The sequence below is a fragment of the Eubalaena glacialis genome, chromosome 6 (genome assembly GCF_028564815.1).
Source record: "Eubalaena glacialis isolate mEubGla1 chromosome 6, mEubGla1.1.hap2.+ XY, whole genome shotgun sequence".
Lineage (NCBI taxonomy): Eukaryota > Metazoa > Chordata > Mammalia > Artiodactyla > Balaenidae > Eubalaena > Eubalaena glacialis.
The window spans coordinates 85,481,210-85,769,567 of record NC_083721.1 but is presented as its reverse complement, the minus strand read 5'-3'; the positions used below and the strand labels follow the sequence as shown (position 1 = coordinate 85,769,567).

At 37.0% G+C, this 288,358-nt stretch overlaps 3 protein-coding genes across 10 annotated transcripts; 2 read left to right on the top strand and 1 right to left on the bottom strand.

Annotated features, from left to right (window-relative positions):
• The first annotated feature begins 97,472 nt into the window (after window positions 1-97,472).
• ATP11B (ATPase phospholipid transporting 11B (putative)) lies at window positions 97,473-222,295 on the top strand. 8 transcript variants are annotated; one of them, XM_061194441.1, is made up of 31 exons: window positions 97,473-97,760; window positions 121,383-121,499; window positions 127,417-127,506; window positions 129,156-129,236; window positions 134,241-134,348; window positions 134,536-134,664; window positions 135,292-135,395; window positions 143,211-143,258; window positions 145,410-145,474; window positions 147,986-148,067; window positions 150,029-150,179; window positions 151,276-151,473; window positions 166,776-167,018; window positions 167,812-167,987; window positions 168,488-168,556; window positions 169,883-169,956; window positions 170,030-170,133; window positions 172,915-173,096; window positions 174,589-174,792; window positions 180,003-180,156; window positions 181,988-182,090; window positions 184,691-184,836; window positions 186,033-186,092; window positions 187,621-187,748; window positions 188,934-189,072; window positions 201,142-201,207; window positions 201,749-201,852; window positions 203,135-203,300; window positions 205,989-206,074; window positions 216,992-217,125; window positions 221,310-221,398. In XM_061194441.1, exons 1-30 carry the CDS (start codon window positions 97,734-97,736, stop codon window positions 217,092-217,094), a joined length of 3,507 nt encoding a protein of 1,168 aa, XP_061050424.1. In that variant the 5' UTR covers window positions 97,473-97,733; the 3' UTR covers window positions 217,095-217,125; window positions 221,310-221,398. The 8 variants fall into 8 exon arrangements, with proteins under 8 accessions (XP_061050424.1, XP_061050425.1, XP_061050426.1 ...); XM_061194442.1 differs by lacking the exon at window positions 221,310-221,398 and adding an exon at window positions 217,985-220,359; XM_061194443.1 differs by lacking the exon at window positions 221,310-221,398 and adding an exon at window positions 209,325-209,450 and having other exon boundaries at window positions 216,992-217,070.
• Window positions 222,296-258,810: 36,515 nt separating this feature from the next.
• DCUN1D1 (defective in cullin neddylation 1 domain containing 1) lies at window positions 258,811-287,662 on the bottom strand. The gene is made up of 7 exons (XM_061193369.1): window positions 287,469-287,662; window positions 275,191-275,407; window positions 273,464-273,632; window positions 271,121-271,251; window positions 261,403-261,485; window positions 261,061-261,157; window positions 258,811-259,714 (listed from the first exon to the last, which is right to left on the bottom strand). The coding sequence occupies exons 1-7, from the start codon at window positions 287,469-287,471 to the stop codon at window positions 259,635-259,637; spliced, it is 780 nt and encodes a 259-aa protein (XP_061049352.1). The 5' UTR covers window positions 287,472-287,662; the 3' UTR covers window positions 258,811-259,634.
• LOC133093493 (adropin-like) lies at window positions 279,454-279,684 on the top strand. The gene has a single exon (XM_061193367.1). The coding sequence runs from the start codon at window positions 279,454-279,456 to the stop codon at window positions 279,682-279,684; it is 231 nt and encodes a 76-aa protein (XP_061049350.1).
• Window positions 287,663-288,358: the final 696 nt, after the last annotated feature.

Genomic DNA, 288,358 nt, shown 5'->3' with positions numbered 1-288,358 from the left:
CAGACATCCAGATTCAGGAAGCATAAAGAGTACTAAATAAGGTGAACCTAAATAGACCCACATGGAGATACATTATAATTAAATCATCAAAAGTTGAGGACAAAGAAAGAATCTTAAAAGCAGCAAGGGAAAAACAACTTGTTATATACAAGGGAATTCTCATAAGACTGAGAGCATATTTTCAGCAGAGACCTTGCCAGCTAGAGGGAGTAGGATGATGTATTTAAAGTGCTGAAATTAAAAAGCTCCCAACCGAGAATACTCTACCTGGCAAAGTTGTCCTTCACCTTAGAATTGAAGGAGAGATACAAACAAAAGCCAAAGGAGTTCATCAACACTAGACCAGTCTTACAAGAAATGTTAAAGGAAATTGATCAAGTTTAAATAAAAGCATACTCAATAACATGAAAACACGTGAATGTATAAAATTCATTGGTAAAGGTAAATATATAGTTAAATTCAGAATTCACTAAGACTGTAACAGTGACAAGTAAGTCACTTATAACTCTAGTATAAACATTAAAAGAAAAAAGCTTTAAAAATAACTATAACTACAATAATTTCTTAATGGATACACAACATAAAAAGATGTAAATTGTGACATCAAAAACAAAATGTGGGAGGCAAGTGAAAATATAGAGTTTTGTATGCATTAGAAGTTAAGTCATTATCAGTTTTAAATTGACCGTTTTAACTATAAGATGTTTTATGTAAGCCTCATGGTAACCACAAAACAAAAAACTATGGCAGAGATACAAAATAAAAAGTAATGAATCAAAACAGACCACTACAGAAATACACCAAAGTACAAAGGAAGAGAGCAAGAGAAGAAAAAAGAAACTATGTACAGCCAGAAAACAATGTATAAAATGGCAATATTAACTCCATAATTAAGTTAAATGTAAATGGACTAGAATATAGCCAATATTTTATAATGACTATAAATGGAGTATAATCTATAAAATTTTTGAATCACTATATTGTATATTTGAAACTAATATAATATTATAAATCAATTATGCCCCAATAAAAATAAATAAATAATTTAAAAAATCTAAGTAGACTAAATTCTCCAATCAAAAGACATAGTCACTTCGTAGGAAAAAAAAAAAAAAAAAAAAAGACATAGAGTGGCTGAACGAATTAAAAAAAAAAATCCAACCATATGCTGCCTACAAAAGATTCACTTCAGCTTTACAGACACACATAGACTGAAAGTGAAGTGATGGAAAAATATATTCCATGTAAATAAAAATAGAAAGAGAGGAGGGATAGCAACACTTACATCTGACAAAATAGACTTTAAGCTAAAATTGTAACAAGAGGCAAATAAGATCACTATACAGTTATAAAGGGGTCAAGTCATCAAGAGGATATAACAATTATAAATATTTATACACCCACATCAAAGCACCTAAATGTATAAAGCAAATATTAACAGATCTGAAAGGAGAAATAGATAACAATACAATAATATAGGGAACTTCAATATCCCACTTTTCTCAATGGATAGATTATCCAGACAGAAAATCAATAAGGAAACACTGGACTTAAACTACACACTAAACTAACAGTCATATACAGAACATTCCATCCAACAGCAGCAGAATACACATTGTTCTCAAGTGTACATGGAACATTTCCAGGATAGATCATGTGTTAGGCCACAAAATAAGTGTTAATATATTTAAGAAGACTGAAATCACATCAAGCATCTTTTCCAACCACAATGGTACAAAACTAGAAATCAATTAAAAGAAAAAAACTGAAAAATTCACGAATATGTGCAGATTAAACAACATGCTCCTGAGCAACCAACAGGACAAAGAAGAGATCAAAAGGAAAATTAAGACAAATGAATATAGAAATAGATAACATACCAAAACTTAAAGCAGTTTTAAGAGGGAAGTTTACAGCAATAAATTCCTATACAAAGAAAAAGTAAAGATCTCAAATAAACAACTTTACACCTCGAAGAACTAGAAAAAGAACAAACTAATCCAAAGCTAGTAGAGGGAAGGAAACAGCAAAGCAGAGTGTAAATAAATGAAAAAGAGACTAAAACGACTAGAGAAAAAAATCCATGAAACTAAGAGCTGGTTCTTTGAAAAGATAAACAAAATTGACAAAGTTTAGCTAGACTAACTAAGAAAAACAGAAAAAATACTCAAATAGATAAAAATCAGAAATGAGACAGAAGGCATTACAACTGATAACACAGAAATAGTAAGGATCATAAGAAACTACTATGAACAATTACATGCCAACAACTAGATAACCTAGAAAATGAATAACTTCCTAAATGCATATAACCTACCAACACTGACTCATAAAGAAATAGAAAATCCAGAGACTTCCCTGGTGGTCCAGTGGCTAAGGCTCTGCACTCCCAATGCAGGGGGCCTGGGTTTGATCCCTAGTCAGGGAACCAGATCCCACATGCCACAGTGAAGATCCCGCATGCTGCAACTAAGACCCAGCACAGCCAAATAAATAATAAATAAATAAATAAATATTTTTATAAAAAAAGAAATAGAAAATCTGAAATGATCAATTACTAGTAAGGAGATTGAATCAGTGTTTAAAACCCTCCCAACACAGGAAAAAACAGATGGCTGCACTGGTGAATTCTCCCAAACATTTAAAGAAGAATTAATACCAACCCTTCCCAACTCTTCCAAGAAAACAGAAGAGAAGGGAACATTTCCCAGTCTCATTTTACAAGGTCAGCATTTGTTTGCTATCAAAAGCCAGAGAAAGACACTACAAGAAAAGAAAATTATAGGCCAATGGCCCTTATGAACATAGATGCAAAAATCCTCAACAAAATATTAGCAAACCAAATTCAATAGTACATTGAAAGGGTCATTAAGTCAAATTCATAGAAACATAGAGTAGAATAATGATTTCCAGGATATGGGGCGTCGGGGAAATAGGGAGAGGCTGATAAAAGTGTACAAGATTTCAGTTTTAAGATGATTAACGTCTGAGGATCTAATGTATAACATGGTGACTATAGTTGATAACACTGTATTGTATAATTGAAATTTGTGAAGAGAGTAGAATTTAAGTGTTCCCACCAAAAAGGAAAAAAAATAAATATGTGAGGTGGGAATCCTTTCGCAATGTATACCTGCATCAGTTCATCATGCTGTACACTTTAAATAAATTATAATTTTTTTTGTCAATTATACCTCAATAGAACTGAGAAAAAAAAAGAAAAAAGAAAACATCACCTCTTCATTATGCAGTTACCTTCTTCCAAGGAGCTGAAATCACTTGATTCCACACATTCAAAGCAAATGGCAAATACACCGGGCCATTTCTACATCCAAAAAGTCCTGGGAGTAATTTGCAGAAAAGTCATCCAGATCATTGCCAAGTTTTGATTGAGCCCATTATGTTGCTAACACTGTTCGAGCCTCTAGGAGTAATAGACAAAAAAAGAAAGAAGGATGAGGAAAAGGAATAGAAAGAGGAGAAGTAGCATGTTCTCATCCTAAAGGAGCTTGTAACCCACTACTAGGGACGCCCTCAGAGCATTAGTTTGAAAATGAGGGAGTGCCAGACTCTCAACTGGTCCCTCTGCCTCCACTTCTCACGTTCTCTGTCAATTTGCCATACGGCAATCTGAACCATCACTTGAAAACCCAAATCAGAGCTTGTACTGTGAAACTGAAAATCTTCTCATAGCTTCCTATTTCACTTGGCAGGAAAAAAAGAAAAAGTACACTCCACCAAAGTACCACAAAGGCTTAGATGTCCTGAGACCTGCCGACTTCTGAGACCCCATCTCCTACCGCACATCTTCACTTTCACTAGCCTCAGACACACTGGTCTTCTTTCTATTCCTCAGTCATCCAAGCTCTTACCTGCCTTCTGTCCTCTGTAGTGGCCAGTCCCTCCCCTGATACAGCTGGCTGCTTGTTTTCAGTAGGATCTTGTGTCCTGTGTTGCCCATTGAAAAAGCCTTCCCTGACCATCCAGCATCAGCCAGCCGCTCACCCCACCTGCCACATACTCTGGCATGCGTTTTCTTCACAGAGCTTTTCACCATCTGAAATTGCCATATTTACTTGTGCCCTTATTTATTGCCTGTTTCCTCCTACTGGAAAGTTAACTGTATGAAAATAAAAACCATGCCTGTGTTGTCGTTCACTATACATACTTGGCTTCAATATTTTTGAATGAAAGGTAGACAGAAAGGAACATGTCAGTGTTGACTATAGAGTTATCCAAGAAGACTCCAGGAACTCAAGGGGCCTTGAAGGACAGATAGTGGTAAACCACTCAGAATCTGATCAGGTTAACTCTCCTTCACTGTCTTTCCCACTAAAGCCTACATCCTTCAGCATCTGAAAAAGTCAAACAAGCAACCCAGAAAGCACATGCTAAATGCTTATTGAATGCTTATTGAATAACTATTTTTAAACAATCCCACATGGTGTGTATCCCTTGAACAGAAGACAAGTGTTGCGTTCACAGAGGTTTTTCTAGTTCAGGCCAGCAGTGTCTCAGGTAGAAACTGCTCTATGTCTAGAGTAACGACAAAATGAAACAGAGCTTCAGGTAACCCAAACTGGTGCTGATGTAAGAAGAAGAAAAAAAATCTACTCCAAGTGAGCTCCTTTCCCATCTCTAAGCCTCAAGCCTAACCTTACAAAAGTACATAAAATATGCAATCTTGTCAGCTTTTGTGACTTAAATACTGTAGTGTTTGCCTTAGAGAAGTTTTTGGCTCCTATATCATGCTTTTATTTCTGGGAATGCTTAGCAAAGAAAAGAAATCTAAGGCTTAATGTCTCTCTCCATTAGATATCCATACTCCCAAAGTTTTAAATCATTACTACTTGGAATAACTGCAACCCGTTTCCATCCCACGGTCCCTAACACTATGTCATTTCAACCACAACCAGGTGGAATAACAAAGGGGATTACATGTTCATTTGGAATGAGATATGTGCAGAAAACCCCTTAAGAAGCAAAGATCCTTTTTCTATTCATGGCTTTAATAATAATGAACAAGAAAACAAAAGGGCAAATGGAAGAGCAGCAAGAAGCATTTATTAGATAGTTGTTTGGGAACTAAGGAGTTGACAGATCTTTCCCTGGTATGACAACAGGTCTTGAGCCTAGCGTTTGTCAGACTAAGACTAAAATTGCAATGCCCTTTTACTTGACGCATTATGTCCTGGAAAAAACTTCAAGGCCAAGGAAAAACTTGGTAAACAAGGAGAATGTGCTGCCTAAAATATATAAAACTGCCTCAAATCTTAGATTGCACAGCTATAGCAAATTAATTTGTGTATGTGATAAAGAGTGTCACAGGGACTTCCCTGGTGGTCCAGTGGCTGAGACTCCTCGCTCCCAATGCAGGGGTCCCGGGTTCGATCCCTGGTCAGGGAACTAGATCCCGCATGCGGGAACTAGATCCTACATGCCGCAACTAAGACCCAGCACAGCCAAATAAATAAACAAAATTTTTTTTTTTTAAAAAAAAGGGTGTCGGGCTTCCCTGGTGGCACAGTGGTTAAGAATCTGCCTGCCAGTGCCAGGGACACATGTTCGAGCCCTGGTCCAGAAAGATCCCACATGCCACGGAGCAACTAAGCCCATGGGCCACAACTACTAAGCCTGAGCTCTAGAGCCCGCAAGCCAAAACTACTGAGCTCACGTGCCACAACTACTGAAGCCTGCACGCCTAGAGCCTGTGCTCCGCAACAAGAGAAGCCACGACAATAAGTCCGCGCACCGCAACGAAGACCCAACACAGCCAAAAATTTTAAATAATTATTTTTAAAAAAGGGTGTCACAAATACTTATGAAATTATTATTTTTTAACTTCTGGAAATCGAAAAGTACTCAAACACACACCCACACAAACACACATATTTATGCTTTGGGGAGGACACATGATTTGCCACATATGTGACAAAAGATTAAATCCTAATTATGTAAAACACAGTTTAAATTAATAAGAAAAAGACAACTGTCACAATAATCGATAACTGAACAATATGAAAAAGAAATTGACAAAAAAAGAAACTCAAATATCCTGCTAATATTTATTCATCTTTTACTTATTCAATCAACAAATATTTATTGAGTACCAAGTATGTACCTGGTATTACACAAGACACCAGGTATACAGTGGTGAGCAAAAAATGGCTCTGTTCTGAAAGAACTCATAGTATATTAAACCCAACTCATAACCAAAGAAATTCAAATTAAAATGGTTTTTTACCTATTAAATGCCTTCAATTTACATTCTATAAATTCGGCAAGATACACTAAGAAGCTTAAATTTTTTCATATGCTTGTCTTGGTAATTCCATACCTGAGCATTCTTCCTAACGGACTAATCAGAAAGATGCAAACAGACTTATGTATAACTATGTCAATTGTGCTATTTATAATAGTGGAATCTGGGAACCACCTTAATGTTCAACAATTAGTAATGTTTCCTAGAAATTTTTAATGTCAATAGAAAATTCTCACGAAAAAAGTGTGGCTGAAAAAATCATGATACAAAACTGCAGATACCGATAGCATGATATTGATGCGCGAATACATGCATATTCTACATGCTCTAAAGTATTCGTCTAATACTAAGGGAAAAAAAGGTTTTAAAGATAACCACCATGAATGCTTTTGACAACGAAGCCATCTTGTAAGTTGTTTGCCCAACAAGCCGTCTAAATACGCTCTTTTCAATGTTCACAATCTGAGTATATTTTGGAGCATACTGGTGTTACCGACCAGGACACTTGGCCCTCCCGAATCAATAGAAATTGACTAGAGGCCAGACAAGAAATCCAGGCAAGGCTTTATTGGGGCCCCTGCTGCAGCAGCGAGGAGTGAGAACAAACAACAGGTTCCCTTGCTTGGTTGCTCCTGGAGGGGCACAAGCTTGTTCTTTATATGGGTTGAGGGTAGGGGTGTGTGCAGGGGTCCTGCTGGAGGGGTGGCTTACATGTTTTGCTCACCCCTCTGGTGGTGGTGTGTGCAGGAGGCATGCTCAGTACCCTGCTTTTGCTCCCAACACCCTGCTTTTGCTCCAGGCTCTTCAAAAGTGGCAATTGGGTTTTTTGGTCTCTTTCTATATTTTGGGTCCAGAATTTGCCCTAATTGGGCATGCATGCAGTTATTTTTAGTCCCATACAGTTTCTTTGTATTTTGTTGCTGGAGGAGCAGTGTGTCCAGGGGCAAGCATTGCAGCAAAGGGGCCCAGGTCCCAGCCTGTCTCACTGGGGCTAAGAAAATCCTAATGTTGGAAGCAATACAAATCAACCCTCTTAATTGTTTGAGCAATAAAATGCTACTTTATTGTTTAAATTGTTTTAACAGGAAAGTTCAAAGTTTAGCTTGACATTCACCTCTGCCTTTATAAGAGAAACACAGCCTATAAAATCATTTATATGCATGGTTTTTAAAATTTATTTATTTATTTATTTTTGGCTGCATTGGGTCTTCGTTGATGCTCATCGGCTTTCTCTAGTTGCAGCAAGCGGGGGCTACTCTTCCTTGCGGTGCGCGGGCTTCTCATTGCAGTGGCTTCTCTTGTTGCGGAGCACAAGCTCTAGGCGCCCCGGCTTCAGTAGTTGTGGTTCCTGGGCTCTAGAGCGCAGGCTCAGTAGTTTTGGCGCACGGGCTTTGTTGCTCCGCCGACATGTGAGATCTTCCGCGACCAGGGCTCGAACCTGTGTCCCCTGCATTGGCAGGCGGATTTTTAACCACTGCGCCACCAAGGAGGAACGTCCCTAAAGTCATTTAAAACCGCAAACCACCGAGTTGGACTTAGGACTGGGATTTTCTCCGTTTTGCCGGGACTCACAAAGGTTTCCAGCGACTGGCCCTTCTGCAGAGGGCTGCCTCCGCCCGGAAGGCCGCAGCTCCACTTCCTGCCTGGGGGAGGTACTTCGGGTCCTCGCCGGCATTTCAGAAACCTGTTCGAGCCGGTTTTGTAGGGCTGAATCTCGTTATTTGGTAAATATTTATTTAGCTCTCTGAGGACTCAGAACTAATCACTGCCACTTCTCTTTAATAATAAATGGTGAACTTCAAACGCGGTAGAACTCAACTGACTAATCAGTGCTCGCCGGGAGGTGCAGAAGTGCAACCCGCCAACGGACATGAAAGACTCAACATTTCCTGTTCCAGCTCGCGGCGGCCCAGAATAAACTTAAACCAAGTGGGAAGATGTTGATGCGGCCGCCGCCCCCCGGGCGCGGGCCGCGGGAGCCCGGGATCCATCTGCCAGCGGCCGGGCGCGCCGTCCCTTCCCCTTTCGCCCCGGGGACCCTCAAAGCCCGCCGCTCTGCCGGCTCCACAATCTGGGCTTCTGCTCCCTTGGGCTTTTAATGCTGCCTTTTAATTTCCCTGTTCAGTTGCAAATCAATTAGCCCTTTCCGTCTGCCCGGGCGGGCGGTGGGGAGCGCTCAGCGCGCCCCTCTCCAGCGGAAACTCGTGGGCTCCCGGGCGCCGCGCTCGCTGCTCGGAAGGGGGTCAGCACGCCCGGCGGCATTGATGCCAGCCTTCCAGGATTTGGTCCTCAAAATCTTTTATTTACTAGGAAAGGTAAGGGTCGCCCCTTTAATGGTTTCATTTTGTAATGCGAAAAACAAGTTATAAGGGCCACCCCATACACTTGTATTTGCATCATCAGAGCCGCGCGGTCCCAGCTTCATCCACTGCTGATTTGGAAATGCTATCGGGCCTTTGGAAATATTGAAAGATTTTTGTCCCAGACACAGGGATAAAGATATTGAGTAAGTGTTGAGACCTGACTCATATCTATCTAAAATTCTGCTTATCCGAATGTAATTTGAATTCTATATTGCCCATTCTGATGAAGGCATGAGCGTTTGAGGTGAAGCTGACTGTAGTTTTCTGATAAACCATAATAAAGCTTTGAATGAGAATTATTTTGCCCCCATATTTTTCCATCTTTTATATAATTATTTCATCTTTGTATAATGGAGACCCAAACAGATCTGAAGTCCAATTTGTTCTCAAATTTAACACATTTCTGTCACATTTTTAAACATGAATTAATTTAGAATAAGTTGCTGGAACCATAGGGATTGATGTTAAAATGGCTTCGCCTCATTCACACAGAGCCCTGCCAATGTACTTTTAATTTTACCCACTTAATAATCCCTAGGTATGGAGAAAAGACGGGAAGCACTTGTTCTCCAACCGCTCATTGAAGCAACACTGCGGGCGTTTTCAGTGATGAGCTTGGAGTGCCCCGCTGTGGAAGGAGATGTGCACTACAATTTCTTTCTTACAGGTGAGTTTGTAGTTGGCTGCTGACTTGGAAACCTTGCAGTTCTTCACCTCTGCCCACCATGAGGTCGGATGTTGCTTTACTGTTAACATCTGTGAATTCAGTCTCACTCCTTTTCTTCCATGAAACATAAATATTTGTTGAAAAGAATGACTGGACGGGGACTTCCCTGGCGGTCCAGTGGTTAAGACTCCCCCGTCCAATGCAGGGGGTGTGGGTTTGATCCCTGGGCAGGGGAGCTAAGAGCCCACATGCCTCCCGGCCAAAAAACCAAAACATAAAACAGAAGCAATATTGTAACAAGTTCAATAAAGACTTTAAAAATGGTGCACATCAAAAAATCTTTTAAAAAAGGAATGAATGGACGAATGAATCCTTTGGTCTCTCTTCCAAAAGCTTTGCATTTATTTTCTTGCAAAACCCGTAGCTGTGTTAGTACCCATTCTGACATTTAGGAGCAGATAGAATGAAATGACAAGGAGCACAAATAGGTGTGATCTCATGTCCCAGCTCTCAACAATTGGCAGTGGCTGCCACAGAAGGAGTCTGAGGCCAACTGTTGGCTCAGAAGAAAGGGTGATGTGATGCGTGAGCATGATGCAAAAAGGAAGTTAATCACTCTGTGACCTAGGAGCTGAAAGCTGTATAACTGATCTATAACACTTCTAGCCATTGGCTAATTGTCACTGAGTTTATTTAGCATATGTCAGTCTTTGTTTTCATCTCAAAAACGAAACAGTATATTTACTGTTTACCCTGCCAAACAATAAACCCCATTTTTATTAATGTGATAATAATTAAAAAGCTTTTCCTACATAATTATTGCTGTAGCCTCTACCCTGGTTTTCCAGATGCTGACCTGTTCAGTCCTTCTTGTGATGTTCTATTCCTCAAACTACTTTGATCTATGTGCCTCTCTGTGCTGGTGTTCCCCCAGTCATGCAACTTATAAGTAGGAACTGGTAGAGGGGGGTATTCATAATCATGGTGGCATAAACTGGGGCTGTCCTGGGCAAATCAGGACATGTAGTCACCCTACTTGTAAACCCTAAAGTTCAAGGGCCAGGGTCACTGTGTACTCCTAGAATGTGGTGAGCAACCGGGTAACCACACACCTGCTAAGCTCACAGCTCCATGAATTCCCCTCAGTAAATCTTCAGAAACTGTATGTGCTGCCTGGTCATCACTCTTATTTGCTTGACAGCAGAAATGTTTAATGACAAATCCCAGACTCTTTGCAAGCTTCCAACTAACTCCTGGAGGAAACTGAGATATCTGCCCAGAAGATTGCCTACTACTGTACCCTCAGAGATTGAGTACAGAGATGGCACTTAATTACCCAGAACCCTGGAACCAGCATGCTTCTACTTTACGCAGTCGATATGTCCCTGAAAAAGTATACATTAGGTGATACATCAGGGAAATCACATTTTAAATTCACTGGAGAAAATGGCTAAATAATGAAACCTTGTAGTGAGCCTCCTATAAAAAATTTTAAACTCCTTTTAAAATGCAAATAATTTACTGTTTTATAAATCTGGATTTTGGTAGAGTTGGTTTTCTTAAAGCAGAAAGTGTGACCTAGAACTTTGGTTTCCCTCAGAGGTAATGAACCTTTATCTGAGTCATATTTTCAAGTTATACTCTAAATGGAGATATTTTCATTAGGATGCTTTTAACTGCAAGTAACCAAAACCCACATCTGTCTTATACAATGAAGATGATGCATTGGTTCATATAAATGAAAATTCCAATTCAAGCTTTAAGCAAGGGTTGATCCAGCGGCTCTAATAGTGTCACCAAACTGTTAGTTTCTTTCCATTTTTCTGCTTTATCTTGACAGGTACTGTCTTCACCTTAAGGACAGTGAAGTGAATTAATGAAATCACCAACATTATCATAGCTATGTGAAGGAGGTAGCTCAATGTTCTCTAAGAAGGAATAAGAGATAAAGTAACAGTTGTTTGAATCAAGATATTTTTTCATGAAATAATCTACAGATTAAACAGTGTTTAAGGAAAACAACTTTGTTGAGAGCCTGTTTAGGTCCATGATGGAGGAAACTGTCCTCCCTTTTTCTTTTTTTTATTGAAATATAGTTGATTTGCAATATTGTGTTAGCTTCAGGTGTACAGTAAAGTAATTGAGTTACATTATTTTCAGATTATTTTCCATTATAATTTATTACGAGATATTGAATATAGTTCCCTGTGCTATACAGTAAATCATTACTGCTTATCTACTTTTTGTATAGTAGTTTGTATCTGTTAATCCCAAACTCCTAATTTATCCCCCCACACACACATTTCCGCTTTGGTAACTGTAAGTTTGTTTTCTATGTCTGTGAGTTTGTTTCTGTTTTATATATAGATTCATTTGTATTATTTTTTGATTCCACATATAAATGATATCATGTAATATTTCTCTTTCTCTGTGTGACTTACTTCACTTAGTATGATAATCTCTAGGTCCATCCATGTTGTTGCAAATGGCATTATTTCATTCTGTTTTATGGCTGAGTAATATCCCATTGTATATATGTACCACATCTTCTTAAACCAGTCATCAGTTGTTGGGCATTTGTGTTGTTTCCATGTCTTGGCTATTGTAAATAATGCTGCTATGAACGTTGGGGGGCATTATCTTTTCAAATTAGAGCTTTTGTCTTTTCTGTATATATGCCCAGGAGTGGGATTGCAGGATCATATGGTAGCTCTAGTTTTAGTTTTTTATGGAAATTCCATACTGTTTTCCATACTGGCTGCACCAATTTACATTTCCAACAACAGTGTAGGAGAGTTCCCTTTTCTCCACACCCTCTCCAGCATTTATTATTTGTAGACTTTTAGATGATAGCCATTTTTGACTGGTGTGAGGTGATACCTCATTGTGATTGTGATTTGCATTTCTCTAATAAGTAGTGATGTCGAGCATGTTTTCATGTCGTCCCTCTGTATGTCTTCTTTGGAGAAATGTCTGTTTAGGTCTTCTGCCCATTTTTGGATTGGATTGTTTGTTTTTTTGATATTGAATTGTATGAGCTGTTTGTATATTTTGGATATTAACCCCTTGTTAGTCACATCACTTACAGACATTTTCTCCCACTCTGTAGATCATCTTTTCGTTTTGTTGATGGTTTCCTTTGAATGTGCAAAAGCTTTTAAGTTTTATTAGGTACCATTTGTTTATTTTTGCTTCTATTTCTTTTGCCTTGGGAGACTAACCTAAGAATATACTGATATCATTTATGTCCGAGAATGTTTTGTCTGTGTTCTCTTCTAGGAATTTTATGGTGTCATTTTGTATATTTTGGTCTTTAATCCATTTTGAGTTTATTTTTGTATATAGTGTGAGAGACTGTTTTAATTTCATTGATTTACATATAGCTGTCCAGCTTTACCAACACCACATGTTGAAGAGACTGTCTTTTCTCCATTGTATATTCTTGCCTCCTTTGTTGAAGATTAATTGACTCTAGGTGTGTGGGTTTATTTCTCGGCTCTGTATTCTGTTTCATTGATCTATATGCCTGTTTTTGTGTTAATACCATGCTGTTTTGATTACTGTAGCTTTTCAGGATTGTCTGAAGTCTGGAAGAGTTATGCCTCCAGCTTTGTTCTTTTTCCTAAGGATTACTTTGGCAATTCTGGGTCTTTTGTGGTTCCATATAAATTTTAGAATTATTTGTACTAGTTCTATGAAAAATGTCATGGGTATTTTGATAGGGATCGCATTAAATCTGTAGATTGCTTTGGGCAGTATGGCCATTTTAAGAGTATTATTTCTTCCAATACAATAGCATGGGGTGTCTTTCCATTTCTGTATCAGTGTTTTGTAGTTTTCAGTGTATAGGTCTTTCACCTCCTTGGTTAAGTTTATTCCTAGGTTGTTTTTTGTTGTTGTTTTTTGATGTTTTTTTAATGGGTTTTTTTTTCTGGCATTTCATTGTTAGTGTAAAGAAATGCAACAGATTTCTGTATATTAATCTTGTATTTTAATACTTTTTTGAATGCATTTATTAGTTCTAATAGTTTTTGTGTGGAGTCTTTAGGGGTCTCTATATAGAGTATCATGTCATCTGCAAATAGTGACAGTTTTACCTCTTCCCTTCCAGTTTGGATACCTTTTATTTATTTTTCTTGTCTAATTGCTGTAGCTAATGTCCTCCCTTTTTCTACTGCACACTATTTAGTGTGGTAGTGAGAGGAGGTGGTGGTGAATACTAACATGTACCCCACCTTCACATATTACACCAGACTGATAGTGCTAGGAGAAACCTTAGAGAACACTTGGTCTTGCTTCTTTAGTGTACTGGGGAACTAACTAAGACCCAGAGATGGGGAGTGAACACAAATTTCATTTAATGAGAGTTGAAGAGACACTTTAAAATGTGAAGGAGGATCAAGCCTCTGCATGCCCACACTTGTTTATTTGTCAACAAATAGCACCTGAAAATCAGAGTCTTACCCAGAGCTTCCACCACTCCAGACCAACTTGCCCCTCCCCACCCTGCCCATGAAGACTCTGTGGTGCAATTTCAGAAAGTAAGCTCGCTTCAATCTGCTACTCACAGCTTCTTCTTGCCTTACAGTGGTGTCTTCTGAATTGAGATACACGTACGTCAAAGGATACATTGTATATTGTAGAAAAATATAACTGGTATATCAAGCTCATGATTTCACCAAGATTATTGTTCAGAATAAGACTATAGTTGATTTATCAGTGGTATTCCACCTTAAACAGCATATTTTTAACTTTAAGTATATGATTCAGAGATACCTGTGAAACTTCTACATAGTCAAATTTACACACTGCTGCATTCACAGAAAAACTTTGCTCTGGATATGTATGAAGATTTAAGAGAAAAATTTTGTAAAATTTTAAAGATTGTCAATCTCATTAATGTCAAGCCATAGATCTCTTTGCTGTTTTATCTATCTTTTTAGAGAGATGGAGCTCACTGGCCTTCACTCAGAAATGTTCTCACTCTTCTATTTGTTTTGTAAGAAATGCCAAGTCTTGTCTGTATGTAATCTTCACTCTGCCAAATTATATGTATGACTTGTGTTGGTGTTAAAAGATAATTGCTCATTTGAACATTCTAAATCTAACCTTCCATGGCAAGTTTACATTCCACATGCAAGATAAAGTGAATAGGAAGATCATAAAACTGGAGCTGTGAGGAGCACTGCTTGATCATGGTGAGTAAAATAGGTTTTGATGTCTGAATTACTTTTTTTAAACTCAGCTGAAGATCTAGTTGTAAATATTTTAAACCTTATTAAAGAGACACTTGAGAAAAAGATATCAGATTTCCTTTTCTGGAAGTAAGAGGAACTAAGTATTCTGAAAAGTCCTCCCACCACAAAAAGAGATAGATCCTGATAAAACATTCTTTATTGCATGTCTGAAAGCGTAAGAAAAAGGGTAATTTTTCAGGATACTCTCTCCAAAAATAAACTTCAAAAATGCAGAATGATGAGCAGTAATAATAAGGGAAAGGTAGAGTGGCCTAAAGGCACAAGCCAATATTAGAGCTGAGATAGCTGAACTAAGTCTTGGGCTAGAAATAAGTACAAAAGTTGAGCTTGAGAGTCCCACATTAAGCTGATATTCTTAAAGGAAGCTAAAATGTTCCTGGTCAGTACTCTCCCTGTTTCCTAGCAAAAGTACAAATAAATGTTTTCTGAAGAAAACCACCCCACTGTATTACCAAAAGATTCCCACAGGTTCAGAGCAAGCAATTATGAGCTCAAAACCAAAATCAGAAAGTACATGTGGAAAGAAGACACCATCATTGCAAGTCATCAGTAACTACAAACAGATTCAAGTCCCCAAGGAATTCATATTTTGGCAATGTCAGATACAGAATATAATATTTCTGTATATAATCTGTTCAAATACTTAAAGATGTTTTCACAGAACAAGTAATTGTTAAGGGACTGTCAAAAATATTCCGCAGATGTGAAAAAATGCAAACAAAAGGAACTTTTGGAAATAAAAAATGTAATTGTTGAAAAAGAAAACTTAATAACGGAGGGCTTCCCTGGTGGCGCAGTAGTTAAGAATCCGCCTGCCAATGCAGGGGACACAGGTACGAGCCCTGGTCCAGGGAGATCCCACATGCCACGAAGCAACTAAGCCCATGCGCCACAACTACTGAGCCTGCGCTCTAGAGCCCACAAGCCACAACTACTGAGCCTACGTGCCACAACTGCTGAAGCCTGCGCACCCTAGAGCCTGTGCTCTGCAACAAGAGAAGCCACCACAATGAGAAGCCACCGCAATGAGAAGCCTGTGCACTGCAATGAAGAGTAGCCCCCACTCACCACAACTAGAGAAAGCCCATGTGCAGCAACGAAGACCCAGTGCAGCCAAAAATAAATAAAATTAATTAATAAAAAAAAAAAACTTAATGGATGATTTAGATTGCAGATTAGATGTGAATGAAGAGAGAATTGGTGAACTGGAAGATATATCTGAAAGAATATCCAGGATCCAGTTTAGAGAAAAAAGGAGATAAAAATTAAGATAGAGATTGAAAGTTGTAGAGGATAAAATGAAAGACTTTAAAATACATCCAGTCAGAATCCTAAAGAAAAAAATAGAGAGAATGGAGGGACTGCAATATTTGAAGAGAAAATGATAAAGAATTTTCCAAAACTGATGAGTTACATAAGCTCCTAAGTAAAGGAAGTCAGTATATAATAAGCAAGATAAATAAAAAGAAACCCACAAAGATACATTGTAATGAACTTGCAGATCACAAAAACCAAAAAGATTTTGAAAGCAACCTGAAAGAAAAGCAATGATGTTTAGATTCCCAACAGTAACAATAGAAAGCAAAAAGACAGGAAGTAATAACTTCCTAATTGAGAAAAATTAACTGCCAACGTTAAATTATGTATTCAGCAAAACTATCTTTTCAGAAATAATCATAAAATGAAGACATTTTCAGCTGAACAAAAACCTAGAGAGTTTGCCATCAACAGATATTCACCATAGGAACTTCTAAAGAATGTGCTTCAGTAAGAAAGAAAATTATTGCTAAAGGAAAGTCTGAAAGGCAAATTAATAGTGAACAAATTGGTAAAGATGTAGATAATTTTAAATGACATCATAGGCATAAAAAAGAGAAAGAAAAGGGCAAGGAGGAAGAAGATTAGAAAGAAAGGAGGAAGGGGAGGAGGTATTCTAATTTATAGTGTTTAAACAATAAAGTTTAGAACTAAAGTTCTAGCCTTCAGTAGCATTTGGAGATTCATCAGTCTCCAAATTTTGGTTTTGATTCACTAATCAGAAGTGAGTAGCTGATGGAAAGTGTTCTAAGATCCTTGCATTGTTCAGAAGTGCATTTAACATATTAACTTACTTTAAACTTACTTAAATTTCATATGTATGGTAAAATTTCGATATTAATTACTAAAAGAATATGATATATTATTTTTAACTGGTTGAGGGGGGAAATGGTTAAGAAAAAATTTTAACTAAAAAACTGAATTAATCTTAAAAAGGCAAAGGAAGGAAAGAAGCAAGTGAAACGGGAAAATTTACATTGATAGAAACAAGTCCAAATATAACAATAATGACAATAAATATGAATGAATTAAATACAGGTTAAAAGAAAAAGTCCATTTTTTTAATCTAGCTAAACCATTTATAATAGTCACATCTAAAATATTAAAATGTAGAAAGTTTAAAAGAACAAAGATTAAAAAAGAAATACCAGAAAAATACCAAAACAATTCAGAGATCAGTACACTAATATTAGATAAAATAAAATATAAGACAGCATTATTGGGAATAGAGAAGATTACTATATAATAATAAAAGTTTTCAATTCACTATATGATTATAACAACTTTAAACTTGGATGCACAGAATAAAATTGCCTCAAAATCATCATAGCATATGTTAGCACACCTCTAGTAATTATTGGTGGTCTAGAAGACAACAAATTAATTTGGATAAAGAATATTTAAAGAACAAATATAACAAAAATTCTGTAATTAACATATTTAAAATTGCATATCTAACAAGTAGAGAATACACATTCTTCTAAGCTCACAAGCAGTATTTCTAAAAATCCACACTCATCTCAGCCATAACACAAGTCTCAACACATCTCAAAGAATCAGTATCATAAAGACCATATTCTCTGGCAACAATACAGTCGAAAAGATATGGGACCATAATACAAAATTGATGGAAGACTTCACATCACACATTCAAGAAGTCTTTTGAATCCTAATCAGAATAACTACAAAGAAAAGCATAACCAGCATATCAGAGCAAAAGATCTAAAAACAAAAGACAAGGAGCAAATTTTAAAACCAGGCAGAGAGAGACCTTCAAGATGGTGGAGGAGTAAGACGTGGAGATCCCCTTCCTCCCCACAAATATATCAGAACTACACCTACATGTGGAACAACTCCTACAGAACACCTACCGAACACTGGCAGAAGACCTCAGACTTCCCAAATGCAAGAAAGTCCCCACGTACCTGAGTAGGGCAAAAGAAAAAAAGAAAAAACAGAGACAAAAGAATAGGGACAGGACCTGCACTTCTGAGAGGGAGCTGTGAAGGAGGAAAAGTTTCCACATGCTAGGAAGCCCCTTCACTGGTGGAGACGGGGGGTAGGCGGGGGGAAAGCTTAGGAGCCACAGAGGAGAGTGCAGCAACAGGGGTGCAGAGGGCAAAGCGGAGAGATTTCCACACAGAAGATCGGTGCTGACCAGCACTCACCAGCCTGAGAGGCTTGTCTGCTCACCCACCAGGGCGGTGGGGGCTGGAAGCTGAGGCTCGGGCTTCGGAGCTCAGATCCCAGGGAGAGGACAGGGGTTGGCTGAGTGAACACAGCCTGAAGGGGGCTAGTGTGCCACTGCTAGCCGGGAGGGAGTCTGGGAAAAACTCTGGACCTGCCGAAGAGGCAAGAGACCATTGTTTCGGGGTGCACAAAGAGAGGGGATTCAGAGCACCACCTAAATCAGCTCCAGAGACAGGCGTGAGCCGCACCTATCAGCATGGACATCAGAAACGGGCATGAAATGCTAACACTGCTGCTGCAGCCACCAAGAAGCCTGTGTGCAAGCACAGGTCGCTATCCACACTTCCCCTCCCGGGAACCTGTGCAGTCTGACACTGCCAGGGTCCTGTTATCCAGGGACAACTTCCCCAGGAGAACACACGGCACGCCTCAGGTTATTGCAATGTCCCGCTGGCCTCTGCCACCGCAGGCTCACCCCGCATTCCATACCCCGCCCTCCCCCCAGCCTGAGAGAGCCAGAGCCCCCTAATCAGCTTCTACTTTAACCCCATCCTGTCTGGGCGGGGGACAGATGCCCTCGGCAACCTACATGCAGAGGTGAGGCCAAACCCAAAGCTGAACCCGAGGAGATTTGCGAACAAAGAAGAAAAAGGGAAATTTCTCCCAGCAGCCTCAGAAGCAGCGGATTAAGTCTCCACAATCAACTTGATGTAACCTGCACCTGTGGAATACCTGAATAGACAACGAATCATCCCAAAATTGAAGTGGTGGACTTTGGGAGCAAATGTAGATTTGGGGTTTGCTTTCTGCATCTAATTTGTTTCTGGTTTTATGTTTATCTTAGTTTAGTATTTAAAGATTATTATCATTGGTAGATTTGTTTATTGATTTGGTTGCTCTCTTCCCTTTTTTTTAAATATATATTTTTTCCTTTTTCTCTTTTTGTGAGTGTGTATGTGTATGCTTCTTTGTGTGATTTTGTCTGTATAGATTTGCTTTTATCATTTGGCCTAGGGTTCTGTCTGTCCGTTTTTGGTTTTTGTTTTTTTTAGTATAGGCTTTAGTGCTTGTTATCATTGGTGGATTTGTTTTTTGGTTTGGTTGCTCTCTTCTTTATTTCTTTTTTCTTTTTTTAAATTACTTTTTCATTTTTAATAATTTTTTTTATTTTAATAACTTTATTTATTTTATTTTATTTTTCTTTCTTTCTTTTTTTCCCCTCCCTTTTCTTCTGAGCCGTGTGGCTGACAGGGTCTTGGTGCTCCAGCCAGGTGTCAGGGCTGAGCCTCTGAGGTGGCAGAGCCGAGTTCAGGACATTGGTCCACCAGAGACCTCCCATCTCCACGTAATATCAAACAGCGAAAGTTCTCCCAGAGATCTCCATCTCAATGCTAAGACCCAGCTCCACTCAATGACCAGAAAGCTACAGTGCTGGACATCCTATGCCAAACAACTAGCAAGGCAGGAACACAACCCCACCCATTAGCAGAGAGGCTGCCTAAAATCATAAGGTCACAGACACCCCAAAACACACCACCAGATGTGGTCCTACCCACCAGAAAGACAAGATCCAGCCTCATCCACCAGAACACAGGCACTAGTCCCCTCCACCAGGAAGCCTACACAACCCACTGAACCAACCTTAGCCACTGGGGGCAGACACCAAAAACAATGGGAACTACGAACCTGCAGCCTGTGAAAAGGAGACCCCCAAACACAGTAAGATAAGCAAAATGAGAAGACAAAAAAACACACAGCAGGTGAAGGAGCAAGGTTAAAACACACCAGACAAAACAAATGAGAAAATAGGCAGTCTACCTGAAAAAGAATTCAGAGTAATGATAGTAAAGATGATCCAAAATCTTGGAAAGAGAAAGGAGAAAATACAAGAAACATTTAACAAGGACCTAGAAGAACTAAAGAGCAAAAAAAAAATGATGAACAGCACAATAAATGAAATTTTAAATTCTCTAGAAGGAATCAAAAGCAGAATAACTGAGGCAGGAGAACAGATAAGTGACCTGGAAGATAAAATAGTGGAAATAACTACCACAAAGCAGAATAAAGAAAAAAGAATGAAAAGAATTGAGGACAGTCTCAGAGACTTCTGAGACAATATTAAATGCACCAACATTTGAATTATAGGGGTCCCAGAAGAAAAAGAGAAAAAAAAGGGACTGGGAAAATATTTGAAGACATTATAGTTGAAAACTTCCTGAATATGGGAAAGGAAAGAGTCAATCAAGTCCAGGAAGCGCAGAGTCCCATACCACATAAATCCAAGGAGAAACACACCAAAAGTTTACACATTAATCAAAGTATCAAAAATTAAATACAAAGAAAAATATGAAAAGCAGCAAGGGAAAAACCTACAACCATGATTACTCTACCCAGCAAGGATCTCATTGAGATGTGACAGAGAAATTAAAACCTTTACAGACAAGCAAAAGCTAAGAGAATTCAGTACCATGAAACCAGCTTTACAACAAATGTTAAAGGAACTTCTCTAGGCAGGAAACACAAGAGAAGGAAAAGACTTAAAATAACAAACCCAAAACAATTAAGAAGATGGTAATAGGAACATACGTATCGATAATTACCTTAAATGTAAATGCTTCCACCAAAAGACAGACTGGCTGAATGGATACAAACACAAGACCCATATATATGCTGTCTATAAGAAACCCACTTCAGACCTAGGGACACATACAGACTGAAAGTTAGGGGATGGAAAAAGATATTCCATGCAAATGGAAATCAAAAGAAAGCTGGAGTAGCAATTCTCATATCAGACAAAATAGACTTTAAAAGACTATTACAAGAGACAAAGAAGGACACTACACATTGATCAAAGGATCAATCCAGGAAAAAGATATAACAATTGTAAATATTTATGCATCCAGCATAGGAGCACCTCAATACAGAAGGCAAATGCTAACACATAAAAGGGGAAATCGACAGTAACATGATAATAGTGGGGGACTTTAACACCCCACTTTCACCAATGGACAGATCAACCAAAATGAAAATAAATAAGGAAACACAAGCTTTAAGTGATACATTAAACAAGATGGACTTAATATTTATAGGACATTCCATCCAAAAACAGCACAATACACTTTCTTCTCAAGTGCTCATGGAACATTCTCCAGGATAGATCACATCTTGGGTCACAAATCAAGCCTTGGTAAATTCAAGAAAATTGAAATCGTATCAAGTATCTTTTCCAACCACAATGCTATGAGACTAGATATCAATTACAGGAAAAAATCTGTAAAAAATACAAACACATGGTGGCTAAACAATACTAACTAACCAAGAGATCACTGAAAAAATCAAAGAGGAAATCAAAAGATACCTAGAGACAAATTACAATGAAAACACGACGATCCAAAACCTATGGGATGCAGCAAAAGCAGTTCTAAGAGGGAAGTTTATAGCAATAAAGCCTACCTCAAGAAACAAGAAAAATCTCAAATAAACAATCTGACCTTATACCTAAAGGAACTAGAGAAAGAAGAACAAACAAAACCCAAAGTTAGCAGAAGGAAAGAAATCATAAAGATCAGTGCAGAAATAAATGAAATAGAAACAAAGAAAACAATAGCAAAGATCAATAAAACTAAAAGCTGGTTCTTTGAGAAGATAGACAAAATTGATAAACCTTTAGCCAGACTCATCAAGAAAGAGGGAGAGGACTCAAATCAATAAAATTACAAATGAAAAAGGAGGAGTTACAACAGACACCGCAGAAATACAGAGCATCCTAAGAGACTACTACAAGCAACTCTTATGCCAATAAAATGGACAACCTGGAAGAAATGGACAAATTCTTTGAAAGGTACAACCTTCCAAGACTGAACCAGGAAGAAATAGAACATATAAACAGACCAATCACAAGTAATGAAATTGAAACTGTGATTAAAAATCTTTCAACTAACAATCTTCCAGATGGCTTCACAGGTGAATTCTATCAAACATTTAGAGAAGAGCTAACACCCATCCTTCTCAAACTCTTCCAAAAAATTGCAGAGGAAGGAACGCTCCCAATCTCACTCTATGAGGCCACCATCACCCTGACCAAAACCAGACAAAGATACTACAAAAAAAGAAAATTACAGACCAATGTATAACTGATGAATATAGATGCAAAAATCCTCAACAAAATACTAGCAAACAGAATCCAACAACACATTAAAAGGATCATCCACCATGATCAAGTGGGATTTATCCCAGGGATGCAAGAATTCTTCAATATGTGCAAATCAATCAATGTGATACACCATATTAACAAACTAAAGAAGAAAAGCCATATGATCATCACAATAGATGCAGAAGAAGCTTTCGACAAAATTCAACACCCATTTATGATAAAAACTCTCCAGAAAGTGGGCATAGAGGGAACCTACCTCAACATAATAAAGGCTGTATACGACAAACCCACAGCAAACATCATTCTCAATGGTGAAAAACTGAAAACATTTCCTCTAAGATCAGGAACAAGACAAGGATGTCCACTCTCACCACTATTATTCAACATATTTTTGGAAGTTTCAGCCACGGCAATCAGAGAAGAAAAAGAAATAAAAGGAATCCAAATCAGAAAAGAAGAAGTAAAACTGTCGCTGTTTGCAGATGACATGATACTATACATAGAGTATCCCGAAGATGCCACCAGGAAACTACTAGAGCTAATCAATGAATTTGGTAAAGTTGCAGGATACAAAATTAATGCAGAGAAATCTCTTGCATTCCTATACACTAACAACGAAAGATCAGAAAGAGAAATTAAGGAAAATCCCACTCACCACTGCAACAAAAAGAATAAAATACTTGGAATAAACCTACCTAAGGAGGTAAAAGACCTGTACTCAGAAAACTATAAGGCACTGATTAAAGAAATCAAAGATGACACAAACAGATGGAGAGATATACCATGTTCTTGGATTGGAAGAATCAATATTGTGAAAATGACTCTACTACCCAAAGCAATCTACAGATTCAATGCAATCCCTATCAAATTACCAGTGGCATTTTTTACAGAACTAGAACAAAAAATCTTAAAATGAATATGGAGACACAAAAGACCCCAAATAGCCAAAGCAGTCTTGAGGGAAAAAAATGGAGCTGGAGGAATCAGACTCCCTGACTTGAGACTATGCTACAAAGCTACAGTAATGAAGACAATATGATACTGGCACACAAACAGAAATATAGATCAATGGAACAGGATAGAAAGCCCAGAGATAAACCCACGCAACTATGGGCAACTAATCTATGACAAAGGAGGCAAGGATATACAATGGAGAAAAGACAGTGTCTTCAGTAAGTGGTGCTGGGAAAACTGGACAGCTACATGTAAAAGAATGAAATTAGAACACTCCCTAACACCATACACAAAAATAAACTCAAAATGGATTAGAGACCTAAACATAAAACAGGACACTATAAAACTCTTAGAGGAAAACATAGGAAGAACACACTTTGACATAAATCACAGCAAGATCTTTTTTGATCCACTTCCTAGAGTAATGGAAATAAAAACAAAAATAAACAAATGGGACCTAATGAAACATTAAAAGCTTTTGCAAAGCAAAGGAAACAACAAACAAGATGAAAAGACAACCCTCAGAATGGGAAAAAATATTTGCAAATGAATCAATGGACAAAGGATTAATCTCCAAAATATATAAACAGCTCATGCAGCTCAATATTAAAAAAACAAACAACCCAATCAAAACTGGGCAGAAGACCTAAATAGACATTTCTCCAAAGGAGGCATACAGATGGCCAAGAAGCACATGAAAAGCTGCTCAACACCACTAATTATTAGAGAAATGCAAATCAAAACTACAATGAGGTATCACCTCACACCAGTCAGAATGGTCATCATCAAAAAATCCACAAACAATAAATGATGGAGAAGGTGCGGAGAAAAGGGAACCCTCTTGCACTGTTGGTGGGAATGTAAATTGATACAGCCACTATGGAGAACAGTATGGAGGTTCCTTAAAAAACTAAAAGAACTACCATACGACCCAGCTATCCCACTACTGGGCGTATACCCTGAGAAAACCATAATTCAAAAAGAGTCATGTACCACAATGTTCATTGCAGCACTATTTACAATAGCCAGGACATGGAAGCAACCTAAGTGTTCATCGACAGATGAATGGATAAAGAAGATGTTGCACATATATACAATGGAGTATTACTCAGCCATAAAAAGAAATGAAATTGAGTTATTTGTAGTGAGGTGGATGGATCTAGAGACTGTCATACAGAGTGAAGTAATTCAGAAAGAGAAAAACAAATACCATATGCTAACACATATATATGGAATTTAAAAAAAAAAAAAAGGAGAACCCTAGGGGCAGGTCAGGAATAAAGACACAGACATAGAGAATGGACTTGACACCGGGAGGGGGAAGTGTAAGCTGGGAAGAAGTGAGAGAGTGGCATGGACATATATACACTACCAAATGTAAAATAGATAGCTAGTGGAAAGCAGCCACATAGCACAGGGAGATCAGCTCGGTGCTTTGTGACCACCTAGAGGGGTGGGGTAACAGAGGGTGGGAGGGAGACACAAGAGGGAGGAGATATGGGATATATGTATATGTATAGCTGATTCACTTTGTTATAAAGCGGAAACTAACACACCATTGTAAAGCAATTATACTCCAATAAAGATGTTAAAAATATGTATAAATATCAAAACATTATGTTGTACACCTAAAATTAAAATAATGTTGAATGTTAATTATACCTTAGTTAAAAGGAAATAATAGAAAAAAAGACAAACAATAAATAGGTTCACAAACACTAAATAAAATAAAAGCAGTCAGAAAGAAAAGACATATTCTCTGCAAAGGAGCAACAGTAAGATGAACAACCATCTTCTTAACAGAAACCATAAAAGTCAGAAGATAATGTGCTAAAAGAGAATAACAATAACTTACAGTTTTATATTCACCAAAAATATGCTTCAGAGATGAAAGCAAAATAAATTTAGACTCAGACATACAAAAATTGGATGAATTCATCCCTAGCCGACCTGCATTAAAGGAAATGCCAATGGCTGTTCTTCAGGCAGAAAGGCAAATAATCCCAGATGGACGCTCAAAGGTGCAAGAAAAAAAAATGAAGAACAACAGAGAGGATAATGTGTGGATAAATATAAATGAATATTTTCTATGTAAACAAGAAGAATATTGCCTTATTGGTGTTAAATTGATACATTGCAGAAATAGCACAGAAGTCAATAGAAAAACAGAGTCAAAGTGTTCTAAAACCTTCGTATCTAAGACAGTGGCTCTCAAAGTGTACCTCTTAGGTCAGCATCATTAACATCTTAGTAAATTGTTAGAAATGCAAATTCTCAGGCCTCACCCCAGTCCTGCTAAATCAGAAACCCAGGGCCTAGCAATCTGTGTTTTAATAAATGCTCAAGGCAATTCTGAATCCATACTCTCAAGTTTGAATGCGTGCATAAGTTTGAGAACTACTAAGTTACATAGAAATTTAATGATTCAAGTAACTGTTACCTCTTGAGTAACCACCTAAGGTTGGTATTTATGCCACTTTTTCACACCATACATTGTTAATTTGTGTCTTCTCTCTGCTTTTCTCAGTCTAACTGGAGGTTTATCAATTTTACTGATCTCCTCAAATAACCAGTTTTGATTTAATTGATTTTTCTCTGTTGTTTTCTGTTTCTATTTCACTGATTTCTGCTATGTTTATTTTTTCCCCCTTGTTCTCCTTACTTTGGGCTTGGTTTTGTCCTCTTTTTCTGGTTTCTTAAGGTATAAGCTGATAAAGGACATCCACAAAAAAACTTACATTTAATATCATCCATAGTGATAAAGGACTGAATGCTTTCCCCCAAGATCAGAAACGAGACAAGGATGTCCACTCTCACTTCTGCTATTCTACATTGTAATGGAAATCCAATGGAATAAAGCAAGAAAAAGAAATAAAAGGCATACATATTGGAAATAAGCCTTCCCTTATTTGCAGAAGACATAATTTTCTATGTAGTAAATTCTAAAGAATATACCAAAAAAAAAGAAATAGAGTGAACTATGGGTTTTGTAAGATTGAAAGATATAAAATCAATCTAAAAAATGTCAATTGTAATTCTATATACTAGTAGAAAACAATTGGAAATTTAAATTTAAATGCAGAATTATTTACAATAGCATCAAAAACTTGAAATGCTTAGGAATAAATCTAGCAAAATAGTGCAAAAGCCATAAACTCTGAAAAGTATAAAACAGCGCTAAGAAAAGTTAAAGAACTAAATAAATGTACTGAGCTCACAGGCCAGAATATTCAGTATTATTATGATATCAATTCTTGCCAGATGGATCTATAGATTCAACACATTCCCAATCAATATCCCAGCAGGCTTTTTTGTAGAGATAGATTAGCTGATTCTAATTTTATATAGAAAAGAAAAGACCTAGAATAACCTATTTCCTCACCAGCCACCAACAGAGTCCCTATATCCAAATTTCATACTATCACATGGTTTAGAACTTTCCCCCAACTAAATCTATTTGTCCTGTTTGTACTCATTGTTTAATCTATTGTACATTGAATGATTATACATTCTTTAAACCATATGCAGTCACAGTATATTAAGAGCAATGGTTAACATAAATACATTTTATTAAAATAACTTTCCCTTCTTGATTAACTTGTTGGGAAGAATCAAGAAATTCGTATATCAATATGTGAATTTACTGTATAATCATTTGTTAAGAAAATAAAAGTGTGAATCGGTATTTTCTCATTCATAAGCAATGGAAGTAATGAGTCTATTCTTTTCCATATTTTTCACAGCAGCTTCTGTTAATAACATCTGCTACTCTTTATATGATGTTCACGTGAAAATATACACCAGTTATTATAAGCTTCATCAGGAAGATAGGTAGAACATGTAGAACAAAAACCTTAAAATATGACTAGCAAGACCTTTTTTTTTCTTTTCCATCATGGTTTTTACAGGATACTGAATATATTTCCCTGAGCTATATAGTAGGACCTTGTTGTTTATGTATTTTATATGTAGTAGTTTGTATCTGCTAAACCCAAACTCCTAATTTATCCCTCTCCCTTCCCCTTTGGCAACCATAAGTTTGTTTTCTATGTCTGTGAGTCTGTTTCTGTTTTGTAAATAAGTTCATTTGTGTCATAGTTTAGATTCCACATATAAGTGATATCATATGGTATTTGTCTTTTTCTGACTTACTTCACTTAGTATGATAATTTCTAGGTCCATCCATGTTGCTGTAAATGGCATTATTTCTTTTTTTTATGGCTAAGTAATATTCCATTGTATATATATACCACATCTCTTTTTTTTTTTTTTGGCTGCATTGGGTCTTCGTTGCTGCATGTGGGCTTTCTCTAGTTGTAACAAGCAGGGGCTACTCTCCGTTACTGTGTGTGGGCTTCTCATTTGTGGTGGCTTCTCTTGTGAAGGACGGGCTCTAGGCACATGGGCTTCAGTAGTTGCAGCATGTGGTCTCAGCAGTTGGAACACATGAGCCTTGTAGTTGTGGCTCACAGGCTCTACAGCATAGGCTCAGTAGTTGTGGCGCATGGGCTTAGTTGCTCTGCGGCATGTGGGATCTTCCTGGACCAGGGATCGAACCCATGTCCCCTGCACTGGCAGGTGGATTCTTAACCACTGCGCCACCAGGGAAGTCCCTACCACATCTTTATCCATTCATCTGTCAGTGGACATTTAGGTTGCTTCCATGTGTTGGCAATTGTAAATAGTGCTGCTATGAACATTGGGGTGCATGTATCTTTTTGAATTAGAGTTTTCTCTGTATATATGCCCAGGAGTGGGATTGCTAGATCATATGGCAACTCTATTTTTAGTTTTTTGAAGAACCTCCATACCGTTTTCCATAGTAGCTGCACCAATTTACATTCCCACCAACAGGGTAGGCGGGTTCCCTTTTCTCTGCACCCTCTCCAGCATTTGTTGTTTGTAGACTTTTTAATGATGGTCATTCTGACCGGTGTGAGGTGATACCTCGTTGTAGTTTTGATTTGCATTTCTCTAATAATTAGCAATGTTGAGCATCTTTTCATATGCCTATTGGCCATGTGTATGGCAAGACCTTATTTTTAAAGCACTACTTATGTCATTTTCTGTGATAACCAAATTGTGTTCTCCCAAAATTCATATGTTGAAACCCTCCCTGTGACTGTATTTGGAGATAGGTTCTTTAAAAAGGTGATTAAGGTTAAATGAGATCATAAGGGTAGGGCTCAAATACAATATGACCAGTGTCCTCATAAGAAGAGGAAGAGACATCAAGGGGTCTGGTGAGAAAAGGCCATGTGAGGACACAGCCAGAAGGCATCTGTCTGCAAGCCAGGGAGAGAGGTCTCAGGAGAAACCAAATCTGCTGATACCTTGATCTTGGACTTCCAGCCTCCAGAACTGTGAGAAAATAAATTCCTGTTGTTTAAGCCACCCAGTCTGTGCTATTTTGTTATGGCAGCTCTAGCAGACTAAGACTTAATCCATCAAGCATTACCCTCTAATTTTTGCTTTACCTATTCCTGTGGATGTTTCTATAAAAATGATTAATCAAAATTCATGCCTCACCCCATACATTCTGCCACCATTTGTTTGACCCAGTCATTTCTTCACCTCCCATGTATGGCATGACTCCAAAGCCTCCCAGAAATTCAGGGTTGGATTCTGCTGCACCTATTTGATTAGCTCATTTTGCAAGTTTCTGGGTCGATGCAGACCATCACAAAGCCTGCTTGGCCAAGGGACAGAAATCAATAAGGAGGGAGACAGCAGGAGCAACAGGGGTTGGGTTCAGAAACCTTGCCACACAGTGCGCTGGCTTTGTTGAGCTTCATGGCACGGGCCCATGTTCGGTAAACTTTTCATCTGCACACAAATTGCATTTCACAGCGTTACTAAAAGGGTGGGTTACTGATGCTGCATGTGGGAGGTATGTGCACAAATCCTGTTATCAGTTAATAGGATTACCTTGCATGCCTCCTGAGCATGCTTTGAAAGTTTACTCCTAAATCTACATATACAGCCACAGGCCAGCCATTTTATTGCACAACAAATAAAATTGCTGCCAAATCATTTTTAAAACCACTATTATTTTCCTCATTATTTCTGTCATCGTTTCTGAGTTGAGCTGCAGCAATAGCCATACCCAGGTGAGCGTTTTCTTCTTCCCTTTTATATCCACACCGTCACACCCACCCACCCAAGCGGGACCAAATTGTTTCTTACTATTTGTTCTGAAGCCCCCAGGATATTATAGGCCTTGGGGAAACTAAGGAGAAAAATCAATAAAAGAGAAAATGAAAAGAAAATGCCAGTTATTTTAGCAACATTGATGAGGTATCTTCTTCAAAACTTATAACCAAAAAGTTCTTTTAAATAGTTGTTTACCGGGAATTCCCTGGCGATCCAGTGGTTAGGACTTGGCGCTTTCACTGCCGTGGCCCGGGTTCAATCCCTGGTCGGGGAAATAAGATCCCACAAGCCTTGTGGCCAAACAAAAGTCGTTTACCATACATGTCGCCCTTGGCTTTGATTTAACCCTTTCACTAAGTCTCAGGTTATGGACAGCACAGGTGTGGGTTCAAAAATTTCAAAAATTTCATGTGCATGACTTCTGCCCTCTTGTGGCTAGGAAGAGGTCATACTGGGATTCAGCTTCACTGAAGCTGAGGAAATTGTTCCGCCTGAAGAGACCAGAGCCACAACCCTGAGGGCTGTGGTGATGGTTGATCAAAGTCCCTGAACCAACAATCAGAATGCCATGATCTGTCAAAGAGTTTTCTCTCAAGTGTGAATTTATTTACATGGAAATTATTCAAGGGATACAAATAAATGTCATTTATATGTACACTTAATGACTGTAAATTGTATGAAGAGAAATACAAAATAACTACAATTCAGTGAGTGATACATCTGTTTCAAGTAACACATGAACACTTGGAATCCACGGTATCCTAAATATCTAGGTTGTATGATTACTTCCTGTGTAAGATGAGTCTGAAGAGAAATTATGAGATGCATAATGTTTTATCCAGTGCCATGGCTACACCATGGCTCCCTTTTTTGTATCCCTTCAAGACCCTTATGTGATCCTTTGACTGGACAGAGCCTCTCCTTCAGCTGCCCTTTGCCTCCCAAGAGAGATCCTTGTCTGTTCCAGATTATTTCCACTCATCCTTCTTTCCCTACCTACCCTGAATCTCATTGCCTCAGGGTTTTACTTTAAGTCTGTGTTGCAGAAGAGAATTCCATTCCATAACCCTTAGAGTTGTCACACTGTTATAATCATCAATGTAGGTGTGGATGCAAATAAACTTTGTAGCTAGCTACCTTCTTGACCCTGGCCAAATCCGAGGAATGCCCTGACCCCATCACTTACCCCTCCCTTAACAACTCTCTTGAATTTTATAGTAAGTATCCCCCTGCTTTACTTTATAGTTTTCCAATTTGGGGCTATTTCAATTAATCCTGCTCTAAATATTCTTGTACACGTATCCTTGTGAACATAAGCACACACTTTTTAGGGTTTATTACTTAGGAGAGGAATTTCTGTGTCAAGGGACATGTAAATCTATAACTTTACTGGATAAAGTCAAACAGTTTTTTGAAATGGTTGAAACAGTTTACCACCTGCCACCCGACCAACAGTACATGAAATTTCCTATTCCACATCTTTGCCATCACTTCTTATGGTTAGAATTTAGATTTTACCCAATGTGATAGGTAGTTGTACATCACTGTGGTTTTAATTTGCGTGATCTTGATTGCCAGTGAGTCTGGATGTCTTTAGATATGTTTATTGGCCATTTAGACATCCTCTTCTGTGAACTGTCAATTCAAGTCTTTTCCATTTTTCTATTGAGCTATCTGGTTATTTGTTTTTCTTTTTCTTATTGAATTGTAGAAGTTCTTTTTATATTTGCATGTGAGCCTTTTTTTTTTTTTTTTTTTTTTTTTTTTTTTTATAGCTTTGCTGGGAGTCAAACCCAAGCTGGCTTTTTTTTTTTTTAATTTTTATTAATTAATTTATTTTGGCTGCATTGGGTCTTCGTTGCTGTGTGCGGGCTTTCTCTAGTTGCAGTGAGGGGGGGCTACTCTTCGTTGCGGTGCGCGGGCTTCTCATTGCGGTGGCTTCTCCTGTTGCGGAGCATGGGCTCTAGACGTGCAGGCTTCAGTAGTTGTGGCACGTGGGCACAGTAGTTGTGGCTCGCGGGCTCTAGAGTGCCGGCTCAGTAGTTATGGCACACGGGCTTAGTTGCTCCGCGGCATGTGGGATCTTCCCTCACCAGGGATCGAACCCGCGCCCCCTGCACTGGCAGGCGGATTCTTAACCACTGGGCCACCAGGGAAGTCCAATGTGAGCCTTTTGTTAGATGTACTGCAAGTGTTTTTTCTCCTCTCTGTGACTTTCCTTTTCCTTCTCTTAATGTGTCTTAATGTGTCGTCTGACACATGTAGCAAAATTTAGCAATTATTATTTCCTATAGTTTATTTTAAAATATCTTTCTCTAGCCCATGAGCATAAGGATATTCTCCTAGATTATCTTCAAAAATCTTTATAGTTTTGTGTTTGACATTGAGATCTACTTTCTACCTAAAATTGACTTGTCATGTTGTTGATTATGGGTCCAATTTCTCTCCTTTTTTTCTTTCTCTTCCTTTCCTCCTCCTTTTTCTTTCTGTTGCTGTTGGGTCATCAGATCCGTAAACGTGGTACATTTAAGTTGCCTTTATTTTCTTTTTTTAAAAAATATTTATTTATTTATTTGGCTGCACGAGGTCTTAGTTGCTGCACTCGAGATCTTTGCTGCAGCATGAGAACTCTTAGTTGCGGCATGTGGGATCTAGTTCCCTAACCAGGGATGCAACCTGGGCCCCCTGCACTGGGAGTGCAGAGTCTTAGCCACTGGACCACCAGAGAAGTCCCTAAGTTGCCTTTATTTTCTTTCATTAAGTTTTACAGTTTTCTTCACAAAAGTCTTACTCATTTTTTTTTAATACCTTGGGACATGACTTTTTAAGCTATTTTGAATGGTTATCTTTTATTTCCTTTTCTAACTATTGGCTGCTGATATATAGACATACAATTAATTTTTATATTGATTTTGTATCCACTGCTCCATTTGGTTATAAACTAATACTGTATTCACAGGTGATTTTGGATTTTGTCATAATGATGTCATCTTTAAACAATGACAGTTTTGTGTCTTCCTTTCCAATCCTTATAATTCTTATTTCTTTTTCTTATCTAATGGCTCTGACTGGGTCTCAGCTAAAATTCTGAGTGAAAATAGTGATAATGGACATCCTTGTATTTTTCCTGATTGTCTGATTTGCAACTGTGGGATTTTAACTTATGGAGGTGACTAAGTGATGACACAAAGTATAATGCCATTGAAATAAGAATTTATTACTTACATTTCCTGAGAGAAGAGGCCACATCACATCATACAGACCACATGAGGAGCAGCAAGTGTGGTCAGGAGGCAGAACAGGAGGGAGGGAAAAGCCTAAACCCAGAGCCCTTATTAGAGTTTCTGTGGGAAAGGCAGGGCAGAGTAAACAGTTTAGGATTAGCTAATTTGAATAACAAATGGTGGGCTTTGGGCTATGGAGTCCTCTCTAGCTACCTGGTTCCTGGTCCTAGGATGACTTAGGCCAGCGGAAATATTGGCTTGGTATGTAAGCGTTAGATAAAGGAGATGATTGGCTTGCACGTGAGAGACATGCTCTCAAGTAAAGTATTTACTAATTTTAGGAATTAGCTAGCCCTGGGAGGCCAGCCTCTGCTCCACCATTAAGATTTTTAAGAGGTCAAAACATCATAAGATACAGAAAACATAAAGCATGATTAATACACTGATCTCAAAGAGAAAGCTTCGAATGTTCCATTAGTTCCCTGTTTTGTTTTGTTTTTTTAGATGTCCTTTATCCTTAAAAAGATATCTTCAATCCCTAGTTTGCCAACAGTACTTTTTCCTAGTTATAAACAGATGTTGAATTTTATCAAATGTTTTTCCTGAATCAACTGAGATCATTATATGACTTTCCTCATAATCTGTCAATATGAATATTTACATTTATTGAACTTTTGATGTTAAGCTATATTTTTACTTCCTAGAAAAAACCCAATTTAGTCATGATGTATTCTTTTTTATATATTATTAGATTTGGTTTGTTAACATTTTGTTAGAATTTTTGCAACTATATTCGTAAATGAAATTTGTATTTTTCCTTGTGTGTGTGCAGTATCTATTATATTAGTACAAGATTATACTAGCCTTCTGAAATTAACCGAAGGAAAAAAGACCATAAAATTGTTGGCATTTCCCCCCTTGTTTTGTAGAACTCTCCAGTTGAGCCAGTCAGACCATAAATTGTCTTTTCAGGATGCTCTTTTTTTTTTTTTTTTAACTTATTTGGCTGTGCCAGTCTTCATGGCGGCACGCGGGATCTTCGTTGTGGCATGTGGGCTGTTAGTTGCAGCCTGTAGGATCTAGTTCCCTGACCAGGGATTGAACCTGGGCCCTCTGCATTGGGAGCTCGGAGTCTTAGCCACTGGACCACCAGGGAAGTCCCAGGATGCTCTTTAATAAGGGGCTTTATTTCCTTAATAGTTATAGAGTATTTAGGTTTTCTGTGTTTTCTTATGTCAGTTTTGGTAAGTTTGCTATTTTTCTAGGAATCTAAATATTTCATCTAAATCTTCAATTTGGGTACCTAAAGTTGTTCATATTATCCTTTTATAATCTTTTTATATATTGATTATTGATTATTTGTTCCTTCTCTCTTTTTTTGGATACGTTCACCAGAAGTTAATCAATTTTATTAGTCTTTTCAAATAACTGCATTTTGGTTTTTGTTAATCTTTTCTATTGAATGTTTGATTTCTATTTCATTAGTTCATGTTATCATCTGTTTTATTTCCTGCCTTCTAATTTATGTGGATTTACTTTTCTGTTTTTTCTACTTTTTTGTGGGGGGCCACACCCCATGGCTTGTGAGATCTTAGCTCTCCAACCAGGGATTGAACCCAGGCTGCCGCAATGAAAGCACCGAGTCCTAACCACTGGACCACCAGGGAAATCCCTCTGATTTCTTGAGATTGATGTATGGCAAAATTGTTTTCAGCCTTTTTTTCCTTCTTAATATATACATTTAAGGCAGTAAATTTTCTGTTAAAAACTGGTCTAACCCTCTCTTTTTTTTTTTTTAACATCTTTATTAGAGTATAATTGCTTTACAATGTTGTGTTAGTTTCTGCTGTATAACAAAATGAATCAGCTATATGTATACATATATCCCCATATCCCCTCCCTCTTGCATCTTCCTCCCACCTTCCCTACCCCACCCTTCTAGGTGGTCACAAAGCACTGAGCTGATCGCCCTGTGCTATGTGGCTGCTTCCCACTAGCTATCTATTTTACATTTGGTGGTGTATATATGTCAATGCTACTCTCTCACTTCATCCCAGCTTACCCTTCCCCCTTCCCATGTCCTCAAGTCCATTCTCTACATCTGTGTCTTTATTCCCGTCCTGCCCCTAGGTTCATCAGAACCATTTTTTTTTTAGATTCCATATATATGTATTAGCATACAGTGTTTGTTTTCCTCTTTCTGACTTACTTCACTCTGTCTGACAGACTATACGTCCATCCACCTCACTACAAATAACTCAATTTCGTTTCCTTTTATGGCTGAGTAATATTCCATTGTATGTATGTGCCACATCTTCTTTATCCATTCATCTGTCGATGGACACTTAGGTTGCTTTCATGACCTGGCTGTTGTAAATAGTGCTGCAATGAACATTATGGTACATGACTCTTTTTGAATTGTGGTTTTCTCAGGGTATGTGCCCAGTAGTGGGATTGCTGGGTCATATGATAGTTCTATTTTTAGTTTTTTAAGGAACCTCCATACTGTTCTCCATAGTGGCTGTATCAATTTACATTCCCACCAACAATGCAAGAGGGTTCCCTTTTCTCCACACCCTCTCCAGCATTTATTGTTTGTGGATTTTTTGATGATGGCCATTCTGACTGGTGTGAGGTGATACCTCACTGTAGTTTTGATTTGCATTTCTCTAATGATTAGTGATGTTGAGCATTCTTTCGTGTGTTTGTTGGCAATCTGTATATCTTCTTTGGAGAAATGTCTATTTAGGTCTTCTGCCCATTTTTGGATTGGGTTGTTTGTTTTTTTGGTATTGAGCTGCATGAGCTCCTTGTAAATTTTGGAGATTAATCCTTTGTTATTTGCTTTGTTTGCAAATATTTTCTCCCATTCTGAGGGTTGTCTTTTCCTCTTATTTATGGTTTCCTTGGCTGTGCAAAAGCTTTTGATTTCCATTAGGTCCCATTTGTTTCTTTTTGTTTTTATTTCCATTTCTCTAGGAGGTGGGTCAAAAAGGATCTTGCTGTGACTTATGTCATAGTGTGTTCTGCCTATGTTTTCCTCTAAGAGTTTTATAGTGTCTGGCCTTACATTTAGGTCTTTAATCAAGTTTGAGTTTATTTTTGTTTATGGTGTTAGAGAGTGTTCTAATTTCATTATTTTACATGTAGCTGTCCAATTTTCCCAGCACCACTTATTGAAGGGGCTGTTTTTTCTCCATTGTATATTCTTGCCTCCTTTATCAAAGATAAGGTGACCATATGTGCGTGGGTTTATCTCTGGGCTTTCTATCCTGTTCCATGATCTATATTTCTGTTTTTATTCCAGTACCATACTGTCTTGATGACTGTAGCTTTGTGGTATAGTCTGCAGTCAGGGAGCCTGATTCCTCCAGCTCCGTTTTTCTTTCTCAAGATTGCTTTGGCTATTTGGGGTCTTTTGTGTTTCCATACAAACTGTGAAATTGTTTGTTCTAGTTCTGTGAAAAATGCCAGTGGTAGTTTGACAGGGATTGCATTGAATCTGTAGATTGCTTTGGGTAGTAGAGTCATTTTCACAGTGTTGATTCTTCCAATCCAAGAACATGGTATATCTCTCCGTCTATTTGTATCATCTTTAATTTCTTTCATCAGTGTCTTATAGTTTTCTGCATACCGGTCTTTAGGCTCCTTAGGTAGGTTTATTCCTAGATATTTTATTCTTTTTGTTGTAATGGTAAATGGGAGTGTTTTCTTAATTTCACTTTCAGATTTTTCATCATTAGTGTATAAGAATGCAAGAGATTTCTGTGCATTAATTTTGTATCTTGCTACTCTACCAAATTCATTGATTAGCTGTAGTAGTTTTCTGGTAGCATCTTTAGCATTCTCTATGTATAGTATCATGTCATCTGCAAACAGTGGCAGTTTTACTTCTTCTTTTCCGATTTGGATTCCTTTTTCTTCTCTGATTGCTGTGGCTAAAACTTCCAAAACTATGTTGAGTAATAGTGGTTAGAGTGGGCAACCTTGTCTTGTTCCTGATCTTAGTGGAAGTTGTTTCAGTTTTTCACCATTGAGAACGATGTTGGCTGTGGGTTTGTCATATATGGCCTTTATTATGTTGAGGTAAGTTCCCTCTATGCCTACTTTCTGGAGGGTTTTTATCCTAAATGGGTGTTGAATTTTGTCAAAAGCTTTCTCTGCATCTATTGAGATTATCATATGGTTTTTATCCTTCAGTTTATTAATATGGTGTATCACATTGATTGATTTGTGTATATTGAACAATCCTTGCATTCCTGGGATAAACCCCACTTGATCATGGTGTATGATCCTTTTAATGTGATGTTGGATTCTGTTTGCTAGTATTCTGTTGAGGATTTTTGCATCTATGTTCATCAGTGATATTGGCCTGTAGTTTTCTTTTTTTGTGACATCTCTGTCTGGTTTTGCTATCAGGGTGATGGTGGCCTTGTAGAATGAGTTTGGGAGTGTTCCTCCCTCTGCTATATTTTGGAAGAGTTTGAGATGGATGGGTGTTAGCTCTTCTCTAAATGTTTTATAGAATTCTCTTGTGAAGCCATCTGGTCCTGGGCTTTTGTTTGTTGGAAGATTTTTAATCACAGTTTCAATTTCAGTGCTTGTGATTGGTCTGTTTATATTTTCTTTTTCTTCCTGGTTCAGTCTTGGAAGGTTGTGCTTTTCTAAGAATTTGTCCGTTTCTTCCAGGTTGTCCATTTTATTGGCATGAGTTGCTTGTAGTAATCTCTCATTATCCTTTGTATTTCTGCAGTGTCAGTTGTTACTTCTCCTTTTTCATTTCTAATTCTATTGATTTGAGTCTTCTCCCTTTTTTTCTTAATGAGTCTGGCTAATGGTTTATTAATTTTGTTTATCTTCTCAAGGATCCAGCATTTAGTTTTATTGATCTTTCCTATCGTTTCCTTCATTTCTTTTTCATTTATTTCTGATCTGATCTTTATGATTTCTTTCCTTCTGCTAACTTTGGGTTTTTTTGTTTTCTTTCTCTAATTGCTTTAGGTGTAAAGTTAGGTTGTTTACTGGAGATTTTTCTTGTTTCTTGAGGTAGGTTTGTATTGCTATAAACATCCCTCTTAGAACTGCTTTTGCTGCATCCCATAGGTTTTAGATCGTCGTGCTTTCATTGTCATTTGTTTCTATGTATTTTTTGATTTCCTCTTTGATTTCTTCAGTAATCTCTTGATTATTTAGTAGTGTATTGTTTAGTCTCCATTTGTTTGTATCTTTTACAGATTTTTTCCTGTAATTGATATCTAGTCTCACAGCGCTGTGGTTGGAAAAGATACTTGATATAATTTCAGTTTTCTTAAATTTACCAAGGCTTGATTTGTGACCCAAGATATGATCTATTCTGGAGAATGTTCCATGAGCACTTGAGAAGAAAGTGTATTCTCTTGTTTTGGGATGGAATGTCTTATAAATATCAATTAAATCCATCTTGTTTAATGTATCATTTACAGCTTGTGTTTCCTTATTTCTTTTCATTTTGGATGATCTGTCCATTGGTGAAAGTGGGGTGTTAAAGTCCCCTACTATAATTGAGTTACTGTCGATTTCCCCTTTTATGGCTGTTAGCATTTGCCGTATGTATTGAGGTGCTCCTATGTTGGGTGCCTAAATATTTACAATTTTTATATCTTCTTCTTGGGTTGATCCCTTGATCATTGTAACCCTCTCAAGAGATTTAATTTGTAGCATTTTCACTATTATACAGATAAAAATATTTTCTAATTTCCATTGTGATTTTTTTCTTAAACTTATGGGTTGTTTAGATGCATATTGATTAAATTCTAAACATATGGGGATTGTTTATTTATCTCTGTTATTGATTTCTAGCATAAATACACTCTGTTAGAGAACATAGTCTATATGATTTCAGTTCTTTATACTTGTTAAGACTTTCTTTACAGCTCAGTATAGTGTATCATATCTTCCCTATGTTGGTGAATTTGTTTTTCCTGTAGTTCTGCCTGAGTTTGCTCTATATGTGTTGCTGTTATCATATTAAAAGCATGCAAATATAGAATTTCCGTATCTTCCTGGTGAGTTTAACCTTTTATCATTATGAAGTAAAGCCCTTTAACTCTAGTAATGCTTCTTTCCTAAATTCTATTTTATCTGATATTAACATATCTGCTCCAATTTTAAAACAAATTGGGCAGGAGGTTAGTATTTTCCTTTCTGTCTTTCTATATCTTTATCATCTTTCTCATTTAGGTATATTGCTTGAAAATAATTTTTTTTTAAAAAAATGTATATATAGGGAATTCCCTGGCAGTCCAGTGGTTAGGACTCTGTGCTTCCACTGCCTAGGGCCCAGGGTTAAATCCCTGGTCAGGGAACTAAGATCCCACAAGCCGCCTGGTGCAGCAAGATTGATAGATAGATCTCCCATTATACATTATACACATACAACTTTTTAACTGGGGCATTTAGTCCATTTTTGGTTAACGTAATACTGTTGTTTGGGGATTATATTTACCATCTTACCATGTGCTTTCTATTTGTCTACCAGCTCTTTCATTTTTCTCTCCTCTCTTGCCCTCTGTGTAGTGATTCTTGTTTGCATGTGCCATTTCCCTATTAGTTTGAAAGATATACACTCTTTTTAGGTGTTTTTTGGTTTTTTGGGGGTTTTTTTAGTGATTACCCTACAATTTACAAAATGGATTAGACATAAAAATATGTGTAGAAATAATTTTAAGCCAACTGTAGGATTTTAATCTTCCAGATGTCATTTTTATTTGCTTCATTCAGGCACCTGGAGGCAGTAGCAATCAGGATCACCTTGTTTGGGATTTGGGGGGCTTTCCATATAACTGGAAAGGTGTAGACTGTACGAGATCTGATTTACTTCCAGTTAATTTTTATTGCTATGTTCCCAGTCCAAGGAGTAAGGGTAAGGTGTTATTTATTGGGGTGAACACCCTTTGCATGCCTGGATTCCAATTCTGACACCCCCTAGCTCAGTGAGAGCTCAGCTCAGCCTCACGGCTGCCTTCATTGAATCAGCAGCAAAAGTGATCAAGTAATATTGAAACTGAGTCCCACTAAAACCAAGTTCCCTTACCAAGTTTATGATTAATCTCTCTATCCAAAACTTTATTCCCTTTCTTGTCCCCTGTGACCTCAATCCTGTGCTAATTGAGCACTAATCAACCAGAGTCAGATGACTACAATTGCTATTGTATATATCATCACCAAGGTACAAACTCAGGTTGTTTCCCCAGGGCAAGACAGGCTAACAGACCCCTGAGCCATGGACCACCAGGCCAGAGAATCATAAACCAGAGACATCCTGACTCCCAAAACTATGATTAAGAAATGTCACAGAAATGGCACAAGACAGTGATTAATTCCAGCCTCTTTGTTCTTCCCCTTAAAAAAAAAAATCCTAACTCAAAGACCAAGTTGGAATGACTCTGAGCCTTGTCTTCCTCTCCCTTGCTTAGCACCCAGCAATAAACACTGTACTTTCTTTCACTACAGGCCAGTGTCAGTAGATCAGCTTTGCTGCTGTTGAGCGAGCCAACCGAAGTTCAGTTCAGTAACAGTGTATTCACATTCTGAGCTCCCATCCTCTGCCAGATCTCAGTCCAGTAATCGTCCATTATGTTGTTTGTTCTTTGACACTGTGATATTGTGATTTATAGTAAGAAATATATATTTGGTCCTCGTGCCCATTTCTGGCACAGAGCTCCTAAAACTCTTGGAATTTCCTAAGTGATGAGAGCAACAAAGGTGTCCTTTGTTAGGTTAATGAGGTGACTTTTGGAAAGAATGTAACCAACCAAGTGATTAGAGGGTCGGAACTTTCAGTCCCACCTTTGACCTCCCGGGAGGGGGCTGGAGGTTGAATCAATTGCCAACTGCCAATGATTAATTCAATCATGCCTATGGAATGAAGCCTCACAAAAACCCCAAAGGACGTGGTTCAGAGAGCTTCTGAGTTGGTGAGCATATGGAGGTACTGTGAAAGTGGCCTTGGAGAGGGCATGGAAGCTCTGTACCCATACCTTGCCCTATGCATCTCTTGCCCTATGCATCTCTTCCATCTGGCTCTTCCTGAGTTATATCCTTTTATAATAAACCAATGATGCTGAAAACTCGGCCTCTGTACACCAGTGCCAAATCAAATCTCAGAGACAGAGTTTTGGGTTAAGTAGAAAAAATATAGCTTTATTGCTTTGCCAGGTAAAGGGGGACACAGCAGGCTCATGCCTTCAAAACTGTGTGTCCCTACCAGGGGGGATTTGGTGAGGAGTTTTATAGCAATGGTTCAAGGGTGGGGTTACTGATAAGGATCAGGGAGTGTGCAGGGCCTGCATTCATTTAATCTGGCCTCAGGTTGTCTCCTGAGGAACTTCTGTGCTTCCTTTAATCTGGCCTCAGGTGGTCTCCTGATGAGCTTCTGTGGTTCTCAAGGTTATCAAACTGTGACCTTCTCTCTGGAATGAAGAATGCTTCATCAAATCGTTAACATCTTCCATTTGTTGGGGGTTTTAGTTCTGCAGAAGAGCTCAAAGATATTGTTCTGTGTATCCCTTGAGGTGGAAACCAGGACCTGCCCCAAGGCTGCACTATTGTAACATGTGGGATCTGACACTGTTGATGGCAAAAGCTCAGCCTCTGTACACTGGTGCCAAACCAAATCTCAGAGACAGAGTTTTGGGTGAAGTAGAAAAGAATAGCTTTATTACTTTGCCAGGCAAAGGGGGGACACAGTGGGCTCCTGCCCTCAAAAACTATGTGTCCCAACCCAGGGGAGTTTGATGAGAAGTTTTATGGCAAGGGTGGAGTTGCTGATAGGATTAGGGTGTGTTCAGGGCCTGCATTCCTTTAATCTCATCTCAGGTAATCTTCTTGATGAGCTCCTCTGGTTCCATTAGTCTGGCCTCAGGTGGTCTTCTCAGGTATGAAGAATGCTGACATCTTCCATTTGCTGGGTTTTAATTCTATAAAGGGCTTAAAGACATTGTTCTGTGTATCCCTTGAGGTGGAACCAGGACCTGCCCCAGGGCTGCACTACTGTTTCTTGGCTGCCCCTCCCTTGTCTTTGCATCCCTTCCTTCCCAGATTAGCAACTGTTCAGATATGCCCCTTGGCACTCAGGTAAGGTCTGGAGGCTGGAGGGGGACAGTAAGGCTTCCATGCCCAGGAGCCCCACAAGGCCCTGCTCGGCTTCACTGTCTCCAGGTAGATAGTGTCAGAACTGAGTTGAGTTGTAGGACACCCACTAGTGAAGAATTGCTTGGTGGTGTGGGAACCACCCTCATGCCCCACCCCCACCCGCATACACACATACAAATCAGAGTTGGTGACCAGCACCTTCGGATGCTTTTTAGGAAAAAATTTAGTATATTCCATTCAGCTTTTTCATTCCAGTGTCTTAGAGATTACCCCTCAATTCCTGCCAGTGACGTTCCTGGAGCTACTTATAACCTGGTTACCCATTTAATCAGTACTTATTGAGAGCCTACTATGTGTCTGGCCCTATCCTAAGCTCTGGAAATTCAGCAGTAAAGCCCTGCTGTCATAGAGTTGACTTTCAAGTTGGAGAAAGGAGGTGATATGTAAACATATCTGAATAGAGTTAAGAAGTGAACTATATAAAACTCTGGTGGAGGGTTTCTTCAGCAGGTGAAACAAGTTCAAAGGCTCTGAGACAGGAGAGAGCAGGGAGGGCAGAATACCTGGTTCCTTCAACCTGGCCTTAGGTGGTCTCTTGATGAGCTTCTTGAGGTTATCAAACTGTGATCTGCTCTGGAATAAAGAATGTTAACATCTCCCATTTGTTGTGGGTGCTGGTTCTGTAAAGAGCTCTAAGGTATTGTTCTGTGTATCCCTTGAGGAGGAAGGCTGCACTATTGTTTCTTGGCTGCTCCTCTCTTTTCTCTGCATCCCCTCCCTTCCCTGATTAGCAACTGTTCAAATCTGCCCTTTGGGACTCAGGGAAGGTCATGGAGGCTGGAGTCTATTCCCTACAAACAGGAAATGGGGGACAGAAAGGCTTCTGTGCCCTGGAGCCCCACAGGGTCCTGCTCAGTTTCAGTAGTTGCTCAAAAGGTGGGAGCTATAACTTCTAGCATCTTAATGTTGGAGACAGTGTTGCCTAATGACTATGGACTCTGCAGCCAAAATGCATAAGTTCAGAGTTCAAATCTCGGCTTGGCTACTTACTTAACTGTGTGACCTTTGAGTAAGTTACTAAATTTCTGTGTGCCCCCATTTCTTGGTCTTTAAAATGGAGAGATAGTGATTGGACCTACCTCATAGGGTTGTTGGGAAGATTAAGTGAGTTAATACATAAAAAGTGCTTAGATCAGGGCCTGGCACAAAAGCACCATATGCATGTTGACTGTCATTGTTGTTAATGACTGATCTTGCCATAATTATAAAGCACTTTCCTCCTTCAATTTAGCCATGACCCCTAGCTCTGTCCTCCCCTGGCAATCATATCATATATGAAGTGCCCTCAGGTGCATCATCCCAAGCCAGTCTTAGGACATCTTTGTGACACAAGCAGGAGAACCTGACACAAACATGTATAAATTCCACAGAAATATTTGTCCAAACAGATGTTTAACTGAATCATGAATCCTAGTATCAAGCAATTCAAGTATCACATCACATAAGAGTAAATTTGGAAAAAAAGGAAAGAAATTAACAGTGTATAGTTGTAAAAATAAGTTCCTTGTCTCTCTAAGTTCCTTATCATCTCTCTAATTCATGGAGAGTCTAGCTACTGAGACTATACAGTGAAACCGGTCTAAATAGGTGCAATTTGTTCAATTTAGCATAAGGTGGCGCCAAAGGATGTTTTAATCTGTGGTTTTATGCACTGGACAAAATGCTCCTATCTAATCAGAAAGTCTAAGAGTACAGCAAGAACTTCCAAGTTAACTTGGGCATCCCAAGGAGCCCCAGCTATCAGCAGCTTCCTTCGACCTTCTATGCCCAGACTTCTGAAATTGTTTCATCTTGGGTAAGACCAGGAAAGTTCCCCTACAAAAGTATGCCTAAAAGTAGCCTTCCAAAATACTGATATCAAACTGGGGCATACATGTTTGACACCTGCCAGGAAACTGTGCTATTTTCCCTTTGTTTCTTTTGTTTCATTCGTGAAAAAAAAAAGTAACAACAACAACAAAAAGTAACACATGCACAGTGTAGGAAAGCCATCAAATTTAAGATACTAAGAAGAAAATAATCATGTATAATACCACAACCCAGAGATAACCATTAACTCCTCCCCCAAATTTCAGCCTCTCAAATTTCCTATTTCTGTCAAGTACCAATATTTTCCAGTGGGCTACATTCACAATATTTGAGGTATTTTATTGTTCCCTAACAAAAACAATAATATCCACCTAGAATTTTATTGTTTTAGAAGTGTTTAACTATTGATCTGTTGCACAACAATGTGAATATACTTAGCACTACTGAACTATACACTTAAAAATAGCTAAGATGGTAAATTTTATGTTATGAGTTTTTTACTACAATTAAATTGTTTTTAATTTTTAAAAAGAAAAAATACAAACAAAAATATTTAGCCATCAACATTTTGATGCATTTACTTCAAGTTAATTTAAGAAGTCCTGTCTATAGTATAGAGAGGCAGTAGGAAATGGACCAATAATCAAGCTCATGCTAAGGAAATAAATTAAAAACCTGTGACTTTGGGACTCACTGAGCATGTGCTCCAAGGGACACAACATGCCTAGTGCTCTGAATAACAAGAGGGCAAGATAGATGGAGAAGGTAAGAGTAGAACTTCAACCTCAATCTCAACTTCTGCAACGACTTGGCCACAGGGTCCAGGCAACCCTGAGCACTTCCTTAGGAAGTCAGATGGTGAGCAAAAAGTGGAAAATCCTAGGTTAGCCTTTGGCACCCACAAGAATTACTGGATGTCTAAGATGTGGGGAAAAAAAGTGAACTAGTTGATTTTTGCCAGCTGGATTTCAGGCTGGGGTGGAGATGGAGTTTTTGTATGATGGGCTTTAACAGCTGGAAGTCATACCAAAGTGAGATTCTGGAATCTGCGAAGCTCCAGAGGTCGACTGCCTGGTTTCAGACCCTGACTCCAGCACTCACTAGGTGTGTGGCCAGCTTTGCAGATTACTTCATCTTTATGTACCCCCACTATCCCCCTTTGTAAAGTGAGAATGGTAATATAATAGTAGTGCTTACCTCACTGAATTGGTAAGTAAATTAAATGAATTAGTATGTGTGAAGCTTTTAGTATGGCACTTGACATACAGAAAGCACCAGATAATGGTAGCTGTTAGATTTTGGAAGCCTTTGAAAATCAGTCTAAGTTTGAGTGGTAAGTAACAAGGAGATATACTTAGGAAGGTAGGACAAAGGCAAAAGCACAATAGAAGTTCAATGTGTTGGGGACTTCCCTGGTGGCTCAGTGGTTAACACCCCGAGCTCCCAATGCAGGGGGCCCAGGAACTAGATCCCACATGCATGCCGCAACTAAGAGTTCACATGCCACAACTAAGGAGCCAGCGAGCCGCAACTAAGGAGCCAGCGAGCTGCAACTAAGACCTGGCGCAACCAAATTAATTAATTTTTTAAAAAGAAGTTCAATGTGTTGACGTAGAGTGGGGGAAGGGGGACAGAAGAAAGACTCTCAGTAACCTGAACTTGAGGTTTCAAGGGTTTGGCTTGTGGTGGTACAGTAGGGAATAGTGTGTGTGAGATATTAATTCGTTATCATGAGAAACGAATGTCAGCAGGTTTAGAATTGGAAAGAGCACCTTAAAGAGCTGGGTGACTTGGGACTGGCTGTGACTCTGAAACCGTGCACCTCAGATTGGGACTTGAACCCACGAGCTGGGACTCGAACCCAGCCAGAACCCAGAATGGGAGTTGAACCCACACGGCCAGGACTCGAACCCAGCCAGAACCCTGATTGGGACTTGAACCCATGCTGCAGGGACTCGAACCCGGCCAAAACCCGCAGTCTTCCAACTGAGATCACTTAGGACTTAATGAAGCTCAGGTTCTTGATGTCTCATCGCAGAAAGAATTCAGTGAGAGACAAAGTGATAGGTAAGAAGTGGATTTATTTAGAGAGAAACACACTCCACAGACAGAGTGTGGGCCATCTCAGAGAGTGAGAAAGGCACCAGGGTATGGGGTTGTCAGTTTTTATAGGGGTGTGTAATTTCATAGGCTAATAAGTGAGAGGAATATTCCAGCTATTTCAGGAAGGAGCGGGGATTTCCAGAAATTGGGCCACTGCCCACTTTTTGATCCTTATGGTTGGTCTTGGAACTGTCATGGTGCCTGTGGGTGTGTCACTTAGCTTCTGATGTGTTACAGTGAGCACATACTGAGGCTCAAGGTCTAGTGGAAGTCAACTTGTCTGCCATCTTGGACCCATTTGGTTCTAATCAGTTTATGTCATGTCCTCGGGCTATGTCATTCTTTCAAAGGTTGTGCCCTGCCCCCTTCCCTCCTGTTTCAACTCCACTAGCTATGGGGACTTAGGTGAGTCACTAAGTCACCCCTCCCAACCTCTGGTTATTCCTCTATTGTCAATTTGGAAAATACCTTCACTGCCTCCCTTACAGATTATTGGGAGAAGAAAATTGTATGGTATGCATGAAGATATTTTTAAAACAATAAATTTCCAGATAGATCTTATTACTGTTTTTGTTAGGAAGGATCAAATGCCTCAAAGTTGAATTTAGCCAACTGGAAAATACTGACAAGCCCCCCAGGGAGGGCTTAAAGATAATTAACTCAAATTCAGGGTTATGGAATAAAAGCATTTAGAAGACTAAAGCTAAAGAACTGGGTTTAAAACATTTGATAGTCATCTATTAAACAGAGCAGGATCCTGTGGGGCCCTCCCGGGTACAAATCCTTTCCATGTCCCCCATTTCTTGTCTGTAGGAAGTAGACTTCATTCAACCTCCTTGACCTTCCATGAGTTCCAAAAGGCAGATTCAAACAGTTGCTAATCAGGGAAGGGAGGGAATGAAAAAACAGGGAAGGAATAGTCAAGAAACAATAGTACAGCCATGGGACAGGGTCCTGGTTCCTCCTCAAGGAATATACATAACAATATCTTTGAGTCTTCTGTAGGAACTAAAGCCCCCACCCAGATGGAGGATGGTAACTTCAGGCAGAGCACAAGATTCCTGGAGCACTGCCTTGTTACCTCACCACCAGCCAACCAGAAGAAAGTCACACACTCTGCAGCCCTCACCCCAAATTTTGCCTAAAATCTTCTCCCTGGAAACCATTGGACAGTTTGGGATTTTTTGAGCATGAGCCACCTGTTCTCCTTGCTTGACCTTTCAGTAAACCTTTCTCTGCTCCAAACTGGGATGTTTCAGTTTGTTTGGCCTCACTGTGCATTGGACACATGAACTTGTGTTCGGTAACATCTACGTGGAATTAAGTGAAGACTTTAAAATGTGCTGTAGAAATGGCATAACCAAAAGGATTCAGTAGAAAACAATGTATAAATGTACCAATGAAAACATTAAAAGAACTAAACTGTTACTGAGTCCAAGCTCTAAACTGCTACCGAGTCCAAGCTCACTCTGCTCACTGCACAACAGGCCAATAAATTGGGAGAAAAGGTAACAAGGCGAAGAACAGCAACTTTATTTGGAAAGCCAGGCATCCGAGAAGATGGCGGACTAGTGTCCTAGAGTACCATCTTATCAGGGTCTGGATGCTAGTTTCTTTTACAGAACAGAAAGGGGGAGGAGATGAGGAAGTAAAGTAAAAAGGCCATAAGTCTTGCAAAATATCTCCTGGTTTTGGCCAGCCTCGGGAATGGGATGTGTTATTTTCTTCTTTTCTGCAGCCATTCACAGGTGGGCAGGGTCAGGGTGTTTCCCTGTGAGCTGAATAAAGGCACTTTAGTTTAACATTCAGGCAGAGGGGCAGGGTTCCCTGAGGCAGGCCATTATGTATGCCTATAGCTATAGACAGAATAAAAGCAATGGAAAGCAAAGGTCAAAGTAAAAGAAACAGATCCAACATGGAGTCAGATTTTGTTCTTCCCTGTTACAAAACTTCCCTTTTAAAATTGAAAGGATCACGGAAAGGATTTTTTTTTTTTTTTTTTGGAAAAGATTTTTTAATTCCATCATTTGTTGCCCTGAAGAGGCATGATTGAAAACAAATTGAAGCACTCAAAGTAAAGGCTGATTTCTAGTTAAACAAATAGACTGATCACATACATTTATCTCCTTTCCAATTCAAATCCTCACCAAAACGTCCGTGAGAAAAAGGTATAAATCTATCATAACAAAGAGAATAGGAGAAGAGATATCAGTAGATGTAACAAAATTTTATGACACAAAAAGTAGATTGTCTTATTGTTACCAAGCCAAACTTGGGTCTGCTTGCCTGAGACAGGAAGGGGGCAGGGCACAACCTTTAAAAGAATGACATAAACTGATTAGAACCAAATAGGTCCAAGATGGCAGAAGAGTCAACTTCCACTAGAACTTGAGCCTCAGTATATGCTCATTGTAACACATCAGCAAGTTAAATGACACGCCCACAGGTGTCATGACAGTTCCAAGGCCAACCATAAAGGTCAAAAAGTGGGCGGTGGACCAATTCCTGGAAATCCCCACCTCTTCCCCAAAATTGCTGGAATATTCCTCCCATTCAGTAGCCTGTGAAATTACCCACTCCTATAAAAACTGACAACCCCGTACCCTGGTGCTTCTCTTGCCTTCTGAGATGGCCCACATTCTGTCTATGGAGTGTGTATCTCCCTGAATAAACCTTCTTTCACTTTAGTATGGCTCGCTCTTGCTTTCCTGTGCAAAGCCAAGAACCCATACTTGGTGGCTGTCCCAAGGACTCACTTGAGACCTGGGACATGACCATCCTTTTGTGCCCTACTTTCTTTCCTGCAACATGCCTGCCACACAGCAAAGCCAATTTACTATACCAGTTGTGGTGAAGGAAAGTACGGCGCTTATTGCAGGGTCCAGCAAAGAGTGTGGGCGGCTCATGCTCAAAAGACCTAAACACCTTGATGGTTTTCAGGGAAGTGGCTTTAAAGACAACATTTGGGTGCAGGGGCTGGAGGATGCATAACTTTTTTCTTCTGATCGGTCAGTGGTGAGGTAACAGGGTGATGTTTCAGGAATCTCAATCATTAACCTTCTGGTTCCATCCAGTATGGGTCTAGTGCTTATGTTCATCAGTAGTCACCATCCTCTGCCTGAGTGAGGGTTTTATTTCCTGAAGAACAATTTCAAAGATATACATCAGATTGTTATGTGTATCCCTTGAGGAGGAACTAGGACTCTGCTTTATCACCGAAGTATTGTCGTTACTTTTGTTGTTTAACTGCTTTTTCTTTGTTTCTGAAGGAATTTTCTTCACTTCCCTAATTAGTAACTGCCTGGGCCTGCTCTTTGGAACTTAGGGAACGCCTAAAAGACTAAAGCCTTTTTCTACAAACAGGAAATGGGGGACACAGAGAGGCTTTTTTACCCTGGAGGGTCCCGGAGGGTCCTGCTCAGTTTCAATCCTCCATTTTCTTTGATACTCCTCAATCCTGAAGGGAACAGGTGCAGGACAAGAAAGGAAATAAAGTTTTGGATAGAGAGGTTGATCAGAAACTCGGCAGGGGAACTCGCTTCTAGGGGATCTCGGTTTCATTAGCAAAGGGGAGAGAGCTATGAAAATTGTCCATAGAAGGAGCTCCCGCGGAGAGCAAACCAATGTGCCCTGCAGAACCACTGGGCAGCGAAGGATTTGGTGGTATCAGGAGCCACAGAAGGTGGGAGATGCTACGGAAGTCTGAAAACAGAATTGATTGAAAGTCCACACATGGAGCATTGGACCCCTCCCCCGCCAATATTGTGGTGATTCAGAGTGTCTGTTGATGGCAGGGAGGAGGGGGAGGAGGGGCTACCTGCCTGGGCAAGAAGCATTTATGTTCGTGTTGTTCCTAAAATACTCAGAAGGACGTCTGCGTTGAGGGAGTGGATCAGGATTGAATGTCAGCATTGCCAATCATGTCTTCCCAAAGGGAAGTGAGAGAGGAGGAAGAGCTCCCTTCTCCAAAGCAGCTTCTTAGAGAGTACCCAGCCCTGTGGGTGCAATCCTCTCTCCACTCAGACCCCAAAATTGAGGATTAAAACTTCTCAGACATTCAGAAGAAGGAGGAGGAGAAAAAAAAAAAGGTCTCACAAGCAGGGGGTTTAAAACACAATATCATAGCATTGTTGGGCATTGGTTTAAATGGACCCTCGAGTGGCAAATAACCCTTGGCCTGATTCACTCTCTTTGTGCTCTGAAGTTTCCACCTAATGCTTACAAACTATCAGCAGCCCAGAGAAAGGAGTCACCCCTGATTTTGGTCTGTGACTCAAACACGAAAACTGAAACTTGGAGACAGAAAAAGAAAGGTAGGAATCCACCACCCCACAACAACCTACAAGACTGAGGTGGCTGTTTTTCGGAAATAGAACAATTTGAGGAAAGGAAATTAGTTCCCATGTTCTCTCCTTACTCTTCATATGTTGGTAAAGATACTAGAAAATAATCAGTGACCTAACTTCTGCCTGTAGCCCTATTATTTGCTTATGTCATCAGGCAACTGCTAACTTCTTTGTTTCTCAACAATAAAATACATAACAATATGCAAAAGTGCACAGTCGTTAACAGGACAGAATCTCTAACATGAGAAGAACTGGGTTCAAATCCCAATGCCCCCGTACTTATTAGCTCGATGAGCTTGGGCCATTCATTACTTAACCTCTCTGAACCTCAGTTTCCCCATCTACAGAACTATGGCTATAAGCCATAGAATCATTGTAAGGATCCAATGAGATTACATGTATAGAAAAGCTTCCAAAAAAAACCAAAACTTCATTACATATAAGGTTCTGTATTTGTTTCCTTTGGCTGCTGTAACAAATTGCCACAAACTTTGAGGCTGCATTCCATTTCATGGCCCCTTCCTCCATCTTCAAAGCCTACAGGGTGACGTTTTGATTCAGTGTCCACTTGCCTTCTTCTTCTATGTCAGATCTCTCTCTGCCTCTTTTTCTTTTTTTTTTTTTTAGATTTTATTGAAGTAGAGTTGATTTACAATGTTGTGTTAATTTCTTCTGTATAGCAAAGTGACTCACTTATTCTTTTTCATATTCTTTCCCATTATGGTTTGTTTACAGGATATTGAATTTAGTTCCCTGTGCTATACAGTAGTACCTTGTTGTTTCCTCTGCCTCTTTCTTAAAAAGACACCTATGAACCTTTAAAAATTGTAACTCACTATATTGTACACCTGTAACTTATATAACATTGTACATCACCTGTACTTCAATTTAAAAAAAATAGAGAGAGAGAGAGAGAGAGAGATTGCATTCAGGGCTCACCTGGATAATCTCCTATCTCAAGATCTTTTATTCACACCTGCAAAGTCTTTCTTACCATATAAAATAACATTTGCACAGTCCAGAGATTAGGCTATCTTTGGCACCATTATTCAGTTTACCACAGGTTTTATCTACAAATTATGCTTCAGAGAAGGAGGAGAGTCCAGTGACTTTTAAACTCATCAAGTCTATTGAAAGTAAATTGCCCCTGACACCCAGGCTCTCCCATAGCCTATTTCACCCTGGGTTACAACCAACAGAATAGGAAGATAACCCTATCCTGGCTACTACAAGCCAAGAGAGGAAGCTTCACCGGCCACCCTGCCATAGCTGTGGTCTTCATGAAGCCTGGGAAAGGCTACTGATCCATCAGAATCTCTGCAAGTGTTGCTCTGTCACCTGTGCCTTGCCTGCCCAGGTGGGCTCTTTGCAAATGCCGAGTGTGCAGGCAGGCAGTAGAACTCCAGCAGAGGCATGGGAGGTGTTTCTTTCCTCTGGCGAACAGACCTGGAGGCCCGCCAAGGCCAGCACCAAAGGTTGGGACTACACACTCTCTTCTCCCTTGGCCAGGGGTTGGGTACCAGGCCCTCTGTGTAGATAAGGAGCTCCTGTTTAGATAGTACCATCTGGCATGGTTCCCTGTCATTAGTATTGGCAGGGTGGTTTTTTTTCTTTAGTTTGGCAAGTCTATGTCATGTAATTCCCAGGCCATGTTGTTCAAGTATTTCACTTGGCCCTACTTTATAGACTTGGCAATTCTCTCAGTATATATGATTTGGTCTACAAGCAAGAGATTCAAGAAGCACGGGAACCAACATTTGTTGAGTGCTTATTATGTGCCAGGCACTCTGCTAGCTTATGTCATTTCATTTTGTTTTTATAACAAACACATCATGCAAGTGAGGAAATTGGGGCTCAACTAGTTTAAAGGTTAATTTACTTTCTCAAAATCGTAAAGTTAATAAGAGACAGAGTTTAGAGTCATACTAGTCAGACAGGGGTGTGTCTGACGCCCAAACCATTGTTTTCCCACTGTACTCCTCCACCTAAGGGAAGGAGAGGAGGGGTACAGTGGGAAAACAATGGGAAACAGAGTACAGTGGGAAGCAGAGGCTGACCATAGCCACGACTCAGTGGTTTGTTTTGGAGTTCCTTAATTACCGGCAGCAGATTATTCCCTAGTTACAATCCTAGCTACCAAATCAGTGGCTAAATGACAAGTAAGTAGCACACAACTGAGAAATTGCTCAGCAAACTAAAATATTATTCTGCTTTGTACACCTAACTGGTTGCCTGTGGGACAGTGATCTCCAATTTTTTTGATTATGCATCCTAGTCAGTAAAAAATTATTGAGCACACACCCTCAGTAAATGTATATTTATCTTTATAAACTATATACAGGAACTATTCATAGAAAAAGCCCACAGGGAATTCCCTGTGGTCCAGTGGTTAGGACTCCAAGCTTTCACTACCGAGAGCCTAGGTTCAATCCCTGGTCGGAGAACTAAGACCCTACAAGCTGCGCAGGTGCGGAAAAACACACACACACACACACACACACAAAAAAGTAAACATTTATAATGCAGTGTTTTACAGTTAGAAGCTCTAATATTTTCTTTCCGTATTTGAATGAGTCAGCTTGCATCATTCCTGTATGAACAGTCCACCTGGAAGACCACTGTCATGTGCAGTTACGGTTACGATACAGACCCACTGCTGTATACCCAGACTCATTTATCAACATCTAAGAAAACCCCAGCAATGATTAGAATGGCCTATAGTGAAAGATTACTGCTTCTGTAGCCAAAAAAAATTCAGGTGACTCTACAGCCTCTTCCACATGGCCAAACAGAATCCCACATCCCTTCATGCCCAGGTGGCACTCTGGTCCCCGGGGAACATTTGCCTAGCTCTTCCCTAAATGTTCTGATTCCCATAGCTAGTGTGTTTAAAAGTGGTCCTGAGTTGAAGAATATACCACAGAAACTCAGACTTTCGCTTAAACTTTGGTTTTAAAGAACTTGCCCTGGATTTGGGGAAGGGTGCCCTGAATTTATAGGAAATCATTCAGTCACAAAGTGCATCCAACTCTCTGCCTCATTAAGTCTAATTTATGTTTTCTTTCAGGAATAACTACCTTTGGGTTTGTCTGTCCTGCAGAATGTCTAAAGCCCACCTCCTTGAGTGAGGTGGCTCTCTATAACGTCTGTAAATTTCCCATTCTCTGTGGCTTGTCTGAGCCAAGGAGAGAGGCTGTCCTGGTAGCATGACCCCACTAACAGGGATTTCTTTCTCCTGGACCACAGATGGGTCAGAATGAACCCAACATACTGGGCAAAGCAGCCGGTGCTGTGTGTGTGGCCTTGAGGGTACGAGAATGGGGGGAGGAAAAGGGTGATTATCCAGAGAGGACTGTTCAAGGAGGTAATCAAACAAAGAAGAGGGTCTGCAGTAAATATCACAAGTCACAGTTCAAATCCAAGCTTAAAGAGCCTGTGAATTCCAGCAAAGCTGTAACTGCCACCTGGGCAAATACCTGAGAGGAGGGCTGTTCCCTTCAGCTAGCTTTTACATGCTCAGTGAGATATGGGGGCAAGAAGACCAACTCCAAGGTGAAATGCCCGGGCTGGCAAACTTTACTGGACCCAGGATCACATGGAGACCTTGTTAAAAATGAGAATCTAATTCAGTAGACTTTGGGGGAAAACAAGGGACAGAGACTATGAATCTGCATTTTAAACAAACACCCTAAAGGATTCTGATGCAAGTGGTCCGTGGACCACATTTTAAGAAGCACTGAAATAAGTTAGAGCAGTGCTCAGGCTACTAGGCTACTACTGGAAACATAGTTTTCTGAGGTTTAAATGATGTATATGTGCATAAATGATTTAAATGATCATATTAGTTAATGTGTGCTATGTATTTTTCCCACTGAAAGAGTTATCTAAAAATCATCCCATGTTGAATTAAGTGCTACCAATAAAAAGTTCAAAACTAGGAGGCAAGGAATATAACGGATGACCAAGCAATAGCAATTATGATTCTCTCCTACTGGTGGGGTGCAGCACCCTTTAGGAGTTACCTTAAAAAAGTATGTCATAGGTCCCCAAATTGATGGGTGTAGAGTTTATATTATTCCTGTAATAATTTCTATTTCACATTATACTTCTCTCTTTTTTAAAATAACTCATGGCTCAGAAGCAATACAAGCTTTTCTCTAACATTAGAGTCAGGCTTAATGTTTTAAGACTTAGAGAGAAAAGACCATAATAGTGTTGCCAGGTGCTATTCAGATCTTGCGACAACCAAGAAAATTACAAAAACTTGAAAACAATGAGAGAAGCATTGGGTTGATAGTAAACACACTGTTACAGAGCAATAGATAATGGTGAAATCAGTCTAAAAATGTGGATTTACTGATTTGTTGAAGGATGTTGGCTTTATTTTTAGTGTAGTGACACCTAATGATGAAGAGACCCATCAGGATGCAGCAGTGGCAGAGGGTTTGGGTTTGATGTTTGGTGGGAGTTAAAGGAGAAGGCTTCGTAGGTTCTGAAGATGAAAAGTAAACCTCTATGATGCCTTTTTGTCGTGTTTCTGCTCATTGTTATGGGGATATCATATGATTTCTGTTGGAATTCAATTTGTTTCTTTGTTGCTTTCTGTTTACTAATATTCTGTGAATTACTTGATTTAACTCCCCACATAACTGTGATATTGACATTCCTTCCAATGCAATAATCTGCTCCTGTATTTTGTGCTAGTGTTTAGTGGAATGTTTGTTTAGCTACATGTGCTGCGACTCCCTATATAGAAATTCATTCAGATTTATGTTGCTGCTTGCTTTGTGCCCATTTTTACTGATATATTTACTCTGTCTGTATGGACTATGCAGAAATTTATTCTAACGTATTTCATGTTGTAACTCACTTATTGGTACCAACATTTAATAAAATACAGTCTCATTATTTGCTTTTACAATATGATGTGTAGGATAGGGGGCTTAATTTACCAGTCAGTTTGTGATGTTTTATTCTCTTCTAGTCACCAATATTCAGTGGTAATCAATATATTTCTTTAGAACTATGTATTTTATATTTTTCTAAGGTTAGTGGAAAATTATCATATATTGTATATTGTATCATATGAACAAAATTATATTTTCCCCCTTCAACAAGCACTTTTTAAAAAATATATATATTTATTTATTTGGCTGCATCGGGTCTGGCACGTGGGATCTGTCGTTGCAGCATGTAGGCTGTTCTCTAGTTGTGGCGTGTGGACTCCAGAGCACGCAGGCTCCGTAGTTGCAGCGTGTGGGCTTTCTAGTTGTGGTGCACGGGCTCTAGAGCACGTGGGCTCAGTAGTTGCGGCATGCGGGCTTAGTTGCCCCGCGACATGTAGGATCCTAGTTCCCCAACCAAGGATTCAACCCACATCCCCTGCATTGGAAGGTGGGTTCCTAACCACTGGACCACCAGGGAAGTCCCCACAACAGGCACTTTTAAATCACTTTTAATACAAGTTTAGAAATAGATCTGTTATTGTTTCCTGTGTTGCAGGCAGTTTTACATGGGTTGTTTTATTTAATTTTTATGGCAATCCTAAGAGGTACTATTATCATCCCTATTTTGTAGATGGAACTAAGACTCAGTGAAAGGACATGACTGCCCAAGTCACACAGCCAGTAATTGGGCTTTGGAGAAAGCACCAAGACTCCTCAGCCCCTGCCCCTATCTGTATGATCCCATCTGCCCTAAGGGGACCCTCCTGGCTTCAGTTGTGTACATTGGCCAAGGAAGGGAACAGATGGAGATGTCCATACCTTGTGCTATCAACAGTGAGTAGAGAGAGTCACAAACAGGAGTCAGTTCATTCAGGTTCCTCTTCCATCTCTAATTCCATTGCTAGTGGCCTAGGGCACCCAGGCAAGTCATCACCTTCTCTGATCTTGAGTTTCTTCAGAGTACAGAATTAGCTTGACTGGATGATTATCGACAGCTTGTCAGTTCTAAGTGCTAGAAATTAACTTCCCTTCCATGTCTGTAGGTGGAAGGGAGTGGTGTTGGAAAGCTAAATTTCTGGTAAACCTGTTCAATCCCATCTTTATAACACTCTGACACCCTATCCTTTATTCTTTATCCTGCACTTACCATACACCAAATATCAGATATTCTCTCATTTAATAATCCCCCAGAGAACTTTAAAAGGTCAATGGTGTTATTCTCATTTTACAAGAAAGGAGATTGAGTCTCAGAAAAGATAACTAACTTATCTAAAGACACAGCCAGTAAGTAGTAGAATTAAAAGTGGAACCCAGGTCTATCTCCCTCCAAAGCCCCTGCAATGAACCACCACATTCTCCTGCTCATCCAGCCATGCTATGCATGGGTTCAGTAAAGAGATGGAGGAGATAGGACCCCATCCCCGTCTCTGTCTGTGGCTATAGTTTTATGAATAAGAATGTGTATGTAATATGACTTGTAATCTCTTCAAGTGCCCCACTTCCTGCCTCTTCCATCCTCTAAGATGCCTAAGATTAACTGCTTATGAGCCATCAAATAGAGTACAGCATAGAGGACTTAGAAGACAAAGTCACTTATGTGATTTTGGCAAGTACAGATACTCTGTAAAATATGTTGGTAAAATAAGACTGAGAATGTTTTCTCTGTCTCGCAGGACTGTTATGAAAATCAAATTCATTCTTTCACTTATTCATTCATTGAACAAATATTTGTTTTTGGTTTTTATTTAGAGGAATGAGAGGCTAGCCTAGTTAGTTGGAGGGAGGTTTAAGCTTGCAGTTTTTCATGTTTGTCTTTTAACTTTTTATTTTATATTGGAGTATAGTTGATTAACAATGTTGTGATAGTTTCAGGCATACAGCAAAGTGATTCAGTTATACACATACATGTATCTCTTCTTTTTCAAATTCTTTTCCCATTTAGGTTGTCATTGAACAAATATTTGTTGTGTGCCTATTCTGCGAAAGGTGTTGTTCTGGATGCTGGTAATAAAATGGTGAACAAAGTAGGCAAAACCTTGTCCTCATGGAGCTTATATCCTAATAGAGGAAAACAAACAAACAATGAAAGTGTAAACAAATAAACAGGATGATTTCAGATTGAGATAAATATTGTAATTGTGGGAGGGAGGCAATTTTAGATGAGGATGGAGATGAGGGTAGGGGTGAGGGAGGACCAAGAAGGAATCTGGAAAAGGTGACATCTTTAGCTACTCCTAAAGCATAAGAAACAGCTAACCATCTAAAGAGCATTCCAGGAAGAGGGAACAAGTGCAAAGTTCCCAAGGTGGCAACAAGCTGAGCACATTTGAGGAAGGAGAGGAAGGGAAGGAAGGCCAGTGTGGCTAGAGCACAGTGAGCAAGGGGCAAGAGGTTGAAACAAGGAAGGAGAGAGGCATGTAAGAAGGTTGCTTTCATTTTTAGTGCAAAGGAGGGTGTTAAAGTGTTTGAAGCTAAGAAGTGACATGATCTGAATAATGTTTAAAAGAGATCTTTATGGCTGGTGTGTGGGGAATGGATTGGGGGTGGAGGGAAGGGCTAGCAGGGATGCAAGAGACTAGGTTGAAGGCTACTACTGGAATCCAGCAGAGACAAAGAGCCTGGGCAAGGCTGGATTGGGGCAGAGAGATGGGACAGATGAGGGAAAGGGGGGAATCAAGGATGACACATGAGACAACATATGTGAAAAGGATTGCTCAGCTGTACCAAGCTAAGGGATTATCATTAGATTATGGCTTCCTGGAGGGATGACAGGATTCCTGCTGAGAAAGAGAGAGAGGAACAAAAAGGTTGATGATCAGGGACCCTAAATACAAAGTTCTCCATGATTTCCCTAGGTCTGTCCCTCCTATATGGAAATTCTGTTCCAAAGGTTTAAAATGAGGGGTCTGTCCAGTTCTCAAGCCATTTATATCTTTTTTTAATTTTATTATTTTGCTAATTATTTTAATGGGAAAAAAAACCACATAACATTAAATTTACCATCTTAACCATTTTTTAAAATTGAAGTATAGCTGAATTACAATGTTGTGTTAGTTTCAAGTGTACAGAAAAGTGATATAGTTTTATATATACATATAATATATACATCTATATTATATATATATTCCTTTTTAGGTTATTTTCCATTATAGTTTATTACAAGATATCGAATATAGTTCCCTGTTTCTTTTATATATAGTAGTGTGTGGCTATTAATCCCAAATTCCTAATTCATCCTTCCCCCTCCCCTTTCCTCTTTAGTAACCATAGTTTGTTTTCTATGACTCTGAGTACCATCTTAACCATTTCTAAGTGTACAGTGCAGCAGTGTTAAGTATATTCACATTGTTGTGCCAACAGATCTCTAGTTTATCATCTTGCAAAACTGACACTAACCATTAAACACTAATTCCCCATCTCCCTCTCCCATTTATACTGTATCTTGAACATAGATCCAAACAACTTTATTCATTCTCCACAAACTTAGGCTTCATCCCTTGGTATTTATCCTTTGTATTTGAAAATGGCAGTGAAATTAATCAATGTCCAAAACATTCAACTTAATTGGATTTTGTTTTCAAAGAATTTGATTCATTAAATCAAAAGCTATACAGTCTAGTTCCATGAGGGAGCATTCTCTTGTACCTGTAACTTGGTGTTTTTCATCAGGGTAATGTCAGCATGTTCGGTGGGGCCATTCTTCCCTGTGCTGCGCTCTCTAGGCAGTCAGTGCAGGATGGTAAGCATCACTGCACCCCACCCCCACTAAACACCAGTCCCATCCTAATCATTGTGACAACCAGAAACACCCCCTCACATTTCCAAACACCCCTTGGGGAGCATTGACCCATCCTAGCAGAGATCCACGAATTGTGCATTTATTAGGGCCCCTTGACTCAAGGGAATCTTGTCTATTATAGTCATATGGCCTAATTCAACTATGTCATCACAAGTCCATGATACTGACATGGTTCTAGCTACTTATTCTGCAAGAAATAATTATGTTTTCCCACACTCTTTTCCCCTACAAGCAACTGCTTGGATTTTTGGCCAAGTCCCTTGGGCCCACACTTCTCTGAAGTAATTGTCATTAAGTAAGAAGGTCTTAATAAAAGAGTCCTGCCCTGCTTCGCTCACCTGCCCGCCCAGTTCTGCCACCACTTGTGCTTTTTATTTCCTTATATAGACCCAAGGAGGGGTGTGCCCAGGAGCACAGAGGGTGCCAGGAAGGGGCTGGGTTAGAGTCGCTTGCATGCCACAGGACTGGTTCAAAAAGGGAAGATCTGAGTGAGGGCCATCATCACCATCACACCATTGGCACACACTACCTTTTCAGGGCAAAAGCCATTGCCTTGAAGAATAGTCCAATTTTGTCAGAGAGAGAGACAGACAGACAGAATGCAGCAACCTTTATCCAACAAGACGCAATGACTCGCTCCTCCCCTGCAGGTTTCTCAGGTTCTTCTGGCACTGGGTTGTTTGATCTGATAGTAAGAACCAAAGATAGACTACCTCGTGGCTCTGCCTCTGATTCAGAGCAAGTTTTTCTTCTTCTTGTGATGAGTTTATTACTCACCAAAGTAAGCCACAGCCACCAAACTAGTTACTTGGCTTGTCTGGGATCCTCTCAGAGAAAGGAGTATATATTCCACAGCACATTTATAAAATTTATGTCACCTCCAATTACATCTGTACTTTTACTTCATATAAGTGATGACAAGTTGTCTGTATCGTGTCATGATGAGGTTGCATTATCTACTTCTTGTCATGACAAGACAGACAATTACCCCATTTTCACTGGAAGCTACAAAGCTAAGGTGTGCAACAGACTGTGTATCCTTTGTTTTGTTTTGTTTTCCTAGCTCACACATCAGTTTACAGTAATATAATCTTCTGTGAAGTCTCCTGGGGAGAAAAGCAATTTGGACGTCCCCACTGTAACTTGATTCACAGACTCTGTTGAATGCAGCAGACACCTCATGTTACTGTCTTATCGATCGTGGACACACATGATAGATGCCTCGTCTTCTCTCCATTCTTCCTCCAAGCATCTCTCTTTACACCCTTTCTCTCAGCCTCCCCACCAGTCTCAGATGGGGGATGTATTGCTTCCTTTCCCATCTGCTCTTTCCACCACTGTCTGTCTTACCTCCTTCCCTGTTCAGTTGAATCCTCTCTCTCTATCTTCTTCACTCCCTACTAATCCACTGGCCCTTTCTTCTGTCTACCCTCTGAAACAAGCCTCCTCTGTCCTAGATATAAAACAAAGCAAACAAAAAGCCTTGGCTAAGCCGCTTCATTAGTAAACTACCCTGCCCCTCTCCTTCCTTTCTCTGACAAACTCCTGGTCTCCACCCACTGCTTCCACTTTTATGTTAACCACTCAGTTTAATCTAGTTCCACCTCTAGAGCCCAGCGAATCTACAATCTCCTGTGATGTTCACCTCATCTCTCCACAGCTGACTATCCATTTTTTGAGAGGTTCTCTTTCTTTGAATTCCAAGAGAGTTTTCTAATCATCCTCCCATCTCTGTTTCTTTTGCTCTTCATCACTCTCTTCTCCACAACCACTCCTCCAGAAATCTCACCCACACTCGCTCAATTCTCGCCTTGCAAGGCACTTTTAAGCAGCTGTGCCTACCCGAGTGGCATGTCCTCATTTCACAGACTTTGCTTCCTGAATTGCAGCAGGTGGAGACTAGATGTCTGGCAGGGGAAAAGGGCGTGATTCATTCCTAGCCTTGTGTTTCTTGACATTCCTGTCCATCAACCCATTTCTCAATCTACTATTACAGACTTCCCTCTCCCCTCAGATCATCACATTGTTCCATCTTGCCAACACATATACTTATTATATCTTGGATCCTGAGTTTTCTCCTGAGGTTTAATTCTACATTTTAACCAAGTGCTAAATATTTCCACTTGATTTCCCTGTCATCACCTCAAACTGAAATCCTAAGAATAAATGTACTTACTCCTGAGGGAGTTGGGGGGAACGTGGTATACTTTCTGATTCAGTGGTACCGTCATTTCACTTAGTCTCCAAATTCCAGTCATTTTTGCTTCCTCTTCCTGTTCTAGTCACCAAGCCCTCTGAATTCTTCCTCTGTACTTTTCTTTCCTTCCTATTTCCACTACCAGCATCTTGATTTCTCTACCTTGTTTGCCACTAGATTAATCTTCATAAAACCCTGCTCACAAACTTCTATTGCCTGTAGTAATCAGAAGTCTTCCAGTTGCAGATAAAAGAACCCAGTTCCTACTGACAAATTAAAAAAGAAATGTATTGGTTCACACCTAACTGAAAAGGCGAAGGGTATCTGCCTTCCAGCATGGTTGCCCAAGTGTCTAGGTATCAAGCGACATCACTGAGAGTCTCTCTCCCTCCATCTCTTGGCTATGGGTTGGCTTCACTCTCAGGCACACTCTTCCTACGGGTGACAAAACAGCCACCACTACCTGCAGACTTATACTGAAGAAATGTAGCATCATTAGCAGAGAGAGAGGACTCTTTCTCAATAGTCCAGTAGAAGTCCTAACACCGACTCTGATATGCAAGACCTGGGTCATGCACCCATCCCTAGAGCCTGGGGTGATGTCAACCCATCCAACCTACATAGAGTAAGAGTGGGAAAAGCGAGGTTCCCTAGAAAGTAAGGGTGCTATTACAAGATGAGGGGATGGGCTTATCTGTAGGCAGAGGCAATAGATGTCCAATACACTGTCCCTTGACTGTACAGTACAATTAAATTCCCTTAGTCTGACATTCTAGATCCTTCTACCTTAATGTAGCCTAAAACTTCCTTTCCTTTTTGCTCACCCCTTATTCAACACAAGCCTTTCAGTTGAGCCAATCTTTTCCCCCCAGCTTTATTGAGATATAATTGACAAATAACACTGCGTAGGTTTAAAATGCATAACATAGTGATTTTATATAAGCACATATTGCAAAATGTTTACCACAATAAGGTTAGTTAACATCTCCATCACCTCACAGAGTTACAAGTTTTTTGAGCTTAATCCTAACTATTCGTTATCCTCTGATCTTTCCATGGTCTTCCTATCTTTACATCTTTGCTAATGCCACTACCCCTCTCAACTCTTCAAATTCTATCCATCCTCCAAACCCAAGATTAGTCCACTCTCTTTCGGGTCCACCTAACCCTCCAAATTGCAATGATCTATGCTTTTATTCACTAGATTAACGTTTATTGACTATGATCTGGGCCAAACAGAGTATCACTCAAAAATTGGAAGCAGGACACAGTATCTGTTGTCAGATTGTGGACATGTAACCAAAAGATCAGTAAAGACAGAAAAAGCTGGTATGGAAATGAATATTTATTTGGAATGGAAAAATAAATTACAATCAATTACAAATTTTGAAAAGTTGATATGTCACAAAATCACAAGATCCAAAAAGCAACAGTATTTTTGTTGATTAACTGCCTGGCACCCCTCTATAATATTTACTTGTTTAGAACATTTTTGGCTGTATAGTCTTTCATCACATCTTCATTTGACAATTATTTTGTAATATTTCCTATAAAGAAAATAAAAAGATAATTCAGTGTTTGAAGCTTTTTGCTCTTACTATTGATATATTGCAGACCTTTTTTTTTTAACGTTTATTTATTTATTTATTTGGCTGCACCGTGTCTTCGTTGCAGCATGCAGGATCTTCCTGGCCGCGTGCGAGATCTTTGTTGCGGCCTGCGGGATCTAGTTCCCTGACCAGGGATCGAAGCTGGGCCCCCTGCATTGGGAGTCTTGACCACTGGACCACCAGCGAAGTCCCTGCAGAACTTATTTTAGCTTCACAACTCATATTTGATAATGTCATGTAAATATTTAGGAGGCTGTCAAATTTGAGAAAAGCTCTATCATCAGATTTTTTTTCTGTTTATGATTTATCAGATTCAGAAAATTTTTTCATAGACTAGCTTCTGGCTCCTAATATTTTAAACCTTGTTTTTCCTCCACGGCACGCTGCCACTGGTACTGGTCTCTGTGGGACATACCCATCTCATGATAAGAATGTGATCACTTTTTTTTTTGTGGGCATGAGTTTGTAAGCTATTTAATATGCTAGAAACTCTATCTTTTGGAGATGTCCCTCTTAAATCCCTCAGTCCTTCTGGTGTGTAATGACCCAGCTGGCCCTGCACTATTGGGTGGAGAATGACATGTGAGTCAGCACAGAGGTTGGTAGGAATGTTCTTTGAAGTCATTCCATTTCCTACACTGGAATGGCTAGCAACAACATTACCCGTGGAAGTGACAGTGAACCATGTAAATATATTTTACTAAAATCTACACTGAACATATTTCCAGCTCTGCTTCTGGCCTTGACATTTTGTGAATAAGAGTGACCTTGTGTGCTTTGGAAGGCAGCTTAACCCTCTCTAAGTCAGGCTGAAGTTATATGTGGAAAAATAGAAAAGAAGGAGTTGGGGAGCTGATACAGTCATCTTCAGGGCAAGAACAGCTCCCAGGACCTCTTGAGATTGGGTGTAGCACACAGAAATAAAATCCCAGATCTCCATCCCGCAGGCTTCTTCTCACGTTCCCTAATCTGACCGAGCACGCTATACTCCAGAGCACTTCCTTCCCCAAAGGGGAGCATCCCAGATCAGCAGCCACAGCTGCCCCACTGCTGAGGCTTCTCTAACCACCTAGACTAGTTCCACAAGTCCTTCCCAGTTCAAAGAAGTGTGAGCCCAAGAGAACTGGCCAAAAATCCCAGCTGATGTGGGGGTCAAAAAGCAATGCTGAGCTAAAATGCAGTACCCTACATGGCCAGTGGTAGAATTCTAATGCCCGTTCCCTAAGTGGTGTTCCCCAAACAGCACATGCCGACCGGTACCCGTTCCCGGGCTGCAGTGGCAGCTGACCCAGCCACCCCACCCCTGATGGCCACGGCCGTCTGCTCTTTCTCCTTCCCTGTAACTGAGCTGTGAAAAATGGCAGGGTTTTTTTCAAGATGAATTTTAATACATGGAAAGCACGCTAGAGCGGTGTTTTTAGTGTTCTCCTGTTAGAGCTGAAACTCCACTTTCACGTGCCATTCCCCCTGTGCAGGATCGTGCTTCTTCCACAGAAGAAACAGACCCCAGAGAACTGTGCAAGGAAGGCCTGGCCCAGAATAAACTGAAGTTTTTCAAAACTGCAGGCCTCCATCTTTGATCTTTTATCATTCTTTTGAGTGACTTTAAGGACCAAAATAAGTGGTTAATACAAAGCTAGGAGAAATAGTAAACTAATAAAAGGAGCCAAAAGTTTTCCTCAGGTTAATTCTATCACGTTGAAATTAAAAAAAAAAAAAAGGATAAATGTAGAATACCGTAATGGAGTTAAAAATTCTCCAGATGCTTGCAGAAGTACAAGAAGATATAAAAACAGTTAATTGAATGTTACTGTGTGTCAACCACTATTATAAGAGCTTTACTTGTGTTTACCATATCTTAGATGAGTTGATGGTAAAGGCTGTGTGAGTACTGGCTGTCATTAATTCATCTAGCAAGGTTGTAAGGATTAGAAATGGTGTAGGTATCCTGCCTGGCACATAGTAGGTGCTCAATAAACATTGGCTAATACTAGTTTCTAAAGAAAGCTTGAAGGATCCTACACCCTTTAATATAGAGTGATTCTTCAATCTTAGATGGAGGGATGTGAATAAAGATAATAATTGCCTCCAGTTAGTTGTAGGACAATAAATCCGAGGAGAGAGTGGATTTATTTTGTGTGGCCCTGTAGGAAGGATAAAAAACAATAAGTGGAAAGCCCTGGTAAAAAGGAAGAAAGGGAGGGAGGGAGAGGGAAAGGGAGAAAGAGAAGAACAGAGGAAGGATTTAGGGACTGTCTTGAGTTCCCACGTCTGTGGGGCTATTCTAGAAAGGGCAGGAACAGACCTCTGACAAGGACAATTATAACCGGAATGCAAACAGCATACAAGCTTGCAGATAAGGGATATTTTTACCACTAATCTAATACCAAACCCCACTTCAAAATTTACCCAGATGACTTGAGATATAAAAGTAAGTGCGTTGGAGACTTTTCATCAGAACTCAAGCTTCACAGGACAAAGTTTTCCACCAAATGGAGTTCTAATTAATGAAGCAAAGGATAAGGTTGATTCCTGTATTAACTAATAGGTAACTTCCACGTCACTATTTTTAAAAGCTTCTTGAAATTAACGAGAGAGTAAACGTTCCCCTATCAGACCAGCATTCCTGAGGCCAGTAACTCAGTGACTTTTTTTTTTTGCTGCTGCTGCCAGAGAACAGTGGATAATATTTATAAAGCTTTAAGGAGTTCATTAGTCAAGTGAATGTGATAATGTAATTCTCAGACAATGCTGGATCTTTTTTGCAAAGTAAAGAATTGCTCCTCCTGTAATAGCGAATTCAACACCTATAAACATTTTAAAAATAAAACATTAGACAAATGTAAGGTACCCTTTTTATTATTTTCACAGTCTCAGTCAACACATTTCTTGACAAAGTGAGCTTCATTATACCTGTTTTTTTTTTCTTTAAAAAAGGGCTTTTAAAAAATTCACTTTAAAGAACCAACTCAGAGCTTAAAAAAACAAAATCTATGTTAACTGGATAAGGTATACTTCTATATAAAATATTTTACAAAAATGTTATAGGGGCTTCCCTGGTGGCACAGTGGTTAAGGATCCGCCTGCCAATGCAGGGCACATGGGTTCGAGCCCTGGTCCGGGAAGATCCCACATGCCACGGAGCAACTAAGCCCGTGCGCCACAACTACTGAGCCTGCGCTCTAGAGCCCGTGAGCCACAACTACTGAAGCCCATGCGCCTAGAGCCCGTGCTCCGCAACAAGAGAAGCCACCGCAGTTAGAAGCTCACTGCAACGAAGAGTAGCCCTCACTCGCCACAACTAGAGAAAGCCCGCGCGCAGCAATGAAGACCCAACACAGCCAAAAATAAAAATAAAATAAATAAATTTATTTTTAAAATGTTATAAAGTTCACTTCAACATAGTCTCAGAGTCACACTTCTAATTTTCACTTGATTTAAAATCAACCAATGGCAAATGCAAACCCCTGTCAGGCATTTTGTAGAACATTATACATTTAACACACTAATATATAACTTAGTGTATAGTATGGTACAATGGTTAAACTGAGTTGATGCTAGAGATTACTGGTCCAAATCTAGGCTCCACCACGCACTAGCTATTAAATTAGTCAAGCTATTCAAACGTCTGTGCCTTACCTATAAAATGGAAATAATGAGTATCCAGCTCATCAGGCGGTTCCAAGTTAATACAAAGAAAGCACAGGCATGTAGTAATTGGTCAATGAATGTTAGGTACCATTGTTATTAGTACAGATATTAAAGGAGGAAGAAAATATATCACATTTCAGAAAAACTGACTGATGCTGAGTTAAAATACAGTATCCTAAGTAACCAGTTGTAAAACTGTTAATACCTATCTATTAAATGATGTTCCCACAAACAATAAATACCTATATTGGCATGAAAAGTTAACATTTTATTTCAGAGACACACATTTCTTGTTTGTTCTTGCATGCAAACATTGAGGCAAGCAGTACCTTTTGCATGTATGTCACTGTGTAGGTATTGTAAGGGGTGCATGTGTATCAGAGAGTCTCAGAGTCCCATGTGATTCCACGGTAACGTTTTTCCACTCTGATGATTGAGATCATACCCAGTAATTGTTCGAGACAATCACATTTGATAACACACAGTGAATTTTCTGAAGTTTCATTATTATAAGAAGCAAATATGTCATAGACATCATATGTAATACTTTTTAACAAAAGAATAAGTAACAGTTATCCATAAATAATTGGTGGGATGGATTACATACCATGATAGTTTACAGTGGTGCCTCATTCTATTGTTAAAATATAAATAGTAGCTAGCATTTACTAAGTACTAAATATGTGTCAGGCATAGTTCTAAGTGATTTACATGTATTTTTTTCATTCTATCCCTGCAACAACCCTGTGAAGTAGATATTATTACCCTCATTTTATGGAGAGTCTGAGAGGTTAAGTAATTTGTTCAACATCACACAGAAGTTGTGAAGGCAGGATTCAAAACCGTAGAGTCCAATTTCTGAGCCTCTGTTATTCACCACCTCATCATGCTGAAAAGAGATAAATTATCGATCAACTCTTCACTTTCAAAAAGGGTTTCCTAAAAGAATTTTATCAACATATCTTAATACTTTAAAAATATGACATAATTTATAAAATTGTGCATCACACGTCTCAGGAGCACATCATTTGCATAAACTGGTTTTTATTAGTGAACTAATAAGTTCACTCTGGGAAAACAGCATATTATTCTCCTTTTAAGATGATTTTCACCTTCAAGTTATCTAGTTAAATGCCTTAAAATCAATCTGTACATGGATCTTTATTTAATATACCTGAAATACAAACTTAAGATACACAAACCTAAAAATATGATTATCTATTTGGAAATACATATATATATATAAAACATAGTTTCCTGTGCTGGAGAATCCTGCAGGGCACAAATAAATTGCAAAAAGACTATGATTAGTACCTTCAAAGAAAAAAGATAAAATGTTAAATCCATGAATCAAAAACAGGATGATAATATTTATATTATCATACATGATGCATATGTAGAACAGGAGGAATGTTTAATGATACTACAGGGAAAATGGTTTGGGAATCTGTGTTCCCCTTAGACAGCTAGTAAAGAATGTCTGTTTCTAAAGTATGAAGTTTGAAATGCCCCCATGCCACAAAGGAACACAGATCAGACCTAAACCTGGGCTACAAGTTCTTCCCAGTTCCAGGAGGCAGGCACTGGAAATTTATATCAGAATCATATATTTATCTTTAGTGTAGTTTATAGTAAAGCGTATAGAGTTTTCATCCCAAAGTAGATTTTTTTTTTTTTTTTTTTTTTTGGCTGCGCTGGGTCTTCATTGCTGGGTGCAGGCTTTCTCTAGTTGCTGCGAGCGGGGGCTACTCTTCATTGCAGCCTGCGAGCTTCTCATTGCGGTGGCTTCTCTTGTTGTGGAGCACTGGCTCTAGGTGTGCGGGCTCAGTAGTTGTGGGACGCGGACTCTAGAGCGCAGGCTCAGTAGTTGTGGTGCACATGCTTAGTTGCCCTGCGGCATGTGGGGTCTTCCCGGACCAGGGCTCGAACCTGTGTCCCCTGCATTGACAGGCGGATTCTTAACCAGTGGGTCACCAGGGAAGTCCCCAAAGTAGATTTTAATCAAACATAAATGCCTTTATTGTCTTCACAAAAATCCCAAGATAAAAACGTCTTCGAGGGACTGGTATAGACCTGTGTCAGGATAATTTTTTTTAATTCTAATTTACCCAGTCTTCCTGTTTTTTCTCTTCTTTCAGTCTCAAGCAAGAAGGAAGGTCCTTTGTAATTTCTTACCTTAGGAATTTTTACAGAACTGAAAGCATGTACATATGAAATCAGAGGCTCTTCTGATCTTTTGAAAAACCTAAGCCCATAAAGGACATAATCATGGGTGTCCAAGAGGGGAAGAGGAGAGAGGAAAGCTTTTTTTTTTTTTTTAATTTATTTATTTATTTTTGGCTGTGTTGGTTCTTCGTTTCTGTGCGAGGGCTCTCTCTAGTTGCGGCAAGTGGGGGCCACTCTTCATCGCGGTGCGCGGGCCTCTCACTTCGCGGCCTCTCTTGTTGCGGAGCACAGGCTCCAGACGCGCAGGCTCAGTAGTTGTGGCTCACGGGCCTAGTTGCTCCGCGGCATGTGGGATCCTCCCAGACCGGGGCTCGAACCCGTGTCCCCTGCATTGGCAGGCAGATTCTCAACCACTGCGCCACCAGGGAAGCCCCGAAAGCATTTTTAAAATCAGAAAAGAGAGAGAGCCGAGATTCTGGGAGACTGGACAGGGGACAGAAGTCAGCGGATTCTGTGGAGCACCAGGGACCAGCTGCATCACTTAACAGCAGAGCCACAGGATGAGGCAGGGCCTCCGAGAGAAAGGCCTATAGTGCTCCTAAGGACAGACCCTGGACACAGGGTCCCCAAGCTCTCCCAGGATTCTCCTTCCCCAGGCATGGTCCAGAAGCAGCTAAGCCCTCAGACCATGCTGATGAGACACAGGCCTGGCAGCAGAAGCCAGGGTGGGCCATTGGTCAGTGACCAGAGTGGTCCGTATCTCCCCAGAATCTCAGCACAGTTTTGTGGCAAGAGCCAGTCAAGACAGTGAGTGCATTCTCTGCCTGTTCTGCAGGATGGGGGCTCAGAGTCAGATTTCAGTTGATTTAGGGAAAATAAAGAAATGTGATATTTCCTGCACAGCTGTTTGTGAACCGAAATTCATTCCCACAACAGATAGGTATCTGGAATGGATGACTACCACCACCTGACTCTCCCAATTTTGGTGTCCAGAGGGGATAAATTCAGATAATCATCCCCTCTTACATAATGATGTCTTAACAAGTTTACATGAGTAAGTGGGGTGGAGAGGTTTTAAATAATTACTTATTGGGAGCAGTTATCCCATTTCTGGCAGGTTATGGAATGTTGTCTAGTGAATTAAGCTTCAAAGTATGGAAAAATAGGTAACAAACAAAAAATTGGTAAATTGGAACAGTTTATTAACTTTGATAGTTACAATCGTACAATCTAGTCAAGAGAAAAAATACCTCTGAAAAAAACTCATGAAGGAAGCAACACAATCACATGCTGGGTTGGGTGCCAAATCAGCTGATACTTCATTTCACTGAACAGGCTGAAAACTAAACAATCATTTCATGTTTGTGGAATATTTTATCACCGTTTACTAGCTTCCAAAATGTATGTCAATATCAAATAAAGGTCAAGGAACCTGGAAAAGAATTGAGGACAGCTGGAATCAGGCATCAAGAAAGTGGTTCTTATTTACAAAACAGAAACAGACTCACTGACTTAGAGAATGAGATTATGGTTACAAGAGGGGAAGGGGGGCTTCCCTGGTGGCGCAGTGGTTGAGAATCTGCCTGCCAATGCAGGGGACACGGGTTCGAGCCCTGGTCTGGGAGGATCCCACATGCCGCGGAGCGGCTGGGCCCGTGAGCCACAATTGCTGAGCCTGCGCGTCTGGAGCCTGTGCTCCGCAACAGGAGAGGCCGCGATGGTGAGAGGCCCGCGCACCGCGATGAAGAGTGGTCCCCGCTTGCCACAACTAGAGAAGGCCCTCGCACAGAAACGAAGACCCAACACAGCCAAAATAAATAAATAAATTAATTAATATTAAAAAAAAATTTAAAAAAAAAAAAGAGGGGAAGGGGTTGGGGGGAGAGGGATAGATTGGTAGTTTGGGATTGACATGTACACACTGCTATATTTATTTATTTATTTATTTATTTATTTATTTATTTATTTATTTATTTATTTATTAAGAATTTTAAGTCATTACAACAGTCGCCTCTTTTTTTTTAAATTTATTTATTTATTTATTTATTTTTGGCTGTGTTGGGTCTTCGTTTCTGTGCGAGGGCTTTCTCTAGTTGCGGCAAGCGGGGGCCACTCTTCATCGCGGTGCGCGGGCCTCTCACTATAGCGGCCTCTCTTGTTGCGGAGCACAGGCTCCAGACGCGCAGGCTCAGTAGTTGTGGCTCACGGGCCTAGTTGCTCCGCGGCATGTGGGATCTTCCCAGACCAGGGCTCGAACCCGTGTCCCCTGCATTAGCAGGCAGATTCTCAACCACTGCGCCACCAGGGAAGCCTCCACTGCTATATTTATTTTTTATTTTTATTTATTTATTTTGGCTGCGTGGGTCTTCGTGGCAGCATGTGGGCTTCTCTAGTTGTGGCCTGCAGGCTCCAGAGTACAGGCACCCGGGCTTATTTGCCCAATGGCATGTGGGATCTTAGTTCCCCGACCAGGGATCGAACCCACGTCCCCTGCATTGGAAGGCAGATTCTTAACCACTGGACCACCAGGGAAGTCCCCCACACTGCTATATTTAAAATAGGTAACCAACAAGGGCCTACTATATAGCACAGGAAACTCTGTTCAATATTCTGTAATAACCTTAATGGGAAAAGAATTTGAAAAAGAACTGATACATACATATGTATAACTGGATCACTTTGCTGTACACCTGAAACTAACACAACATTGTTAATCAACTATACTCCAATATAAAATAAAAATTAAAATATATAATTTTTTTTAAATAAGAGAAATATTGTATATATGGTAGGAAGGCCACATTTTCTTGAGAGATAAGTTTCTAAATCCTAAAATTCCTATGCGCTTCCAGCCTCCAACATGAGAACAAAATGCTCTAGATAGTATTTTCCTGGTAGCTTCAAGGCAGCCTCACCCCCTGTAAACTGGGGTCCAGAATAAGACATATGAAGTACAGTTGCCCTAGTTGATCTTCACACCTATAGCCAGAATCAGAAGTATCCAGGGACCCCACAGACAAGTGAGTTAATGCTTTATGCCACTAAGTTTTTTTTTTTTTAATAACGTTTGCTTTTTATTTTATTTTTATTTATTTATTTATTTATTTGTTATTTTTGGCTGTGTTGGGTCTTTGTTGCTGTGCACGGGCTTTCTCTAGTTGCAGCGAGCGGGGGCTACTCTTCGTTGCAGTGCGTGGGCTTCTCATTGCGGTGGCTTCTCGTTGCAGAGCACAGGCTCTAGGCATGCGGGCTTCAGTAGTTGTGGCACACGGGCTCTAGAGCGCAAGCTCAGTAGTTGTGGCGCAGGGGCTTAATTGCTCTGCGGCATGTGGGATCTTCCCAAAACAGGGCACGAACCCATGTCCCCTGCATTGGAAGGCGGATTCTTAACCACTGCGCCACCAGGGAAGCTCCTATGCCACTAAGTTTATGAGTGATTCGTTATGTAGCATTATTGTAGCAATAGCTGTATTCAGTTAATATAGAAGTTGAAGCTTAAAGTCTGAATGTAGGGTTTTATTATAAGACAACATAGAGAGGTCATCAGATTTGAAGTCACAGAAGCTTTTGGCTGAACAGCAAAATGTAGCAAAAGTTTGAGCAACAGGCAAGAAATGGAGATGTTGTGAGGAAAGTAGATTGGAGTTGAGATGTGCCGTACATACATTAAATTATTTAAACCTCACTGCCAATGGAAAAGAGGTCCTTTCAGTCTACCATAAGGTATACAAGATGAATTCATGGAAAATTTCTCCAACTGTAGTTGGAAAAATCTGTACCAAATCCTTGACAGAATTCTGGACATTTCTTCTCAGTGATTATCCTGAGCACAGAGAGCAATTAGGAAAAACAAACAATACTAACAAAATCACCATTGCCATTTCTATCCATACATTTATGTGACATGCAGACAGGGAAAAGAAGGAACCTGGCTGAAGGTAGCTTCAGCTCAACCCAGGTTTCCAGTTCTGAAGAGATAATGCAGTAGCATCTCACCCATAAGACAACAAGGCAGTTCATCTTATATATGGAATGATTTAAAATGCAATGTTTTTGATTCATTATAATTAGGATAAAAATTTTACATGAATTACTAAGAAAATATGTAAAATTTTATTGGAAATTAATGCTTGCTGTATAACAGTGATTTTCAAATTTTTTCTCTTTCACGTTCTGATAAATTTTTAAAAAACACAAAAAGTGTGCATCTCTCTAACTTAAAATTGATATTAAAAATGTTTCTTTTAAGTCTAAAAAAAAAAGTGGTTCTTTATTGATTTCATTGAAACTCAAGGTTAGTGCTTCCATGTCTCTCTTTTTGTTTTGTTCTGTTTTCGTTTTCTTTTTTTTCCCCCACTTTTGTCTTCTTCTCCAGCAGTAAAAGCCAGTAGACCCATGTGGTTTGGAAGTAGTGTAAAGTGTTCAGGCAAAAAGACTTGAGTTTGAGTTTGTACTTGCTCTTGGGCTGGGACGTTAACTCCTTCATCTTCATTTCTTCACAGGTAAAGGGAAATAGTGCCAACCTCACAGAGTGAGGAGGAGGGAAATGGCAGCAAAGAAACCAGCACCTGACACAGAGCAGGCACGTAATCAGTGATGTTCATTATTCTTTCCCCTTTAGAAAAAGGATAGTGAGAGAAGGAGTCTCTGTCTTGCAGCAGTGCTTCTCAAGCTTTAACATGCATTTGAAGCGCCTGGAGATGTTGTTAAAATGCATACTAACCAGGCTGGGTCTCAGATGTCGCTGGTCCTCAAACCACACTTTGAGTAGTAAAGTTCTAGAGGTCAAAAGAACATGGAAATGGTCAAAGGAGAAAGATTAATGTAGGGAAATATACCAACATTTATAGGATGCATACTGCGTGCCTAGAAATGTATACATAAATACATCTTTTTTTAATCCTCAAAATAATTGTGAGAAGTAGGTTTTATTACCATTTCACAGAGCAGGAAATTGAGGATCAGGTGCACTAGCTCCGAGATCTTTGTCCTTCCACAGTTCACATTCACCCTGTACCTTGAGAGAGGACACAGGGTCTGACAGATCAGTAGAAGGAGATAAGGACAAATGAGTCTAAGTGGGAGAGAAGGACCAAGTAGGTGTGGGCATCAGTGACCTGTAGAGGGAAGAATGAAGGGTCTCAGGGGATATGGGGGTGCATTTAACTGAGAGATAAGAGTGCAGGGACAGTAAGCCCTTCGCCCTCCCTCTTTCTCCCACACTCCTTCAAAAGCCAGAATAGCTACTGTTAAAGGTCCAGCCCTTCACCTTTTCTGTCAAATCGTCATTGGCAAAGCACTAGTGCAGCTGTCACCTTCCATGCAGTGAAGGCGTGGATCTCTGCCAACTTCACCTCTCCAAGTTATTTCTATGGTTACCAAGATAAGAAAGGAAATGCACAGAGAAGGTCAAAAGGAGGACAATCAGGTACTGCACTTCTGAAGGGACTTTTTCAACCACTGAGTTTAGCAGAGAGTTTATATCTAATCTAAGTTTAATATTGCCTTAGCAAACAAGAGCTGGACCCAAAGGTATGAGTCCATGATTACAATGAGGTCTAACAGGTGACAGTCATATGACAAGAAAAACATGCTGCCATAAATGTCTTACTGTAAGGCAGCAAATATTTCAATGCTTAGGCTCCATAAACTGGACTTCATTTAAGGCAGACGCCAAAAAATATAACTATTTTTAATAATAAACTCTAACCTTCATTTTGTTTCAAGATGACACACTTAACTGTTTTTAAGGCATCCTTCAGGAGGATACCAGTTTGGACTCGAATCAGTAATTTCTTCAGAAGTTTTCATGAAACCTACAATGGTTCAATGCTAATAATTCATTGAATGTGTTTTATTACTACCAACTCCCTTCCTTGAGGGAAGGGAAGAATTGCATTGTATGAGTCCCCTTCCTTGTCTTCATGCATAAGATCTAGTTAATATGATCTCCCAGGGTAATCTTGATCAAGAAGTCAAAATACTACCAGGAAAGTGGTCAAGAGAAAAGCAGAACCAGCTTTAAGACAAGGGAAACCAACATGTATTTAGTACTGTTTACATACGTTAACTTTATTTAATCTTCACAGACCTGTGGACTAGGTTCTGATATGCCCATTTTACAGATGCTAGGACTGAGATTCAGATGAATTAATTAACTTGCTCTTGGTCATACTGTTGGCAAGTGGCACAGTCAGGATTTCTTTTTTTTAAGCCAGTGCTCTTACAGAGGATAAGAGGATTGTGGTAGAAAGTGGTAATTGCCTCCCTATATCAATTCCCCTCTTCTTCCTTAGCAGAATCCCAGTTTTTATCTGAGCACAGTGGCACCTGGAATAAAAGACTATATTCCCCAACCTTTCTTACAGCCAGTTGTGGCCATGTGCCTAAATTCTAGACAATGAGATATATGTAAAGATGTTACATGGTACTTTGGGAAGTTTTTTTTTATTTTTTATTGTAGTATAGTTGATTTACAATGTTGTGGGGTTTTGGGGTTTTTTTTTTAAGATTTAATTTTATTTATTTTTGGCTGCGTTGGGTCTTCGTTGCTGCACGCGGGCTTTCTCTAGTTGTGGCGAGCGGGGGCTACTCTTCGTTGCGGTGCACGGGCTTCTCACTACGGTGGCTTCTCTTGTTGCGGAGCACGGGCTCTAGGCGCACGGGCTTCAGTAGTTGTGGCTCGCGGGCTCTAGAGCACAGGCTCAGTAGTTGTGACACAAGGGCTTAGTTGCTCCGCGGCATGTGGGATCTTCCCGGACCAGAGATTGAACCTGTGTCCCCTGCATTGGCAGGTGGACTCTCAACCACTGCGCCACCAGGGAAGTCCCTACAATGTTGTGTTAGTTTCTGCTGTACAGCAAAGTGATTGTTGTATGTATATATTCTTTTTAAATATTATTTTCCATTATGGTTTATCACAGGATATTGAATATAGGTCCCTGTGCTATACAGTAGGACCTTGTTGTTTATCCATTCTTTTTTTTTTTTTTAAATAGCTCGTATTTTGTGGGGTGATAGGGATTTAATGCATTTACTATTTGAAGTGCTTCACATAAATGAGGGTAATTATTATTTTTTTATAAATGTATTTATTTTTATTTATTTATTTTTGGCTGCACTGGGTCTTCGTTGCAGTGCGTGGACTTCTCATTGCAGTGGCTTCTCTTGCTGTGGAGCACAGGCTCTAGGCACGCGGGCTTCAGTAGTTGTGGCTCGTGGGCTCTAGAGCGCAGGCTCAGTAGTTGTGGTGCACGGGCTTAGTTGCTCCGCGGCATGTGGGATCTTCCCGGACCAGGGCTTGAACCCATGTCCCCTGCATTGGCAGGCGGATTCTTAACCACTGTGCCACCAGGGAAGCCCTATCCATTCTGTACATAATGTTTGCATTTGCTAACCCCAAACTCCCACTCCAACCCTCCCCCACTCCCCCTCCCCCTTGATGACCACAAGTTTGTTCTCTATATCTGTGAGTCTGTTCCTGTTTTGTAGATAAGTTCATTTGTGTCATATTTTAGATTCCACATGTAAGTGATATCATATGGTATTTCTCTTTCTCTTTCTGACTTACTTCACTTAGTATGATAATCTCTAGTTCCATCCATGTTGCTGCAAATGAAATTATTTCATTCTTTTTTATGGCTGAGTAGTATTCCATTGTATGTACATACCACATCTTTATCCATTCATCTGTCAATGGGTATTTAGGTTTTTTCCATGTCTTGGCTATTGTGAATAGTGCTGCTATGAACATAGCAGTGTGGGAAGTATTAATAACTATCTCTCCTGTGTGTGGTCAGCCTGCCTCATTGGCCCCCCCTTCTGAGTCCCTGGTTCTAAGTTCTCAGGCCACTCCCAATAGGACCAGACTTCAAATGTGAACTCCATCATAACTGAAATTAAAATTTTACCCTTCCCAAGTCCCAGCTCAATTCTTACCTCCTCCTCCTCTGGGGAATGATGCTCGTCTGTTCCTCTGAGCTCCCCATGATGAAAAGTGAATCCCAGATGCCACATGAGCACCAAGAGCCACTATTCCGTTCTAGCTTCACTGAAACTGACCAGGGTTCACAGCTGGTCCTTTGTGCCTGGTTGTGCCTCCCTCCTGAACCTCTGTGAGATTGGAGCTCAGCTCTGAACCCCAGCAAGCTGGCCCATGGTATGCCTCACCACATCATAAACACACCTCTTGCTCTACAATTTTAGGCCCCAGAACATCCAGAGCTAGTGCTACCTGCTCTGCCCCTTCAAATCAGATCCCTTTGGCCACTGACACCTGCATGAAGCAAACTGAACTTTATCACATGCCACTCCACCACCCTCAACAAGATATTAGCAAGCTGTTATGCCTTCCAGTGAGCAAAAAGCCACTGTACATCCCAGTCAGTAAATCCCTGGACAGCGAGCCACAAGTCTGCCTCTGCTCAAAATGTTTCCTCCTTTCTTAGTGTAATCGTTCAAAATGCCATTTTGTAAAGGAAGGAGGGAGTGCAAGGGGCAGAACCCTTTGATAATAATGAAAGATACCTAACCTCTCTTGATGTAAAATATATATAAAATTAGGTCACTTTTAAATCACAGAAGTATGCCTAAAATCTGACCATTATTTTCTACTCACTAGTCAATAGATGCGAAAATCTATTCTAATGTCAAGATTCTATTTAGATCAAGAAAGTTACTAGGAGACACAAGTTGGCAAAGGGTCTAATTTGAGAGCATTGTCTAAGTCACAGCGTGCAATGTGATTAAATTTGGTTTTGATTGAGCAAATAGGCATAAAGGGACTGCTTATAAGGTAACATTAGTCTCGTTAATGTCAAGGAAGATCAAGCTCTTAAAAATGAGTTCCCAGGGATGGCTCATAAGGAAAAATAATCTAAGGAAGGGAGAAAAGTAGGAGAGCTTATTGTTAATTATTTTAAACAATTTCAAAATCCTTAATTGCATTTGAGTGTGGAAAACCCACAGGGAAATGAATCATTCTTTCTCCATCTGTAGGTCTGGAGTCAGAGGCTGACACTGTTGATCTGGAGTTTATAAGAGAAAAAGGGAAGTGACTGCATTTTGGACATGCGTAATTTCACTCAGCATAATGTTGCTCTGAAACCCATCTTCCAGGACTCTGTAAAAGACAGAAAGAAAAATGGAATTGCCTAGGAAAACATGAGTTCCTCCCAGGTATTAAGATAGCTTCCTTATTAACTATAGAACTAAGTACGGAAGGTCAATCAACAAGAAAAAAAAAATAGGATCAGGATTCCTTTTGTGTTGATATAATGTGGAGCTTGCCTTAAGTGAAGGTCTGAAAGGAAAATCAGTCTGTGATGACCTACCACAATACATTTTTTAACTATTAAAACTATTATTCTGCACTCCCATTTACCATTGCAACAAAAAGAATAAAATACCTAGGAATAAACCTAAGGAGACAAAAGATCTGTATGCAGAAAACTATAAGACACTGATGAAAGAAATTAAAGATGATACAAACAGATGGAGAGATATACAATGTTCTTGGATTGGAAGAATCAATGTTGTGAAAATGACTGTACTACCCAAAGCAATCTACAGATTCAATGCAATCCCTATCAAACTACCAATGGCATTTTTCACAGAACTAGAACCAAAAATTTCACAATTTGTATGGAAATACAAAAGACCCCGAATAGCCAAAGCAATCTTGAGAAAGAAAAACGGAGCTGGAGGAATCAGACTCCCTGACTTCAGATTATACTACAAAGCTACAGTAATCAAGACAGTATGGTACTGGCACAAAAACAGAAATATAGATCAATGGAACAGGATAGAAAGCCTGGAGATAAACCCATGCAAATATGGTCACCTTATCTTTCATAAAGGAGGCAAGAGTATACAATGGAGAAAAGACAGCCTCTTCAATAAGTGGTGCTGGGAAAACTGGACAGCTACATGTAAAAGAATGAAATTAGAACACTCCCTAACACCATACACAAAAATAAACTCAAAATGGGTTAGAGACCTAAATGTAAGACCGGACACTATAAAACTCTTAGAGGAAAACATAGGAAGAACACTCTTTGACATAAATCACAGCAAGATCCTTTTTGACCCACCTCCTAGAGAAATGGAAATAAAACAAAAATAAACAAATTGGACCTAATGAAGCTTAAAAGCTTTTGCACAGCAAAGGAAACCATAAACAAGACGAAAAGACAACCCTCAGAATGGGAGAAAATATTTGCAAATGAAGCAACTGACAAAGGATTAACCTCCAAAATTTACAAGAGCTCATGCAACTCAATATCAAAAAAACAAACAACCGAATCAAAAAATGGGCAGAAGACCTAATTAGACATTTCTCCAAAGAAGATATACAGATTGCCAACAAACACATGAAAGAATGCGCAACATCACTAATCATTAGAGAAATGCAAATCAAAACTACAGTGAGGTATCACACCACTCAAAATGGCCATCATCAAAAAATCTACAAACAATAAATGCTGGAGAGGGTGTGGAGAAAAGGGAACCCTCTTGCACTGTTGGTGGGAATGTAAATTGATACAGCCACTATGGAGAACAGTATGGAAGTTCATTAAAAAACTACAAGTAGAACTACCATACGACCCAGCAATCCCACTACTGGGCATATACCCTGTGAAAACCATAATTCAAAAAGAGTCATGTACCACAATGTTCATTGCAGCACTATTTACAATAGCCAGGACATGGAAGCAACCTAAGTGTCCATCGACAGATGAATGGATGAAGAAGATGTGGCACATATATACAATGGAATATTAGTCAGCCATAAAAAGAAAGGAAATTGAGTTATTTGTAGTGAGGTGGATGGACCTAGAGTCTGTCATACAGAGTGAAGTAAGTCAGAAAGAGGAAAACAAACACTGTATGCTAACACATATATATGGAATCTAAAAAAAAAATGGTTCTGATGAACCTAGGGGCAGGACAGGAATAAAGACACAGATATAGAGAATGGACTTGAGGACATGGGGAGGGGGAAGGGTAAGCTGGGACGAAGTGAGAGAGTAACACTGACATATATACACTACCAAATGTAAAATAGATGGCTAGTGGGAAGCAGCTGCATAGCACATGGATATCAGCTCGGTGCTTTGCGACCACTTAGAGGGGTGGGATAAGGAGGGTGGGAGGGAGACACGAGGGCAGAGATATGGGGATATACGTATGCATATAGCTATTTCACTTTGTTATACAGCAGAAACTAACACCACATTGTAAAGCAATTATACTCCAATAAAGATGTAAAAAAAAAAAAAAACTATTATTCTGGATGTCTTCCTGACTCTCCTGGAGATTAGACACTACTTCTTTGTACCCATTGCAGTTGGGACATGCCTCCAATACAGCAGGTATCATGATATTGTAATGGCTTTAGCTTATCTGGCTGAAACTAAGATTGTCAGCTACTTAGAGTCAGGGACTATTTTTTCTGTGGTTTTTCAGTGCCTAGCATGGGGCCTGCCAATATGTATTGAATTCATTAATAATTTTATTCCATAAAGTAGTAGTATAATACCAATATAAGGTCAACATTTCTATCAGTAGAATGATTTAGAAATAGATTTAGTGATGACAACTAAAACTTGTTTCCTTTGGTCTTTTCTCTAAGATGGGATCAAATATAGCAGGTAGGATCATCTGTTTATGACTTTTAGAAGCACATTTTTTCAGGAATATGATTCATGGGAAAGAAAGGCCACTTTCATATAAAATTACTGTGTCAGTGTGCAAAATTTAGTGGTAATTTAAACACTGCTTCTTTGAAATACATTTGCATTAGTGAGGCTTCTCCAGAGAAACAGAACTAAATATATACATAGAGAGAAAGAAAGAGATTTATTATAAGGAATTGGCTCATGTGATTACGGATACTGGCAAGTCCAAATCTACAGTGTGGGCCTACAGGCAGAGACCCAGGAGAGCTGACTGTGCAGATAAAATCCAAAGGCAGTCTGCTGGAGAACTACCTCTGATCTGGAGGAAGGTCAGTCTTTTTGCTCCATTCAGGCCTTCAACTGGTTGGATGAGGCCCACTCACATTATGGAGGGCAATCCAATTACCAATTAAAATGTTAACCTCATCCAAAAACACCTTTTCAAAAACACCCAGAACAATATTTGACCAGATATCTGGTCATCCTATGACCCAATCAAGTTAATATATAAAATTAACCATCATAACATTCATGTGGCAGATGGCAGTGTCTATATAAGCCTGTTCACTGTATATCTCTCTGCACAATGAAGGTTTGGAGTAAATCTCAATTGAGTAGACTACAGCTAGTTTTGTGTGACTGTGCTTGGTGTGGGCTTTTGCTTCACAGGAACCTGGGTTCCAGGCCCTTCTACTACCCATATGATACTGAGCAAGTTATATAAAGTTTGCACATTTCAGTTTTTTTATTGTATTTTAGGAATAATAATAATATCTACTTCATGGAGTCATTGTGAGGGTTAAAATTAAATGCATGTAAAGCACTTAGCTAGTACTGGGCACACAGTAAGAAGTCAATAAATGTTAATGATTGTTATAATCATTTCCACATGATTTTCTCCCCATTTAGCTGGTCAATTTCTCAAGACAGAGAATTTATTTTTAACCTGTCTCAATCACGCTCTATTCATAATCCATCATGTGCCTCTGATAATTACTTATGGGTTTAATTGGTCTCAGATTCTATGACTTTCCTTTTACGATGAGAATGCCAGGGGCAAGAATACATTTTAATAGCAGAATTTGGGGACTTCTCTGGTGGTCCAGTGGTTAAGAATCCATCTTGCAATGCAGGGGACGCCGGTTCGATCCCTGGTCAGGGGAACTAAGATCCCACATGCCACGGTGCAACTAAGCCCCCGTGCCACAACTAGAGAGCCTGCATGCCACAACTACAGAGCCCATGCGCTCTAGAGCCCATGCGCTCTGGAGCCCATGCGCCACAACTAGAGAGAAGCCTGCACACCACAATGAAAGATCCCGCGTGCTGCAACTAAGACCCAACGCAGCCTAAAAAAAAACCTTAATAGCAGAATTTCTGTTTGTGTTTTTTTAAAGAACAAATGTGGCAAATAGTTCCTATGGTATTGAAGTAGTGGGAGAAGCTAGACAAAATACGTGAAGCAGAAATAAGCTCTAAATAGGCTCTGGTGAAAAAAGATAAGTTCCTTCAAAGGAATAAATAAATTTGTAAATGGAAAGGTCTGGAGCACATGTGCAACATTCTGCGGGCTTCAGTTGCATAACAAAATTGATGTGAATTCTATTTGAAGAAACTCCAGATTGTTCTGAAGCAAATTCAAGATATCATTCATTCTATATATATTTCAATATTGCATCATTTTTTTAAGGACTTCCATTTTTAAAAAGCTACAATACTGTCATTCTCTCCAAAGTCAGGAAAAATTCCTTACTACTACTAATACCCAGTGTTCACATTTTCCTTACTGTAATTGTAAAAACTTTTTCTTAAAACAGTTTGTTCAAATCTAGATACCAACAAGGTCCATATGTTGTTATTGATTGATATATATTTTGAGGGCTTTTTTCTTTAATCTATAAGTTTCCCCTGGATCTCTCTCTTTTTAAAAAACTTGCAATTTTATTGTTGAAGAAAAAGGTCGTAGTCCTGCAGAAGTCCTCACTGTCTAGATTTTGCTGATTGAATATCCATAGACTCATTAAACATATTCTTCCAGCAGTGTATCTGAGACTTGATCATATTTAGTTTTTTTGTTTTTTGGTGGAGGACAAAACCACCTCATAGATGTTTATACACTTCCATCAAAGGGTACATGTCTGGTTGTCTTCTTGGGATGCAAGTAGCCTTTGTTGAGCAATACCTATATAGTGATACTCTATGATTTCTTCCTAATTTATTGGCTATAATAGTATAAAAGAGAAACTTCCCTCATAACTATTAGGTTATTCTGAGGTACAGGTCATAATAGTATCCTTGACTATTGCAATTGTGCTTTAAGATTTTAGTAATTAAATTTTATGTTTGACATTATATTGCAGAATCAATCATTTCTCACCACTGTCAGCTGCTGGCTTGTGTCAGTAGTCTCTGTACTACACATTTATATCATAAAATAGATGCTCATTTTTCAGTTATGATTGATGAAGGAATGTCATACCTAGTTTGCAAAAATGATCAACCAAAATTTTAATTTATACCCCAATGTTGATTTTTTACTCTGTACCAATGTCTTATTATTATGGATAAAGAGGTAATGAATGTATTCATGTACATACCTTTTTATTTCTTTTGAATTATTTGTGATAAATTCCTCATGGAACAAAGGACTCGATTATATTTACATCTATTGTTCTTTGTTGCCATATTCCTTTCCAAAAGGATAGTATTAATTTACAGTGCCATCAAGAATGAGTACATAATTTCACTTCAACACTGACAATTGTTATAATAAAAAGATATACTTCTTTGCTATTTCAGTAAATGTAAAATGTTATTTTAAAGTTGCTTTCACTTGCATTCTTTGGATTACTATCAAGGATGAACATTTTTTTGCCCATGAATTTGTATACTAACTATGTTCCTTGGGTAGAAGAGAGATTTTTCTTGAACTATTAAAAGGCATGTCTGGACAACATAACTACATAATGGGAGCACAGAATTTCAGAATCTGGTGAAGTCTCAGTTTTCATAAATTGGCTTACTAGGAGTGGATATAAATATTTCTGGTTTTAATTTCCTTTTCTGTGATGGGAGCAGAGGGTACTGTCTCGGGAAGGAAGATTCCCAGAGGGTTTGAATATATGATAACATTTCCTCCCATTTTTTTTCTGTTGGAAAACCCAGTGGATTTAACAACCAGTCCTGTGGCTATCCAGTTACAAGTCAATGTACTGACTGCTCCCCTGGGAAGGTGACTTTCCAAGCCAAACAGTGGCTCTGGCCTAATCCACAGAAGCAAGCAAGAAGAGGCGGCGGCTCAGGAGAAAGCATTTACAGAGTAGCTACCTAGACCTGGCTGTAGGCTAGACCAGGTGTACTAGTCAGGGTTCTCAGTGTCAAGCGACCAAATTGACTTGAGCTGATTTAAAACTGACAAGGATTTTTGCTTATCCATTTTGAACAGTGTGCTGGCCTTGGCAATTTTCTTAACCCATAGAGACACAGACACAGTGAGAGAATGCCCAGTTGACAATGATTTTATATCTCCCATGGATTTTACTTCTGGGAAATTTTTTAAAATGTTTTTAACTGATTTTACTTCTACTTAATCTCCAAACAGTAGAATACACAATGACTTCTAGGAAATGTAATCAATTGTTTTCCTTAGTATACAATAGAGTTTTCTTTCTTTAATCGGCACCTTAGTGTCCAATTAAATAGTAAGCCTGCTAATTAAAAAAGTAATAATAACATGGAATTAGCTTTCAAAAACTAGTGAACTTATCAAAAGATTAGGCATTAGGAAACCCTAATTTTAAACCTAGCTTGTTAATGATGCACTCTCCATGCTATTTCTTCCATTTCTGAAACTAACGTAAAACTGGAAATGAAGTCAAAATAATTAATAGCTAAAAGTTTAGTAATCACTCACAAGTAGTAGTACATGCCATAAGGAGATACTCTTGAAGAATGAGAAATAAGATTGCCCTCTGGGTTTTAAAACAAAGATCAACACTGAGATGCACCTTAAAGAAACAAAATAGCCTGCTACCTAATTAATAGAGTACAGGTAAGAATGGTAGTGAGACTTGGTCTGCCCCAAAAATATAGGAAAATGAGATTCACAGTGTAAACATTGACAGAGTCCAGTCAATTTGTGTCTTGAGGAAAGAAAACCCAGCCAGCTTCTACTTAGTATCTGGTCTGCCTGGTAGGTATTTTCTTAGAGCAGAAATGCATGCATTGGGCTATCTTAACATAATGCCATTAAATATGTCTCTCATAAATACCTCCTCTTCTCAGCCTATCTCCTCAAGTTATCTTCTGATTGTTTGGTTTCTTATGGGGTTTCCATTCAGAGAATGAGAGGAAGAAAAATTAAACAATGGACTCCCCAATCCCTGAAGGTTTTACTTCTCATTGTAAATTAATAAAGTACCTTTCTGATCTCATATATCAGTCTTTTGGGAGGTTTGCTAAATTGAACATCCCCAGTCTGATCAACTTCAAAATACTGATGAAATGTTTTCTAATCCGGAACATTTGGAGAAGACTCTACGGAACAGTTAAATTCTCCAAGCCTTCCCCAGGTAATCTCCTCTGCATTTATAAGTGTCAAACAAACCTCTTCTATTCTAAATTGTCTACACCCTTACTAGTGAGCACAGCGCACTCCAGGTCAGTTACAGAATGTAAACAGAATGGTGGTGCACAGGGATGACATCCAGAAGTTAACTTTCTTTTCTGTCTTCAGGTGAAACAGGCCTCACTTGCCCCACCTCCCTTGATCTGTGTGGGAGCAAATACAGCTCCTAGCACATAGTAGGCCCTCAGTTAATATATGTTGAAATGATGGCTGCTCTTGTGCATGTTTGATGGTCTCTCACAAAGGATAAGGAGGCAAGTCGCCATTCCGGGAGTATTTTCGTGACTATGTATGGCTGGACGATTTAGTCTAAGAGTGTGGCCCTAAAGACAGCAGAACTTCCCACAATTTGGGTGACTTCTTTTTTTTTTTTTAATAGATACTTCTCAGGTTCCCAGGGGAAAAAAACAATGCAAAGAAATGAGGATCATACAATCACCACCAGCTCTGGGCCTCTCTGGGGTACTTGCTAGTGATTCAGTCCTCCCCTTCCAAGTCCCTTCTGCCTTCCATCGGGGTCCCAGGGGATTCCCACCCCGCTCGCTCCAGTCCTCAGCAACCACAGTAGCTCCTAATTTGGCTGCTCCTCACCAATTCTGATCTCCCTGCGTAGAATGGTGAGGAATAGCTCCAGCTCCAGGTGTGTTCCTACAACTCTCTGAGCTCAGATCCTGCCTGCAGCCACCTTGAACCTGTGAAAAGGTGACCATGGGGCAGGCTGCATCCCTTCCTAAATGCTAATGTAAGTCCCAGGATTAACTATCACCAGAGAGCTGTGTGGCCACACACAGCCTTAGGGCCACAGGTGTTGCTCAGAGCCCAGGAGAGAGAACAGGCAGGTATCTCATCCCTGCTGCTGCTTTGGGATGAGGTTGCTTAGTGCTGCTGCAGGCTGACAACTCCACTGGTCCCACGGGGTTCAGATAGAGCCAGAAGTCCCACTGCAAACTTGAATGGACCAGGAAGAGATAGGCACAGGCTGCTGTCCCAAAAAAAGAGCCAGACTAGGACCTCAGCTAAGAAAATTTCCTGGCCCTGACCCGGATGCCACACATATATATCTTCCAAAGGTCTTCCGAATGCTACATATGGATAAAATGTACTGCTTCTCTCACCACATCCAGGGGATTTCTGCTTTTCCCCTAATCAAATTTTCCTGGTTTGGCACAGGGGTGAGGGATATCCAATCCTGGGAGGCCTACTGCATTTTGTTAAATAAAAGTGAACTTTGTAGTTGGCAGATTTGTTGACTCACATGTGGGTGCTAAGCAACAGCCTTTAAAAGATACATAGCACTGTAATAATAGCATTTGCATTTCCTTTACTATTAAGGATGGTGTTGGGTAATGACCTAGACATTTAGGTATGCTAAATTGGAGGCTAGCTTTTTATCAGAAATGGAGAGAAAGCCATAATAGATGAGACACATAAGTAGAGAAGCAAAATATAATGCCAAGAGTTTTCAACATTTGGTATTTGGATTTTGGGCATTAAAATTATATAAAAGTAAACATAGTTTAGAAGTATATAAAATGTTACTTTTGTAACTTAAAATTCTTGGTTGGGCTGAATACCAAAGTGTGTGAACTAAATTGGATGCAGTGGATTAAAAAATCAATCAGGGCCAAGCAAATAGTGTATAATCACTGCTTTTCTAGCTACTAAATGATTACTGTACTCATGTTGTAAGATTGTGGGAAATAACATGAAAACTAGTGAACGATTTTAAGAAAAACAAAGAATAACTCCAAAAAAAATTTTTTATAACCTGGGAATATACCTAGTTTGTCAAATAGTGCAAAAGAAAATTAAATTTATAAATATAATTGTATCTGACAAATTCCTGACTGTAAATCCAGAGAAGGCACAATATAAAGGAAATGATAAAATAATCAAATCAATTCTAGCATCCTTGAAGCAACCTGAATATTGATTAACCATTATTGATAATTTAAAATCCAATGGTATATTTTTTCATATCTGGGAGTTTATATTAAAGATAAATCATATTTTTGGCTAAATTAGCAAGGAGGTAATGATCTTTCCTTAATGAAATACATCAGCTCACATCTTGAGTCTTCTGAACGCTTTCTTAGACTACACAATTTAACATTTCCTCAGACTGTGGTTATACAAAATGAAATAGCTATCTTAAAATCATCTGCTTATCTTTCCTAAAGTAGACATTCAAAACAGGATAATTTAATGGATTTGAGGTTTGTGGGTTTTGAGCCTCAACTGTGTCTTGGCACTCAACATTAAATCAGTTAATTACCAAACTGCCATCTCATTTTACAATGACCTTAAAGTCTCCAGTGAACAGTTAGTGCTCTAGTGGTTTGGAATGTAGGTGAGATGAAGTGAAATTCTATTGAACTTCCCTACATGTAAAATCAACATTATTTTCCTCTTAGCTTTATTTCAGGTACAATAGTAAAAGTCAGCAGATTATTTTTTTTACTCCATAAGGTAGCAATCCTCACCATTGCTATGAGGGAAGTGTGTCCAAGGGCGTCAACCACGTAAGGAAGCCCAGGGCCAGAACTGAGGGTCTTACTTTCAGTTTTGATTCAATTTTTCCCCCACATTTTGATGGTAAGCTCAAAGCTAATTTGCATTACTGATTAATCAATATTATACCATGAGTTCTGTTATAGCCTTAAAGGGACTTTTCCACTCAAGTAATCCTGAGAGAACAAAGGTTGCTATCACATAAAATTCTTTTAAAACAGAAAACCGTTTAAAACAGTACTCACAGTAATCAGATTGTACACCATTATTAAATACATAGTGTGATACATAATTTTCTGGCTTCTGTTGATTCACTGGCTTTCAAAGACCTCACTCTATCTGAATGATGAAATAAAGGTAATTGCTTGCAGAGAAGGAAGCTGAAACTAATTGGGGATACAGAGAAGAAAGATAGGTGAGAGCAAAATGTTGAAGATCTTCTCTTATCCACAGAGATGATATTGTTGGAGAAAGAAATATATACAAAGAAGTAACAGACTTTGAGCCCCTCCGCACTGTATATTCACAAAAGATGTCTTTTACTCCACAATTATTTTCTCTGAGCACCATATTGAGGAGATGTCCCCATTTATTAATAATTAAATTTGTTATAAGAAAACTTCTCTATTAGTTACAAGAATGTATAGTGTTAAATAGTGTGATTATTGCATCACAGTTAAACTGCATCTTTCTATAAGTAGCCACATTTAATCTCATTAAGCATATTTAGAAATTCGAGACAGGTGAATAATGAGGAATTAAAGAGCAGGCTGTATTTGCTCACTCCTGGTAATTATTATTAATTATCGATCATATTAAATAAATATAAATAGTAAAATTAATAAAGCATCAAAGTTATATTAAAACTGGTGATCAATAGCAGCAAATGCCCCACTTTGAAGAACACAAGTACTTTCTGTCATTCTCCCAGGTTGGATTCAGTGATGCATCTTCTTGGACTCCGACCCAAGGAGCAGGGAGAGGCTCAGAACTGGGATTCTGGGAAAGGGCAGACAGGGCAAGAGGAAGAAGGGAAATCCAGGAAAAAGAGACTCCCAGGTTCCAACTGGAGACAAATTCCACCTCGATGTTCTACAAAGGGCCCCTATGAGAACTATTAAGACTCTGAGACATTCATGTGTCTGTGATCCAGCCTCAAATAAGAAGAGGTTCTTTCTGGTACTGGACCAGCATACCCACCCTGATGCTGAGGCGCATGAGAGCGTGTTTAGGGGTCAGTAATGGAGTATTCATTTTAGGGAAGATAATGGGGACAATATCGAAACTACAAATGAAGTACTGTGTCAGAGTTTAAATAGCAACTTGATAAAACGCAACAGATGGAGCTAAAACCGACGGATGCAACCTAAAAACTGGCATCTCTCCCAATATACTATTTAATTAATTAACACAGGAGAAAAGGTGCATTTTCTTGTCTGGCATATCAAAACAACTCAATAAAGTAAAAACAAGATGCCATTCAGAATTCTAATGCAACCTTGTGGAGCACTCACATTCTTTAAAGCTGCCATTAATTACTGAGTTGGACTAAGGCCTATTCATAAGAATTCACGTGCAGTATTATATTATTCAAGGTTAAATTAGATTTACATCTTTCTGTAAAGATCCATTAATAAAAACAACATATAATAATACAGAGGAAAACATACACATATGTGCGTGTTTGAAAAGTTGTTTACCTTTCCTATTGTGGTTGTGAGGGGATTGTTTCCTCTTTTTTTCCACAGGACAGTGGAAAGCCACAGAGTGATGCATCTAACAGTAATCTCCCCTTTATTTACAATGATAATACTGATCTGCCATTATATGACTGAACTGAATTTCTGGTCATGCTGGTGAATTCACTGAGTTACCTGTTCTCTCCTGTCCTATTTTGGGGCTGGAAATACAAGCTATGGTCATGGGATAAAGTTTTCTTCTGTGTAAAGCTAACAACCACCTCTGAAGGTTGAGCCTATGACTTTACACTCATCAATAACTGGATAAAAATCTAATGAGCTAAGTAATAAAACATGTACCCATCACCTCCCCATCTCCTCCCCTCTTGGCACACAGATACACACATACATGCATAAATACACATACACACTGACAAACCTTATCAGCCCTGCCTTGTGTAGATGAGGTGCAGTCTCCTTTTCTGCAGACAGGATGTTTCTTCATGCAAGGTCACTGAGTATGTATATGATGATTGGCAAGAAGCATTGCTCCATCTAAGTTACCACGTCCCAGTTGAAACTTTGAGGATCTGGTCACTGAACAAGCACGTCTGAAGTTGGAGGTGACCGAACTAAGAAATTTTTAAATTTTATCTTCTTATAGACCTTCTTTACTCTATGTACCAGTAATTTCTGAATACTTTCACATATAATACTTTTACTATATTTAAGATGACAGACATAAAATTGTGTTACTTTAATAACTTCATTCTAAGACGGTGCCCAGGCCTTAAACTATGAACTCCTTGAGTGCAAGGTGTGTGGGAATGTTAGCCCAGGCGCCTAACACAATGACTAGCATTTGCTTAATGTTCAAAAAACATTTGTTAAATAACTGAATGGTGGCAGAAGAGGTGAGGGTGGAGGGAAAGAGGTAGAATGTAGCATCTGGGCCAGAATAGGAAAGTCCTTAGTAAGATTTTATGAATGGGTCTTATAAAACTATCAACGATATATTGACTGTAATGACAGATTTATGATGTATTTGACTAGGAATTATCTAGAGGAAATGAATTTACCAGAATAGTAACATTAAATAGTCTATAAAGTCTTTGAGGAAATCAATACTGTAGAAGACAATACCTCTTATTTCATTTGTCTTTCTCACCTAGTAAGTCATCATCTTCTTTTATCCCTTTTTGACTCATAAAAGTCCAATTTACCACTCTAGAAGATTCTCTGATTTCTTCATTAGTCACTTAAAAGTTGTTTACATTTTACAAAATAGCTGGTCAAACAAATATTTGAGCTCTTGAACTTCACAAACTGAGACCCTGACCTACAGAAGAATACAGTGTCATAGGGAAGACAGACATTAAAGAGATTTCTGCAAGCAATTACATGACTACCAGTGTGCAAGGTACTTGGAGAGGTATGGGACACTGGGAATGCTTAATGGGGAGAGTGCAAAATTACCTGGACGGCTGACTCAGCACTTGTTTGGGGCACCAGCAGAGGCTCAAGAAAAAAAAAAAGAGAGAGAGAGAGAATAGGGCAGCATGTATGAGAGAGAGACAGAGGGGGATAATTTGAATCAGAAGAAAATCTAAAAAGAAGTTATTCAGGATATGTATACATTTTGCTGTATGTTATTTCAAAAAAAATGGTAAATGTTTCACACTTTTTTGTGTGTGTTTGAATTCATATTTATTTGGGGGCTGGCAGCCACTGAGATCTTTTAAGTGCGTAGGATTTATAAATGTCTTAACACAGCTCTATAAGGGGACCTGACCTTCTCTGAAGGGTAACTTTTAAGCTGAGACTTAAATGATGAAGAAGAATTGTAACAGGGAAGAGCCAAATCTTGACTACATGTTGGATCTGTTTCTTTTACTTTAACCTTTGCTTTCCGCTGCTTTTATTCACTAAAAGGATACTGTCTATACATAATGGCCTGCCTTGGGAACCCTGCCCCTCTGCCTGAATGTTAAACCAAAGTGCCTTTGTTCAGGCAAACATCCGGACCCTCTCCACCTGTGGATGGCTGCATGAAAGAAGAAAGGAACACATCCCCTCCCCAGGCTGGCCATTCCAGGTGATATTTGCAAAACTTACGGCCTTCTTACTTTACTTCCTCATCTCCTCCCATTCTCTGTGCTATAAAAGAAACTGGCATCCAAACTCCGATAAGATGGTTATTTTGAGATTTTAGTCTGCCATCTTCTCGGTCTGCGGGCTTTCTGAATAAAGTCGTATTCCTTGCCTCAGCACCTCGTCTCTGATTCATTGGCAGCTTGGACTCGGTAACAGAATTAGTCAAGACGGTAGAGGATATCAGAAGAGATTTCCAAACAGAGGTACATGCTGCATGTGAAATGACCCACAAGCGGCTGAGACCACAGCCTTATTCATCTCTTTCGTCTCCTCTGTAGGGAGTCACTTCCAAAGGCTGACTCATCCAGATCTTGTCATATATGCACAACAAATGGCTGTCTTGCTGTGAGAGCCATGTCAGGATATTAACCACAGGCAAGTGGGCAATCACAGTAACATAGACACAGAGTTCATTCTGGTACAGCTTTATTTATGTAACAGAAAAATTTCTGGGGCTTCCCTGGTGGTGCAGTGGTTAAGAATCCGCCTGCCAATGCAGGAGACACGGGTTTGAGCCCTGGTCCGGGAAGATCCCACATGCCACGGAGCAACTAAGCCTGTGCGCCACAACTACTGAGCCTGCGTTCTAGAGCCCGCGAGCCACAGCTACTGAGCCTGCCTGCCACAACTACTGAAGCCCATGCACCTAGAGCCCGTGCTCCGCAACAAGAGAAGCCACCGCAATGAGAAGCCCACACACCGCAACGAAGAGTAGCCCCCGCTCGCTGCCAACTAGAGAAAGCCCGCGTGCAGCAACGAAGACCCAATGCAGCCCCAAAATTTCTGAACACATACTGTGTGCCAGGCCCTAGGTTACCCAATGATTTCCTACTCTGGGTTCTTGTAGGGCCACTGCCAGATGTCAGATATCTTCATTTGAGATCTTTCTCTCACCTGACTCCTGGAGAAGTGTGGCTTCTCCTCCTGGCTGCATTCTGTTTCTGCCCCAGCATCCTATCTCCCCTGATCCCAAACCAACCCAGCCACTGTCTTCAGTCCATCCCAGAGAACTTCTTCTCAGCCTCCCTGAGCACTAAGCAGCAACAGGCTTTATACCTGTTATCCAGGATTATCCAGGATTCTGCCCCACTGCACCCTCACCTGCTCTCTGATATCCCCTTGCTGTTATTACTGTGAATCTCCCAGACCCTTCCTTAGTGGAAAGCTATTACCAAAAACCCCTCAAACAAGCAGCCACTTTCTTCCTGTTTCCCATACAGAAATCTCTTTGAATTAGTATTTCTCAATATTCAACTTCCAACCCATTCTACTTCTTGCAACCTTAACAAACAGTTCTCTCTTTGACTCAGCATGTTTTCTTGCTCACATTTTTTTTCCTCCTTTCACATACTGCCTAACCTGGCTTCAGCCTTTACTCGTTGTTTTGTTTCCTTCCAGTTAATCTCCTACTCATACAAATTAACATCTATACTCATTGTAAAGTAGTGAAAAACATATGTAATTGTGGTAGTGGTAAAGAAATCACATAATCTTCCGATTAGATTATTTGGAGCTCATCGTTATCTTAAAACTAATCTTTATGACTTATAAAATGAATGATTGTCTTATGTTTTCCTTTATTCCTTCTATTCAGAAAAGATTGAAGATGGCTTAACAAAATACACAAAGTATAATAAGATATAAAGGAGGTGGAGTAACCTGCCAAAGGGAAACTAAAAGTAGACAAAATGAGAAGTCAGGGTAAGAGTAATTCACAAAGTGTACACTGTAGAGTCTGGGCATTTGCCATAAATAAGCCTCTGAATTTTTAAAGTACCAACACAAGGACAGAAGGAAGCACATTCAATTACATAATGCTCAGAAGCTTATAAAACAAACTAGTTGCTCAAGAGAAGCAGAGTCATTTGTGGTAATGAATTTCTGCAGGCTCTCGTCAAGAGAACACAGTGTGATGGGTGAGCGGTGTTCCCAGTTGCACCTCCACAGCAAAAGCAGTCGCGGGGTTCCTGAGGCTGCTTCTCCTACCGTCTCTAGACTTATGCTGTTCATATGATCCTAAACTGCAGTTCAGTAAAAGTAACCGCAGCAGGAGCCAAAACAAGACTATCTAAAGACAGATTCCTGATCATTTTTCTTTAATCTAAAAATAAAATTGACATCACCAGAAGAGAGTACATAGCCCTCAGGAAATCCTCCATTAACATTTCTTCTCCCAATTGAGAATTTCTGATAAATCTGCAAATCAGAAAGGCATGTTGGCAAGTTAGGGCATATTCACTTCCATTAGGACTCAGCAGAATTGGGGATGGAGTTAACGTGGTTTCATAAAAGTTAAGGAAACAGATGGGAGCTAAGGAAATATTTGTGGGCTAAGTCAAGACTTTCCTCAGAAAAGAATTTTGGATCTATTCTAATACAGATAAAAGGGCAAATGCCAAGATTTTGCCATTGAACACAACTGTGATGGTTTAGCCTAGAAAAATCTATGAAGTAGCTGTTAACAAACGCCTCCCTATGCAGTCTTTCCCATTTTTTTTGTTGTGGTAAAATACACATATAAAATTTATCATCTTAACCATTTTTAAGTGTACAGTTCAGAACATATGTATGCTTTACATACTTTGACTTTTTCAAGAAAGAGATCATTTTTATGGATCCTAACTCTCACAGTGGCTTTGAGTTTCGGTTCTGTATAAGCATAAATAGCCAGAAATTAAAACTGTGTTCATATAACTTAGTGCACAACTGACATCTGTTTGAGAAATTTTCAAGAAAAGTTGCAAATATGTAATATGAGATTGTTCCTGATCAATTTCTTTACGAGGTGATAAAATATATAATCCTGGTCAGCACTGGAAAAAGCTTGCCTGAAGTCTGTTTTTTCTTTGCCTAAAGTCTGGTCTGGAAATTCTGGAATGATAGTTAACCAGAAGGAAACTGCTTTTTAAGCATAATAATTTACAATATACTAGATTTATGATTTTGAGAAAGTAGAAAGCTGCCCTTTTAAAAATGAGAGCAGATTCTAGGACCCACCTGATGGCTCCATCAATGTAGAAATAATTAAGGCAACAGATTGGCAAGGCTTACTGTCCTCCAACCAGACTGAACCTTGAAGAGTGCTGAGAGGCACACAACAGAGAGTGTCCTGAGTCTAAAGGATGGTGACCAGTGGTCTTACTGCATAGCTTAGGGTCTACTGAAATCATTCAGTATACTTTGCTTTATATCACTTTGATATTCCAGAACTAAATATATTTTCCCTAACTACTCAGTTATTGGAATTAATTTATTAATTCATTTAACAAACATCTGTTGAGTACCTTTTAGACACTATGGGTTCCAAAACGAATGAGCCAGGAATCGTGACCTTAACAAGCTCACAGTCTGTGCTTCCTATTGATGGTCCAAGATGTTCTGATCAAGAAAAATATCCGTCTTTGTCTTTGTTATACCTAAGAATCTCTATTACAGCAAACCAGGAGATTTTTTACCCCCTGGGAACAAACACATCTCACAGGTATATTTAGCACAGAATTATATTAACAAGTTTACTCAAGAGAAAGAACCATACTTACCATTAAATCAGTGGCTGTTGTGTGATGCTGTTATTCTCTTGGAAGGTCTGTCACTTCACTTGAAATGGCTTAAGTTTCAGGTTTCCTTGTCTGTCGCCAGAGCACAGCTTCCTACAATGTGCTTTACTTCTGGCTCTTTGCCAGTCCAGCACTTTTGAACTGGATGGTTCACTCTAGCAATAATTTCCTATCTGACCTTTCTTCTCTCTTCACCCTATGGACTAACACTGATTTCAACCTGTCATTTCATTGTTCAGAAAATTCCAGTGATTGCCCAATTTCCGGTAAACTCCCGTGACTAACCAGAAACTCTCCTAATACTGCGCCTCCCCTTATTCACCCAACCCCACCTCTTATTACTCCAAATTAGTTGTACCTCAAACATCTTTAGCTTTCCGCACTTCTTCCTGCTGGAAAGCCTTTCCCTCCCACCTTCATCCTCCCATTTCAAGTTCAGCTCAAATTCAGCTCCTTTCTTCTGAACGCTCCTCAACTGCTATTGCCCACATCAGTTTTCTGAAATTAATGACTATTATTGGTAGAGTTTAGAACTTAATCTCATACTACCCTGGACTGTTATTTAACTGATTCCTCTCTGCAACTTTTCTTTCCAACAAGATTGTAAACTCTCCCCAGAGAGAAGGGCTCACCTTAAAAGTTGCACTTGTGTCTCCTCCTAATTTTAGGCAGTTGTTATGCATACTTTTGGTGTTCAGTACATTGAAGAAATACCTGTGGAATGAATGAACTACCATTGACTGCAAATATATTTTCTTTCTTTCCTTTACAGCTGGTGCTTGCCTTAAGTCCTGTATATTCTGATTTCAATGTTTTCAAACCTTTCCAACCACAACCAATAGGAAGACATTCTTTTTATATTGTGATCTGATGTGTGTGTGCGCGCGCGCGCGCGTGTGCGCACACACACACACCTGAAACAAGTTTCACAAAACAATACATATTATTTACACTAAGCAATATATTCCGATGTTTTATATTCTATTTTTTAAAGATACTGATCATGACAGCTCATGACACACTAAATTGATTTAAGCACCACTAAAGAGTTATAAGCTACAGTATAAAAATACTCTATTTTATGCTTCTTAGGTTAATATGAGGTGTAGACTATTGCTCCTGAAAAATGCTTAGACCAAAACACTGCCATGAGTACTCATTCTGTTACTGACAGTTTGAGCTACAATTATTATCTTTACACAGCTATCTTGAGATAACGTCTTACCATATTCCACCATGGCGTTTAGAATCAACTCCTCCCACTTCCACCTTTTGAAAATTGGGACACAGTTAAATAACAGCACACAAAATGTCCTCTAGATTCCTATTTCTTATCTTGTCTTGACAAACTTTAGTGGCATATAAATAAAAATTTGCTGGCCTAATTTTAATCAGACCACTTGCGGATGAATAAAAATAGGTATGTTCATATTTTTCTTTACAATAGCTTAAGAGCATGAGCTTTTGTTGCCTGACCATCCAGAATCTGAATCCCAGCTCTGCCAATTTACTTAACCTGCGCCTCCATGTCTGCATCCACACAATGGGAATAATATTGTATCAACTTCAGTCGTATCAACTTCAAAGGATTGATGGGGTTAAATTAGACCATGCAAATAAAGAGTTTATTACAGGGCCTGGGACACACAAGTGCTCCATGAATGATAGTAATGTTTTATCACTATGACAGATAAGTAAATGTATCTCAAACTTCCTTTTAGGGTCATAAAGCAAGGTTCAGTTAGAAGAACAAAAGTGAGATTACTTTTTCACTTTAAATATCTAGCTAATTTTTATAGTTGGATTTATATATAATGTAAAATTCCACTTCTGGTTTTACAGATCATAAATACTCCTAAGGAAAGGCTCTATTTGTGGTGCTGGATAATCATTATATAATAAGGAATGTCTATTGAAACTAAAAGACTGTGTGTTTATATATGCAAAAAACTTGCCTAGTTTTGCTAATCTCATTTAGATTTCTGCTTTCGCTTAATAAAAAAAATTCTTTAACTCTTGTGTGTCGAATGGTGAAGTGTGCTTTAATTCAGCAAAATACTGCCCACAATACACATACATAACACTCAAGATGTATACGGGCTTCCTTTTGAATAAAGCGAGACCCGGCACTTCATTTCAGCCTTTCAAGTCAAAGTTTTAATCCAGTTGCTTTTATATTCCTTCTTACCTCTATTTTTCCACACCCTTCTCTTACCTAGGTCTTGTTACTGATGAGGTGGTTTTGATTGCAGGAGTTCGGCAGTTAACAGTAAACAACTACCTTCCCACAGAAAGTATTTTTCCCGCTAACCTGTTCAATTTAGCACTGCGAGACAGCGTATTTTGTCTATTCTCCCGGAAACGCTAGTCCGCACCGGACCAGGCCCAGGGGAGTTGCATCCCCTTTCAAAATTACTGAAGTGATCAAGATTTCCCTAGCCCCAGCTCAGTCGTTGGCTAGAGAGCTGCGTTAAGTGTTGAGACAAAGGCTTTGGCAATTTCACTGAACCGAAACTGGAGACCTCCGGGGATTAACTTTCAGTCACTACACTCCTGATCTTGCGTATGCGTGTCGGGCGGCTGGGGGAACCAAAGAAGACAGAAGAGAACCAGAAGCAGACCCGCATCAGGAGGTAGGAATAGAGGAGTCGGCCAGGAGCTGCAGGCTCGGTAGACAGACACACCCACGCGACTAAATCCTACCCTAGAAATGAGGGGAGGGGGCAGAGCCCAGACGCCGCGTTCGGAAGCCCGGCCCCCCTCCACGCTCGCCGCCTTCCCTACCCACGCGGCTGAACCTGAGCCCTCGGTCCGCGCAGCCAATTTCGTCACGTCCGGGGGCGGGCCGGGGCGCCGGGGGCTGGCCCGGGTGGGGCCGGGGGTGGGGTTGTGGCGGTACTGCGGGTGACAACGGTCAATAATGAAGGTGGCTGCGGCGCGGCAGCGGACTCAGCTGCGCCGGGCGGGGGCGGCGCCGGGACCGCGCCTGTAGGACCTCGGGGCCGGCGCGGCGAGATGGGGCCCCGGCGCGGGGAGTGAGGCGGGAGCGACGGCGAGCGGAACTTCAGCCGGAGGGGCTCTCCTGCTTCCCCCTCTGGCTCTTCGGCCTCCACCTGCAGCCCCTCGGCCCCCGCGTCCCGCGGGACCGGGACGGCGACGGCGGGGGCATGTGGCGCTGGGTCCGGCAGCAGCTGGTAGGTGCCTCCGCCCCTCACCTCCCGGACGCTCGCTCCCGCGCGGTCTCTCGGGCCCAGGTGGCGAGGAAGGGCCGGCGGCGCGGAGCCGCGAGGCCGGGGCGCGGGCTCCGAGCTAGGCCGCAGCGGAGGCGGGCGCGGGCCCGGGAGCCGGCAGAGCCCCGCGCAGCTCCGGCACGCGTCTCGCTGCCGAGCCCGGGCCGCCGAGGTCGGCGGCGGGAGGCGTCCGCTTCCTGCCCGCGCTTCTCGGTTACTCCCTCCTCCTCGGCGCACCTGGGCGGCTGCGATCAGAAGCGAGTCCGGAGCGGGGTCGGCGTCCCTCCTGAGGAACTCGGGCGAGGGCACGGAAAGAGAGTAGGTCTTGGGGAGAGAAAAGAGGCTTGTGTTTCCTGCCTCTAACAATTTGGGACTCTTTTGAGCGAAGGGGAGGGTGAGGACTTGTCTCCAACTCCCTCTCCTCGCTGTTTTCGCGGTTGCGTTATCAAGGAGGAGGGTCACTTACCTAGTCTAACCGCTCTCAACGAAAGAAATTTTACCCAAGGCCTGGGTGAGGGAAAGAAAGAATATTCCAACACCCCGTCTAGTTTCGAAGGTAAGTACGATAGTTACGGAGGACTTTTCCTTCTTACCTTGTCCTCACCCTAACCCTAAGTGAAACTTTTCGAACGCGAACCTCCCTTTTTTCCGTTCTCCCGAGGCAGTTTGAACGAGACTGGTTTGGAACCAATGGTTAACTTTTCAGTTTTACTGGAACACCTGGAGAAAAAAAAGGATCTTAGAAAAGGGTGATTTAAGGCATATAACAAGCGCCAGCTTTCTCAGAATTAATTCACAGAGAAAACTTTCTTGCCTGCTGGCAACTGCAAGCCGCAAAATACACCACTAAGGCAACGTGACAGTTAGGACTGAAATTGCTCCTGGCTGAAGAAGCCTAACCTTACCTCCATGATGAGGTCTGTTACTGTTTGCGGCTTAATTTCTAAATCGCATTAGTAATTAAATGTTGTTACAACTCGGTGTTTTCATTTACTAATTCAAAAGGCAGCGAAGCAGAAACGGTTTTTGTGGGACTGTAAAGGTTTTGTGGGACCAAAATATTGATACCTCTTTTTCCCTGCTCTGGAAGAACATTTTTTTTGTTATGACTAAGAAGTATGCTGTTTCAGAGCCAGCCTTCTGTTAATTCATTTGGCAGTGGGCATCATTCTCAAAAAAAAAAAAATCTTGTAAATGAAACTAGAACTGCCTGCCACTGCCTCAGACAAATGTTCGCTCTCTATTTTTAGGTAATTGGGCATTCATATATCCCAGATATATGCCTTATTAGGAAACCAAGCTAATGATGTCATTATAATACCAAATTGTTGTAATACTTTGGCTTCGTTGCAGTAAGCGGCAGCTCGGTAACTTTACTCTAGAAGTTGATTATTTCAGGTCTGATCTCATGCCTTTGATTTGCCCATCTTCACGTATAGAAGCCTTGTTTACCTGATGGTGTTTTTGTGTGCTAGTGGTTCTCTTAAAGTTTTTTCTAGTAGATTTAAGACACCACTTCTCAGTGTTAGGTATTTTTGTTAACCTGAATAAAATCCTGATTGTATAACCATTCTCATCTTCAAGACAGGCAATCTGGTAATGTTTTTTTTAAATGGCTTCAGCTGAACACAACTAAAAGGAAGGGCAGGAAGTTGTGTGGTTAATTTACAAGACAACTGCCTTACGGGGTGGTTAACAAGTTGAACAAGTTCGCTGTGCACAAAAAATGCTCTGACATTAGTCGCTCACTTCACTGGTTTTACTTTTAAGTTATCAGTATGTAAGTACGGAAGTATGTAATCAGGCCTGTGCCCATGTAAGACTTTGTTTCTCTGATTAAGTCTGTACAGTCACTTAAATTATACATTAAGGATAGTGGATTCACAGAGTAATGAAAGTGTATTTTACTATCCCAGCCATAAACAGCCATTCTGGTTACTACACCAGGAATTATTCAATTCAAAGTCTAGTTTAAATTATACTTCCATTTGCTCAATGAATTGAATCTTTTAGCAATAGGTTCACTTAAGAAAATTCAGATAACTAGGACAGATTTGGAGAAATTAATAAGATCACAAAGACAGGTTTTTTTGAGTTATAAAAACACTTTATTCATTATATGCATCCCGATTTTCAACAATTTAAATTGTCTTGCCAAAAAAAAAGTTTATTATCATTTTGTACTGAAACAACTCATATGTTCTATTAATTCTTCTCTAATTAAAAAAAGTTTGACTCCTTATCTCCACAGACTGTTTTCACTTCTTGACGCAATGAGAAAAATTAGGAGGTTGTCAGAAAGTTGATGTTTTCCTTTGGGGAAGCAGACTGAAAAGATTGGACTATCCTTTTCTTTTTCTTTCTCTTTTGTTCTTTCTTTCTTTTTGGGCTCATAATGCTAAAGTTATTTTACACTAAGAAAATTTTCTTATGATGTCTTTCTGGTACAGTTGGTATTATTCTAGCATCACATGTGTGTTAACTCATTAGAGATGACAGCACCATGATTATAGTAGTGGAAATGCCATTAGCTACTCACTGTATTCTCATATTTAGATTTTTGTGGTAGCCATTAACCACCTTGGCTATTAAAATTCTAATTAATTAAAAATCCATGTGGCTATTAGCTACTATATTGGACAGTTCAGAGTAGGACATATTCATTAGCACAGAAAATTATTGTACAGCGCTACTTTAGACAAATGAAAGTCTTTGTCAGTTCATATTTTAGTTGACATGTAATATTTCTTTACAGGGCAATGTAGTGCTGTGTTTTTAAAGCACTTACTGTGTGCAGACATAATAAGCTAAATACTGGGGACACAAATGTAGGTCACTGAGGGCCTTATTCATCTCTGTATGCTCATTGTCTCACACAGTACTTGACATAAGAGTAGACACTGGGTACATGTTTGCTGAATAAATGAATAGGTGAGAAAATAAAGAATGAATCCATAGCATTGCTTCTGTGTTTAGAGATCAAGTGACAAAATTCAAAGATTGACCAGTCCATAAGAAAGCTAGAAAATTACTATTATTTTTAAAAACACAACTTAATGTTGTCATACTAGGATACAGTTTATTAAATTGTTCCATAAATGTAGTCCCTTCAGGTTTGTATCCGCAGTGATGGAAGGAGGCTAGTAAGATTGTCTTCTGATTCACTAAGAAAAATGGGAAGCTCTTAACCTAAACTCTCAACCCATTCACATTCACCAAACTTGTTTATATCTTAATCTAACCTTTCCACTTGTCACGGAGGAAGGTGCGACGGTCCTCTCTTCCAAACTAACCAGTCCTCGTGCTCTTTCATCCTGCTCTCCGCACTCCGTATCAATTATCTATAGTATGTTTACTCTTTTTCTTTAAGCTGTGAACATGTTCAAGCCTCCTTCTACTAATTTACTTTGCCCTGTACCTGTGTCAAATTCTTTTCAGTTTTCTAAAAAATAGGTCTATTCTGCGTAATTATGCTGTTCAAGACTCTTGAAATGTGGCTAGTTCAAATTGAAATATGCTTAAGTATAAAATATACCTAGGATTTAAAAAATGGTATAAAAAAAGAATGTAAAAATCTCAATTTTTTATTGTTACATGTTGAAATAATATTCTGGATTTATTCAGTAAAGTAAAATATTGCAATTTTGCTTGTTTCTTGTTACCTTTTTAAAAATGGTTACTAGAAATTTTTAAATTACATATGTGGCTTGCATTTGTGGCTCATGTTATATTTCTGTTAGTGCTGCTGTATAACATTAAAAGTGAGCTTGTGTTTCTTTATGGCACGTTATGTAAGTCTAGGTAGCTCACACACTAGACTGTAAATATCTTAGAATGGGCCATATTTTGTTCATCTTTATAGCCCTTGCACTCAAGACAGCAGCTGGCCCATATTGTAGGTACTCACCCACCAAATGTTGATTGACTAAGTGAATGAGTATCAGATTTATTTCAGCATCAATTTGGAAGTACCTGTGTTCTTTGCCTTTCTCTCGAGGAATGAATAAGGAGTAGTAGGTCAGGGAAGCACAGGCCTACAATGGTATTATTTTGGTGTGACTAAGTAAATTTTAACCTCAAAAATGTTTAAGATCCGAGATCTTAGAGTATTTGCTTATTTTATCTCTATGTTCAGACTTATATTCTCAGATACCCAATTTTTCATTTGGTTAGAGAGGTCAAGCATTAGTGGAATCCCAATTATCCTAACAGCACTGGAGTAGGGACCTTGTCCAGATACCCCAAAGAACCTTGTGATTGCCACTATCATCATTAAATATCCCTTCTATCCCTGCAGTCTGTTTTCAACATAGCAACCAGAGTGATCTTATTAAAATACAGGTTAGGTCATGTAATTCCTGTGTTTAAAACCTTCTGAGGACTTGCCTTCTTGCTCAGAGTAAAAGCCAAAGTCTCTGCTAGATCTGTATCCACCCCCCTCCCCAAACCACTTCTCATCTCCCATCATTCTTTTTATTTTTTTTTTAATTTTATATATTTATTTATTTATTTTTGGCTGCGTTGGGTCTTCGTTGCTGCACGTGGGCTTCTCATTGCGGCAGCTTCTCGTTACGGAGCACGGGATCTAGGCATGAGGGCTTCAGTAGTTGTGGCGTGCGGGCTCAGTAGTTGTGGCTCGCAGGCTCTAGAGCGCAGGTTCAGTAGTTGTGGTGCACACAGACTTAGTTGGCTCCTTGGCATGTGGGATGGATCTTCCCTGGACCAGCGATCGAACTCGTGTTCCCTGCATTGGCAGGCAGATTCTTAACCACTGCGCCACCAGGGAAGTCCTCCCATCTTTCTTCACTCACTTTGCTTTATCCACACACATCTTGCTATTCATCAGAAGTGCCAGGCATACTTCAGTCTTAGGATTTTTGCCTTGGCCGTTACCTCTGCCTGCAATGTTCTTCCGCTAGGTATCTGCTGGCTCCTTCACTCCCTTCAAATCTTTATTCAGATGTTACCTTATCAGTGAGGCCTTTTCTGGCCATTCAGTATAAAACTGTAAATCCCCACCCCCATACTTCCCTATCCCCCTTCACTGCTTTTTTTATTTCTCTTAGCACTTATCACTATTTAACATACTCTGTACTCTACTTATTTGTCTCATTTATATCATGAAAGCAAGGATTTTTGTCTATTTTGTTTTAGTTCTCCATGTAATAAAAGCTGTTTCTCAACTCTGCATCTACTTTTAGGTAACACTATTTCTTTCTCATTTATTTATTCATTCACTCAAACATTTTCTGAACATATACCTGTGATAGCATATTGCTAGGCTCTGGAACTACCAAAGTGAAGCAACCCCAGCCCTAGCCATTCTTCGAGGACTAATGGATATTTGAATTGCTGTCAGTTTTTTTCCTATTTAAAAAAATGTTGCGGTGATCATTTTTGTTTATGTGTGGTTTTTTTAAATTGGAATACCTAGAAGTGGAATTGCTGGGTCATGGGGTGTGCACGTTATGCCTGTTACTAGATATTGCCAGATTATTTTCTAAAACATGAGAGTTCCCCTTTTCCTACATCTTGGTCAACACTTTGTACTGTCAGACTTGAAAAACTTACCAATCTGATGAGTGTGAGAGGTATATCATTTTGCCCTAATTTGCATTTTGCTGATTGCTAGTGAGATTCAGGTGTCCTGTGTTTCACTCATATGAATAGATTACCCACTTTTCTTTTCTTTTTATTTTATTGGAATATGGTTGCTTTACAACGTTGTGTTCGCCTCCACTGATTACCCATTTTTCTGTTGGGTGGTGTGTCTTTTCCTTATTAGTTTCTTCTGTAGTCTGGATGCCAATTCTTTGTTGTATATGTTGTAAATATCTTCTTTTAGCCTGCCCCTTGTATTTAACTTTGTTGATGGTGTCTTTTTTGATGTTTTAAATTTATTTGTAGGTAAATTTATTAGGTGAATGATTTCTACTTTTTATTACTTGTTTAGGAATTCCTTTTCTACACCAGGGTCATAAAGCTGTTTTTCTAGTGTTTTCTTCAAGTTGTCTAAAAGTTTAGTTTTACAACATTTAGGTCTTTAATATACCTGGAATTTATTTTTGTGTATGGACTAAAGTAGGGAATTTGTTTTCTCCCACATAAGAAGTTATTTGTCCCAATGCCGTTCATTGAATGAGCCATCTTTTCCCCACTAACCAGTGTTGTTTGCCTTCTCTGTCATATACCATCATTCTCTTTGTTTTGTGTTCTGTTTCTAGGTTCTCTATTCTGTTTCATTCATGTATTGATCTGTTGGTGCACCAGTAATGCACTATCTTAATTATAGTGTTTTATGAGAAGTCTTGATATCTGGCCAGGCAGAACCCCCAATCCTTGTTTTTCCCCCAGAATTGCTTGGGATCTTTACTCTTCCATATGCTATTTTTTATAATCAGTTTGTCTAATTCTGTGGAAATCTTTCTAGGATTTTGATTTGCTTTGCATTGAATTCGTTAAGTTTCTATTCATATTTTTTCCCTTTGATCATGTAGAAGCTATGGATTGTATTTTTATCCTTTTTTTTCTAGCTGTGCCTATATATTGAGCATCTCTATCCACCTACAAATAATATAGGGATTTAGAAGATGTTGACCTCAGTATTCCCTCTCACCTTCCACATTACTGTTACATAATAGTTTAGCTCTATTTTTTTCTTTTACCAGCTTTCTTGAGATATAACTCACATACCGTACGATTTACTCATTAAAGTGCACGGTCCAGTTTTTCGGCATATGCGTAGAGTTGTGCAGCCACCACCACACTATGACGTTTGGACATTTTCATACGCCCTGAAGGAGACTCCCTACCCACTAACTCTCATTCTCCATTCCCCCAAGCCACTAGCCCCCAGCCATAATCAATCACTAATCTACTTTCTGTGTCTGTAGATTTGCCTCTTCTAGACATTTCAGGTAAATGGCATCATACACTGTGGTATTTTGTCACAGTCGTCTTTTCACCTAGCATAATGTTTTCAAGGTTCATCTGTGTTGTTGCACATATCAGTACTTCATTTCTTCTTCTTTTTTTTTTTTTTTTAAATATGGCACCTTGGCATATTAAATTTTTTTTTTTTTTTTTTTTTATGGCTGTGTTGGGTCTTCGTTTTCTGTGCGAGGGCTTTCTCTAGTTGCGGCAAGTGGGGGCCACTCTTCATCGCGGTGTGCAGGCCTCTCACTATCGCGGCCTCTCGTTGCGGAGCACAGGCGCCAGACGCGCAGGCTCAGTAATTGTGGCTCACGGGCCCAGTTGCTCCGCGGCATGTGGGATCTTCCCAGACCAGGGCTTGAACCCGTGTCCCCTGCATTGGCAGGCAGATTCTCAACCACTGCGCCACCAGGGAAGCCCTTCATGTCTTCTTAATGTCAAATAATATTCCATTGTATAGATGTACCACATTTTGTGTATTCATTCATCAATTAATGGACATTTAGTTTGTTTCCGCCTTTTGACTATCAGAAATAATGATTCTTTGACCATTCATGTGCAGTTTGTGGATGTATATTTTCATTTCTCTTGGGTAAATGCCTAAGGAGTGGAAATTACTGGGTCATATGGTACCTCTCTTTTTTGAGGAATTGCCAAACTGTTTTCCAAAGTAACTGCACCGTGTTACATTTCCACCAGCAATGTGTGAGGGTTCCAGTGTCTTCATATCCGTACCAACACTTGCTTTTGCCTCTCTGATTCTAGTCATGGTCGTGAGTATAAATGATAACTCATGGTTGTGATTTATATTTCCCTAATGACTGATGATTTCGAACATCTTTTCATGTCCCTGTTAACCAGTTTTTTTGTTTGTTTGTATTTTATGGGTTTGTTTGTTTTTTGGTGAAATGCTTACTCAGATCTTTTTGCCTGTATTTAAGTTGTCTTTTTTTTTGAGTTGTAAGAGTTCTTTATGTGTTCTGGATACAAGACCCTTATCAGATATGTGATTTGCAAATATTTTCTTCCATAATGTGTGTTGTAGTTCTACTTCTTTTTAAACTCAAAACGTTCTCTTAACTTTTTAACTGTTACTCATTTTGATTGATTACAGTGATTTTTTTGCTCACCATTATTTCTTGAATACCATCTCTTCCCTCTGTATTTACTTTTATTGTTGCTGAAATATACATCCTTTAGTTATTTTAAGCAAGGCTTCATGTGTGGTAAACTTTCTTAGTTTTTATGTCTTAAAATGTCTTTATTTCATAATTATTATTGAATACTAATTTAAATAGATTCAGAATTCTAGATTAACAGTTACTTTCACTCAACATATTGAAGATACTACTTATTCTGTTGCTTTCGGACATTTATTGCTGGTGTAAAATATGCTTTTAATCTAATTGTCATTACTTTGCTGATACTCTCTTAAACGTTGTTTGTTTTTAAGATTGTCTCTTTGTCCTCGATATTTTGCAGTTTTTACTCTGCTGTATTCATCATGTTGTTTCATATGATTTTTGTTTTTCCTGCTCTACACTTGTGTGTATTTTCAATCTGAAAGCTGTCATTTCTACAGTTCAGAAAAGTTTACAATGTTTTTTTCCCTTTAAATATTGCTTCTCAGGCTTTAATTTTCTCATTCTCAAACTCTTGCTTGATATTAATCTGTGCTCTGGCTCTTAACTTCTTGTTCATATTTCTCATCTATTTTCTCTGTGCTGCTTTCAACGTGAATTCCTTAGTTCTAGCTTCTAGTCATCAGTTCTCTCCATATCCAATCTAGAGTTCATCCTTGTCTTCTGAATTTTTAATTTAAATGACTTTTTTTTCCAGAATTTATTATTGGACCTCTTGCGTTTCTGTCTGTTCTTGATGCATATTGGCCGATTTGTCTTGTAATATTTTGTTCTTTTTAAAAAAAATATATTATTCTGTTACCTCTTTGGAGGTTTTATACATGTTTAAAAGTACACAGCTTTTTTCAACCTCCTTTCAGTTGAACCTGACTCTAGGACCCTGGTACAAAAGGGGATTGAACTTCAGACTGCCTATTTCCAGACCCAGAGTCCCAAAGGCTCAGCCCCTGATTACAGAAATGATTATCTTACTTTAAGCCTAGCTAAGTTGTCTTGATTAAAGAAAAAAAATTTTTTTATCTGTCTTTGCTTTTGTGAAGTAAAGGGGGGAGTTCAAAGTATGTATTTTTCCAAGGTCAGTAACTAATTAGTGCCAGAGGCAGGACTTAACCCAGAGAGTTTTTCCAGAGAGTTTAGCAGTGTGGAAGAGAATTAGCAGTAGCAGTAGTTTTCCCTATATATCTCTTTGCTAATCCTGCCATTTTAAATCTACCCAAGAGTGAGGCAAGAAGAATGAGTTAGGGAAAGAAATTTAGGCAGCAGTGGTACTCTGGAGATGGGGGTGACAGGTTTGTAGAGGAAGAGGAGAGAAGTGATCAAGAGTTCCTGTAGTTAGTCAGCTATGGCCATTTTCAAGTTGACATAATATTTTAGGTACCAGAAGAAGCTAGACCTTGCTTGTACCTTAATATATATCTCCTCTTGAATATGTTATCTAATATCAAATGCAATACATTTAAATTGATTTTGAACAGCATGGCAAATTTTTTGAAAGATTTTCAGTTTTAAATTTCTTTTTTCATCTTAAACTTTAGGAACCACAAACTATTTTGAAGTTGGAGAAGTTTGTGATGTTGAAATAGAAATTGGAAATGCTGAAGAGTTAAGATAGTTGTCTTTTTTTTTAATTTTTTTTTTAATTTAATTTTTTTTTTTAATTTTTTAATTTAAAGCAGGAGCTTTCTCTAGTTGCAGCGAGCCGGGGCTACTCTTTGTTGTGGGGCACCCGGGCTTCTCATTGTGGTGGTTTCTCTCGTTGCGGAGCACAGGCTCTAGGCGTGCAGGCTTCAGTAGTTGTGGCACACGGCCATTAGGGCACACAGGCTTCAGTAGTTGTGGCGTGCAGGCTGAGTAGTTGTGGCTCGCGGGCTCTAGAGCGCAGGCTCAGTAGTTGTGGTGCACGGATTTAGCTGCTCTTGGACCAGAGCTCGAACCCATGTCCCCTGCATTGGCGGGCAGATTCTCAACCACTGAGCCACCAGGGAAGTTCCTAGTTGTCCATTTTTATTAATAACTTTTATTACATCTGTAATGAAATTATGCCATACTTTTTTTTATATTTAAAAATTATGTTATTTAACTCTTTATTCAGAAGAATGTACTTGATAATTTTCTATAGAAAAAAAGCGAGTCATCTAATGACTTACTGCTATTTCAGTCAAAATTTTACTCATTTTACTTGATATTTGTTTCATTTTTTGTGCTTATTAAAAGGCCTTTTTTTTTTTTTTTTTTTAATGAAGTTTTATTCAGGCCCTTACTTCTCATTTTGATATTTCCACAGTACCAAGTGTATTACCTAGTAAGTAGTCAGTGCTCACAGTATTTATAATGATTTTTAAAATTAAATTATAGGGTAATTTAACAAATGAAATAGTAAGTGGCTTGATATTTCATAATGGTCGAATATTTTTACTTAGATTGGTGCAGTGCCTAGCATAGTATCAAGCACATGTTCCTCAATAAATACTTGTGTTACATATTGGTCTTTTAAGATTTTGCTTTGAAGAGTCTTTTGCAATGAGTGCAATTGACAGATAAAGCTTGAGTAGTATATAAGTCAGTTCAAGTCTTAATCACATTTTACCTAGGAAATTGTTTCTTCACTACTGCATTTCATGAGCTACAAAACGAATATAGATATCCTTCCTTACCTCACTTCTCCTCTATGCTCTTTAATATATTAGTTCAGAAAACTAACAAAGATGTGAGGGTGGGCTTGATTTTTTTTTTTTTTTTTTTTTTTTTAACTACTGAAAGGCAGGGAAGTAGTTCTCTAACCTTGTCTTTTCCTATTGAAAGTTTTTTAAAATTTATTTTATTTATTATTTATTTTTGGCTGTGTTGGGTCTTCGTTGCTGCACACAGGCTTTCTCTAGTTGCGGCGAGCGGGGGACACTCTTCGTTGAGGTGCGCAGGCTTCTCATTGCGGTGGCCTCTCATTGCGGAGCACAGGCTCTAGGAGCACGGGCTTCAGTAGTTGTGGCACACAGGCTCAGTAGTTGTGGCTCGCGGGCTATAGAGCTCAGGCTCAGTAGTTGTGGCGCACGGGCTTAGCTGCTCCGCAGCATGTGGGATCGTCCCGGACCAGGGCTCAAACTCCTGTCCCCTGCATTGGCAGGCAGACTCTCAACCACTGCGCCTCCAGTGAAGTCCCTCCTATTGAAATTTAAATACTGTGGAGGAACTGGCCTCTAACTTAGATGTGCAGACCTTCAGACTTTGTGCGTCCAACTCCTATGCAACATTAAAGGGAATTGATGCAGTGCTTACCTGTGAGTGTTGATCAGCCTTTTTTCCATCGTATATTTGCAGAATTTAAAAAAAAAAGAAACTTAGGAATTTATTATGAGACAGCAAAAGTCAAAATTCTTAAATAATCAGAGATGCTTTTATCAATCTTTATATAGTCTCCTAGACCATGAGTTCCCTAATAAATGATGTTTCCTGTAGATGGAGATAAAGTTTTCAGTGGTCTATGGCAAAATGAGAAAAGCAAGGTCAATGTAACACACACATGTCTGTGTGTGTGTGTGTGTGTCTTTGCTTAAACTTATATATGTCCTTGTTTTTGAGGACTTTTTAACTTTAAAAAAATAAACTTTTTATTTTAAAATAGTTTTAGATTTTCAGAAAGGTTGCAGAAATAATAGAGAATTCCTATACATTCTTCTCACCCACTTTCTCTTATTGTTAACATATTACTGTGCTACATTTGTTACACTAATAAACCAATATTATTACATTATTATTAATTAAACCCTGTACTTTATTTCATATTTGTATATATTGCAAAATGATCACCACAGTATGTCTTGTTAATATCCATCACCACCCAGTGTTGCAGAATTTGTTTCCCTGTGATGAGAACTTTTTAAGATCTACACTCTTAGCAGTTTTCACATATACAATACAGTATTATTAACTATAATTACCAGGCTGTACATTACATCCTATAACTTATTTATTTTATAACTAGAAGTTTGTACCTTTTGACTCCCTTCACCCATTTCACCCACTCCCCAACCCCACCTCTGGCAACCACCAGTCTGTTCTCCATTATTTCTGTATCTATGAGCTTGGAGGTTTTTTTTTAGATTCCACATATAAGTGAGATCATACAGTATTTGTCTTTTCTCTGTCTGACTTATTTCACTTAGCATAACGCCCTCAAAGCCCATCCATGCTGCAGCAGATGGCAAGATTTCATTCTTTTTGATGGCTGAATAATATTTTATTATATATATATATATATATATATATATATATCACATTCTCTTTATCCACTCATTTGCTGATAGACATTCAGTTTTTTCCCGTACCTTGGCTATTGTAAATAATGCCACAGTGAACATGGAGTGCATATATCTTTCAAATTAGTGTTTTTCATTTTCTTCCGATAAATACCCAGAAGTGGAATTGCTGGATCATATGGTAGTTCTATTTTTAATTTTTTGAGGAACCTCAGTACTGTTTTCCATAGTGGTTGTACCAGTTTACATCGTCACCAACACTTCTTATTTCTTGTCTTTTTGATAATAGCCATTCTAATGGGTGTGAGGTAATATCTCATTGTGGTTTTCACTAGTATTCTTTTTCTGGTTCAAAATCTCATCTGGGATAACACATTACATTTAGTCTTCATGTGTTCTTAGGCTCCACTGGGCTGTGATAGTTTCTCAGACTTTCGAGAAGAACTAAGTCTTAGGTTGTTTTCCTTACTTTCTTTTTTGTTATTATTCTTGCTTAGAAGAATTAGAAGTTGGCAAATTTATGTTAGTTTTCCAGTTAAAATTTTTTTTACTGTTCTGTGAAATCCAAAACTCTGTGAACCATTGCCTTTGGTTATCAGAAATCAGTGTGATGACCATTAATAATTAGTGTCTCCAAGTTTCCTAATTATGTTTTTTTGTTGTTATAAAAGAAATATCTATTAGTAATTTTTTAAAAAAATGAATGTGAAGTTTAGAGTTAATTGAATCTTATAAGGAAGAATTGGTGATCTGATATGTGGCGGCAGTCAGAGTTTCCATTAGATGTGAGTGTATACAAAAAGCCATAGGAAGATATGAAGTCTGTAAACACTGAGTAACTGAACTTAGTTACTCAGTTGATGACTGTATCAACTCATCATAAAGGTATTTCTTAAAATTACCAAAATAGAAAATGTAGTAGTATATGATTTCAGCTTTCTTCATTTTTCATGTTCAAATTTTTAAATTCCATTTCAAATTAGAGATCCTGTCCATTTCCACAGTTAATGCTTTATACCTTGGCTCTTGATTGTTTTCTCTTCTTTTTCCTTGATCCTTCAGTGATTTTTCCTTCCCATAACTTTTTCTTCCTCTTTACCAGATTCTTCATTTCAAACATAAAAATAAGCTTATGATTTGCTTTTACTAAAAATGTTTCACTTGATCCAGCTTTTCAGTTGTTAAGTGCTATCCCCACTTCCCCACCCTCCTCTCCGTCCCCAGTCATTAATCCACTGTAGCCCTTTTTTTTTTTAATTTTTGAATTTTATTTATTTTTTTATACAGCAGGTTCTTATTAGTCATCCATTTTATACACATCAGTGTATCCATATCAATCCCAATCTCCCGATTCATCCCACCACCACCACCACCCCCCCCTCCCCGCGGCTTTCCCCCCTTGGTGTTTGTTTGTTCTCTACATCTGTGTCTCAATTTCTGCCCTGCAAACCGGTTCATCTGTACCATTTTTCTAGGTTCCACATACATGCATTAATATACGATATTTGTTTTTCTCTTTCTGACTTACTTCACTCTGTATGACAGTCTCTAGATCTCAGCCATAAAAAGAAACGAAATTGAGTTATTTGTAGTGAGGTGGATGGAGTTAGAGTCTGTCATACAGAGTGAAGTAAGTCAGAAAGAGAAAAACAAATACAGTATGCTAACACATATATATGGAATCTAAGGGAAAAAAAAAAAAAAGGTCATGAAGAACCTAGTGGCAAGACGGGAATAAAGACACAGACCTACTAGAGAATGGATTTGAGGATATGGGAAGGGGGAAGGGTAAGATGTGACAAAGTGAGAGAGTGGCATGGACATATATACACTACCAAACAGTAAAATAGATAGCCAGTGGGAAGCAACCGCATAGCACAGGGAGATCAGGTCTGTACTTTGTGACCACTGTAGCCCTTTTAACTGTACTCAAACTGCGTTGTCAGAAGCCACTGATGATTTACGAATTGTTAAATTCAGTTGTCTTTTTTTCAGTTCTTATCTTTCTTCGCAGCATATGAAATAATTCCTTTTTGCAACTTCTTCCCAGGTTTCTGCCATACTACTCTTCTTGTTTTTCTTCTGCTCTGATGATCTTTTTTCCTTTTTGCTTATTCCTTTTCTCCCACATGTATCTTAAATGATAGCCCTCAGAATTCCATCTCCTACCCTTATTCTCTTCTTCCTCTGTACTCTCTTAACAGGCAGTCTCATACATATCTTTGACGTTAACCACCATTATTATGCTTGCTGGCTTCCAATCTCAAGTCCAACCCTCTCTCCTAAACTCTACATAAACATATAAGTTGCTTAGTAGATATCCATGCTGGGCATACCACATTCAAACCAGAAAATAATTCTAGTTTGATCTTAAATATGTAAGAGGAAATAGGAAATTAGGTGATATCTAAGTAATAAATTGTAGGGCCTAAAACACTAAGGTTTCATCAGCTCCAAGTGGGCAAGGACTAAGTCACGTATTCCTTTTTATCATCAGTGGTCCTTAGTGCATTGAAAAGCACCTAGTTAAATACTCAGTAAATACTCTTTGATTGGTTGTTAAAATAAATTATTTTCATTACATGCCAGAAAATACCAAAAGGCAAGAATTTGCAGATCAGCAGTAGAATTTTAATAGTCATTTTACAGGGTAAATGAATTGTTTGCCAAAAGAACTGAAAATATGCTAACATATTCTTTTGTGTTTTTTTAATTTTCAAATTTTCATAGCAATAGTTTAGGATTTGCTAAGTTCTTTTTTTTTTTTTAATCTTATATAGACATGTTTTACTTTCTTCTTAAGCATGTTTCTCAGGTTCCCAGCATATAAAATTAGTAAAACAATTGTGTATCTTCCTTCCACCTTACTTTTTTCTACCTTTTGTTTTAGTTCTTGTCTTAACTAAATAGGATTCACTCAATGTTTCTATTCTCTGACTTCAATATATTTTTATGTTGTTATTGTTTAAAATTTTTCTCCGTAACACCTAAGCCTGTTTAAATATGTACTTGGAAATATTTGTTGTAGTTTCCTGGTTTGAATACTGATATTCTGCTCATGGTATAAGCAACAGCTTCTAACTTGAGGGGATTCTATTATAAACCCAAGATAGTACTTGTAATATTGGTTAGATTTTGGCCATAAAAGTACATAGTTTTCAATCCTGTTGGGCCCAGTGCCCCCTATTTCTAACAGATATTTCGTAAATGTTCTTTCCATTTTTATCTTGAAATAAAATTTAAATATGTAACCTGCTACATATATAACTTGATTTTTTTTAAAAAATCAACATTATAACCCTAGTTATGAAGGAAACTAGTATGAAGGAAAAATAAATACATTTATATTAAATAATATCTGTTTCAGTATGTAAGTACTCAATCGTAACTACACTAAAGGTAGTGAATAATCAAATGCTGTAATCAGTGTGACTTCATGGCTACTAGTGCAGACTGCTGGAAGTGTAGTGTATTGGTGACTCATATACAAGTGACATTTCCATTGGTGATGCAGTTTTCTGAAACAGTGAACACTCTGGGAAGTTCTGACAAAATGTTATCTTCCTTCATTTTACATGGTAGTTGCATTGCTGAAAAATTCACAAATCCATGCAAAGCATTTTGTGTTTGTTTTTAAAGAGGAGCTTCATATTTTTCTAAAGAGATTTTTACGAATGTGAATATCAGACAGGGCATTTGAAAGTTGTCTGGTTCACAGGACATTTCCTTGTTGTCAGGACTCTGCAGTTCATTGAAGAATGTCTAATATCTCTGCCCCACCCATTCACCCACCTACTAAATGCCACTAGACACCCCCACCCCTCAAATCATTGTGAAAATCAGTACCAACTTCATTTCTGAAAATGGTTTCTAGAAGTCTTCCTTCCTTCCCTTAGGCTCATTCCCCAAAAGGAGTTTTAACTTGGAGGCATGTAATCTCTTAGCTCTAATTGAGAACCATTACATATAATTTCTCTCAATCAGAATAGGGAAACACAATTAAGCAACTGATCAGAAAACATAGGTGAGTAGAAAAGCCTGTAAAGCAAACTATATGGTCATTCAGAAATAGTATTTCAGTGATAGTGTTATTTTGGTTGATTTGCTAAATATTAATGCTTGGTATTCCATTGTAGCTATCTGGTAACAGGAACAGCATACACTTTCATTCAACATAAGAGCAAGAGTGTTACCAATTTTGAGAAACATTTAAAATGTTTAGAATTATGGCAGGATGAAAGGTAGGATGTCTAGATTGTGGCAAGTGAGACTGGTAGTAGGTACAAGATTGCTGGGTTTTGTTATTGCCGCTGCTGCTATTTATTTGGTTCCAGTTTCTTGGTTCAGGCATTCCTGAAAACAAGTTTCCTATATATAAAATTAACAGGACAATTGTGTATCTTCCTTCCACCCTACTTCTTTCTACCTTTTGTGTCAATTTTTGCCTAAATAAGTAGAATTCACCAGCATCTCTATTCTTTGTCTTCAATATACTTTTCACCAATTTATTATTTATTTTTTAAATTTTTATTTATTTTTAATTGAAGTATAGTTGATTTCAATATACTTTTTAATGTTGTTACTGTTTAGAATTTTGTGGGTGTGTCTTTGTGATTGATATATATTTTAAAATATTACACTTTGAAGATACTTTGTAAGGGATATGTTTTCTGTGTAAAGGATATTTGTCTCTGGCCTCAGAACTGTAACCCCATTGCTTCTGATATACTGAGGAGGACGTAGGAAGCCATCTTTGTTGCCGTTGTTGTTTATGATTGTGAGTGGAGAGGAAGAAGGCTTAAAAATGTTTGGGAAACCTTAGTAGAAATTCCATTTTACTCATCTGTCTCCAATCTGGATACCACAGGTAGAAGAGTTACTAGTTTCATTCCTTATCCAGCCAGTGTTCAACTGGATAGGCAAACCAAAAAAATCAACTTAGGGTTCTTGGTTACAGAAACCTTAAATTCTCCCTTAGTGAAATCTATGATTTTAAATTTGATCTAAACTGAAACTACCTCACACATTTATTTTTATCATAAATGTCTCTGTGATTTCAAATCACCGGTCTAGCAAATAAGAGACATTTACTGTCACAGTTGAATTATGGCCACATAGGATTCTTGTAATCCAGAAAATCCATGGTCAAGTCCCAAATGGGTGAAATTGACATATTTTAAATTCTAGTAAGATATACTTAACATAAAATTTGCCATTTTAACCATTTCTAAATATACAGTTCAGTGGCATTAAGTACAGTCACACTGTTATGCAGCCATCAATCACCACCATCTGTCTCCTGAACTGTTTCATCTTTCCAGACTGAAACTTTATACCCATTAAACACTAATGCCCTGTTCCTCTCCCCTCCCCAGCCCCCCTTGAATAAATGCCTGGCAAAGTATGAATGTGTCAACTCTTATTCCTTATATAAGAGGAATAAATTAAAAATTTCGTCCTTTTGTCACAGGCTTAATTTCACTTAGCATAATGTCTTCAGTGTTCATCCATGTTATATCATGTGTCAAAATCTCCTTCCTTTTTAAGGCTGAATAATATCCCATTGTACACACCACATTTTGTTTATCCATTCATCTGTCAATGGACACTTGGGTTGCTTCCACCTTTTGGCTATTGTGAATAATGCTGCCATGCACATGGGTTTACAAATATCTGTTCGAGTCTCTGCTTTCATTTCTTTTGAGTTTATACACAGAAGTGGAATTGTTGGATCATACAGTTATTCTGTGTTTACTTTTTTGAGGGGTCACCATATTATTTCCACAGGGGCTGCTAGAGGTGTATGTTGGAGTGGGAAATCAAGTTTGGGAGGTAATATAAGAGATGAGCTTCCTATAAGAGATGAACTTCCTGTAGTAAAGTATTTGCAGATGATTTAAGATGTTTGGAGTCAAAGATCACTCTAAATTTTGAACCCTGTAACTGGAAAGCCAGTTCCAACCCACCTCTGCAGTAAGCCAGAGTTCTTGGAAGCCCAGACTGGTCCGATAGATGGCAAACTACCTTAAATCCTAAAATGAAAATTATGTAACATGATACAGAAAGTTAAAATTAAATTGTGTTTAGATCATGGACATTTTAAGTTATTCCCTCTCACCTTGCTTTGGTCTCTTAACAGTGTAAAATTATCTTGTTCTTATAATACCTTCGTATAGATGTATTTTATTCAAAGTCTATGTCCAGGAAACAGTAATTCACAACTAGGTTTGTAGATTTGGTAAAATACATTAAATCATTCTTCCCCAGAAGTATTGTGTACATTGGAACACGTAGCCAACAAAAATCACTTTGTGTCATAGAACGTGTGTGACCGAAATAAAGCTTCTGTTCATTTATTTTAATAACAGTGCCATTGCAGTTTTGATTTTGAAGCTTCTTTTTATGTTGTTTTTCATGGTTTTTTGGTTTGTTTTGTAGCTTTTTTCTTTCTATTATGGAGGAAATAGATCACACATAGGAATGATTAAATGTACAAATTTAATCACTGTGAACTCTAAAAATGTTTTCTTAGTTATGTTAAAGAAGTGTGACAATATTTAATTATAGGACTGTAGTTTTAGTTTCTTCTTAGTTCTTATTTGTAATGCTTGTATTTTTCATAAAATCTTTGGGATTTTAAGAATAGTACAGAGGCTGGTATATTTGGTATGAAAATATAAAATGCTATGAGTCATTTCTAAGTACTGCTTTGTGCCAGAGACCAACATCTAAAAATTATAAGCTGTTTTCTGGTTTGGTTTCCCTAGGTTTCATCAGTTTACTGTTACAAAAGGAATCTTTTTCAAATGAGTCCCATGTGTTTTCAGTTCTTTCCTTGAATGCCATCGTGGGATTTTTTTTCCACCTTAAATACTCATCCACTTTTTTATTATTATTATTTATTTTATTTATTTTTGGCTGCATTGGGTCTTCGTTGCTGCGCTTGGGCTTTCTCTAGTTGCAGTGAGCGGGGGCCAATTCCCCGCCATGGCGCGCGGTCCTCTCATTGCAGTGACTTCTCTTGCTGCGGAGCATGGGCTCCAGGCACGCGGGCTTCAGTAGTTGTGGCTCGTGGGCTCCAGAGCACACACCCAGCAGCTGTCGTGCATGGGCCTAGTTGCTCCGTGGCATGTGAGATCCTCCCAGACCAGGGCTGGAACCCGTGTCCCCTGCATTGGCAGGCAGACTCCCAACCACTGTGCCACCAGGGAAGCCCTGATCCACTTTTTTTAAAAGTACCTGTGGTTTTTACATATGCTCATAAATCCAGACAGAAAAGAGGTTTTAATTTCATACTTTTTTAGAGTTAATGAGAGTTGTTATTTTTAAATAGTTTAAATTTGTGTGCTTCCAAAAGCCTATACAGTTGACCCTTGAACAACATGGGTTTGAACTGTGCAGGTCCCCTTGTATGTGGATTTTTCAATAGTAAATACTACAGTACTATAGGGCTGAATCTGAGGATGCAGAGGGCCAACTCTGAAGTTATACTCAGATTTTTGACTGTGTAGGGGGTTGACTCCTCTAACCCTCGAGTTGTTCAAGGGTCAACTGTACTTTTTAGCAGGCATTAAAATAAAATCAGGGTGGGGACTTCCCTGGTGGTCCAGTGGCTAAGACTCTGCGCTCCCAATGCAGGGGGTCCAGGTTCACTCTCCAGTCAGGGAACTAGATCCCACATGCCGCAGCTAAGAGTTCGCGTGCCGCAACTAAAGATCCTGCATGCTGCAGCTAAGACCCGGTACAGCCAAATAAATAAATAAATAAATGTTAAAAAATAAAAATAAAACCAGGGTGGCTAGAATAGCATTAATCTATCTCAGTTCCTTTATCCAGGACAAGATGAAATCATAGAAGAAAGGAGCAAGCCATCCAGGGGTTCAGGGTGTGAATGGGTAGTCTGGGCTGAAAGTGTAATACATACCGGAGGTTTCTGAACCCTGATGTGTAGCCGTAGCCTAGTGATTAGGGAGTTCGGATTGTACAGTAGCATAGAATTGCTGATAATGCTTGTTAGAAATAGCATGAAACTATACTTGAACTTCACATTAATGGTATAGTTATACAATTAATTTTGATAAAATCTGTTTGTTTTGATTCCTGTTAAACAAAGTAGAGGTGTTATTGAAACAACAATTCTCTGTGTCATTTTTAAAATATGGAATATTGAGGTGGGGAACTGATTATAAAAGCAAGACCTTAGATAAGTGGTTCTAACTTTCTTTATGTCATCAAAATCTGAGGAAAACTATTCTGTCATCAGCAAAATGCATGTATGGGAGTTCCCTGGTGGTCTAGTGGTTAGGATTCAGCGCTTTCACTGCTGTGACCCAGGTCCAGTCCCTGGTCAGGGAACTGAGATCCCGCAAGCCGCATGGTATGGCCAAAATTAAAAAAAAAAAATTTTAATGCACAGATATGCAAATTTGCATAAAATTTCAGAGATTCACAGAACTGTCCTAAGTCACTTTTCTCATTTTTGGACAGTTTTGTTCTTTTTATTTAGTTCATGGCTACTTGAATTTGTGGCAGAGAAGTTGATGGTAATGAATTGAAGTTATAGCTTTAATTTTCATGAGGGACGCTTAGCTGTACTTATACTGCAGTCACAAATATAAAATCTAACTATTTTGTGTGTGTAAAAAAATACACACACCCACATGTATATGCATGCCATTGATTATAACATGATTGGATAAGGTCATTTTAATTAATCACTGGAAAAACAACTCAAAATGCTTAAGTGGATGTTATAGCATCTTTGGGAATAAGGAAAAACGTACTATCATTATTCTCCTTTTGGTATTGTCATCTTATTTTAAATTATGATTTCTTGGAATATGGCGATGCTGAATTTAAAATTCAATTTAATTTAAAACTGATTTTATTCTTGGAACATCTCAAAATATCTCCTTGAAATAATTGTAGAAATCTCGGGAGTTCCAAAACTTTAGTATGTGATCACTGGTTCATCCAGGAGAGAGGGATGGAGAATGATGAGCATTTGCTTCCTGTAAAGTGCATGCATTTATATATATAGTATATTAATTCTAGTTATGAATGAGAGGTTATAATGTAAACATCAATATATTTTGGGGGAGGGCATTTGTTTTGTTTTTTGTTTTTTTTTTTTTTTAGAGATTTATTATTTATTTTATTTATTTTTGGCTGCGTTGGATCTTTCGTTGTGGCGTGTGGGCTCTTCGTTGCAGCGCGGGCTTCTCTCTAGTTGTGCCGTGCGGGGTTTTTTCTTCTCTGGTTGTGGCACACAGGCTCCAAGGTATGTGGGCTCTGTAGTTGTGGCATGCGGGTTCCAGAGCGCGTGGGCTCTGTAGTATGCGGCACACAGGCTCTCTAGTTGAGGCGCGCAAGCTCAGTAGTTGTGGCACACGGGCTTAGTTGCCCTGCGACATGAGGGATCTTAGTTCCCTGACCAGGGAGCGAACCCATGTCCCCTGGATTGTAAGGCGGATTCTTTACCTCTGGACTACCAGGGAAGTCCCTGTTTTTTGTTTCTTAACTTTAGATGTACATAGTAATAATCTTGGTGGGATTTAGCAAAAAATAAAATAAAATTTTATATCAGTGGTTCTCAGTCTCAGTTGTCTTGACATCTTCTTAAAGGTTTATATATTCTTTCAAACCCTCAAGTTTACTTTTTTTTCTTTATCTCAGAAGTTTACATGCATGGGGTATGACTTAGTGTTATGTTAACATGGTTACAGAGTGGATACAGAATAAATATGCTCCATGGAGTCTAATGCTTCCGTTACCTGTGTGTCCCTTTTGTTATTTTATGAACGTTACAGGCAAACTTCTGTGGACCATTTTTGAAAAACACATCCATAGACTACAGCAGTAGCATTCAAACTGTTTGTTCATTGATTTGTTTATTGAGTTGGAGCATGTTATGATATGCTCGAGTATGTAACAAATCACATAATCCTTCATGGCTTAACATAGTGCTTAAACTCAGTAAATAGTTATTGATTGAATAAATGATATATATCTTTTAAATGATTATGATATTCCAGATAGAGCAGTGAGTTCTGACTCTGATTTTGAAACCTGCCCTCTTTCTCCCATGAGTTATTACAGGACACAATTGTGAAATGTTTAAAAGAAAATTTATGAGGAAAATAAACATGTGTGCCACATTTTATCCTTAAACTGATTTTGAAATCAGATACATAATGGCACATTCACATCCACAAAATGTGGTCATCACTTTAAGTAGCATAAACAAACAAAATAAAACTTCATTTTTTTAATGGAGTGTATATACAAATACATTTAATTTGCACAGTTCTGTACTAGCTGTTTCTAAGATCACAAAATAAATTGTTTAAAACCATGAATAACAGCAGTTGAAACCCATATATAGTACTTGTAATATTCTGATGTGCTAAATAAAATATCCCTCTAGGTAATATGGGAATTTCCACTACTTGTGTGTGTCTGTGCTTAGTGGAAATTTTACAGGGATGCCGATATCTATCAAAGGAGTCTTAAAGATTCACTTGCCACTCTGGAAAAGAGTACAATGCTGTAGGAATAAAGTATCAGTATTCTTGTCGCCAGGGCAAACTTTTCCACTAGAGATCATTCTGAAATGTACCTTAATTGAGGGTCTTCTAAATTTGAGGCCAGAATTATAGCATATATCCATATTTCAGGGAGTAGATTGATAATGTAACTAGCACAAAGAAATGCTTGTATGGAATGAATCTGGGCTATCCAATACATTTTTTTTTTTTTTTTAATCCAATACATTTTAAGTCCTCTGGGAACAAAGCCCTTTGAAACCGAGTTGATCTGGGTGTAAAATAAAATGTTAAGCCTTTGTGCTTAGATATGGTAGGTGCTGACTGGGCCTTAGCTACACAGGACTTCCATATCACTGGCTAGGAATCTATCCTAAGAGAAAGGCAAGGAACTCCAGGAATGAAAGGGAAGGAAAGAAGCCTTGTCTTCAAGTGCTTCTGTAGGTCTCCTTGTGGTAGCATTTCTGACAGAGTATGGACTATTTTTCATTACCAGAGGTTATTACCTAGTTAGTTTATATCTGAAGAAAATGTACCTGTTTACTTTGAAAGAAAAAAATATATGGCTTAACTCTTCTGATAATTAAATAGATTGAGCCTATATGCAGTTCAAGGCCAGTAATATGTGTAATATGATCAGTTAAATAGAACCAGCAGTAAAGAATCATAACAACTAACCTTGTTGACCATTATTTTTCTTTTGCTTGGCCTTAGGGTTTTGACCCACCACATCAAAGTGACACAAGAACTATTTACATAGCCAACAGGTTTCCTCAGTATGGCCTTTACACACCTCAGAAATTTATAGATAACCGGATCATTTCATCTAAGGTAAGAAGTAACACTTTTATTACTAAAACTGTGGGTTATGTACTATTTTGTTTTAAAAGGTGATTTGTTTGTATTTATATCCTTAAAAATTCAAGGAAATGGTGGTTGGTAGATTTATCTTAACCAAAATTGTAAAATAAGTTTCTGGTTGCTAATATCAGGTAGCCAATATGCCAAAAATTACCCTTAGTTGCAATTAAAGTAAGGAACTAATATTTATACCATGTGCCAGACACTGTATTAGGTACTTCTCATGTTATTTAATTCTTAAAACAACTTTAAGATAGCTTTAACAAAGTGTTGTTATACTGATTTTATATCAGTTTTTTCAATGGAAGTGCAGGGAAATAATTTACCCAGGGATGAGATCGGAGTTTGAACTCAGTTCTGTGTGACTTTAAAGCCTGACTTCCTCCAGTTTTATCATTCTTCTGTAAACATTTTATAGTACCAGGGAACCACTTCACTTTTACATATTTTTCCTTGTTTCATTTTTTCCTATGGCATTTTAAGATGTCTTAGCATTATTCTATAATCTTCAATTTCAAAATAGACTATCTGATAGACTCTTCTCTCATGATGGAAATGTTTTCAGTGCTGTCTAATATGATAGCCATTAGCCACATAGGGCTGTTTAGGCCTTGAAATGTGGTAATGTAACTGAGGAACTTAATTTTTAATTTAATTTTAATTTTTTTTAATTGTCAATAGCCACATGTGACTAGTGGCTACCTTATTGGACAGTGCAATTATAGAGGATGTGAGTCAGAAACTGAGGGTAAAGTTCTCTGAGCATAGCTATTGCTTAATAGACCACCTTAAGAAGCATCTTTGTATTGCTCCTTCCCTCTCTTCCAGGGCGACTAATATTTTCTCTATAATCCTGATCTCATTTTTCTTAAAGATGTTGTTTTAGGCCAATGGTTCCTTTTCCCTGTTCCTTTTTTCCAACCTTTACATTATTTACATATGCAACACACCCATTACTGACATCTCATTTTGGACAGTGGTTCTAAAGTAGAGGGCAGGAAGGGGAAATATCAGAATCTAGGGTAATAGAGGAGCTTTAGATTAATGATACAGTTCTTAGTAAGTGATGCAAGAAATAAAAGTCCTTCTTGAAAAAAATTTTTAAAACACTGGGTATAATTTATATACAATAAAATTCACTAATTTTAAGTGTATAATTTGATAAGTTTTGACAAATGTGTAACATGTGACCGCCGTCATCAAGATACAGAATATATTTGTCACTCCAAAAAGTTAGTAGCCAGTCCCCCTCCTCCTCACCTTTAGCACTAACAGCTGATCTGCTTTCTTTAACTATAGTTTTGTGTTTTCCAGAATGTCATATAAATACAGTCATACAGTAGGAGTCTTTTGTGTCTGACTTCTTTTCACTTAACACAGTACTCTTGAGATTCATCCTTGTTGTTGCAAGTATCAGTATCATTAGTTCATTTCCTTTTTAGTGCATAGTTCAGCTGTCAGCCTAGGTTTGGATAGTTTATGTCCTGAATTTGGGTCATTTTCCTTGCATGGTTTCACGATCAGTATTTTCCCATCAATTTCCAGCCACTTTTCTAGCCCTGAACTCTGAATCTCTGTGATATTTTGTTGATAAGGGGGTAGTTTTCCCCCACTGTTTGGCTGCTATAGCTGTGAGAGTTGGATGTTATCTTTAGGCTAAGAAGCCATAGTTTATCATTCATACTCCTTCCATTTGTAATTTTTTTGAAATTAAACTCTCTTCCAGTTTCTGTCTATATTTTGGACATGTTCCAGGATTTTAAATAGTTTGTTTTAATCTAGTTTTCATAATTCTTATCTGCTAGGAGTTCACAGTCTGCAAATACTGGAAGCTGAGTGTCCTGGAGAACTTCTGAGATTAACTATCTTTATATGACTTTTTATATGCAGCAGTATGAGGTTTAATGTTTTTGACCACAGTTTCAAAAATGTAGATATTTAAATAAACATTGCCCTTTTTTCACACACATGGAGACTGTCTTTCTCATTACTCCTTTATTACTTCCTTATTATTCCACTACCACTTTTTTAAACTTCCAAACCAGATTACCTGCTATTCCATGAACTCATGCTGAACTTCCCTACCACTGTGCTTTTGCTATGATTTTGTATTGATAACTGCAGTTTTTTAAATGTAGATTATATGTTTTTGCAGAGAATGTATATTTCATGTTTTTGACCACAATTTCAAGAATGTAGATATTTATATAGACAGTGTCTTTTTTTTTCTGACCATAAATGAAGCTGGCTTCTCATTGTTCCCTTTTTACTGCCTTTCTACTCCCCTATTTTTCCCCTAAACTCCTTTCAGACTGTATATCTTCTATCCCACAAAGCCACGATCAACTTCCCTCCTCGCTGCCTTTGTTCATTCTGTCTTTCCTTCCTGAAATGTTCTCCCTCTGTTTGCCCCCTATTTTCAGTCTGCTGAGTGTTCCTCTCTTAAAGCCCGTGTCAAATGTGACCTCCTTCATTAAATTTTTCTTTCTCATTGACTTCTTGAATTGCCTTCCCATTGAATTCTTTGTCTATTCCTTCTTTTACTTTATCTTTGAATATAGCTATTGATACATTGTTCTTAATCGCCTCTATTTAAATTAAACTTCTCTTTGTTCCTCTTATAGTGTGTCTTACACATTGTAGATGCGTGATATGTCTTTAATTTGCTATAGTAACTTCCTTATCTTAAATTTAAATTTCCTTGCAATATACCCTGAGAAAACCATAATTCAAAAAGAGTCATGTACCACAGTGTTCATTGCAGCTCTGTTTACACTAGCCAGGACATGGAAGCAACCTAAGTGTCCACTGACAGATGAATGGATAAAGAAGATGTGGCACATATATACAGTGGAATATTACTCAGCCACAAAAAGAAACGAAATTGAGTTATTTGTAGTGAGGTGGATGGACCTAGAGTCTGTCATACAGAGTGAAGTAAGTCAGAAAGAGAAAAACAAATACCGTATGCTAACACATATATATGGAATCAAAAAAAAAAAAAGAAAAGGAAAAAAAATGGTTCTGAAGAACCTAGGGGCAGGACAGGAATAAAGATGCAGACGTAGAGAATGGACTTGTGGACACGGGGAGGGGGAAGGGTAAGCTGGGATGAAGTGAGAGGGTGGCATGGACATATATACTCTACCAAATGTAAAATAGCTGGCTAATGGGAAGCAGCCGCATAGCACATGGAGATCAGCTCGATGCTTTGTGTCCACCTAGAGGGGTGGGATAGGGAGGGTGGGAGGGAGACACAAGAGGGAGGGGATATTGGGATACATGTATATGTATAGCTGATTCACTTTGTTATACAGCAGAAACTAACACACCATCGTAAAGCAATTATACTCCAGTAAAGATGTTAAAAAAAAAATTTCCTTGCAGAAGGTTTAAGTTTATAACCATGTTTTCATTTTCTTACTAATGTCAGACCTTAGGAGGAAAAAAGTCAATGATAAAGTTGTATACATAGCTATAGAGAAGGTATACTTCTAGTTCATTTTTCTTGACTGTTATTACATAATAATTAAAAGAATTTTAAAGCATAATGAATTATTTTTCTTAGAAGTTTTTTCATGTGTCTTAATATTATTCTACTAGAGTGCCTCCTCTATGTGTGACAGGACAAACGCAGAATTTAGACTCATTCAATCTATTAATGTTTGTATTTCAGAAAACCCAAAAACAATAATTCCTAACATTTGTAAGCTAGCTTTCTTAAGAAATTTTTATTTATTCTCACTTTTTCCATTGTATTATTGAGCTAGGCAAAGAAAGCATCCTGAAACCAATTAATTTACTTTATTACCAACTTATATAGTTGCTCTTTTCAAGATTCTGAAAGGTAAAATATATTGTCACTATTATATAGATTGATGTAAACATAGAACATCATCAAGTTAATTCCTATAAAGTTTTATACATTTGATCTGGTGCTGAGGAAGTTGCATGGAAATACTATGACCCCTGTAGGGACAACTGCCTTTTTACCCCAGTGAAGATCAACTGGCGATGGTTTGACCCAGAATTACCACCTCATATGCACACATTGAGCACTGACTTCTTCTGGTTCTAGGAAGTCTCTACCTGTCTTCTCTCTAGAGCCTTGAACATAGTTCCCAATCCCAGATTCTAGAGCCACTGGTGCTACCACTACCACAGGTAAATATGTTGCAGGTATCCCAGATTAGAACTGAAAATATAATTTCACCTAAGAAAGGAAGGTGTTAGGCATTGTACTATTCTTTATATACCCTTGGGTCAAATAGGCTTTTGTGGGCTCTTCTGGGACCCTAACTGTATTTATAAAATTGTTCATATGTGAAAGGATGTTTGAGGTCTCAAAAAACTGATTAAGGGAATTCCCTGGTGGTCCAGTGGTTAGGATTCCTCTCTTACTGCTGAGGACGCGGGTTCAATCCTAGTCAGGGAACTAAAATCCTGCAAGCCGCACAGCGCAGCCAAAAAAAAAAAAAAAAGAAAAGGGAAAAACTGATTAAGAAGTAAATTTCTGACATACCAAAATTCAGAAATTAGAACCGTCTTCCATTGCACCAGAGAAAATCTTGAATTGGTCAGTGGTTGAATTGACCAATGGTTATTGGTCAATAGTTGAATTGACCAGTGGTTATTGGTCAGTAGTTGAATTGACCAATGGTTATTGCCTGACATCAGGAGAGTTATCTGGAAAAAAAATTCTTTTTCCAACCATATTTATTTATTTATCTATTCTGCTAAAGTTTTGATCTCTAACTGTGTGCTCTAGTGTAACTGCGATAGAGCAGTAAATAAAACAATGTCTCTAGGGATCTTACATTCTACTGAGAGAATGGACATAGGGTAAAGTAACAGTGCTGTGAAGTGTTTCCCTGTTTCATGCATAAAGTTGTGTTGTGAATAGTGAGTGGCACAAGTAAAATTTGTACGATATTACCCTGCCCCCATAATATAGCATTATAGGCTTATAAACTGATTAATAGTGTAACAACAGACACACAGCAGTTAATATGAGCCAGGGTCTGTTGTAAGTGCTTCATAAATATATTAGCTCATTTAATTTTTATAACAACCCTATACAGTATGATTGTTATTATTGTCCTCATTTTATAGAGGCACAAAGTGAGGTACAAAGAGATTAGGTCCAAGGTCACTAAATGACCTTGGATTAGGATTTAGGCTACAGCAGTTTAACCCTTTACCATCTAGGTTTGTAACCATTAGACTCTACTGTCTTTAAAAATTGACATTGTGACAGATTTTCATGTCCTTTATGAGATTTTCTTGATGGTTATACCAGTGATCACTTATCTAAAGTAATTTTTAATCTTTTTCACATTCTAGGTTATTTTTCCATATCCCATGCTTAACGGAAAAACTGAATAATTATACCATTTCCTCTGTTTCTGAATAAATAAAATATAAAATAAATAAATAAATATAATATAATATAAATTTAATAAAATTTAAAATAAATTCAATCCAGTGTTAGCATTTCTATCAACTCTTACTTCATCTTCAGCATTAGGTTCAGTCTTGTGTAACCAAAATCCAAAATCAATTATTAAAATATTATTTTAGATCTGCCATCTCCAACTTCTAAAAAACCAAGAATTTAATAGCAAAATTGATGGGTTCCAGTTTATCTCATTTTTAAAAATTATACTAAAATTGCCAATAAATAGTAAGAGACAGAAAAAAATAGAATAAAAGCCCTGAAACTCTAAAAACCAGATAGTTTTTGTAGCATTGAGAGTTACATGAATTTGTCTAAGGGCTTAGTAAATCTGATACTACTTTTCTTGTTATTATATGTATATAGTATATATTATTTTAAAATATTAACTTATTGATTTTTTTTTTCTTTTTTTTTCTTTTTTTTTTTTAGTATACTGTGTGGAATTTTGTTCCAAAAAATTTATTTGAACAATTCAGAAGAGTGGCAAACTTTTATTTTCTTATTATATTTTTGGTTCAGGTAAGCTTTATCACTTCATAAATTGTTAAGTTTATAGACATGGGTTCTAAAAATATATCTTCAGGGAAAAGTTATATTTCATTCTAAATCATTTGACTGTGGGACCATTTTTTTTTTTTGCAGAGCTTCCCCATTGTATTCACTGAATACAATGATTTAAACCGCATCAGGATGTCTGAAAAATAGCCAGTGAATTTTAAGATTAATTGTATTTTGTTTTATCACTGATTGCTATGGTGTTGATAATCATAATCAAAGCCAAGAAAATAACATCATCCTTTCAGATGTTCTGCCTCGGACATAAATATTTTGGCTTTTAATATACAGCACATGTTTTTGGCACATTTCTGCCTATGGAACCATCTTTGTACAAAGTAAATTTTTCTTTGGCTTTTCTTTTTTTTAATTTAAATTTTACTTTTATTTAAAAATTATTTTTATTATAATTTTTAAGAATCCCCGTGAATATTGATTTTTCTCCAGGAGACTATTTTCTTAACCTAAATCTATGTTCATTATAAGCTGTTTGACAGTTTCTTGATTTTCACATTGTGCTTTTTTTCCTAATGTCAAAATATCAAGAGAACAGCTTATGAGACTTGAGTGTAAATCAAGATTTAAAATAAGTGATTGTCATTTTCTTTTAAAGAGGTTATTCTTTTCTGATAATACCTTGGCAGTCTCCTCCAGTGTGGCACTGAATTTTTGTATAAACTCTGAACTTTTCTCTCCATAGAACCTGGGCTTTCAAAAGAAAAAAAACTTGTGAAGTAGTCACTGTAAAGCTTGAGGAAACTTTTTTTTTTAATTGCTTTGCTTCATGAACAGAAAAGGAACTTCTGATTTTTTTTCATCAATAGAACTTCAGCTTGGTTTAGTTGGAAAAATGAGAAATTTATACTTACTATGTCCATGTAACATGCATTTGTGAAATTACTAGCTAAGATCAGGAATTTAGCTTGTGTGTGGAGTAGAACAAATTTAATTGGCCTACCCAGAGTAAAGGAATATTAATAAATCGTTAGACCCATGTTCTAAATAACCAAATATAATTACTGCAAATATTTCTTTTCCAGCAGTTTATTGAAATCTCAGTTGTATGATTTAGATAATTGCAGCAGCATTTTCCAAGTTGTACCCTTCTGGCTCCGCTAGGTGTAACAATATCACTTGTAGAAAGAAACCCTTTCCCTAGTCCCATTTCTTGTTCTCTCTCCCTAAGTGGTGAGTTTATTCTGGATCCCAGGGTAAAAACTGACAGACTTCACAGCATTTCTCAGGATGGGCAAAGAAATGTGAAATGAGATTCTGAGCAGCTATAGCTCCCCTCCAAGGCAAATACCGAGGAAGACCTCAAGTACTCTGTGTTAAGAAAGCAGAGACTGAGTCCACTCTAGCAGTATTTGTGGGTATGCAATACATTTAGATATTCTTAACCCCATATAAAAGCCATCAAAGTGAACTTGTGAAACTGTGAACTAAACTACACTCACTGCGTAGTCTCTCTCTCATGTTATTTTTTCATCTGGACCATGATACATGTTTTGTATAATGTTTTCAGATTTCCCAGTAATTATGAGATTCTAGATGTTAATAGTGTGATGTGTACAATATAAAATGTACTCTGCCTTCTCTGTTTTTTAATCCAGCTTATGATTGATACACCTACCAGTCCAATTACCAGTGGACTTCCGTTATTCTTTGTGATAACAGTAACTGCCATAAAGCAGGTATGAAATACTTTGTATTGTTTTTTTTTCTCCCAAGTCATTCAGAAGTTGCTTAATATTTCCACTCCAAAGTAAGATTTATTGTTGTGAAAATAATTTTCATAAGAAGAAATTTATTTGATTCTGCCTATGGTAAAATTAAACTGAGTTAAGCCATCGTTATCAGGTACCTGGTGACTGATGGGATGATTACAATTGTTAAAATATGTCGTTCCTTTGATACACCTAGGAAGCATCCAAAAACAAGCATTTTATATGTACAAACCAATTCATATATGAAACAGATTAATATTATAATCATTTTTGTAGAGTTTGGTTGTATTTAAAGGAAATACAGTTCAAAGGGGATATGTTTATAAGGAGTGGAACATGTACTTCTGGCATGAACATTTCTGAATAAAAATTATATAGGGCTTTCCTACTTTTTACAACTTCCTCTGGTGAGGTCGATTTTTATGTAAAGTAGTACTCTAGGGAAAATAGCTTCAACCAGATCTTGAATTGATATTAAAATGTAGGTATAGAAAAACAGTATTATTGGATAAACATGACAAGTAAGAAGTTTAAAAATTCCTAGAAATGTCATGTTTACATACTACCACTTCTCAAAATATCTTTGAGAAGATATTGGACCAGAGGCTCAATTATACAGAACTGAACCCTTCCTCCTGAAAGGGAGTTAATTTGAATTTTCTTGTGTCAGTATGATAAATATTCATTATATAAGATTTAGGGATAAGGTGTAAATTGACATGGAAACAAAATTGGAAAACATTTTATAATTCTGAGATGTAGTATATTTATTACTTACATGATAAGGGTAAGGGGAGTCTGTAGATTAACAGTTATATTATTTATCTGGTGTGTCAGAATATCATGCTACTGTTCTAAGTTTGATTTCCCTATATTCAGTGTTCTGTTGGAGATAAGAATTCCTCTTAGTCAGTAAGCATCCACATCACTTAATGCAATTACATATTTACTTGGCTTTGTAGATGTCATTTATTTCATCAAAGTAACACACGTTTGTCCCTTGTACCTCTTTTCTATATATAGTTTCCTTTTTGGTGATTTCTTCCAATCTAGTGGCTTAAGGTACCATTTATATGTTGATGGGTCTCAAATTTACATGTATCCTGAAACTATGCTCTGAACTCCAGACACACATATACGACTCTTTGTGCTTGGAAATACAACTGTTTCCACTTGGATATCTTAGGCTTTTCCTGACCTCTGTGTCACTCTCTCCTTTGCTGCTCTGGTCTTTTTGCTTCATATCATTTTTGCCTACCTATGGTTCTGTTGAATAAATGCTTATTCATTAGTTTGTCGTCTTCATTTGAATGTTTCGTTCAATGAGGGCAGAGACTTTGTTTTATATTACTGGTTTATTACCAGTGACCAGAACAAGGTTGTGCACATATTTGGCCTTCAGTAAATATTTGTTTGATAGGTGAATAAATGAATGAATGAATCTCTTGAATATTTTTAAGGCAATGTTAAATGTTGTAATACTTCTTGCCCTGGTTTATACTTTAATATGAATGAAGTTGTTAGTTTTTTTTTTTTTTTTTAACTTCTTCCAACTATATTTGCATATTGTCTTCTCTTTAGTTGTGTAATGCAAGATATAGTGCTCTGGTAAATATCATAATCTTTGTCCTGTATGAGATTAAAACGTATGAAGTAGAGAAGGCAAGACCAAATACAAAAATAATTATAGTTTAATAAGATCATAGAAAGAGCCAGTGAGCTGTAGGTATTCAGAGAAAGGATGGAACACTTCATCTGGATAATCAAGGAAGGCTTCATGGAAGAAATATTATTAGAGATGAGACTTGGAATATGGATAAAATGATAGTTGGTAAAGAAGGTGAGATAGAAACAAACAACTTGAGCAAAGGCTTAAATGGAAGAAAAGGCAAGACCTATTTTAGGGAATGACATATCTGACTAATGTTTGACCCTGTGTAGGAATGTACTAAAAGATAACATACTGGAAATGGATGTTGGTACTAAATTAAAGAGGCTGGAAGACTCTTTGAGAGTTATCAGGAGGGGTTTGAACAGGATAGTGAATTAAAACAGTGTTTTGGAAAGCTTAATCTGGCAGTGACATATCTGGCAGTGACATGTAGGATGAATTATAGTTTGTAAACTTGTGTTTAAAAAGATTTTAACTGTATGCCTCCCCAACTGTTTAGAGTTGTTGCTGATATATATTTGGATTTGGGGAGACAAATGTATCTACACAAAAGAATAATAGTAAGCAAGATATGAAAGGTAATTAGGAATGTAAAAAGCAGAACAACAAGAGTCTGAAGAATCAAGGGAAGCAACATTTTCCAGGGTAGGAAACATCAAGAAATGGTCTCTAGAGTTTTCAATTGAAAAATCAGAAATTATGTTAGCACTTGAAATCCCTGCACTATAAAATCGCTGTATAACTGCTAAAAACAAAACAAAACAAATTTTTAAAAAATCAAAATAAACCCTAAGTAAATCTGCTTATGACTGCTCTTGTGAAAAAGCAGTCTATTTTGTATCATAGATTGTATGTAATGATACTCTTTCATTTGTACTTGTAAGCCAAAGATTTCTAATACATTTTTGTTTTAGTTTAAATTTGTCAATGGAAGTAAATGGAACGATAACTTCAGAAAAAGATAATTTTAAAATTATTGCTTTATTGATGTCATCTGACTATAAAAGTATGCTTTTTGATAGTTTCAGGAAAAGTATTTTGACTCTCAATTAAATTTCTCTAAAATTGACATACCACATCTTAAATTGAGCCAACATAATTTGTGTCTTAAAAATGCTTTCCCAAAAGGATTCTCCCTGAAAAACATAGACCTTCAGAACAATCTTTAGTATTTGTTTTATATTTTATAATGTTATAATATTTTTAGGTAATAGATGCACATATTTTTTAAAAATGGAAACAGTATAAAATAACATATAGGGACTTCCCTGGTGGTCCAGCAGTTAAGACTGTGTGCACCCAATGCAGGGGGCCTGGGTTCAGTCCCTGTTCAGGGGACTAGATCCCACATGCCACAACTAAAGATCCTGCATGCTGCAACGAAGATCCCACATGCCGCAACTAAGACCCAGCACAGCCAAATAATTTTTTTTTTTAACATCTTTATTGGAGTATAATTGCTTTACAATGGTGTGTTAGTTTCTGCTTTATAACGAAGTGAATCAGCTATACATATACATATATCCCCATATCTCCTCCCTCTTGCGTCTCCCTCCCTCCCACCCTCCCTATCCCACCCCTCTACTCTAGGTGGTCACAAAGCACCTAGCTGATCTCCCTGTGCTATGTGGCTGCTTCCCACTAGCTATCTGTTTTACTTTTGGTAGTGTACATAGGTCCATGCCACTCTCTCACTTCGTCCCAGCTTACCCTTCCCCCTCCCCGTGTCCTCAAGTCCATTCTCTACGTCTGCGTCTTTATTCCTGTCCTGCCCCTAGGTTCTTCAGAACCTTTTTTTTTTTTTTTTTTTTTAGGTTCCATATGTATGTAGCATACAGTATTTATTTTTCTCTTTCTGACTTACTTCACTCTGTATGACAAACTCTAAGTCCATCCACCTCACTACCAATAACTCAATTTCATTTTTTTTTATGGTTGAGTAATATTCCATTGTATATATGTGCCACATCTTCTTTATCCATTCATCTGTCGATGGACACTTAGGTTGCTTCCATGTCCTGGCTATTGTAAACCAAATAAATATTTAAATAAATTAATTAAATAACATATAGTAAAAGTCTCTTATGTTCCTATCCCTTAGTATCCTAGTTCTCCTCCCCTGAGGGAGCCATTATTTGTACATTAGTCCAGGTATCTATACAAAGTGTTCACATTAGTAAACATATATTTTTCACAAATGATAGCATAGACTACAACACATTCTGTACCTTACTTTTATCACTTAATGTTATCTCTTAGATATCATTTCATTATCTATACTTGTGCTATACCTCTGAGTTCTTGAATTTTCTCTAAAATAGCATAAGTCATTTCCAGTGGCTAAGGCTCCACGCTCCCAATGCAGGGGCCCTGGGTTTGATCCCTGGTCAGGGAACTAGATCCCACATGCATGCCACAACTAAGGAGCTAGTGAGCCACAACTAAGGAGCCCGCAAGCCACAACTAAGGGGCCCTCCTGCCGCAACTAAGACTCAGTGCAAGCAAATAAAAAATAAATAAATAAATATTTTTTAAAAATTGCCACTCTTTAACATTTAATCAAAGATTCTTTGTGAAATGCTTGTTTCCCTTTTTTTAATATAAATTTATTTTTATTTATTTATTTTTGGCTGCATTGGGTCTTTGTTGCTGTGCGCGGGCTTTCTCTAGTTGCAGCGAGCGGGGACTACTCTTCGTTGCAGTGCATGGGCTTCTCATTGCGGTGACTTCTCTTGTTGCAGAGCACTGGCTCTAGGTGCACAGGCTTCAGTAGTTGTGGCTCGTGGGGTCAGTAGTTGTGGCTCATGGGCTCTAGAGCGCAGGCTCAGTAGTTGTGGCACACGGGCTTAGTTGCTCCATGGCATGTGGGATCTTCCCAGACCAGGGCTCGAACCCGTGTCCCCTGCATTAGCAGGCAGATTCTTAACCACTGCACCACCAGGGAGGTCCCTAAATTTCAGAACTTTTTGAAGACACAGGGATAGAAGAAATCTGGTAGTGAGAAAGTGAACGGTGAAAAAAAAGGCCCATTAAGGTGACGTAGAAGGAGCCTCCCATAAGGAAGCTGAGGAGGAGTAATTAGAGAGATAGTGTGAAAACCAGGAACATGTATGTGATGAAAACCAAGAGAAGAGAGTGTTTCTAGTAGTGATGAATGTCAAATACCTGAGTCAGAATAGCCTAACATAATTCTAATGAATGAAATGTTTGAGGGAAGTTTTTATGTTTCTTTTTCTCATTTGATAAAAAGTATCTTCTAATACTAAGAGGGGCATTTTTTATTCTTTTGATGTTTACAGGGATATGAAGATTGGTTAAGACATAACTCAGATAATGAAGTTAATGGAGCTCCTGTTTATGTTGTTCGAAGTGGTGGCCTTGTAAAAACTAGATCAAAAAACATTCGGGTATGCACTTAGTAAATAATAGAAATCAATTATATTTTGAAATCACAAATTCTCTGATTATGTTTTAGTTAAAAGTCTGCTTTCCTACATTAAAATATTATGATAGACCACTTGTTTAGAACTCAGTAAAATTAAGTCCTTGCCTTTTAAAATCTGTATATCCACTTTTCCCCAAAATTCTTCATAGGTGGGTGATATTGTTCGAGTAGCCAAAGATGAAATTTTCCCTGCAGATTTGGTGCTTCTGTCCTCAGATCGACTTGATGGTTCTTGTCACGTTACAACTGCTAGCTTGGATGGAGAAACTAACCTGAAGGTTTGCACATGCTTATGTTTGAGTGTAGCTCTTGGTGAACAAAATGTCTTTGGATTATAGTAGTATTTTCCTTTGGTTAAGGTAATAAAGTTTGACCTGATAAAGGAGAAATGTTTTCAATTACTGAAACTTTTTAAAAGTTAAGTTTTTTTTAAAGAAATAATGTTATTATACATTTACTTCAAGGATAGCCTCACATAATTTAGTCAAGTTTAAGAAAAGTGAAAAGTGTTTTTAGGAAAAAAATAATCTTCTAATACATTGGTGCTTTTTTAGATAGGGGACACATTTACATTTTTCTCAATTTTCAAAGTATTAATACAATCAAGGATTTTATTTGATTCACTTTTTTCCCCCTATTAAATTTTTTATAATAAACTTAGAGCAGTAATGACTGTTAACACAGACTTAATTTCCTGGTATGCAAATGTCCTCTGTAGACAGGTAATCACAGTAGCTCCTTTTACTACTTGTTATTTTACATTCTTCTTTCTCTTCTGCCATCTAGCTAAGTGATCTCAGCTACAGAATGCTGTGATTTCATATGTAAAAGAGGTTTGAAATAAATGTTACCTAAAGTCCCATGTAGATCTCAAAACTGTGTGATTTAATTTTTCTTTTTTTCAGACCCATGTGGCAGTTCCAGAAACAGCAGTATTACAAACAGTTGCCAATTTGGACACTCTTATAGCTGTGATAGAATGTCAGCAACCAGAAGCAGACTTGTACAGGTATGGTGTGATAATCATCATACTCATTTTAAGTTCTGTTTACAGATTTCGTTTTTACAATGATAAACGTGCACTGAGTTAGCTAATTGACATTATTGGGGGGAGCAAGGTGGGAGATCTGTTAAAGGGGAAAAAAGCTAAAAGCAGAATTTGCCAGAATTCTAAGCCAAAGTATTAATTCAAAAGCCATGCTTTTATTCACATGTTCTTTCCTATTCTACTTTGGTATGAATTGGCTTTATAACAATAGCAATAAACTTTATAACTATAATAGTTACAACAGAAATAAGATTATTTCCTTAGAAGAAAATAATCTAATGGTGTGCATGTGTGTGTGCGTGTGTATGTATGTGCTCCATGAAGGCAAGGGCCATGTCTTTGTGTTCAGTAGGAACTAACTCCTTTTAACATTACAATTTACTAAATATTAATACAGTATAAGTCATCTTTCGGTGAGTGCTATGCTAATTATTGTGGTCTATGGAATGGAAACAACTTTTTATTATTAAAGACTTCCATGAGAAACTACTCATTTTTACTCAATAACTGGTGATAGAATATAAATTATAACCACATTGTAAAAATTACCCTCAGCTTCTTGTCATATTCTCCATCTCCATTTGTTGGTTGAAATGTTTTAAAATCTTATCACTAGTCATTGGATTTTTCAGATCTCTTACATATCTTTATTCTGGATCCATATATTTATAATGGAGTTTTCTCTGTGATATTATTAAGATCTTGCATTTTCATCAAAGTCAAATATGGATACAATACGGAGTTTTCCAATTAACTGTAAAAATTTGGAGTTCTATGCTTTAAGAGCATTTAAATTATAAGATAGATTTAACTGTGAAGAATTTAGTACTCTAAGAGTTCTCTATTGCTGTTATTTCCAAGTCTCAGGCAAGGGTGAATTATTAAAAGATTAGTATTAAAAACTAGAAAATGATGCAGCATTAAGAAAGCATAAGATTAATATGAGATCAAATGTAACTAATGCTTTGGTGGGTGGTTTTACATTATTTGGAAAATGGGGAGAAAGTTTAAAAAAACTTTTTTTTAAACAAGAAATAATTCACTGTTAAATATAAGGTGTTCCTCTTTATTTTCTCTTTTCCTCTTCCTTACTGAAAGTATATTTTTTTTGAAATACAAATGTAATGTAATTACTACAGAAGACTTTTGTACTAGAAAAATAACTCATAATTAATTATACCACTACTTTAAAATTTTTATTGCTGTTTTTATTCATTCATTCAACAAATTATTGTTGAGCACCTTTGTGCTCATTATGATAAGTGATAAATAAGATTAATAAGCACAGTTTCCATCCTTGAGGAACTCACAGCTGTAAAGATATTTTATGTATCTCTAACTGTATTTTTTCAGTTTACTATACTATATGCTATTTATAAGGGAGATATTGAAAGCATTTTTAATGTCCAAGTAGGAGGAATGCTTAAATGGCTTTATGGTATAGATGTAAGATGAATTAGGTAGGTAATAAAAATGATGCTTTCAAAGAATTTAATGACATAGGAACATACTGAAATACAATGTTGAATAAAATGTTATAGAGCTGTAGTCTCATATGATCCCAATTATATAAAAAGAAATGTGTATGTATGTGTATTTGATAGGTAGTTAAGTAGTTAGATAGAAAAAATAAATAGGTATAGAGAGAAAGAAAAACCTAGAGGAATTACATGTCAGAATGTTAGTACTTATTTCTTGGTAGGATTTCAGCTGCTTTTTAATCACCTTTTTTATTCTCCATATTTTCTAATATTTCTTGAAAGAATATGGATTGCCTTTGTGGTTTTTTAAAGTATTTTCCATCTTACTGCACAGTATTCTTAATGATCTTTTTTAATGGCTGCATAATAGTCTAAGTGAACGTACTAGAACCTAACGGTTCCCCAGTCTTTCCATACTTAACTCTTCCATTGTTTTGCTATTAGAAATATTGCATGACACCTTATTACATATAAGTTCATGAACTCAGAATCCAGTAGTTAGATAGTTAATCATTCCCTCCTCTTTGGTACAACTTGTTCACTTGGCTTCCAGGACATTTCCCTCTCTTGATTTTCCTCTTACTTCAGTAGTCCCTCCTTCTCAATCTCTTTGGCTGATTTCTCCTCTTCTCTCTGACTTCTTCATGTTAGAGTGCCCCAGGACTATCCTCAGTCCTCTTCCCTCCTCTACCTATACCTTTCACTATCTGAACTCACTCTTTGTGATCTCATCCCAGCTGATGGCTTTCAAGACCATCTATATGCTGATGACTCCAAATTTATATCTCAATCCCAGATTTCTTTCCTAGTCTTCAGATTCTTATATCGAACTTCCTGTTCCACAATTCCACTTAGATATTTAGTAAAAATCTCAAATGAATCATGTTGAAAACTGAATTCCTGATCTTTCCTCCAGAAGTTTTTATGCTAACGGCCTTTCCCATTTCAGCTGATGACAGTCCATCTTTTCAGTTGTTCAGGCCAGAAACCTTGGAGTCAGCCATGACTCCTTCATCCCCTCTCCGCTCACCTCTTCTCACCTCCTCTCCCACATCTCATCCCAATCCATCAGAATATCTTACTGGTTTACCTTCAAAATACGTCCAGAACCTGACCATCTTTCACCCCCTTCTCTGCTACTAAATTGATCCAAACCAGCATTATCTCCTGCTTGGATTACTGCTATCAAAGGCTTCCTTACTGGTTTTTCTGCTTTTACTCTTCTTTCCCTTGCAGTCAGTCTGTTCTCACAAAAGCAACCAGAGTCATCCTTTTTAAATGTAAGTCAGATCATGGCATTCCTCTGCCCAAACCTTACAATGGCTTTTCTGTCTCACTCATATCTTTATAATGATCTTACTGATTGCCTCCATCCCCAACTGATCTCTGATCTAATTTTTGACCCTTCTCCCTCTTGCCTCACCCTCCAGCTACACTGGCCTCCTTATTTTCCCTTGAACATGCCATATCCACTTCTACCTTTTCACTAGCTGTTCTTTATCTAACTCCTTTACCACCTTCTAGTCTTTGCTTAAATCACCTCTTCAGTAAGACCTACTTTGACTGTTTAATACTGTGACTTAATCCTTCTTACCCTCTCCTGCTTTTTTTTAATAGCACATAATACCTTCTAGTATACTATGTAATGTACTTATTTATTATGTTTGTTGCTTATTATCTCCTTCTCCAACTAAATTGTAAACTCAAGGACAGACATCTTTGTGTGTTTTGTTCACTGATGTATCCCAAGCACCTAGAACAGATCTGGCATATAGGAGGCCTTACTACATGTTTGTTGACAGTTGAAAAGAATAACTCTTATGGACTTAATTTTATGCACTTAAGTTTTTCCTTTTATTGAATTCTGTGATATATGCAACTAAGATTTGTGTGTGTTAAATTCACTTAACTATGGAATTGAAATACCTAAAACAGAATAGACACTCAATAAATATCTGTTGAATGAGTAAATGAATGATAGAGTTCCACAGTATTACTTAATCAAAGGATTTGAGAACATTTTTATTGCCCATTTATTCATCATATATTGAGTGCCTCCAATAACTGAGGCATAGTGCTAGATACTGGGAATGCAGCAGTAAAGAAACAGTTATAGCTCCTGACTCCTAGAGTTTATAGTCTAATACTAGATTATTCCCTAAGAACAGACAGAGCTGCAAAAGTGGAATTATTAGATTAAAACCCTAATCGAATTTGGCCTTTATTAAACCTACTGACACGTTACTTTCCAAAAACATTGGATTAATTTTTATTGCTATGAGCTAAGTATAAGTTTATGAGGCTTATTATTGTTTCAAAATGTTACTAGTATTAAGTTTTGTTTTTTGTGTTTTTTAAATTTATTTATTTATTTATTTTTGGCTGCGTTGGGGCTTCGTTGCTGTGCGCGGGTGTCCCCTGCATTGGCAGGCAGATTCTTAACCACTGTGCCACCAGGGAAGTCCCTAGTATTAAGTATTATAGTTTTTAAATTTTCGCTAATTTTGTAGAATAGTTCTGTAGTTTTAAAACTAGTTTTAATTTATTGTTTTACTAGAAAGGCTGAACAGGGAGTTCCCTGGCAGTCCAGTGGTTAGGACTCGGCGCTTTCACTCCCAGGGCCTGAGTTCAATCGCTGGTTGAGGAACTAAGATCCTGCAAGCCATGCAGCACGGCCAAGAAAAAAAAGGAAGGAAAGAAAAAAAAGAAAGGCTGAACATTTTTCTGTGTTTATTAATTTTTCTCCTTTGAACATTGTCAGTTCCTTCCCAATTACCTATTAGTTAACAGTGGTTACATTATTTCCCTTTTTCTTTTTTTTTAAATAAATTTATTTATTATTTTTGGCTGCATTGGGTCTTTGTTGCTGCGCACGGGCTTTTCTCTAGTTGCGGCGAGCGAGGGCTATTCGTTGTGGTGCACGGGCTTCTCATTGCGGTGGCTTCTCTTGTTGCGGAGCACGGGCTCTAGGTGCACGGGCTTCAGTACTTGTGGCTGGCGGGCTCTAGAGCACAGGCTCAGTAGTTGTGGCCCACGGGCTCCAGAGCGCAGGCTCAGTAGTTGTGGTGCACGGGCTTAGTTGCTCTGCGGCATGTGGAATCTTCCCGGACCAGGGCTGAAACCCTTGTTCCCTGCATTGGCAGGTAGATTCTTAACCACTGCGCCACCAGGGAAGTCCACATTATTTCCTTTTAAAAAACTTTAACAGCTTATTGAGGAGAGGCTAGAGTATGGTTAAGAAATTATCTCTGCCCAACCACTGGAAGAAATAAAAACTAGGAGAGTCTTCTGTTTAGGTACAGACTCTAGCAGGTGCCTATTTCACAGTATTCTCCATAGTCTCTTTCCTTGGCTCCTTTGCTCTTTTTGTTCTTTTTTTTTATTCTTTCTATTCTCTTTATTTTTTGTAGACTCCAACTCATCAGTTCTACTTCTAGGAATTTTTCCTAACAAAATAATGAAATTCTGCTTCTAGAAATATATCTTAATGAAAATGTGAAAAGATATGTACACTGGCTTGTTCAGGGCTATATTGTTTAGACTGTCCATAAGTTGGGGAAAAAACCTAAGCTTCTGTCAGTAGTGAATTACTTAAATAAATTATGCAGTGACCCAAAAATACAATGCTATGTGTGGCCATTAAAAGTAATGATGTGGATCTGTATTTTTGACAGGACATGTTAAGTGGGGAGAAAATGTTACCAACAGTATTTATGATATGATCCCATTTTTGTTTTTAAGATACATACATATTTATATGTGCATGGGAAAAAAGCCTGGAAAACATACCTCAAAATATTAATAATGTTTTATTTGAGTAGTGGGATTACTGATGATTGTTATTTCCTTTTTGTCATCTTTTTACATTGTCTGAATCATTTTATAAAGTATGTGTATTTGAGTGTATTTAGTCTTTATCAGTAAAGAATAATAAAGCTCTTTTCCATTTTGAAACAAATCATAGTGTGGGTTTGGAGAAAGGGCTACGGAAAGTGCAGAATGAGTTAATCCAGCATGGTACCAGCATGAACAAATACAGGAAGTGCTTTAGAATCAAGGATAACGGGACAGATAAAATGAAGGAGAACAGGTCTCTTGTTGGCATTTGGCTCAGGAAAATTGAAAGACTGACCACACATTATCTCTGAACAGTGCCTAGGAGTCACCAGCTGAATTGGCTCTTTGAATCTAAATCCAAAGTTTGAGGCTCAAACCAGAGCTACATAAAATTCCGTTAAGTGGAGATAATTAAAAAACAGGACTTCCCTGGCGGTCCAGTGGTTAAGACTCCATGCTTTCACTGCAGGGGGCACGGGTTCGATCCCTGGTTGGGGAACTAAGATCCCGCATGCCACGCGGCACGGCGAAAAAATAAAAATTAAAAAAAAAAAAAAAAAGCAGTGCTTCTCCCTGATACAGGAGGGTGAAGGAAGAAGAAGTAAGAGATTAGCAAGAAATAATGAATCCAAAGTCTGCAAGGGGTAAAGCATCTGTGACCTGGAAACAGGAGGGATAATAGGGGACATTTGGAAAGTCATGCTTAATATTTCTGTGCATAGTTAAAGGATTAACATGAGGCTCTGCCCAGAATTTGCTTCAACTCAGAATTTACCTCTCACTATTATAGAAAGTAATTTTTCACTTGAGTTGACTTTGTGCTATGGAGCTGTTTTGGTAGTGGACGTTGGAACTAAAAGGCCAGGCTATGAAAGTTCATTATAACAACAGGCCACTCACTCTAAATTCAGGAAACCAAAAGTTAAAGAAGCTCTGGAGGTCACTAATAGTTTTTTTGCTTACTACTCTACCCTCCGCACGTAATTCACACATAGTAGTTGCTCAGTGAATATTTGTTGGATAAATGAGTGCATGAATAAGTACATGAATGAGTGAATGAATGATTCTGGTTACCGGAGTCTTTATTTAGTAAACTGTGATAAAAATGTATGAGCATTCATTGTTAGCTAAATAATATATGCATCTCTGTGTAGCAATTATAAAGTCTTATCATGACCAAACTGATAATCATAATAATATATTACATTTGCATTGCCATTTTGAGAACATTTTTTCATTCATTAGTTTGCTCATAGCTGGAGTAGAGATGGCAAGAATATTATTATTATTTTTTTAAAGACAATACTTCCATGTCACCATTTGGAACACCTGGCGTCCCAGTCTGCTCTTAATCATCAGAATACTTAATTTATAGTCAAATGTCAAGTCATCTTTGAGCCTGTGTCCTGTATCCCCAGGCCCAATATATTCCTTGAGTGTCAGAGTTGTGGGTAACTGCATAAAAACTACAGTATCCCACCTTAGGAGGTCGCAGAGATGGGATGGAGAGGGGAGAGTGGCAAGTTGAAGAAAGCCATAGGCAAAGTCCAATCAGTAGTCATTAGAGGGCAAGAAAGGCCCAGGATGTCAATAATCACAGGGGAAAGGAAATGTTGAGGACAAAATCTGAAGGAGAATGAAGGGTGGGAGAGGCCTGAGCCCAGAGGCAGTCTTGATCCAGAAGAGGTCAACCTGAGTCAGGAACCCTGGAGGCTGTGAAGCAAAGGACAATGGATTAGGGGAATCAGACATCACAGAAGAGTTGGACAAGCTTGTACCCATTGGAGAAGGTGACAACACTGCCCATGACGTGTAGCAGCAGCAGGAACAGAGTGAGGTTTCTCTAATACATGGACCCAAAGACTTTAAGTAGCAAGTTGACAAGGGTCATGTACAGAACACTGCCAGCAGCCCCATGTAGACATAGTACAGGATCCCTAAGTCTAGATGCAGGCCAAGAATTGGGCAGAAGGCTTGGGTACCAAAAAGGTCGTGTTGCCAAAGTTGGTGAAATAGACCATGAGGAGAGGTAGAGTGAGGCAGCTGTGGGCAGCAGCAGCAGCTTATAGCGCCAGTGCAGATTCAATACATCATCTGCGAAGCCCAGGAAGATTATGCAGCAGATGGCAAGGAGCACACTTCATGGTGAGGGAAGGCTTTACCCTGCTCCTCCACAAAGCAGTTCAGGAAAGGGAAAGGGGTGAAGCAGAAGAGGATGATAAGGCAAACAGCACCACTGATCGCTCCCTGGGACTCTAAGAATATTAATTTTTTAAAGCTTAATGACTGATTTACCTTTGTAATTTCTCACATGAATATCGGACCATTCATATATGCAAAAGATTGGTTTTGTTTCATATCTAAGAATAGTGCCAGAACTGTCTTAAAATTTTCCACCCATTGATGTCATAAGTAACGTATCATTAGTTTTTTTGTAACATAGTGAATTCTTTGATAGATTCATGGGACGAATGATAATAACTCAACAAATGGAAGAAATTGTAAGGTAAGAATAAATTTGCATTATCCAATCGCTTTTAAGTGAGAATTGTTTGGGGGAGGGACTAAAATCAAGTTAAAGGGAGATTAGATAAGTAAGCAGCATATCATGGGAAAGGGTTAATTTAAAAACATTTAGCATTTCATCTTCTAGTAATTTCTAGCAGCAGCAGATGAGATGAGGATGAAGCAAATGCCAGGAAATGACATCAAAATCATTTAGTAAGATTATTTGTGTACTCGTATTTCTTTGTCTGATATATTAGGTAGTAACATAAAGGAATCATAGTGGTCCCTATCCAGATCCTTACACATCTAAACCTACCACCACATAAGTCTCTAATACAAAAAATGTCTTATGTAATATTTAATAAAAATGTTATGGTCTTCACTTCAAAATCATTCCTTACAAACTAGAATATTTATTGGCCAATAACTTCTTATATACTCTTCTGATTGGTTATTTGGTTGGTTGGTTGTTTTGATTTGTTTTCCTGCAATATTCAGGTTAATTTCTGGTATCTACATGAAAGGCTTTGGGTCATTTCAAAGATTTTCTAATAGGGTGAGATTACATTGTTACTCATGACCACAAAGCTGAATTTAGAATAAACCTTGGAATCAGCCCTTGAACTTCTAATTAACTTAGCACTCCACCTCTTTTCTGGAGATGTTCAATTTATACTGACTGCATGAAATAAGTCACTGACATAAAAAGTTGAATATTTTTGAAAATGAAATCCTCAAGACAGGCTACCAAAAATATGCATCAGCATGGATTCACATTTTTAATAAAAGTGAACACAGGAGCACATTCAATAAACTGTGTAACAAGGTCTTTGTAAGTGTAGGACCCCTGCTGAATAACAGTGACTGGGTTTTATTTTGATTTCTATAGTGACATACTGGGATGCATGTGTGGATACATAGTATGAATTGCATTAAGATATTGTGGCTGGTAAAGGAAAAGATCAATTATGTTACCTTAGCAGGTAGAATGGTTTTAAAAAAAAAGAGAGCCGTGTTCTTTGCTAAAGCAACCAGAGTGAACTGATGGATTATCTTTTAATTTGAAGCTTTCTATCATTATATCCCAATTTTATATGCCAACATGAGCTCAAAGTTTTTCTATTCATTGCTGGAACCAAAACCAAGTAGAAAAGAGCTATAATATGGCTCCTGAATAATTGATTTTGGAATATCCATTCAGTGTGCTCCAGATACAACTATATAATAAAACCATACTTGTTAACCATAGCCCAAACACCTGCCCCCCCCCCCCACTGTGTTCATTGGATTATTTTTTTTTACAGTGTTTAGGTTTGCAGACCTCTTCAGAATTGGTTCAGATTCTGTTTGATTTGGATAACTGTGTATGTATATTTCAGAGAAGCCTTATGATAAGGAATATCAACAAAATTAAGGCTTTTTTACTTATCCATACCAGAGTCTTATCATTTGCTATCACTAAGAAACTACAATTTTCCTTTCTAGTTATTTCTTCTCGTTTTATATCTCCTTTATGGAGAGAAATTCAAACAGCAAGAAGACCTGTGCTCCAAGAAGTATGCAATGCAAGTAGTCAAGTTGTAGTGTTGATCTTGCCTAGAAAAAGTACTAACTCACTTAACTATGTTATCTTTTATAACCTAGTATAATTTTAATTGTGCAGAACTCTTGCAGTTGTATACAAATCATACTACAATTTATGTTTATTTTGCATTTTTTTCTTCACGCAACCTTGTTTACACTGCATTTTAATTCTGTATTTTCCCTTTGAAAACTGTTAATTGATTTTGCTCAAAATTTTAAAATTTTATCTTCTGTAAAACATTTTAAAGTCATTGCTTAATTTTTGGTTTTGTTGAGTTTTATGTTTAAACTTCTGAAACAAGTGGCTTTGTGATTTTATCTACAGGCATAGTCTTATTTCTGAGCCATTGATCTTAAAATGACTGAAATGCTAAGGCAGATATTTGTTGTTATGGTAACTAACATCATGATTGACCTCGACAGCTTTACAGTAGCAGAGATTTTGGTTTTATATGAAAGCATTGTTATAAGTATAGCTGAAGTACCTTCTGTCTGCTAAAGATGCCATTTTAAAATTTAATTGAAATTTTAATATATTCAATGGTTTTGGTTATTTTTTCCCTAGACCTCTGGGGCCAGAGAGTCTCTTGCTTCGTGGAGCCAGATTAAAAAACACAAAAGAAATTTTTGGTTTGTATATATTGAAAATTTAAAATTATAGATTTGTTTTGATGCTTTATATGAAGTATTTTTAAAAGCACAGCATTTGTGGTCTTTTGGTTAGATAATTGATTGTCTATGATAATTTTCTTTCAAAGATTGTATTAATATAATTTTGTGTTGTATTTTTTGTTAATTCCTATTTTTGAGTAATAGGTTAGAACCTTGCTCTTATATTTTCTTTGTGAATACTTCATGCTAAGATAATTCTGGCACTTCTGTTAATGGTGTTGAGAACTATATACTCTGACACCTTGGTGCAGTAAACCACTTGTATAATTCCATTATGATTATTCTTAGATTGGATTGTTAAAACTGCTGACTCATTTGTTCATCCATTTATTCATTCAATGAATTCTTATTGATCTGTGACTATATAACAGATACTGTTGGAACATACACTGACTGGATCAAAAGGATGAATAAATAGTGCTCTTGCATTGTCGAGCTGAACTAATTCACTATGCTCTGAGTCAACTCTAGGTAAATTGTGAAGTCAATGATAACCTGTGGCTGTCAACTGGCTCCTTGCCTTTCAGGAATGGCCTGTCATATTCTGGCCAGCTTATGTTATTCACTGAATATTTACAGCTTTTGAGCTCTTCTTCCTCAGTCTCTTCTTTCCTGTTTACTGTACTGTATCTTATCTCTCAGTATTAGGCTCTCTGATAAAGAATTCCATATATTTTTTAAAAAGGAAAATAACTAGTATGGCAAAGATGTGGAGAAATTGGAACCCTCATACATTGCTGGTGGGAGTATAGAATGTTGCAGCTGCTGTGGAAAATAGTTTGACAGTTCCTCAATAAGTTAAACATAGAATTACCATATCACTCAGCAATTCTGCTTCTAGCTATATACCCTAAAGAATTGAAGACAGGTGCTCAAATAAAGGCTTGTATGAGAATGTTCATAGCAGCACTGTTCACAATAGCCAAAGGGTAGAAACTGCCCAAATGTCTATCAACTAATGAATGGATAAACAAAGTGTAGGATATCCAAGTAATAGAATATTATTCATCCATAAGAAATGAAGTACTGACACATGCTACAACATACATAAACTTTGAAAACATTATGCTGAGTGAACGAAGTCAAACACAAAAGGCCACATATTGTATGATTTCGTTTATACTTAAAATACCCAGAATATGCAAATTCATAGAGACAGAAAGTAGATTAGTGGTTCCCAGCAGCTGGGGAGTGGAGGGGAATTGGGAATGATTGTTTAATGGGTACAGGGTTTTTTTGGCGGGGGGCGGGTGATGAAATAGTCTCAACTTAGATTAGGATGGTTGCACAACATTGTGAATGTAACTAAGTGCCACTGAATTGTATTAAAAAGGCAAACTGTATGTTATGTGTATTTTACCACAGTTTTTAAAAGGGGACCATAGTAAAGTTTTAATGGCAGAAGCCAGAGAAAATCTCCAGGGCTTTTAGGCCCTCTCGTGTAATGCTGTATTTTAACAACTCTCTAGCAGTAACACCTTTCACACTCTTAAAAGTTAGGAAATGTGTATTTGAATGCCTTTAAATGGGTCTGCTATTGTTTTCCTCAGCACCACCTCTCTGTGTTGTACCATTTTGTCTGATTTCTCACATTTCTATAATTTTGGTGCCCTTTGTCATTTGAGTTGTAATCCCTGCCTTGGAAGGATAATTCCAATAGTGAAAATTCCAGTTATTGATCATCTTTCTGTTTCTAGGCATTTTGCTAATCTGTCACACAACTCTCATACCAGTTTTATTAGATATTTTTCCCATTTAAAGGTGGGGAAATTGAGACTCAGAAAGATTAGATAACTTGCTCAAGGTCACAGAACTAATAAGTGGCAGAGCTAGCCTTCAAACCAAGCTCTAACTCCAAAGTTTTTTAGTAAGACTGGTCTTACCCCAGTTTTAGTCCCCTTACTACTGTCATTCTCATCTCAGTCATTCACACAGGCACATATTTTTAAAATAGCACTTTCCTTGTGTTTATTTCATTTACTCTGGCAGATTCCATATTATCTTTCCAGTGTTTATGAGATTATGTCTAGACTCCAGATTCTGGCATTCAAGGTCTTTCAAACTGACGCCAATCCATTGTTACAGCCTAACAGAAAGCGCTTTTCTATTTCTTTGTTAACACTGTTTGCTCTGTCTATAATAGCCTTCCCTGCCTTCTTTATCTTTCCAAATTCTTTCCTCCATCAATTCCAACTCAGATAATACCTCTTTCATTCAGATATTCCAGTTATAATTCAGGAACAGAATTATATGCCACATGCCTTCCTCATTCAGCAGGTTGAATGACTGGAATTTCCCCAAATTGCACTTGGAAAGCCTTTTAAAAAAAACTCCAGAAAGACTTAAAGGAAAGCCAAATTCTGACAACTCTCAGATGATACAGTTTCTTAGATTTTCTTTCGTGCTAGTGAGTACATTTCTTTTGTGAAATATGGTAGAGGATTATCTTAAGACTGTTTTGTTTTGCAGGTGTTGCTGTGTATACTGGAATGGAAACTAAGATGGCATTAAATTACAAGAGCAAATCACAGAAACGATCTGCAGTAGAAAAGTAAGAAAACTATTTTCATTTATTTACACATAAATATGACTTTTTAAAAATTAATTTATTTGCTTGCACTGGGTCTTAGTTGGCGGCAGGCAGGCTCCTTAGTTGTCGCTCGAGGGCTCCTTAGTTGCAGCATGTGAACTCTTAGTTGTGGCATGCATGTGGGATCTAGTTCCCTGACCAGGGATCAAACCCAGGCCCCCTGCATTGGGAGCGCAGAGTCTTAACCACTGAGCCACCATGGAAGTCCCAATATGACTATTGATATGTATATTATTCTATATGTATAAAATGTGTATATAAAAATAAATATTTCAAGTCAACAAAAGATGGTATCCTTGAAGATAGGGATGGTTTCTCATTTTTATTTATTTAATTTTAATTTATTGAAATATAGTTGACATAAAATATTATGTTAGTTTCAGGTGTAGTACATAGTGATTTGACATTTGCATACATTATGAAATGATCACCACAGTAAGTTGAGTAATTGTCTGTCCCCATACAAAGTTATTGCAATATTATTGACCATATTCCTTATGCTGTATATTACATTCTCATGGCTTACTTATTTTATAACCCAAGGTTTGTATCTCTTAATCCCTTTCACCTATTTCACCCATCCCCCCAATAGCAGCAAGCAACCACCTATTTGTATCTATGAGTCTGTTTTCATTTTGTTTTGTTTTGTTTGTTTTTTAATATTTATTTATTTATTTATTTGATGTGGACCATTTTTGAAAGTCTTTATTGAATTTGTTACAATGTTGCTTCTGTTTTATGTTTTTGGTTTTTTTTGGCTGTAAGGCATGTGGGATCTTAGCTCCTCAACCAGGGACTGTGTGTGTGTTCTTAGCTCCCTGACCAGGGATCGAACCCGCACCCCCTGCATTGGAAAGCAGAGTCTTAACCACTGGACCACCAGGGAAGTCCCTGTTTTGTTTTTCTAGATTCCACATATAAGTGAGATCATACGGTATTTGTCTTTTTCTGTCTGACTTAGCATAATGACCTCTAGATTCATCCATGTTGTCACAAATGGCAAGATTTCATTTTTTTTTCCCCCAGAGAAAAGACTCTTGGGAGTCTCCCTGCCTAATGGGAGACTTAGGCAGGTTTATTGGCTATGGGGAAGTACCAACATAAAGGGTGTACCAGTGAGCCACTGCCACCAAATTGCTGCATCATAAACTGTCCTACAACTCATTCACTTCCATTCATTGTCACAGATGAGTGGATTGGCTGAGGGTCAGCTGAGCTCTGCCGGGAGGAGCTGGGATGACTCAGCATTGCCTCTCATGTCTCTCTTCTTCCTGGGACAGGCTAATGCAGAAATGTCCTCTTCTTTTTTTTTTTTTTTTTTTTTTTAATGATTTATTTATTTATTTTTGGCTGCATTGGGTCTTCGTTGCTGTGTGCAGGCTTTCTCTAGTTGCGGCGCGCGGGGGCTACTCTTCATTGCTGTGCGAAGGCTCCTCATTGCAGTGGATTCTCTTGTTGCGGAGCATGGGCTCTAGGCGTGGGCTTCAGTAGTTGTGGCACACGGGCTCAGTAGTTGTGGCTCACGGGCTCTAGAGCACAGGCTCAGTAGTTGTGGCACACACGTGCTTAGTTGCTCCGCGGCATGTGGGATCTTCCTGGACCAGGGCTCAAACCCATGTCCCTGCGTTGGCAGGCGGATTCTTAACCACTGCACCACCAGAGAAGCCCACTATAAGCATTTTGAACGGTAGTTAACTATAGTAAATACGCTTGTAATCTTATGTATCTGTTCTTTTATTGCTAGTAAATGGATTGAATTGAATGGTCATTTCTTAAAAACAAAGACTGTGTCCTTTAAATAGCTACTGTAATATCTTATATATTGATATTTAGTATCTTATTTAATACCAATGTTAATTTCCAAACAAATGAGTATAGTAACATATAATTGATACATTTTATATTCTCTTTCTTCATTTCAGGTCAATGAATACATTTTTGATAATTTATCTAATAATCCTTATTTCTGAAGCCATCATCAGTACTATCTTGAAATATACATGGCAAGCTGAAGAAAAATGGGATGAACCTTGGTATAACCAAAAAACAGAACATCAAAGAAATAGTAGTAAGGTACTTCATGGTGTTCTTGACTCTGTTACAAAGAAAATTTTATTCTTTGGAAATTTTATTTCTTTTAATGCTTTGGTAGTGACTTCTGATAGGAGTGACCACTGTCATCCCTAAAACTATCACTATTCAAGGGTGACAAAAGGATATTGCACGTGAAGAGTAGCCAGCATGTTTGTACTGGTATGCTTTTTACATTTTACAGCATAAGCAGTTATATTCCCTATGGCATGACTTGAGTAATTAAAAGAGATCACAGACATTTAAGTCATCTGTATTGGCATTCCACTTCAGTACTACAAATTGAAATTTTTATTCTATTTACTGTATGTAAATAGAATTTTCAATTCTATCAGAATAATTCAAGGAGTCTTACTGTCAATATATTGGTGGTATGAAGTAAATACAAATTATGTCATAAAAAGTTTTAAACTGATTAAATATGGACTACCAGGAGAAGTTAACCTGCAATTTTGGTAAATTGTTCTCCAAATTTCACTTTAGATTAAAGTACAAATATTGGAAGATAAGTCTGAATCTCAAGAGACCAAAAAGGAGATAATCACAGGAACACATTTTCAGTATCATTTACAATTAGGTATTTTATCTTTTACAGAACATATTTTAAAATGTGGAACTGCTATGCCATTGAAGTAGGCTATTCCTGTGTAATCTGTAATTGAGAGTTTTAATTTCTAGCAGTTCTAGCCTAGCAATTATTTTACATTTTTAAAATTACAGTCAATTTTTAGTTATCTGTGATTTTGACGTGTAGAAATAGAATGGTAAGTATGCTACAGAGGATCTAATTATAATTTTGCCGTAAGTAATTTCAGTCACACCAGGCTTTTTTGGTAGCTTCTAAAAAGTAACAAATTAAGTAATTTGGTTTTAACCTTTCTTCTTTTAATTTGTTCAAGATTCTAATGAGCAATAAAATAACCAAAAGAGATGTGTTAAAAAGACAATTCAGTAAATGAATTTCAATTCATGAGACTTTTCTGCTTCAGAATATAGTTGATGGTCTGTTTAGATATGAAACTATCTGATAATTTTCTTCATATTTTTCTCTTATCAAGCAATCATTTTTTTCCCCTAGATTCTGAAATTTATTTCAGACTTCCTTGCTTTTTTGGTACTCTACAATTTCATCATTCCAATTTCATTATATGTGACAGTCGAAATGCAGAAATTTCTTGGATCATTTTTTATTGGCTGGGATCTTGATCTCTATCATGAAGAATCAGATCAGAAAGCTCAAGTCAATACTTCTGATCTGAATGAAGAACTTGGACAGGTAAAAATGATCCGTTTTTTTTCTAATTTGTTATTTTTATCAAAATAATGTGTACAAAGACTAATAAAACTAAATATTACAAGGCTTATACAAAAAACAGCCCCACTTTCTTTGCTCCACACCTAATTTCTTGTTTCCCATTTTGAAATCTTAAGCTGTTTCTTTCATTATTTAGCACTGTATTTCTATATAGTATTCTTTCTTGATTTTTAAATTTGAGACATTATTTACTATGGAATATAGATATAATACTACTCTACTCCTTCCACACACATACCCAGACATATACCCACATTGCCTCCCCATGACACCCCAGTATTGTTAAATCACAATTTGGGATTTAATAAATATTCATTTACCTTGTTAAGACTGTTTTGATATTATTTACTAATTCCTAGTTCTCTTTGTTTGTTCTGTAATACTATACTTACATTTTTCTTTCTTATGTATTTTGGTTTTGCTGGAGTTAATTGCTCTTTTTTATTTGCTTAATTTTCAATTACCACAAACAAATCTCTGACAAGTATATGAACCATCTCTCCACGTATTCAAACACACCAGGTAATCTGAGATTTCCTTTCTCTTTCTTGTTATCTTGCTCACTTTCTGTTTTGAAGCCTTTTATTTTTCTGCTTCAATTTGGACTTCATTCTGGGCCTGCTTCTCAGCTGTCACCGTGGACTTGCTTTTCCATCACCCTAGAACTTCCTTTGTCTCCCACCCGTTTTGGATTTCCTGTGTTCTGGATCCCATGTCTTCTCACCTGTTGCTTATTCTCTTATTTTGGTGGAACACATCTCCTAATAACTTGAAAAAGGATGCATAACAGGGAAATATTTTGAGACTTTGCACGTCTGAAAATATCTTTATTCCCTTCTTACACTTGATTAGTAATTTAGCTGGGTAAGGACTTCACTGGTGGTCCAGTGGTAAGGGATCTGCCTTGCAGTGCAGGGGACGCGGGTTTGATCCCTGGTCAGAGAACTAAGATCCCACATGCTGCAGGGCAACTAAGATCCCACGTGCAGCAACTACTGAGCTCGCGCACTCCAACGAGGAGCCCACGCACCGCAATGGAAGATCCCGCATGCCTCAACGAGGATCCCGTGTGCTTCAGCTAAGACCCAACACAGCCCCCCAAAATTAAAATATTAATAAAATAAATAAATCTTTTAAAAAAATAATTTATCTGGGTAACACATCCCAGGTTGGAAATTATTTTTCCTCAAAATTTCAAAAGCATTTCTCCATTTATTTCTAGCTTCCAATGTTTTTTTGAGAAATCCAATGCCATTCTGTTTCTCAGTTCTTTTTGTGAGATCTGTTGTTTTATCTCTGGAAGTGTTTAGTGTTTTAGAATCTTCTCTTTGTTCAATGAATCTGAAATTTTATGATGATATACCTTGGTGTGAGTCTTTTTTTTTTTTCTTTCATTGGGCAATAAACTCTGTGAGCCCTTTTAGCGTGGAAACACAAGTCCTTCAGTTCTAGGAATTTTTCTTTTTTTTTTTTTTTTTTTTTTTTGCAATTTTTCTTATATTATTTCTTTGGTAAAGTGTCTTTTTATGTTTTGTGGGATTTTCTTTTGAAATTTATTATTTTGGATGTCAGACCATTTATCTTGATGCTCTAATTGCTTTGACTTTCAATTTTAATTTCTCTGTTTTTATAATCTTCCTGGGAGAATTCATGAACTTTATCTTTCCACCTATCTTTTTTTTTTTGCTTTGTTTGTTTTTTTATACTGCAGGTTCTTATTAGTCATCAATTTTATACACATCAGTGTATACATGTCAATCCCAATTGCCCAATTCAGCACACCACCATCCCCACCCCACGGCGGTTTTCCCCCCTTGGTGTCCATACGTCTGTTCTCTACATCTGTGTCTCAACTTCTACCCAGCAAACCGGCTCATCTGTACCATTTTTCTAGGTTCCACATACATGCATTAATATACGATCTTTGTTTTTCGCTTTCTGACTTACTTCACTCTGTATGACAGTCTCTAGATCTGTCTACGTCTCAACAAATGACTCAATTTCGTTCCTTCTTATGGCTCAGTAATATTCCATTGTATATATGTACCACATCTTCTTTATTCATTCGTCTGTCGATGGGCATTTAGGTTGCTTCCATGACCTGGCTATTGTAAATAGTGCTGCAATGAACATTGGGGTGCATGTGTCTTTTTCAATTATGGTTTTCTCTGGGTATATGCCCAGCAGTGGGATTGCTGGATCATATGGTAAATCTATTTTTAGTTTTTTAAGGAACCTTCATACGGTTCTCCATAGTGGCTGTATCAATTTACATTCCCACAAACAGTGCAAGAGGGTTCCCTTTTCTCCACACCCTCTCCAGCATTTGTTGTTTGTAGATTTTCTGATGATGCCCATTCTAACTGGTGTGAGGTGATACCTCATTGTAGTTTTGATTTGCAGTTCTCTAATAATTAGTGATGTTGAACAGCTTTTCATGTGCTTCTTGGCCATCTGTATGTCTTCTTTGGAGAAATGTCTATTTAGATCTTCTGCCCATTTTTGGATTGGGTTGTTTGTTTCTTTAATATTGAGCTGAATGAGCTGTTTATATATTTTGGAGATTAATCCTTTGTCCGTTGATTCGTTTGCAAATATTTTCTCCCATTCTGAGGGTTGTCTTTTCGTCTTGTTTATGGTTTCCTTTGCTGTGCAAAAGCTTTGAAGTTTCATTAGGTCCCATTTGTTTATTTTTGTTTTTATTTCCATTACCCTAGGAGGTGGATCAAAAAAGATCTTGCTGTGATTTATGTCAAAGAGTATTCTTCCTATGTTTTCCCCTAAGAGTTTTATAGTGTCCGGTCTTACATTTAGGTCTCGAATCCATTTTGAGTTTATTTTTGTGTATGGTGTTAGGGAGTGTTCTAATTTCATTCTTTTACAGGTAGCTGTCCAGTTTTCCCAGCACCACTTACTGAAGAGACTGTCTTTTCTCCATTGTATATCTTTGCTTCCTTTGTCATAGATTAGTTGACCATAGGTGTGTGGGTTTATCTCTGGGCTTTCTATCTTGTTCCATTGATCTATGTTTGTTTTTGTGCCAGTACCATATTGTCTTGATTACTGTAGCTTTGTAGTACAGTCTGAGGTCAGGGAGTCTGATTCCTCCAGCTCCGTTTTTTTCCCTCAAGACTGCTTTGGCTATTCAGGGTCTTTTGTGTCTCCATACAAATTTCAAGATGATTTGTTCTAGTTCTGTGAAAAATGCCATTGGTAATATGATAGGGATTGCATTGAATCTGTAGATTGCTTTGGATAGTAGAGTCATTTTCACAATATTGATTCTTCCAATCCAAGAACATGGTATATCTCTCCATCTGTTGGTATCATCTTTAATTTCTTTCATCAGTGTCTTGCAGTTTTCTGTATACAGGTCTTTTGTCTCCCTAGGTAGGTTTATTCCTAGGTATTTTATTCGTTTTGTTGCAATGGTAAATGGGAGTGTTTCCATAATTTCTCTTTCAGATTTTTCATCATTAGTGTATAGGAATGCAAGAGATTTCTGTGCATTAATTTTGTATCCTGCAACTTTACCAAATTCATTAATTAGCTCTAGCAGTTTTCTGGTGGCATTTTTAGGATTCTGTATGTATAGTATCATATCATCTGCAAACAGTGCCAGTTTTACTTCTTTTCCAATTTGTATTCCTTTTATTTCTTTTTCTTCTCTGATTGCCGTGGCTAGGACTTCCAAAACTATGTTGAATAATAGTGGTGAGAATGGACATCCTTGTCTCGTTCTTGATCTTAGAGGAAATGCTTTCAGTTTTTCACCATTGAGAATGATGTTTGCTGTGGGTTTGTCCTATATGGCCTTTATTATGTTGAGGTAGGTTCCCTCTATGCCCACTTTCTGGAGAGTTTTTATCATAAATGGATGTTGAATTTTTTCAGAAGCTCTTTCTACATCTATTGAGATGATCATATGGTTTTTATTCTTCAGTTTGTTAATATGGTGTATCACATTGATTGATTTGCGTGTACTGAAGAATCCTTGCATCCCTGGGATAAATCCCACTTGATCATGGTGTATGATCCTTTTAATGTGTTGTTGGATTCTCTTTGCTAGTATTTTGTTGAGGATTTTTGCATCTATATTCATCAGTGATATTGGTCTGTAATTTTCTTTTTTTGTAGTATCTTTGTCTGGTTTTGGTATCAGGGTGATGGTGGCCTCGTAGAATGAGTTTGGGAGTGTTCCTTCCTCTGCAATTTTTTGGAAGAGTATGAGAAGGATGGGTGTTAGCTCTTCTCTAAATGTTTGATAGAATTCACCTGTGAAGCCATCTGGTCCTGGACTTTTGTTTGTTGGAAGATTTTTAATCACAGTTTCAATTTCATTACTTGTGATTGGTCTGTTCATATTTTCTATTTCTTCCTGGTTCAGTCTTGGAAGGTTATACCTTTCTAAGAATGTGTCCTTTTCTTCCAGGTTGTCCATTTTATTGGCATAGAGTTGCTTGTAGTAGTCTCTTAGGATGCTTTGTATTTCTGCGGTGTCTGTTGTAACTTCTCCTTTTTCATTTCTAATTTTATTGATTTGAGTCCTCTCCCTCTTTTTCTTGATGAGTCTGGCTAATGGTTTATCAATTTTGTTTATCTTCTCAAAGAACCAGCTTTTAGTTGTATTGATTTCTTTGTTTCTATTGTTTCTTTGTTCTTTGTTTCTATTTCATTTATTTCTGCTCTGATCTTTATAATTTCTTTCCTTCTGCTAACTTTGGGTTTTGTTTGTTCTTCTTTCTCTAGTTCCTTTAGGTGTAAGGTTAAATTGTTTATTTGAGATTTTTCTTGTTTCTTGAGGTAGGTTTGTATTGCTATAAACTTCCCTCTGAGAACTGCTTTTGCTGCATCCCATAGGTTTGGATCGTCGTGTTTTTGTTGTAGTTTGTCCCTAGGTATTTTTTGATTTCCTGTTTGATTTCTTCAGTGATCTCTTGGTTATTTAGTAACGTATTGTTTAGCCTCCATGTGTTTTGTGTTTTTTATGTTTTTTTCCCTGTAATTCATTTCTAATCTCATAGCGTTGTGGTCAGAAAAGATGCTTGATATGATTTCAATTTTCTTAAATTTACTGAGGCTTGATTTGTGACCCAAGATGTGATCTATCCTGGAGAATGTTCCATGTGCACTTGAGAAGAAAGTGTAATCTGCTGTTTTTGGATATAATGTCCTATAAATATCAATTAAATCTATCTGGTCTATTGTGTCATTTAAAGCTTCTCTTTCCTTATTTATTTTCATTTTGGATGATCTGTCCATTGGTGTAAGTGAGGTGTTAAAGTCCCCCACTATTACTGTGTTGCTGTCGATTTCCTCTTTTATAGCTGTTAGCAGTTGCCTTATGTATTGAGGTGCTCCTATGTTGGGTGCATATATATTTATAATTGTTATATCTTCTTCTTGGATTGATCCCTTGATCATTATATAGTGTCCTTCCTTGTCTCTTGTAACATTCTTTATTTTAAAGTCTATTTTATCTGATATGAGTATTGCTACTCCAGCTTTCTTTTGCTTTCCACTTGCATGGAATATCTTTTTCCATCCCCTCACTTTCAGTCTGTATGTGTCCCTAGGTCTGAAGTGCGTCTCTTGTAGACAGGCATATATATGGGTCTTGTTTTTGTATCCATTCAGCAAGCCTGTGTCTTTTGGTTGGAGCATTGAATCCATTCACATTTAAGGTAATTATCTATATGTATGTTCCTATGACCATTTTCTTAATTGTTTTGGGTTTGTTTTTGTAGGTCCTTTTCTTCTCTTGTGTTTCCCACTTAGAGAAGTTCCTTTAACATTTATTGTAGAGCTGGTTTGGTGGTGCTTAATTGTCTTAGCTTTTGCTTGTCTGTAAAGCTTTTGATTTCTCCATCGAATCTGAATGAGATTCTTGCCAGGTAGAGTAATCTTGGTTGTAGGTTCTTCCCTTTCATCACTTTAAGTATATCGTGCCACTCCCTTCTGGCTTGTAGAGTTTCTCCTGAGAAATCAGCTGTTAACCTTATGGGAGTTTCCTTGTATGTTATTTGTCCTTTTTCCCTAGCTGCTTTCAATAATTTTTCTTTGTCCTTAATTTTTGCCAGATTGATTACTATGTGTCTCGGCGTGTTTCTCCTTGGGTTTATCCTGTATGGAACTCACTGCGCTTCCTGGACTTGGGTGGCTATTTCCTTTCCCATGTTAGGGAAGTTTTCGACTATTATCTCTTCAAATATTTTCTCTGGTCCTTTCTCTCTCTCTTCTCCTTCTGGGACCCCTATAATGCAAATGTTGTTGCGTTTAATGTTGTCCCAGAGGTCTCTTAGGCTGTCTTCATTTCCTTTCATTCTTTTTTCTTTATTCTGTTCCACAGCAGTGAATTCCACCATTCTGTCTTCCAGGTCACTTATCCGTTCTTCTGCCTCAGTTATTCTGCTATTGATTCCTTCTAGTGTAGTTTTCATTTCAGTTATTGTATTGTTCATCTCTGTTTGTTTGTTCTTTAATTCTTCTAGGTCTTTGTTAAACATTTCTTGCATCTTCTCAATCTTTGCCTCCATTCTTTATCCGAGGTCCTGGATCATCTTCACTATCATTATTCTGAATTCTTTTTCTGGAATGTTGCCTATCTCCACTTCATTTAGTTGTTTTTCTGGGTTTTTATCTTGTTGCTTCATCTGGTATATAGCCCCTTGCCTTTTCATCTTGTCTATCTTTCTGTAAATGTGGTTTTTGTTCCACAGGCTGCAGGATTGTAGTTCTTCTTGCTTCTGCTGTCTGCCCTCTGGTTCCACCTATGTTTTGATTTCTTTTATTTGTATTGTAATGTTTTTAATTTCTAATATCCTAGTATATCTGAATGGTCTTTTTTTTTTTTTTTGGCTGCGCAGCTTGTGGGATCTCAGTTCCCCAACCAGGGATTGAACCCATGTCCCCGCAGTGGAAGTGCAGAGCCCTAACCACTGGATAACCAGGGAATTCCCAGAATGGTCGTCTTTTAATTACATCTTATTCTTTTTTTTTTTTTTTTAATTTTATTTTATTTATTTTTTTTATACAGCAGGCCCTTATTAGTCATCCATTTTATACACATTAGTGTACACATGTCAATCCCAATCGCCCAATTCACCACACCACCACCCCCACCCCCACTGCTTTCCCCACTTGGTGTCCATACGTTTGTTCTCTGCATCTGTGTCTCAATTTCTGCACTGCAAACCGCTTCATCTGTACCATTTTTCTAGGTTCCACATAAATGCGTTAATATACGATATTTATTTTTCTCTTTCTGACTTACTTCACTCTGTATGACAGTCTCTAGGTCCATTCACGTCTCTACAAATGACCCAATTTTATTCCTTTTTATGGCTGAGTAATATTCCATTGTATATATGTACCACATCTTCTTTATCCATTCATCTGTCGATGGGCATTTAGGTTGCTTCCATGACCTGGCTATTGTAAATAGTGCTGCAATGAACACTGGGGTGCGTGTGTCCTTTTGAATTATGGTTTTCTCTGGGTATATGCCCAGGAGTGGGATTGCTGGATCATATGGTAGTTCTATTTTTAGTTTTTTAAGGAACCTCCATACTGTTCTCCATAGTGGCTGTATCAATTTACATTCCCACCAACAGTGCAAGAGGGTTCCCTTTTCTCCACACCCTCTCCAGCATTTGTTGTTTGTAGATTTTCTGACGATGCCCATTCTAACTGGTGTGAGGTGATACCTCATTGTAGTTTTGATTTGGATTTCTCTAATAATTAGTGATGTTGAGCAGCTTTTCATGTGCTTCTTGGCCATCTGTATGTCTTCTTTGGAGAAATGTCTATTTAGGTCTTCTGCCCATTTTTGGACTGGGTTGTTTGTTTTTTTAATATTGAGCTGCATGAGCTGTTCATATATTTTGGAGCTAATTGCGTTTTTTTATCCATCATCTTCTCCCCATCCCGCTGCCACCAATCTAGTCTAATAAACCTTTGTTTCTACCTGCACTGCTGCACTATTCTCCTAACCGGTCTCCCTGCGTCTGCTCTTGACCTCCTCCAATCAGATTTCTACTCTGCAGCCAGAGTGAAAAAGCAATTTAAAAAATGATATCCAAGTATTATTATACATGGTTAAAAACAATGTATCGCCACCCATTTACCTCAATCCCCTAGCCCTCATCCTGGCGGGAACTTCCAGCTCCTTTAACTACTATTTACAGTAGCCCTGATGCCTTCCAATAATGTGCTTCTGTTTCTGTTTCTTATGTATCTTAGACATTATTCATTGAATTCCTGCTGTGATAGGTAAAGGTTTAGCTCACAGAAAACACTGAAATGCTCTTCACTGCAGAGTCAAGTAGTGTATTCTTTTTTTTTTTATATAACATCTTTATTGGAGTATAATTGGTTTACAATGGTGTGTTACTTTCTGCTTTATAACAAAGTGAATCAGTTATACATATACATATGTTCCCATATCTCTTCCCTCTTGCGTCTCCCTCCCTCCCACCCTCCCTATCCCACCCCTCTAGGTGGTCACAAAGCACCGAGCTGATCTCCCTGTGCTATGTGGCTGCTTCCCACTAGCTAGCTATTTTACATTTGGTAGTGTATATATGTCCATGCCACTCTCTCACCCTGTCACATCTTACCCCTCCCCCTCCCCATATCCTCAAGTCCATTCTCTAGTAGGTCTGTGTCTTTATTCCCGTCTTGCCACTAGGTTCTTCATGACCTTTTTTTTTTTTTCCTTAGATTCCGTATATATGTGTTAGCATACTGTATTTGTTTTTCTCTTTCTGACTTACTTCACTCTGTATGACAGACTCTAACTCCATCCACCTCACTACAAATACCTCCATTTCGTTTCTTTTTATGGCTGAGTAATATTCCATTGTATATATGTGCCATATCTTCTTTATCCATTCATCCGATGATTGACACTTAGGTTGCTTCCATGTCCTGGCTATTGTAAATAGAGCTGCAATGAACATTTTGGTACATGACTCTTTTTGAATTATGGTTTTCTCAGGGTATATGCCCAGTAGTGGGATTGCTGGGTCGTATGGTAGTTCTATTTTTAGTTTTTTAAGGAACCTCCATACTGTTCTCCATAGTGGCTGTATCAATTTACATTCCCACCAACAGTGCAAGAATGTTCCCTTTTCTCCACACCCTCTCCAGCATTTATTGTTTCTAGATTTTTTGATGATGGCCATTCTGACTGGTGTGAGATGATATCTCATTGTAGTTTTGATTTGCATTTCTCTAATGATTAATGATGTTGAGCATTCTTTCATGTGTCTGTTGGCCATCTGTATATCTTCTTTGGAGAAATGTCTACTTCGGTCTTCTGCCCATTTTTGGATTGGGTTGTTTGTTTTTTTGTTATTGAGCTGCATGAGCTGCTTGTAAATCTTGGAGATTAATCCTTTGTCAGTTGCTTCATTTGCAAATATTTTCTCCCATTCTGAGGGTTGTCTTTTGGTCTTGTTTATGGTTTCCTTTGCTGTGCAAAAGCTTTTAAGTTTCATTAGGTCCCATTTGTTTATTTGTGTTTTTATTTCCATTTCTCTAGGAGCTGGGTCAAAAAGGATCTTGCTGTGATTTATGTCATAGAGTGTTCTGCCTATGTTTTCCTCTAAGAGTTTGATAGTGTCTGGCCTTACATTTAGGTCTTTAATCCATTTTGAGTTTATTTTTGTGTATGGTGTCAGGGAGTGTTCTAATTTCATACTTTTACATGTACCTGTCCAGTTTTCCCAGCACCACTTATTGAAGAGGCTGTCTTTTCTCCACTGTATATGCTTGCCTCCTTTATCAAAGATAAGGTGACCATATGTGCGTGGGTTTATCTCTGGGCTTTCTATCCTGTTCCATTGATCTATATTTCTGTTTTTGTGCCAGTACCAAACTGTCTTGATTACTGTAGCTTTGTAATATAGTCTGAAGTCAGGGAGCCTGGTTCCTCCAGCTCCATTTTTCGTTCTCAAGATTGCTTTGGCTATTAGGGGTCTTTTGTGTTTCCATACAAATTGTGAAATTTTTTGTTCTAGTTCTGTGAAAAATGTCAGTGGTAGTTTGATAGGGATTGCATTGAATCTGTAGATTGCTTTGGGTAGTAGAGTCATTTTCACAATGTTGATTCTTCCAATCCAAGAACATGGTATATCTCGCCATCTATTTGTATCATCTTTAATTTCTTTCATCAGTGTCTTATAATTTTCTGCATACAGGTCTTTTGTCTCCTTAGGTAGGTTTATTCCTAGATATTTTATTCTTTTTGCTGCAATGGTAAATGGGAGTGTTTTCTTAATTTCACTTTCAGATTTTTCATCATTAGTGTATAGGAATGCAAGAGATTTCTGTGCATTAATTTTGTATCCTGCTACTTTACCAAATTCATTGATTAGCTCTAGTAGTTTTCTGGTAGCATCTTTAGGATTCTCTATGTATAGTATCATGTCATCTGCAAACAGTGACAGCTTTACTTCTTCTTTTCCGATTTGGATTCCTTTTATTTCTTTTTCTTCTCTGATTGCTGTGGCTAACACTTCCAAAACTATGTTGAATAATAGTGGTGAGAGTGGGCAACCTTGTCTTGTTCCTGATCTTAGTGGAAATGGTTTCAGTTTTTCACCATTGAGGACAATGTTGGCTGTGGGTTTGTCATATATAGCCTTTATTATGTTGAGGAAAGTTCCCTCTATGCCTACTTTCTGCAGGGCTTTTATCATAAATGGGTGTTGAATTTTGTCGAAAGCTTTCTCTGCATCTATTGAGATGATCATATGGTTTTTCTCCTTCAATTTGTTAATATGGAGTATCACGTTGATTGATTTGCGTATACTGAAGAATCCTTGCATTCCTGTAATAAACCCCACTTGATCATGGTGTATGATCCTTTTATTGTGCTGTTGGATTCTGTTTGCTAGTATTTTGTTGAGGATTTTCGCATCTATGTTCATCAGTGATATTGGCCTGTAGTTTTCTTTCTTTGTGATATCTTTGTCTGGTTTTGGTATCAGGGTGATGGTGGCCTCGTAGAATGAGTTTGGGTGTGTTCCTCCCTCTGCTATATTTTGGAAGAGTTTGAGAAGGATAGGTGTTAGCTCTTCTCTAAATGTTTGATAGAATTCGCCTGTGAAGCCGTCTGGTCCTGGGCTTTTGTTTGTTGGAAGATTTTTAATCACAGTTTCAATTTCAGTGCTTGTGATTGGTCTGTTCATATTTTCTATTTCTTCCTGGTTCAGTCTCGGAAGGTTGTGCATTTCTAAGAATTTGTCCATTTCTTCCAGGTTGTCCATTTTATTGGCATAGAGTTGCTTGTAGTAATCTCTCATGATCGTTTGTATTTCTGCAGTGTCAGTGGTTACTTCTTCTTTTTCATTTCTAATTCTATTGCTTTGAGTCTCCTCCCTTTTATTCTTGATGAGTCTGGCTAATGGTTTATCAATTTTGTTTATCTTCTCAAAGAACCAGCTTTTAGTTTTATTGATCTTTGCTGTTGTTTCCTTCATTTCTTTTTCATTTATTTCTGATCTGATCTTTATGATTTCTTTCCTTCTGCTAGCTTTGGGGTTTTTTTGTTCTTCTTTCTCTAATTGCTTTAGGTGCAAAGTTAGGTTGTTTATTCGAGATGTTTCCTGTTTCTTGATGTAGGCTTGTATTGCTATAAACTTCCCTCTTAGAACTGCTTTTGCTGCATCCTATAGGTTTCGGGTCGTCGTGTTTCCATTGTCATTTGTTTCTAGGTATTTTTTGATTTCCCCTTTGATTTCTTCAGTGATCACTTCGTTATTAAGTAGTGTGTTGTGTAGCATCCATGTGTTTGTATTTTTTACAGATCTTTTCCTGTAATTGATATCTAGTCTCATAGCGTTGTGGTTGGAAAAGATACTTGATACGATTTCAATTTTCTTAAATTTACCAAGGCTTGATTTGTGACCCAAGATATGATCTATCCTGGAGAATGTTCCATGAGCACTTGAGAAAAATGTGTATTCTGTTGTTTTTGGGTGGAATGTCCTATAAATATCAATTAAGTCCATCTTGTTTAATGTATCATTTAAAGCTTGTGTTTCCTTATTTATTTTCATTTTGAATGATCTGTCCATTGGTGAAAGTGGGGTGTTAAAGTCCCCTACTATGATTGTGTTACTGTCGATTTCCCCTTTTATGGCTGTTAGTATTTGCCTTATGTATTGAGGTGCTCCTATGTTGGGTGCATAAATATTTACGATTGTTATACCTTCCTCTTGGATCGATCCCTTGATCATTATATAGTGTCCTTCTTTGTCTCTTGTAGTAGTCTTTATTTTAAAGTCTATTTTGTCTGATATGAGGATTGCTACTCCAGCTTTCTTTTGATTTCCATTTGCATGGAATATCTTTTTCCATCCCCTCACTTTCAGTCTGAATGTGTCCCTAGGTCTGAAGTGGGTCTTTTGTAGACAGCATATATATGGGTCTTGTTTTTGTATCCATTCAGCCAGTCTGTGTCTTTTGGTGGGAGCATTTAATCCATTTACATTTAAGGTAATTATCAGTATGTATGTTCCTATTCCCATTTTCTTAAATGTTTTGGGTTTGTTATTATAGGTGTTTTCCTTCTCTTGTGCTTCTTGCCTAGAGAAGTTCCTTTAGCATTTGTTGTAAAGCTGGTTTGGTGGTGCTGAACTCTCTCAGCTTTTGCTTGTCTGTAAAGGTTTTAATTTCTCCATCAAATCTGAATGAGATCCTTGCTGGGTAGAGTAATCTTGGTTGTAGGTTTTTCTCCTTCATCACTTTAAGTATATCCTGCCACTCCCTTCTGGCTTGCAGAGTTTCTGCTGAAAGATCAGCTGTTAACCGTATGGGGATGCCCTTGTGTGTTATTTGTTGTTTTTCCCTTGCTGCTTTTAATGTGTTTTCTTTATATTTAATTTTTGATAGTTTGATTAATATGTGTCTTGGTGTGTTTCTCCTTGGATTTATCCTGTATGGGACTCTCTGTGCTTCCTGGACTTGATTAACTATTTCCTTTCCCATATTAGGGAAGTTTTCAACTATAATCTCTTCAAATATTTTCTCTTCTTTTTCTCTTCTTCTTCTGGGACCTCTATAATTCGAATGTTGGTGCGTTTAATGTTGTCCCAGAGGTCTCTGAGACTGTCCTCAGTTCTTTTCATTCTTTTTTCTTTATTCTGCTCTGCAGTAGTTATTTCCACTATTTTATCTTCCAGGTCACTTACCCGTTCTTCTGCCTCAGTTATTCTGCTATTAATCCCTTCTAGAGTATTTTTAATTTCATTTATTGTGTTTTTCATCGTTGCTTGGTTCCTCTTTAGTTCTTCTACGTCCTTGTTAAATGTTTCTTGCATTTTGTCTATTCTATTTCCAAGATTTTGGATCATCTTTACTATCATTATTCTGAATTCTTTTTCAGGTAGACTGCCTATTTCCTCTTCATTTGTTAGGTCTGGTGTGTTTTGACCCTGCTCCTTCATCTGCTCTCTGTTTTTCTGTCTTCTCATTTTGCTTATCTTACTGTGTTTGGGGTCTCCTTTTCACAGGCTGCAGGTTCGTAGTTCCTGTTGTTTTTGGTATCTGTCCCCAGTGGCTAAGGTTGGTTCAGTGGGTTGTGTAGGCTTCCTGGTGGAGGGGACTAGTGCCTGTGTTCTGGTGGATGAGGCTGGATCTTGTCTTTCTGGTTGGCACGTCCACATCTGGTGGTGTGTTTTGGGGTGTCTGTGGCCTTATTATGATTTTAGGCAGCCTCTCTGCTAATGGATGGGGCTGTGTTCCTGTCTTGCTAGTTGTTTGGCATAGGGTGTCCAGCACTGTAGCTTGCTGGTCGTTGAGTGAAGCTGGGTCTTGATGTTGAGATGGAGATCTCTGAGAGATTTTCGCCGTTTGGTATTACGTGGAGCTGGGAGGTCTCTTGTGGACCAGTGTCCTGAAGTTGGCTCTCCCACCTCAGAGGCACAGCCCTGATGCCTGGCTGGAGCACCTAGAGCCTTTCATCCACACAGCTCACGCTTACCACAAGGAAAATGTTCCAATGGATTAAAGTCCGAGCCCCCACTTCCAGCTGGACCCGGTTCTGGTGCTTTTCCCACAGCTGAGTCGGTGAAACAAAACTGACCGAGATGTGCCGCTCTCCCTCCCACTTCGCAGCTCACATCTTATTCTTGTTTCTTGAATATAATCTGTTCTTTCACCTCTTTGAGGATATTAGTGACAGTTTCTTTAAAGCCTTCTGCTAGTTGCATTTTCTCAGTTTTTTCCTAGTTCCTTTTTCAGTACATCAGTTCTGCTGTAATGTGACATATGCATTCCTAAAATCACTGTGCTATGCAAAATTACTTAGTAAAAACCACAGGGCTTATGGGAAAATGGGATTGGGATACAACAAAAACTTTGTCAGTAACACATTTAAAATAAAAAGATAAGAACCTAATGACAACAGGACTTGCTAAATTATTAAGAAATACATAAATACTACAATAAATATGGCACTTTATCTTGAAAATGACCTGAAGTTTACTTGTGGAAGTGGCCATCAGAAATATTGCAACTTGTGTGTTATTGTGAAGTATTGGAAGGAAGGTTATCTGAAAACAGAAGGAAAGTATAATACCAGATGTGAATGGTTATGGTTCATAACACACATGGTGACCTGAGGTAGCTGCTAGCTGTTTGAGGTTTGTATATTTCATGTATTCTGGGTGCAGTTTTCTGTGTTCACCTAGTGTTTCTCACAGATGAAACTGTTCATAATCAAACGCAAAGTTTATATTATGCTCAAATTGTTCCCTTATATATCAATCTCATTGTAATAAATTCTTGTGTTTTCAAGACAGTGTTATATTGGAACTGCCTGTCATTTGTTTTAGACTCTCTTTACCTTTTCATGTAAGGGGATATCCTCAAATGAATGCTAATCTTTGGTTTTCTTTACAAGTCCAAAAGTTTTCCCTAGAAAAGCCTGGCAGCCCAGCTGTTTTTGGGGGGTATCCCCAAATATCAGTATTGGCTTTTCCTCAGTTTACCCAGAGAGAATAACTGCAGTTCATATTTCTGCTGCTTGTTCAACAGAAATTATCCATCAACTCTATAGATGAACATGAACCTAAAGATGCCACAGACTTCAAAGAGTATATAGGTTTTAAATATTTTGTATTACCCTGTTTTGTTTTCTGTGGCATCTTTAATTATTTGCTTGTGCTCGGATTATAAGTAAGAGTACAAAGTTTTTTTGTTTTACATAATACCCTGAACATAAAGGTTTGTTTTCTTTTGTTTTCTATCTCTAGGTGGAGTATGTGTTTACAGATAAAACTGGTACACTGACCGAAAACGAGATGCAGTTTCGGGAATGTTCAATTAATGGTATAAAATACCAAGAAATCAATGGTAGACTTGTATCTGAAGGACCAACACCAGACTCTTCAGAAGGAAACTTATCTTATCTTAGTAGTTTATCCCATCTTAACAACTTATCCCATCTTGCAACCAGTTCCTCTTTTAGAACCAGTCCTGAAAATGAAACTGAACTAGTAAGCAATTTTTAAGTTAATAAATAGGAGTTTCACTTGAAATAGTAATTCTTTGTTAGTTGGTGGGTTGTAGGAGAAAAAGTTTAAGTGTTAGTGGGGCAAGGAATATACATTTGAAATGTTTATCCTTTGATTCAGCACTGAGAATTTATAGTCATAAGCCAGCTTAACTTGTCACTTAATATGCATCTACTTTACGGAGGGAGGCTCAAGAGGAAGGGGATATGGGGGCATGTGTATGCATATGGCTGATTCGCTTTGTTGTGCAACAGAAACTAACACAGTATGGTGAAGCAATTATACTCCAATAAAGATCTATTTTAAAAATATAAATAAATAAATTAAATTAAATGTTCCACTAAAATAAAAAATATATATGCATCTACTTTAGTTCTCTGGGTACTTAAATGGGACTAAGTTAAGGAAAGCCCTTTCTGCCTTGAAATAAAGAAGACTTTGCTAAGGAATAGAGCTTAATAGAGCTTTTGACATCTCAGTTCTTCCACAAAAGCGTTTTCACCTTTACTTGCAATTTGGTTATGCCTCCTAAAAATATACTCAGATGTTGAAGGGTCATAAGCAAATGTGACATTTTACTCTTGGGATTCAGAAGCAACCAACTATTATTTATGCAATTCAGAACTGTAGCACTCTTGTTCTACATCTTAGTTTATCAAATTATGAGCTGTATTTATTGGCATTTTTTAGAATTTTGTTTTTGGTTTCCTACATGTTCCTACATGTTATTTGGTATTGGTATATTTTATTATGAATATTAATTATGTTTCTGCAGATTAAAGAACATGATCTCTTCTTTAAAGCAGTCAGTCTCTGTCACACTGTGCAGATTAGCAGTGTTCAGACTGATGGCATTGGTGATGGTCCCTGGCAAACCAACCTTGCACCCTCCCAGTTGGAGTACTATGCATCTTCACCAGATGAAAAGGCTCTCGTGGAAGCTGCTGCAAGGTAGTTTAAGTCTAATTTTCAAATCTTCAGAAAAATACCTTTTAAATGAAAATGTGAAAATACAAGAACATAATTTTAAATTCTCAGACAAAATTCAGAAACAAAGGTATTTTATTTTATTTTTACACATTTTTTTACACATAAAGGTATTTTATTTATATGTATATATTTTTACACATAAAGATATTTTAAATGAGAATTTGAAATGTCATTAATTTTGTTGTCAAGCTTGCATTAAGTCATATTTTGAAGAGATCTCTTTAAAAGTCTGGTTACTGTGAAATATGAACAGTATAATTTGTGAGAAATACTTGTGTATGTATTGTTTTAGATCTACTCTCATCCTTCAAGTTCTTAAAAATAATCCTATACTCAAAGGAAATAACTTTAAAATACACCTTAAACTTATATTTTAAATGTTTTTATTCAAGTTAGTTATATTATGAATTATAAAATATCATCCTTTAAATCTTATATTTCTTTCTCTTTTTATTCCCTAGATTCGGCATTGTATTTATTGGCAATTCTGGAGAAACTATGGAAGTTAAAACACTTGGAAAACTGGAACGGTAATTTTTTTCTATATTGTAATTTTCTATATATTAAGTGTTTACTATAGAACAGGAATTGGTAAACTATGACCCTGAAACCAGATCTGGCCTACAGCCTGTTTCTGTACAGCCTGCAAACTAAATTACATTTTTAAAGTGTTTTCCAAAACAAAAAAATATGCAGCAGAGATCATATATGGTCTTCAAAGCCTAAAGTATTTACTGTCTGGCCCCTTACAGGAAAAGTTTACTGACGCCTGCTCTAGAATGATGTCAGTATTACATTGTATCTCATCATGGTAATAACAGTATAATGCTCTGAAACTTTCATCTGTATTTTAGCTTAATGGTTCTTGAATTTACTTATATGTTTATTTTTACACATTCTTAGGGTAATGAGTTTTGTAAATTTCTACTCACTAAATAAAAACTTCCTTATCTTTCCTATGATTTTTATCTTTCAAACATTAAGGAACCGTTGTATTATTTCCAGTATTTCCACTGTTTGATAAATTAGTCCATTCTTATCACATTCATATCTTTCGTGGTTTTATCATTTCTGATCATATCTCAGCTCCACTTGTGCTTTTCCAGACTATGCTTTTCTGAACTAAATATTGCCCAGTCTTTGGCTACTTTTATCTGGAAGCCTGTCTGGCTCTTTTTATCAACTTATAAACCATTCTACTCAGTGTTTTTCTTTGAGATGTGCCAAAACATTCCATATGTACATCATTGTATAAATTCATCCAGAAGACTTTTCAATCCACACCTGACCCATCCACACAAATTCTTTTACAGCTCCCTAGAGAGGCCTTTGTGTCCCCCGACTGCACACACATGCCCTGTCGTAGGTTCAGAATCACTGCTGTAATGAGCCTCTGTTACTAATGTGAGTGTTCGTATTTCTCAGGTGTGTTTAGGCAGAAAAAAGAGTTGAGAATCAGTCACCTTTTTTAATGAGGAAAAACATGAAGCTGGGCAGATATGTATTCCCATTCACATGCTTATTTGACTTAAGGCAAATGAGTGTATCTTTCTGAGTTTAATAGTCCTCACCTGTAAAATGAGATAAGACCTACCTCCTTTGGTTCTCATGGGTATTAAATGATGTAAGGTATGTAAAGTACGTGGCATTTGGTAAGTACTTAATAAATGTCAGTTTCTTCTTTTTCTGTCTTGTGTTATTAATGACTCATAATCCATCATCTTGAAAAATGTAATTGAGATTAATTTCTTGTTCTAAATTAACCATTTTATCTTTTATAGGGATTCTTTCTAAATATTCACTTAATATTATTCAAAACAGTACAGATTTTGTCTTTCTTATTTTTTCTTCCTTAGGTACAAACTGCTTCATATTCTGGAATTTGATTCAGATCGTAGAAGAATGAGTGTAATTGTTCAGGCACCTTCAGGTAACCAATTTAAATGTTCATGAATTTTTAGTTAAATAATACTAAGAGCTTGATAACTCACTTTTCTTTTTAGGTGAGAAACTTTTATTTGTTAAAGGAGCCGAATCATCAGTTCTTCCGGAATGTATAGGTGGAGAAATAGAAAAAACCAGAATTCATGTAGATGAATTTGCTTTGGTAAGTGCAAATTTCTCTAATTTAAAAACTGCTAAAACTATATATATATATGAAAGATTTAGGGTTTCATTTTTGCATTAGTATTTTATCAAAAATTATAGAAATTCTGCAGTTCTGTTACATTATGTGTTGGCTCCTCATTCGTTGGTTAAAATTTGACCTTTTTTAACCTGCTAAAATATGTCTTCTCTTTGCACCTAGTACAGCCAGAGTACTTATGGCTACAAGGACCACTCAGATTGCTATATTAAAAAGGGAGGGACTTGCCTGGCGGTCCAGTGGTTAAGGCTCCGTGCTTCCATTGCAGGGGGCATGGGTTCCATCCCTGGTCGGGGGATTAAGATTCTTCATGCCGTGCAGCATGGCCGAAAAAAAAAAAAAGGAGACGTACAAAAATCCCAAGTATTTGTAGAAACTGGAACCCTGATACATTGCTGATGGGAATATAAATGATATGGCCACTTTCAAAAATAGTTTTACAGTTCCTCATAGAACATAGAGTAATATAGAGTTACGATATGACTTGGTAATTTCACTCCTAGGTATACATCCAAGAGAATTGAAAACATACATCTACACAAAAACTTGTACTTAGCAGCTTTATTCCTAATAGCCAAAAAAATGGAAAAACCCAAATGTCCATCAACTGATGTGTCATATCCATATAACAAAATGTTATTTGGCCATTAAAAGGGATGAAGTACTGATGTATGCCACATCATGGATGAACTTTGAAAAGATTGCTATGTGAAAGAAGCTAGTCACAAAAGGCCACATGTTCCATTTATATGAAATACCCAGAAAAGACAAAGTCATAGAGCCAGAAAGCATATTAGTGGTTGCCAGGAGCTGGAGGAAGTGGGGGAAGGGAAGTGTCTGCTAATGAATATGGAATTCCTTTTGGGGGTGATGCAAATGTTCTGGAATTAGATAGTAATAACAATTGCACGACTTTGTGAGTACACTAAAGACCACTGAATTGTACTTTTTAAAGTGAATTATGGTATGTGAATTATGTCCCTCTTAATAAAAGAATGTAGGAAAATCTTACAAAAACAAAGTGCCACAATTCATGTGAAGAGGAAACTTATTAAGCAGCTCTGTCTCAGTCTAAGAGCCTCATGATCTCTCATTTCTGCATTTCTATAAATGCTGCCCACCTGCCTCTTTTACTTACTTACGGTTTCTTTTCTCCCATTACTTTCTATTTGTTTATGGTCTAGTTCATCTACCACGCTGTAATATCCATAAGAACAAAGGCATTGTTCTACTTTTTTTGGGCGGGCGGGGCAGGGACTACGGTGGATCCTCGCTGCGTGTGGGCTTTCTCTAGTTGCGGCCAGCGGGGGCCACTCTTCATTGCGGTGCATGGGATTCTTGTTGCAGTGGCTTCTCTTGTTGCGGAGCACCGGCTCTAGGCATGCAGGCTTCAGTAGTTGCAACATGTGGTCTCAGTAGTTGCGGAACACGGGATCAGTAGTTGTGGCGCACGGGCTTAGTTGCTCTGCGGCATGTGGGATCTTCCTGGACCAGGGATCGAACCCGTGTCCCCTGCATTGGCAGGCAGATTCTTAACCACTGCACCACCAGGGAAGTTCTATTCTACTTTTCTGTCATTTTAATCCAGAAAAATGCTGGAACGTAGTTGGCACTCAATAAATGTTTGTTGTAGAATGAATTAATTTAGTAACTCTCATAGTCTCTTAACTGTTATTTAAGAGAAACAGGTGTAGGTCATTTGTAAATCAAGGCATGACAACATTTAGAAATCTGCTAAGTAGTGTCATATAGTATTTTAAAACCTTCCCTTTCTGAGTCCTACTATTAGAACATTTATTTTGGGTTTCTCTGAGGAAAATGTATTGCAAGAAAAAGAACTTTTGTAAGCTTTCAGATTTAGATACCAACTTTCAAATATTAACACCATAGGAAAAGTTTACACCTGGTAGAATCAGATAATCAAATATATATTCCTAAGTTTCGTGAAATTCCAATTCACCAGTGAAGGTATACAATTTAAAATCATTCATTCAGTGGCTCTAGAAAGTATTGGTTGGTTGATAATGACCACTTTACAGGCTTCTTTATTTGAAATGTGAATTTGTCATATCATGAACCCTCAGGAAATTATAGTCCCCTTTGCTTAAAAAAAAATTATTTTAAAGTAGATAAAAGTGGGGACTTCCCTGGCAGTCCAGTGGTTAAGACTTCACCTTCCAATGCAGGTTCAATCCCTGGTCGGGAAGATCCCACATGCCTCGCGGCCAAAAAACCAAAAAAACACATAAAACAGAAGCCATATTGTAACAAATTCAATAAAGACTTTAAAAAAAAATTGTCTAAAAAAAATAAAGTAGATAAAAGTGGAGTTGTAGTGGTTAAAACAGGAGAGAAGAACCTGGGGCTGCCTCTCTCTTGACAATCCTAAAGGTACCATTATAGAACTTTTTGGCTTTCCTGGTAAAACATATTTAAAATCACAGGTAGATCGTCTTTATGATCCTGTCTAGGCTCTATAATGTTCTACAATTCAATGACCTTAATTATTTTGAGCAACTGTTTAAGAACTCATCAGAAATTGTAAGAGCTATGATAATATGTGTCCCATAACTCAGATGACTAGGGTTTTGTGACAGTTTATTTCCTATCTTTAGATGATAGTACTTTTTAAATTATTTATAATTGAATTTTGGTAACAGGGTCCTCAGTTTATTTCAATGACTTCTTAATTCCCCATTAGTTATTTTTGTTCAATTTTTGTCTTTAATTTTCCTATTTTAGAAAGGGCTAAGAACTCTGTGTATGGCCTATAGAGAGTTTACACCTAAAGAGTATGAGGAAATAGAAAGACGTTTATTTGAAGCCAGGACTGCCTTGCAGCAACGGGAAGAGAAACTGGCAGATGTCTTCCAGTTCATAGAGAAAGACCTGATATTACTGGGAGCTACAGCAGTAGAAGACAAGTAAGTATCAGACAAATAGGCAATATCATTTTTCTCTCATAAGAATTTTTCTAGCCAAGTGTTTCTAATTTATAACAAATTCTATTTAACATTTTATACTTAATATATTTAAAATCAAAATAGAGAATTAAAGCCTTAATTTTTCCCAGTCCATATATATAATTTTTGTTCTAGCCAGCTATGTGAAATAGTTGAAAGAATCCAGCCATGTATAGTTTTGCCTGTAGTCCTGAGTTTTTAGACTATTCCTCAGTGTTCCATACAAAGATTTTAAGCTCCTGCTTAATTCTCCAGCCTCACCTCTTACCACTACCCCCCTCGACTTTACATTTCAACCGTACCAAACTGTCTAGTTCTCTGAACAACAACTGTAGTTAAAAGTGTTCTATTTTGTGCCTTTTTTCGTTGGCAAGGCTGTGCTTTCTGCCTGGATCATTCTTCCCTTATCCATCTGTGAATACCTATTCATAAACCATAGTTCATATATCACCCCCACTCCAGGAAGACCTTTCCTAACCCCTAATAGTATTAAAAATTCTCTTCTTTGGAAAGCCTCCATGTTTTGTAAGTAGTTCTGTTGTTGTCCTTGTGGCAATATATTATTTGTTTGAAGACTTTCTCCTCTGTTAGCCTGTGAATTCCTTGAGGTCTACTTATTCTTTGCCTTTGTTCCCAGCATCTCTCTCCATGTGTGTTTCACAGTTTCTTGAATTAAATTGAATTCTACAAATTAAGCCTATTGTTATGTTTTTCTCTACCCCCTAGATCTAAAGGTGCTTGCATTTTTTAAAATCTAGGGTTTCATTTACTTTTCAGTTGTCCTCATGAGATTTCTGAGACTCCCTGAGGTTATATGTAGACCATTATTGTCCACAGTCTGATTTTTGAACTAATGAGGTAAAAGATTTTCTTGCCAAAAAAGGAGAAAATCTTCTAATTTGAAATTTAAGACTTTCTAAGAAAATGAGTTTATGAAGACTATATAGTTAGTTGGTTCTATAAAAATCAACTTTGAAGATACACTCTTAAAATATGAAGTTGTAGATTTTACATTTAAGTTTACATAGTGCTCCAACATATCAATACCCTGTGAGCTTCAAAAAACCAAATACATTTACAGTAGTATTATCAGTAACCAAAATGAAGGGAAGGAAATCTTACAATTGTGAGAATGCACAAATGTTCTCATTAAGGCAGTATTGACCCAGGCGATCATTTAGTATCTGTCACCTAAAATGCCTCACAACTCTGGAATGCCCATTGTGACAAACATGTGTTAGCACACAGTTGTAGATTTTATATTAGCCAGGTGGTCACTAATTTGGTTATTCCTATTTTTTCCCTAATGGAAAAAAAATTCAGTTATATTACTATACTATAACATTCCTAGGTTAAGGAGTTCGGAATTACCTTATTTGTACTTTGTGGTTTATACTTAAAATACAGTCAAAACAGTGTTCTCTACTACTAATTTTGTTTCTTTTATTTTCAGACTACAAGATAAAGTTCGAGAAACTATTGAAGCATTGAGAATGGCTGGTATCAAAGTATGGGTACTTACTGGAGATAAACATGAAACAGCTGTTAGTGTGAGTTTGTCATGTGGACATTTTCACAGAACCATGAACATCCTTGAACTTACAAACCAGACGTCAGACAGTGAATGTGCTGAAAAGTTGAGGCAGCTTGCCAGAAGGTAAGAATATAATTATCTGGATCATGGAGTTCAGGGACCAGCAAGCTATGGCCCATGGGCCCAAATACGGCCCACTGCCTTTTTTACAGCCCATGAGCTCAAAATAATTTTTACATTTTTTAATGGATGAAAAAGAAGTCAAAGAAGAGTAATATTTCATGGTGTGAAAATTACATGAAATTAAAAGTTTGGTGTCTGTAAATAAAGCTTTATTGGAACAGAGCCACATTTGTTCATTTACATATCATCAGTGAAGGCTTTTGCACTATAACAGCGCAGTTGAGTAATTGGGACAGAGACCTTATAAAGCACTTTTATCATTTCTCACTGCTGCTTGATATACTACAAATCACAGTGACACAATTATAACTTGTTAATGTTTTCTGTGCCACACATTTTGCCATATGACATTTTAGTATATTTTTATTATCAGTATTTAACCATCATGTCCAAGCATGAAAAGAAAAATGGACTTTTAATATCACACTCTTAAAACATAGTGGAGTGTTGATTATTATCAAATTAGGTGGCAAAGCATTGTGTTTATTATTCAGTGATAATATGCTTTAATATACTGCCTGTTTGAAAAGATAATCAATGAAATACAAAATCTCATTACAGATGGTTCTTTTGCAATAAAATGTAAAATCTCATTACAGATCAGCATTAACAGATGGACATGTGCAATTGATTTTGATGATAGGAAACATGAACTTTGAACCCCAATTAATCAAAATTAATTGGGGTTCTTCACCCTGCAAAAAAAAAAGGTTTCTGTTCTCCTCATTAGTAGACTTCTATTATTTTAAAAATTATACTTAATTTTTTTTTTTTCAGGAAAAGGAAAGATTTATTCCTTGCAGCAAGTAAGGAGAACACTGGGGATCCTTCCTAGAATAGTGTCTCCCCCAAACAGCAAACTTGGGGAAGTTTTAAGTTAAGGGTACATGCATATTCATGAAGGGGCTTGAGCAGAGGAGAATTCAGCATAGAATTGGGGCCACGATTGATAGAGTCCAAGCTTTAGTTGATTGAAGTCATGTGGGTCAACATCATCATTCCATCCTCCACCTGGGTGCGGGCCTTAGTTCCGGCAGAACTCAAAGACTGGCCTCAGGACTTAACGAAGCTCAGGTTCTTGATGTCTCATCACAGAAAGAATTCAGTGAGAGACAAAGTGATAGATAAGAAGTGGATTTATTTAGGGAGAAACACTCCACAGACAAGAGTGTGGGCCATCTCAGAAGGCGAGAGAGGCCCTAATTACTATACTTTTTACTTAAAATTTTTTTTGTCAAAATTTGTTTCCTCTTTTGTAGCATAAGTACCTACATAATATCCTCAATTTAGCCTCATGGCCCACAAAACTTAACATCAAAATGTTTACTTCTAACGCTTTACAGAAAACATTTGCCAACCACTGATGAGGTTCACATGACTAAACAGGGAAATTAATCTGCATTTTACTGTTCAAAGATAATTTCATAGGTATTTATGCTCTTAATGCGTTCTCTTTTTCTCTAAATCTGCTTTTTTAGGTAGATCAACTTTATTTAGGAGCCCCCATTTAACACAGTCAGTTGTTTTTACAGTAAATTAGGAGTGCTTCAGTGTAAGCATCAGGGTTGCTTGTATGTAGCCATCTAAGATATTCTACAGGTAACTGTCTTTGCAGTCTTGTGATATTAATGCAGAAAAACAAATATGAAAAGACAGTGCCACAGTTGTCAATGTACATTCAGTGCTTGATTTACATTTGTTATGCAGGGATTGATGTGATACTAAACTCTAGATTTCATCAGAGAAAAACTTACTTAAGGAATGTTTTAAAGAGACAGTACAGCTCTCAGAAGGGTCTTTGCTTGAGCTCAAAAAGGTGATTGATCTAGGTAATTATACTACAGTTTTGGAGCACTGCCAACACTATTGTGATTGCTTAAACATTTAAGTATCATAATGTCAAGAACTCCCTAAAACATACAAACTATTTGCTCAGAATCATTTACTTCTTAAATATTAGTCCTGATTTTAAAAATAATAAATGTTCATTTAAAAAATACTGAAAATGGTAAAGAAGATATGATGGTTAATAACATAATACAGCCATCTAAAGATAATTATTACTTGTATTTTAGAATTTTTTTTAAGTCTTCTATATATGTGCTTTTAGTGAGTCTGTTAAGATCATGGGTATTGTTCATTTCCCTTTTTGTACAAAAGCTGTATTATAAAGTGAAGGTTATACCTTAAAATGAATTTTAGGCTTGCTGTGTGAAACTTGTGTTTTATACCATCTTTTTGGTGGAGTACGTTTTCTTTTCTTTTTTTCCTTTGGCCATGCCATGAGGCTTGTGGGATGTTAGCTCCCCGACCAGAGATTGAACCTGGGCCCTCAGCAGTGAGAGCACAGAGTCCTAACCACTGGACTGCCAGGGAATTCCTGGAGTGCATTTCTGAGTTAACCGTGTAAGTCAATAGGATTTTGATTTACAGACTTTCAGGAAGTATCTATTCTAAAAATCTTGGGTATAGCAAAAGAATTCCATACCTTTGAAAGCTTTAGTGTATATATCCAGTCCTTCACAAACATATAATGATTGTCTCTTACCTAGGCAGTTGGAACAGAGTCACATAAGGTGTATTGTTTATTCCCAGAATACTTACAATGTGTAGGAAAAACAAATAAATATATTGTCATAGATCTATCACAACTGAATTGTAACTGAGGCAAGAATAGAGAGCTGTGGGTAGACAGAAGAGGGACGCTTAGCCTGAGCTTAGCCTAGGCTAAGCTCTTGCTCTACATTAGAACTCACGACTGTGTTGTTTCCAGCGATGAAATGTAAACTGGTCAGAGAGTAACACCAAGAAGCAAAGGGGGCAATGTATGCAAATTCCCAGAGCTGAGAGATTCATTCAAGGAATTGATAGTAGTTAAGTATGGCCAGAGAATGGAATAGATGGGAGAGGATGTGGGAAGTATTGAGACATGAGACTACAGAAATAAGCAGATGCTACCTTACTGTGTACCAGAACTGTGAGCTGGTTTTCCATACTGCATAAATGTCACCCCATGGATTGTGAGATAGTACGGTGATTTATGAAACCTGTCCAGAGGAAAACCTAAGTTAGTATGCCGTGGGAAGGTTGCCAAGGAAAACTGATCTGATCTCTCCTACTCTTGGCTGCTACTACTCCTTATGAGGCCATGTACTCAGGTGGTGCTCATGCTGAATGCATTGGAGGCAGCAGAGGCTGCTAAATAAGTTCAGCAAACAGGGAGGAAGAATAGTTTAGGTGCTGATTTTGGATATTGGAGAATTATTAAAAGAAATATACATTTTTTAAATTTTATGTTGTGAATGTTAATTGTTTACCACTTATTAGTTGTAGTGCAACACAGTAGTTGTTAGGCATACTATGAAAGACATCATTTTAACTTACAGAAAAGATTTAAGTACTAGAAGACAAAAAATTACAGTATTTGTTTAGTTTTTATAGCTTGTTGCTCATTTAATAGTCTCCTCACTTGTCATTTAAAAATTGAGGGTACAACCACTATGGAAAGCAGTATGGAAAAAATTTTAAATAGAACTACCATATGATCCAGCAATTCCACTCCTGCGTATTTATCCAAAGGAAATGAAATCTCTATCTCAGAGATATCCACACTCCCATGTTCATTGCAGCATTATTCACAATAGCCAAGAATGGAAACAACCTAAATGTCCATTGATGTGTGTATGGATAAAGAAAATGTGATGTGTGTGTGTGTATACACACACACAAAGGAATATTATTCAACCATAAAAAAAAAGGAAATCTTGCTTTTTGTGATAACATGGATGGACCTTGAGGGCATTATGCTGAGTAAAATAAGTCAGAGAGAAACAAATACTTATATGTGGAATTTTAAAAAGCCAGTGGTAGAAGGGTGGTTGCCAAGAGCTGGGGTGTGGGGGAAATGGGGAGATGATATTCACAGGGTACAAACTTATATATAAGCTTATATATAAGATGAATAAGTTCTGGGGATCTAATGTACAGCATGGTGACTGTAATTAACAGTACTATAGTATATATTTGAAAGTTGTAAAGAAAGTAGATCTTAAATGTTATCACCACACACAAAAAAGTATGTGAAAGGATGGAGGTGTTAACTAACCTTATTGTGGTAGTCATTTTTGCAGTATATATGTGTATCAAATCATCATGTTGCACACCTTAAACTTACATATGTTATATGTTAATCATATCTCAATAAAGCTGAAAAAATAATTGAAAATGTATGGATGTTTCTCAGTAGCAATCTTGCTATACTGTGAACCCAGTGGTGAATATAGTATTTTCCTTTTGGTGGATTTAGTGCAATGCAACTTTGAGTGCTGGCCTTTAGCAGCATAAGAAGCTTGCTTCAGAATGTAAATCTGTATATACATACACTGCTTCTTTCAACGAGAAACTCTTATTACCAAAGGAGGAGCTGGGTAAAGCAGTTGAACAAAATAGTGTGCTCAATAATACAGCTGATTTACATACTGATGCAAGCTTCTTATCTTTCTTTTTGTTTTTCTTCTTCTTCTTACCTCTTTCTTGTCACAAGTAGTTTGCCCAGCTGCCAGTAATTAGGTCATGCTTTGGAGTAGTCCTCGGTATAGTGTATGCCCACAAGGGGGGTGTTATCAATGTTCCACTGTCGTAATACGTGGCATTACAGTCCATTGTAGGGTTAAATATCAAGAGACAGTTATGATTCCTTCATTCCTTTCCTTCCTATGGTGAATCTAGCTTGTAAATTTTCCTGAACATTCTTGATTTCATTTAGTTTTTTAAAATTAGGATTTGCTAAATGTATAACTAGTAACTTTTTTATTTTTGTAAGACTTTTCATACTCACAGTTTGGGAGAATATCCTCAGATTATGTGTTACAGTTCACATTTTAGAAAATATAGTTACTGCGTGTATATACCAATTCATTGTAAAAATGAATATCATCTGTTTTACTCATCATATCAGTCACTCTCAGTTCTGCTTAATCTTAACTTTCAAGTGATAGAACTCAGTTTGTTCCCTGACATGCCAGTTTTGTAATAGTGAAGTCTGTGAGTAAATGATCCATCTTTCAGTAAGAAGCTTTTGTTTACTAGATGAGTCTGAATAATATGGCTTTAAAGTGTCTTACAGAGGATATAATTATTTTCTTTTTTAGAATTACAGAGGACCATGTGATTCAGCATGGTCTGGTGGTGGATGGGACCAGTCTGTCTCTTGCACTCAGGGAGCATGAAAAACTATTTATGGAAGTTTGTAAAAATTGTTCAGCTGTAATGTGCTGTCGTATGGCACCACTGCAGAAAGCAAAGGTATGTTTATGTCATAACAAGTCCCATAAAGATATTTAGATTTAAAAGTATTCTTGGGACTTCCCTGGTGGCGCAGTGGTTAAGAATCCGCCTGCCAATGCAGGGGACACGGGTTCGAGCCTTGGTCCAGGAAGATCTCACATGCCGTGGAGCAACTAAGCCCGTGTGCCACAACTACTGAGCCTGCACTCTAGAGCCCGCGAGCCACAACTACTGAGCCCATGTGCCACAACTAATGAAGCCCGTGTGCCTAGAGCCCGTGCTCCGCAACAAGAGAAGCCACCGCAATGAGAAGCCCGCGCACCACGAGGAAGAGTAGCCCCCGCTTGCCGCAACTAGAGAAAGCCCACATGCAACAAAGACCCAAAGCAGCCAAAAATAAAATTAATTAAAAAAAAAAAAAAGTATTCTTTAACGTTAATGCCTCATCTAGTTCCATTTGGTGGTATGCAGTATATGTATCTTACTAGGGGTCAGTCACTTCTCATAATATGAATTTTAACCATGTACATTAGGCCTTTGGAAATTTCACAGTGAATATTGAAGTTTCAACTATTCATAATGACCTAGAAATAGATCATTGTGACCTAGAAATGACCACGTGGTAGGTAGCAGTTTGTGATTTTCCTGAGACATAAATTTGAACTGTGATAACTAAAGTCTCACAAGTTAGTTACTTAACTGGTGAGGGAGCCTATAAGACTTCAGTTCATCTGCACCTCCAGGTGGTTCTGTTGATCTGTGCTTATTCTTGCATTCTTACGAAGTGATAATTCTCTTTGTTAAAGATAGCTGTTAAGTGATAAATAGAACTTCAGTAAAAAGTTGAAAAGCCAATTAATTCTGATATGAAGCTATATACAGGAAATATTTAAAGTTCAGCTAACTATGATTCAAGTGATAGCCTATACAAATATTTTTACAACTGTAATCTTCACAAGGATACCCTTTGAAATGCACATCTAAACACATTTTTTCACATATAGATCTAAAAAATTTTACATCCAGTTTTTTTGGCTTCATGGATTTTTTTTTACAGTGCCTATTTTATTATTATTATAACCCATGTACTCCCCCCAGTCTATGGAGACTAAAACTTGAGACCAAACAGAGCTAATGCCTTAGATTCTTTTTTTTTTTCTTGGTTGCAGCGGGTGGGCTCCTTGATTGCAGCCAGCAGGCTCCTTAGTTGTTGCATGCTAACTCTTAGTTGCAGCATGCATGTGGGATCTAGTTCCTGACCAGGGATCGAACCTGCATCCCCTGCATTGGAAGGCGGATTCTTAACCAGTGTGCCACCAGGGAAGTCCTCCTAGATTCTTTTATACTTTTATACTTTTATAAAGTATATTCAAGTATTCCAAAGAAACCTTTCTTTTGATTTTATTGAATTTAATTTTGATTGCTTTATAAATTTTTAAAAATTTTATTACAGGAGAAAATAATTATCTTTCCCCTGTATCAAATGAAAAGAATAATTTCTTGAGAAAGAAAAAAAATTGCCTGACAAAGTTCAATTAATTGTAATTATTTTTTTACACAATTATTATTAAGCTTTTTACAAATTTAAACTGTGTTTAAAAGATTCTTACATACCATCATAAAATCCAAAGCTAGTACTCTGTTTTGCTGTGTCATTTCTGAAAGACATTCCTAACATCTTAATGGAGACATGCCTCAAAAAGTGAACCTTGGTGCCTATTATCGTCTAATATAAAAACTTTTTTCATTGCTCTACTTTTCTTACAACAGATCATTTCAGATAAATGACTTTATATAAATACACGAAGGTTTAAATTTTATCATAACTAATTAGTTGTATGTCTTTCAGGTAATAAGACTGATAAAAATCTCACCTGAGAAGCCTATAACATTGGCTGTTGGCGATGGTGCTAATGATGTAAGCATGATACAAGAAGCACATGTTGGCATAGGTGACTGATTTTTTTCTTGAACTTTTAAAGTTGGTTTAATCATTTGGTGATTTTGAATTTTCCTTTTGTAGACTAAAGCACAATATCAAATATATGAATGAAAACTAAATGCAGCAGGGTAATATATCACAGTGTATTTCCATCAGAAAGCTATTATAATTAAGCCCAATATTTAGGATATTTTACTTCCAAATTTTCAAGGAAATAAATACCACATTAGTGAATTTTATCTTTGCCAATTCTCCTTCCCAATAAAGTAACTTTATTTTTACTTGCCGTTTTGTACCTTTTAAAGTACTTTTACACATTATTTTATCATTTTAAAACTCTAAATTTGTGAATTACATAGTTACCCTCATGGTTTTAAATTCTCATTTTAGAATGTTATTATTATTTACTTTATTCATCAAAGATTCTGTGACTTATTTTAGAGACAGGAAATTACACCAAACTATAATATAATTATAAAATTTCAAATAACTTTCTTATTTAATAACCATTCTGATTTCTTTTCTATTTTTGCCTAAAATTTTTATTAGATTCAGAATACTAAAATCATTTTATTATGTCTAAATTATCAGTCATTTCCTATTTAAACCATATTCTGACCTATCTTCCTCAATAATTTTATTGAGGAAGGAAAAGAGAAGACTATGGGTTTTTTGCTGAAGGATAAAATTTTAGAGTTAGAAAAGAGGATAGTCCTTGCACTGGAATTGCCTATGTGATGAGTAGTTATTGGGTCTAATATTTCCAGTGTATCTCTCAAATCAACTCCTTCCTCTTTGGGATTATTAACTCTTCATTTTGAAAATTTCATTTTCTTTCTAGTGTGTATACTGTTTCCCAGAAATCTTCGTAATAAGTTGATGATAACTTCCTATACCATATGTTAGAGCATAAAAAGCTACAGTATTTATAACAGTTTGATTCTAATATGATAACAGCCAGACCAGTGAACAGAATCAGTTCAAACATCTGGAAATTTAGTATATAACAAAGGAGATGTTTCAGATAAGTAGGGAAACAAATTATTTGATTAAAAAATACTGATATAACTAGTTAGTTTTTTGGAAAAAAAGAAGTGGGTTCCTTTCCATTGCTTATAGCAAAACAAATTCCAGATGGATTAAGGATTTAAATAATTTTTGAAGGCCATAAAAAATAATAGGAAACTTTAATGAATAATCCTGTTATTTGAGGTATGGAAGGATCTTTTAGGTACAAAACCAAACAAAACAAGGAACTAAAAAGGAAAAAGATCAATATGTGTGGCAGAAGTAAATACTTCCCATAAAGAAATTTTAAAGACAAACTGGTAAGGAATATTTACAAAATAGATGACAGTCTTAATCTTCCTAATATGTGAGGTCTTAACAAATTAAGGAGAATAAGGAAAACATTCTAGTAGAAATATGTTGAAAGGTGTGAGCCATCAGTTGTCACAAAAGGAGAAATCTAAACAGAATACTAAATGCATGAAAAAAATGTCTCCCTAATAATCAAAAGAATATAAATTAAAATTGCTTATCAGATTGGCAAAAATTACAAAGATTGATAAAACCTGGAATTGACAAAGGTATAGATTAACAGATGCCCTTATATGATGTTAGTGGGAATGTAAATTGGTACACCCTGCATTATTATGTATAACAATTTTAAATGTGTGCCTATTGACCTAGCAATTTTGCATCCGGGAATTTCTTTTAAGAAAATAAATAAATATGTTAACAAACACATATGTTATAAACAATGTCCATAATGTAGTAAGTGACAAAAGCAGATTACAAAACAAATAATCCCATCTTTATGCACTCGTTTTTAATATATGTTAAATACACATACATGAAATATGCATAAGGAAAAATTCTAAAAGTATATAGACCAAAAATAGTGGTTTTCTCTAGGAGTTGTGAATATAGGTGATTGTCTTTACCTATACATTTTGGAACATTTTTGATCCTTTTATGACAAAAGTAAAAAATTTTAATTTTGAAAACTAATTTTTTCGAAGCTGCTTCCATATTGAATAAACAAACTTGGCAATAACTTCTGAAACCTAAAGAATTATAGTAACCTGAAAAAAAGTTCTCATGTTTATCAGATAAAATTATGTACTGATTTCAAGTAATAGTGTACATTTTTCTTTTAAAAAGCACACTGTGTTTGACTTATGCATGAAAGTTTTAAGACCATTAAACATCATATTTGCTTGGTTCAAATTACTCAATTTGCATATTTTTCATGTTCATTGGGAATAGTGAAGTCAAAGCTGTTTTATAGCATTCTCTTCATTAGAATTTTTAAAAAATGTTCTTAGTTCCTGAACTTTTAATATTATTTTTATATTAATTTTATTATATTCTGATTCTTTGAAAATTGATGTTACATGCCTGGTATAAGTTACAGCTTTGTGTTAATTACATATTTGATTTAAGTGGAGCAACCTTTTGGGAATCTGTTGTCTACTATATTTTAGGATATAGTGATCCTAAATCCAGGTTCAACTGCTACAGTTAATTAAGGTATTTGCAGATATATCATAAAAATTACACTTATCATTTATCAATGAACTTACCTTTTTGTCCCCTTTATTACAGGAATCATGGGTAAAGAAGGAAGACAAGCTGCAAGGAACAGTGACTATGCAATAGCTAGATTTAAATTTCTCTCCAAATTGCTTCTTGTTCATGGTCATTTTTATTATATTAGAATAGCTACCCTTGTACAGTATTTTTTTTATAAGGTAAGTTTCATGGATATATTTTAGAATCAATTTCTGACAGAGTATTTGAGGTTTCAATTTAAGGAATGCTATTACCATACAAAGTATTCTTAAAGTTTTTTTCTCTGTAAGTAAAACTAACAGTTTATGGAATATCCTTTTATTATTTTATTATAATAAATCTAATGTGTACTCACAGAAAGCAAATCAGTGGTTGCCTGAGGCCGAGGGTGCAGGTGATAGAATTGACTAGAAAGGAATATGAGAGAACTTTGCATGACAGAAAAGTTCAACCTAATTATGGTGGTGGTTACATGGCTGTATGAATTTATCAGAATACATCAAAATTCACACTTAAAATTAATATTTTATTCTATGCAAATTAGAACACAATTAGTTTGATTTCTTTATTGTTATTTTGTCCTGAACCAGTAATAAATTTTAACTCCAATATGATGATTTCAAGCAGAGGTTCTTAATCTTTTCTGAGATTACAAATTATAGGGATTTTAGATGCATAAAATAAAATACATAGGATTACAAGGAAACCAATTACGTTGAAACACTGTCCTAATCTCTTGACCCTTATGGGCAAAGATGGGGTTCTGTGGAATCCATGTTAAGAGCCTCTGAGTACCAAGACATTTAATACATCAGAATGTGCTATATTGCATATATTTCTATAATTAATTAATAGCTGCAACCCAGTGAAAGAACACAGGTAGATTGCATAATGCTAACAGATGATGGTGGCAGTTTTTTCCTAGCTTATTATTATAACTTTTGCTGTGACATAAGGCTATTGAAATGGAAAGATGTTTTGATCATTCCATTTGTTGTATTTTAAATATTTTTGCATTTTAAAGCAATTTTAGCCCTAAAGTTTAAGTAAACCTTTCTTATTGTACTATAAATGAAAAGTATTGAATAATAGTTGGTAGGTTATAAATTCAAAATTACGGTATTGCTTGGCAATTATAGGAGTCAGAGGTGTTTTCTTTCTGACATTTGCAATGCTGCCTAGACTACTTTTAGACATTTTTTAATAAAATGGGAATCCTATTTCCCCATTTTATACGGACAAGTTCTTATGGGCAGATCTACTTACCATATCAACTGATACTATATTTTTGGACTCTTTAAATAGCCATTTTTAGAAATTGTTTCTCTTTTAGACCTAAATATTTCAATTTTTTCCATTTAATCTTGTTTTTCAGAATGTGTGCTTTATCACACCCCAGTTTTTATATCAGTTCTACTGTATGTTTTCTCAACAAGTAAGTAAATAGAATCTTTTGTTTTATCCTTTTAGAGTAAAGTGTGTGTGTTCAGTTTTTGGTAGATACTTGGAGGGACTTTTTCCATTTTTCCTAGTCCTACAGATAACTAGACAAAACTTTTCTAATAGTGTATTTAATTAGCATAACATCCATAATATTTCTTTATTCTGATTTTCAGTTTGAAGCAAGTGTTAATACCAAAATATATTTTAACTCTGGATGCTTTTTAAAAAAAATAGATATTAACTCTTAATAGCTTATGAGAGAATTTTGTGAACTTTTTTCAACTTATGTGTGGTATTTCTGCAAAATCGTATCAAGCTAGGCCAGATAATTATTGGAAGTTTACCTCATTATTTATTTTTTGAGTCATAGAATTTTTTTAGATTTGGAAGAAACATTAGTGATTGAGTCCAGGGATGACATACAGGTTTCATCTCAGAAGGTAAATAATTAATAGAGGTTCCAGGAGTGCTATATTGAAAAGGGTTCTGAAGCTATAGGCCCAGAGGGAAAACTCTGTAATAGGTTAGCAGTAGCTATAATAAACACATGGTGGGTCTTTTGTTGTATACATGTCACATAGAAAAGGAAATTGAAATCCATAGAGATAAGTAGATCACATAGCTAAACCATACTTGGACCTACTGCTTCTGACTACCTGAGCACCCTTTTCACATACCACACTCCACATCTCTAATTGATCAAGACATTTATTCTAGTTTATTGAAATGACAAGTGTATTATTCTTAGGTTTTTTTAATGAGTTGTTTCTACCCTTAATCACTGTTTTCTCCTCTGTTTACAACCTATAACTCTAAATTTCAGATACCTGCTTGGACATTGATTGCCAGTAACAATGTTTGCTTACTTGGATGAAATAAAGAATGCTGTAAGAGCATGTGACAAGGAGACTTAACCTATTTTGATTAGGTTTTGGGGGAGTTTATAGTATAATTCGAGAGACAGTATCAATATTAAGAAAAGCAATATATGAAGAATAGGCAAAGTGCTAAGCAATTAGTACCAACTAATTACCAACAGTAGCACATATGACTTTAGTAGAAGCAGCTATCATCAGGAATTTGAGCCAGTGTTTTTAAGTTTCATGGATCATGGATTAAAGGAAGTGTAGGACTTAGATGGGAAGACAAAGCCATGAAAGCAAAACTATATGTGTAGCATATCAAGGGAATAATAACAAGCCCAGGATGCATGTAGGAGAATTGTGTAAAATTACATCACAGTGACCAAATTTGAGTATCTTGAAATATAGATCCATCCAATTCACTATAATAGCAGAATCACTTGACATAACAAAATGTTCCAGTTTCCACAAAGATTATAAATCTAGGAACATTATGTCCATATAAGAAACAAGTTGGAATTATTAAAGTGGATTTTGTGTAAATTTGAAAATATGTAATTTTTACATTTTTAATATGCTTCTTTGTAATTACATGCATAAGTATAATAGTAATACATAGTTTAGGGTCTCAAAATTCCTACAAATTTCTCTTTCTAGACATTGTATGACAGCGTGTACCTGACTTTATACAATATTTGTTTTACATCCCTGCCTATTCTGATATATAGTCTGTTGGAACAGCATATAGACCCTCATGTGTTGCAGAACAAGCCCACTCTCTATCGGTAAGTGTTCTCCAGTATTAAATGTCCATACATTTCTTACTGCAAATAGTACATTACATAGTTACCAATTTTTGAAAGTATCTTAAAAATAAGCAAGTATATCAGGCACTGTCTTGGTGGTTAATGCTTTACTAAGGAAGTACTTCAGTTGTCATATGGTTTATAATTGTTGAACATTAAAGAGAACATTTGAATGATTTTTTCCAATGTTTTTAGGAATGAATAGTTTCATCCTAGGAATGCATTGAGCAGTTGTGTAATTTGCACTTACTGTTGTAAACCAGTAATACTCTGTTTCATGGGCACAAAAGAAGTTATTCAGTAATTAGTTGTCTCTAGAGTTCCTAAAAAATTAGTTCATGTTCTAGCACTGCCAAATTTATGAGTAGTAATTGATGCAAAATGCAGAGTTGAGGACATTAAATCTTCCCAGCTCCCCTGGGTTATTCCTTTCTCAGAACCAAGTAATCATAGATATGTGGAGTCAGCTCAGGACCAGCTTATGGTTCCCACATTAACTTGACCTCTACACTTACAGAGATATTCAGTTATCCAGAAATGGCAGTAACTTACCTTGATTTCCCAGGTTATCTAGGACTGGGCTTGACCCAAGATTGGCACAGATGGTTCTTCTCATAATAGCTATTGATAGACAAGAACTGATTTAGGAGCCTCAGTGCTGAACCTAACTCAGATGACTCCACTAAAAAGAAACAATCATGGCAGAATGACTGAATGTTTACAACGGAATATAACGAAGAGGGAATTCCCTGGCGGTCCAGTGGTTAGGATTCCAGGCTTTCACTGCTCTGGGGCCCAGGTTCGATCCCTGGTCGGAGAACTAAGATCCCACAAGCCATGAGGCACAGCCAAAAAAAAAAAAAAGAATATAACAAAGAAAAATCAACTTTTCACAATTAAACTGAAGTATTATGCCTATATCATATTTCTTTATTAAATGAGAAAATGTATTTGAATATGTTATGAGAATTATAAGCTGTTACACAGATGTATATTATAAGCAGTGGTTTGTAAACTAGGTTTTATTCTTTCTGCTAAAATTTTTAAGCAATTTTAAATTAAAAATCCATCTTGTTTTTTAATTATCAAACTGTAATAATTATTTAGTAGGTATAATAAGTCCTAATACATTTCTTTTTTTCTTCCTTTTTTTTAAATTTGCAGAGACATTAGTAAAAACCGTCAACTAAGCATGAAAACGTTTCTTTATTGGACCATCTTGGGTTTCAGTCATGCCTTTATTTTCTTTTTTGGATCCTATTTTCTAATAGGGAAAGATACATCTCTGCTTGGAAATGGCCAGGTAAAATATATAGTTTTTTAAAGAACATTTTTAATAATTTAGTTTGGCTTTTGATAACTTTCTGTCATACAAAATAAAGTAAAATTCCATTTAAGTTACAAAATTGCAGGTATTAAATTAAAATGCAATTATAAAAAGGTTTTTAACTTTTTTTTACTTAATAAAATTTTATACAAATGAGAATTAAAACAGAAAGGCAATGCAGTGTAATTTTAATATGAAACTCAAGTTACCTAAGCAGTTTTGCTGTTCAAAAATTAATTTACGCAAGGGGATATGTTCATGGCCCTGCATGATGTTCACTTCAGGATTGTGTTTTAACAATGGCTACTGTTTATTTAGTACTTAACTATTGTGTTCAGTGCTTTCCATGCCCCATTTCCATTAATCCTCACAATAATCCCATTGGAGAGATATTATGATTCAGCTTTTTGAGATGAGAAATAAGGACTTAATGTTTAGGTTTTTGCTTTTAATTGCAGGAATTTTTTTTGGCGGGGGCGGGGGGCGGTGGTATGCTTAGGAAGTGCTACTGTACTTTTCAGTGCACTCCAGCAATTCTGAGGATGTCAAGTTACTGTTCAGAGTGGCCATTTTTCTGAAACGTGAAATTGGAAAGGAGTACCACACAGTACGTTGTTTCTGTGTCCTGATTGGAGTGCTCATGTTGAGAGACTCTGCAGAACTAGGCCTCTCTTTCTAGGCTTAGCTAGATGGGTCAGAGGAAAAGAAATGACAGCTGTGGTACTATGGTAGACTGGAAATGCTTGTCACCTTTAGTTTATCTTTTCCATTGGCAGTACTTAAGTATTCCAAAATATTCAGTATATTTGCAGAAACAGAGATACAAGGTTTGCAGTTGGGAGAATATGAAGTTTTATCTGTTCAACAAACATTTATTGAGGACCAACCAGTCCCATGTTCTATACCAGTGTCTGGATTTATGAGAGGAACTAACACACTCAGTTATGGAGCTTAAGAGTCTTGTGAGGGATACAGAAAATAAACAAGTAAAATAACAAAATATTCAAGTGCAGTGAAGGAAATGGGTTTCAATTTTAGAGAGGCTTTAACCATGCAGATCCCTTTAGGATGTAGAAATGGAACATACATATTATTGCCACTCTACTTTTGAGGACATATTTAGCCTGGTTTGGACAAATATATGAATCTAGTTTGTGTAACATGAAGGTTACAGCACTTCCCCCAAGTAATAACTACCTTTTATTGAATTTTTTTCTCTCTGCCAGGTATATTCCATGTATTAGCTTACTGAATTGTAATAACCCTGTATGAGGAGAATATTTTTTCATATTAGAAAATTAACCTCAGAAAGGTTAAGAAACTTGCCTCAGGTCACATAGTAAATAAATTACAAGAGTATAATTCAAACTCAGATCTGTATAACTTCAAAGCCTATGTGCTTAGCCAAGATCCTAAATTCCTTTGAGAAACAAGTATTAGCCTGGTACCCTTCTGTTCAGTATTGCCACTTGTGCAAAGACCATCAAATATATAGATATATGAGTGAGCATGCCCATTTCCACCTGAAATACTGGGCTAAAACTGGACAGAGTGAAGAGGGGAAAAGAGTTAAGAAAGAAGGAAGATGTCATTGGATGAAAAGGAAGTTAAAGAGATCTCTCTTGTTGCTAGTTACTACTTTTTTCTGATTTTAAAAGTAACATGTGCCCGTTATGGTAAATTTGAAATACTTCATAGGAAAAATATACAAAGAAAATAAACCGCCTGTTCTCCTTCTACCCAGGTGTAATTATTTCTGTCATTTTTACGTATTTTCTTCCATTCTTTTTTTATTTTTTTACTATTTTTCATTAACCTCATAACTTATCCCCTTATTTCTCAATGATAGGCTTATTATAATTATCCCCTTACTATAGTCTAAGTGATTTTTCATGTTATTAAAAATGCTTCAAAGATATTTTTTCACAGCTACATAATATTCATTACATGGAATAAATTATTTAAGAATACTTATAATTTAGGTTTGTTTCTAGTTTTTAGTGACTTTTAAAATTAAATCTTTGGGGACTTCCCTGGTGGTCCAGTGGCTAAGACTCCGTACTCCCAATGCATGGGGCCCGGGTTCGATCCCTGGTCAGGGAACTAGATCCCACGTGCCACAACTAAGAGTTCACATGCCGCAACTCAAGATCCCGCACGCAGCAACAAAGATCCTGCATGCCGCAACTAAGACCCAGCACAGCCAAACAAACAAATAAATAAATAATTTTTTTTTAAATTAAATCTTGAGCATGCTTTATACAAAAGAAAAGAATCTTAATGAAGTGTAAATTGTTGTTGGCCCAAATCTTAATGAAGTGTAAATTGTTGTTGGCCCTTTAGTACAAAAGTTTTTCTTCTTTTTACCACCTGTTACTGTTTTTTTTTAACTCAAATTGTACGTCATAAACTTCCCCTTTTAGCCTACCGGTTCTACCACTCATATATACCACTAGAAATTAATCTACCACTCCCTGTAGAAACAGTGGAAAAGAAGCATACATTGCAATCAGTCAAATTGGATTTACATCCTGGCACCTGAAGTTATCATTTGAGTGATTTGGGATTAGTTCTTTAACTTCTGTAAGACTCAGTTTCCTCGCTGCAAAATTAGGAACATGATTACTACCTTATAGGTTTGCTGTGAGGAATAAACAACATATTACATGTAGGGCATTAGGCATAGTGGCTAGCATATAGAAGTACTCAATAAATCTTAGCAGTATTACTTGTTATTATTACTACCAAATCATTATATTGAAGACCCTGTCCTACCCAGTCCCCCCTAATCTACTTCTCCCAGAAACTCTCCTCTTTAACGGTGTAAGTTAAACTGTCCTTGCTGGCTCTCTCAGAACATGCAGTGCTCATTTCTAGTTCCAAGCCATTACTGTATTTTCTCTCTAGAATGCTCTTGCCTCTTTTTCCCAAAGTCAGTCTTATGACTGTCTATTCTTCAACATTGAGCCCACAGGTCCCTGTCCTTTCACTCCAGCTCCCTCTTACGCCTCCCTATACTGAAAGTCTTTTTTGACATGGGTTGAATGCTTTCTGTTTTCCAGTAATTATTCTTGTATGCCCAAGAAATCTGCAAACAATGGAGGACCTAGAGTAGAAAATATTAGGGGGAAGTACTGGGAAGAGAAGTGGCTAGAGGTGAAGATGAAGTCAGTGCAAACAAATGATCCTGAGAAAGGAGGAGGAGAAAGAGTTGCAGTAGTTTGGGATCCACGAAGGGCAAGACAGTTCAGGGGAAGTTAAGATTCTGCCCCCATCTTTTGTGATGGGCCTAGCAGTATCATGAATATTCTAGGTATTAATTAATTTTCAACAATTTTTTTTTGGCCATGCCATGTGGCTTGCAGGATCTCAGTTCCCTGACCAGGGATTGAACCTGGGCCACAGCAGTGAAAGTGCCGAATCCTAACTACTAGACCACCAGGGAGCTCCCTCAACAAATATTTTTGAAATATCCATTCATTCATTCTTAACTTCTCTTTTACTTAGGAAAGAACTATTTATTCTTCATATATTCCCCTCAGATCTTTTTAATAGGTCTTTTCTTTTAGTAAAATATAAGAATCCTGATAAGTTTTCTCTGAGATTTGGAAAGACTAGAAGAATGTATATGACATGTCTGAGTACCTGTTTGTGTGTGTGTGTCTATAAACTGCTTTCCTATGGACAGATCTTTACCTTCCAAGCACCATAAAAAAGATATTCCTTTACTGTCACTCCTTGCTTGCTAGAGAACAAAAAATATATTAAGAGGACTGAACTACTGACTAATTTTTAATTGTTTTTCTTCTAAATATTAGAAGAGTTAAACTCATATAAAATTTGTCTAGCCTTATGCAGGCTTAAAATACTCAAAGTATTTGGAATATAAGTATTAGTTAAAAACTGGGGCTTGTCTTCCAATACCTCAGTATCATCTTATCACAAACATTTGTCAAAAAGTCAGATTTGTAATTTGGTGAATATTTATTTGGGTAATCTTTTCTTTTTTTTTTTTTTTTTTATAAATTCATTTATTTTTTATTTTTTTATTTATGGCTGTGTTGGGTCGTTGTTGCTGTGCTTGGGCTTTCTCTAGTTGTGGTGAGCGGGGGTACTCTTCGTTGCAGTGCGCGGGCTTCTCATTGCGGGGGCTTCTCATTGTGGAGCACAGGCTCGGTAGTTGTGGCTCACGGGCTCTAGAGCACAGGCTCAGTAATTGTGGCACACGGGCTTAATTACTCTGCGGCATGTGAGATCTTCCCGGACCAGGGCTCGAACCCGTGTCCCCTGCATTGGCAGGTGGTTTCTTAACGACTGCGCCACCAGGGAAGTCCCTTCATTTTTTTTTTTTTCCAAAGTTGAAAATGAGCTTAACATAAAACTTCATATTATTTCTGTAATCCAACAAGATCAACTTTGAGTTGGTGTATTTTAACAGGCTTTGTAGAAGAGAACAATCATTTCTTTTTTATTAATTGAATTTTGACAAAAGGTAAAATTGTTATAATGTATTTTGTTAGAGATCTTAATGTAACTTTTAGAAAATGTTAACTCCTCCAAGAATAATAGAAAAAACTGACTTCCGTGATACTAGTTTTTAAAACACAGCTTAATTGAGGTATAGTTGGTATACAATAAGCTGCATATATTTAAAATTTATAATTTGATACTTTTTTACCATCTTAACATTTTTAAGACTACAGTTCAGTAGTGTTAAGTAAATTCACATTGTTATGCAACAGATCTCCAGAACTTTTTCATCTTGCAAAGCTGAAACTGTGCCTATTAAAGAACTACCCATTTCCCTTCTTACCAGCTCCTGGAATTTACCGTTCTTTCTGCTTCTATGAATTTGAACACCTATGAAATCATTTTTTTTTAGAAGCTAAGTAACTGGGAGGTGAACACCAACGAAGAGTGTTTATTAAGGTTACTATAAATTACAAAGGTACTAAAAGCAAATGACTATGTGTTTTAAAAAAGAAAAATTTATCTCCTTTGTTTATCTCTACAGAGTAAGTGTTCTCATATTGGGACACTACTTGTTCTAACAGTGTTGCTGTTGTCCAGAATATTTTTGGAAATAGCTTATGTTGTCTTTCTGTGATCTCACAAAGAAACTTTCTCAGGGAAGAATCTATTTAAAGTTATAGACAAGGGAAGATGTTACTTAAGATTATAGATAAGGAAAGTATGAGAGGAACAATTTAGATTACAGGAGTTCACCTCCAGTTAAAGCAAACTTCCATAGAATGCAATGGCAAAGGCATCGTGGCCTGGGTAAGTGTATATTAGAAGAATTTAAAAAAAATTTATAGTGAAGGAAACAGAACAGAGGGAATTTTAGTCATGTGGTAAGAGTGGAAAACTACGATGATGTAGGGAGAAAAATATTGGGAGAATAGTTTCAGAGGTAGCTGAGTTCCCATCCCAACATTCCATGACATTCTGCTTGTCTAGTGGTTTCAACCGAAGGCTTCAGAAGAAAAAGAGAATAAAGAAAAAAAGAATCCTTTGTTAACTCAGGAACTTAAACACTAATACCTATTCCACTCATTCTCAGTGGTCTGATATGAAAATTACAATCTAGATAACTACTGGTTAAAATGAGATCCCACCCAAATAAGGGTTTTTAAAATTTGTTTTGGTTTTGTTTTACTGAAGTATACAGAAACTCAAAGAAAAATGTCAGCCATTAATTTCTTTTTTTCTCTCTTTATGGAATTATACCCAGTTTGGAAAACTAAAATAATTGAAATTCAAAAAAATGTGGGATCGGAGAAAAAGGGAAAAACTATTAGAGTATTCTAATTCCAGTTAGACTTCTCCAGTAGAGAGGCTGGAATTGTCAGACCCTTGGCCCCGTTCTAAAGTATATATTCACTGTTCCACCACATTAAAAATCAAATGACAAAGGAAAGAATAAGGATGAAAAAGTAATTCTTCACCTCTTATTCAAGCCTTCTAGGTCTGGACTGTTTGCCAGATTAGTTGGGGGGAAACAATCAGCAACACAGAATGGAGGAGTTGAAATTTCAGGTTGTAATTTTGAGAGAAAGAGAAAAATAAACCTTTTTGTAGTTTTACTACTATTTTTTTTAATGTTGATGATTTCTCCCCTTACTTCCTATCTTTAATTAGTTTCTCTTTCACACTATACATGTCATCAGCTGTTGAAACCTAGCCATCAAGTGATAAGAGCTCTGTGTTAAGATAGAAATATACTATTTTATATTCGTATTCCACCGAGAATTCAGTATCCTTTACTTTCATTCAAATGATTTAACCACCATAATTACCAATCAGGTCATTCAAGAACACATATGCAATTTAATTCCTGTTCAGTAGATACAGATTTCTTTTAATTAAAGCTTGTATGATTAAAATATCTTTGATTATCTAATTCATTACAGAATTTCCCTGTGTGTTCATTTATTCATGAGACAAATATTTAAAACACTAATAATATTCCAAGTAATTAATAGAAAATTACCTCATATACAGAGAACAGAAAAACATACCTTGCTTCTTATGGTATCACCCAACAATTGGTCAATGTTTAAAACCAATAATAAAGAGGTAGTTTGTACTGGAGAACTGAACAACTGATTAGAAGATAATTCTTTTATAGATCAATGTGTAGTTAAGTTAGACCTGTTACAAAATTTGAAGAAGTTATATTTTTTACTATTTGTACTTTCTGGCCTCCTCTTCTCCCTTGAATGTTCTCCTGTGGGGCTTTCACCCCCAGCACTCCCATCAAAACCATGTTCTTTATGGTCACCAGCCACCACTTCATTGCTAAATCTAAGAGCGTGCCTCAGCCCTTTTGAACTCAACCATTGGGTACAATTTTTGAAGCCTTCCTGCCTGCCACATTATCTTCTCTCAGCCTCTGTAAGTTACTTTGGCTTCCTTACCAACTGTGCCTTTTCAGTCTTCACCTCCTACCCTCGGAATCAGGGCTTCTCAACCTCTGCACCAATGGCATTTTGAGCCAGAGAGTTTTTTGCTGTGGAGGTTCACCCTATGAATTGTAGGATGTTTAGCAGCATGCCTACCCACTAGATACCAGTAGCACACAGGCATGCACCCCTAACCCAGTCCCCCCTAGTTATGACAACCAAAAATGTCTTCAGATCCAGCCAACTGTCCACCGTGAGGCAAAATGCCCCCAACTTGAGAACTGCTGTTCTAACTGTTCTACGCGGAGCAGTGGCCTAGGACTCAGTGCTGTGCCATCTTTTCTTTATCTGTACACAGGGTGAATTCATCCTTCTCATGGTTGAAACACTGCTTATATGCTGAACTCCCAATTTTACATCTCTGCCAGTTGCTTATCAGATTCAAATAACTAACTACCTTCTCTGCCTGTAAGTCTCATAAGAATCCCAAAGTTAATATTGCTAAACAGAATTTTTTTATGTCTTCTGCAAACCTGTTTCCCTTCCAATTCTTCTTATATTTATTAATAAATGGAACTACCTTTTACCCATCTGCTCAGGCAGAAATCTAGGAATCATCCTTCATTTCACTTCTTCTCTCACAACCCATTTGAAATCGCATTGGTTCTGATGTCACACATATCCTGGCTGTTTCTGCTTCTCTCCTCCTCCACACCAATCAGATCATCACCATCTCTTTCGGAGACCATAGTAACTGCCTTCTTCCTGCTCCTGCTTCTGTTCTTCCCCTTCCTACTATCTATTCTCCACACAGTAGCCCAAGTGATCTTTTAAAAATGAAAAGATCTTGGACTGTATTTCCTTTCACCCTCCCTTTTATTCACTCTACTCCAGCCACACTGATTTTCTTGCTCTTTCAGACCAGTTAGTTCCTGCCTTAGGACTTCTGCACTTGCTGTTTCTCTGCCTGGATGCTTTTCTCTCACGTGGTCATTTGACTGACTCCCTTATGCATTCAGGTCTCCTGAAATGTCACTGGCTTGAGTAGGCCTTTCTAGCCGACTCCAGTAAAATCCCATCTCCCTCACCTTCCATCACTTCCCGACCCCTTACTCTACATTTATTTTCTTTTATTTATTTGTTTGTTTGTTTGTTTATTTTTGGCTGCATCGGGTCTTCGTTGCTGCGCACGGGCTTTCTCTAGTTGCAGCGAGCGGGGGCTACTCTTTGTTACAGTGCGCGGGCTTCTCTGTGGTGGCTTCTCTTGTTGCAGAGCACGGGCTCTCTACCTGAAAGTATGTATTTTTAGGTTTATTTATTTTTTGCCTCCTCCACTATGTGTAAGCTCCTTGAGGTCAGGAACTTTACCTTATTGCTGCTTTATTCCCCAAGGCCTGGAATGGTACTTGGCATAGAATAGATGCTCAATTACTATTTCTTGAGTGTACAAATGAGTAATGAATGATCCTTTTTAATTTGGAATACACGGTTGGCTTTATTTAATTAGGTAACAAATTAAGTTAGAGGAAGTGATTCAAAAAAAACAAATTGTGTTAGAAAGTGTTTTGAGCATCTGTCTCTTCTGAGCAGGGGCAGATCCAGGTTTAGTAGAGTAATCTAAGCCTTACTCATTTTGGCAGGCCCTCTTTAAGGGAAAGAACTGTAAGTACAAACACAAGTATATGTGAAAGTGATTATGAGTGACATAAATAGGTCCCACTTAACCCAAGCCAATGTAGTAAGCCCAACTCAACTTCTCTTTTGCCAGGTCCCCAAAATCCCCTCTGCCACTCACTTCATCACCACCTAAACTAATTCAAGGGGAAATCAGAATGGAAAGAGTCTTAACTGATTGATGCAATTGAAATACATAACTTGTGCTAATTTTATCCAAAAAACAGAGAGAATGTGAATGTGTTTTCTACAGCTCCCTCTAGGGCCTTGAATGCTAGAAGGAGCCCTAAATCTTCCTCTGCTTCTAAGGAAGATACCACATAACTAGCCCCAGTCTGGGCCCAGTAAAACCATATACTGAAGGATAGACATGTGTGGTTGTTACCACTTCCAGGCCCAGGTTCCCTGACTGCATCAATTACCTATCTCCATATCCCTGAAAGAGGAGCTGGCTCTCTTAAGAGCTGAGTTAAGTGAGATCCAATGATTTTTCAGTATTTCCAGGTCATTTCTAGAGATGATAAAAGCAGGAAAAGTCAATATGACTTTTCCATTATTTTCTTCATGACACACTCCCCAAAATACCCTCAAATGAAGGAATATTAATGTTTCATTGTTGATTATAATAACCATTATTTATTGATTCTTTTTTTTTTTTGCCTTTTAAGCTATTTATTTTTTTAACTGAAGTGTAGTGAATTTAGTGTTGTTAGTTTCAAGTATACAGCATAGTGATTCAGTTATATATATATAAGTATTCTTTTTCAGATTCTCTTCCATTATATGTTATTACAAGATAGTGAGTATAGTTCCCTGTGCTATTAGGTCTTTGTTGTTTACCTATTTTATATTTAGTAGTGTGTATATTTTAATCCCAAACTTCTAATTTATCTTCTCGCACCCACCACCGCCCCCTGCTATCCCCTTTGGTAACCATAAGTTTGTTTTCTATCTCTGTGAATCTATTTCTCTTTTGTAAATAAGTTCATTTGTATCACTTTTTAGATTCCACATTTAAGCAATATCATATTTTATTTGTCTTTCTCTGACTTACTTCACTTAATATGATAAACTCTGGGTCCATCCATGTTGCTGCAAATGGCATGATTTCATTCTTTTTTATGGCTGACTGATATTCCATTGTGTATATGTACCACATCTTCTTTGTCCATTCACCTGTCAGTGGACATTTAGGTTGCTTCCATGTCTTGGTTATTGTAAATAGTGCTGCTGTGAACACTGGGGTCTGTGTATCTTTTCAAATTAGAGTTTTCTCCAGATATATACCCAGGATTGGGATTGCAGGATCATATGGCAACTCTTTTTAGCTTTTTAAGGAACCTCCATACTGTTCTCCTAAATGGCTGCACTAATTTACATTCCCACCAACAGTGTAGGAGGGTTCCTTTTTCACCACACCCTCTCCAGCATTTACTATTTGTAGACTTTTTAATAATGGCCATTCTCACCAGTGTGAGGGGATACCTCATTGTAGTTTCGATTTGCATTTCTCCTATAATTAGTTATATTGAGCATCTTTTCGTATGCCTGTTGGCCATCTGTATGTTTTCTTTAGAGAAATGTCTGTTTATGTCTTCTGCCCATTTTTTGATTGGGTTGTTTGTCTTTTTGATAATTAAGCTGCATGAACTGTTTGTATACTTTGGAAATTAATACCATGTCAGTAGCATCATTTGCAAATATTTTTTCCCAGTCCATAAGTTATCTTGTCATTTTGTGGATAGTTTCCTTTGCTGTGCAAAAGCTTTTAAGCTTAGTTAGGTCCCATATGTTTATTTTTGTTTTTATTTCCATTGCTCTAGGAGACAGATCCAAAAAAATATTCCTGCATTTTATGTCAAAGAGTGATCTGCCTGTGTTTTCCTCTAGAAGTTTTACATTTAGGTCTTTAATCCATTTTGAGTTTATTTTTGTATATAGTGTTAGAGAATGTTCTAATTTTATTCTTTTGTGTGTAGGTGTCCAATTTTCCCAGCACCACTTATTGAAGAGACTGTCTTTTCTCCATTGTATATTATTGCCTCCTTTGTCATAGATTAATTGACAATAGGTGCATGGGTTTATTTCTGGGCTTTCTATCCTGTTGCATTGATCTATATGTCTGTTTTTGTGCCGGTACCATACTGTTTTGATTACATTAGCTTTATAGCGTAGTCTGGAGTCAGGGAGTGTGATTCCTCCAGCTCCATTATCCTTTCTCAAGATTGTTTTGGCTATTCAGGGTCTTTTGTGTTTCCATACAAATTTAAAAAATTTTTGTTGAGTATTTTATTTATACCAGGCAATATACTAAGTATTTTAAAGTAAACAATAATTTTATAAGCACTGAGGTTGTGGTTTATCTTTAATTACTTAGATGAGTTTTATTGCCATCGGAACCCGTATTTTTTTTCTTTCTTTTTTTTTTTTTTAATTAATTAATTTATTTTTTTAATTTTTGGCTGTGTTGGGTCTTCGTTTCTGTGCGAGGGCTTTCTCTCGTTGTGGCAAGCGGGGGCCACTCTTCATCGCGGTGCACGGGCCTCTCACTATCGTGGCCTCTCCTGTTGTGGAGCACAGGCTCCAGATGCGCAGGCTCAGTAGTTGTGGCTCACGGGCCCAGCTGCTCCGCGGCATGTGGGATCCTCCCAGACCAGGGCCCCGAACCCCTGTCCCCTGCATTGGCAGACAGATTCTCAACCACTGCACCACCAGGGAAGCCCATCTTTTTTTTTTTTTAAACAACCAATCTTTTAAATAACTTTTTTAAACCAATGGTAAAGATTATGACTACTTTGTAAACTAAATTAACGTAAAGTTCTGGTTGTGCTCTTATTTGTGGAAATTAAATCCTGACATTCTTTGGGGATTCTGCATTTTTAATAGGCCGTAGTAAGTTTTGGCTATAAAGCCCATGGCAATACTATCTAACTGGCATTAACTGCATTTTTACGTGAAATCCCTTGAATAGGTCCACTGGCCATTATCTTTCCTTTCAGGTGTTCGTTTTGTGTATAAATTTCTTTTTACCTGCTCTTTCTATGGTGTGTCCAGAAATACAGTGGCAGGTGATCTGCTGTGACTTCTGGTTGGAATGGTTTCAGAAAATAATTGTGATTGAACAGGGTTTATTATCATTTTTACTTTGTGATAGGAGTAAAGCAGTCACTAACAGCTATATCATTATCACTAAAAACTGTGCCACATAATTCCAAACCCATCTTTGAGTTTCCAGTCTGATAATGTTATCCAAAGAATCATTTTACATAATAACAAACATGATAATGCTTTATGGTGTTTCTTCTCAATCTCCTTTAACTTTACTAACCTAGTTACAGATTTCAAATGTAACTGGCGTAAATGATGCAAATGATTTTTAGTAAAGAATGTACACTAGTTTGCGTCACTTCTGATTTAGCATCATTTTAACCCATAATGCAATACTGGTTTATTTGTTCTGTTTTAGATGTTTGGAAATTGGACATTTGGTACCTTGGTCTTCACAGTCATGCTTATTACAGTCACAGTAAAGGTATGGTACAGAAATTAGAAGCATGGATACATTTTGTGTCTGCATAATTCTTAGTTAATTTTCCTCATTTCTTTATTGACAGATTTTCCTTTTTCAGCCATGAATAATTTCATGGATGCCTAGTTTAATAATTCATTTTAATTTTTGTCAAAAGATTCATTATGAATTCATTTTTTAAATTCATTATTTTGGAAAGCCTCAGCTGATTTTTATGGTCAGATAAAGGTTAACCCCTCAATACTCATCTCCGAAATTCTGCTTCTCTCTATGTAATGCAAGACAACACAAGCTGGTTTAGGCCATGGAGTTCTGAATAAAGTACTCATGAAATTTTAATACTGCTTCCTCACAGAAGAAAAATACTATAAACTTGAAATTGTTGAATTTCATACTAGGATCTTTTCATTAATATTTATCTTCTGAGGGACTTTGCCATAGCAACCTTAGTCACTTATAATTAATACATTTTATTCTTGAGTTTTAGCTGAGAAGTTAAAGATTTATTAATTTATATTAAGGGTTTTTTAATTTATTTTTTTAGATGGCTTTGGAAACTCATTTTTGGACCTGGATCAATCATCTTGTTACCTGGGGATCTATTTTATTCTATTTTGTATTTTCTTTGTTTTATGGAGGGATTCTCTGGTGAGTGACTATATTTTAATTATATTGATTCAACTCTAATAAATAGTTATTATGATAGATTTTATTATGAACAAATTCTACTCAGAATAGTTTTGAGACCCTATCCTGTTAAGAAATTTAGTTTTTTCAGTTGATCTTACTGATATGGAAGAAAAAAGAAACTAACAATTACTGAATACCTACTATATTCTAGTGTTTTACCTAAGATATTACATTGATTCATCACGATAATCTTGTTACCCCGTTTTTTTCTATTTGGAAACTGAGCTCCAAGATCACAACGGTTAAAAGTAGCAAAGCTAAGATTTACTTGAAAATTAATGTTCTTTACACTAATCATATTACCTCTAAATTATTATTAATGTATATAATTTAAAAAGTCACGTAGAATCATTAAATTTTCATGAATGAGTTAACTTCTCTCTCAAAAGTAGTGTGCTGCATATTCATAGGTAAAATCAGATATTCAGCTATTCTGATAGATTAAAAATTAATGCTTTTCCTAAGATTCTTTGGTAAGTGATGGACAGCTGAAGTCTCTCAATTGGAGAATGTATATTACATTGCCTACTGTGCCTGTGATGCCTGTATCAGGCAAAGTATTACAAAAGGCAGGGAAAAAACTTGTATTGGCTGAACATTAACTTTCATTTAGGATTATAAAAAGATACTCTACTGAATATCGTTTGTTTGTTTTTAATCCTCTTTATTTCTACATTTCTTCCTGTATTTCCCCTCATTCTTTTGAAGTGATATATATACAAACCCAAAAAGAGTATCTTGACAATACCTACTACTATGTAGAACAAATATTTGTGAGTACATTTATTTTAAAATACATGTGTAGAGAAGATCCTCTAAGTAGAGCTTTTCAACCTAAAATTTGGGTAATCAAGCTTGTAGTTGCTTAGTAGAAAATATTTTATTACATACTTTTTCTTGCTTTTTTGGTCTCTTAAGTCTGTATTATTCACTACATAATTCTTTTGAATTATCCTAACACTAAGATAGGATAAGTCAGTTACTTGCCACTTTCCTAATTATAAAAACTATGGTTGTCATTCAAATGAATTAAATTGGATTTTATTTTTAACAATTAAAATCTACCATGTTTTATTAGTTAGTTGATTAATTAAATTACACTGATTCCACATTTTGAACATTTTCCTGGAGTATTCTTAAAATTGTAACCTTCATGTATAGTGGGTTTACTTAATGTCTTGATTTAAGGATCTGTCTTGTCGGTTTCTTCTTTTATTAATCCCACTTTCTTTCTTTGCAGGCCATTTTTGAGCTCCCAGAATATGTACTTTGTATTTATTCAGCTCCTGTCAAGTGGTTCTGCTTGGTTTGCCATAATTCTCATGGTTGTTACATGCCTATTTCTTGATATTGTGAAGAAAGTGTTTGACCGACAGTTTCATCCTACAAATATTGAAAAGGCACAGGTAGCCACTTTTTATATACAATACCTTTTTAATTAGGAGCCTTGATGAATAGCTGTCATTATAATTCGCTTACATTAGAAAATAGGAAATTATCTATTCCTGTATCAAGTATTTTGCGATATAAATATTGTCAAATGTGATATTTTTAAAGTTGTTATTGTTGCTATGAATTTTATGACTCCTGAAAAATTATAATTTTTAAAAGTTATATTGTGTTATTAATAGAACTAGATTTTAAGTATAAAACTATCAAGTTATGTCCAAATAATAGTATAAATATGTCTTAAATAGTATTATCACAGCCTTCTATCAAATATATATAATTGGGATATATATCCATTTCTTTAGAACCATTAGAATTTCAGTAGTACTTCTTCAGGTCATATTGTTTTCAACAAAAGTATGAAATAAGTTCTTTAACCTAAGTAACTTCTACAGAATGGATTTTTATAAAATATGTTCTCTCACTAAACACTTACTGATAATATTAAACTACAGCAGATATTAACAGTATGTTACATAGTGTTTAAGAGTATGGTCTTTAGGGCCTGATAGTTGTGGGTTCAAAACCCACATTCTACCACTGAGTAGCTCTGTAACTTTAAGTCTCCGTTTCTTCATGGGTAAAATTATGACAGAAATGTCTATTTCATTACATTTGTAATAAGGATTAAATGAAATAATGTTCAAACACAGAGTATATCCTCAAGAAATGATAGCTATTTAGTATATTTGACTTTTTTTGTGTATTTGACTTGTACATAAGCTAGAAATATTGGTTTGTCCTATTAACCGTATCATGACATTGAACATATGTCCTCAAGAGTACATTCTAATCAACTTTGCCCTTGTAAACACAGAGTTTATTAATCATTTAGTTCTGCCTAGGTTGAGGGTTTTGTGGGGGGTTTTGTTTTTGTTTTTGTTTTTGTTTTTTGCATGTTTGCTATATGCCAAGCAAATTTTGGAAATTTAGTTGTGTGTTCATGCTACAAATAGAATAAGTGCTTCTTAAGTATTTAGTGATTTGAGTTAGGCTTCTTAAACAGTGTATTGGTTTTAATTTCAGTTGATCATATTAACATTTCTTTAGCACTTATTTGCTTTGGTGAGTCAGTCCTAGCCAATATACATTTTAACACCACTGAAGCAGCATAGGCCTCTGAAGCCTGACAAACTTAATTCAGATACTGTTTTAACCACTTATAAAATGTATGTCCTTAATCAAGTCACTTCCCTAAGCCTCAGTTTCTTCCTCTGTAGAATCAGAATAATAACTACCTTACTTGATGGTTAGAGATCGTTAATATAAAGTGCCTAACCCTGGGTCTGTATGTAGTAAGTCCTCAGTAAGAACATAATTACAAGAACGATGAGGATGTTGCTCTGATACTGATCTTCAGCTGGGGCTGAAAAAATTTGCATAATCTGGTTACTGTGTCTGCCTATGCATATATTTATATCAGTATGGGCAGACTTTTCCACCATGCAATTTATTACTTAAATATATATCAGAAAGGTTTGCCTATCTTTTTTCTAATCTTCAGAGATATTCATGATAATAGAATACTACTTTTAATACATTGTCTATTATACTTTTTTTAGATCTTTATGGAGAACATATTTGTCTTGCCCTCTTGGCTATATAAAGTTATATTTCACCAAAATATATTAATGACATCACTTAAAAACTTACTTCTTTATAAAAGTAAATAATGATTTATTTACATTTATCCTTAGAAATTTTCTTTAGGCAGAGCATTATGTCTTTTCATAGAGATTTCTTAATGATAATAAAAGGTGATAGTATTAGTCCTTATTACCATTTTTATAGACCTCTTTTTAAAGGATTACACAGGAAATATTTGATACCTTAAGGCGGACCCTTAGACAAGAAAAAGTTAAAAGTACTTTATATATATTTTAGTTCTTTTACCATAGGTTAAATTGATTAAAAATGGAGTTGATTTAAAAAATCAGTCATTTTTCTATGTATGAAAGCCAGTATAATCTCCCTTTCTACCCTACTAAATTCCTTTTAAATGATTTGACTGGATGTTCAACTGTGATCTAATCTAAAGAGGAAAAGAATGTGATATATATTTTTAAAATTGAGTCACTTTGCTGTACAGCAGAGATTGGCCCAACATTGTAAATCAACTATACGTCAGTAAAAAATAAACATGGAAATAAAAATAATCTAAAGAGGAAATCTCTACTTCCACTCAGGGATTTTCTAGCCTACTGGGGATTTTTTTTGTTTTTGTTGAGACAGTATATGGTCATTCATATCCCGTGTGTGACATTATTCTTTCGCTGTAGTCAGTAATCTTTATTATTTCAGCCTTGTACTTTCACCTCTGATTTCAAATGTTGAGAAAGTTGTCAGCTACTTACTTCATTGCTTACCAAAAGTAGCAAGAAAAATCATATCAAAAGAAGAGTTGTCAGCATTTATTTTGAGCTTTGTTTTTCTGCAGAATAACAATGTGGTATTAAGAATAAATTCTTTTGATAGCAAAGCCAATGGCCCTACAAACGTCAGTTATGTATGTGTACCATGTATGATATATCCTACTCTTGTAGGGACAAATGTCTTTACAAAGCTTGTCCTGTGTCTGTCTCTTAGGTGATAAATACAGCTCACTGACTTGTTGTATGTCCCATCCCTTTTCTGTCCACTTATAGATGTACTCCAACACAGTCGCTTTCAGTGACGAGTTCATCGCACTGCAGCCATTGTCGAGGGCAAGGAATCAGCTGAGCAAACTTAGGTAGAGTAGGAGGAGTAGAACCTCACTAACTCTTCTGCATGCTAAAGGTCAATTTAAAAATATTCAAAAGATGGGCAGAGGCATGAATTAAGAGTGGGGCATTTTTGTTAGCACAGCTCTGTCTCTAATTTGACCTTTATCAATATGTATGTTAAAACCTAAAAAATATATCCATTTCTTTGAGACAAAAATTCAGCATAACAGGACAGAGATCTGTACCTTATTATATATTTTATACCTTAACTACCTTTTCTAGCACAATTCTAATGCTTCTGCTTGTCATATTAGTACGTAAGAATGCTCCTGCATGTTGAGTAATTTAAGCTACAGAAATTCATCATAAAATTTAAAGTTTTAAGTTTCAGTTACTTGGAAGTGAGAATTGCCCATTTTTATCTTGCCTTAATCTATGTTGCAAATACATGTGTATATTTGTCTTTGTACACTGTAATGGCTGCTGAAACGTTTCATATCCTTGCTGCTGTTTAGTGCATCTATAAATTGAACAAATACTTTTTTTTTTTTTACTTTTTAATTACTTTATTGGTATAAATAATTCATCCCTGAAAAAAAATCACTCTAGATTTCAAGTGGGTTTATTGACTACAAATTATTTTAAAATAATGCAAAAGTGTGTCCTAATTTTTTTTTCCTTTTTTTTCCTTTTTTTTTTTGCTTAAACAATAGGTAAGATTTTAACAATACATTTTGTATCTCATATATATACCTTTATCTCCACAGACAGATCCATTCTGTCAGTTTCCACAAAAAATAATCAGTAATCCGAAGACGTCTTGATGGAAGAGAATGAAAGTTTAAATCCTAGAACTTTTCATATTAAGATACCAAAGCTATATATTAATTTTATCTCCAGTCTGGTTTGAAAAGGAAAAGTAATGTAACTGAATTTTTTGTTTTGTTTTGGCACCCTTCAACTTCTTACCCTGGATTTTTAGTCATACATTTTTTTTTAATTCTTTTTTATTCTCAAGGTTTCTAATCCATCTATGTTCACTTGATCAAACGAATGACTTTGACAAAGCACTGCTTAAATAACTTCTTATGTAATCCTATGAGTTCATAATTTTGAGCTGTTCCAAAATTTTACCAAACATTTCGATTTTATTATTCCTATTAGCATCAGGATTTTTGAAATATTCTACTTTGAATTACAAAGGTATAATAATTGTAGATGAATATACAAATGGGTGTTTAAGTGGTAGTCAACTAAATTTCATGTTTAAGACAAGAACTAAAATCAAAACAAACTTGGAAGATTTGCCTTCACCTTTGGTTGAGCCAAATATGTGCATCACATTTTATCTATATGTGCCTTCTGAAAACAGTGTGTATTTATCACATTTTCAAACATCTCATTATTTAACTCCAAGGCAATAGGAGAGCTCATTATTTAAAAGAACACTCCAGCAAGCACTTTTGTGAGGATTAACTTTTACATTGTGAATAATCTTAATGTTTTTATTAAATCATATTTTCTCATATCATGGTGGCTCAAATCAAGCAACATTTTTTGAGCAATGATAGACTAAAAAAGAATGATACACGGAGATCATAAATTAAAGAGATCCCACTCTTCTTAATAGTGTAATAAAGTAGTAAGCTTAACATTCATCTATGAAGGAACACAATGAGAGCAGGGTACATGAGTCAGGTAGTGTTTCCTGCAAGCACTGTCCAATCAGGTGGTGTAACAAAGGGAGAAGAGCCCTGTTGGGGAGATGGTGGGCCTGAATGCTAGCACAGCATGCCCTTGGCCCTGCACCCTCTATATCCTAATCAAATTAGTTCACCTCTCTGAGCCTCTAGGTTCTTCACCTATCAAATGACTATTTTACATACTGTGGTCTATATGCTTACTTACTATCAGCATCAGAGAAAAACAAAAAGAAAGAAATACTATGCTCAACCAAAGGCCAGGCAGAAATAACAGTTGCTTACATGAGTGGTGAATGATCACTGGATGGGCATTTGCTCATAGCTTCATGAAGAACAAGTGCCCACAAACATCTGTCTGTTGATGCATGCTGTGGATTTTGAATACATCTTGTTTTTGAACTACATTGAATGTTATTCCTGGGTGTGATCCATGGTAGCTTAATTGTTTACTGTTGTGACAGAGAGGAAGATTGTGCATATATCGAATATCTTTAAGAGCTTTCAAATCTTTAATCAGGTTAGTACTTCTTAAGGACCATTAACACAAAACTATTAATAATTTTCTTTTGAATAAAAGAAAACTCATTTTGAGTATTTTACACTCCTTTATGTTATAGGCCAAGCTATAATAATAATCTACCTTTACATAAACTTTTACTGTACTCTTGAAATCAAGGAATTCTACTACTTTATTTTTTATGTATGTAAGAAATTTACTATAGCATTTTTTATAGAAATAATTATTGATTAGTCCTAAGACTGAGAAAACACATAGAAATGAGGGAAAAAATTGTTTTTTATTTATTGAGGACATTTTTTTATAATTTAAGAAAGGTTAAAATTAGCTTGGCTGTGGGCACATACTCCTTAGAAGGTTTCTAATACTTAAAATATAGAGGGAATTCCCTGGGGGGCCACTGGTTAGGACTTCGCACTTTCACTGCTGAGGGCCTGGGTTCAATCCCTGGTCAGGGAACTAAAAGATCCCACAAGCCACAAGACACAGCCAAAAAAAAAAAAAAAATAGGAAAAGCAAAAGAGTAGAAATTTATATAAGTAAGTTAACACTCACTTAAAAAATATATTTCAAATTAAGGATTAAATTAATTTTGTTTACTACATCAAGTCAAGCTCCCCCTTACTCATATGTCTAACATTTGAAAGGCCATATGATTGACCCTTCCACTCTGCTGAAGTCCAGTTAAAGTAGAGAAGTCTTCTGAGAGGGAGCATCAGAGATGCGAAATGGGACATACCTTTGCAATAAGAACCCTAACTCTTGGTGGCAAGGAATTTGTTTAATAGAAGATATTTAATTTTATTGATGGAAACCTGGTTTTAATTTAACTTTGTGCACCAGAAAATCATGGCTTTTTTTTGTATGCTCTGTTGTATGCTCCTTAAGAAGCTACTATTTGCTCTCTTTTGTGACAGTAAATGAATGTGGTGGTGTGTGAACTTTCATTTGTGCCTCACAGATTGTGGACCCCAACTTGCTATTTTGATTCTAAACTTATATACAGTGAGAGTATTGTTCTGTAATATGAGACTTGTTGCTTTTCTGTCCTTCCAGATGGAAGAAGATAAGGGTTCAGTCAGCTCAGCATATGAATTTGCTGAAAGCAAGCACAGAGGGGAGGACAGTAGGCACCTGCTAGCTGAGGCTTGCAGCCAGCAGGACAGTTCTTACGTGCACTAGGTAGTACTGCGCTGGACCTTCCTGGGGACATATCCGCTAAGTTCTCAAGCTTGGGGGATGCTATGGGAGAACTGGCCTGACATTTCAGTTTCTACTTTACTAACTCCTTCACCGTTTCTCATATATTGTTTTTGTTTACCTGTTTTCCTTTTTTATTGTCTTTACATTTTTTATATGTCCGTACCTGAATATTTCATTAATCTTCCTTTGGAGTTATAGTGTTAAATCTTACTTTACTTCAAATTCTAACCTATTGTCTTATACTCAAGAATTTATTCCTTTTCACTTCTTTTGAAAATATGTCATGCTATTTCTGTTATTTCCCAAATCACTTTTCCCACTTGTAGTTATGTGTCATTTTATCCCTGTTAACATAGTTAGACACTGAATTACTTATCTAAGTCTACCTCTTGAGTTGAATGGTCAAATGAGTGAGTGCTTAGACTTGGTACTGAATAATTTTCTGTTGACTGGTATTCACCAAACTCTCAGTTCTTACTTTTCATAAACTTTCATAGTTACATCTTTGTAATAAAAAAGTATGAATTAATGAGGACTTGATTCACTCCCTCTTGAGAATTAAACCCTAACAACCACTTCTAGACCTAATTGGGATATGCAAAATATTTTAATTGGTAGTCACCATGGAAGATAAAAATTCTTACCACTAGTAATTATATTTTTACTTGGGCTGTTTGCCACTTTGTACATTCTAATTACTGGTCAAGAAGGTGCTGTTGTCTCATCTGAGACAACCCTCATAAATGGTGAAACTTTAAAACAAAGCTACTTGAAGATTATAAATCAGACAGTGGAACAGGTACAATAATTTGAAAAAATGTGAATTATTCTGGAATACATATTTTTAAAATTAGATTCCTTTAGTGAATTGCCCAAAACGGAAAATGTTGAAGATTCATCAACTCCCAGTCATTATTATTATTAGTTGAAAAGAAATTCAAAACAATTCTGAATTTTTATTTTGTTTTGAGATATTTCATATGATTACCTTCATAATATATTTATCTTGTATTTTGCTTTGATAAATATAGAAAGATTTTTAGTTTTTAGAACATGCGCTCATTGGCTACAAGGAAAACTCAGCTGAAGAACTCATTGATTAAAGAGGGGAAGCTGGCTGGGATTTATATGATGTTCTGGTTAATTCCCAGAGCACATAATCCATTTGGGAACTGACTGTGCTAATACTGTGAAATTATGTCCTCTGCGATAAAAGTTCCCCAAAGATTCAAGCTCAAGTGGATATTTCAAAAGACATGGATATGGTGCTGCTTTACTTTAATATGTCCATAAAATGTATAGAACAGTTGAGAATTGGGTTCTTAGAATACCCCTATTAAATAATAGGGGCCTTGTTATGGTTACTTTTACAAAGGAATGATAAGTGAATTCTTTTATCATCCTGTGACATATGGTCTCTCTTCCTATAAACAAGGAAGTAGAAGAGCCCTCGAACCATGGATGTGATTTTAGTAAAATTGCTGGAGGTGTTTACCCTGATCTGCAGTCTTTTTCTGCTTATCACTGAATTTTAATTAGTTGAATGAAATATATCTTGAGTATTTCTCGTCTCATATATTTCTGTCTTTGGCATATATTTTGAGATGAAAATCACTTTTAAAAAAGTAAGTATTAAATAATATCTCTCTCCTATATTTTCTGTCTTGAAATGGCAGTTGTTTCTCTAATCAAAATTTGGTCAGCCTTGCCAAATCAGGCAGAATTATGCTGAGCCCTAAATGCTGCCATGGGCTAGACTCTCCTAGTCATCTCCCTCTACGTCACCCTGCCTCTTAGGCCTTCATTGTTCTGTCACATTTTTGTCTCTGGATTCCTGGCCCTACTCTGGATGCCCTCTTTCCAGCTTGCACCTAGCTACCATAGAGATATCAACAGGATGCTACGGCTACTGACCTTTCTCATTGTGAACCAGGACGCTTAAGCCCGAGACCTGAAATCTGTCACCACCAACAACAAAAAACATTTTAAGCAGTTTCAACCAACTACAAGTCACCTTCCTCTTCTTGTGTGACAAAGATACATACAGCTGTTGCTTCACTTAACAAAGCAGTGAACTACAAAAGGAACAGAAAACCTTAATGGCCTGTATTTAGTTATTTGCCACTAAAAGCTACACTTTTCTGAATGAGTAAAATTTTGTAAACAAATACAATTGAACATTTAAAAGACTAATAATAATAAGGCAGGACCTAGATGCATATCTGATAAGTGTGACAGTTTACAAAACTAATGTTATTTTCAAATCTGTGCTGACTTACTGAACAGCTTTTTCATCTGGAGGTCAAAATGAAGAAAAATATTAGTATTGATATTATTTCTACCAAACGGTAATGATATGCTGTGAATGATTGATACTTAGAAAACTGATTTCTTAACATCAGCTGTGCTGATTAGTTAATTGTTGCTATTCTGATTTACCCTCTCCATTAAATTAAAATTGGAGATTTTATCATTTTTCACAGATAACTCATACTCTTGTTCACCTAAACTACAAATTCCTAGTCAGATATTGTTATTTTGCAATCACATCATTAAAATAAAGGGGCCTCAGTCTTTTTGAAACAAGGAATAAGCCAAGTTTATTAAAATAAGCTTACCTAATAAATAGAATTCATATTGTATGCTTATTTTCACACTTAAATTTAGGCAACACATATGGAAATCTCCTTCATTCTGGAGATCCCTAAAAGTCAGTATAGAGGTATTTTATTTATACTTATAATTGGCTTTCAAAATTGTTTATTTTACTTGGTGAGAAAGAAAGGGAAGGGAGTCCAGGGGAGTAAATGTGAGCTTACAGCATGTTTTGGAGAAAGAGGCCTTGAGTAAGAGAAGCAGTTACTTAAATACCATCATTAAACAGGTACCTCTTCCAATTCTGAATAAGAACTTGAAGCTATTAACTTGTTTTAGGGGTTTTATTATTCTTAACCAAATATGGAAATTGGTAATATTTGATGACTTTTGATCTCACATTTAAAAGAAAAACATTTCCTTAAACAGAAGCCTTTTTTTCCCTCCATAATTATAGTTTAAGGCTTCTTTACAAATATCTCCTTTAAGGCTAAGCAAGGTGTTCACTTTGATTATGAAGTATATAAAATAATTTTAAGGGCAAAAGAACAAATATGGTCAATAGTTAAATAATTTTTATCTAAACTTAAAGAACTTTATTTGATTTGATAGGGTAAAATGTCATAGGCATGACTAAAAAACTTAGAAATGTATGACAGTTTTCCAACACTTAGAAAATTTAAGGAAGATTTTTGTAGAAGTAACAGGAGAAACTTTTAAATGTTTACCATCATTGATGTGAAAATAATGGAAATAAGAGCAGTGAGCCAGAATTTATTTCAAAAGGGAAGTTCTATAAAGATGAAAATTTTTATTAGGTATACATACCCATGTTGGATCTCCATAGTTGTTTTGCTTGGCAGCCCTTTTAGCTCTAAGTTATGTGGTTGTTTCTGGGAAGTAAATGTGGTGGAGAGTGAGTCTTACCAATAAATCAAAATTTCTGTTAAGTTAAAAGTTACTGTTTAGTGCCACCAGGTAGGGTCTCACTCCTGTTACTTTGCTTGTTTTCTTTTCTACAAAAAATTGTACAAATCAATTTTCACTGCAAAGTAAAGGAGCTGTTACAGTGGAGGATTACTGGACTGAATGTCAATATTATGACATAGTATGAGTGTGTTTCGTGTTTGGTAATTGCAGTCGTTGCTTTTGTTGTGGTCATCCATTTACAATGCTTGGTGTCAGTCTATTTATCTCTTGTAAAAATAAAATACAGTGTGTGTGTGTGGGAAAAAAAAAAAAGTTACTGTTTAGTGCCACCAGGTAGGGTCTCACTCCTGTTACTTTGCTTGTTTTCTTTTGTAGTATTTATTAATAGTCTTTTTTAAAAAGGTAATGACTCCCTCTCCTTACTTTGAATGAAATGAGATCTAAATGCTCCACCCCCTGTTATACTGGAAGCTATGATATGAGATCAAAGATGTATATATGGAAAAGTGATGGAGCTTGGAGGTTTGCTAGAGAACAGTATAGTGTTTTCTATAGATAGCTTTACAGAAACACAGTTAACCAGCATTTTCAAAGCAGGTGGGTTTTTTTTTTCTCCTTAGGGAATAAAAAGGAAATATATTTTGCTTAGTTCAGAAGGTGATCTGAAAAGTCATTTCTTTATAATATTTTTGACATATTAAGATGTTTACTCTCTGAGTTGAGTTGCCCTTAGTTTAATACTTGTCCTTAGGTTTTAAAGTAAAAGGTGATGAATGCAAAGCAGATCCAAACCTAAGCAGTGTTCTGCATGTATGTGGACACTCAAATGCTGCTGACCTTATGGATGTTATCTTTAGTGAATCCCTGTCAGTTGGTCGAGCACCAGCAGTAGTAAAGCACATGTTGTTAAGCTAAGAAGAACCAAACCCCTTGCTCTTTCAAGTTTCTGGTCTAGTTCAGTGCTCCCCAGATAAATGTTGTGAATGACCAGTTTGTTTTCTTGTTTGTTTTGTTGTTGTTCATTTCCAATTCATCACGGACCAATACTTTTGTAAAATACAATAAAAATGAATTACTAGGAAATGAAATTTTAAAGATATATAAAATAAGCCCCAATTTTTTAATTAGATTCAACAGTTACAAAACTATTCTGTCAAATTGCCATAAAATTGTCTATAATCTCTTACTCTCACGGACCAGATGCACTTGTCTCTCATCAGCTAGTAACAGTGTTTTCAGACCAACAGTGATCCATAGATCACACTTTGAGTCACACTGGTCTTTTTGCAAGGGGGTAGGAGTAACAACTACTCTCTCTACACTTAGGCTAGACATGTGCTAAATGCACATCATACTTTTCTGCCCACGCAGTTACTCATTCTCTCTGCTTAGCCTGGAATGCTGTTTCTCTCCCATCACCAGCTATTGAAATCCCATCCAGTCTTCAGTATGCCATCTTTTTCATCAAATCTCTCATGCTCTCCCACTAATACCAACAACAACAGCTGGGTTTGAGCTTTCCTTCCTCTTTTTCGATATTGTACTCTGCTTCATACCATAATTATAAGAAGGCAGTATAACAGCATGGTAAAGAGGTTTGGGCTCTGGAATCAAACCAAGACTCAAGCCCCAGCTGGGTGAGCATGAACATATTTTTAACTTCTCTGTTTCCTCATCTGTAAAATGTGTATGAGTCTGGTGCCTGTCCGAAAAGGTGGTTATAAATGAGATAATCCATGAGAAGCATCTTACATACTAACTGGCACATACATAGTAAGCATTCCATTAATATAACTGCCATTATTACTTGTTCCTGGCTTATCTCCCACCCTTTTCTTTATCCTTTACTCAACAGATTGAAGGCAGGGTTGCTGTCCCCTTTAGGAACCAGCACAGTGCCTTGCTCAATGAAGTATAAGTTGAATTTAAGTGCTTCTGTCATTTAAATGATACAGACAAGAATTGGAATAGAATCTAGAGAGAAAGAGATAGTACTGATAGTTGGAGAGGTGGGGGAGGTTTCATAGAGATGATGGTATTTAAACTGAACTTGGTGTTAGGGGTCAGCATTCTGCCCCCAATTGGTGACAGGCCCTGACACATACCCACAGGCAGGGAGCACTGCCTGGTTGGCTGTGTGGAGACTGTACAGGAGCATTTAGAAGTAGAGCAGGAAAGGCAGCCTGAGATCAGGTTATAAAGGGCCCTACAGGCCTCTTTGAGGTGTAGTACTTTATCCTTGAGCATGTGGGAGCTCTAAAGTCCTGCTTCCTACAGAGGATGGCTTTGAGATGGAGGAAGCTGGAGCCCAGTAACCCAAGGAGGAAACTGGGAAACTGGTGAAATCCTGTTACCTAAACCAGCATTTCCTAAAATCTTCCACTGAATATTAATGTTCCTGCTGGTGTTGATTAATGTTCCATGTGGGGAGGGGAGGAAGGGGAGTTTACTGAAAAAAACAAATTTGAGAATTGCACCATGTCTAGCTCTCTCCCTGGAGACTGACCGCACAACCTGACTTACTGACAGTCCTTTACTCACAAAGTCTGTTTAAACATTCCTTGAACTGGTGTTTCTCAAACTTAATTGGCCACAGAACTTTTTTTCGTACAATGTCTGTAAATATCTCATAATACACAGTTTAAGAAATATCGTAAACAGTCCTAAACCCAAGGGTATTATAATGAAAGAATAAGTAAAATTTGGCTATTTCTCAGTGCTTAGCAGATCCTAGGACATTGATGCAATCAGTTCATTGCCTAACAGGAACCAAGTTGTCTCGCACTGCTTGGTATTTGGCAGGATTATTCTGAGCAGGGATTTTGCAGGACCTCACCAGTTGCTTAGGTTCAGAATGCCAGGTTATTTACGTTTCATCATGTTCGTGTCCTCTGTCCATTGTGAGTGTCTCCACAAGTGTCCACTGTTGCCATGCCTACACTCTACACTTGGTGATTCCCAACCTTTGTGAATTGCAGCACTCTAATGAATCTATTTTTGTTGTTTTCCTTCCTCTACACTTTTGAAAGATTTGTTATGCAATATGTCATATATGTAAAGGAAAATGAGTGAAAAATAAGTTTGTTTAAAATGATAACCCTTGAGAAATTTAGGTGTACCCTTGACTGTGTCAAAACCAGGGTGAGGAGTCATTGGGCTATGTGGTCATACCATTTTTTCCCCCTTATTTTAACAGGATTGAAATTATTAGTACTGTGGCTTTAAGTTTTTCTTGCCAGGTTTTTTTATCCCTCAATCAATATAAATCTTGCAAGCTTACAGAAATTAATTCAGTTTTAAAACTAAATAGTACTACTCAGTTACTTCTTTATTTTAATAATGTATCATCAGTTAATTTTTAAAAAGCAAGATGAACTTATTATGGGCATGGTTAGCACTTAATAGTTGCTTAGCAATTTAAGGCAGATGATGCTTTTTTCAAGAATTATTTATGATGTGCATATATATATCTATATGGTGTTTAGAACCTGGCACTACGTAAGGTGTTTGCTACTGTTGTTGTTGTTATTGTTGAAGATTGGGATTTGGTCCTGCCTGGTTATTTCCCAGTCTTCAAATTAATTTAAACTCTACTTTTCTCAATTACTAGATATTTTTAATTGAAGTTGCAGGAGCATTTCACCTAAACAAAAGCTCAAGGAAGAATGAGAATTCATTAAGTCTCTGAGTGGTTGATGTAAATAAATCATTTTAATCATAATATATTAAGATATTAAAATACAAAATCTTTGCAGATTTATATAGTATCCAGCTACTTGTTTTATATAATAATTTTACTCAGCCTCTAATTTAGGACACAGTGCCTTTTAAATATTTTGGTATGATTACTCTTAATTAAAGCCTTCCATACATTTCCATATTATAGAAAACATGTATGTATTACTTTTGGTTTTAAAGTGCTTGTTGCAGTTTTTTTAATGATTTTTGGAAGTACAAATCTATAAACTAATATTTTTCTCCTTCAACTCCTTCAGCTTACTGAAACAAATTCAAGTATCAAGTGCTTGGACTCCATGTGCTGTTTCTCAGAAGGAGAAACAGCGTGCGCATCTGTTGGAAGAATGCTGGAACGAGTAATAGGAAGATGTAGTCCGTCCCGTGTCAGCAGGTGTGAAATTTCTCTAAGTAGCCTTTGCTGCAGATGAGTATCCTATAAACTGGAACAGGATGAACCTGCATCTCTAGATACCTAATAAATCAGCCCCTGGTTTTACCAACTGAAGCAGGAAGTATGCTGTTTATTAGCACTCTTTGATGGTATTTCACTTTGTGGCTTTAGGGTGTAGGAGGTTCTTTCACTAACGAAGGAACAGAAAGCACCTTTGAAGAGACTTTTCATCTAATGAACAAAAAATCTTGCTTTACAGTCTTTCTCAAATGTGGTGAATAGGAGTGTGTATCTGGTACTCGTTTCGTTTTTATAACTTTCTTTTTTTGATTATACCTAAATTGTTTTATTTCCTGTATTTGTTTTGCTTGTATGTTTGCTTTTTGTATTTACAAAATAATCTACACATAATAGTAAAGTCAAAAGATTTTGTCTTTCCTATTCTTCATGTATACTGTCTAGTCACTCATTTGAGACCTTGAGGTATTTATAAACATAAAAAGCTGAAATTCTGCTCTCCTACACCTTTTTATGTGTGTAATGAGGTTTTAAAATAAGTTGTGATTTTTAAGTTTTTACTCGGTATTTATGGTCTAATTAAAAGTTTATAAGTTAGAACAGACTCTTTAAATTATGGTTTAGAAGAATTTTAGTGTTTTTGTCTCCTCCCAAATGTGTTTCTTGAATTAGATTTGCTCTTTTGGATCATAACAAAAATACCATTTTTTGGTATATACCACTTAAATTATTTAAAAGTGAAATTGATTCAATTCTTTATACATTTCCCCAAGAGACATGTTATTATTTAGGGAATATTAAGGAATAGAAATAATTTTTTTCACACTTTGGTATTCTTTAGGTGAATGATATCAAAGTCTCAAAGTCAGAGCAGCAGTGCACTCGTGTGCATGAAGGGTTACGGATGGGCAAGGATGGATGGTGATTTCCATTGTCCACAGTGTGCCACATGAATACTATCACTTTCTACATGTGCCACGCCTGGGAAGAGGTTGGGAAGACCCCAGGAGCAGGGAATAAAGGGCAGAGGAGGCACTACTCTTATCTGTTGATAAAAGAATTTTTAATATTTGGTTGGCTTTATGTTTTAAAAATGATGAGTATGACATCATTCTTGTATCGTAGAATTCAGGTAACTTTTACTGGTGAACTTGTTAGTTCCCACTTTGCCTTTAGTTGTGGCCATTTCTTTATGGTACAGTTGCATTTATAAATAGCATTCTTATGTTAATAACATAATGTCTGTGGTTTCAGTCCCCATTTGTTAATTTAATGTGATCAAAAATATTTCCATAATGCTGTGATATTATTTTGTAGGCATTTTATTCCACATGTAAGAATTACTATGAGCACCTAAATTTATTGGGACTTGTATGTTATGACTTACACAATTGTATTATGAAATGCATTATAAGAAAGTAGTTCTGTCATGTACCCAGTCCAACAAGTGTCCCAAAGGAAGTTCCAGAAAGACCTAATGTATAATATAAGACAGCTTTACTGCACAGAACTAAGGTGGGAATTAGACTAAGAGACTACTGTAGAACTTGTATAGAATTTTTAGAACATGTTTTTCAACACGAAATTCTCTTTAATGACAATATACATTTTCACTAACTACTAAAAAAAAGACTAGAATTTATTTTAAATGATCCCAGAATATTTTTCTGCTTTATATATATTCCCATTTTCTGGATATCAACTATTTAGGTGATGCACCCCATTATTCTTTACATAACCATTTTTATGCTGCATTATCCCTTTTGAACCTGCCCAAGGAATTATGGGATTTATTTCTGCATGTTCTGTTGAAGGTGTCTCTTCTCATCTGTACTTCTTTCCCCTTAAAATTGTATCTCACTTTTTTCTTTTTTAAGAGTTTTTTTTTCCTAATAAAATGTTTAACAGTAATGAATATCTTATTTGACAGACTATAAATACCTTTCCAATTATGTCCAGCATCTCAGGTTATGCTATCGATTACTACTGTCATTATCTCCCTGTTTTCTTCAAATGAATAATCTAAAAAGTCTTTTGAGATTTGTTCTATTTTTTTTTTAGTGGATAAAATTATACAATATTCAAAACCACTTGGTGCTTTTCTAGGGGCTATATGAATATTGCCATGGATCCATTAACATTATATTTAAACTTTGAAAAGTCATTTGTTTTTGTTTTTTACCTGTAATTGTTTTAGTGAAATATATTTGGCATTCTGTTTTGCTTTTGGAATAGCATCTATTCTACATTTCTCTCTCATGTCTAATTTAAAAGGTAGGGCAAGACTGATACCTCTATTTACAAGATGTAGACTCCTTTGGATATTTGTTCCATTAACATTAATTAAACGTAAGAGGTAATGGTCATCACTTGAGAAATACAGTTAGTGCTTTCATATGACAGATTTCTTTACTAATAAAGTTTTACCATCCAGGCACAAAAATTCTACTTATATTTTACTAATTGATGTTGTCAAAGGAATATGCCATATTGCAAGCTCTGTTTCAAAGATAGCATCATGGTGCTATATAAAGGATATGCCATGTTGTACTCTAAAGGGCTGTACTTCAGCAATAAATGCTTTTCTGTATGTAATTTACCAACAGTTACTTTATCCTAATCAAAACTGTCTTTTAAGTAGAAAGGAGTTAATAGTTAATATGTAGTTCAGGTGTTTAATGTTCTGTCAAATATGATATTTAACAATATGAATGCACATATGTGCTTTGAAAAGATCAAAAATGAAGGAAACCTTACCTAATAAGATTCTTCTGTGTAAGCAATGGTTGGAAAAGAGGAAAAACTAAAATATTGGCAGTTTGGGAGTATTGTTTATAGTTATGTTTTGTCATGTGTGTCTGAGCATACTTTTTCTTGCATAAATACTTACTCTAAGAAATGTTCATAGTCTTATTCCATTCATTTATTTTACCAATACTGAGTACCTACTATGGCACAGTTCTAGGTGCTAGAGAGACCGTAGTGAACAAGCCCTTCTTAAACAAAGGTAGATACTGTTTAAGTTTTCTGGAAACTAGTAAAATTAGAGAACCTGTAAACCACTGGTATGGTTGTTGCTTGTTTGTCTTCCTCTTTGCCAACTTTGTAAAGTTTCTAGGTTCCAATCTTCCTTGTGACTGTGCTCACTTAATCGGTTTAAAATTGAACTGCATACAAACTTTAGTCTCTAGGAAACAGCAGATTTTTTATAAAAGTGAATTTGGGCCATTTTAAGTGCTAATCTCTTTCTCTAACTTCTTTATTTAAGGAAAGTGGGAACCCTGGAAAAAGTTACATAAAATGTATTAAGTGCTTTTAGTATTCTAAGAAAAGCCACCTTTAACTTGGTAATCCTAATACTGTCCTTGAACTAGGTTAGGCTATTTTAAGCATGGCAGGCTATTTTTAGTCTTAAGTTATTTTAGCTGAAATTGGTACAGCTGCAAATAAAGTATTATATAATGAATTGCTTATGGCCTTATCATTCAGACAGACAGTAGTTAACTTTTTCCAGACCAGTAGAGGATCATTTGTTCTTAGTTAAGTGAAAACCTTAGTGACTTCTAGGTGTCTTTGATACCTATTGAGTCAAAACATTTACTTCGTTCAAGGTGTCTTTGATACCTGTTGAATTAAAACATTTACTTTGTTCAAGCTAATTAATGCTAAAACCTTTAGAATAGAATTTATACCTGAAAAGAAATAATAATATAATATGAACATACTACTGTTTCATTCCAAAGCTTTTGGTAAGTGAGATTTTTGTTTGTTTGCTTTCGTGATGTCAAAATACAGCCTAGTTGCTTTTCAGTAAAACCAAATGTGCATACCTCTTAATAACATACTTGTTTCTTATTGAATTAAGATTTTAAGAGTGTCTCATGCTTTACTACCTATAGAAGTTGTTTTAATGCTAATGAATTTTGGCTAATATTTTTATATGATGACTAGAGCATTATTTTTCCCAAGTTTTTGTATAATATAAATAGAATGTTTGGTCCTTCAATGCTAGTAAGAAGAACTTATCTTTAGCATTTAAAAATGAATCAATCAGTGCTTATTTTAATACTCAAATCGCATTTTGGTCCTAAGTTTTAGAGTACAATTTTTTCTCAATTGAAACATAGGTCCTGGTGAGCCAAACTTTTCTCTTATTGTTACTTTAGATCATGGAGTGCATCGGATCCTTTCTATACCAACGACAGGAGCATCTTGACTCTCTCCACAATGGACTCGTCTACTTGTTAAAGGGGCGGTAGTACTTTGTGGGAGCCATTTCAACTCCTTTCCTAAAATTCAGTGTGATCATCCTGGTAATGGCCACACTACCTCTGCGGAATTACTTTCTGAAATCTCTGGAGTAGTTCATGCCCACTCAGAGTTATAATGGCAAACAAACAAAAAGCATTACCATGCACCCCTGTCAGCCGCCCTCTTAATTTAAATCTGAACATGTTAAAATTTATGAATAAAGAGACATTTTTCATCTCTTTATCTGGGTTTTCCCCGTGTGCTTACGGGACTCCCAATGGCATTTCAGCCTTTTGCTAAGGCCACTAAATATTTTAACATCAAGGTAGAAAAGGGAGCTAATTCCTAGTTAATTGTATTTTTTAGTATGGCTTGGTTATTGAGTCTTCTGTTTAAATCTGCCTCTATAAATTATGCTGAAAAGTTTGCCTTGAAAACTCTATTTTTTTATTAGAGTTATATTTGAAACTTTTCATGGGAAAAGTTAATGTGAATAGTAAGGAATTTTGGTCCCTCAGTGACCCATGTTTGTTCATTCATTAGTGCTTTCTAAGTTCACAGAGCAAATTAGGAGAATGCATTTCCAACCATTATTTACTGCAGTATGGGTAGTAAATATATACCAGTACCAAAACTTCTCTAAATGTACTGTAACACAACCAGTTAACCATATACATGCAAAGGGTATATCATATCTTACCTATAAATCAGGAATCAAGTCCATTCACCAAATTTCAAATTGATGTTTACTATTTTTGTGACAATGTAAAGAACCTATAGTGGGTAAATTAGACACCATTAGCATATTATTATTTAATGTGTTTATCATTGGATCTTTTGCATGCTTTAATCTGGTTAATATATTTAAATTTGCTTTTTTTGTCTATCTGAAGGCTCTGTTTATAGTATTTTACGACACTGTTGTAAATTCAACTATAATCAATAAAAAACCAGTTTGAAAACTATTTAAATATTGCAAATACTTTTAATTATACAAATCAAAATATTAGGATAATTAAATCAATAAAATGAGAAGAGCCTCTTTCTGTAACTAGCTCAGAATTGCTCTTGCCTTTCAGTAAGCTAGCTTTTAGAATAAAGAATTTCAGATGAGAATCCTGTTATTTTTAGGTTAGTATACATTATCTAACTTACAGCAGACTACTACAGTAAAGTGAAATCTGCCCAGTGTCCCATTATAAGGTGTGGCTATAGAATGTAAATGAAGCAAAGTCTAAAATGCTAAATTATATGGGGTAATGGCTGCAGTAAATTTAAATGCTAAAAATGATTAATCAGGTGTGTATTACTGCCGTTAACTCACTGCAGTTCAGTATTTGATTTTCATCCTGAGTTTATCATGTAGATCCAGTGTTGTCATTTGTTTTGATAAAAAGTAATGTTTTAAAACTTGGAAATGATTATTAAAGAACTGTTACCCATCCCTAAGCATATTATTGTGTACATATACATTCAAAATTGTATGGAAATGGTTAAGTAAGGTGTTGCCAAAATTTTCCCTGGAGAATATGATAATTCCTTTCTGTAGGTTTATTGCACAACCCTCCACCCCTTTCCCATTTCATGAATATATAAGACTTCTGGAATTGGGCTGGTAGGGAAAGAATGGTAGAATTAAGACTTTACCTTTGTTCACTGGTAAACTGTTTTCTTGCTAATGTAACATTTGTCTGTTTCAATAATGCAAGGATATTAGGTTATGAATTTCAGCCTAAATATTAATTTTCATAAATAGCCCTTCTTTAACTTAGATTGAGTTTAGGAAGATACTGTTATCCTGCAAATACAGTAAAGGGATAATAAAATGTACAGTGTGTACCCTTACCAGCTCATGTTCCAGAAGAGGAAATATTGCAGAAAATATTCAGTAGAGTATTAGTGGAGAATAATACAGAATTTGCTTTTTCTTAGAATGTCTTATAAAATGTTCATATAACATAATGACGTTCAGTAGCCCTGCATTAATCTACCTTACAGTGTTTATTTGCCATCAGTTTAACTGACTACTAACACCAGGGAAGGACTGCAAAGCCATCAAGCAGTCTCTGATCAACTACAGCAAGGCATGAGGTCAGCTAGCCTATATGGTGCTCAAGGTGTGATTGATGCAATGTTCTGCGTTCAGTATTTGAAGTTATGTAGGAATTTTATATCTGAAAAAAGTTAATAGCATCCGCTGACATGCTTCTCCTAGTCTGTTGTTCAAAACCTACTCCATTTAAAGGAAGATAATCTTGTAAGAAAGGGGTTTTCTTCTGTTTATTTAAGAAAGTAACTGTTGTCTACAAACTTGCAGTAGTTTTCTAGTGCTAAATATTCATATTGTAAAACTATTACTGCGTAATGAGTAATCAGAAATTTTCTCCCTTGCATATTTCTTTAAAATTCTTTGGAAAGTATGATGTTGATAATTAACTTACTCTTATCTGCCAAAACCAGGGTACGATGCTACATGTGTTACTGCTAGTTAGTGGTCTCAAATCTATTTGCCTCACTTGCTTGCTTTTGCCTAGCCTGAAGCCTGTAGCCTGTAGCCCTGAAGATAGCAGCAAGCACCAAGTCAGTTTCCAAAATTGCCTATCAGCTGCTTTAGGTGACTTAGCACCCTGCCTCAGCTTTAGCAAGCATTAGGCTCACCCCAGAAGGAGTAGAGTGTGGGCCAGGAGAACTATAGCTACCCAGCCTTTCTGTGGGGTTGAGAAGAAAAAAGGGGAGAATTTAGTTTGAATTTCTCTTAACTAGCCTCCTCCTTGGGTCTTAATCTCCCTGAGGTCCAAAGGCTTCCCAGACCTGATCCAAACTCTGGCACTGTCCTGAGTAGGAGGTTAAACAGAGGCAAATCATCCAGTTAGGGAATACCTTACTCAGACCAGGGTCGTTTCTACTGCGTTAAGATTGTGAAATTGGGCTTCTGTGGTAAGCTTCAGACTCTATCTGATAGGCAGGAGTCACGGCCACTAAAAAATTTATAATTAATACCAAAAGTTTTTAACATATGCTGCTCTGAAAAGTTATTGGGGACTGGGGAGAAAGGGAAAATCATCCATGTTTGTGTTTTTCCTGTAAAGGTCAATTTGGAGTATGATACAAGCAGGCATTAATAAAACTAACACACCAAAGAGTTATGTAAAACGTGTTTTATTAATTTTGGTCCCCCTTTAGAGACATTTTTATTTCTATCCTGATATGAGTCATCTATTTTCATAAAAATACAACATTATTAAAGTGCTGTTTATGTGAGATAACCTGAATGATATTCCTGCAAAAAATAGATCATAACTAATGATATGTTTGTAATAATGGTGACTTAGATTTTTATGAATAATTAGTAGTTGGAAATACTGTCGCAACACTCAGTTTAAAATTTTGGACCTCAGACACTGTGGCTGTCTAATATCTAAATTATCCGCATTGTCAGTAAATGTAGTATACCTATTGTACAGCTCTCAGTAATTTTTTAAACTTTATGAAATTATATTTATCAAATAAAAACTTTCCTATGTAAGTAAAAGCCTTTTTCCATTATTTAAATGCATTTTAATCCTCTCTCTGCTCGTCACAACCAGCACTGCCAAGTTTTGGGGGGGGTTTTTTAGCTAAATTTTACTACATTTACCCTCCATTAGAGTACAGAAATTCCATTATGCTTTTCACTAACTGCAGTTTTCAAAAATCCAGAAGTTCTTTTGTTACCCAAGTTTTATAGCTTATCGGTACAGTTCCTGAAAAGCTGTCTGATTCAAATGCACCAACTGTAAAGACGAACACACTTCAACTAGAAAATGTATCATTCATGAAAAACCAGCCAGTGTAAATTTGGAAATGCCTTAGTTGAATAGAAAATATGTGCTTTCTGGGACTTCCTTGGCGGTTCAGTGGTTAAGACTCCATGCTTCCAATTCAGGGTTCAGTCCCTGATCGGGGAACTAAGATCCCACATGTTGCGTGGCACGGCCAAAAAATTTAAAGTTTTTAAAAATTAAAAAAAAAAAATGTGCTTTAAAATATAACATTTAAAATATATATATATATAAAATATATAACATTTATTTCTAAAAAATATTCTAACCTAATGATGTTGTCATTGTTTCTAATGCTTCAGTTGCCACGTAATTATTTCATCTACGTTTATTAAAAAGGTAAGCTGTTGTTTTTGCGTGTTAGTATTTACAAAGGGTGACAATGTATAATACATGTATTTTTATTTCTGAAATGAAACAAGAACATGATCCTGGACAAGTCAATTTATCTCGGCATCTGTTTTTATTTTAAAAAGAGTTGAGGGTTTGGACTATCTTTAGGGTACTTCGGTCTTTAACTTTTAGTGTACAACATAATGAATCATGTTCCTTTTTTCTATATAAATTTATTTATCTTTGGCTGTGTTGGGTCTTCGTTGCTGCACACAGGCTTTCTCTAGTTGCGGCGAGCAGGGGCTACTCTTCGTTGCGGTGCGCGGGCTTCTAATTGCGGTGGCTTCTCTTTGTTGCGGAGCACAGGCTCTAGGCATGCAGGCTTCAGTAGTTGTGGCACGCAGGCTCAGAGTTGTGGCTCGCAGGCTCTAGAGTGCAGGCTCAGTAGTTGTGGCTTATGGGCTTAGTTGCTCTGCAGCATGTGGGATCTTCCTGGACCAGGGCTGAAACCCGTGTCCCTGCATTGGCAGGCAGATTCTTAACCACTGCGCCACCAGGGAAGTCCCTGAATCATGTTCTTAATAAGAAATTTAGGGCAAGTAAAATTTTATGAGCAGCATTTCACTAGAAAATTTAGTGAATTTGAAAACAATTCAAGTTTTATTTTGAAGAGTAACTGACTCAAAGAACAAAGCTATTGTAAATTGAGGTGAGTTCACATGTCTGTGTGAACAGCTGTTTTTGGAAGTGGCAGATCTGATAAAAAATCTGATGTCAGATTTTTTCTTTTTTTTTTTTTGTGGCTGTGTTGGGTCTTCATTGCTGCACGCAGGCTTTCTCCAGTTGCAGCGAGCGGGGGCTACTCTTCGTTGTGGTGCGTGGGCTTCTCATTTCAGTGGCTTCTCGTTGCAGAGCACGGGCTCTAGGCATGCGGGTTCAGTAGTTGTGGCATGCAGACTCAGTAGTTGTGGCTCACGGGCTCTAGAGCACAGGCTCAGTAGTTGTGGTGCACGGGCTTAGTTGCTCTGCGGCATGTGGGATATTCCTGGACCAGGGATTGAACCCGTGTCCCCAGCCTTGGCAGGCGGATTCTTAACCACTGCACCACGAGAGAAGCCCTGATGTCAGATTTTTAATACTAATTTTTAAGGTAAAACGGTCTGTATTCAAGTAAAATCTGTAGACAGTGAAGTGCATAGATTTTAGGATTATGTTCTATTTATTTTGACATTGTATACATCTGTGTGATCCTAATCCAAGTCCAGATAGAGAACTTTTCTATCATCTCAGAAAGTGTGCAGGAAATTTATTTCTCTCCCCTTCTGCCCTTGGCAACCATTTTTTTCTGTTATCTATTGTCATAGATTAGTTTCACCTGTTCTTGAATTTCATATAAATGGAATTATACATGTTCACTTTTGCATCTGACTTTGTTGTTCACAATGTCTGTGAGGTTCATACATGTTGTTGCATATATCCATAGTTTGGAGGTTTTTTTCCTACTCAGTAGTGTTCCTTTTCATGAACATCCCACAATTTATCCTTTCTCTGGTTTATGGACATTTGAGTTCTTTACAGTTTGGGGTGATTACAAATAAAGTTATTATGAACATTGTTCGTGGACGTGTTTTCATTTCTCTTATTAAATAATGAGTAGAATTGCTGGGTCATAAGGTAGGTTTATGTTTAATTTTATGAGAAACTGCCAGAAGTTTTCCTAATTGACTGCAGGTGCCATTTTATGTGCATTTGTGTACAATAATGAGAGTTCCAGTTGTTTTATTATATCTCATGATTTTAATTTGCATAACAAATGATGTTTAACTCCTTTTTATATGCTTACTGACAATTTATCCTTTTTTTTTTTTCTGAAATGTGTATTGAAGGCTCTGGCCATTTTTTTTCATTAGGTTGCTTGTCTCATCACAGAATGGTTGGAATCCTTTTCATAAGGATGTTAGTAAGTTCTTTGTCAGATGTATGTATTACTAGCATTTTCTCTCAGTCTGTGCTCTGCCTGTATATTTTCTTACTGGTGACTTTGGGGAGCAGGAGTGTTTTATTTTGATGAAGTCCATTTTTTTTCCTTTATCGTTATGTGTTTTTTTGTGTCTTATCTAAAATATTCTTGTCAACCCCAAGTTCATGAAGATAATTTCCTATGTTTTCTTCTGAAAGCAGCCTCTTACATTTAAGTCCATGATCCATCTCAAATTCATTTATGTGTAAGATGTGAGGCAAGGATTGAGGATCTTTCTTCCTCCCAACCCCCATAAGAGTATCTATTTGGTTTAGCTCCATTTGTTGAAAATGTTCTCTATCTCCATTGAATTCATTTGGTGCCTCTTTAAAATTAGCTGACTGGGGAATTCCCTGGCAGTCCAGTGATCAGGGCTCCATGCTCCCACTGCAGGGGGCATGGGTTTGATCCCTGGTTGGGGAACTAAGCTCCCACAAGCCACGCAGTGTGGCCAAAAAATTTATAAAATAAAGTTAACTGTATAAATGTGGGTCTATTTCTGGATTCTCCAATTCTGTTCATTTATCCTTACACCGGTAGCACACTGTCTTGATTACTATAGCTTTATGCCTAGCTTTGAGATCAGGTAGTGTAAGCCCTTCAACTCTGTTGTCAAGATTGTTTTGTCTATCCTAGGTTCTTTGCATTTCCGTATACATTTTGGAATCAGCTAGCTGATGAATTTATTTTAAAAAAAATCCTGATACGATTTTGATTTGGATCGCTCTGAATTTATATATCAATTTTGAAAGCACTGACGTCTTAATATTGACTCTTCTAATCCATGAACATGGTATATCTCTCCATTTATCTTAGGTCTTTTCTCAGGAAGGTTTTGTAGTCTTCATTATAGACATCTGGCAAATCTTTGTTAAACTCTTAAAATTTTTAAGGTTTTTGGTGCTGTGGTAAGTAGAATTGTTTCTTAATTTATCTTCCAATTACTCATTACTGTTATACATAAATGCAATTAATTTTTGTGCTTTTTACTTCGTAACTTAACAACCTTGCTAAATTCATTCAATTTTTCTTTTTTTTTTTAACTTTTGTGTAGAACGCTTTTGATTTTGATGTACACAATTATGTCATCTGAGAACTGTTTCAGTTTTTTCAATTTTCATGGCTTTTGTCTCTTGTTATTGCGTTATTGCGCTGGCTAGAACTTCCTGTACAATGTTAAATAGACATGGTGAGAACCATGAGGTGTTGAGTTTTGAAAATGTTTTTTCTCCATTTTTCAAGATGATCATATGGTTTTGTATGTTTTAGCTTGGTACTATGGTGAACTATTTTGGTTGATTTTCAAATGTTAAACCAACTTTATATCACTGAAATAAATTTCACTTGGGTATGATGTGTTATCTATTTATATATTGCTGTTTGATATGCTAATATTGTGTTAGAGGCTTTTGTATCCGTGCTTATGAAGGATATAGATCTGTGATTTCATTTTCTTATACCATCTCTGTCAGGTTTTGGTATTAGGGTTATGCTGGCCTCACAAAACAATTTGGGAAGTGTTCCCTCCTCCCCTTTTTTGGAAGAGTTTATGAGGTTATTATTTTTTCTTTTAATGTTTTGAAGAATTCACCATTGATGTCATCTGGACCTAGTTAGAGGGGTTTGGGGGGTGTTTTTTTTGCAGGGGGGAATATTGTGGATCACAAATTCAATTTCTGAAACAGATACAGGATTATTCACATTTTCTGTTTTGTGAAATTTGATAAGTTGTATCTTTTAAGGAATTTGTCCATTTCATGTAATTTCCAATATTTTTGACATAAAGTTGTTCAGAATATTCTTTGATTATCCTTATAGTGACTATAGGATATGTATTGGTTTTGCTTATTGGTAGCTTTTTTTCTAGACTTTTTACCTGACCAATCTTGCTAGGGGTTTAATAAAGTCTATTAATTTTTTCAAAGAATCAACTTTTGGCTTTGTTAATTTTACCCATTTATTTTTATTGCCCTATGCTCTCATCTATATTATTCCTTTCTATTTTGATTTTGTTTTCTAACATTTATTCATTTATTTATTTGGCTGCACCAGGCCTTAGTTGCAGCACACAGGCTCTTTGCAGCATGTGGGATCTTTAGTTGCAGCATGTGGGATCTAGTTCCCTAACCAGGGATCGAACCTGTGCTCCCTGTATTGGGAGCAAGGATTCTTAACTGCTGGACCACCAGGGAAGTCCCTCTATTTTGGTTTTAATTTGCTCTTCTTTTATGGCTTTTTTGAAGCTTAGATAAATTGATTTTTAACCCTTTTTAATAAAGGCATTAAAACTACACATTTCCCTCTATGTACTGCTTTAGGTGATTCCCACAGATTTTATCTTTTCATTGTTATTCAAATCAGAATATTTTCTTATTTCCTTTATGATTTCTTTTTTGATCCCTGGATTATTTAGAGGTGTTTTGATTTCTAAATATTTGGGGGATATACTTTTTTTTCCTTCCAGTCCCTTCACGTTTTTCTTAATAGTGTTAGTCAGGATTTCCAATACTGTGTTAAACATTTGTGGTGATAAGGATGTCCTAATCTTGTTTCTTATCTTAAAGGGAATGCATCTAAGGTTTACCCATTTAGTGTGATATATACTGTTTGAGTATACATAGGGTTTGAGTATACATAGCTTTTCCCTCATTAAGAATATTTCCTTCTATTTCTAGTTTACTAACAATTATAGACAGGTGTTGAACTTTGCAAAATGATTGTTCTGGTTCAACTAAAATTATCATGAAATGTTTTACTCCATTATTTTATTAATATAGAGAAGTATATTGATGGATTTTTCTGATATTGAACAATCCTTGCATTACTGGCACAAATCCTGCTTGTTCATGATATATTATTTTTAGTGCTCTGTTGTATTCATTTAACTATTGCTTTATTTAGGATTTTGAATCTGCATACATAAACAAAATGGGCCTATAATTTTCCTTTTTATTCTCTTGGTTTGGGTTTTTTGTTTGTTTCTGGTTTTTGAATCAGTATTACACTAATCTCAAGGAATGAGCTGGGAAGACCTCCCACTTCCCCTGTTTTCTGGTTTCTGGAACAACTTGCATAAAATAGAATTAGCTATTTTGAAAGTTTGGTAGAATTTGATAGAATAAAAACATTTGGACCTGAGGTTTTTTCAGAGGACAGGTCCTTGACTACTATTTCTAATATACTTTTTACAGTTTATGAGTCTATTCAAGTTATTCCTATACATTTTATATGTTTCTAGGAGTTTATCCATTTTATTTAAATATTTCAATTTAGTTCATAAGACTTTTATCTCCATATGTCTGAAATAATTTCTCCTTTCTAGATTATCTTTCCACACTTTTTTTTGTTTTTTTTAATTGTATAATTGACAGATAACATTAGTTTCAGGTATACAGCATAATGATATTTGTATATATTGTGAAATGGTTAATAGGCCTAGTTAACATCCCTCACCATAGTTAGAAAATTTTTTCTTGTGATGAGAACTTTTAAGATCTCTCAGCACTTTCAAATTTGCAGTACAGTATTAACTGTAGTCACCATACTGTACATTACATCCTCATGACTTACTTATTCTGTAACTGGAAGTTTGTACCTTTGACCCCCTTCACCCATTTTACCCAACCCTAAGTCCCCACCTCTAGCAGCCACCAATCTGTTCTCTCTCTAATTCATGAGCTCAGTTTTCTTGTTTTTGTTTTTTAGATTCTACATATAAGTTGGCTCATACGGTATTTGTCTTTCTCTGTCAGATTTATTTCACTTAGCATAATGCCCTCAAAGTCCATCCATGTTGTCCCAAATGGCAGGATTTCCTTATTTTTTATGGCTGAATATTCCTTCATGTATGTATGTACATTTTCTTTATCCATTTCTTCATTGTTGGACACTTAGGTTGTTTCCATATCTTAGATATTATAAATAATGCTTCAGTGAACATGGGTGTGCACATATCTTTTCGAGTTAATGTTTTTTCTTTTCTTTGGATAAATCCCCAGAAGTAGAATCACTGGGTCATAGGTAGAACTTCTATACTGTTTTCCATAGTAGCTACACCAATTTACATTCCTGCCAACAGTGTAGAAGGTTTCCCGTTTCTCCACATCCTCACCAATACTTATTTCTTTTTTTGATAGTAGCCATTCTAACAGGTGTGATGTGACATTGTGGTTTTGATTTGCATTCCCCTGATGATGAGTGATGTTGAGCACCTTTTCATGTACCATTTGTATGGCTTCTTTGGGAAAATGTCTATTCAGATCCTCTGCCCATTTCTTAATTGGATAGTTTATTTTCTTGCTATTGAATTGTATGAGTTCCTTGTACATTTTGGATATTAACCCTTTGTCAGATATATGATTTGCAAGTATTTTCTCCCATTCAGTAGGTTGCCTTTTCATTTTGTTGATGGCTTCCTTTGCTGTGCAGAAGTTTTTTCGTTTGATGTACTCCCACTTTTTTATTTTTGACTTTGTTGCCTTTACTTTTGATATCAAATCCAAAAAATCAATGCCAACACTGATGTCAAGGAGTTTACCACCTATGTTTTTCTAGGACTTTTATGGTTTCAGGTCTTACATTTAAATCTTTAATCCATTTTGAGCTTTTGTGTGTGTGTGTGTGTGTGTGTGTGTGTGTGTGTGGTAGAAGATAGTGGTCCAGTTTTCCCAACACCATTTATTAAGAGACTCCTTTCCCTATTGTAGGTTTTTGGCTCCTTTGTTGTAAATTAATTGACCATATGTGTATGGGTTTCTTTCTGGTTTCTCTATTCTGTTCCATTGATCTATATATGTTTTTATGCCACTACCATACTGTTCTGTTAGAGTTCTGTGATATATTTGGAAGTCAGGAAGCATGATACCTCCAGCTTTGTTCTTTTTTCTCAAGGTGGCTTTGGCTGTTCAAGGTCTCTTGTGGTTCTATACAAATGTTAGGATTGTTTGTTCTATTTCTGTGAAAAATGCCATTGGAATTTTGATGAGGATTGCACTGGATCTGTAATTTGCTTTGGAGAGTATGGACATTTTAGCAGTAATCTTCTAATCCATGAGCATGGACTAGTTTTCCATTTATTTGTGTCTTCTTCAGTTTCTTTCTTCAGTGTCATATAGTTTTCAGTGTACAGGTCTTTCACTACCTTGGTTAAATTTATTCCCCAGTATTTTATTCTTTTTGATGCAATTGTACATGGGATTGTTTTCTTAATTTTCCTTTTTGACAGTTTGTTATTTGTGTATAGAAATACCACAGATTTCTGTATATTGATTTTGTATCCTGCAACTTTACCGAATTTATTAGTTTTAATAGTTTTGGGTGGAGTTTTTAGGATTTTCTATATATAATATCATGTCATCTGTAAATAGTTTTACTTATTTCTGATTTGGATGCCTTTTATTTCTTTTTCTTGCCTAATGAATTGCTCTGCTTAGGACTTCCAATACTATGTTGAATAAAAGTGGCAAAAGGGGACATTCTTGTCTTGTTCCTGATGTTAAAGGAAAAGCTTTTAGCTTTTTAGCATTGAGCATGTTATCTGTGGACTTGTCAAATGGCCTTTATTATGTTGATGTGAATCTTCTCTATACCCACTTTGTTGAGAATTTTTATCATAAATGAGTGTTGAATTTTGTCAAAAGCTTTTTCTCCATCTATTGAGACTGACAAAATAAAGGATAAAAATCATATGACAATGTAGTATATTACATTTATTGATTTGCAGATGTTGAACCATCCTTGGATCCCTGGAATAAATCCTGCTTGATCATGGTGTCTGATCCCTTTAATGTATTCTTGAGTTCAGTTTCCTAATATTTTGTTGAGGGTTTTTGTATCTATGTTCATCAAGGATATTGTCCTGTAACTTTTCTTCTTGTGGTGTCCTTGTCTGATTTTGGAACCAGGGTGATGCTGACCTCGTAAAATGAGATTGGAAGCATTCCTTCTTTTTCTGTTCTTTTAGAAGAGTCTGAGAAAGTTTGGTATTAATTCTTTAAATTTTGGTAGAATTCACCAGTGAAGCCATCTGGTCCTGGAGTTTTTGTTTGTTGGGAGGTTTTGGATTACTGATTCAATCTCCCTACTAGTTATTGATCTACTCAGATTTTCTGTATGTTTCTAGGGATTTATCCATTTCTTCTAGGCTATTCAATTTGTTAGCATATAATCGTTCATAATAGTTTCATGATCCTTTGAATTTTTGTGGTATCACTTGTAACATCTCTTTCATTTCTTATTTTATTTGAGTCCTCTCTTTTTCTTGATGGGTCTAGATAAAGGTTTGTCAATTTTGTTTACTTTTCAAAGATCCAGCTCTTAGTTTTATTGATCTTTTCTATTGTCTTTTTAATCTATTTCCAGTCTGATCTTTGTTATTTCCTTCCTTTTACTAATTAGGGCTTTGTTTCTTCTTTTTCTAGTTCCTTAAGGTGTAAAGTTAGGTTGTTTGAGATTTTTCTTGTTTCTTGTTTCTTTCTAGGTGCTTATCTTCCATCTAAGAGTTGTATTCCATAAGTTTTGGTATGTTGTATTTCCGTTTTTATTTTTCTCAAGGTATTTTTTATTTCTCTTGATTTCTTCTTTGACCCTTTGGTTGTCCAGTAGCATGTTGTTTAATCTACATATTTGTGAATTTTCCAGTTTTTTGTTTGTTTCTTTGTTTTGTAATTGATTTGTAGTTTCATACCATGTGCTCAAAAAAAGAAGCTTGATATGATTTCAATCTTCTTAAATTTATTAAGACTTGATTTGTGGCCTAAAATCTGTCCTGGAGAATGTTCCTGTGAAGTTGAGAAGAATGTGTATTTTGTTGCTTTCGGATGAAATTTTCTGTATATTCTGTTAAGTCCATCTGGTTTAGCATGTCATTTAAAGCCAATGTTTTCTTAATTGATTTTCTGTCTGGATGATCTATTTATTGACAGTGGAGTATTAAAGTCCCCTACTATTACTGTATTGCTATCTATTTCTCCCTTTAAGTCTGTTAATATTTGCTTTATATATTTAAGTGCTCCTGTGTTGGGCTCGTAAATGTTTACAAATATTATATCCTTTTGTTGGATTGACCCCTTTATCATTACGTAATGCCCTTCTTTGTCATTTATTACAGTCTTTCTTTGTTTTAAAGTCTATTTTGTCTAATATAAATGTAGCCACTGCAACTTTCATTTGGTTTCTATTTACACGGATTATCTTTTTTAGTCCCTTCACTTTCGGTCAGTGTGTGTCCTTACATCTGAAGTGAGTTACTTGTAGACAGCATATACATTGGTCTTGGGTTGGTTGGTTGGTTTTTTATCCATTCACCTACTCTATCTTTGGGAAATGTAGTCCATTTACTTTTAAAGTAATTATTGATAGGTACATACTCATGGCCATTTGTGCATTGTTTTCTGGCTGTATTATAGTTTCTCTGTCCCTTTCTTCTCTTGCTCTCTTCCTGTGTGATTTGATGATTTTCTTTTGTGGTATGCTTAGATTCCTTTCTCTATCTTTTGTGCATCTATTATAGGTTTTCCTTTGTGGTTACCATGAGGTTTACATATAACAAAACAGTCCTTGAAGTTGATAACAACTTAAGTATGAACACATTCTAAAGCTCTATATTTTCACTCTCCCCCACTTACATTTCAGGGTTTTGATGTCACACTTTACATCTTTTTATATTGTGTATCACTTAACTATTATAGTTATTTTTACTACTTTTGTCTTTTAACCTTCATACTAGTTTTATAAGTGATTAATCTTTATAAGAATTAAGCTTTATTTAATCTAAGTTTTCTAAGTGTTTTAATGATTTTAATTAAAATTTTTAAGTAAGTTTCTATTTAATTTCCAAGTATTTGGGGGGATACACTATTTTTAATTATTTATAATTCTGTTAGAGAACATACCCTGTATGATTTCAGACCTTGTGAATATATTAAAACCCAGCATTTGATATATCTTGGTGAATGTTCCAAGTGCACATCAATACTTTGTTTCTGGTTCTGCATTTAAAGAGCTGGAAGTCACCACTCCATCCTAGCAGCAAGTAAGAAGTTGAACAGATATTGAAAATTTTTAAACTTCTTGGATTCATAAGAGACTGGAGGACAGAGGGCAAACTGCTGCCCCATATTGGAAAGGCAGGCAAATACAAAGACTGAAAAAAAAAAAACCCAATATATTATGCAAGTACTTTGGTACAACTACAAACGGTATAACATATGTACAATGGTAATATCAATAGAAGAAATAAAGGAAAAGATGAAATATTTCAAACAACAACAGATTACCCCCAAATTAATGTCAGACACCAAACCACAGATCCAGGAAACTCAGAGATCACCAAGCTAATCTGAAGGAAGCCAGAGGTAAGAAACATTTTATCTACAGAGGAACAAATAAGGATCACATCTAACTACTCAGAAGCCATGTGAGCAAGAAAAAACTGGAGTGAACTATTTAAATTTTTGAGAGAAAAATATCACCAACATAGATTTCTGTACTCTGCAAAACTGTTCTTTCAAAACTGAAGAAATAAACACTTTCTCAAACAAAAATTGATGGAATTTGTTGCCAGTACACTCACCATGCAAGAAATGTTAAAAGTTCTTTAGAGAGAATGAATGCAATATAGGTCAAAAACGCAGATCTATATAAAATAAGGAAGAGCAGTGAAGAAGGAATAACTAAAGATAAAATAAAAGCTTTTCTGGGCTTCCCTGGTGGCGCAGTGGTTGAGAGTCTGCCTGCTAATGCAGGGGACGCGGGTTCGAGCCCTGGTCTGGGAGGATCCCACATGCCGCAGAGCAACTGGGCCCGTGAGCCACAATTACTGAGCCTGCGCGTCTGGAGCCTGTGCTCCGCAACGAGAGGCTGCGATAGTGAGAGAGGCCCACGCACCGCGATGAAGAGTGGCCCCCCGCTTGCCACAACTAGAGAAAGCCCTTGCACAGAAACGAAGCCCCAACACAGCCATAAATAAATAAATAAATAAATAAATTTTAAAAAAAAATAAAAATAAAAAAATAAAAGCTTTTCTTTATTTTTAGTTGATCTAACAGATAACGGTTTCTTCCAAATGCCAACAATGTATTCGATTATGTATGCTTATTTGTGTTATGAATATGTATGCTAATGTATATGCTTATATATAAGTGAAATGAATAACAACAGTGATACAAAGGACAGGAAGAAGGACTTAGGATTATTTTATTACTATAAGGTACACTACCTGTGATGTGTTATTTGACAGAATTGGATTAGCTATAATTGTATATACAAATTCTAGGGCACCCACTAAAAACAAGGTGGGAAATAAAGTATAACTAATATGCTAAGAAAGGAGAGAAATGGAATCATAGAAAATGCTATTAATTAAAACTACAAAAGCCAGAAAAAGAATCAAAGACAAAAATAGAACAAGGGCAACAAATAGAAACAGTAATGCATATGATAGCTATTAATAGAAATGTATCAGTAATCACTTTGAATGTTATTTAAATGTACCTATTTAAAAATAGAGATTGTTAGAGTGGATCTAAAAACATGACCAAACAAACAATATGTTATATACAAGAAACCCACTTTAAATATAAAGACATACAGATTAAATGTAAATGGATGGAGGGACTTCCAAGTGTTCCAGTGGTTAAGACTTTGCCTTCCAATGCAGGGGGTGCAGGATTGATCCTGGTCATGGAGCTAAGATCCCACATGCCTTGGGGCCAAAAAAACAAAACATAAAACAGCAATATTGTAACAAATTCAATAAAGATTTTTTAAATGGTCCTGGTCCACACCAAAAAATCTTTAAAAAAAAAAAAAAAAAAGTAAATGGATGGAGAGAAATACACCACACTAATGCTAATCAAAAGAAAGCAAGAGCAGCTATATAATTTTCAAAAAGAGCAGATTTCAAAGCAAGGAACGTTATCAGTAATAAAGAAGGGCATTAGATTATGACAAAGGGAAGATATAACAACTTTATGAAGATATAAAAGAAGATGATATAACACATTTAATGTGCATGTGCCTAAAAACAGCATCAAACAATGTGAAGCAAAAACTAATAAAAATAGATAAATTCACTGTCAGAGTTGGAGATTTCAACAATCCTGATCAGAAGTGGACAGATCCAAGCCAAAAATCAGTAAAGATATAGTTGAAATAAACAACATCATCAATCAACTGGATAAAATGGACATCTATAGACTGCTTTATCCAACAACAGAATACAAAGTCTCAAGCTCACATTAAACATTCACCAAGATGATAGACCACATCTGGGACAAATCAGAACTACAGTGAAGTATCAATCACCTCACACCAGTCAGAATGGCCATCATCAAAACATCTACAAACAATAAATGCTGGAGAGGGTGTGGAGAAAAGGGAACACTCTTGCACTGTTGGTGGAAATGTAAATTGATACAGCCACTATGGAGAACAGTATGGAGGTTAAAAAACTAAAAATAGAACTACCATATGACCCAGCAATCCCACTACTGGGCATATACCCTGTTAAAACCATAATTCAAAAAGAGACAATGTTCATTGCAGCACTATTTCCAATAGCCATGACATGGAAGCAACCTAAATATCCATTGACAGATGAATGGATATAGAAGATGTGACACATATATACCATGGAATATTACTCAGCCAGAAAAAGAAACCAAATTGAGTTATTTGTAATGAGGTGGATGGACCTAGAGTCTGTCATACAGAGTGAAGTAAGTCAGAAAGAGAAAAACAAATACTGTATGTTAACACATATATATGGAATCTTAAAAAAAAAATGGTTCTGCTGAACCTAGGGGCAGGACAGGAATAAAGACGCAGACATAGAGAACGGATTTGAGGTCACGGGTGGGCGGGGGAAAGGGAAGCTGGGATGAAGTGAGAGTGTAGCAGTGACATATATACACTACCAAATGTAAAATAGATAGCTAGTGGGAAGCAGCTGCATAGCGCAGGGAGATCAGCTTGGTGCTTTGTGACCACCTGGAAGGGTGGTAAAGGGAGGGTGGGAGGGACACACAGAGGGAGGGGATATGGGGATATATGTATACATATAGCTGATTCACTTTGTTATACAGCAGAAACTAACAACATTTTAAAGCAATTTTACTCCAATCAAGATGTTAAAAGAAAAAAAAAGACACAATTGTCCAATACTCACACAAGAAGAGATAAACAATCTGAATAGGCCCATATCTACTAAAGAAAGTGAATCAAACATTAATAAGCTTCTAAAACAGCAGCAAGGTCAGATGGTTTCACCCGTAAATTCTACGAAACATTTAAGGAGGAAATTACACCAATTCTCTGCAATCTACTTTAGAAAATAGAAGCAGGGGAAATACGTCCTAACACATTCTTTGAGCCCAGCATTACCCTAATACCAATGCCAGATAAAGACATTATACACATTATAGAAAAAAGAAAACTACAGGCCAATATCTCTCATGAACATAGATGTAAAATCCTCAATAAAGTTTTAGCAAATCAGGAGGGGTGATGTCAGCCTCATGGCAGCATCTCCTCTCCCCTTTGATTTACATCTAACTGGACATCCATAATCCAGAAAAAGTACCTCTACACAGCACACCAGGCTACCTGAGAGATCCATCCACCTTGCACCCGAATGTGGGTGGACTGGAACCTCAGAGGAGGCTGGGGACCCAGTACATTGGTGGCAGCAGGAGCAGCAGTGGGCCAGCATGCCATTCGGGCAATGGAGGTGGAGGGTCAAAGTAGTGAGTGGGGGTCTCCCTGGCCATGCATGCTGGAGCTGGAAGGACCCATTGCTCTCTCTGAGGATAGGCTGCAGTGACTGAGAGGACAGAAAGGAAAAAGAAGACGGCAAAGAGAACCTAAATGCCCATCTACAGAGGAATGGATAAAGAAGATGTGGTACATATATACAATGGGATACTACTCAGCCATAAAAAAAAAAAAAAAAAAATGCCATTTGCAGCAACATGGATGGACCTAGAGATTATCATACTAAGTGAAGTAAGTCAGACAAAGACAAATATCATATGATCTCACTCATATGTAGAATCTAATTTTAAAATGATATAAATGAACTTATTTACAAAACAGAAACAGACTCAGATTTCAAAAACAAACTTATGGTTACCAAAGGGGAAATGGAGGGGGGAGGGATAAATCAGGAGCTTGGGATGAATATACACACACTACTATATATAAGATAGATAACAATGAAGCCCTACCATATAGCACAGGGAATTCTAGTCAATATTCTGTGATAACCCATATGAGAAAAGAATCTGAAAAAGAATGAAAATATGTATAACTGAATCACTTTGCTATACACCTGAAAGTAACACAACACTGTAAATCAACTATACTCCAATAAAATTAAAATAATAAAATAAAATAAAGAAGGCAAAGAGAACTGAAAGGATGCATTTCCTGCTGTCTGCCCCAGGATTCTGGCAAGAGGACTGCCCACAAACCCGAGACACCCCCCACACACATTCAAGGATCCCCATAACAGGCTGTAGGCAACCCAAAGCCTCAGGTGCCAAGCATATACCTCCCCCAGCTCTGCCATTGCCATTTTCCACCCTTTTATTTCTATCTGCCAGCTTTTTTTTTTTTTAATGTGCACACTCCCAACCTCCTTAGTGGTGAGTCAGCTTTGGGAAGAGGAATCAAAAACTTGTGCTATAGTGCCACATTCTGAAAAGAAACAAAAGAAAGTTTCCTAATTACCAACCTGTTGAACTGTTAGAATCAAAGTAAACAAAGTCTTAATAAGAAAGGTGTTCTCTACTTCAGATGCAGTGGCAAAGGCACTTTTCATCAAATACTATTGAAAAAATCATGGTATTACAGTAGCACAAAAAGAAAATGACAGTTTTACAGGAACTGAACCCAAAGATGTGGAATATTGTGATCTAACTGATAAAGAATTCAAAACAGTTGTTATGAAGAAATTCAACAAGCTACAAGATAACTCAGAAAGGTAATACAATGATCTCAGGAATAAAGTCAATGAATAGAAGGAGTACTATACCAAAGGGATTGAAATTCTAAAAAAGAACAAAACAAATTCTGGGGCTCAAGAACTCAATAAATGAGATGAAGAATGCATTAAAAAGCATTGGAAATAGAGCAGGTCAGATGGAAGAAAGAATAAGTGAGCTCAAGGATAGCAATATAGAAGTGTTTCAGGTGGAAAAGGAGAGAGAACTAAGATTTTTTAAAAGTGAAGAAACCCCATGAGAATTTTCAGACTCCATTAGAAGAGCCAACATAAGATTAATGGGTATACCATAAGGAGAAGACAGAGAGAAAGGAGCTGAGAGCATATTTAAAGAAATAATAGCTGAGACCTTCCTAACCTGGGGAAGGAACTGGATATACAGTCCACGAAGCTAATAGAACACTTTATCTCAATGAAAAAGACCTTCTCCAGGACACATTAAAACTGTCAAAAGTCAGTGATAAAGAATTTTAAAAGCAGCCAGTGAAAAGGATAGCAACCTACAAAGGAACCCCTATTATGCAATCAGGACATTTCTCAACAGGAATTCTACACACCAGGAGAGAGTGGGATGACATATTCAAAGTATTGAGAGATAAAAATTGTCAGTCAAGAATACCCTACCCAGATTGACACATACACACTACTATATATAAAATAGACAACTAATAAGGACCTACTGTATAGCGCAGGAAACTCTACTTAATTCTCTGTAATGACCTATGTGGGAAAAGAATCTAAAAAAGAGTGGATATATGTGTAACTGATTCACTTTGCTGTACAGCAGAAACTATCACAACATTGTAAATCAACTATACTCCAATAAAAAAAAAAACATACCCTATCCAGCAAAGTTATCCTTCAGATAGAAAGGAGAAATAATAGCTTTCCCAGACAAACAAAACCTGAGGGAGTTTACCACCACTATACCTGCCTTAAAAGAAACGTTGATCAGAGCTCTTCAAGGTAAAATAAAAAGACAAAAGTACACAAAAGTGATTAAGGTGATAGAATTGGAAAACTGTAAATTTTTTAGAATAGTATATTAAACAATTATAGCATAAAGGTTAAAAGGGGAAGAACATTTAACATAACTATAGCTACGAAAACTCGGTAACAAAAATCACAGCATAAAAAGATAATTTGTGAAATCAAAAATACAAAAGGGGAAGAGTAAAAGGATGGAACATATTTAGACAAATGGAAATAAATTGCTATCAGCAGAAAAAGGACTATTGTATCTATGAGATGTTTTATGTAAACCTCATGGTAACCACAAAGCAAAAAGCTAGAGCAGAGACGCAAACATATGAAAGAGAGAGTGAGCAAATCACCATGGAAAATCGCCAACTTACAAAAGTAGAAACAGAAGGAAAAAGGAACAATGAAGAGACAAAATAACCAGAAGGCAAAAGATAAAATGGTGGTAGTACATCCTTACATATCAATAATCTCCCTAAGTGTAAATGGATTGAATTCACCAATCATGAGGCACAGACTGTATGGATTTTAAAAAAAAGACTCAACTGTATGCTGCTTACAGGAGACTTATTTCAGCTCTAAAGACACTCATAGGCTTAAGGTAAAAGGATGGGAAAATATATTCCAAGCAACTGGAAACCAAAAGATGGTGAAACTATACTTATATGAAACAAAATAGACTTCAAGCCAAACGTGGTATCAAAAGTCAAAGAAGGTTATTATATAATGATAAAAGAGTCCATACGTCAAGAAGATACAGCAATCATAAATACATATGCTCCCAACACCCAAGTAACCAAACATATTAAGCAAATACTAACACCTTAAGGGAGAAGTAGACAACAATACAATAATAGTAGGGAAGGTCAATATCCCACTGTCAGCAATGAATAAATTGTCCAGACAGAAAATCAATAAGAAAATGTTGGAATTGAACCACATATTAGAATAAATGGACTTAACAGTCATATACATAACACTCTATGCAACAGCAGCAGAATACACATTCTTTTCAGGTACATGTGGAACATTCTCCAGAATAGATCATATAATAGAACACAAATCTTAGCAAATTTAAGAAAATTGAAATCATACCAGCTACCTTTTCTGACCAAAAGGGTATGAAACTAGAAATCAACAAAAAGAAAGAAGATCTACAAATATGTGGAAACTAAACAGCACAATGGGTCAAAGAAGAAATCAAAAGGGAAACGTAAAATTATCTCTGGGAATTCCCTGGTGGTCCAGTGGTTAGGACTTCGCACTTTCACTGCCAAGGGTGCAGGTTCAATCCCTGGTGGGGGAACTAAGATCCCACAAACCATGTGGAGCAGACAAAAGAAACAAAAAACAAAAAACTCAAAACAAATGAAAATGGAAAATACAACCTATCGAATATGGTGGGATACAGCAAAAACAGAGAGGAAAGTTTATAGCAATAAATACATATTAAGAAATTAGAGGGCTTCCCTGGTGGCACAGTGGTTAAGAACCCACCTGCCAACACAAAGCACACGGTTTCGAGCCCTGGTCCGGGAAGATCCCACATGCCGCGGAGCAACTAAGCCCGTGCGCCACAACTACTGAGCCTGTGCTCTAGAGCCCGTGAGCCACAACTACTGAGCCCACACGCCACACCTACCAAAGCCCATGTGCCTAGAGCCTGTGCACTGCAACAAGAGAAGCCACTGCAATGAGAAGCCTGCGCACCACAACAAAGAGTAGCCCCCGCTCACAACTAGAGAAAGCCCGCACACAGCAACGAAGACCCAACACAGCCAAAAATTTAAAAAATAAAACAAAATAAATTTATATATATATAAAAAAAGAAATTAGAGAGATCTCAAATAAATAACCTAACTTAAACGTACCAGAAAAAGAAGAACAAATCAAGCCCAAAGTTAGCAGATGGAAATAATACAGATTAGAGTGAAAGTAAACAAAATAGAGACCAGAAAAACAATACAAAGAATAAGCAAAACTAAGGGCTGGTTCTCTGAAAAGATAATGAAAATTAACAAACCTTTAGCTAGACTAAGAAAAAAAAGACAAATAAAATTAGAAATGAAAGAGGAGATGTGACAGCTGATATTGCAGAGATACAGAGGATCATAAGACACTATTATGAACAATTATGTGCCACAAATTACATAACCTAGACAAAATAGATACATTTCTAGAAACACAAACCTACCAAGACTGAAGCAGGAAGAAACAGAAAATCTGAACAGACCAATAGTAAGTAAAGAGATTGAATCAGTAATCAACAAACTCCCAACACAGAAAACTCCAGGACCAAATGGCTTCTGGAGATTGCTACCAAACATTTAAAGAAGAATTAACACTAATCTTCCTCAAAATTCCAAAATATCAAGGAATAGAAACACTTCCAAACTCATTCTACAAAATCAGCATAACCTTGATAGCAAAACCAGATAAGGATAACAAAAGAAAAGATCAATAATTCTGATTAAAAAGAAAAAAAGCCCTTAACAGATTGGGTATAGAAGGAACTTAATTAAGGCCATATATGACAAACCCACAGCTAATATTATTATACCCAATGGAGAAAAATTGAAAGCGTTTCCTCTAAGATCAGGAACAAGACAAGGATGCCCATTCTCACCACTTCTATTCAATATAGTAATGGAATTACTATACTAGCTAGAGCAATTAAGCAAAACAAAGTAATGAAAGGCATCCAAATCAGAAAGGAAGAAGTAAAATTGTCATCATTTGCTGATGATATGAATTTACATATAGAAAATCCCAAAGAGTCAGTCAAAAAATTGTTGATATTAACAATTTCAGTAAAGTGACAATACAAAATCAACATACAAAAATCAGTTGCATTCCTTTACACTTATGATGAAACATCTGAAAAACAAAGAAAACTATCTCATTTACAATAACATCAAAAACAATAAAACACTTAGGAATAAAGTTAACCAAGGAAGACCTGTACAATGAAAAACTACAAGACTTTGCAAAAAGAAATTGAAAAAGAAACAAATAGAAAGACATCCCATGTTCATGGATTGGAAGAATATTGTTAAAATGGCCATAACACCCAAATACATCTACAGATTTAATGCAATCCCCATCAAAATATCAATGATATTCTTTACAGAAATAGAAGAAATCATCCTAGAATTTATGTAAGACCACACAAGACCCTAAATAGCCAAGCAATAATGAAAATAAAAGAAAAAAGCCAGAGGTATCATGCTTCCAGGTTTCAAACTATACTACAAAGCCATAGTAATAAAAGCAGTATGCTACTGGCACAAAAATAGACACATCAACCAATGGAACAGAATAGAGAGCCCAGAATTAAACCTCAGCACATATGGTCAAGTAGTATTCCACAAGGGAGCCAAGAGCACCAAATGTGGAAAGGATAGTCTTTTCAACAAATGGTGCTGAGAAAACTGAAGAAACACATGTAGAGCAATGAAATTAGTCCCCTATCTCACATCACTCAAAAACAAACAAACTTGAGGGACTTCCCTGGCAGTCCAATGGTTAAGACTCCGCACTTCTGGGACTTCCCTGGTGGTCCAGTGGGTAAGACTTCATGCTCCCAGTGCAGGGGGCCTGGGTTTTTCCCCTGGTCAGGGAACTAGATCCCAAATGCATGCTGCAACTAAGAGTCCACATGCCACAACTATGAAGTCCACATGCTACAACTAAAAGATCCCACGTGCTGCAACTAAACATCCCACATGGCGCAGCGAAGATCCCATGTGCCACAGCTAAGACCCAGCACAGCCTAAATAAATAAATAAATATTAAAAAAAAAAAAAAAAAGACTCTGTGCTTCCACTGCAGGTGGCATGGGTTTGATCCCTGGTCAGGGAACTAAGATCCCACATGCCATGTGGGCAAAATAATAATAATAATAAACTCGAAATGGATCAAAGACTTAAACATCAGACTTGATACCATAAAACTCCTAGAAGAAAATGTAGAGAAGATGTTCATCAATATTTGTCTTGGCAACAATTTTCGGGACATGACAGCAAAAGCACAAACAATAAAAGCAAAAATCAACACATGGGACTACATCTAACTCAAAATCTTCTACACAGCAAAAAGAACAAAATGAAAAAATAACCTACAGAATGGGAGAAGAAAAACTGCAAACCATATATCAGATAAGGGGTTAATATCCAAAATATATAAAGGGATCATACAACTTAACAACAATAACAAAAATTGCACATCTATACAATGGAATATTACTCAGCCATAAAAAGAAACAAAATTGAGTTATTTGTAGTGAGGTGGATGGACCTAGAGTCTGTCATACAGAGTGAAGTAAGTCAGAAAGAGAAAAACATATACCGTATGCTAACACATATATATGGAATCTAAAAAAAAAAAAGTTCTGAAGAACCTAGGGGCAGGACAGGAATAAAGACACAGACATAGAGAATGGACTTGAGGACACGGGGAGGGGGAAGGGTAAGCTGGAACAAAGTGAGAGAGTAACATCGACATATATACACTACCAAATGTAAAACAGATAGCTAGTGGGAAGCAGTTGCATTGTACGGGGAGATCAGCTTGGTGCTTTCTGACCACCTAGAAGGGTGGAATAGGGAGGGTGGGATAGGGAGGGTGGGAGGGAGATGCAAGAGGGAGGGGATATGGGGATATATGTATACATATAGCTGATTCACTTTGTTATACAGCAGAAACTAACACAATATTGTAAAGCAATTATACTCCAATAAAGATGTTTAAAAAAACCCCAAAAATCTAATTAACAAATGGGCAGAATTAAATAGACATTTTTCCAAATAGGACATCAAAATAGTCAACAAGCACATGAAAAGATGTTTAACGTCACTCGTCATCAGGGAAATGGAAATCAAAACCACAGTAAGATATCATGTCACACGTTAGAACAGCTATCATCAAGAAGACAAGAGAAAAAAGGTGCTAGTGAGGGTGTGGTAAAAAGGAAACCCTAATACATTGTTGGTGGGGATGTAAATTGGTCCAACCACTATGGAAAACATTATGGAGTTTCCTTAAAAAATTAAAAATAGATCTAACATTTGATCCAGCAATTCCACTTCTTGGTATATACCCAAAGGAAATGAAAACAGGATTTTGACAAGAAAAATGCACTTCCTTGTTAAATGCAGCATCATTCACAATAGCAAAGATATGGAAACAACCCAAATGCCCATCAATGGATGAATGGATAAAAAAAGATATGGTACATATACATAATGGAATATTATTCAGCCATGAGAAAGGATATCCTGCCATTTGCAACAACTTCAATGGATCTTATTGTGCTAAGCGAGATAAGTCAGACAGAGGAAGACAAGTATTGTACAATATCACTTATACATAGAATCTAAAAGAGTCAAACCTGTTTAAAAAAAAGAGTAAAATGGTAGTTATTAGGGGATTGGGGGACAGGAGGATAAGATTGATGGTGTTTAAGGATATAAGCTTGTAGCATGTAGTCATAAGCCAAAGAGATCTAATGCACAGTATAATGAACATAGATAATAATATTGTACTAAAATTATGTAATGTGATAAATCACTATAACAATTATATTACAATACATAAATGTATCAAAGTAATACTGTGCGCCTTAAATTTACACGTTATATGTCAAATTTGTTCAAATAAGTTTATAAAAATGGTAAAACATAAATAAATATGTATGCGTGTGTATGTATATATATATATCTCTCTCTCTCTCAGTAAATCAAATCCAATATTTATCCCAGGTATGCAAGGCTCATTCAACATTTGAAAATCAATTAATGAAGTCAAAGTCAGGCCATTATGCTGTACACCTTCAACTTATATAGTGCTGTATGTAAATTATATCTTAATAAAACTGAAAGAAAAAATCAATTAATGTCACATCAACAGGCTAGGGAATTCCCTGGCAGTTCAGTAGTTAGGACTCGTGCTTCCACTGCAGGGGGCACGGATTTAATCCCTGGTCAGGGAACTAAGATCCTGCAAGCTGTGCCTCATGCCCAAAAAAACAAAAAACAAACAAAAAAGGCTAAAGAAGAAAAATCACATGATCCTATCAACAGATGCAGAAAAAGCACTTGACAAAATCCAACACCCAGTAAACTAGGAATAGAGAGGAATTTCCTCAGCTTGATAAAGAATATCTACAAAAATCTACAGCTAACATACTTAACAGTGCAAAATCAAAGCTTTCCTACTAAGATCAGGTACAAGACAAAGATATCTCCTCCCACTACTCCTTTCAACATTAAACTGGAAGTTCCAGCTAATGCAACAAGACAAGAAAAAAATACAACTGTCTTTGTTCACAGATGACATGATCATCTATGAAGAAAATCCAAAAGAATTGACAAAAAAAAAAAAAAAAAATACAACTCCTGGAACTAATAATTGATTATAGCAAGTTTGCAGGTTGAAGGTTAACATACAAAAGTCAACCACTTTTTTATTTACCAGCAATGAGCAAGTGAGACTTGAAATGAAAAACACAATACCATTTACATTAGGACCTCAAAAAAAAATTAGGTGTAAATCTAACAAAATACGCATACAATCTATATGAGGATCTAATGAATGAAATCAAAGATCTAAATAAATGGAGAGTTATTCCATGTTCATGGATAGGAAGACTCAATATTTTCAAGATTTCAGTTCTTCCTAAATTGATCTACACATTCAATGTAATCCCAGTCGAAATTCCACCAAGTGTACTATAGAATGTGTAGCATGTAACAGCTATAGAATTAGTATTCTACAGTTGCTGAATATGTTCTATAAACATCAATTAGTTGTGATTTTCAAATCTATATTCATACATGTGTGTGTGTGTACGTGTGTGTGTGTGTGGCTTTTGATCAAGTCTATCAATTACTGAATGAGTAGTAAAATCTCCAACAGTAATTGTGGATTTGCCCATTTCTGTCATTTTTTGCTTCATACATTTTGAAGGTACATTAGGTGCATACACATTTAGGATTACATTTTGATGAAATTGATCCTTTTATCAATGTGAAATGTCCTTTTATACCTTATATTAACACAGCCACACTACTTTTCTTATGCTTGTTTATATGGTACATCTTTTTCTATCCTTTTACTTCTAGCTCATCTGTGTCTTTATATTTAAAGCATGACTCTTGTATAAAGCCTCTACTTGGGTCTTGCTTTTTATCTGTTCCAACAGCCTCTTTTAATTGGAATGTTTAAGCCCATTGATGTTCAATATAATTATTGATATATTTGAACTTAAACTTTCCATCTTGCTCTTTCTTCTCTATTCCATCTCTTCCTGTGCCTTTCTTATTCCTTTTCTGCCTTCGTTTGGATTATTTTTTTAGCATTCAATCTCCTATTTTAGCTTTTTGCTTATACCTGTTTTCAGTGGTAACTCCTATGATTTATAATACATCATCCTTACATTGAACCAGTCTGTATTTATTATACCACTTCATTTATAATATACTAAACACTAAAATTCCATTTATTCCTCATCCAATCCTTTGTACTATTGTCATGTATTTTACTTTTACATCTTATAAACCCAACTAAACACTTTTTGCTTTAAACAGAATTATTTTAAAGAAATTAAAGTTTTTAAAGCATTTTATATTTATCTAATCTTACCATTTCCAACATGCTTCATTCTTTCCAGGTCTGTACTTTTTCAAAGACTAACAAGTGTCACTAGATTGTGATTTTTATATGGTACATTTTCCAATATTTTAAATTTCTTGTTAGTAGAAATGTAAAATTAATTGTGGATTCACATTGGTAGCATAAGAAGGATAATTAAGAATGAGAATAATAGAATGAATTGGCCTGGACAAAGTAGACTGGACTAAGGTGCCAGTTCATAATGCAAAATCTTTTAAAAGACCTTTAATATAAAAAATTTACAGAATTTAAGGTATAAGTTGTATTTTTTAGTGTCCATTGCCTGAGAAAAGACACATGTAAGGATGTAAAGACCCCCTGCACTAGCAAAGGTACACCAGAGGTACAACCTGTAGTAGAACTACCCTACCTGGCATTTAAAAATATGTGTGCAATTTAGATCATCACATGGAGGGGGGGCAGTTTTTCATTTCCTGAGGTAAAATGTACAGCTCTGAGATCCAATGCAGAATTGTCCTAGCCAAAAATGCTCATAGCACCCAGATTGGAGGCACTAAAACTATCTGGCTATACTTTGGGGCATTACTTATTTTTACTTGTTTGAGAGAATAAGAAACATTCATGTCTAACAACAGAATACTTGATTCCCCCCCTCATTTCTAATCTAATTGTCTCCCATTATAATAAATGACACCATCATCCACACAATTGTTCCAACTAGACATATTTCCTTCCGTCCCCCCAACATACAACCCATCATTAAATTATTTGATGCCACCTTTAAAATATATCCCTAGTCTGCCAACCTCTCTTCCATCACTGTCACACTAGTTCAAAGGAGCATCACCTCTAGTCTAGACAGCAACCTCCTAACTCCTTGGAAACCATTCTCCACACAGCAGCCAGTCATCTTTTAAAAGCAAAACTCAAAAATTTTTTCTTCCCTGTTTTAAAATCTCCAAAGGTGTCTCATTGCACTTAGGAATTCAGACTCCTTGTGTTAGTTCACAAAATCATATGTGATGTGCCTCCTGCCTGCCTCTCTTCCCATCTCATGGCACTCTGGTCCTCAGCCACTGTGCTGCCACCTCACTGCCTTACCTTCCATTCCTCAAATTGCCAAGTTCATTCATGACTCAGGGACTTTGAACTACTGTTCTCTGCTAGATCTAGATCACATGGGTGGCTCCTTTTCTTTTGGAGCTCTGGCCCTGCTGAACCAATTCAGAATCTCCAGAAGTAGGACTAAGGTGGTTACCTTAAAAATAAGTAAACTAAAAAACTTAGATACACTAAAGTTTGTGAACCAGTGAGCTAAACTTTCTTTTCCTCATGTCTCTGAGCAAGTTACAGATTTGTTAATGAGCCTGGAAATAAAAAGTATCTGAGGATCCAATTCAATAATTTTTCTCGTTTCCCTTAGAAAACTTTCACATTCAGTGCATGTAGTGGTTAGATACAGCCATACTGCTGCAACAGACACCCAACAATAATAAAGAGACTTAAAGAGAAGAGGTGTAACATTTAGTGATTACATCCTGTGGAGAGTTCCAGTAGGAATTATACAACATGACAAAGCGGGAGTTATTCCTGGAATGCAAGGACGGTTCAACACATGAAAATCAATCATTCTAATATACCACATTAACAGAGTGAAGGACAAAAACCACATGATCATACTAATTGATGCAGAAAAGCATTTGATAAGACTCAACACCCTTTCCTGACACCCCCCCCCAAGAAAAAATCAACAAACCAGGAATAGAAGGAAACTACCTCAGCATAATAAAGACCATATATGAAAATCCCACTGCTAACATTTTACTTCAATGGTAAAAGATGCAAAGCGTTTCCTCTAAGATCAGGAACAAGGATGCCCACTCTTGCCACTTCTATTCTACACGGTTTTTGAAGTCCTAGTCAGAGCAATTAGGAAAGAAAAATAATTAAAAATCATTGAAATTGGAAAGAAGAAAAATTATGTTTGCAGATATTATCTTTCATGTTGAAAATCCAAGATTCCATACACATACACACAAACCCTTATTTTAATATAAAGCAAAATAAAAGAAGAAATCTAAAGAGAGAAATAGACAGCAATATAATAATAGTAGGGGACTTCAATATCCCATTTTCATCAATCATCCAGACAGAAATCATCCAGACAGAAAATCAATACAGACACAATGGACTTAATAAGGCCAAATGCTTAGTATCTAGAATATCAAAAGAACTCCTACAACTCAACACCAAAAAAATCAAATAACCCAATTCAAAAATGGGCAAAAGACTTGAATAGTCATTTTTCCAAAGATGATATACAAATGACCAACAAGCATGTGAAAAGATGCTCAATATCACTAACCACAGAAATGCAATTCAAAACCACAATGAGATACTACCTCATATCCATTAGGATGGCTAGTATTAAAAAAAAAAAAAAAAAAAGGAAGGAAAGGAGGGAGGGAGGGAGGAAATAAGTAATGATGAAGATGTGGAAAAATTGGAACCCTTGTGCACTGTTGGTAGGATTGTAAAATGGTGCGACTGCTGTGGAAAACAGTATAGAAGTTCCACAAAAGATTTAAACTAGAACTGCCATAGGATCCAGCAATAGCACTTCTGGGTATGTAACCTAAAGAACTGAAAGGATCTCAAAGAGATACTTGCACACGTATCTTCACAGCAGCACTGTTCACAATAGCCAAATGTCCACTGACAGATAAATGGATAAGCAAAATAAAATGTGATATATACTTACAATGGAATATTATTCAGCCTTTAAAAGGAATGAATTCCTGTCACATTCTGCAACAAGGGTGAAGCTTGAGGACATTATGCTAAATGAAACAAGCAAATCACAAAAAAGATAAATACTGTGTGATTTCATTTATATGCAGTACCTAAAATAATCAAATTCATAGACACACAAAGTAAGATAGTGGTTACCAGGGGCTGAAATGTGAATGTTTTCAAGTCTATTTGTAGGAGTGGAATTGCTGAGTCATATGTTAACTCTATGTTTAACTTTTTGAGGAACAGCCAAACCGTGTTCCACAGCTGCTGCACCATGTTACATTCCCACCAATGTACAAGGGTTCCTATTCATCTACATGCTCTTCAACACTTGTCCATTTTTATTAAAGTAATCCTTGAGGGTGTGAAGTGATAACTCACTGTGGTTTTGATTTGCATTTCCCTAATGACTAATGAGGTTGAGCATTTTTTCATGTGCTCATTAGCCATTTGTATATACGTTTTGGAGAAAGGTCTATTCAAATACTTTGCTCATTTATAAATTGTGTTGTCTTTCTATTCTTAAGTTGTAAGAGTTCTTTATATATTCTGGATACAAGTCCCGTTATATTTTAAAGTTAAGGGAATGTCTGTTGATACAATTATTGTGGCTTTCTAGACCACACTTCATTAACTTCCAAAATATTTTCAAGTTAACAGTATTTTTTGATAAAGTACACCAAATATCACCTTAAATATAATTGCATAGAAGTTTAACAATTTAAAGCAACCACTGCATTTTCAAACAAATGAATTCCGAGCTGAGGAGAGGCAGGTATGGGGATCCATAAGTTAAAAGAAATTCAGAGATATATGCAACATATGGACCTTATTTGAAACCTGACTTAAACTGGAAAATTAATTATGAGACAATTTTAAATGCTAACTGAATAATTACTAATAAATTGTTAACATTTAAGTGTGATAACAGTATTGTGGTTATCTTTAAGAGCTTTATCTTTCAGACATACATAACTGACATATTTACAAATGAAACTATTTGCTACCTGGGATTTGCTTCAAAATAAATCAGGGTTGGGAAGATGGGTGGCATATAGATAAATCAAGATCAGCCATGAACTGATTATGTTGAAGTAAGTTCATCATACTATTTTGTATATTCTGAAATTTAGCATTAAAAATAAAATAAACACTACGCCAATGTCCACTATGTATTAAGAGCACAGGTGGCTGGCAGCAACTAAACAGTATCAACTAAAGTTTTACAAACTTAAGAAATCAATTTCTCAAAGCAAAAGAGCTCTGAGAAAATTAATAATGAGACTGACATATCTGTACAATTATATATACAACGTTTTAAGTATTACCACCAGTCACAGGCTAACTGGGTAGTTATATCAATCACCATACACACAATAGCACAAAGCAACAGCCATCAGCATCACTCTTTACCTACACAGTTCACCTCACCAGAGTTCACTAAGGGACTGGAACTCCCACTGGAAGGGTGTAACTACCCTCACTGGTTACAGAAAATACTGCCTTCAAGTAAGTATATGTACATTGCAAGTAATTTTACAGCAATCCCTCAGGCCCCCTTATGTTGGGTTGGCCAAAACGTTCATTGGGGATTTTCCATTACATCGTATGGGAAACCCAAACGAACTTTTTGGCCAACCCAATCGAACTTTTTGGCCAACCCAATACTTAGCCAAATTGCACATCCTACAGACACGTGAATTAGGATAGCTAGATATATATAACTTGCACATTTAAGATACATATCCACCAGAATGACAATAATAATAGTAATAATAATAAACACTCACAAGGATTTAGAGAAGCTGCAACCCTTATGCATTGTGATAGGAATATTTTTAAATGGTACAGCCACTTTGGAAAACAGTTCGGCAGTTTAGAAAGTCAAACAAAATTTTCAAACAACCCGACAATTACACTCCTAGGAATCTACCTAAAAGAAATTAAAATATATGTCCACACAATGACAAATATGGGGAATGTTCACAGCATTACTATTCATGACCAAAAATGTAAACAATCCAAATGTCCGACTGGTGAATGAATAAACAAAATGTAGTATATCCATACAATGGAATACTATATAGCAACTAAAAGAACTAAAGTACAGGTATATGCTATAACATGGATGAACCTCAAAAACATTATGCCAAGGGAAAGAAGCCAGATACAAAAGACTTCAAACTGTATGGTTCTATTCGCATGTAATTTCTAGACAGGGAAAATTTATAGAAACAGATTAGTGTGGCTGCCTAGGGCTTGGGGTAGGAACAGGAACTAACTGCAAAGGACCATGAGGGGAACTTTTATGGGCTGATGGAAATTTTCTAAAACTGGATTGTGATGATGGTTTTGCAACTCCATGAATTTACTAAAACCACTGAATTATACACTTACAATGGGTGGATTTTACGGTGTGTAAATTATAGCTCAATAAAGTTGTTGAGTACCATCACAATAAAGTCTTAGGAATGACTATTTTAAAGCTCTGGCTTTCATTTCATATAATTTCAATATATTTAATTCTAACATACTCTCAGGATTAAGAATATTGAAAACTAAACTGGCTATTTTCAAAGGATTCCAAGTACACACCTCTCTAAACCTTACTGATCAAATACTGCTCTTTAAGCTGTGTGTCATGTAACTATGTGACAAAAATCACTGTCTAGAGCTTTCCTTAGCATTTCCCCTTAGCCATTTTGTTTTCCCCTAAACTTATGCCCTACAGTGTTCCTTTCCGTAAAAATCTCATTTGGCACCGCCCAAGTTTTCCGTTAGAGCCAATGTTTTCTTAAAATATTTCATAACCTGAAATAAAATTTTAAGTAGTTATATTAAACATCTACCTAAATACATATATATTCTAAATATAAAATGAATATTATCCTTTTTTTCTTTGCTTTGTTCATTAAGCCACTCACATGCTGCCGTCTGGTAAGTTTCCAAACTTTGAAACAATGAAGTTTCAAATCAAGCTTTGTTTTCACTATTTTGGTTAAAAATTATTGTTTGTTTTAAACTTATTTGATGGATTCTGACTCCATCTCTTCCCATTCCACTGAAAAATCTGCCAAAGAGGTAATGTTCCCTTTAAACCAGTCATTAAAACAAACATTTTTTTAACCAAACATTTTTTCCCCAAACCAAATCTCATATGAAACGCCAATAACCTACAAGAGATAAAATAGAAAGCATCCAACCTCATAAATATAGCAGCCTCAAGGTATGGCTTGAAAACAAATGCTTTAAGTTACAAACTACACTGACTTCTACACAGCACAAATACAAAAAAGGTAAGCTGAAAATACATAAGCAATACTTGTAAGAAAAACTTGGATATACTTGATTACAAATATACTTTTTAGGAACTCAATTTTTAAAATGGAATAATTATAAAATGATTCCCCAAATAATTTGTCTTTAAAACTCCATAAATAAAGACATTACTTTTTAGGAATTCCATCTACTACAAAGGCTGTGCACATTTTATCATAATTTCCGTATTATGACAGATTAAAAAAAGACCAATGAAAGAGAAGTCAAAAGCCACATTAACACAAAACACTGAGCCTAGTGGAAAAGTGTCAAATAAATGAGTTTGTCAGCAAGAAATGCCAATTACCCAACAGGCAGTAAAGAAAATAGATGGCAAGAATGCTCTGGTAAAACCATTTATGTAACTGTATTATGAATTAAGAAAAAAAAAAAACAGGGCTATCTGCCTCCAGAATCAGGTACAAATCAAGCAAATATTCAACCAAAATAGGGACAAATAGTAAGGGTAAACCTGGAAAAGGGGATTTGTACTATTAGGAATTTTCAAATTTATCAACTACAAAATATAAACCCCTTCCCCTTCAGAAATCAAAGGTAAAGGTATCATGATATATAACTTCACCACATTTCTATAAAATAAAAATAGAAATTATTGCTATATGATTGTAAAAATGGAGGCAAGTAAAGAGTTCAGAAATATACTCGTTTATAATCAATTAAATGATGAGCCATAATTTGAACCCTAATTATCACATTATGTAGAAATCACAATTCAGGTATTGCGTCCTCAGATATTAAGTTATATGTTAAATAGTTCACATTTTAAAAACATTTTATCATTACATTATCAAATTTGATAAAATCTTATCAAAACATCTATGTATGCAATATAAATCATATTGTTAAAAGTATAAAGTAACATTTAAAGAAAACTGCTGAGGTGTCAAGTAAGTATTTTCTATTAAATATACACAATTTAACATTTAGAACTCCATAAATTAATTCTTGCTAAAAGTTGATTCAGGTTTACAAAGGCATACTTCGTGAACTATAATAAATTTCCCCAGCACCACTTTCCTTTTTTTATTCCAAAATTCTTTCATTAGGTTTAACTTTCTTCTGTCATTCATACGTAAAAGTTACAGAAGGTTTACAATACGTAGTCTTCATCGTAACATGTTTTTAAAAATCTAAGCAAAGTGCACATTAAACTGGCTACAACTACTCAAACCTCTTGATTATCGTCAAATAAAAAATAGATGAACACTTCATTCACTTAAATCTTTCTGAGGAAAAAAAATAGTATACCTTGCTTACATAAGAATTCCCCAGTAAGCATATTATATAAAAGATTTCCCATGTTATTTTATTAAGTTTTCTTTCTCTCATTAAAACTTTTTAAAAGTCTAATGAAGAACACATACTTACAAAGCCGTATTACACAACTACAGTACTGTTAATTAAATAAAGCAGCCCAGTATAGTTGTAAACATTTTAAATGTAGTAAACAAGACTTGGCATGTCTTTTCTCCCCAAAACTTGCCATTATAATGCTCTTTCCATAAATAATTATCCTTTCTGGAAAAGTTTTCCGGTACATTTTAGTCTTTAAAAGTATTACACTGAAATAATATGTGAAAAGATTTAGTCATGGCAATTTCACTGAAGCTTTTATTGCCTCTGTTGGTAATATGACAGGGATGTAAGAAACACAATTGAACTTACAGAGATATGCAGATGATAGTCACTAAAGATAATCTTGATCTCAAGTATTTTTATATGTGGGCACTTCTAATTTTATACACTTTACTATTTAAAAAGCATTACATTGTAAAATGTGTACCTGTTTTGACATTTGGCAAAAAGGAAACTGTACCTGTGGTTCAGTTTAAAACAAAGAATCAGCATGGGGAGTTTACCAGAATGAAGATTGAAACACTAATGAATTAAAGCAATTCAAGTTGTGTGTGTGTGTGTGTGTGTGTGTGTGTGAGCATGTGTGTCTCTTTCAACCTGTCAATCTCTCTTTCACACACACTCACACAGCCATTATGTGTAAGCATTTTTTAGTACAAAATATTCCCTGTAACCAGACATGTATCCTCAGAATAACCACACCACATTAAATCAGTCTTCTCTTTTCAGCCCTAGTAATAGTATTGTTTAATTCTAAGATGCCATCATAGAGTTAACAACCTTAACTTTTATGCTACATGATTATATTCAAAGCTTTATGTATTTTTTTGTTTATAATTACATAGTAATTATAAATGTTTAGTACCAAACTGATGACAAACACTATTTTGTTGAAAAGGTCTTGCATTTAAAAGGAAAAGTCTGTAAAACCCAAGGCACTAGGCCACGAATCAATATCAGACTTTTATGAAAAACAATTTATATTGGGGAAAAAAAGCTAATCGGATCTCATTTCAAAACACAGCATACCGGAATTAATTAATCAATTCAAAAACAATACCATAACTCAAAATCTTCAAGACAGGAAACAAAATAGTACATTTATATATATATATCTTTTTAAAATTTTTCATAATTGAAGTTCCTCTTAATATTTACAAATATGAAATCAGGAAATACTGAAAGCAGCAGGATTCTTCTTTTTTCTTTTCTTTTTTTAATAACCAATTCCAGTAACCTGAATAGAAATTTTCAAAATTTTCTTTAGATAGAATCATATTCTTGAATTAAAGTTATGATTAGAATATTAATATCTATGGGGAAAGCTTTCTAGTCAATTTCAAAATCATGTAAATAAAAAGTTTTAATATATCATTGTTTCTTAAAATCATTTCCGCATATACCTTATAATGTACTGCTATTCTGAAGTACATACCTTTGATAATTTCAACATTAGAACTTAGACTGCCTGGATACACCAAGCAAAATCTACTCCTGCTAAAAACCAGTCATCCAATATCTGGAATTTTACATTTTTTAACTTGCCTTATAGAAATGTTTAAGAAAGCAATAAACCCTTCTTCACAGGTCAAGAAGTGAACAAAGAAATGAGCATTTTCAGCATGAAAGCAGTTCATGGGTCTTGTAATGAAGAAAAAAAAAAAAAAACTTACAAGACAGAGTTCTGCTTTGATGTGAAAACTGAGCTAATCTGAGTGAAACAAAGAACAGTAGAAATTAAATAATTTATGAAAATAGAAGCCAGATTGGTACTTTGCATCAAGTGCATGCCTGCTTGAAAATCTTTGCTCCTGAAATATTTGGCAACCACAGTGATTAGCAGTTAAAGCAATTTCAACAAAATAAGAAGTCATCAAAAATGGACTATTTGTCTGAAAGAGCAGTACCTATAAGAATTGAACTTTATGGCTCATTACAACCATTTTCAAAATTTAATTCTTACTATCTTCTTATAAATTAAGAGAATTTCATTTGTGTTCCATAGTGCGCTGACCAAAAAAAACCCAAAAAACAAAAATAAACCCTCATGCCTAAATTTAGAATATTGTATTATGTAGCAATCTAAAACATTCAAAACAAATTAAATAGTTTAACTTACTCGACAGGCATATAAGCGTTTCAAAATCATAATGAAATCCAATTATGGAGTGCATAATGTAGACAGGAGTAGACTCTAACATTATGCAGATGTTTTTCTAAATAAAACCCCCTGTAAGACAATTATATATAAACATGGGTAAGATAAGTGCAGACTAGTTCTGTGGAACCTTCTGAAATCGAGGGTCTAAAACACAGTAAAATTTTGGGTAGGCACACCAAGTTATCCTAAAAATTTTTCACGTTGGTTATTTTGACTTTTTTTTCAACAGATACTCTACTCACGTTAACAATACATGTGATTTGCCAGGAAAAAAAAAAAAAACCCCCCATACCAAAACACCATTCCAGATCTGGTACACTTAAATATATCACTCTCACTGGAAGTGCTATCAGCATAGTCTTTGCAACTAGCCCAAAGCATATATTTAAGAAGTTTTTATAAATTGTGATGTTCACATGTTTAATTCTTATGCCAAACTGTTTTCTGATGAAGACAGCATTGTGCTTTATGCAAGAATGGAAACTTCAAAATAATCACCATAAAGCTTCTAAGACTTATGGGAGAATAAACTAGGATGGTCCACAGATATAAGATGAAATCCACAATGTTGGAATAATAAATGTTTAGAGTGGCCCAGACTAGAAGACAAGCCCAAACCACCATTAGAAGAATGAAATACGATATGGTCCAAGATGTATCCTTAAAGTTTTGTCTCAACCCTCAGTCTGAATTGCGAGGATTGATCTTCAGTTCAGTCCAGCCAGCAGAAATTGACTGTGCAATTTTCCATTGTATTTATTGTACAGACTATGTACATTCTAGAAGGTTCCTTTAGTGCTACACTGTTGTACTTTTTGTCCCAGCAATTTGAGGGCGTGCAAATTCCACAAAGTCATCAATAAGAACAGGCCATGCTCCTGTGGGGGGGGGGGGGGATGGGAGAAAGGAAAGAAAGAAAAGCAGAAATAAGGCTAACATTTTAATAGAATCCTTTATTTTTTTAAAATATCTTCCCCATAATTGTTAAAGTTTGTCATTATAAGTATTCCCACTGATAGGACTTCCAAATTTCTAGCTCTTTAGTGTTTCTACCTAGAGTATTCCTTTCTTTCTTCTCTATTATTCCAACACTTGATAATTCCTTGAATGATAAATAACCCTTCTGGTAATTAATAATATTATGGTTTTCTGAAGGCCACTGAAGTCAGGCCACTGAAGTAATTTGGTCAAATCTGACCTTGATATGATGACATGCTGCCAGGGCTGCTGAAAGCACAGTAGGTTGGAGTTAATCTTTTTTTGCACTTTGTGGCAATCTTACAAACGAAATTAACAGCAAGGATCAAACTCTAACCTATTTCATGATAATAAATTACTAAAGGATTTTAAATTACATATATGCATGCCTCTATACATGCCTCTATGCCAACCTCCAAATCAGGAAGTTCTTCACTTTTGTGTAAGGTCTAATAGAAAGCACAATTATCAATTATCAGTCATTTCTCACTTCTTAAAGAAGACAATACATGACAATGAAAACAAAGATAAGGAAATAACATTATCTTTGGTTACATTAAGTAGTTCCAGGACACTTTTAAGGAGACCAAGGTTACTAGAGATTTTTCAAAGAATACCTCTGTCCATTCAACAATATCAAAAAAAAAAAAATCCTGCTAATTCTCAAGGGGAACTAGGTAAGTATGCGAGAAGAAACGAATGTAAATCACTGCCAGTTCCAGAAAAACAAAAGCACATGTCCTGATAGTGGATGGTAGAATCATCCTTATACATACATGAAGACACAGCAGAAAAGCATTCAATCAGTGAATATTTACTGAATGCCAAGAGTACTACAGTAGGAAACTAAAGTCCGTTTCCATCTGGACAAGGTCACTAAACTTAAGGAGTTTACAATCAAGTTCACAGACAAAACAAACAGACAACAACAAAAAATACACATACAAGTACTATAAAAGTACATTAAGAAAAGAATAGGTTCCTAAAGTAAACTGAAAATCTAAAACATGGATGAAAAGTACTCATGCCTTTCTGGAAGACATGAATACACAGAGTTGGTATTTAAGGAAACAACGCAGATTGGTAAAGAGGATGAAGGTATTTCATACATTCAAAAGAGCACAAATAAAAGCTCAGAAGAGGGAAATCTAACTCTAAGAAAAACAGAAGTAGACAAGAAGTTCAAGAGTGTGTGATAAAAGAAGACAAATTTTTCAAAAAACTGGTAGAGCAAAATGTTCATTACCTTCTTCATCATAATTAGACATGTCATCTGCAATCATTGTACTGAAGTCTAAAAGAAGATTCCAAGTATCTTTTGGTATTGATCGTTTATGATGTTCCTATTAAAAAAAAAAAAAAAAAGAAGCATCCAAATCACTAAAAAGAGTTTCAAAAAAACAGTCCAGATGATGCCAAATACAAGAATGCAAAACGACCTATGTAATAAAATTCTGGAAATCAAATTTTTCATTCTATGTCCATTACATGCTCTGAAATGAGTTAGTTATGCTTTAAAATGTTAATTTATCTTCAAACAAAGCAAAAGTTTAGAGAAAACACCAAACTGCAGAAAATATGAACTTACCAACAAAAATTTATTCCATAAGTCTAAGAATTTAAATCTTCCATTAAGCACTAAATTCCAGTAGGCAATGGCCATTTCTAGATCTGTAATATTAAAAATAAATTATATACTTCAAATGTCAGGAATATTTGTCCCTGAAAAAAAAACACCAGGTAAGACAAAAGATAGCCTTTAAAAAAAAAAAAAAAAAGGCTTGTGTCCTGAATACTTACATAATAAAAATTTCCTATAGAGTTAAGTCCAAGCTTTGTATCCTGCTTCCATCACAAATGAATGGTGCCTTCAGGGCAAGAAGGATATCACTTACCTCATAAGGGGTTTCTGAAGTTTAAATGAGATGACGTAGGTAAGCATGTTTGACTAGCTCATAAGTATTCAAATATTAATGTACACCAGTGTTTCTTGACCTCAGCACTTTTGACATTTTGGGGCAGATAATTTTTTGTTGTGGGAAGCTGTCCTATGCATTACAGCATTAGCAGCATCCCTGGCCTCTATCCACTAGATGCCAGTAGCAGTTCTGCCCCATCCCCAGTGGTGACAACCAAACGTATCTCCACATATTGACGAAGGTCCCCTGGGAGGCAAAACTGCCCCCAGCTGTAAATCACTGAGGTACACCTATAAGCTGTAACGCAAAGAATTACTACCCACAATCCTAACCAATCTTACACTCCAAGCTGTTGGCTGACTGATCCTCAAGGAGACCATTAAGAATATTAAAAATTTAAAATTAATAATAAACTAAGATTTGTCCTTTTAAAAGTGTGATGAAGAGGATATAAATGACTATTTAATTGGTTTTGGAGTCGATAAGGATAAAGAAGCAATATTACCACACGGCAAAAAACTGTATCTGTCGTAACAACAGAGAGAAAGAACTATGATCTCTTTCAAGGAACTAAAGTAGTTAGGTCAAGCTTTTACGAGTAAATTTACATTTCCAGGTCAGGAAAAATTACACCCCAAGTAACTTAAAAGTCCTTTTAGATATATCTCCAAACTACTCTGGATAATCTGAGGAATCATGGAAGACTAGGAAAGACTCCAAAAAGGCTCACATCCTACCTGAAAAAAAACATATAGGACATAAGGCAAAAAATCCCCCATCTTCACTAGACCCTAACCTCTTCAAGGATAGGGACTACATATCCACAAACTAGCAGACTGAAACACACAGTAGGCATTCAGAAACTGCTGAATGAACAAGTTTCCTGTGGTTCCATGTGCAATGTACTTACTTTCAAATGCATCATTATGTCTTCCTTCAAACTCAATGGAAAAGGTGCCTCTTCTCCCATCCAAGGTTAAGCCCTTAACAGCATTATTATGGATCCAATATGCCATCCTGCCTTTTCAAGGAATCTGGTCTACTGATTAGTTTTCTTCTCTCCCTGTATCTTCAACTTTGCCCTGTCTTCCAGCTTTCCCCTCCACAAAGGAACATGCTCAAGTTATCACCTATCTTTAATAAATCTTTCTTGTATCTCTCCATTCCCTTACAAGCTACCCTCTTTCTCCTTCCCTTCACAGATCATCTTGAGAGAGTACATGGAGTCTTCTTTTATTTTTAATGTGCTCATGGAAACATGTCTGAAAGTCAAGTTCAGATCCCCATGTTTTAAGAGAACTAGAAATATGACAACAATCCCTAATCACAATTCCTTTTTAATCTTTGCAGTCTTTAAAGCTCTATACCAAATATTCCTTCCAGGTTCTTTTATTTTATTATTTTCTTTACCAACCAAACATATAATTGTCTAGCTTAAGTGCAGTAAGATCGCTGTTATTAGCATGTATAGTAGGATTTGCTGTTATTAGCATGCTTAATGATATCCTTCTTCACTTCAAATGCATTAAATTTATGAGAACTAAGCTTATTACTAGTGTTAGCATTTTTTTCCCTTTTCAATTAATTTTTAGAAAATAAGGATGAGAAACAATGAAATATTCAAATAACTGTAAACCATGAGACACCTATAAATGCCCATTTCTCAGCTGATATACTAACCTAAGAATCTTACAAGAATAGGAGTGTACATATATGATGTTTGAAAGTTCAGGTAGTTAAAAGAATGCTTTGTAATCTACATTCATTGTCCAATTTCCTCACCTACCACACATTTTAATTCTATAAACTAGTGTACACCTCCGTCACTCACCCCACTGAAAATAATCTCTGAAGGGTCACCAAGCCCTACTGGTTGCCAAATAAACCTTTAAGTCCTTAGTTTACTTGGCTCTCTGCCGTATTTGACAAAATTGAGTACACCTTCTGGATGGAACTGTCGCTTCTTTCAGCCTTAATGGTATCACTCTATTGATTTTCCTCTGTCCTCTCTGGCCTTATTTTCTTTTACTGCTCCTCTTCCTCCATTCGTCCATTAAATGTTGATGTTCTATAACACTGTACGTCAGCAATAACCACCTCTACTTCTCTCAGTAGATTTTTCAAACCTTTACCTTTTTTCAAGTTATACACTCAAACCATCTCTAACAAGTCCTAAATCTGAAATTGCTCTCTCTATATTCTAGATTCTTACATCTAATTGCCTAAGGACACCTTCAACTGGATATCCACAAACAACTCAAATTCAACAGGGCTCAAACTGAACTCATCTTACCTCTATAGACCTACCATTTTCTTTTCTCTCAATGAATGTCATCACCCTACAGTGTTTCTCAATGAAACACAATTTTTCATTGTAAGGAAATGAAGTCCTATGCACTGCAGGTCATTTAGCAGACCCCTAATCCCAGTAGAAACCCTCAGTCGTTATAACAAAACCAAAAATACCCCCCCACATTTCCCAATATCCTCAAATGGGGGTTAAGACTAACTTCCTCATCACACTTTCAATCAAAGCTTTCTCATTTCGGCTTCTAAGTACCTTTTAAATCTCTCTCTCTTCTCCATCCCTTGCTAGGGCCTATGCTAGGGTCCTCTTCATGTCTAGCTAAATCACTGCAACAGCTTCATAACCAATTTCTCTTCCTCTAGTTCTGCCTCCACACCTTTTAAAGGACCACACTGCTTTCAGATGGACCTTTCAGGCATATAAATTTGGTTTCACTTCCATGTTAAAATTCTTCAATGATTAAAACAACAATGAGATACCACTACACACCTTTTGGAATGGCCAAAATCCAAAACACTGACAACACCAAATGCTGGCGAGGATGTGGAGCAACAGGAGCTCTCATTCACTGCTGGTGGGAATGCAAAATAGTACAGCCACTTTGGAACAGTTTGGCAGTTTCTTACAAAACTAAACATATGCTTACCATACAATCCAGCAATCACACTCCTGGGTATTTTCCCAAATGAACTGAAAACTTATATCCACACAAAAACCTGCTCATGGATGTTTACAGAAGTCATAACTGCCAAAACTTGGAAGCAACCAAGATGTCCTTTAGTAGGTAGACAGATATATAAACTGTGGTACATCCAGATGAAGGAAAATTATTCAGTGCCAAAATGAAATGAGCTATCAAGCCATGAAAAGATATGGAGGAAAACAAATGCATAATATTATTAAGTGAAAGAAGTCAATCTGCAAAGGCTACATACTGCATGATTCCAACTATATGACATTCTGGAAAAGGCAAAGCTATGGAGAGAGTAAAAAGATCAGTGGTTGCCAGGGGTAAGGAGGGAGGAAAGGATGAACAGGCAGAGCACAGAGGTTTATTAGGGAGAGTGAAACTTCTCTGTATGAAGCTATTATGGTGGATACATGTCATTATACATTTGTCCAAACTCATAGAATGTACAACATTAACAGTGAACCCTAGGGGAGGGATAAATTAGGAGTATGGGACTAAGATATACACACTACTATATATGGAGTAGAGAACCAACAAGGACCTACTGTATAGCACAGGGAACTATACTCAATATCTTGTAATAACCTATAATGGAAAAAATCTTATATGTATCCCATATATATATAACTGAATTACTTTGCTATACACCAGAAACACAACATTGTACATCAACTATATTTCAATAAAATTAAAAAAAGAAAAAAAGAGTGAACCCTACTGTGAAGTTGAACTTTGGATGATAATGATGTGTCAATGTAGGTACAACTGTAACAAATGTACCATTCTGGTGGGGATTTGATAATGGGAGAAGCTATGCATGTGTGGGGGAAGGGAGTAGTTGGGAAATCTCTGTACCTTCTGTTCAATTTTGCTGTAAATCTAAAGCAGTTCAAAAAATAGTCTATTAACTTTTTAAAAATCTGCAGTATTTCCTACTGCCTTCAGATAAAAATCTACATTTCTAGTCAAATGAACTTACTTGCAGTTTCTCAAAGGTGCTATGTCTCTCACCTCTAAGCAACTGAACTTGCTAATCTCTCCACATTAGAGATGGCTTCTTTTTCTTTTGGCTTTGAAAACATATATTCATTCTTCAAGGCTCAAAAATTATAATCTTTGTGAAGACTTTGCAAACTCACCCAGACAGACTTAAGATGTTCCTAACTCCATGCTCTCAGAGTAACCAGCCAATAAATGTTTTTGGATGAAACAGGAATATTCAAAAAGATTAATAAGTTATTATTAGGAGCTGAAACACATAAGATTAAGTTGTACAGGGATAAAATGTCAATTGCCACAAGCATATGAAAAACTGCCCTTTAGGGAATTCCCTGGTGGTCCAGTGGTTAGGATTCAGCACTCTCACTGCCAGGGCCCCAGGTTCAATCCCGGGTCAGGGAACTAAAATCCCATAAGCCGCACGGTACGGCCACACACACACACAAAAAAATGGAAAGGAAGGGAGGGAGGGAGGGAGGGAGGGAGGGAGGAAGGAGGAAGGGAGGGAGGGAGGGAGGGAGGGAGGGAGGGGAGGGAGGGAAGGGAGGGAGGGAGGGAGGGAGGGAGGGAGGAAGGGAGGGAGGGAGGGAGGGAGGAAGGAAGGAAGGAAGGAAGGAAGGCAGGCAGGCAGGCTGCCCTTTAGTTAGAAATGTCTGAGTGACAAAGGAATAGCCCAGCTAGAGAGAAGTGGTTTAATATAGTAGTTTAGCCTCTTAAATCTCAACTCCACCACTAATTAAGTAGCCTCGGACAACTAAGTTCACCTCTCGGTAATTCAGTTTAAAAAAAGATAACAGTACCTACCCTCACAGGGTTGTTGTAATAATTAAACGAGTGAATACACCTAAAACATTGGAACAGTGCCTGGTAAATAACGTGTCCTTACTATTACTATTGTTTATTTTTAATAATTTTAAAAATTATTATTATAGATTCTGAAGCAGTATTGGAAAGAGAACAAAGTCAATAATAATGTAACAAGAACCAACAACAGCAGTTAGAATAAACAGAAGGATAACACAGAGAAAAAGACACAAGCAAGTCCTAATAATAGTATTACCTGGGGCTTCCCTGGTGGTGCAGTGGTTGAGAATCTGCCTGCCAATGCAGGGGACACGGGTTCGAGCCCTGATCTGGGAAGATCCCACATGCCGTGGAGCAACTAGGCCCGTGAGCCACAATTACTGAGCCTGCGCGTCTGGAGACTGTGCTCCGCAACAAGAGAGGCCGCGATAGTGAGAGGCCCGCGCACCGCGATGAAGAGTGGCCCCCACTTGCCGCAACTAGAGAAAGCCCTCGCACAGAAAACGAAGACCCAACACAGCCATAAATAAATAAATAAAATTAAAAAAAAAAAAAGTATTACCTAAAATTGAGATACTTGAAGAATGAATCCTTAAGCCCTTATAATAAAATTAAAAATGCAAACAGAGGTAATCCCAGTGTCATTCTTTCAAACTGAATCAACAAGGGCAATGTGCTGTTTCATAAAAGATGATCAACTGAGTGACAGATGAATATGGAAATGAATTGAGACTGGATCCAAACACCATCCCTAAGGGGAACAAAATGTTGCCAACTCACTAGGGAGGATGAATGGGGATTTAAAATCCTATTCACAAAGTCTTAATTTACCTAGAGATATCTATAGTTAGCACAACATAATATAATAAAAAGAATATAAAATGTGGAATCAGAAGATCTGAGGTTGAGTCCCAATTCTACCAACTCTAAAGTTATGTGACCTTAATAAGTCAGCCTCTCTGACCATGAGTTTCCTCACCTTTATGACAAAGAGGTTTTTTACTTAGCTCCAAGGGTTGTTATGAGAAGCAAATGGGATTACGTAAATGAAAATACACATTAAAAACACTCTATAAAATTATTTCTGAATATTAAATAAATGTTTAACAAGTAATGTTAAAAATGTTTAAATCAACTGCACAGGTATAATATTCTAGCTGAACCACAACAGTTCATAAGAAAATAACCTACAGACTTTAAGAAAGTTCAGGATGGTCCTAAAACTACCATGGCTGTAAAAAACAAATGTAATTTTTGAACAAATTAATAGAATGAACAGTCTCGCAAAAAACAACAGACCCATAGTATTCTACATTAAATAGCCTCCTTCTGGAGTATTATGTTCAGCTTTAAGAACTCTATTTTGAGAGAAACTGAGAAACTGGAAATGTTATCTAGGGGTGACAGCAACGGAATAACAAAGGTCTTCTCAAATGAAGACCAGTTAAAATTTGGAATGCTGACCTGAAAAAAAGGAGAAGGGATAAATGAGAAAAAAAATGGTTAGACTTCCTTTGTGCTGCAGCAAAGGTCAAATAAGAACAAAGGTAAAAGTTATAAAGACAAAGATGTTAGCTTAATAAGGAAAAACTTTGTGATAGCAAGGAAGAGTATTCTGTGATAAGAATGGACAACTTTCTAAAACAATGAGTGTTCAATCCCCGCCCTGTATATTCAAACATAAAAGCTAAATGAGCATCAGGTACAGGTGCTACTTTGCACAGGTTAGATTTAACACAGGACTTATGAAATCCCTTTCAAATTTAAGATTCAGAAGACCATCAGAAATGGCAGGTGACTGAAGCAGATGGTGACAAAGGAAGTACCCTATCCTGGTGTCACAAGAAATAAGGTTATAGAATATGAGAAAATATGGAAAACACCAGCTCTCATTAGAATTAGCACAGCTATTTATAAATAAACCGCAGTGCTGTCACTGTCACTCTTTGCCAATTTGTTTGGGCCTCACCTCCTCTCCTACGATCTCCTAATTCCTTTCTGCCAAATATTATAATTTAAGAGCCCCGTGAACCCTTAGAAAGGCTGTCAAGAAAACTGTTTTCTTTTTAATTAAGTTCTTCAACTAAGCAAGTCATTACATTTCCTGACACCCAATACCAATGCAAAACAAAAAGAGAAATTATGATTTGTCTTTTATTACATTTTTTTCTTTTTTTTTAAATTAAGACTTTTTTAGTTTTAGGTTTATGGAAAAACTGAGCAGAAAGTACAGAGTTCCCATATACCTTACCCTACCTTCCCCCCATTTCCACTATTTTTAAGATACTGTTTTAGTGTGGTATATTTTTTATAACTGATGAGCCAATATTATTAACTAAAGTCCAGTATTTTACATCAGGGCTCACTCTGTGCTGTATATTCTATGGTTCGGAGCTTTTTTTAAAACAACTTCTAAATTGTGGTTAAATACACATAAAATTTATCATCTTAACCATTTTTCAGTGTACAGTTCAGTAGTGTTAGTTACATTCACGGTGTTGTACAATGAATCTCCAGAACTCTTCATCTTACAAAACAGAAACTCTATACCCATTAAACAATGTTACATTTTTCTTAAGCTCAATACTTACTACATAATAGAATAAAACATAATTTTAAAATCGAATTCTTCAGCACAATATTTTTCTCAGCTTTTCCTATAATCTAAAATTCCAATTTATCATCATATTGATATATCGAACAGCTATAAAAATGTTAATTTTACTTTATCTTCACCAAATATAATAAAAACTAAGATTCAATATCAAGACTACATAGTCACCCAAAAACATCATTTATTTTGTGCTCTAGTAAGGGGTAGGGTTATAACTAAGGAATAGGTTCAGCCCCTTTAAATCAACACTTGAGATTCAAAACATTTTCTCTAATGGTATCAAAACATTGTGCTACATTTCTAAACACAAAGAAATAATTCTTTTAGTATATACATGTAAGTTCGAAGACGTTAATTGGTTTTTATTTGTGGGAATACAAGAGGAGACTAGAAAAAATAGCCCAGTTAACTTGTGGCCACAGATACAAGACAGAGAAACTAACACTAGGTATCCCAGCTTATTTTGCCTGCAAAACAAACAGAATAAGATGCAACCTAAATTAATTGGAAAGAAGACTTCATTATTTCGAATTTTGCTTAATAGGTATTTTGTAAATCTTAATTCAGTCACATTTAGTCACTCTTTAGGCCAATTCTCAAATACAAATGTTGTATATTCATCCCTTCTACTAGCTTTCAGTCACTTCCGCAGTCTAATTCCTATTCACATAATCCTTTTCTCAAAGCTTTTTTTCTCTCTAATCTAAAATATAAAGAATGATTCGTACAAGAGGCCCCTATTAGCCTCTCCAACTACTGTATCTTCAAAATCAAAAACTCACTTCCATCATTGGGTAAGTTATTTAACTTGCTGTGCCTCAGTTTCCTCATCTGCCAAATAAGGATAAAAAATGTCTAGCACTCTATGACTGGCACATGGCAGCTGGTGAATTACTGAATGAAAGAATGAATAACTCATAAAGTTGTTAAACACTAAATGAGGCAGTGTATGTAAAGTATTTAGCACACTGCCAGGCACACCAAAAGCTCACACTAAATGGCTGTTACTGCCACCATCATCTTCAGTGCATCCGCATTGCCCATAAATTCCAATTTAAGCCTTTCTGTCCTGTTTTTAAAAGAAGCCTTATCTCACCAATTTAAGCTCCAAACAAACATTCCCACTAAAATCAAATCATTTTCTCTCTTCCACAAAGAAGCCAAGCTTATTTCTGAAGTCTTAGACCTTCATTCATAACTATCCTCTCCCTGGAACATTTTTCATCATCCCTTGCCCAAATATCAAATCCTTTAGTTCTCATCACTTCTTGCCCAGGAAGCATTTCCCAACCATTCCTGCTTTTACTCATTTCTCCTTTTATCTAAAACACTCACACTCATATTTATTATTTTGCATTATGTGCTACTGTCTACTTTTTCTGAATAATCTGCAAATTACACTGTAGCTTTTACCTCTACTTCCCTTAGCCATCCCCAAAGCAAATGTGTGGTTGTTTCTACAGTATAAACTGACTGATCTAAACTGTTAACAGTGGCTATTTCTGGATAAGATTATGAATGACAATCATTTTTTTATTCTTTCTTATAGTTTCCAAATAATTCACACCAAAAAAGAATATTTATCTGGCATTCTGTGACTCAGAAATCTTACAATGCTATTTCAACAGATACATAGTGAAAAACTTATGATCCTAAGATCCTATAATATCTTCTGAAAAATAAACGATCAAACATACATACCTATGTCAGTGGAATTTTAACAACTATTTTCTGTATTATAGTTCTTAAAAAAAAAAAAAATCAGTGGTTCACATATAGTATCCAGGGTAACCCTGTTATTGAATAGGCAGGTTATTTTCTGATTAACTAGAAGTTCACTGTTTCTCAGTATTTTTCAGTAACTGATAATGACTTTATGCTCAAAACATAGAACTTTCTATTACAAACGTGATACTGTCAATGTATTTGAATATAGTTGAAACACCAAATATAATTTTTAAAAATTCTTACCTAATCCTTTTTGTCCTGGATTCTTTGCAAAATTAAAAGTAAACTGGTAAAAATCCTTAAATCGTCCTGGTTCTTTCAATTCTTGTTCCATCTTGGGTATCTGGGCCTTTAGTTTTTCTATGCTGTCACATCTATATTGTAAAATTAAGTTTATAAAAGATAAACTTTTTCACTATATATTAAGAACATTTATTCCTACAACAGTTTATATTTCATAGAACTTCTTCTTAAAAACTCCATTAAATTTTCATCTTTTTACATTACATAAACAAGTATGGGGTTAGATGGAGGAAGAAAAGATCTAGGGTGATTAAATGTTAGAAATAACTACTATTTTTAAAAGAAATGGGCTATTACTTTTAATTATGTAATTCACTGGACTGTCAACACACCCAAATTGTAGAAGTCAGCTGTAGTGAACAGATGAGAATGTATAGTAATCAGCTTTACAATCATCAATTCAAACTGTAGTAGATATTCCTTACATGGTAACAAATCACATGTCTAGCTTCCAAACAAATTGAAAGCATAGTGTCTTGACTAGGTGAGGAAACAAGCATTCCTCTTGAAAACTTCTTGATATATACAAAGTATCATAATAAACATCATCTTCAACCATCTCCAACTGAAGTTACCTCAAATCAATATTAAACTTTCTCTATATGTGCAAAGCATTCAATTTCCAAGGAGCTGAAAGGGTCCAAGTACCAAGTCCTACTTTCCACATAACAGCCATAAGGTAGAAATCTTCGATCTGTTATAGATTCCACAAACCAAGCATTCCATTTTTTTTCCTTCAAATCATTTTTGCTTTTATGCTCCTTCGATGCTCTTTATAACACCTCCCAGATTATTAGTTTGTAAATTAAAATTTTGATTTGGAAGTTCATTACATTTTACATGAACTCACTTTTAAATGGAAAAAAAAAAAAAAAAAAGAGAGTTCTAATGAAACCTGTCCTAGCATAGAACATTTCAGCAAGTTCAGGATAAGGCTGGCTTTGGCTGTAGAACATAGTGGCTAGGCCAGTTATTAATTTATTGTCTTTCGGCTTTAAACTCACCCTTCTTTGCCCTACTTTGTGACTATCTGCAGTGGACTACAAATTGTGAAACTTCATTTTTCTTGCCAGCTGGCTCACTATTAGGTTCTACCAAGAGAGGGCGATGAAAGGCTGGAAGAGGACGAAGGAACTTTTCTTATCCCAGTCTTTCTGCACAGAGCAAGGGTTTCAGCGTGTTGGGAGGTCCCTGCAGCGTTCACCAATGGAGGCAACTTGCAAGGCTCTGCAGCAAGTGGCCCCTAGTGAGCTTCTTCTCCACCAGAGAAGCAGGCAAGGCAAGCAGCGTGCTCCTACAGCAGCTACGCACTGTTTTCTGGGGTCGGAATCTCAGCCTTGCGGGGATCCTCTTAAGTGTCTAGGCTCCTTCCTTGTTTCCTTCCCTCCGTTCCAGGAGTGATGGCAGCTTCTTGCAACTGCCACCTTTGTTATGCTTAGAGTTTTCTTTTACCCCATTTACACAATAAAACAATTTTTTAAATTTACCCTGCTCAAATTACTGGTATGGTTTGTGTGTCTTGCCTGGACCCTGACTGATTACAATGTCCCTCAGGCCCAAGAATCAGAATGCCTGAGCCCAAATCCTGGCTTTAATACTACCTCTCTAGTTTCTCTGTACCTCCATTTCCTCATCTCTAAAATGCGGATATAAACACCACTTCTCTCACAAAGTTGTTCTGAAGTGGTAGGTGAAGTACTTATTTAGCATAGTTCCTGAAAGAAAATAAACGTTCAAAAAGTGTTTAGCTATTATCATTCAAAAGCACCCACTAAAAACAGAAAGGGCAGCCTGTTACCGATCCACAAATTGAATACTTTTGGAGCTTCATCAAATACAGACAACTAAAGGCCACAGGTAAAACTGCTACCTGTGACTTTTCAATCTATTTATACCAAGACATTTAGCTAATCAGTTGTCCAGGTCTATGCAGAACACAAAGTGATTAGTAACTTCCAAGATTTTAAATTCTAGGAGTTTGTTTATAAATTCAGAGTTCACAGCCTCACATTAGGAAATAACTTAAAACTTGCTCATTTCACTTACCCATGTAAAATATTAAAGCATAGTAATTTTAACATTAGTCAATCTCCCTTAGAAACAAATGATAAAAGCATAATGCAAATAGAGTAGGTTGTACTAACTACACAAATAACTTGACATGGGAAGGAACTAGCATATTAGCCCATTTCTATTTATAGCAATGTTTGGGGGCACGAATGTCAGTTCCACAGTAATTCTCACAGTAATGTACCTCATTTCCTATGGTAATTATACACTCACCCTAATTCTGTCATGCCGTCCATGAACTCCTGTTTGGAGAACTCGCACTGTGTTGCTGCTCTGAACTTCCACGCGATGATCAACACACTAATGCTGGCTGGATCCAGTGCCAGGTCATCACAGAACTGCTGTATACCATCTATTCCAATTTTATTTTCATCTTGAGGATCTTCAAAAACAACAATGCAACATGAAATCAGTGCCATACTTTACTGTGCTACTCCTGAAACTGAGAAAGGTATTGCTTTATATTCCATTTTTTTAAATGATCACAATAGACCAAAAGTATGAAGCAATATTGCTCTGAGATATTTTCCCCCTGTAATATTTAAAGCCACTTTGCCCCTGAAACAGCATTCTTACAATTAACAGCAAGATATATATCCAGATAGGCACCTGATTTTTAAGTCTCATTTATTCATATGAAAAAGTTCCATACTTAACACACATTCAGAAAATCAGACATTCCTATATAGGGATGAAGGATTTTTACTGAACATAGCCACATTTTACAGAGGCATTCTACACAGTATTATACACAGAAATTCTTTTTTTCTTAAAGTTCATTTCACTACAGAAATCACTTCTTAAAGAATATCGAAAAAAACATAAACTCTGCAATTCAATTTTAATCACAATACAAACACCTGTTGCTCAAATTAAAGAAGAAAACCTCCAACTATCAATATTTACTTTTCAGACAGCAAACATTTAAATACAAATACAAGAAGAAAGAGGCACTCATACACTGTTGTCAAATGTGATTTGCTAACATCTCTAGGAATAAAAAATTTGCACATCCTTTGATTTTTGGGGCATGAGCTATGCATAAAATATAATCCCACTTTTGGAAAAATTTTGAAATAACTCTGCATATATATTTCTGCATAAACATAAAAGACACAGAAAGTTGGACACCAGGCTATTAAATATTGGTTCCCTCAGGAGAATAAATAAGCAAAAGATGTAGAAACTATTAACTTTTTCTTTATTCAATCTATTCTGTATTAACTTTTTAAGTGTATATTACTTTATAATTATTTAAAGGTTATTAAAATTATTAGGCAGGTTTTCTTAAAATCCGCTCAGCTGAGTTTTATAAGAAAATGAGGGAAAAAACCTTGTCCCCCAGCCCCCATTCTCAAATTGGATCACAAAGGAGGAAAGCGGGGGGGGGGGGGGGGGGGGGGCGGGGGGGGTGCGGATAAAGGGGGAGGAAATAAAGACACTAAGAAGAAATTTTAGTGAAAAGAGGAAAATAATTTTTCAGATTTCTTAAAGTAATTCTAAGATCTAAAGAGCTCTGTATCCACCCAATTAATGGTCTCTGTATCATTTGATTTCTCACAAGAAGCATGTAAATTTGCAAAACCTCGTTCAAAATATTTAAAGTGGGGCTTCCCTGGTGGCGCAGTGGTTGCGAATCTGCCTGCCAATGCAGGGGACATGGGTTCGAGTCCTGGTCTGGGAAGATCCCACATGCCGTGGAGCAACTAGGCCCGTGAGCCACAATTACTGAGCCTGCGCGTCTGGAGCCTGTGCTCCGCAACAAGAGAGGCCGCGATAGTGAGAGGCCCGCGTACCGCGATGAAGAGTGGCCCCTGCTTGCCGCAACTAGAGAAAGCCCTCGCGCAGAAACGAAGACCCAACACAGCCAAAAATAAATAATAAATAAATAATAAATAAATTAAAAAAAAAAAAATTTAAAGTCACAAGCAAACACTCACCTTTGTATCTATTGTATAGTTGTTCTAACTTCTTCCTGTCCAATGATCCTTTTACACTCTCTCGTATATAAAGTTCAGGATTTTGGAAAAAATTGTCTGTTGCAACATCTAACTTCCAGTCATTTTGAGACAGACAACTTACTGCTGTTTTTTCACTAGATTGTGTGAAGATCATAAACTGACGAACTTTATCCTTCTGCGATGATTTCAACTTGTTCTATTGAAACCAGAAAATAAACTGAAACTCTGTGTAACATCACAAAAGACTAAGTATTTCTATACTGCTGACTAAATCACTTTTAGCAGTACTTTCTCCTCATAAAATATTAAAGCGTTTAGCTCAAGACTTATTTTTGATCTATTAATCAGAAAGACAAATTTTTAAAAAATCTAAAACACAAAATTGGTATCATTTTGGGAAAGAAACTAGGACAGAGGCAAGAGAAGTTCACCCACCCTGCATTTCTCCTAAAATTGGGTCCTGTGAGCAAGTACAAAGGCTCTCAAAGGGAAGGAGAGCTATTCTCAAAACCTTAACCAAGCAACAAAGCTCTAAGGGATGCTTAAGGAGTGGTGAGGAAGACCACCACTAATGTCACTAATGGTGACATTATTTAGCCAGTCAGAACAGTCAAGTGACCCTGAGGAACAATGAGATTAACAGGTATTTGTTGCAGTCCTAAAACCCATTATAAAGGATATGGGGTGCAATTCTCCCCAACCTCACCCCCACCCTACCCCCTTGTTTTCTTGCTATTTTTACCAATATGAGAAAGCAATAGAATGTGAGAACTCTGCATTTCTCCTCGCATGTCCAGGAACCAAGATAATTATCCATAGAATTTCCTCATATTTTCAGTCAAATCAGAAGCACTGAAATATGAACAAGTACCCCACATCCTTCCAACAAAGGTAATTTTTAACAGAATTCTCTCTTTTTTACCCTGAAAGAATCACCTCTTTCCCTTAGCCTGAACCTAGCAGACGTTCTCTCTAACCAGCCTCCCTACTGTAATAACCTTCTCTCACTGGCCTTGTGTCGACACATATTCATTTCTCATCTGACCTAAGCCCTAAGCAAAATGAAGCAAGGCAATTAGGCCCTCCACTCTCTCCCAGTATCAAGCGCCATGTTCTTTTTCTCCTCTCACCCAAGCTGGTCTCCTGTGCAATTTCAGTCTCCCCAGTATTACTCTTCCCTCTCGCAAGTCCTAATACCATCTCTCAGCAAAATACTTGGGTTCTTCCTGAGCTATTATTGCAAATGAAGGGGAAAAAAGCATGTGAGGAGGGCACACATTAATAGATACAGTGTTCTGTGGTTTAAGCAACACATCTGAAAACCCCAGCATTTTTGATCTGGCCCAAACTGACATCACAAACCTCAACCACCTGATTGTACAGATGAGAGAACAGACCCCAAAGGTTAAGGAATTTGTTAAAAAAATCACCCAGGTTATTATTAGTAGAAATGGGACAAGAACAGAAAGCTCTCATGAATCTGGGTCTTAAGTAATCTTTCCATAAATCACACTGCTTGCTGTACATATTTATAAACCTTTTTAGGTTTTCAGGAAGAAGGCTACCAAAGATATAAATATTTCTACCTACCACAGAGTAAAAATAAGACTATGCAAAATCAAATATGAAAACCAACCCTATCTTTTATACCCTGGAGTCTAATCTGTCAGCCATACTCTTCTCTCTCTGTAAATATGTTATTGCTTAGGATTACAGATTAAAATCTCAATCTCTGTTCTCCATTAAAATTGAGAAACTATAAATTCACTAACTTCCCGTTACTTCACAAATAACTCTACCACTTCTGGATTTCACAGATAACTCTACCACTTCTCGATAACTCATATCTTATTATGGGACACATCTCTCAAATGTCTAGGAATCTTCCCTCTTGAAAAGTATCTCCTCAAGATGTTATTCAATTGCAACAAACCCACAATGAAATCAAATGCCAAGGAAGATACCTGTCTTATTTTAATATACTGTTTAATTGAAAGGAAACCACTTTGATTTCAACTTTTTTTTACTGAGAGCTATTTTTAAAATTAGTATACCTTTCTAAGAGATATAGTATACATAAGAGATACAGTATCTAAGAGATACAGTATACTGACATATGTTTTAATCCTTTGAAGAACAGGGAAGTACCTAAGGGTCACTATGATCATCACTGACCACTGTATAATGCTGTACAAAGTACTGGAGATTAACCTAGAAGTATAACAACTACAGGCCACAACCTGGAAATTATAATTAAACCTGACATAACTTCTCTGTATAACCTTTTTCCATTCTCCTAAAAGTTAAGGCAGCAAAACAATCAGGATTATTGGGGGTTTTATCATACAGTATTAAATCCAGTGTTCTCCCGTGAAGCTTGAATCAGTTTTGTTGAAGAGAGGGAGGAAAAACACAGCTTAAGTCACTTCTGCAAGCCTAAAAGAGTTGTTCACTCTACTAATGACTTCCTGTTGGAAAGCAAGATATTAGAAAATTGGGGGGACCAAGTTAAAAACCAGTCTTATCCATAAAAACTAATACCAAAATTATGTAAGTGAATTCTTTAACTCCATTTCATATCTTATTTGAAATAAAAGTATATGTAATCAATAATGTCTATGTATACGCAAATAGAAACTATTTTAACTGGTTTAAATTTCCAGTACATGGGGCAATATCAATATATTTTAAGAAAAAGGGTTGCAGCTACCCATTTCCAACACCACAGAGGCTAATGAGTGATACCTCGCAGAGAACTGATAGTATGAGTTCCTGCTAGGCCAAGTAGTAATAAGCAATTCCATTTCTGCAAAGTCCGATAAGTACCCTCCCCTTTCTTGTACTTAAAATGTACTGTGACCATTTCTCTGTCAGCTCTCTGTGCCTAGAATAAATCTTAACACTTGCTCTCCTACTACGGAGGATGTACTCAATTCTGTAGTCCCAAAGGCTGTCCTAGAGGAAAGTTGGAGTGGGCTACACAGACCTGCCCTTTTCTCAAGCCTATTTAGGAGAGCTACAACACTCCCAACCCCTTTTCCCAGGCCACAAGAGGGCACCAGGCAAGGTGTTCTGATTTTCTGAGTACAGCTCAAAGGTTTAAATTTCTATCAACTTAAGGAAGAGAAAAAGGATATCTAGCCAGCAAAGAATTATTTTATAGGGGACGAGAAAGTGGATAGAAAACTGACGTGGAAGAAATAACAGATGGGTTGTCTTTGTTTCCACTACAAAGCCAGTGGGTATCTTCCCAAGAGCAAAAACATATGACAACTACAATGATTCAGCACTCAAATGTAGTACATACTATTTAAGACTTATTTAAAAGGAACAAACTAGAGTGGTCATTAAATAAGATTAGGCAATACAATCTTCAGGACTCAAATATGAAAACTATCTGGAGATTATCAAATTTTCAAGGAAATTCAATATTGGTTAAGTATGTAAAATGTATAAAATACAGAATATACCCTGATTATAATTCTAGCAAAAAGGGGGGGAAGGAGAAAGGAAGAAGGGAGGAAAGAGGGGGAGGGAGATAAAGAAATGCTGTCTCTTGTAATAGAAAGCTAATAACTGCATCAAAGATTACCAAAGTTAGAAATACTATTATTACTATAATCTAAACAGTAAAAAGCACCTACTTACTCATCTTTCCAAAATAAAAGAAAATCTGGTTATCAATATACATTGTTTAATACTTAAATCTAGCATGTTTGCAATTTTTTTCCACTCAAGAAATTTAAGAATTACATTTAAAATAACAGTTTATCTGGTGAAAAAAAAATCAAATACTTCGGATGTAGCCAAGTATCATATAGTCAAGTGTATGACCACTGAACTTACAAAGTCTATTGTGATAGAAGAATAGGGATACAGAAAAACTCTATAATAAAAAAATAATGCTGCGCCTCGGGGAGCGGCCAGCGGACGACGGGGAGGGCTGGGGGAAGGGACGTCACCCCTGCCCGCCTCCCACTGCCCCGCCCCCCACCCGCAGGCTCCCGAGCAGCAGTCGGCGCCCAGCATCCCGCTGCCCGGGACCCTCCCACGGACACACACCGGGCTCAACTCAGGTTCAGAACTGCAGGTGAACATCTTCACTGCCCGGGAATCACTGAGTGTGTGGACAAGACAGCCTCCTTGGAAGGCCGGCTATACCAGAGTCCCGCCTCAGCATGGGCCTTGCCATCGAGGCAGCTTCTCAGTCTGTGCTTGTCTGAGGGTGCTGCCCATCATGGCATGGGGGCAGCCATCTCCCAGGGGGCCCTCACTGCCATCATCTGCAACGGCCTCCTAGGCTTCTTGCTGCTGCTGCTCTGGGTCATTCTCTGCTGGGCCTGCCACTCCCGCTCTGCCAACATCGACTCCCTCTCCAAATCTAGTCCCAACTCCAGCCCTGGCCCCTGTCCCGAGAAGGCGCCCCCGGCCCAGAAGCTCAGCCATGAAGGCAGCTACCTGCTGCAGCCCTGAAGGCCCCAGGCCTAGCCCGGAGTCTGGGACTTAAGTCCACCCCACTTGGAACCTGGAATCGGGATCCCAGGGTCCAGCCAGACTGGGGTCCAGAACTCAGAGTCCAGCCTGTCTGGATCTGGACCCAGCAGCCCAGAGTCTGGTCAGCCTGGCTCCAAGAGGGGCTCTGCTGGCCCTCAGTAGACAGGCCTGGGGTCGGGGTTCATGAGTTGGTGCTAGGGCCAGGGCCATCTGGACTCTGCTCCATTCCAGCGGTCGGGGCCGGGTCCACCCGCCCCCTAGGCCAAGCGCCTCTAGGCCCTCGAGGTTGGGGAAGCAATCCATGGCAATAATGGGAGGGTGTCGAGGCTGGGCCCCTCCTCTGGTCCTCCTACTGTTTGCTAGATAATAAATGGAACTATGGCTTAAAAAAAAAAAAAGCTCATAAAGTTATAAAATTCCTCTTGTAAGTATTTCCATCAAGAAAAACAATAAACATGGAAAATTATTTTCTAGTTAACTAAGTTCTAATAATTTTAAAATAAAAATAATTTTAACAGGTAACATTTTTAAAAGCAAAAAATTAAGATTCATTATTTCTATTACTCTGAATAGAATCTCACCCTTCAGTTTCAATCTCTCACCCTTAAGTGTCAAATTCAGTCTAAACTCCAGAAAAAAAGACACCAAGGCCTTTATATTTTTAAAGGAATTAATTTCCTAACTCAATTCTAGTTATCTCAGGATTTGATGAATCTAGCTCACAAAAGACAATGTTTAAAAAATCAAACACTGTAATGATCACCCATAATTTTCATTAAAAGCTCTGTATGTTGTTCTCATGTGTTTACCATATGATTAACAGTTTAACTTCATCTGAAATTTAGAAGAGCTGGTTTAAGTCCAGAAAATCATACTTTCCACATATGATACATAGTATTCAGCAGATATAGCCAAATGTTACCAATATCCCAAACCACTCATCTATAAAAGGCCTTCTCACAGATTATAGGTCTGAAGTCAAAAGTACAAGAAAAATCAATTCAACTAACCAGACTACCTACTCCTAGAGAAGACTTTCACCTAGAGGTAAAGTTGTACCAGAAAGCCAGGCTAAGAATCTAGGTAAGAGTAGCTAGAAATTCTCTTCCCTTCCACCTGCAGCAGAGAGGTGAAGAGTGCAGACTCTCATATCAAACTGGCAGGATTTTAATTCCACCTGTGCCTCCTAATTGCTGTGTGACTTCGGGAAAATTACTTAATCTCTGTGTGCTTCAATTTCTTCATTTGTAAATCGGGTGTGAAGGTTACCTGAACTAATTCAAGTTAAACTCTTAGAACTGTAACTAGCACATAGTAAGGACTCCTTACAAGTCCACAAAGAATATACTCCAGAGAAAAAAGTAATTTTATGTAAATAAGAAGAAAGAATAACCACCACCATAATCAGAACACTGGCAGCTAACGTTTATTTGAGCTCCTACTGTGTGCCAACTCTGTGTTAGGTATTTAATTATTAACAATTCTGCAAGGTGGTTATCACTGATTCTGTTTTACCAATGAGGAGACCAAGCCTCAGAGCTCGTTTTATCTAAACAGACTTATCCAAAAAGTAGCAGAGCCAGAAATGAAACCCTGGTGCCTGGCTTCAAGGCATGCAGTTTTCCATTTCTTCTACATTGTTGTCAAGTAAGAAAGAAAACAAAAAGGGCAAAAATGCAACCACTGAGTAATTATTGTGTGCACTGGGGAGAGAGGGGAATTGTGAACAATATTTCTTCACCTATTTTTATGGAAAAGTTAAATAAGTAATCAACTGACCTTTTTCCCTTTCAAATGTAAACAATTTGCATTCTGACTAAAAATTGCACATTAAGCATTCCCTTACTAACTAAAAGACTAATTTAAGGATAGAACTTCCTTTCAGGGTTTTTTGGGAAGGGGGGAGGGGAGAAGAGGTGGATTGGTTATTTTTAAGACAAGTAATTCATCAGGAAGAAAAAATGTGCTTATAGTCCTGTCATAGTCTATTTTTAAAAAGATGGCCAAAATCTATAGCTTTAACTATACAGAGGTGGAAAATTAGGGGCACTGAAAGTCAGGGTTTCCTTTTCCAATGAGAAGGCTTGAAACCCAGAGGGGGAAAAAAAAAACATGTACAGGTTATAGCCAGATAATATAAGCAAATGTATACAATTTCAAATATTAAGCAAAACAAAAACAAAACCCCAAACCCTCAGTATTCATGTAAATTATAATCTGCAGTTTAGAATAGTTACTCATGCTAGGCCTGTGGGTCTTATCATTCATCCCTAAACTTCCTGCGCTTTGAATGACAGTTACAATGAACTCTTCTTTGAAAGGAGCTGCATTATTTCTAAGTCAAAAGTGGAATAATATACTATACTGTGTAATCATTGCACCCAATTATGTTTTATATTGATATAATGGCAATTCACCTGAAAAAATATTTCAGAAGTATATCTGTAAGATTCAAACTGGTTTTGTAGGCTTTTAAATAATTTTCCTCAAAGTTTTAAAAAAAAATTCCATTAATGAAAATTTAAAGGATTTTCTCCTCCCCATCCTCAGAATTATTTTTCAAAAGATGACTACCACTGTAAATGGAATAAATGTTTTGATGCTGGTTTACAGAAGACTGTTTTGACTATTAAAAAGTTATTTTTGCTAATTCCTGATTATCTTTGATAATGGGATAGAAATAACCTCCTTAAAATACTTGTGTTAGCCATCGTCTTTCAACTGATTCTCCCAAACTTACTGCTTGAACATTTAACAAGTAGTCAAGGTAGCTAATTTAAATTTGCTCCTCCTCTCCATAAACATCTTTTCTAAAGAAATCTTGAATTAACAAAAAGATTACTGAGGTGAAAACAAAACAACAACAAAAAAGAATTAAATGAGATTTTTAAAGTTCCACAGTTAAAGAACTTATAATAATGACTAGCATTCTACAGTCATGGATATTTGTTTCATAAAGAGAATAAATGATCCTCAAAAAATGAAATTTCCTAATTCTAAGATTTAGTATCTACTCAAGTCCTAAATCTAGAAATAGTAAAATCCTATGAATAATAAGTAAGTGCTTTAAATGTTTACTGAAACAAAAATATCCTAATATAACAAAGGAATGGGCCACGTACTTCAACTTAATCTCTGTTGCTGAACACTATTCAGTGTTGAGGGATTCGAAAGTATAATGCAATAGAATTCTTCAGCAAAGAACTGTTGAAAAGTAAATCTCTCTCAAAATTTTACAATGCAAATAAGCAGCCGAATCACTCTAAATGATTATGTACTAATCATATAAAATGGATTCAACAAAGTGATGAAAGACATTTCAGTGACATTTTCCCCTTCTGCTTTTGCTTTTTCTTAGGTGGTGGGTATACACCTAAAGTGACTAGGTAAACTAGATAGTCAGCAGGTTATTCAAGAGCTTGTTTGTGTCCACAAAGCAACTGAATCCTATTTGGAACTATCTCTCTTCATCAAATGTCATGGCTAATACTATCACAACTTGAACAACAACACACTCAAATTTAAAAGGGGCTTTCTCACAGATTTTCATTATGCTTGACCCAACCTACGAAGCCAAAATCAAAAGAGCCACTTGACTCAAATGAGCTCAGCTCTTTTAAAACTTAAAAAACAAAACAAAAAAACCACAAGTTAATTTTACTTTCAACTTTTTTTTTTACCATATGTACCAAAAGAGTTCTAATTTTTCAATTACTTAAATGTTTACATCAGATCATCTGATTTGATATGCAAACAACTAGGTCACTATTCAATATAAGGAAGAAACCAGAGTGAAACCAATCAAAAATTCCACACCTATACGGAAGGGGTGCTTGCTGGGTTTTTTTAAAAAAAAAAAGAAGAGAAGTAAATAAACTGTGGCACCAGAGACCAGGCTTCTAATCCCTGCTCTGTTGTATACTAGCTCTTTACCTTGGCCATCTCTTCAGAAACACTAAATCTCCTTTTTCAGGTATGTTAAAAGAAGGTAGCAATACCTATCTCACAAACTGGAGTGGAGATAAAATAAGAGTTGTGAATTGTCTGACTAGCAGACGTATGTTCTCAGTAAAGATTAAGGTCCTTCTTCCTTCCCAAAGGCCCAGTTTTTTGCATACAGTCATTAAACAACATGCAAACTACAAGAACATACTCAAAAGCAATCTACAAAAGAGATCATGTTGTGTTGTTTTTATTAACGAGCATGGCTAGGTAAACTTGATGTTCAACTAGTTTTTATTGAATATTGGACAGTCACCTTAATCAGAATTCAAAACTCTGCAAACAGAAACTGCATAAGTTGTCTTTAAAAACTGCTTAGAAGATAATTATGTATACTATAATTTTAATAGGACACTATGAGAGAGTAGAAACAAGGTCTATCATACTACTCAGAATCCTTCACTGGCTTCCCATTTCTCTTGGAGTAAAAACACAATATCCTTACAATAGCCACCCATGCCCATCTCCACTCCTTACTACTCAGACCTCATCTGCTCCAACGCCCAACATGCCCCTCTCCCCCCGCCAACATTACCCCAGCCATACTGGACCCAGTGCTCCTCAAACTGTCTCTGACCACATTTGTGCATGGCTTACTCCTTCATCTCCTAGTCAGCTCAAAACCCACTTCATCAGTGGTGCAAACACCATTTTGCAACCCCAAATCCACTGTGCCCCAACACTCCCAATTCTCCTCCCTAACACTGCTTTTCTCCCATAGCCCTTAACACCGTCTAACACAGTAAGGAAGAAAAATATACGCTATGTTTATTATTTGTCTCTCCCTACTAAAATGTAACCCTCACCAGGGCAGGGATTTTTATTTTTTCAGTTGGGGCGGGGGGGAAATATATATATATTTATATAAAAATACATGTGTGTATATCCATATCCTCAGTGCCTAGAACAGTGCCTGGCACATGGTAGGCATTTAAGAAATAATTATTAAAATTAATTAAGGCCCTCCCTTAATTTACTTATGTATATGCAAAACAATGTGAAACGAGTTCTACAGAGACAACCTTCAACAGGCCTACATTAATCTGGACTTACAAACTCTGATATTTGTTGAAAATATAATCTTAAATTTCAAAGTCCACACATTTTTTTTAAAAAAACCATTAAAAACATAGTAAATTAACACCATTAATCATTAATTTGAATTTTATTATTTAACATTTTCATTAATAACACTTGGGTTTCCCTCTGTTTAAATGAGTAAATTAATTTCAAATCCAATTTTCAACCATTTCTTTAGATTTCATGTGAGTTAAAAGATTACATGTACCACAAATACCGGGGGAAATAGTAAAACCAGGAAAAGTTAGTTTCAGTTCTGCAACTAACAATTTTGCAAACTTGAACCTCAAAACCTCCTTGATCTTCAATTTCTCCTTCTGTAAAAGGGAAGAGGAGTAAATTAGATGATCTCTGAAGCCATTTCAGGTCTAAAAATTCTACGGTGCTGTGAGTCTATAAAAATCTAGTAGGTTACACAGTCTACAAACTTCTCACACATCTAAGAAAAATAATTAAAATCAAAATTTTTAGCTGAATGTAACTCTGGAAATCATCAAATCCTGTCCTCTTACAAATGAGAAAACAAGCCAGAAATCAAACACTTTTTTAAAAGATTTTCAGGGGTAACAGAATATTGTCTAGTTTTGGAGCTATTTTTGGCCTTTCTACGTGGGTGTCAGGTAGGTTAAACGAACAATTTTTTTTTCTTACACAACATATTCAGATATCCTGTCATTTAAATTTGCCCCAGAATTGACAATATAACATGTGCTCTAGAAATGGGCTGCATTACACACACCGAAAAACATTAGCCCCAAAATTGTATCAAGAAATAATTATAAGTAAAATAAATTTACAATGAAAAACTTAACTAGAAAATTCTTATGGCCTAACTTCTATTAGGGCCCATGGTGATTTAGTTTCCAAACTAACAAGAGCATACCAAGACAATTCTAGTGACATGATCTGAGTTCAGCCACAAAAAGTGTTTTAAATTAGTGATATCTTGTCATTAGTAGTGTAATTAAATAGTTATGGCTAAGTTCCAAAACTAGCTAATTTAATAGTAGTAAAAGGATAGAAGCTTACAAGCTCCAATACAAGCTGAACTCTCATATGAACCACATGACTCCTGAATTCGTAACAAGTAATGAGCATTATCAACACTTTGGATTCCAGAGGATGGTGCTGATTGGAGACTATTATGAGCAGAACACATTTCAGTGCTCTCACAGAGTGTTTACCGGGGAATTACATTTCATTACTTCAAGCATACTCTTACAAGCCAAGAGTCTGGAAACTTCAGGAGTAATGTCTATGACCGTCAAAATGCTTAAGAAATTGGAAACTGTTTAGCCGCCCTGGTGGATCTTTAAACATTGTAACATCAATCTAAACATTCACCTGTACTTTATGGCAAAGTTTTCTTACAAATACAAATGGTAAACTTTCATGGAACTTACCACAGAACCTAAGTTCTTGAGTATATGGCAAACTAAACCACATAACCGTACGCGCGACACCAAAATTCTGCCAAGTTGGAGGCTGAGACTAGGTAAGTGTCATTCAGCAGAAATAAGACCAGCTAAAAACAAGACACCGGGGCATTCCCTTAACAGACACACACATACACCCTCCTCAGAAAGGCCTTTATGTTCCCCATGAGCAAAAGGACAAGAACATCATTTTTACTGTCTATTCATACAGTAACCTGCATGGAATTCAACTCATGCTCAGATTATAATACTAAACATAGCTTCTGAAAAACAGAAAGTCCAAGAATCAGGTACATAATTACCAAAATGTAAACAGATAACTTGAATACCACGTCTTCAAGCTTGTGAGACATTTTCCAAACAAAAAAGGGAGAGGGGACTAACTTGACAAACTGTTTTTTAAACATCACGAATGGTTTTTAACTGACATAATAAAGCAATTACTCCTCCCACCCCAAGGAAATAAAACATGTGCCCAAAAGGTAGCAAGTCTGTTTCTCCTAATTTTATGAAATGAGAACAGGTTGCACTTCCGTACTCCCCCCTCCCCCCACGTCCCCCAAGCTCAGCGGTCTCCCATGTTCTCAGTAGAGAGGTAAATATAACCTCCACCAACTGGCCAGTGAAACTCCCATTTTCCAGGACTACGGGGCGCATCGAGAGGTGATGGAGAAAGGAACAGGGCTGTTACCCCGCCCCAAGCAAAACTGCCTGGAGACTTGAGGGGTGTTGGAGCCGGAGCGGAGGAGGGAGGGGAGAGCCGGGAAAGTCTTTCCTTCTCCCCGGCGGAGCGGAGGGGGAAGCCCCGGCTCCGGGCGGGGGGAGGCTCCTCACCCGGAACCCCGGACCCCGGTCCCCGGCCAGACACAATGGAGCCGGCGTGGGGGCCGGGCAGAGACAGGGCCGTTGCCCCATCCCCTCCCCCCGCCCCAACGCCTCCCCTAGCCGCGCCGGGCCCAGCAAGGGGCACCCGGGGTCGCTGCCCGCGCCCCAAACTACCCGGGGCTCCCGACTAGGCCCGGCTCCGCTCCGCCTCCTCGGCTCTCGCGTAGCAGCGGCGCCCGGGCGGGAAGGGGCGAAGGAGGAAGGGAGAGGCGGGGAGGAGAGCCCCGCCGGGGAGCTGGACGGAGGCCGCGGGCCGAAGCTCGGGGCGGCAGGGTCGCCGCGGGGCGGAGGGCGGCCGGGGCGGGGGTGCGCGGCTGCGCCGGCCCCCAGCCGGCGGGGCGGGCGGCCGCAGTGCCTCACCATGTTGGTGTCCTCCAGGCCTCTCCCCTCCTCCTCCGGCTCCGCAGCGAATGGACGGCGGCGGCGGCGGCGGCTCCTCTCACGGGCTCGCCGGGCTCACGCTCATGCGCAGTGCGGGGCGGCCCCAGCGCGGCCCGAAGAGGCAGCCCCGGGCCTCCGGGAGGCGGAGGGACTGGGGCGCGCCCCGCGCGGGGCTTCCCTGGGCGCGAGGGTCCCCCCGGGGGGGGGGTGGGGGGGGGGGGGGGGGGGGGGGGGGGGGGGGGGGGTGGGTCGGGGGGGGGGGGGGGGGGGGGGGGGGGGTGGGGGGGGGGGGGGGGGGGGTGGGGGGGGGGGGGGGGGGGGGAGGAGAGTTGGGAGGGGGAGGGAGGGGAGGAGGGGGGGGGGCGGAGGGGGGGGCCCCCCGGGCGGGGGGCGCAGGGGGGGGGGCAGGGGGGGCGGGACGCACGCGGGGGGGCTGGCGCGGGGCACCGAGAGGGGCCTCCCGGCCGGCGCCCGGGGGCGGGGGGTGGGGGGGGGGGCCGGGGGACACCACCTCCGCTTCCTACGCGCTCCTTCCGCCGTCCGATGGCCAGGGCCGTGCCTACACCGTCTCGAGGAGGGGAAGAGCTGTGGCCGATAACTTATGCAGCCGGGGGCGACTGGAAGGGCTAGGACTGAGGCGCTAGATCCGTCCCAAACCACCCCTCCCCATAAGTATCCAAAAAAAAAAAAAAAAAAAAAGGAAGAAAACAGTAAAAACACCTCCACCCCCAAGTGTTTTCTTCTCCCAGTCCAGTGTCTGGACTGCATCGGGTCCCCCCCCCGTGAACATGCCAGAGGAGACCTTAGTCTAGCCATGTGGGAGCCGGAATGCCCTTTGGAATGGCCCAGACTCTTCCCAGACCTGTGTC

Excerpts from the sequence above, each read along its gene's own strand:
- ATP11B (XM_061194440.1), top strand. The coding sequence starts at position 97,734 with ATGTGGCGCTGGGTCCGGCAGCAGCTG. Across the intron at positions 134,349-134,535 it reads CTAGATCAAAAAACATTCGG|GTGGGTGATATTGTTCGAGT; the intron begins GTATGCACTTAG and ends AATTCTTCATAG. Across the intron at positions 180,157-181,987 it reads CACCACTGCAGAAAGCAAAG|GTAATAAGACTGATAAAAAT; the intron begins GTATGTTTATGT and ends TATGTCTTTCAG.
- LOC133093493 (XM_061193367.1), top strand. The coding sequence starts at position 279,454 with ATGGGGGCAGCCATCTCCCAGGGGGCCCTCACTGCCATCATCTGCAAC.
- DCUN1D1 (XM_061193369.1), bottom strand. Across the intron at positions 261,486-271,120 it reads TCCAGGACAAAAAGGATTAG|ATCTAGAAATGGCCATTGCC; the intron begins GTAAGAATTTTT and ends TTAATATTACAG. Across the intron at positions 259,715-261,060 it reads GTCTAATTATGATGAAGAAG|GAGCATGGCCTGTTCTTATT; the intron begins GTAATGAACATT and ends CCCCCCCCACAG.